The sequence below is a fragment of the Dromiciops gliroides genome, chromosome 3 (assembly GCF_019393635.1).
Source record: "Dromiciops gliroides isolate mDroGli1 chromosome 3, mDroGli1.pri, whole genome shotgun sequence".
Lineage (NCBI taxonomy): Eukaryota > Metazoa > Chordata > Mammalia > Microbiotheria > Microbiotheriidae > Dromiciops > Dromiciops gliroides.
Window position 1 is genome coordinate 178,577,158 of NC_057863.1, and position 288,358 is coordinate 178,865,515.

Genomic DNA, 288,358 nt, shown 5'->3' on the forward strand with positions numbered 1-288,358 from the left:
GTCACAGATGGACATATTAGCATGTTCGAGAACTAGATTGCAAATTTGGCTTCTCTTCATTTCTCCTCAATACCCGGAAAGAGCTTTATGCCCTAAATGTAAATGTTTGCAATGTCTCTTCATCCAGTGTAGTGGAAAGCACTACATTCTCATCTCTACCTCATGGAATCCCTGGATTCCTTCCAGGCAAAGTTAAAGCAGCATCCTTTATATCAAGCCTTTTTGTTTGTTTGTTTGTTTTTTGGCAGGGCAATGAGGGTTAAGTGACTTGCGCAGGGTCACACAGCTAGTAAGTGTTGAGGATCTGAGGTCAGAATTCAGGGCTGATGCTTTGTCTACTGTGCCACCCAGCTGCCTCCAATCAAACCCTTTTTTTAAATCCCCCCAGCCACTGGTATTGTCCATCTCAAAACTACCCTGTATTTATTTCATATTATGGATGTGCTTGTGTACATTAGAATGTAAGCTCTTTGAGGACAGAGAGTTTGCGTTTTTGTCTTTGTATCCTTAATACTTAACACAGTGAAGGCATAATGCAAGTGCTTAATAAATTCCTATTGATTGATATAGAGTCAGCAGATCCAGGTTCCAATCTAAGCTCTGATATTTAGTACCTTTGTGAATTTAGACAAGTCACTTCCCCTCCTTAGGTTTCTAAATATCAAATGAAGATTTCCAAGGTTCCTTCTAACTCTAAATCTATAATCCTCATCTTTCTAGCTATGAAGAAATCCCATGTAATTTTGTCATATGTTTTTTAAAATAACTGATTAGGTTAGCTAGGTGGCGCCATAGTGGATATAGCACTGGGCTTGGAATCAGGAAAACTTATCTTCCTGAGTTCAAATCTGAGTGACCCTAGGCAAATCACTTAACCCTGTTTGCCTCAGTTTCCTCATCTATAAAATGAACTGGAGAAGGAAATGGCAAACTGCTCTAGTATCCTTGCCAAGAAAATTTCAAATGGGGGCTATGAAAAGTCAGGCACAACTGAAATGGCTCAACATTTGTTTTCTGTTTTCATAGATCAGTCATTCTCAAATTTCTTCAGTACATAGAAGAGACCCCAGGACCCTAGTGGCGTTTGCTAATTTCACCAACTTTCCTCTCTCCAGATTGATTTTACTGATATAGGAATTCCCTCTGAGGAAATGCCCACTATCAATGCAAATGGATACCTGATCTACAACCCTACAAACCCTAGAAGGAAATTGCTTGGGGCATTATGGAACACAGCCTTTCCTGTGCTTTCCCTCTATTAATTATCTCCAGTGTGTTCCATATATGTGTTGTACATAGATGTGTATATATCTTGTTCATAATATATATCTTTGTAAATAGTTGTGTGCATGATCTGTTCCCCTACCTCCTTCATTATACTGTTAGTTTCTTGAGAGCAGGAACTGTCTTTTGCCTTTCTTTGCATCCTATAGCAAGGGTCAGAACATCCTATGGGTGAGAAGTGATGGCCAAATGGGTGCCTTCCTTGATCCCTTCAATTGAAAATTATCTCTTAATTCATATTTCTCATGGGACTTTGTCTAGACTTTCCCTTCACATTCTGCTATAAATTATACTGATTATTGGTATATATGTCTTATCTCCATTATTAGATTGTAAGTTCCTTGACAGGAAGGATTGTGCTTTATTTCATTTTTGTATTTTTGGGTCTTATCACAATGCCTAACACATAGTAGGAGCTTAATAAATGCTTATTAACTGATTATGAGGTTAAATGACTCACCCACAGTTGCATAGCCAATTTGTATCTGAGGTGGGACAGGAACCAAGGTCTTCCTCATTTCGAGGCCGGCTTTCTATCATCTTTATCGCGTTTCTCATTCATTAACTAGCTTGAATAAATGATTAATCCATGTCAGAAACAAAAATAAAGTTACTTTTATATCCTAAATGATTATACTGTATTGTTGTTCACATTCCTCAACCCTTTGAATTTCTTTTCCTTTCATTTTAAGGAAAAGACATCTGATTTATCCTCTGGAATATAATTTTTTCCCCCACAAAAGTCTACTTTGGTTACAGTGGTATTATCTGAAAATATGTCAAGAGCTCTTAAATAGGCTTGAGTGACGCTGCTCTAAGTAAAAGGAACTTGTTTAACCAATGTTCCCACATCTTTCATTGGCCTTACCAAGATCTCAAAAGTGTCATAAAGGGACAAACATTCTGTTCTTGGAGATTCCCAAGGGACTTTTTTCTTCAATGTCAGGGGATTATAGAGCTAGAAGGGGGCATTGGGAGCATTTTATCCAAATAATTTTCTGAATTATTCACCATACTTGAATTTGCTTGTAATCATTGGCTCCAAGGCCATTTGTTCACGGCACTCCTCACTAATAGAGGTTTATTACTCAGTATTTCTCACCTGAATGAGAGCAGGAATTGATGAGAACTTGGAAGAGAGATAATGATTTTCTGACTTCTAGTTTCCAGAGAAAATATACAAACTTTCAGAACTAACTTCCCAAGGAGAAAAGGATATTATTCGAGTAAGTAGAGTCCTATAAGAGCAGCACAGAATGGATTATTTAGAAGACTAATGAACCATCAACAGACTATAAGTCACGGTTTTAACACAATTATTTTAAATATTTTAATACCTCAAGATGGAAGCAGAGAAACATGGCTTAGTGCATAAGGAGCTGGCCTTGGAGTGAGCAAGATTTGGGTTTAAGTTTTGCCTCTGACATATACTACTAGTGTGACTTTAGGTAAGTCTCTAAATTTTGAGATAAGAGGTATCAAATTTGTTCCTGTGTGTCCCATGTACTGGCAAAAGTAAGAATACCCAACCAGATTAAAATGTAATTGGGTTTTTCATAAAACCAACTCTCAGTTTTATTTTTTAATTCAATGGTTTTCTTATACTCAAATTTTATTGATTTTACCTTTAATTTTTAGGATTTCCAATTTAGTGTTTAATTGGGAATTTGGGGTTTGTTCTTTTTTTAGTTCTTAAAATTGCATACCCAGTTCATTGATCTGCTCTTTCTCTCTTTTATTTATATACGCATTTAGAGATATAAATTTTCCTTGGATTACTACGTAAGCTGTATCCCATAGGTTTTGATGTGTTGTCTCATTATTGTCATTCTCTTTAAGGAAATTATTGATAAATGTTTAACAAAATAAAAATACAATAAAACAGATAATTTTAATTTGTGGTATTATAAGTCAATATGTGGTCCTTAGGCATCCCTTTGTATTTGAGTTTCATACTGCTGTACAAGCTACAGTGCTAACCTGTATTGGTAGAAGAGTTTCCCCATCTGAAAGTTCTTGGAATCAGTGAAATAACAGATCTTGGCCTCAGGGTGAAAAGATCAGTATTTCAAACAATTGAGCATAGAAATTATTTCCAAACTGTCAGTTAATGATTAATGATTAATGACTAATGATTAAAACAAGTATCAATTGAGAAGAAAAATGAAAATGAAAATGAAGCTCTAATATACAGTTGAGCCAGCTCCATCCTAACTTAAGGGGGATATTGAACGTGAAAACTGGAATTGGATAAAAGAACAGACATCAACATAGCTATAATTTCTTTTTCCCCCCAGGGTAATGAGAGTCAAGTGACTTGCCCAAGGTCACACAGCTAGTAAATGTTAAGTGTCTGAGGCTGAATTTGAACTCAGGTCCTCCTGAATCCAGGGCTGATGCTTTATCCACTGTGACACCTAGTTGCCCCCCTTCTGTAATTTCTTAATGAAATTTAGCCAATGCATATCAATTGCCACAGCAAAGACTCCACTCAACTAGCAACTATTTGCACTTCTTGCCAAGTGGAGAAATATGGTAGCCAAGGGAAATAATAGAATATGAACTGGTTTGTAAAATCTTAAAAGGGAAAATTATGAGAAATATTGCCTTATGTAATGATTGGAATGACGCCACCTGCTGGAGAGCTACTGTAGGAAAGCTCCGCCATAAGGAGAAGGCATCTGAGGGCAAGCCATGTGGTCAGTTCCTTGGAGTCAGGAAGTGACATTTGCTCGTGGGTACTGTCTGTCAGAACTACCAGCCGATCAACTTGAGGAGCCTCCCATTTCTGGGAGGAGGACACAAAGTAGGAAGCAGATGCTGGTGGAGGGGTTTTTGCTCTTTTGGTTCCTGACCTTGCCATGGCGGGTCGGATGATGGGGTCTCTTAGAAATAGTTAGATTTTTACCTGTCTCTCTGATCCTAATGTGCTTTAATAAATACTTAAACACTTAAATACTCTTGCTAAAGCTTATAATTTATTGGTGACCATTCATTAGATTTTAGATAGTATAGGGGAAAATAAGTTTAGAGAAAGCTTGGTGAAAGGTGCCATTAAGCCAAATCAACTTAAAGTCATATAAAGATTAACCTAGACAGAAGGTGCTTTTAAACCTATCTTGCCACTTAGGTACAAGTTCAGCTGTCATCTCCTCATCATTCACTAGTTCACCCACTAGACTTTCAGAATGAAGAAGTTCTTTGCAAAGATGCAGAAGCAAAGGTGTCTCACTCCTTAATGAATTAAAATGAAAACTGCCATTAAGAATAGGTACAACTTGGGGCAGCTAGGTGGCACAGTGGATAAAGTACTGGCCCTGGATTCAGGAAGACCTGAGTCCAAATTCAGCCTCAGAGACTTGACACTTACTAGCTGTGTGACCCTGGGCAAGTCACTTAACCCTCATTGCCCTGCAAAACAAACAAACAGACAGACAGACAAACAAACAAAGAATAGGTACAACTCAAGAGGAAAGATTAGGGAAGGACTTATCTGGGTTTATAGAGAAATTCTGGCACAATTATGCACATATTTGTTCTGTATTAGGTTCATCAACCTTGACAAGAAGTAAATGCCACTTCCCTACCATTTTGGAAGTTGTCTGCTAAGAGGTGCAGATGTTAAAAAAAAGATGACTTTTTAAGAGTTTGTTCCAACTGTATTGTTTAAAATCTAAATTGTGGGTCCTAATCTGCCCCCCCCCAGTCTTGGGGGGGAAGCTGGCTAAAATCACTGATAAATTCAGCAAGAGTTTAGGCTTTTAAAGATTTATTAAAATATATATTATGAGTTAGTGAAGAGAGAGAGAGAGAGAGAGAGAGAGAGAGAGAGAGAGATTGAGAGCAGATTCCTTATAGCATGGAAATCCTAACTTAGATCTAATTTGGTATAGCCAGAGTAAAAGAAATCCATTTCCTTTCCTAACAGCCCATGTGAAATCTCTCACCACAAAACTGATGTTCCCAATGGCAAGGGGGACTCCTGTTCTCCTTCTCTCGCCAGGTGCCTCTTCCTCACCAAAAAAAAAAAAAAAAAAAATTTATTCTCTGAGCGAGAGTTCACTTCCTCATTCCTCTCTCCCTCCCCCAAAGGGGAGGTTCTTCAAGCTGATTGGTTGAGAGTGGTCTCTTGCTGACGTCAGTAGTATACCAACACTTCACTCAGGGCCAGCCAGGTGTGACCTCCATCCAATCATCCTTAGGTAGGTAGGTAGTTAGTTTCTCATTCTCACCCAATTCAAACAATACTAAATCAATCAGGTGGGCCCCTGGGTGTCTGCCAAATTCCATTATTTTATCACATTCCACCCCCTGTGCTTCAGGTGAAGAAACATGGTTTCCTCACATGAAGCAATAACATTACAGATGCTTATGACTAACTAAGTAAAAGGAATGAAAAGAGAGAAAAAGAAATTGAGTGACACATTGACAAAGGCTAAAGGGGGCACTCCCCTATTAGCAGGTGGATGTCACAAATAGAAAAAACTAAAGGGGGTACTCCCCTTTAGTAAGTGGACATTATAAACAGTGTATACATTGTGGAAAAGGAAAACGGGGAAATGTCCATTTAAGTCTTTGGAAGTCTTTTCTCAGATGATTCTTGGGATGTCCTCTGGGTGTAGTTGTGGAATGAAAGTCTTTTCAGGTGTTTCAAATGTGTAGATGCTGGTAATCAGCCAGGAAAATTTCCTACAAAATTGAGCTTAACACAACTTTAAATAGCTTTGCCAATAATCAAATCAAATAATGAGTGTTCTTAAAAACATGTCTAAGGAAATTCAGAATCTTTTAGAGATTTTACAATTATTGTCCAGTTGCTACACATGAAACATATAATAAAAACAAAAATTGAAACATTCTCTAAAACTTAATATTACTACATTCCTCTAAAACTTAATGTTACTACAGTCCCCCCTGTGGAGGGTAAATTGAGAAGACAATTGTGACATTAATTTAAATTGTGTGTAAGGACTGCCTCTGCTCCAGAACTATCAAAATCTTCCACACTCAGTTTGAGAAGAGGTCATGGTTGAAGCAGGCTTGTGGTGGAGGACTTGAGGAAGAACCAGACCAGGCTGGAACTCTAGGCTAGATAGGCCTTTTCTTAACTCCACGTGTTTTTTTTCCCAATACCTAGTATGCTTTAATAAATGCTTAATGCCCAAAGACTGGTACTAAAGCTAATTTAAGGTGACCATACATTTATATTTTAAACATTATTATACTCCCCTATTGTTTTCATAGAATGAGTTGATGAGTTCAGTAATAAAAATGTACATAATATATCTTAAATTACTATCATTTGCATGTCTTTTTGTGTAGTAATAGTATATTTGAGTTTATAGTGTAAGATAGTGTCCATTATTGAGTCATGTTGCTGATCTTGGAATCTGGAAGACCGGGGTTCATCTTCTGCCTCAAATATTAGCTATGTTTCCTTAAAAAGCAAGGTTACTTAGGCTCTGAATTTATTTCCTCCTGTATAAAGGAGAGATTAAAAAAGAGTATCTGGGGCAGCTAGGTGGCGCAGTGGTTAAAGCACCGGCCCTGGATTCAGGAGTACCTGAGTTCAAATCCGGCCTCAGACACTTGACACACTTACTAGCTGTGTGACCCTGGACAAATCACTTAACCCCCACTGACTGAAAAAAAAAAAATGAGTGTCAACTCTCCAGTTTTGTTCTGGGGATCAAATTAAATAATGCACAATATGATTTGCAAACCTCCAATGCTTCATAATCATGAGCTGTTTCATGTCAGACTGTTTGTGACTTCATGTTCTGATCAAAGGCACAGTTAGAAGCAATCCACTGGTTATTTTACTAGAGATAAGCTGTTTTGTTCCATATTGTTGAGATGTTGTAATTCTTTTTTTTTTTTTTTTTGGTGAGGCAATTGGGGTTAAGTGACTTGCCCAGGGTCACACAGCTAGTAAGTGTTAAGTGTCTGAGGCCGGATTTGAACTCAGGTCCTCCTGAATCCAGGGCCGGTGCTATATCCACTGCACCACCTAGCTGCCCCTAGATGTTGTAATTCTTGATGCTGGCAACTTAAAGAATGGTATGTCTAGGTTTAGGGAGTCCAATCATTGTAGGAACAACACTGGGTCTGGGTGAATGGCTTCTCAAATCGTTTGCTGAAGATGCAATCCTGCTAATAAAAGGTGTATATTCAAAATAAAACAAAATAAACCTAGAAAGAAGGTCCCAGACAGATGGAAAAAAAAACTACTTGTAAAGATTTCTATAGAAAATTCTTTTATCTGTGACAATGGAACTACCACATCTGGACTCCAATATCATAGTCCCTAATATGCTTACTATATAAGAAAGTAGAAATGACCCTAAGGAAGACAAAGGTGGGAAGAAGAGTTAGACTAATCTAAGTATGGATAGAGAAGGACTATACTGGAGGTTACATAAGTTTGAGGGCAATTAGGAATTGATTTTCAATACATCCAAAAGAAAGGGAGTATAAGAAACACCTGGGAAAAAATCTTGGACCATATTTTATATTTATCTATTTGTCCATTGGTCCATCCATCCATCTGTCCATCTATCCCCACTCATACATATAAGCACACATATATGTGTGTGTATAAATGTAATACTAGATATGTATAGATAAATGCACATATATTGTACATATATGTGTGTATATACCTATGTGCATGCATGTGTGTGTGTGCACTGCTGTACTAAGGGGAGACTGAAGTTTTGGAGATAGATGATGATGATGTTCCTTAAAGCCTGGTCAAGAAAGGCTTGAGTGATGACTGAGACATGGGAGGGGAAGAATTTCTTTCATCGTGAGAACTTTCTGATTCTTTTTTGTATGACCAGGACAAAAAAGGACTTAAGTTAGTTTAGATTAGGGGTTCTTAACATTTTTTTTTTTGTATCATGGATCCCTTCGAAGGTTTTTTTTTGTTGTTTTTAGTGAGGCAATTGGGGTTAAGTGACTTGCCCAGGGTCACACAGCCAGTAAGTGTTAAGTGTCTGAGGGCGGATTTGAACTCAGGTACTCCTGAATCCAGGGCCGGTGCTCTATCCACTGAGCCATCTAGCTGCCCCTGAAGGTTTTTAAATGCATAAAATAAATGACAAGTATCATTAAGGAAACTAGATTGAAAAGTAGTTTCAAAATATTAAAAAAAAAAAAGTCCACAGTCTTCAAGAACTCTTGGTCTAGATAGTGAAGTAAGGATCCCTGATCCTTTAGGTATCATATAGGATGAAAAAGTTACAAGAATTGCTTGAATTTATCAGTCTACTTCTACTCTTTAACTAGACATATTTCTTCCTTGTTCAAAGGATGGCGGGCTCTCTAATAAGAGATATTTTCTTCTCACTAGATTGCTAAATACTCAGCTTTTCAATGGACATTTCAACTGCCTGATGTGCTTTTTGTTTTTGTTTTTTGCAGGGCAATGAGGGTTAAGTGACATGCCCAAGGTCACAAGCTAGTAAATGTCAAGTGTTTAAGGCCAGATTTGAACTCACGTCCTCCTGAATCCAGGGCTGGTTCTTTATCCACTGTGCCAACTAGCTGCCCTGCCTGATGTGCTTTTGCTGGAGGAAAATGAGATTCTGAAAATACTCTGTTTAACATATTACTCTAAATTAATATTTTATTAATAATTTACATTTCTAGCACTTTATTTATAAAATTGTAAGGTAGGTACTCAATCAACAAGCATTTAAGCATTTCCTATGTGCCAAGCACTGCAAATACAAAGGTCAGATGATTCCTGATCTCAAAGACTTTACATACTATTCTTATTTTTTAAAGTAGGAGATTAAGACAGTGAGGGTGAGTTGCTCAGTCACACATCTAAGTATACAAATTGCAACTGAAATTCAAGTTTTCTGACTCCAAGAGGAATACTCTTTCTAACACTTCCTAGAGAAAATAGGAGTCCTCACCTCTATGTTTAAAAAATGACTCATAAATTGCTTTCAAGTTTGCAAAATACATAATTTTATTTGTTCCTCACAAGCACCTTGTATGGGAGGTACTGATAATCAATTCTTTGTGACCCCTTTTGGGATTTTCTTGGCAAAGATATTGGAGTGATTTGTCATTTCCTTTTCCAGCTCATTTTACAGATGAGGAACCGAGGCAAAGAGGGCTAAGTGACTTGTCCAGGGTCACACAGCTACTGTCGGAAGCCAGATTTGAACTCAGGAAGATGTCTTCTCAGCACTCTATCCACTGTGCCATCTAGCTGCCTTAAGGTAGATGCTACTGACATTATTATTCACATTTTATAGCTGAAGAACCTGAGACTCTGAGGAATGTTATTTGCCCACAGTTACGGAGCTAGTGTATGTGACAGGCAAGATTTCTAGCTAGTGGGCCAGGCCACCTTTCATATTTTCTTACTGTAGCTGCCATACACCTTTATCTTATCCTAGTTCCTATTTCCTCCCGTCCTTCCCCCCACCCCTTACTTTCCTCTTCCTCCATCAAATCTCCCAGTGATTTTACTCTGGGAGATTCTGTCTTTTACACGGCCCTCCATAAATGACCACAATCTGGATCTCCTGGAGGGCTGGAGGGTCTCGATGTGGCTGGCTTTGGGTGCTGGCATACTGTGGGGAGCTATGTGAGCGCTGGTTGGGCTCCCTTCGCATAGTGGGTGTACGCCGGGAATGAAGTTCAGAGTTACCGCGGCCATCAAAGAAGACTTACTCTTCTCTTTCCTTGGGCTTTCCTGCATCCCAAACAGACTGAGAGGAGAGCAGAACAGGGCTCCCTTTGCGGGGTGGAGGGCAAAATGAATGGGAAGGGAAGTGGTGGGGAGGAGAAGTAGAGGATGGTTAAGAAGTGGTCAAATCCCCGCGCTGGGAGCACAGCACAGCCTCACGTTTCCTTCCTTCCTCTGCCTTCCCTCCTCCCTAGGGGCTTCTGCAGCAGCAGCAGCAGCAAGTAGAGGGGAGGGGACGGAAGAGAGAGGGAGGGGAGGGGAGCCCGGGGGCAGAGCAGAGGATAAATGCAGCCGCAGAAGGCGGCAGAGGCGAAGCGGAGGCGCCCTTCGGGCGAGCGCTGAAAGCCCTCCCTCCCAGCCTCGGAAGGGAGTTAGTCACCGGCGGCTACAGGTCCCGGCAGCCCAGTTCTGGAGAGCGGCTCCAGAGCGCGCCGACCTCCCGGCCCGGGGTAAGAGAAGCCAGCGCCGCGGGCTGGGGCTCCGGGCGCCTCTGGAGCCCAGGAGGCCAGGTGGAGGATGCAGTCCCCTCCTCCTCCCGTGCCTGGTCCTTTGGCTCTGCTGGACGCTGCAGGTAAACCAAGAGTCTGGGTCCGCCCGCTTCCCAGCGCCGCTCCCGGGTGCGCCGCTCCGGGGAGGTCCGGCGGCCGCTGTTCTCAGAGCATCTTTTGACGCCTCGCCTTTAACGGGGATTCAGTCGCCCTGTGGGCTCTTACGGGATGGGATGTAGGTACCGCGGCAGGGGGTGGGCGCAAGGGCAATGGCAATGGGGATGCCTTCTTAGCCAAATCCTTGATCTTTTGCTAAGAGAAACACCTTTACAGGGGGGAAGCTCCAGAGAAATGTTTCGAGTTAACTCTTGGGCTGCATTTCTTTTCTTCCCCCCTCTCCCGCTTTTGGGCGAGGCAATGAGGGTTAAGTGACTTGCCCAGGGTCACACAGCTCGTAAGTGTCAAGTGTCTGAGTTCGGATTTGAACTCGGGTCCTCCTGAGTCCAGGGCAGGTGCTTTATCCACTGCACCACCTAGCTGTCCCCTTGGGCTGCATTTCTTGCAGCCATATAGGTTTTTGCCAGTCCTTTCTTACCTCCTTTTCTTGTTTTATCACTGCTCCTGTCCTCATAGACGGCTTCAGCAGTTAACTTAAAACTTTTTGATCTGAGGACCCCTTTGTCCTCTTAAAAATTATTGAGGACCCCCTCCCCACTTTTGCTTATGTGGGTTATAATCTATCGATATTTACTGCATTAGAAATTTAAACTTTTGGTATTATTATGAAAATAGTTTTGACAGCGAAGACCCTCTGAAAGAGTTTCGGGGGACCCTGGGTCCTTGGAGAACACTTTGAGAACCACTGGCCTACTTCATACTCTCCCAAAGTGGAAACTCTTATTAGTAAGGGTGATGGTGGTGGTGCATTTTTACCAATATCTCAGGACCCTGTTAATACCTCTGGACTGTGAATCCAGGATTTACTGGGGAAAAGTAAGTTACCAGGTAACTGTTTCTGGTTGGTTGAAGAGACCAGGGAGCTTCCTTTTCCTTTTCCATATCCAATCTAGAATGAATCACCTCCTCTCCTAATCACTTTATCCAGACCACACACTTTCGCCTCATCAGCTGCATTTCTCTTTTCATTTGTGCAAATGATCATCAACTATGTTGGAGCCTAAACCCAGGAAGCTTTTTGTGTCTTAAGGAGCTTTAGGGGGGAGGGTTTTTAACCTGCCTGGGATATTTGGGAAATGTACAAATAATACTTGGGTGTGTTTTCCTTAAGGCAAGAGAGAATGAAACAGCACATTAAGGCGTAAAAACGCATTCCTTAGTAATCCTGGAACAAAGAAAATAATTTCTTGTCCTGCCCTGTTAAAATTTGCCATTTTGAACAGCATATTCAAATGTTTAACCATGGACAAACGAGGTGGGAAAATGCATTTAGTTTGGTGTAGAAAGTGTGGATTTTTTTCTATTTATGATTTAGAATTTTTAAAAAATCATGGAAACTTTTTTTTTTTTGGTTGGTTACTTGCCCAGGGTCACACAGCTAGTAGTGTTATGTGTCTGAGGCTGGATTTTAACTCAGGTCCTCCTGAATTTGGGGCTGGTGCTTCATCCACTGCACCCAAGAAAACTAATTTTTCAAGAAGTACCAATAACTAATTTCCAGCTTTTAAAGCAAGATGTTAAATGTATGGCCATCAGAAACTTATTGTCATAGTCGCATTAGTTAGTAGTAGTATTGTCATAGTAGCATTAGTTATATTAATACATTGGGGATAAAATGGTCTTGTTGGTTAATAAGAGAAAACTCCTTTTAATATAATTTTCCTAAAATGAAACCAATTACTAGCCCTCACTTAACTTCTCTAAACCTCACTTTTCTTGGCTTTAAAATGGGGACAGGGGCTGTGTGAGGACCAAAGCAGATACTGTGGGTAAAAAGGTTTTGTAAGCTGTGAAGTGCTATGCAGTAATTAGCTACTATTATTGGCCAGGATACCAAGGCTTTTAAAAAAGTGCTAGCCACCTAAAGTTTTTAAAATAGAAAAATTAATATGGGGGGGGGAAGATCCAGAGCATATTATCCAGACATGAACTATAATTTTGCTTGGGGGAGACCTCGGTTATCCAGGAAATAAAGGACTAAATGAACTTTCCTTTTATTTTGGAGAAATTTAGGCTCTGATAGTTCTGAAACTTTTAGCCCATGATAGCCCTGACTGCCCTCAGGAAATCCCCTTCCCATGTGCCAGATCATCCTTCTATTTTGTGTGTGTGTGTGTGGGGGGGCAATTGGGGTTAAGTGACTTGCCCAGGGTCACACAGCTAAGAAGTGTGTCTGAGGCCATATTTAAACTCAGGTCCTCCTGAATCCAGGGTTGGTGCTCTACCTACTGCATCACCTAGCTGCCCCCATCCTTCTATAATTTAAGAAGATGAGTCTGGAAAAAAAAAAGGAGAGTGATAGATACACCTTGTCTTTCTTTCAGTTATTTTAGAAATGATCAGCCTTGGGGCAGCTAGGTGGTGCAGTGGATAGAGCACTGGCCCTGGAGTCAGGAGGACCTGAGTTCAAATCCCACCTCAGACACTTAACACTTAATAGCTGTATGACCCTGGGCAAGTCACTTAACCCCAATTGCCTCACCAAAAAAAAAAAAGAAAAAGAAAAAGAAAAAGAAATGATCAGACTTTCAAGTGAGTCATGGCCTACCCAAAGTTGGGACTGGATAGGAGAGAAATCTGATGGCTAAAATAGGAAGGAGCAAAGTGATACTGGTTAGCAAGGTGGGACACATTCAGGTGCAGAGAGCTAGGAAGAGAGGTGATAGTCTTGTATTAATGGCCAGTGTCAGAACTCCCTCCCCACAATATTAAATTTGAAAAACTTTGGCTAAATGTGAGTCCTGCCCTTGTTTTATGGTAGTTCAGTTTAAGCCTTGATAATGAAACAAACATGAAAAGGGGAATTGATTAGAATTTTATTTTTACTCTGCTGGTGACATTTTTTAAAGAATATATTCAAGAATATGGTAATATATAATATGTTATATAATAATATATAAAAAATAATATTCTAGTTACACAGGTCTTTAAAATTAGCAGTATCAGACTTGAAGTAATTATCTAGTTCATTCCAGGTTACTTTCCCCAATTCTCAGCCACTTTCCTATTACCAAATAAAAATTCATGACTTATTATAATTATCAAGCTTTCCTGTTTTTTATTCCTGGGCTGATATAGGATTATAGGTTTTAAACTGAAAGAAACCATACAGATTATCTAGTCTAACTCTTATATTTGACTGAAGAGGATATCCATTTGACTGAAGAGTCCATCCAGAGAAATGACTTGATCAAGATCACATAGGTGACCTGAGCAGAACTAGAATTTAAACCCAGGTCCTGTGACTGAATTCATATCCGGCATTCTTTCTATTGCACTGTGCTGTCTCTCTTTCTGAAATCTTTTCATTTTTATAGACAATTTATGGCCTCTTTTTAAAAAATGAATATGTGTGTGATTATCTCTGTTGTTCCTGGTATTAACATGTTACAATTTGAGTCATTTAGAATCAGATTCTTAAAGCTGTTCTTCCTTCAACTGTTCCCTCACCTCAGACTAGCTGTCTGACCCTGGGCAAGCCACTTAACTCTAATTGCCTCAAGCATCCAGGGCCATCTCCAGTTGTCCTGATATATATCTTGCCACTGGACCCAGGAGGCCCTGAAAGAGAGAGTGAGATTGGTGACTTTTCACAGCCCTCCCTCACTTAAATCCAATTCACTTCAAATCATGACATCACCTCCTAATGTCATAATCCTCTTCGAGAATGAGGGACAAACAACAACAATAATTCAATAGCCCTTGAAATAACCTTAGAATCTTGATCAGAGCAACTGGCAAAAATGGTACGTCGCACCTCCTGTTTTTCATTACATAGCAATGTTGAAGAAAACAGTCGGATTAAAGAAGGAATGATAATAACAAAGCAATATTGGGGTTGATTTATAAGAACCTTGAGATTTTTCCAAAAACAATGGAGAGGAGTCCATATCATTTTAATCAGTGACTACCAAGTCAGTAAATTATCTATTTTGCAAGGGTTGCACAAACTCTGAAATTATAGTGGTATTACACAATATGACTTACTTTAGGTCAACCATTCATCAAAGAAATTTTCATTAAAGTGCAACCACATTATTAGATACCTGTTTTAAGAAACAGAATGCTCATGGGGTGCTACTAGCACAATTTCACTACATTAGGAGGAGACAAGACTTTTTTTTGGTTTGAAACAAGGCATTTGCAACTAGACAGTTGGGTTCAGTACAATGCCTATGACAGGCATTTCATCAGAATGAAAGTATCAGACTTGAATCTGTTAAGGTTCTATTAACCTCTGTTAGGTCACTCTACCAGGGTCAATATAGCTAAATGAATGTTTGATGCAGGATCGATCCAAGCTCAGGTCTTCCTGACTCCAACTCTAGCACTCAATCCACTATCCCAAGCTGCCTCAATCTTAATACCCATAGATTACTTATTAATCTATCCCCAATACATCCTCTCCTCACCCTGCCCAGTATGGAAAGAAATTGACAAAATAATGTCTGATATACATCTTTCAGAAATTTAGTCTCATTGAAGTTGGGAGCCTATCTTAATCTGATATTGTTAATATAGCACATTTTATAATCAAATGGCTGGAAAGGGAACTGATGAAAAAATAGACAAGGAAGAGTCACAATAAAAGGCATAGGAATGAGGTAAAAACCTTGATTGAAATCAATATGATATCCTTAAAAGGGGGAAAGAATAGAAGTGCTGGGGAAGACTATTCAGTGTGCCATTTACCGAGGTTTACTTGGTTGCTGGAAGTAGTACAGCAAGGTGACTTTAAAGTGTTATCAAATGGGAGAATGCATGTAGTGAGTTTTGCAAAACTTAAATTGCTAGATAAATGCTAGGTATTATTATTAGTAATGATGATAACAAACTGTTATAATAAGGGGAGAGGAAGTGAAGGTAGTGTACAACTAGGCATTTGTATATGCTCACGTCTTAAACCTATCACAACCAATTTGTGAACAGCACAAGAAAGTCAGTCATTATTTTATAGTGACATCTCTTGTTTGAACATTCCCTTCCCCTGCAAAGTTTTACTTGGTTCGATTAGCCAAATTATTTACCATGCTTGCTCAGAATAGAGTAAATGGAGTGGGTGGAGCTGATAAAATTTGTTAAGTGATTGAATATATGGAATAAGGGAGAACGAGTTTGTAAATGGTGGGACTAGAAGGAAGTTGGAGACTTTAAGAGAAATAGGCAGATTAGAAAGAGTTAGGTTTGGGAAGTAACAGGTAACATTCTAAACACTGAAATTAGAAAGTAGCAAGAGGAAACTGCTTCAGAGAAAATGACTAGGTTTGCAATAAATTGAGATAGATTAATCATTTGCAGTTTGTGGAATTTATTTTCAAGGGCCTTTCTAATTTTGATTCCAAAGTCCAAGCAGTAGTAATTCTGGACATATAAATAATGAATATTATTACACACACGCACATGCACACGCACACACACACACATCCCTCTACCATTAGTGTGGTGCAGACTCAGTCTGAGGTTTGAAGTTTGTATAATGTCCTCCTTGGCTGTCTTCTGAAAACGAAGGAGGGAAAGAAACAAGAATTTATCAAGGACCTACAGACACAGTGCTGAATGTGTTATAAATATTATTTCATTTTATCCTCCCAGCAACCCTGGGAGGTAGGTGCTGTTAGTACCCCCATTTTACAGTTGAGGAAACCAAGGCTGACAGAGTAAGTGATCTACATAGGGTCACCTAACTAGCCCGGTGCTCTATTCATTGCACTTATCTAGCTGCCTTCGGCTTTCTTTGAGGAGACCACTTTAAACTGTTCATGAGAATGTTTTACATACAGTGGGTACACATTGAAATGAAATGGGACTTAATGCTTTTGGTGACATGGGGCTTAGGATAAGTCAGAAGAAGTTTCTCCTGTGTCAAAGATGACCAGACATATTGAGGAATCAAGGGACTATGTAAAGTTCAGATTAACCAACTAGATATCAGGACAGACACACCTAAGAAGTAAGGGGAGATAAAATTCTATAACAGGAAAGGCAGTTAGGCATGGCTGCTACCTGACCAGAGCTAGGAGACAGAGATAACTCCAGAGGTCAAGACCATCATTCAAAAAAAAAAAAGCCCCCTGACTCTCTGGACTATGACAAATATCCAAGCTTTCCCCACCCCAGTCTAAAAAGGAACTCTATCCTCTATAAAAGCTTTTGCCTTTCTTCTGTTCTGGGAGGAGGATGTTTCCAAGCCACTCTTTCCCTAGGGTGAAGTTTTTGATTTACCCCTTGATCACTTTCTCTAGCGCCAAATTAAAGACCACTTTAATTCTAATTGGACTGTGTGAGAGACTGTAATTCTTTATAAAGGAATACCTAAGGACCACCCCCCATTCTCCTCCCTCCCCCATGACAATGGTTTAGTGGTTTCCAAATTATCTGCTAATAGCTATGGATTAGGTAGTTTATGGGCTCTAAGAGGTCCTCTAGCTTTAAATCTCTTTTCCTATAATCCTAGAATTCCTAAAGTCCCTTGAATTTCTACCATTGTTCTTCATGGAAAATCAAATTTGTATTTTTCCTTGAAATTGTGAGAAAATAATAATTATTAATGGATTTCTTGGGGGACCCAGAGATCACTTTCTCAGTCTTTTCTCCCCACCACCCTCATTCCAGAAAGCTCTCCTAGAGAAACTTTACCAGATTTCATCTGGGACAAACCCAAGGGAACAAAAGGAATTGAAATAGATTATTTTGTCCAGATCAGTGAAAGACTTGATGGGATTAAACCAAATTTAGATAATGGACTTTAGCTTAAGCAACTTTTTCATTCTTTTCCCAGATGTCATCTCTAGAATTCATTTTAATGTAAACCATCTTCAAATCATATCAACCAATGGAATTGAATGATGCTAACCAATTAGCTTTTAGCAATTAGCCCCTATCAAAAAAGGACAAAAACCCTTGAAAGACAGCCATGAAAGGGCCTTTAGGACAACATGGGTCTTTGTGGGGTCTTCTAGGTCTTCTAGGTTTTGGGGGGGCTTTTAACCTGCTCATGCTAACTGACATGCTGAAGCTCTCTCCCTGCTTTCTCTACCATGTGGCCTGAGACCATGAGAAGTTAGGGAGACATGTGGTCAATCCTCTATTGGTATAATATTGATAAATTAATAATATGCCTACCCAAAACATATATATATATATATTCTAAACTTTTTTTTGAAATATTTAATAGTCTCTTCCTATGCTTTTCTGAATTATTCATATTATACTTTTTTAGAGTATAGGAATATTCCATTATATTCATGGACCTCAGGCTGCTACTGCCATTATTATTATTACTACTACTACCACCTAGCATTTATATAGTTCTTTCAAATTAGCAAAATATTTTACGTACGCTAAGTCATTTGATCCTCACAACAGCCTGTGATACTTACTGGTTCTGTTATCATCATCATTTTATAGTAAGGCAAGTGAAGCCCACTTCTGTTACAGTTCTATTAACTTCTGTTAGGTCACTCCACCAGGGTCAATATAGATAAATGAGTGTTTGATGCAGGATCCAAGCTCAGGTCCAAGTCCAAGCACTCAAGTCCAGCACTCAACCCACTATCCCTAGTTGTCTCAGTCTTAATACCCATAGATTACTTATAAATCTATCCCCAGTATATCCTCTCCCCACCCTGCCCAGTATTATCCCCAGTAGCTTTAAGGTTTACTCTTTGTCAAGGTATAGTCACATTTATAGATTAGTCCAAGATCAAATTATTCAATTCACTTCAGTCCAGTCTCTCATCCATGTACACTACTTTTTTTTTGTGAGGCAATTGGGGTTAAGTGACTTGCCCAGGGTCACAACAGCTAGTGTGAAGTGTCTGAGGCCGGATTTGAACTCAGGTCCTCCTGAATCCAGGGCCAGTGCTCTATCCACTGCGCCACCTAGCTGCCCCTACACTATTCACCTATTAAACTGGGCTCTGTCTGTCACCTAACTTGGCTGTAATTTGGGAGAAGCAAAACCTAGGGTGGTTGGCATTGGGTAGTAGAAAACAGCCTGGTACAGAGGGGTTGGATAGATGATATAGTTAGTGGAAAGCATGATTGGAAATGTAGCCACAAGACTTGAATTTGAATCCTAGCTCTGTCTGTTACTTAGTACCTGTGTGACTTTGAAAAACTTACTTAATCTTCCTGGATCTCAGATTCCTCATCTACAAAATGAGGGAATCAGATTAAATAATCTCCAAGGGCCCCTCCAGCTCTAAATTGAAAATCTATCATTATTTATCCTAATGAACATAAAACAGGCATACCCAGGAAGCAGGTGGCACAACGGATAGAGTGCTAGAGCCAGGAAGATCTGAGTCCAAACCCTACCCCACACTTACTATGATGCTGAGGAATCCACTTAAAAACTCCGTCAGCCTCAGTTTCTTCATTTGTCAAATGAGGATAATAATAGACTCCACCTCACAGGGTTGTTGTGAGGGTTAAATGATTAAAATATATGTCGACCTCTTTGCAAATCTTTTTTTTTCTTTGCAAATCTTAAAGCACTTTATAAATGTCAGCTATTATTGTTATCAGTGTTATTATTGTTGTTACTACAATACCTTATTGATTCTGGAAATTGCAATTAGTCTCTATTCCCTAGTTTGGTACATGTTAATTTTTTTTTTTTAATCAAAGCAAGATGTATAGTCCACAACTCTGTTCCAAGAATAATCCAATGTTTTTACCTCTACTTCCCACCAAGGATGATCCCTAGATTGGTAGTTTTTATTACATTTGGGACTATGAGTATATATACCTTGATGCAACTGGGTAGTGGCAAGAAGGTGATGATGCAGTTTAAAACTCTCCATATAAAGGTCCAGTAATGTAACACACATATAGTTGTTTCCCCAGGTAACCTTTTTGGTTTTTTGTTTTTGCGGGGCAGTGAGGGTTAAGTGACTTGCCCAGGGTCACGCAGCTAGTAAGTGTCAAGTGCCTAAGGTCAAACTTGAACTCAGGTCCTGCTGAATCCAGGGCTGGTGCTTTATCCATTGCGCCACTTAAGGTGTGCCCCTCTGCCTGTCCCCCAAGGTAACCTTTTAAAAGGAAATGTGGGGGCAGCTAGGTGGCACAGTGGATAGAGCTCTTGACCCTTGGCAAGTCACTTAACCCCAATTGCCTCACCAAAAAAAAAAAAAAGAAAAGAAATGTGGGGGGCGGGGCAGCTAGGTGCCGCAGTGGATAGAGCACCGGCCCTGGATTCAGGAGGACCTGAGTTCAAATCCGGCCTCAGACACTTAACACTTACTAGCTGTGTGACCCTGGGCAAGTCACTTAACCCCAATTGCCTCACTAAAAAAATAAAATAAAATAAGAAATGTGGCCCAAGGAGAAACAGAGCACAAAGAGGAAGAATTGATTTACATGGTGCTAGCTGTTGTTGTTGTTGTCATTTTTCAGTCATGTGTGACTCTTTGTGACCCCATTTAGAGTTTTCCTGGCAAAGATGGAGTGGTTTGCCATTTCCTTCTCTAGTTTATTTTACAGATGAGGAAACTGAGGCAAATGACTTGTCCAGGGTCACACAGTTAGTAAGTATCTGAGGCCAGATTTGAACTCAGGAAGATGAGTCTTCTTGATTCCAAGCCCACTGCATCACCTAGCTTCCCTTATATGGTACCATGGGCCAAATGATAATCATTCTTTCATTGTTCAGGAATTTTGTGGTTTTGAGTATTGCTTGAAGGAAGTTTGGGCCATTGTCAGGGGATCTGAAATATTTTTGTCTTGAAGCTGTCATTGTAGTGGTTTGGAGTAAAATGTACAATGATCTATGTGAATTTGATCTGTAGGTATGGACTCTTAGAATTCTTATTAGGGGGCATAGTCCTGTAGGAAGGCTGTGCCCTTTCCCAGTCATGTGATGATACTGGAATTTGAACTGATGAAGCTGCTAGGCTTGTCTCCCCCCCCATCTGGGTATACGACTTGTAGGAAGAAAATCAAGATGAAAGCACTTCAATGTTGACAGTTATAAGGAGTGAATTGAAAATGTTTCAAGCATCACAGATGTCTTCTTCTTCTTTTTTTTTTTTTTGGTGAGGCAATGAGGGTTAAGTGACTTGCCCAGGGTCACACAGCTAGTAAGTGTTAAGAGTCTGAGGTTGGATTTGAACCCAGGTCCTCCTGACTCCAGGGCCAGTGCTCTATCCACTGCGCCACCTAGCTGCCCCACAGATGTCTTCTTAGGTTCTTTACTGAGCAAAATTAGTCCTAGACATTGTCCCAACTGGTAGATTTATATCTGTAGCAACCCCTTTATTAGACTGTAAACATTTTCAGTACAGTGCCTGAGATATACCCATCTTTGTATCCCCAATCGATCACAAAGCATTTATTAAGCATGCACTATTATTATTAAGCACCAGGCACTGTGCTAGCTTGTTAAGGGATCCAGGGGTGCCTAATATCTTGCCTATGGTTGATATTTAATAGATGTTGTTGAATAACAGAATGGTGTGAAAATTCTGGCAGGCCCTGAATCCTGGAGATCACTCGAAAAGAAGTTTCTTCCAACAGAGCTATTTATTTCATATTTAATGAAAGGAAAAAGGAGTTCATTCCTATATTTTATCTTAAGAGCCTAGAATTAAACATATACTACTGGTTCATATACTAAATTCAATATGGACAAAAGAACCCAGGACCTGCAGAAGAAGGACTATTGATTATCACAAAGGGAAAAGTTGGCAGGAATGTGTGTGGCCAATTCTTGTGCTAGTAGTTGGAATAATTAATGTCCATCAGCTAGTCAGTCAATAAATATTTATTGGGACCCTTTCCCTTGCCCACCTATCTCATATTCAAGGTCTGGGGAACACTGGACAAGAGCCTGGGAATGACTTGAGAAGGAAGTTCATAGGATATGTGAGCCAAAGGAAAGTTCCCATTTCCATGGTTAATCTAACAATTGTTTAATCTACATGTGACTAGATTCTTGGAACTTAAGAACAGAAAAGGACTTTGTTTTGTTTTTTTTTGCTTTTTTTTTTTTGCAGGGCAATGAGGGTTAAGTGACTTGCCCAGGGTCACACAGTTAGTAAGTATCAAGTGTCTGAGGCTAGATTTGAACTTGGGTCCTCCTGAATCCAGGGCTGGTGTTTTATCCAAGGAAAAGGACTTTGGAGATCACTTATTCAACCCCTTCATTTTTTATATCAAATTATCAAATATTTTGTTTTTACACCTTCCCCCCCCCCAAATATATCACATCCCTTCCCTACCCGGAGAACTATCCTCTGTAACAAAGAATAAAAAAAGCAAAAAAAAAAGTAGCTCAGCAAAACCAATCAATAAATCAACCGAATCTGATATGTATCATTCCATACTCATAGTAACCAACCTCTGCAAAGAAGTGAGATAGGTACATTCTCTCATCTCTTCTCCAGAGCAAAATTTGATCATTATGCATTCATTTTGGCTCTTTGTTCTTTCCATTTACATTTTGGGGATCACTGTATATGATGTTTTCTTGGTTCTGCTCATTTCATATAATTCTTCCCATGTTTCTTTGTGTCTATCACATTCTTAATTTCTTTCTTTCTTTCTTTCTTTCTTTCTTTCTTTCTTTCTTTCTTTCTTTCTTTCTTTCTTTCTTTCTTTCTTTCTTTCTTTTTTTTTTTTCTGGTGAGGCAATTGGGGTTAAGTGACTTGCCCAGGGTCACACAGCTAGTAAGCATCAAGTGTCTGAGGCTGGATTTGAACTCAGGTACTCCTGACTCCAGGGCCGGTGTTTTACCCACTGTGCCACCTAGCTGCCCCAATTCTTAATTTCTTATAATACATTATTTACCACAACTTGTTTAGCCATTCTCCAACCTTTAGGCATCTATTTTATTTCCAGTTCTTTACCATTGCAAAAAGTGCTGCTATAAGTATCTTGGTGTATTTATGTGTGTGTATTTTTTCCTGTCTTTGACCTCCTTCATTTTGCAGGCAAGGAAACTGAGGCCTAGAGAATGAATATGAATGACTTGCCAAAATGAAATGGGTGGTAAATAGCTAGAGCTGGGATTTGAACTGAAGTCCTCTTCCTCTGAATCCAGTGCCCTTTTGATTACATCACCTTGGCTAATTGGGCATTAATGATACATTATATTCTTGAATTGATTCTTCAGGCTTTTAGGTATGGGAAGTGTCTCATGATGAATTTTTCAAAAGAAGCATATGCTTGGGGCGGCTAGGTGGCGCAGTGGATAAGGCACCAGTCCTAGATTCAGGAGTACCTGAGTTCAAATCTGGCCTCAGACACTTGACACTTACCAGCTGTGTGACCCTGGGCAAGTCACTTAACCCCATTGCCCTGCCAAAAAAAAAAAAATCTCTGGCAATAAAAGAAGCATATGCTGAAGAGGGATTTGACAGAGGGAAAAGAGGTGGCACCACAGTGGCTGAGTAGGGGGAAATTGATCCAGGGTTAGGGATCCCTATGAAATAATGCACAAAAGTGTGCGAATAAGCAAAGAGCAATAGAAAAATAGAGTGGTTGCTCTCAGGAAAGTCTCAACTTGTGGAGATGTCACCACTAGCTTTTCATTTTGTCTCTGAAATAAATGGTCACTCTTGAAGGGTAGTACCTTTGTTAGGTCATCTGGATTAAAAAAGTAGAATGGTTTTTCTTATATTAGAAAAGTTATTTTGATTTTGCCTAGATTTATGCTTTCATTTAATTTATTTTTGCTTATTTGGCAATTCAATTTCTTTGCTGTTAAAACCTCTATGAAACACCTTAGATGTATAGGTGTCTACATTTCTGGCAGGCAAAAGTAGTTATAATTCCAATGACATTTTTTCCTCAAATTAAAAAGGAAACACATGGGTGCGAATCATGGATGCAGAGAACCAAGATTTCACACGGTCCACAGGGCACTGGAGAGGTGCATAGGGAACATAAATGACCTGCAGTATCTTTCCAACAAAAACTTACACATAAAGAGGGGTGTAAAAATGTGAGTGAGATTTTCCACAACCCTTAGATACAAATGATTTAACAGTAGTGCTAAGTAGTTTATAGACTATAAACTGATATTCTTTAGCAGCTTAATAAAATTATAATGAAGTCAGATAGACATTGAAAGGAGCTAATGCAAATACTAACTTGTCTACTCTACAAATATTCAACTATCTGACCTCCAATTGTGGTTAGGTATATCCCCCAATCAGCTTAAAGGTCAAATACTTAAAATAGTAACTTCTGAGCTATAAGGGGCCAATCAGAGCTGGTGAGAAGTTGAAAAGCCAAGTTTAACCAATATGGTGGAAATTCTTGATAGCCAAGAAACAACTGAGAGAAATATAGATCAGAGTGGCTGTGTCTAAGATGGCAAGAATGCAATGCAGTATATGACTTCTTATTTTATGAGCCTGGTACTTTGTAACAGGGCAATTTTAAGTAGTATATATAGAATGTCAAGTGACTGTGCTAGTATCTGATGGTTTCTTTCTTCCTATTCCTACTTATTGTATTTGTACCCCTTGGATTATGTTAAATTGTAGGAGGAGTCATTGTGTATAAATATCTGTGAATCCTGAGGCTCAGGGGTTTTTGGGTCCTAGACCTGAGACCGGCTTTATTGTGAGACAGGATCTCTCTCTCAGTAAACCTATTTTCTTTTGGCTTGGAGACTTTGGTTTTTTCTTTGTCTAACACTACAACTTAGAAATTTTCACCACAAAAGACATCATCCAGGAAATATATGAGTGGAAAAGTAGGTGGGCCAGTTCTGCAGCAAGGGTAAAGGATAACAGACAATCCAGGTGCTAGCCCAACTCGTGTAAACTCCATGAAAGAAGAAACCATGTCTTATCTAATCCTTGTATTTCCCCCAGCACCTAGCATAGTACACTGCACACACTAGTTACTTAATAGTTATTTGTTGCTTGGACCAAAAATCTTTCCTTTAAGAATAAGGAACACAGGGGCAGCTAGGTGGCGCAGTGGATAGAGCACCTGCCCTGGAGTCAGGAGGACCTGAGTTCAAATCTGACCTCAGACACTTAACACTTATTAGCTGTGTGACCCTGGGCAAGTCACTTAACCCCAATTGCCTCACTTAAAAAAAAAAAAGAAAGAATAAGGAACACAGCACCACAATACCATATTAAGGAAATAGTGCTGTTTGACCTCTTAAATGAACTTTTTGGTCTAGCTCTCCTGGATCACTTCCCCCCAAAACTGTTTATTTTGTATTAGCAGATATTTATGAGAAACTGCATTCACAGATAGCTCTTTTAACCTGTACTGGGTTTGCAAAAACACCTCCCTTTGCTCCCATGCTGTTTTTGTTTTTGTTTTTAACAGACTTTCCCCCTTTCCTCCTCTTCATCTCCTCCACAGGGCAGTTTGCAAAAAGAAAGCAGATTTCTCTTTGGTTTGCGGTCTCTCTGCTTGTGGCGTCCATCTTCATACTGACCATTGGCCTTGCAGCAACAACCAGAACTGAGAATGTGACTGTGGGAGGCTACTATCCAGGAATTATTGTGAGTGAAGTACAGGTGTGCTTGGGATGGTGTGCCAGCACGTGCCATTTGTGGTGTGGAGGAGGAAAATTCACATTACTTTGAGCCTTTTCTAATTGATTTGGGCTATGAAATTGGAAGTTAAAATCACGGAAAGCTTAGGTCCAGCCCATGTGTCTGGGTAATGCTCATGTTTCAGATGTTGATACAGATTCCCCCTCCCACCCCAGCCCACCCCCCAAGCCCAACCCCCCACCCCACCAGACAGCCAATTACAGAATCCCAGAATCCCAGAGTCAGAAGGAGGCTTGGGTAGCCATCTAGTCCAACACATAGCTGAACAGATGCTCTCTGTACGATGTCCCCAAAGAGTGGTTATCCCATCTTAGTTGAAAAACTTTCAGTGAAGGTAAACTCACTACCTCTCAAGGCAGCTCATTTCACCTTTGAGTAGCTCTTTTCTTTACTTGTTTTTTTTTTTTGTTTTGTTTTGTTTTGTTTTGTTTTGTTTTGTGGGGCAATGAGGGTTAAGTGACTTGCCCAGGGTCACACAGCTAGTAAGTGTCAAGTATCAGAGGCTGGATTTGAACTCAGGTCCTCCTGAATCCAGGGCCAGTGCTCTATCCACTGTACCACCTAGCTGCCCCCCCTCTTTTCTTTACTTGAAACCTTAATTTTCAGGTTTTTTTTTTAATAACTTCCATCTCTTCCTATTTCTACCTTCAAATCAGAACAAGTACATTCCCCTTTCTATAATGCAGCTTTTCAGATACTTGAAGGCAGCTATCTTGTCCTCCTTGAGTCTTTTATAACAACAACAATAACTAGCATTGCAAAGTACTTTACAAATATCATTTCATCTTATCCTTACAACAACCCTATAATTAGGAAATGTTTAACAGAATAAAGATACAGCGCAGATAATGCTAACTTGTGGTTTTCTTAGTAATATACAGCCCACCGGGACCTGTTCCCATTTGAATTTGATACTATTATTCTAGTCCCCCTGGATGCTTTTGGAATTCCAGGTATTTCAGTTTCCCAGGGCATTCTGTAGAATCTTAACTCTGCCCTAGGGCAATTCACTTATCTCAGGACAGTTTAGTGGAAGGCTTTTTGTGGAATTCTATCCAGGCCAGTATCTCGGGAATCTATGTAACCTAGATAGGCCAAAGTAAATTTATTGGCCCCATATCTCCCTTGGCTTCCTCCCTAACTCCCCAGGTTTTTGTTGTGGTTTTCTTTTAGCAGAGCAATGAGGGTTAAGTGACTTGCCCAAGATCACACAGCTAGTTAAGTGTCAATTGTCTGAGGCTGGATCTGAACTCAGGTCCTCCTGAATCCAAGGCCAGTGCTTTATCCACTGTGCCACCTAGCTGCCCCACTCTCCTGATTTCTTATCAGCTAAGCACTTCTAATCTCTGTTTCCACTTTATACACTTGCAACTGTTAAGGAATTCTGGTCAAGTCAAATCAACAGGTATGTGCCAGGTATGGGGCTAATTGTCAGGGAAACAAATACAAGAGAAAAAAGAGTCTCTACTCTCAAGGAATTTATATTCTAATAGCAGAAGATAGTCCATAAAAGGTATCCAAAAAGGGGATGGGTAGGTACCTGCCCAGGAACATGGTGGTAAAGCCCAGAGAGTCAGAAGTAGAGCACTGAGAAAATAATGAAGAATAGCTGGCCTGGGCTCTTCCATAAAAATGGTAATTCAGTGAGGAAGTCTCTAAAGGGAGTAGGGGACTGTTGGGACAGAGGGAACTTTAAGGGTGAGAAGACATCAGAGACAGAAGGACGGCCAAGAAAGGGGGAAAAAAACCCTAGTGTTGTAGTAGGTATGTAATGGGAACAAAGGCAAAAGCCAATCCATGGATACTCCTCAGGAGAACATGCTGCAACAGAAACAGGAAATTTCGTGTAAATTTCACTCTAGACTAAACTGTGATGAATATCTTATCTTGCTTACTTCTGCCTCTTAAATCCTTAATTCAAAGTTTTCCCTAAATGCCACTGGATACATCACACCTTTACCAATCCCTCCAGTTGATAGCCACCCCCAGCAATTACCTTGTATTTATTCTGTATATGTTTTGTCTATGTGTACATGTTGTCTTCTCTGATAGAATGTAAACTCCTTTAGGGAAGGGGCCATTTTATTTTTTCTTTGTATCCCCATGTCTGACACTTAAAAAAACACTTCACGATTGATTTATCATTGATTAATGTACCTTGAATCTCCTGTCTTTGGTGAAATGATCTGGGTTGAAAATATGGATCAGTATAAATCAAATTCCACCAGATCTCCTTGTATAATATCCATTTCCTGTCATCATGTTTTTCCAAAGGTAGAATTTTCTTAGAGGCTATGAGGATGTGAGTGTATATTTTTAATTTATTGAGCCCTGATCTTCTTTGTCAAAATCTCATGAGGCCTAAAAGTAAGATGGAAGCAAAGTGAACAGTATGTGAGTTTGACTCTTCCCATTTCTGCTTTCAGAATAGGATTTTTTCCTTCAGAAATGAAGACATATTAAAACGAAGAAGTAAATGTGCACAATTTGTTTAATTCAGATAACCAATCTGGATAATTTGGGTCATAGAAAGGCATAGGATTTTAGAACTAGGAAGAACCTTAGGGATCATCTAGTCTGACCCCCTAATTTCACATGTGATGATATGGAGACTCAGGGAAGGAAGTGACTGTTAAAGGTTATATAGAGAGGTAATGAGGCAATTGCAGAACTGGGGCTAGAATCCCAGACTTTGGAATCCTAGTTTAGTGTTAATTCCATTTCATAATTTATTCTTCTAATCCCTAAATCTTTTATACATTATTTCCTTGGAATATCCTCCCTTCTTTATCATCCTTTTTCCTTAGTTTTAATTCAGTTACCCATATTTTTTTTTAAGGCAATTGGGATTAAATGACTTGCCCAGGGTCACACAGACAGTCAGTAACAGGACCTCAGCTTGAACTCAGTTCTTCTGAGTTTAGGGGAAAAAACAAAGGAAGCAGCTCTCCCTTTCACATTGGTTGGTACCACATACCTCCTCCACCTCCTTTCTCAGTTCCTCAGTTGGAATCCCTTGGAGAATGCCTTGCCTCTTACTTTGCATTGTGTTCGTGACTGTGAAGAGCCTGTAAAAATGACTTCTTTGTGTAAAGATTTTTTTTTTTAGCTTAGCCAGCTGCCATCATTAGCCCGAAGTCAGAATTTAGGCCCTGGGGAATCCCACAAGAGGTTCTTCTCTTGGCAAGCTCTGACATAAGCATCTTTCAGGACTCCATCTAGGGCAATGTGTGGGTACAGCTGTGGAGAGAGAGAGCAAGGATCCCAGCCATAGAAAGTAAAGGCTGTCCCGCTATGGTTTTAGAGCTGCATGATCTTAATGCAAATGCATGAAAAAAATTTGAGGGAAATAAATAGCTAGAAGAATTTTTTTCTTTTAAAAATGTATTTAATTTTTATCCCAATAAGTAATAATAATGACATTAAAATATAAATAGAATGTCATTGCAGGCATGATTCTTCAAGAAATATAGATATTTTGGCAATGGAGCAAAATATTATAAATGGAACAAGACTGTTTAAAGTATGTTTTTGGAACTAAAACATGGAAAGAATGAATTCCCTGCATTCACTGGTTTGACAAATGTGTCATTTAAATCACTTATGTGGGACACTAATTAAAGTTCCTGTGTACAAGCCAGCAATTCATTGTAATGAACTGATCTTAGGAAGAAAATAACGTCTGTGTTGTAAATGGGAAAATCCTCAGCAGGCTTTCAGAAGGCATTGTTGAAAAATAAATAGTTAAAGAATGAGTCCTATTGAAGAATTACATTAAAAAAATTGTACTGAAGGGTCTGTGCTGATGTCCTCTTCTTGTTTCTCATCTTAGAACAAAGGTGAGCCTGCTTTTAATGGTAAGGCCAGTAGAGTGGCTCTGGTGTGCTCTAGCAAGCCAGAAATGGAGACAAGGTTGGTTGATAGGAGACTCATGGACCAATGATGATTGATTATAGACCATGTATTGTACTCAAGGAATATATTCAATTTCTAGGTTATATTGCGGTTTTACTAGAAGTTTTTCAGGAAACATTTTACTGGTGGCATTATAACATGAACTGAAATTTTCTTCTGAATTATGCATCAATTTCTTTGTAAATGTGTTTGGGGAAACTTATTCTTTTTATTTTTTATTTTTGTGGGGCAATGAGGGTTAAGTGACTTGCCCAGCGTCACACAGCTAGTAAGTGTCAAGTGTCTGAGGCTGGATTCGAACTCAGGTCTTGCTGAATCCAGGGTCAGTGCTTTATCCAGTGTGCTACCTCGCTGCCCCTCTTTCTTTCTTTTTAAATAATATTTTATTTCCCCTCCAATTACATGTAAAATTTTTTTTAAACATTCCTTGAGTTTCAAATTCTATCACTCCCCCCATCTTCCCCCCTCCCTGAGATGGTAAACAGTCTGATATAGGCTATACATGTACAAACATGTAAACATATTTCCATATTAGTTATTTTGTGGAAGAAAACTTAACCAAAAAAAGAGAAATAAAGTGAAAATTAGCATGCTTTGGTCTGTATTCACATGCCATCAATTCTTCCTCTGGGGCAGAAAGCATTTTTCTATCATAAGTCTTTTGGGATTGTCTTGTATCATTGTATTGCTGATAGTAGTTAAATCATTCACAATTGTTCATGGTACAATTTTTCTGTTACAATGTTCTCCTGGCTTTGCTCACTTCACTCTGCATCAGTTTATGTAAGGTTTTCCAGGTTTATCTGAAATAATCTTGCACATAATTTCTTATAGCACAATAACCTTCCATTACAATCATATGAGCAACTTAGTTTTTCAGATACATTTATGAAATAACAAGTAAGGGAGAGACATATACAATAAATAAAAACAGCATGGGATGGTGCTATTAATAGCCTTTGGAACATTAAGGCTCAGAATGAGTTGAAGGTAATGATGAATGTTGACAACCACAGAAAGAACTCTTTTACCAAAACTATGTTGAGGTTAGAGGCAGATCAAAGAAGAAATAGGGACATAGTTTTAAGTCTGGAGTAGGTGATCATGGACAAAGGAGCAAGAAATAAAGTCCTGTAGCTAGATCCGGATTAGTGTAAATAATGAATCCTGCTGAAGTGGTCATATTGCATATGAATTCATACTATTCAAAGTGATAATTATGTAAAATATGGTAATTATTTTCTGTCTAATAGCAATATGCAGCACAAATTCAAATAATGCAAACACTTCAAGGGATTCATTATTAACACTAATCAGGACCTAGCTGTACACAGTGATTATTTTGATTCTTTTTCTCACCAAAGAAAATGGTCTTTGGACTGGGAAAGGTGGCCTGGAATGCTCTCACTCTCAATCCTTGACTCTTAAATATAATACATCTGAATTTTAGCGAGATACTTTACAAATTTTTGCAGAATGCCCTTGTAGACAAGTAATAAGATGGGCTAGATGATAGTAAAATTAGGGGGATCCAGAACTGGTTGATTATCCTTGGAAAGAAGTCTTTTAGTGGAATTCCTAAGGGATATGCCTTTGGTCCTGAACTTTTCAACAGGCTATTTAAGTAAGGCAAGGATGTCATGCTGATCAAATTTTCACTTGACTTGAAGCTGAGAGGGATAGCTCATGTCTTGGATTATGGATTCGAGATCTCAAAAGACTTTGATTGGTGAGAATAAATGGCTAAATCTAGTAAACTAGGAAGAAAAACCCAATAGGAAAAAAAGCAAAATCTTACACTTTTGAGGTTGATTTTTAAAAGGTACAGTATTGGGGCAGTATCAGTTCATGTGAGAAAAATCCAAGGCTTTTAATAAAACTGCACACTCAATATAAATCCACATTATGGCAAAGAAGCCAACTACCCCCCTCCCTCATTAATGCAATCTTGGGTTGTATAAAGAAAGGCATAAAATGCTTGATTAGGTGATTGTTTTATAGTACTTTGCACTGGTATATTATGTTCAATTCTGAGTGCTCTATTTTAATAAGGAAATTGATAAGCTAGAGATTATCTAAGAAGAGCAACCAGGAAGATGAGAGGATAAAGACAATGTCATACAAGTTGAAGGTCCATGGGATATATAGCCTGGGGAAGAGAAGACTGGATATGGGGCATGATAGTTGCCTTCAGTTATTTAAAGGGCTGTCATGTGGAAGAGAAATTAGTAGGATGGAGGCTTCTTAAAGACAGCAACTGTTATATGTGTGTGTATATATATGTAGCATGTAATTTATTTACATGTACAATATAATTTATTTACAGGAATATATGTATATATACACACATACATACACATACATTTTATAAAGACAAAGTCAAGGAGTTGCCTTCCTTCAAGGAGTTCATATTCTATTGAAAATATATGTGTAGGGGGCAGCTAGGTGGTGCAGTGGATAAAGCCCTGGCCCTGGATTCAGGAGGACCTGAGTTCAAATCTGGCCTCAGACACTTGACACTTACCAGCTGTGTGACCCTGGGCAAGTCACTTAACCCTCATTGCCCCACAAAAAAAAAAAGAAAATATATGTGTACAAATAAGGAGATAAATATACATATAAAGTAATTTTAGTTGTGTTTTAGGGAGAGACTGGAGGAAAAGTAGTAAAAAACTGAGTGGGTCGGGAGGCAGATAAGTGGTATAATAGATTTGTATCACTAGGATTTAAATCCAGCCTCAGGTATGTTTACTAGCTATGTGACCCTAGGAAAGTTATTTAACCTTTGTCTCAGTTTCCTCATTTGTAAAATAGGGCTAATAATAGCACCTACCTCCCAGGGTTGTTGTGAGGATCAAATGAAACAATATTTGTGAAGCACTTTGCAAACCTTAAGACACTATATTTGTTGAGTTGTTCTAGTCATGTCCAACTCTTCATTAGCTCATTTGGGTGTTTTGGTTTTTTTTTTTGACAAAGGTACTTCCTTTCCTTTTCCTACTCATTTTATAGATGAGGAAACTGAGGCAATCAGGGTTAAGTGACTTTCCCAAGGTAACACAATTAGTAAGTGTTTGAGGCAAGATTTGAATTCATAAAGATGAGTCTTCCTGATTCCAAGTCCACCGCCCTATCCACTGTACCACTTAACTTCCAAGGTATTATATAAATGTTAGTTAATTATTATTATCAATATTATAAATTAGGAAAGGCTTCTATTAGAAGGTGGCTCTTGAACTAAATAGTGAAGGGAATTACTGATTTGAAGAAGTAAAATTGAGGTGGTAGAACATTCCAAGCTTAGAGTATAACCTGGAGATGAAAAATATCTCCAACACCTAGCACAGTTGCCTTGCACACATAGTAGTGCTTAATAAATATTTGTTGACTTCATTGAATAGAATTGTACTACTTGACCTCAAAGGGCAGAACCATGAAGAATGGAGAAAAATGGAAGAAAGAAAGTTTGGCTTGATGTAAAGGAAAACTTCCAATAATTTGAGCAATCTCAAAGTGGAATGGTTTGCTTGAGTTTCACATCATTGGGAGTCTTCAAGGGAAGGTAGATGACATTCTTTGGGGATTTGTTATAGGATCCCCATTCAAGTAAAGGTAGGATTAGAAGTCCTAATTCTGGGCAGTTTCATTAGTAGGTTAGTGGAGAAGGAAGGAACAAGCATTTCCTAAGCACCTACTATGTGCTAGGCACTATGCTAATTGTTTTACAAATATGATCTCATTTGAGCCTCACTCCACTCCTGGGAAGTAGATACTATTATTATCCCCACTTTACAGTTAAGGAAACTGAGGCAGAGAGAAGTTAAGTCACTTGATTAGGATTATATAGCTTGTAACTATCTGAAGCAGGATTTGAACTCAGGTCTTCCTGATTACAGGTCCAACACAGTGAGCACCACCTGGCTGTCTCCACCTAGTGGTAGGGCGATTACTTTTTTGTTTGGTAGCTCACACAGACCATCTACTAAGGTAGAGAGGGTTGCTATCTGCATCAGTGATGGTCCCCACAGCAACAAAAACCATTGCTCCCTGAAGACATTGGAGTGAAAAAAAATAGCATGCGATATTTTTATGTTCATAGGCTGTTGGAACTGAGAGAGACTTTAGAGGTCTTTCATGAAGTCCACCTTAAAAATGAGGAAAATGGTGCCCAAATAATTTAAGTGATTGGCCTAAAGTTATTCTGCAAGTTGGCGTCTGAGTTAGTATTAAAAAGAGATAATTTACATAGCATTTTAAAGTTTATAAAACACTTTATATACCCTACCTTATTTGAGTCTCACAATAACTCTGGAAATTTGGTATCAAGGGCATCATCATCATTATTATTGAGTCATCTGAGCTCAGAAAAGCCACACTGGCTTGCCCATTGCTCACAAGGGGAATAATTTAAGACCCAGCCACTCCTATTTCCCAGTTCAGCCATCGTTCCAGTACAAGGTTTTTCAACTCCTAGTTCAGTGTTTTGGTTTTTAATTTACAAAGAAAATTTTGGAAAATTCCTTTTTCATGAAAACGGTTAATTGTTGGAGGAAACATTGGCAATCATTGAAGGTGCTTTCATTTGAGTGCTGTAGAAATAGAACACCAATGCCTAACCAGCAAACTCATCCTGGGAGGTTGTTAGCAAGTGACTCCTTCTTCCTTGCACAGAGCATTTGTCTTCAAATAATTAGCACCTCTATTTCTGTTCTATGTCCCTTTCTTCACTAACACTTCATTCATAACCTGGGCTACTTAGAACATGTTCTGTAGACTTGAGCCACATTACAATGATAATATATGAATATTTCTCTAGCCCTTTGGAAGGTTTGCAAAGCACTTTTTCATTTAACTCTCATAATAATCTTGTGTGGTAGGTACTACAGAAATTATTTTCCCCATTTGACAGTTGGGGAAACTGAGGCCCAGAGAGAATGTTGCAATTTCTAAGAATAAGAGAAATGCAAATGAAAACAACCATGAGTTTTTACCTCTTACCCAGCAAATTGGCAAAGATGGGTAGAGTCAATGTTGGAAGGATTGTGGAAATAGTCACGTATTTCATGTCATAAGTAGCACTTGAATTCAAGACTTCTAGGCTTCAGTTCTGATACAGTATTAATTATGTTACACTGGGGCCTCTCAAGAGACAACAGTTTGTGTGTATACTCTTTGACCCAGAAATACCACTATTTGATCTATATCCCAAGGCGATTATAAAAAAGGAAAAAGGATCCACATATACAAAAATATTTATAGCAGCTCACTTTGTGGTGGCAAAAAATTAGAAATAGAAGGAAGGTCCACCAATTGGGGAATGGCTAAGCAAGTTGTGGTATATGAATGTAATGGAATACTATTGTGCTGTAAGAAATGATGAGCAGGCAGATTTTAGAAAAACCTGGAAAAACTTAAGTGGACTGATGCTGAGTGAAGTGAGCAGAAATAGGAGAACATTGTACCAGTAACAGCAACATTGTATGGTGATCAACTGTGATAGACTTGGCTCTTCTCAGCAATACAATGATCCAAGATAATTCCAGAGGACTCAATTTAGAAAATCTTCTCCACAACCAGAAAAAGGAACTGTGGAATCTGGATGCAGATTGAACCATGCTGTTTCTACTTTGTTTTTGTTTTTTGTTTTTTGAAGTTTTCCCCTTTTGTTCTGATTCTGATTAATGCAGAAATATGTTTAATATAATTGTACATGTATAACCTATAGCAGATTGCTTGCTGTCTTGGGGAGGGGGGAGGGAAGGGAGGGAGGAAGAAAAATTTGGAATTAGGAATCCTATAAAAACTAATGTTGAGGGGCAGCTAGATGGCACAGTGGATAGAGCACCGGCCCTGGAGTCAGGAGTACCTGAGTTCAAATCCGGCCTCAGACACTTAACACTTACTAGCTGTGTGACCCTAGGCAAGTCACTTAACCCCAATTGCCTCACTAAAAACAAAAACAAAAACAAAAACAAAAACTAATGTTGAAAACAATCTCTACATGTAACTAGAAAATAATAAAATACTTTTATGATTTAAAAAAGAGATAACAGTTTGGTTAAAAGGAGTATATTTCATATTTTGAAAAGGAGTATGGCATACAGGATGGAACACTAGAGTTAGGAGTAAGGAAGAACTGGTTCAAGTCCTAATTTAGATACTTATTAGACATGTGACTGGATGGATTCACCATTTCTAAACCTTGGTTATAAGGATCAAATGAAATAGTTCTATTCAGTACACTTTGAAAAACTTAAAGTGCTTTATAAATGTCAGCTATTACTATTTAGAGAGGCATTTTCAATGTGATATTAAGTAAACCAAATGTTTCTTTTTATAATTCAGGGGAAAGAGTTTAAAAAAGTCTCTCTCTCTCTCTTGATACAGGATAAAATATATATAGAAAAAACTTTTTTTGGGGGGAGGGCAGGGCAATGAGGGTTAAGTGACTTGCTCAGGGTCATACAGCTAGTAAGTGTCAAGTGTCTGAGGCTGGATTTGAACTCAGGTCCTCCTGAATCCAGGGCTGGTGCTTTATCCACTATGCCACCTAACTGCCCGCAAGAAAAGACTTTTTATAAGATATTTTAACCTGATTAGAAAATACTATTTGGAAAAACTTATTTGTCAGCTCTGTAGCCATGAAAAGTTTGCAAATTCTTAGCATGTTTTAATCTATTTTAATCATAAAAGCTCAGCACACAAAAAGGCTGGCATCAAAATAATGATAAGTGGGTATGTGTGTTTGCATCCACTGCTATGCAAGCACTATGTAAAGAAAAGTAGAATTCCTCCCCTCCCACTTTCTTTTTTTTCTTTTGCTTAATCATAAAAGTATGTTATTATTTTCCAGTTACATGTAAAGATAATTTTCAACATTTGTTTTCATAAGATTTTAGTTCCAAATTTTTCTTCCTCCCTCCCTTCCCTCCCCCTCCCAAAGACAGCAAGCAATTCGATACACGTTATATATGTACAATCACACTAAACATATTTCTGCATTAGTCATGTTCTGAAAGAAGAGTCAGAACAAAAGGGAAAAACCTCAAAAAAGAAAAAAACAAACAAAAAACATAGAAACAGTATGGTTCAATCTGCATTCAGAATCTACAGTACTTTTTTCTGGATGTGGAGAACATTTTCTATCATGAGTTCTTTGGAATTGTCTTGGATCATTGTATTGCTGAGAGGTCTGCTTCCACTGTCACCCACTTTACTGAAGCTTTATAAAGAATTTTTTTTGGGGGGGTGAGGCAATTGGGGTTAAGTGACTTGCCTAGGGTCACACAGCTAGTAAGTGTCAAGTGTCTGAGACCAGATTTGTACTCAGATCCTCCTGAATCCAAGGCTGTTGCTTTATCCACTGTGCCACCTAGCTGCCCCTTTATAAAGAATTTGTGAAAATTCTTCACAATTTTTATTTGACTCATAAAATCTGCATTTATCCTACCCATGGCAGGCCCTCTCAAAATTATGACATTCTTTGTCTTTGGGAACACCTACCTCAATCACTCAGCAAGCACTTATTAAATATTTATTGTGCACCAGACACTGTGCTAGGCAAAGGGGACACAAAGACAAAAGTAAAACAATACCTGCCCTCAAGGAGTTTACATTCCATCAGAGAAGACTTGAAAATATATAGTGCTCTCTCTCTCTCTCTCTCTCTCTCTCTCTCTCTCTCTCTCTCTCTCTCTCTCTCTCTCTCTCTCTCTTTTTCTCCCTTCCTCCCTCTATCCCTTCCTCCCTCTCCTATCTCTTTATAATAGATAAGAGATGATTTTAGGAAAAGATAGCCACCACTGCCCTCCTTGTCCATATTTACCAAGTACTCATCCTTTTTCTTTTATAGAAAATAAGTTTTTATTGCTATTTTTTGTTTCATATCATTTACATTTCCTGATCTGTTCTTTCCCCTCTTCCTACTAGAGAGTCATCATAACAAAAAATTTAAAAAAAGAAGGGAAAAATGAGTTCAGCAAAAAAAACCCCAAACCCCCCAAAACCCAACACATTGAAAAATTCTATACCCATGTTTTCCCACATCCTGGTTCTTCACCTCAGCAAAGAAGAGAGGAATGAACTTTCATATATCTCTTCTTTGGGGGAAAAGGTTGTCATTATAATTTTACAACATTCCATTTCAATTATTTTGTTTATGCTTTTCCATTTAAGTTGTTGTAATCATTTTGCATATTAAATTTTTGCTTTTGCTTAATTCACCTTGCATCAGTTCATATGTCTTCCCATTCTACTTTGTATTATTATTATTATATCTGTCATTTCTTTCTTTTTTTTTTTTTTTTTTTTGGTGAGGCAATTGGGGTTAAGTGACTTGCCTAGGGTCACACAGCTAGTAAGTGTTAAGTGTCTGAGGCTGCATTTGAACTCAGGTCCTCCTGACTCCAGGGCCAGTGCTCTATCCACTGAACCACCTAGCTGCCCTGTCATTTCTTTTTAGCACAGTAATATTCCATTATATTCTTATGCCACAATTTTTCCAACCATCTCCCAGTTGATAGGCCTTTACTTTGGTTCTAATTCTTGCTACTATAAACATGTGGCTATAAATATTTTAATGTATTTGGGACCTTTCTTCATATCATCGATTTCCTTGGTATTTAGCCCAATAATGGGATCTCTGGGACAAAAAGTATGAGCTTTTTAATTACTTTCTTTGAATAATTTGAATTTTTTCTAGAATGATTGGACAAATTCATAGCTTTACCACCAGAGCATTAGTGTTTCTGTCTTTCTATACTCCTTTCAGCATTGACTATTCCCAAACAAGGGTAAGTGACTTGCCCAAGATCACACAGCTGCTAAGTGTCAGAGGCCAGATTTGACCTCAGGAAGATGAGTCTTCCAGGTTCCCAGCCCAATACTTTATCTACTGTGCCATCTAGCTTCCCCTTCTTAGGGTAAGGCTTATTTTTGAAGAAATATCTTTTAAGGTGTTAGTACACATGTATCTTGCAGGCATCTTTTTATCTTAATAGTGACTTTTTTTTTTTTTTGCAGGGCAATGCGGGTTAAGTGACTTGCCCAGGGTCACACAGCTAGTAAGTGTTAAGTGTCTGAGGCCGCATTTGAACTCTGGTACTCCTGAATCCAGGGCCGGTGCTTTATCCACTGTGCCACCTAGCTGCCCCCAATAGTGACTTTTTAAGACTGAGATTCTGCCTTCAAGACTCAAATTGAACTTTAATGGTGAAATTTTAGGAGTGATTAAAGGCAAATAGAGAGATACTATTAGGCATGGGACCTTTTTGTTATTCCTGAAATTTCCCTGGTTCTACCCACATTTACCAAAACTGCCCTGCAAAACATCTTCACACCATTTTCCTTCCATTATTTTATATGTCACTGAGCCAAGAATGCACACTTCTGTGAATACATTCAGAATTTCTTCAGAGGTAAATGACTTAATGTTGGTATATTAAAGTAGGAAATGCATTAGGATATGGGTTGACTAAGCAGTCACAGAGAACACTTCAAACACTTAAAATCTGTGATCCCATAATTATGCGACTAAGTCCCTTAGGTTGGTGATGCTTCATCTATCTGGGGATATAGGAGAGAAATCCAGTTGTTTTGTGTTCTTTATGGACTTCCTAATTCAGTTCACGTGAAGAAGGGGATTCTCCATGAGAATTCAGTCAGAAGTTCATGATGCTTAAACTGGGCAGAGGGAAAGGTTACTGACAAAAATTTATATATTGTGCATACTTAGTTACCTGCATGTTGTTTCGCTCATTAGAATGTGAGCTCCTTGAGGGCAGCTAGGTGGTGTAGTGGATAAATCACCAGCCCTGGATTCAGGAGGACCTGAGTTCAAATCTGGCTTCAGACACTTGACAATTACTAGCTGTGTGACCCTGGGCAAGTCATTTAACCCTCATTGCCCTGCAAAAATAAAATAAAATAAAAAGCAAGTGAGCTCCTTGAAAGCAGGGACTGTGTTTTTGTCTTTCTGTGTGTACATGTCACCAGCACTCAGTGTAAAGCATGGAAGAGAGTAGGAGCTTATTGATTTTTCAAAAAAAAAATTTCTTCAGAAATATTTACCCCTGTGTCAAATCTCAGGCCTTTGTAGCCAGACATGTTTGCCAGGGACATGTAAGTGAGCCCACCTGGAAGAATTAGATTTGATGCTCTTTGGCTCAATTTTACTCTTCCTCAGTTTCTCCATCTGGTATACATTGTGTCTAGCCTTGGGCATTCATGTTTGAGGAAAATTAAAGCTGAGATCCTAGTTCTTGAACTCTCACAAGACTCTGTGGTTAGATTTTCTCAACACAACTTCATTTAGAGTTCACAGTTTGTGAATAGATTATCACTCTGCAGCATTAGATTTAGCTTCTGTCCTGGAAAAACTGGCAAGTAAGCAAATTTTATTTCCCATCTACCTTTTTTGCATCTTTCCTTTCCTTTTAGGTGCCCCTTTCCCTAATACTCGCAGCCTCCCATTGGCATTCTCCAGTCAAATCTGGCCTTTCTAAGAAGTACCCTAAATTCTGAACCTTTTATTCATTTCTGTAGTCATCAAAACTTCTGACCTTCCTTCAGAGTCCTATTTTTCTCATTCCTAGATAAGCAATAAACTAATTCCTATTAAGATATTAATGATTAATATGTTGCCCACCCCTATTTTAAATTTAGTTCCTGGGAATGCTTGGAAATATAATCCCTTATTAGGAGTTCTTTACCATAGGTTCATGAACTTGTTTTTGTGGTTTAAAAAAAATTCAATAATTTCAGTCCAAATGCTTTATCTTTGATTTTATGTACTCACAAACATCATTATTAAAAGGAGTACATGGGGGCAGCTAGGTGGCACAGGGGATAGAGCACTGGCCCTGGATTCAGTCACTTAACCCCAATTGCCTCGCCCCCCCAAAAAAAAGAGTTTCCCTAGGCTGACAAAGGAGTCCATGATGCAAAAAAGGGTCAACAACCCATGTCTTAACTTGAAGAAAAAGTGGCATAGTGGATAGAGAAATGGCTTCAGAGTCAGGAAGGTTGGGTTAACATCTTACCTAGGAGATACATTGGCTTTGAAATCCTGGGCATGTCACTTAATCTCTCAGTGACCAAGGCAACTTTCTAAGTCTCTAAGTTGAAGAGTAAGTGTCTTTCTGCATTTGGTAAAGAGTTAACGAAATCCCAGTCCCAGTCCTAAAAAACCTTCCCAAATTCAAAAGCATTATTCTCTGTTGTTAGAATTTAGGCAAGCCCATCGGTGATATATTTTAGAGGGATGCATATATCTTCATGTACCTGAAACGAGACCATAGAAAGGAAGTCCCTATTCTGCTATTATTACATATCATTACATATGTTCCATATGGTAACATGCCCTAATTAGCTGTTCAGTGGATAGAGGGCTAGACCTGAAGTGAGCAATGCCTGAGTTGAAAATCTGTCTGCAGATACTCACTAGCTGTGTGACCCTGGGCAGATCATTAACCACTGACTACCTCAGTTTTCTCATGCATAAAATGGGGTTAATAATAGCACCTACCTCCCAAGGTGGTTGTGAGATAAAATAGAGATATTTATAAAGTGTTTCGCAAACCTTAAAGTGCTATATAAATGCTAATTATTATTATGGCCATTATCCATTATTTATATCATTCATGTATGTATATACATAAACAATATATTCACATGTATGGATAAATATAAATGCATACAAACTAGTACACAGACATGCACAAACACATACGTGCATATATAAACACACATGTATATATGCATGTAAAATCTTGTCTGGAGTGGAACCTGAGACCATATTCTGAATGCAAATTTATTCAGGCTCCTTATGAGGGAACTATACCTAATCACTTCCTAGAAATGTCCCAAAGAGGGGCAGCTAGGTGACGCAGTGGATGGAGCACCAGCCCTGGATTCAGGAGGACCTGAGTTCAGATCCGGCCTCAGACACTTAACACTTACTAGCTATGTGACCCTGGGCAAGTCACTTAACCCCAATTGCCTCACCAAAAAAATAATGTCCCAAAGAGTCCCATCCTGCTTTGGTGCTAGTATAAGATGGAGATGACCTCTTTTTGCTATCATAAAATATTTTTCAAACTTGCATTATTAGCTTTATTACTTACTGTTAAACTTTCCTAACTAGGCTGCTAAGCATGCTGAAATATCAACCTGATTTCCCTTTTTTTTCCTTTTGGTTTCAGCTTGGCTTTGGATCTTTCTTGGGAATTATTGGCATCAATTTGGCGGAGAACAGGAGACAAATGGTAAGAAAATTCTTCTTTTAAACATAAAATGCATGTTTCCTAGCTGTGTGACCCTGGGCAAGTCACTTAACCTCAATTGCCTCACTTAAAAAAAAATTTTAAAAAATGCATATGTTTGAAATATTAGCCTTTAGAGGAAGGTCATTCCTATGTAGCTCTGTAGCAGTGGGGTGCTTTTCCACTGGGGGCACAGTGAAAAGGCTCAGGGAATGGGGAGATTTTTAAATTAAGTAAATAACATGCAAAGTGAAGACAAAATTACTGTATGAATTGAACATACTTTGATTTTGTGGTTCAGCACCTCAACCATATTTTCTTTCCTTTCTGCTATGGTACTTGACACATAGAAAGATCATGTAAGCTTGCTGAATTGAATTGATTTGGGCTAAGATCATGCTCAAGATATATCCTCACAAAAAGCGCAGCAAAATATCTGGAGCATAGTAGTCATTTTATGAATGTTTGTTGATTGATCACTTGAAAGAGATTGCATAGGTGGAAAATAGGACATGAAAATTCCTGTAGATTTTACAGAATGTTAGAGTTGGAAATTTAGAAATCATCCAGTCTGACCCCTCTAATTTTTTTTAATTTTAGTTTTTTTTGGTGAGGCAATTGGGGTTAAGTGACTTGTCCAGGGTCACACAGCTAGTAAGTGTTAAGTGTCTGAAGCTGGATTTGAACTCAGGTACTCCTGAATCCAGGGCCGGTGCTTTATGCACTGCGCCATCTAGCTGCCCCTCACTCCTCTAATTTTGAAAGTGAAGAAGCTGAGCATTTAGTAGTAAAGACTCCTGTGCAAGATTGCATAACTAGTCTGGAACAGAGCCAGCACTAGAACCCGGGTCTCTTGATTCCACGTTCATTGTTCTTTTTCCTCATAATCTCCTCCTTCCCAGTTTGATCTTGTTTTGAAAGACAATTACATTTATCGATTTTTGAAGAGTTTGTTTTTTAATTCATGATCTCAGGAGAATTTTTGTTGCTAAGTCCATGTTTGGCTGTATGTCAATAAAAATAAACAGTTGACTTCTGTCCTCTAATTATGGTGAAATATTGGCATTATGAAATTATTGGAACATTTATAGTCGGTGAGTCTGGGGAGCCTGGCCTCTCCTTTCCTTTGTCTCTGTATTCTCCTCAAAATATTACATTAAAAAGTTAAATTAAATAAACCACAAGAACTATATTGCCATCTTATTTCACTATCAGATTTATAAGTAACCTTGTCTTTCTTTCTTATTGATTGCATGGGTAAAAGTCAGTAAGAGATTCACAGAAGCAAACCCCAAACCGGCTTGATATTCCCTGTGGCATTCAATGCATTCACACCATAAGGCTGTTGAGAAGGGAAATCATAATTGGTTAGCCTGAGTTTGTAAAACCCGGCAAGGTAGAGAATGAGAGAGAGAGAGAGAGAGAGAGAGAGAGAGAGAGAAACACATACACACACACAGTGAGAGAGACAGAGACAGACAGAGACTGAGAGAGACAGCGAGACAGAGACAGAGAGACAGAGACAGACAGAGACATAGAAATGAACAGAGACAGAGAGACAGAGACAGAGAGAAAGAGAGAGACAGAGGGACAGAGAGACAGAGAGAGACAGAGAGACAAGACACAAAGAGATGAACGGAGACAGAGAGACACAGAGAGAGACAGAGAGAAATGGAGAGACAGAGAGACAAAGAGGAGATGGAGACAGAGGAGAGAAGACAGGGGCAGAGACAGAGAAACAATGAGAATGGATTACCTGTCTAAAAGAAGCAGGAGAAATAAGGACAATTTTGATTGGTGAAGAATGATTAAGCAGAAAAGCTGAAATCAAAGAGGGGCAGGGTGGTTGTAGATAAAGAATATGGTTCAAGTTAGATGTAAGAAAAACATTTTGGGCCATAAATATTATGAAAGAGGTATTTTACAAATGGGGTACTAATATACCACCCCCCACACACACACACAATAAGAATGCCTGCTTGCATTCCAGACCCTTGTCTAAAGTACTGTGGGTTCCGGGTCCAGGCAATCCAAATATGTTCTGGCCACTTGTGTGACCTTACTTTCTCCATTTTCATGGAGAAACAGTGAAAATGTTTAACAACTATCACCCTGAAAATGCAAGATACATTTTAAACTTTAATCTGCATTCTTCATATTTTCCCATCATTTTCTTATGTCTAGACAATCAACAAAACAGAATCGAGCCCTGATTTGTAGTGTTTGCCAATTTCTGAGCTATAAAGGCTCACAATGCAAAATTGAACAATCAGGTCTTTTGAGGTAGTTTGAGATACCTCTAGTACAACCCTGTATATTGTGGAAAACAGCACTGGATTTAGGGTTAAAGTGCCAACTCTGTAGTAACCTAGCCCTGAAACCTTGGGCAAAATGCTTGAGCTTCAATTTTCCTTGTCTGCAAAATGGACATTGTAATATTTTCATTACCTATCTCATAAGAGTGGAAGAACAGTGTTTTATAAGCAATAAAGCCCTGTATAAACCTAAGGTATTATTATAATATTACTCAAAGGTGGAATTGGCAGCTAATCTTAAGTGATAGTCTTCAGGGATCTGGGAGGGTCTGTGTGTCCTTGAATATCTCCCATACCCAATGTAATTCCTTTAACTGGGCATAGTCTTCTATTTCACATTTCAAGATAAAGTGTAAAATGAAAATACTCCTGAGAAAGGAGGCAAAGGGCTTAAATTCACACTAAGGCATGATTGAGGAGCAGAAGAAAGGTGTGATTATCATGGCAGGAGTTAGAGAGAGGAAAGACAAATTTCCACATTACAATTTTGCTTATGCCACCCCCAAACCACCCCCCAAAGTCAGTCCCTGTTGGATGTACCTAGAGGTATGTATCTGGTGTGGGGATCTGTGGATTGATTTGGGATTTCCTTTGAGCTAATGGAAATTCCTGAAAGGAGACAGGGGACTCTCTAGAAGGAATCAGAGGTGGGGCTGTCCCACGACTACTAGACATCTATTTCAGTTTCACGATTTGGCCATGGATCAGCAGCTAGGGTACAGTTTTAGTGCTCACTAGATCAGAGGTGTCAAACTCAGAGCATAGGCTGGCAAACACTTGAAAAAATATTAATAATTGGGAAATGTTTAACAAAATAAATTTAAAATAATATGTAAAATAGATAATGTCCAGTGATTTTTCCAAGACAATATGCAGGTCCAGGCATTGGTTTCTATTTGGGTTTGATACAACTGCACTGAGATCATAGAATCATTGATCTAGAGCTAAAAAAAAAATACTAAAAAACAAAAACAAAACACTAGGCCAGTTCCTTCACTTTATAATTGAGAACAATGAGACCCAGAGAGGGCAAAGGGGGTTAAGTGACTTGCCCAGGGTCACACAGCTAGTAAGTGTCAAGTGTCTGAGGCCAGATTTGAACTCAGGTACTCCTGAATCCAGGGCCGGGGCTTTATCCACTGCGCCACCTAGCTACCCCGAGATGATGAATTCTTGATGCAGATAGAGGCATATGTTCTTTGGAACTAGCTTGTTTGGGAATTTGTTTTGCTCGGACTATGCATCTTTGTTACAAGGGTTTTGTCTTCTTTTTTTATTGGTGGGGGGGGGAGGGTAAAAGGGAGAGAAAATAGATTTTTGTTAAGTGAAAAGATAATAAAATAAAAGACATGGTTACAAGATATTTGAAATTGCCTGTTACCCCCTGTGGGGTTTTCTCAGAGGAGCCCTGTGCTCTGGTTGCCTCTGGACATTAAGCTTTGTGCACCTCTGGTTCTTCTTCTTCCTTTTTTTGCAGGGCAATGAGGGTTAACTGACTTGCCCAGGGTCACACAGCTAGTAAATGTCAAGTGCTTGAGGCCAGATTTAAATTCAGGTCCTCCTCAATCCAGGGCTGATGCTTTATCCACTGTGTCACCTAGCTGCCCCTGCACCTCTGGATCTAATATAAGGTTGCCAGCTTGTTACTCTGCATTGGCATTAGCCTTACAGGAGGCCCTCTCTCCTCTTATTGCCTGTGGCTAACTTTTTCTGAAGTTCTGGGATAGAAGAAGGCACATCTAGTAGTTTCTTATTGGGTTTCTTGATCATATTTGGTTTGGTACAGATTTCAGCTATTTTGCTGGTGTAGATATCTGGAAAATGGGTGATCTGCCTCCAAGAAAGCAGCCATCTTGGCAGAAATGCCCTGTCTTGACTTGTCAAAGGCTGAAAGGCTGAGCAATGGGTGTGGTGGAAAGAGTAGTGGATTTTGAAGTAGAGGACCTGGGTTCAAATCCTGGCTCAGTAATTTACTATGAAATCATGGACAAGTCATGCAATCTCTATCTCGGTTCCCTCATCAATAAAATGAGGGGGTTTGGTCTTCAAGGTCCCTTGAAGCCCTAAATCTATGTTCCAGTAATAGAAAGCTAAACTAGGATGGTGGCCATTGGATTGGAGAGGTGCTTTCATGATGTTTTTAATATATGTTACTTCATGTCATTTTGATGAAAACCCTATGAAAGCAGGTAGATCAGGTATTATTATTAGCATCATTTTACTGATGAGGATTGTTACAGAAGGCCTCATAGATAGTAAGTAGGAGAGCCAAGACTCCAGGTCTTTTTGGTGCCAAATCCAATGCATGTTCCACTGGACTTAATTCTATTCCTGGGATATTTGAGAAGGGAGCTCAAAAAGGAACCATTATACAATGCTGACATTGAAGGAAGAAGAGGAAGAAGAGGAACCAGGAACTTATTCTTTTTTATCATAAAAGTATTTTATTATTTTCCAGTTACTTGTAAAGATAGTTTTCAACATTTGTTTTCAGAAGATTTCTAGTTCCAAATTTATCTCCCTCCCTCCCTTCCCTCCCCCCTCCCCAAGACAGAAACCAATCTGATATAGGTCATATATGTACAATCATGTTAAATATATTTCTGCATTAGTCATGTTGTGAAAGAAGAATCAGAACGGAAGGGAAAAACCTCAACAAAGAAGAAAAACAACCAAAAAGTAGGAACAGTATCATTCAAGCTGCATTCAGAATCCACAGAAGAACTTACTCTTTTTTTTTTTTTTTTTTTTTAGTGAGGCAATTGGGGTTAAGTGACTTGCCCAGGGTCACACAGCTAGTAAGTGTCAAGTGTCTGAGGCCGGATTTGAACTCAGGTAATTCTGACTCCAGGGCCGGTGCTCTATCCACTGCGCCACCTAGCTGCCCCAAGAACTTACTCTTCTTAACCTGGCAGAACAGAATTAAGAATATTCAGCAGAAGAAACAAATGGGTAATTCTACCATCTAACTAAACTGCATAACCCAGCATCTGTGTCGGAGAGAGGAGGAAGGACTTACCAGGAAGCAGTCCAAGAAGTTGACTATGTGGTATAGTTTCAGAGACACTAAAAAGACCTTCTTGTCCCAAAATTATCTTCCTCCAAATGCCTAAAATTCCACCATTAGAAACAAATTATTGTGGCTAAGTATAACCAGTGGAGTCAGGATACATGAGTTCAAATCTGGCCTCAGATAGTTACTATTTGTGCTACCCTGGACAAGTCAATTAACCTTGCTTTCCTCAATTTCCTCATCTATAAAATGAGCTAGAGAAGGAAATGGCAAATCACTCCAGTATCTTCACCAAGAAAACCCTAAATGAGGTCATGAAGAGTCAAACATTGATGAAATGACTCAACACATATAGATATATACCTAATATCTATCTATCTATCTATCTATCTATCTATCTATCTATCTATCTATCTATCTATCTATCTATCCATCATCTATCTATTCATCCGTATATCCATCTAGCTATCATCTGTCATCTTTCTTTCTATTTATCATCTATCTATCCATCTATCATCTACCTATCTAATCCATCTATCTGTTAACCTATCTAATCTACCTATCTTCTATCTATCTATCAATCAATCACCTATTAACCTATCTAATCTACCTATCTTCTATCTATCAATCAATCAATCACCTATTAACCTATCTAATCTACCTATCTTCTATCTATCTATCATCTATCTATCCATCTGTCCATCCATCCATCTATCCATCTCTCTATCTATCCATCTGTTTGTTCATCCATCCATCCATCTATCCATCTATCTATCTATCTATCCATCTATCGATCTATCTAATCTCTCCACACACATACACATACAGGTAGGTCTCCATTTAAACATATACATATTTAGGCACAGTGTTGCTTACTGCAATCTCTCCAGATTTCCATCATGGAGATGGAGCATCATTTGTGAGTCCAGCATGATGTCAGTTTTTGGCTTTTACTGCTTGCTTTCTTCCTCCAAACAGGGGCTACAGTTAGAGTGGCAGGGGTGGCTTTGCTTCATTTTAATCAATAAAGTAGCATCTGTGAATGGAAATTCTTGGCTGGGATCTATATAGCTCCACAGCTGTCATTCTGGAGCCTCAGATCCATTTTCTCCCCAAGTTTTAACAGCCTCCTCCTTAATGCGCTGGATTTATTTTTTGCTTTGTGTGTATGTTTTAAGTACCCCTACCCTATCATTATTCTTAAACAGGTGCTTTTGACTGATAGTCAAAGGAGTGGGGCAATAAGAGCTCCGAACTCTTCCTATCAAGCAAATGCTTCTGTATCGTAAGCTTTTCTTCCCAGAAAGACCCTGTTCAGTTTGTTTCTTCCTCCATCTGTTGCTATTTCTGTTGCCTTTACCAAACAGATGAATAGCGATCTTAATATCATTTCTGTTGCCTTTGAAAAAAAAAGAATAGTGATTTTAAATCACATTCAGTCCTTTCCGTGGAAGTTAAGGTAGGCAGAAAAGTAAATAAATGGAAGAAATTGATTAATAATAGTAAGGAAGTGGCTTTCAGCTTTGCCACAAGGGCCAACCTGGTTTGGGGATTATTTAGATTCTATGATCCTGCTCCTGTCCTTTAGGCATATCATTGTTATTAGCGTTTCCACCAAAGTGTGGGCAGAGGAAGGTTAAAGAGATGGTACCTTAGTAGAACCATAGAACTTTCATACACAGAGATTTTAAAGATCCTTAACTTTTTTTTTAATGTCATGGATCCCTTCTCAAAATAATGTTTTTTCCCCTTATTTTCTTTTTTAAAAAAATTAAACATTTTATTTTCCCAATTACACGTAAAAAACAATTTTAACATTCATTTAAAATTTATTTGAATTCCAAATTCTCTTCCTCCCTTCCTTTTTCCCTCACTCCCTCCTTGAGGAGCAAGCAGTTTGATATAGGCACTTATTGACTATGTGACTATGGACAATTGACTTGCCCTCTCTAAGCTTTCTTGTTCTCATCTGTAAAAATGAAGATAACATCAAGGTAGTATCTACCTCACAGGGTTATTGTGAACCTCAAATAAAAGAATGTGTCAAGTATTTTGCAAATCTTGAGGTTTTCTACAAATGCCAGCTATGTAATTAATCTCCTAATTATAATAATATACTATAATGATAATTGTAGTTAATCTCCTACTAGAAGAAAACTTGAAAATGGACTCTTCATTGTAAGTTTTACAGGATAATAAATTTCATGCTGAAAGAGACCTTAGAGGTCATATCTTGTCACATAGTATGATAGATTTAGAGCAGGAAGGGACCTCAGAGGTCATTTAGTCCAACCCCTTTATTTTATTTTTTGTTTTGTCTTGTTTTTTTGATGGGGCAATGAGGGTTAAGTGACTTGCCCAAGGTCACACAGCTAGTTAAGTGTCAAGTGTCTGAGGTCGTATTTGAACTCAGGTCCTCCTGAATCAAAGGCTGGTGCTTTATCCACTGTGCCACGTAGCTTCCCCAAACCCCTTTATTTTATTTTTTATTAGTGAGGCAATTGCGGTTAAGTGACTTGCCCAGGGTCACACAGCTGTTAAGTGTTAAGTGTCTGAGGTCGGATTTGAACTCAGGTACTCCTGACTCCAGGGCCAGTGCTCTATCCACTGCACCACCTAGCTGCCCCTAAACCCTTTTATTTTAGAGATAAGGAAACTAAGACCTAGGGAAGTTAACCAAAGTCACCCAGGTCAAACTCAAATAGAAATGAGGACTCCACTAAACAGTGATAAGGAACCTTGAGCATATTGACTTAGAAAACTGTATATTAATAATATCTCTGTTCTATTATAAATGTTATTTTGTTAAATATTTCCTAGTTACATTTTAATCTGGTTTGGGCTGCATTTAGGAGTGGTTGGGGCCCTCTGCAGCTTGGGGGTTTCTGTGTTTGACACCTCTCGCCCAGGTAGTAAATGCCATAGGTGGGATTTGTACCATGACTAGAAAGCCAATATTATAGATGTGAGATTTAAAATTGGATATAAAATCATTAAACTCCCCTTTTAACTTTTCCCTTATAAATCTCCCAGACCACTAAGAAAAAGAAGCCTCTGAGCTTTAATCAGTGAGAGATTAACCTTTTATTGTTTAGACAACAAACAGGTGATACCGATTAGGGGAATAGGAAAGTAGAAATACAAATGAATAATCTTAGATCTAAATTTAGTCTATTTCTTTTTATAAAACTCACCGAATCCCAAAACTGCCTGCCAGGCCGAGAACCAGAGCCAATCACCAAGCGTGCGCCGTCACCGCTAGTGTGAGCGAGACAGAGAGCGAACTTCCGTTCTTCTCTCACTTTTAAGTTGGCGTCCTGGAAGTATGGCATGCTTCGCCATGCTCGCTGGGCAGCAGCAGGCGCACCGCTGTTCATTCGTCGTGGTCTCCTCCCCAAAAGGGCGGTCCTTCAAAAGCCAATTCAGTAACATGTGCTCAACTCTCAAATGATTCAGCTAAAACTTCCGTTTTTTACCACATAGATATTGTATCACCCCCCCCCCCCCTGGTTTTTAGATAAAGGAATTCAGACATTTCATAGAGATTAAGTGCCTTGCCTAAATCACATTAGTAGTTTTAGTGGTCAGAATTCAAACCCAGCCCTCTGGCCATTTTGGTAAAGAACACTTTCTTGTCCATGTACTTTCTTTCACATGTATTCAAGTTATGATTATGTAAACTATGGAAATTTGTTTCAGTCCAATGAAAACATATTTGCAGTGCAAATTCATATAATTCAACCACTTTGGGGAAATTCATTATTTACACCACTCAAGACATTTTAGCATCACTGCTTCTCTCGTGTCCTCTGCTATGGAGTTCAGCACCAAGGATGATTATTTCATATTGGATAAGGAATAGAAGTCTGGCGATGTAGTTCTCTGAGTAATACAAGGGATTTGGCACTGTTCATCCAGGTAAAGACACTGCTGCTGCTCATTATGAATAGAGTAAACATCACATTCCCTTGTATGATCCTTTTGTGAATGGCGACTTCTGGGGTGGCGTAGGTCTTAAAATTGCCAGTCTGGGTCATGAGGGTTGAGCTTTGGAGGTAGTGCTGGATCAATTATTTCAAAGTTAGTTATCAGGCCAGGAGTGAATTCCTTCATCTCATTGCTGAGATTGTGTCTGGGAAGTCTATAATGGCAGGGGGCCAGGGCCAGGGCCCAAAGGGATAATAGAGTAGGCAGGAGATGTGAGGCAGTAATTGCTCTGACCCCTGCCAGTTGGCTTCTTTTACTCTTTCAGGTAGAGCATCTCAGCCCTTGACTTTTTAGCTCCTTTGGATTTCAATGGCCTTTACTTGCCTTTAATCTTTTCACTGATCACTGAGTCAACTAACATTTATAAAGTACCAGAGGGCAGCTATGTGGCGCCATAGTGCACAGTGTTGGATCTGGAGTCATCATCTTGAGTTCAAATTTGACTTCATACACTTACTAGCTCTATGACCCTGTGCAAGCTGCTCAACCTTTTTTTTTTTTTTAACCTCAATTTCCTCATCTGTAAAATGAACTGGAGAAGGCAATGGCAAACCACTCTAGTATCTTTACCAAGAAAACCCCAAAGGGGGTCCGGAAGAGTTGAACATGACTGAACAACAACTGCTATTTCTCTCAGAGTTGAGCAAAAGCCCTGAACACAGGAACTGGGTTTACTTGCTGACAGAGCAAGCACTATGGGAGAAAGATGGGATTCTTGATGAAGTTGAGAATGTGAGAATTAGAGGAAGTGGATATCAGCTCTGGGTTTCCTTACTGACCCTCCTAGTATATTGGGTCAGCCCAAGTCATCTTCTGTACTCTCTTTGGTTTCAGAAAGGGAAGAAGAAGAGCTAGTGAAGTTTGAGGAGGTAGTGAGTTATTTATTATCATGGAGTTATTCAGTCAGCCACTGAAAACCCACAAAAAATGACACCCAAATCCTCAGCACAGTCATATGATTTAACATCAGTAACAAATAATTGTTTTATCAGTGGAAATGAAATTAAAAGATGTATTACCATCTTCTTTGGCATTATATCCTAAAAACCTTTTTTTTTTTGGGTGGGGCAAGGAAGGTTAAGTGACTTGCCCAGGGTCACACAGCTAGTAAGTATCAAGTGTCTGAGGCCAAATTTGAACTCAGGTCCTCCTGAATCCAGGGCCAGTGCTTTATCCACTGCACCATCTAGCTGCCCCTGTCCTAAAGACCTTTCATCTGACTTGCTCCTGAAACCTCCTATATGTGTTGTCTCCTTTTGAGGGCAGAAGTTGTCTTGTTTTTCTATTTGTATCTCAGCTCTTTGATCATTGTAAGCCCTTGACAAATGTTAAAAAAGTCATATCATAAATTATTTTGTAGATATGCTCAAAGCGGTCTGTGGAAAATGTTCCTTTAGGTATCCTCTCTGATAGCCCTAATAATAGAAAGCTAATTTTACTGTAGCACAGCGCAGCTTGTAAATGACAAGATATATTTTGTGAATCCTGAGAAATTGCATCTCATGCAATGGCAAAACCCCACTTTTGGGAAGGCGTGGTTGTCAAGCTGTGTCTTGGCAAGCAGAAGTTTTTGGATAAACCTGTTAATTAGTGTGTAGAATAATGGCACTAATGATTTAAATTATTGAGGTATTTATTGAGCAGAACATTCTATGCAAAGGAAACAGTAAAATGAAAGTTCTTTCTGGGTTGAAATGGGACTATAGTCTGACAGGACCAACCAACCAGTCATGGTAGAAAGGAGGACAAGGGTTGGGTGATGGGATCAGAAGATAGCCTCAGAGAAGATGAAAGGAACCAAATAAACTATGTGGCCTGGGATGGAAATTAAGGACTCCTAGTCTCCTTTTTGGAAAGTTGTCTGATGTAAGTTTTAGATCAGAGACTTCTCTGAGGGTTATGCATATCCCCTCAGTACCTCAGGCTCACAACCTAGAAGCCATCCTGGATTCCTCACTATTTCTCATTCCCCACATATCCAAAATGTTGCCAAAGCCTGCCAATTCCAGCTTTGCAACATATGCCCTCTTTCCATCTCTAACCAGTGTATCTCCAGTGTAGGTCCTCATCACCTCATGCAATAGCTGCTGGTGGGTCTGTCTGTCTCAAGTCTCTCCCCTCTCCAAGTCATCCTCCATTCAACCATTAAAGTGATTTTCTAAAACACAGGTCCCTCTATTCAATTAACTCCAGTGGCTTCTTATTGCTTCCAGGAGGAAATACAAAATACTCTGGTGTTTAAAGCCCTTCACAATTTAGTCTTCTCCATCCTTTTCAGTCTTTATTCACCTTATTCCCCAACATACACTCTTCTTTTTTTTTAATTTTTTAAAATTTTCCAACATACACTCTTCAATCCAGTGACACTGTTCCTTGGCTGTTGCACAAACAAAACACTTCATCTCTTGGCTTATATTATTTTCTCCAGTTGTCTGTCCCCCATGCCTGGAAAGCTCTCCCCTCTCTGCTCTGACTACTGGCCTCCCTGGCTTTTTAAGTCCCAACTAAAATCCCATCTTGTACAGGAAGCCTTCCCCAACCCCTCTTTTTTTTTTTTTCTTTTTTTTTTTGTTTGTTTTTTTAGTGAGGCAATTGGGGTTAAGTGACTTGCCCAGGGTCACACAGCTAATAAGTGTTAAGTGTCTGAGGCCGGATTTGAACTCAGGTATTCCTGACTCCAGGGCCGGTGCTCTATCCACTGCGCCACCTAGCTGCCCCCAAAATCATTGGTAGCTTTGGAGAAAGTAGTTTGTTTTTTTTTTGTTTTTTTTTTTTTAGTAAGGCAATTGGGGTTAAGTGACTTGCCCAGGGTCACACAGCTAGTAAGTGTTAAATGTCTGAGACCGGATTTGAACCCAGGTACTCCTGATTCCAAGGCCGGTGCTTTATCCACTGCGCCACCTAGCTGCCCTCCCCAACCCCTCTTAATTCCAATGCCTTCCCTCTTTTATTTTATTTTATTATTTTTTTTTAGTGAGGCAATTGGGGTTAATTGACTTGCCCAGGGTCACATGGCTAGTAAATGTTAAGTGTCTGAGGCTGGATTTGAACTCAGGTCCTCCTGACTCCAGGGCCAGTGTTCTATCCACTGCACCACCTAGCTGCCCCCCTTCCCTCTTTTAATAATTTCCTATTTATCCTTTATATAGTTTGCTTTGCATAGATTTGTTTGTTGTGTGTTGTCTCACCTCACTGGATTGTAAACTCCTAGAACAGGGACTGTCTTCTGGCCTCTTTTTCTATCCTAGCACTTAGCACAGATCCTGGAGCATAACAGGCACTTAATAAAGATTTATTGAGGGTGGAAGGCTAAGCTGTATACCAGCATTATACATGTCTCTTTGTACTACCATATTCAGTTTCATTCAACTCAACTAACCTTTATCATCTGCCTACTATGCACCAAGCATTGTGCTAAGGGCTGGGGTTACAAAAAGAGGCAAAGGCAAAACAATCCCTGAATTCCAGGAGCTTATTTTCCATTTGAGGTTTACAGCACATTTATAAATAAATGCAAAACTTGTATAAAGGCTAAAATTCTAGCTATTCTGTCTAAAATATCTAATGAGTGGTCGCCAATAAATTATAAGCTTTAGCAAGAGTTAGACTTTTAAGCATTTATTAAAGAGTATAAGAATTTGGTAAAGAGAGAGAGAAAGGCCTACATTCATCTATCTATTAAAGGGAGCATGCATTTCTAGCTCCCTTCTCCACCGGAGTCCTCAGGAAAGAGAGAGTCAGAGCGCCAGGCTCCCCCTTCTTCCTCCCACAAGCAAACGTCACTTCCTGACCCCAAAGAGAAGACACATGGTCTTGCCCTCAGAGACCTTCACCTCATGGCGGAGCTTTTCTACAGTAAGTTTCCAGCAGGTGGCGTCATTCCAATCGTTACACTTGTACACAATTAAATGGATTTTAAGAGGAAGAGGGAACTGGGTGGCAGGTGGGGAGGTGGAGGAGAATCCCCCAAATGTCTCAGATTGGGAGGTGAAAGCTGAATTTTGCTTAGAAGGCAAGGAGAGACTCTAAGAGGCAAACATGAGGAAAGAGTGCATTTGAGACATGGGGGACCAGCTTTGCAGTGAGGGAGAGAGAAGGTGGAATGTCATATACAAGGAACAGGTAGGAAGCCAGTATGACTGTGTTGGAGTTTGCCTTCTCTGATAAGAATCCACGGCATGTAATCTCATCATGGTGATCTGGGACCGGGGGTGGGGAGGGAGATGGAACTCATCAAATTAACCAGGGACTCTGGTGGTCACCCAGCTCCACTTGCTTAGTTTAGGTCCGCTCTGATGTATTTCCATTCATTCCCTTATGTGTTGCAGTAATTCACTCCGTAGTTTGTCTATAGTTATACCCATCCTGCCTAGTACATTTGCTGAGTCACCTGCCGACCACAAATAGATGATCCCAATCCAGGACTACCCTGAGCAAACTATGTAATTGTTCTTTTGTTATAATCTAACGATCCAGACACTGCTCAGAATCATAGGTTGTCAGAATTAAAAAAAGACCTTAGTTCCAACACGTTCATTTAATTTGATTTTAGAATTAGTTTTATTTTTGTCTTTTGTTTTTATCTCACAGACATTTTTGGTTAAAACTCCTCTTTCCACAATGGAATTGAACTCTTTCTTGTAATGAAGAAAATGGGTATATCATTTCTGTCCTTCCTCAATAAATCATCAGGGTTCAATATAAAATCTTTGAACACTTAAAGTCCTTTAAATTTAAAATTTATTTAAAAACCTTTAAGTTTAAAATTAAAATGAAAAACCTTTAAATTTAAAAACCTGGTTGGCAATGCTGGTGTCTTCCCCCTTCTGTTTACTCCCTATATATCACATGTTGTCTTCCTATATTCCTCTAAATTCTTCATTCATCATTTCTTACTGCACCGTAATAATTTCATCTCTCTCTCTCTCTCTCTCTCTCTCTCTCTCTCTCTCTCTCTCTCTCTCTCTCTCTCTCTCTCTCTCACACACACACACACACACACACACACACACACACACACACACACACACGTTTGTTCCTGAATGGAAGGGTACCCCATTTTGTTTCCTGTTCTTTGTTACCACAAAGAGTTCTGCAATGAATATTTTGTTATGTATCAATCATACCTTTCTGTCTTTGACCCCCTTGGGGTTAAAGGTCCAATAGTTCAATCCCCCCATTTTATAAATGAAAAATTGAGATCCAGTAAAGTTGTACAATTAATATGTGGCTTTTACACAACTAATTCATGGCTTTTCGATCTTCTGGTTGTTCTTCCTTTCCAATCTTACTAACTAATATTCCCTTTCTCTGTCCATCCAAACTGGCATTCTTGTCTTTCCTCACACAGTAGTCATTCCAACCACCATGTCATTCCATCTCTTGTCTGTGCCTTTTTACATGCTGTTTCTCATGCCTGGAATTTCCTTCTTTCTCATCTCTACTTTTTAGAATTGATACCCCCAGTTTCTAGCACCCCCCCACAAATAACATTGGATCTATTTAACATATATCATATATACATACCTATTTTGTATATACTTATGTGTATATACATATCATCTCTCTCTATAGAATGTTTCCTTTACATCTTCACATCTCTGTGCCTAGCACAGCACCTGTTACCCAGTAATCGCTTAGTAAATATTTGATTGGTTAATTGATTGATTACTTTTGTTGATCCATATAATGACATCTCCATCTTCACATTATCCCTAAAAGCTCTAAAAAACCTTTCGTCCTGGTTTGGGGGGAAGCTTATAATGAACCAAATCATCAAAGTGCTGCAGCCTATGTAGCTTGGTTTCCGAAGTGAGATTTACAACCTAGAAGTCAGCTAGCTGGGGCACTTGGGGACAACCGCTAGCTTCAAGCAAAGCATTTTTCATGTGTCCCTCTAATACAAAGGCTATGCTTACACATAGCCTTTGGAATACTAGTAGTTCAATACAAGGAAACACAGATGTATGCAAGACAGTATGGCAGGCCAGATTTATTGAGGGGAAAAATTCACAAAACAAAGGGGTGGTATTCAAACTCCCCTTGGGCAAGAGAGCAGCTTTGCAACATTACTGCTGTTATTTCTCTGGGGGTGGGGGTGGGTTGGAGAGGGGTGGGTATGCCTCAGCCAGAGGAAATAGCTAAGAGCTTCAAATACAACTTAAAGATGCATTTGGGTGACGCATAAAAAGGGTGGTGTATTGAGCTTTGATGTGTAGGACCATTGTGAAAGTATTTTTGATTCAAATACATCCTTAGCAAATCTACTTGAGCCTTCCAGAATAATGGATTCCTCTTCTTTTATGCATTTCACACTTTCATCTTTCAATCTACCTCTGCCAGGTTTGGCTTTTGAATGAGACTAGCACATCTTTTACTTGAAATAAGTGGTTAAAAGACCCATTTACCAGCCTGGTGTTTCACTGTTAGCAGCTCTAAGTGGCAATTAGCCTTGTTTCCTGGTGCCTTTGGAAATCATCTCACTTTTAACATTATGTAGCTATCTCTAAAACTGGCCCTTCATTGCAAGAGGACAAAGGGCTGAATTTTATTATTATTATTGTTGTTGTTGTTGTTAATGTAGCTTTTGATTTTCTTTGTTTTGTTTTTTAAAAATAATAATAAACATTTTTATTTAAAGTTTCAAGTTCCAAATTCCATCCCTCCTCCCCCCTTCTTGAGGTGGTAAGCAATCAGATGTAGGTTATACATGTACAATTGTGCAAAACATTACCATATTATTTTGACACTCTCTGTCCGAAGAACCATTTCCCCTTCCAGTGTGTGTAATGTGCCTGACAGGTACTGGACCCATGTAAGTATTTCTGACCTGATGATTTGAATGTCCTCCCCTTTTCAGACTACATCAAAGTCTTCAGTTCTAGTTGTTGTTCAGTCATTTCAGTCATGTTTGACTCTTCTTGACACTGTTTAGCGTTTTCTTGGCAAAGGTACTGGAGTGATTTGCTATTTCCTTCTCCAGCTCATTTTACAGATGAGGAAACTGAGGCAAATGGGGTGAAGTGACTTGCCCAGGGTCACACAGCTAGTAAGTATTTGAGGCCAGATTTGAACTCATAAAGATGAGTCTTCCTGATTTCAGGCCTGTCGCTTTATCCACACTACACCAACTGTGGGTCTTGACCCCATAAGGGATTGCACAACCAAAAGTGGGGGTTGCAAAAAATTTGGCAATAGTAAAAGGTTATGTATACCTATTTTATATACTCATATACCCAAGATGGTGGGTTATAATTTCTTGGGCAAAAAGGGGTCGTGAGTGGAAAGAATTTAAGAAACCCTGCACTATACCACTGTGAGAAATGGGTAGTTGTCTCCTCTCAATGTGGATATAACAGTCAGTCATACTCCCCCTGACCTATTTGTAGGACAAAGGTCTCAGATCCCCTCCTCCCCCTCAGGTTAGCAAGGTCACATGGTTCAAGGAGCCCTGGTCTCAATAAGGTCCGCTCCAGAGTTGTGTCCATATAAGGAAGTATAAGGTCCACTCCTGAGTTATGCCCATACAAGGAAGAGGGGTGGGAATACTGCGTTCCAATTAGCTAGTTTTTGCGTGCAGATTGTAACCCCACCAGTGATGAAAAAGGGGAGGGTCCATTCACTTTAGGGACTAGGGTATAAAACAGGGCCTGCGAGCCCCCTTTCTGGGCACCCACAAGCTGCACACTAGGGTGCCTCCTTCTCATGAGAAGAAAATAAAGCCTTTGTCACTTCTCTGCTGAGTTCCTGAGAATTATTGAGAAGAGGATGGATTTTTCCCTCACAACCACCAAGCTACCCTCGGTTCTGGATTCACCTAGTATTAATTAACATTAGCTCCCATTTCTATAACATCTTAAATGTTTACAAAGCATCGTCAAAATTATTCAGTTATATAGATTGTAAGCATGTTATACCCATTTCGTGAATGATACTATGAAAACTGAGGAACTGAGGGGTTGACTGACTTGCCCAAGGTCATAAAGGTGTCAGAGATGCAATTTGAACCCGGGTCTCTTGACAAGGTTCAGGGCTCTTCTCTGTACACCATGCTATTCATTTTTTTTTTTTTTGACAAATAGCTATTGAGTTGAATAATGCAAAGAAGTAGTCTAGCTTCATCTCTGTATAGATGAGGAAACTGAGATTCAGACAAGTAAAGTAACTTGTTTATGGTTACACAAATAGAAGTTGTCAGGACTAGAATTCATGTTTCTTGATTTTCAAGAAGGAAGGAAGAAAGGGGAGAGGGATGGATATAGAGAGGGAGGGATAAAAAAAGGTGAGAAGGAGGGAGGGATGGAGGGAGTCAGGAAAGAAGGAAGGTAGGAAAGGAAGGGAGGGAAAGAAGGAGAGGGGAGAGAGGGAGAAAAGAATGAAGGAAGAAAGGAAGGGAGGAAGAAAGAAAAGTAGAGAGAGATGGAGAAAGGAAGAAAGGAAGAAGGGAAGGAGAGAGAAAAGGAAGGGAGAGGGAGAGAGGAAGAAAAGAAAAAAGGAGGAAGAGAGGGAAAGATGAAGGAAAAGAAATGAGGTAAGGAGGGAAGAAGGGAAGGAAAAGGAAACAGGCATTATGTGTCAGGTATTGTGCTACGCTCTCAGTCCAGTTCTCTTTCCATAGCACAAGGATTTGCTTCTCAGCTGGGTAATTATGCAGAAGCTCAAGTTTGTTAGGGAAAGACTTTGTGATATGAACGAATGAACTAAATAATTAATTAATTTAAAATGACATTTATTATGCACTTATTATGTGCCAAGCACCATGCTAAAAGCTAGGGATACAATTACAAAAGGGACGTCTGCCCTCAAGGAACAATATGGGTAGAAACACATATAGGAGGGTGATGACAAGGGAGGGGTATTTTGGTCTAGAAAGTTCTAGATCTGTGAGAACAGAATAAATCGATCTTTTGAGGATAAAAAAAAAATCTGTCCTCAAATTGGAATTGATTTATATGCCTCTTATATTGGTAAATGAACTCTTCCTACTTAGGTTAATGGAAAAATCATAAGAGAAGACCTAGAAGAGAATGTAGAGGTCACTGAGTCCAATCCCCTCATTTTACATATGAAGAAACTGAAGCTCTGAGAGCTAATGTAGCTTCCCAGAAGTCATGCAGCTTGTAAGCAACAAAACCAAGATTTGGACTCAGGTTCTCTGACTCCCAGTTCAGGATTCTTCCTACCACATAAGGGCAGTTGTACCAGGAGAAAAGGAACTGTTCGTTAAAGTGAAAAGTAAGGTGTTGGGAAGCAGGAAAATCAGAGTTTAAGTGACTTCCTCATAGTCATACAGCCTGGAAGTACTTGGCTTGGATTTGAACCCAGGCTTTCCTGACTCAGAGCTCAGCACTCCGTTTTACCAGATGGGAAAACAGTTTAAAAGACATTATGATTCATTGAAGATCTTGTCCTTGAGATCTCAGAGGGAGAAACAAATAAGTGACAGGTAAAAGTTGTAGAGAGACACATTGGGGTTTGGTATAAAGAAAAACTTAACTATTAGGACTAACCATAAGTTAGAAAGGGTCACCTTGGAGAGGCAATTGGTTCTTCCTGCTTGGGGATCTTCAAGGAAATGCTGGATGATCATTTGTCACACATACTGTAGTGGAATTTGGGTATGGCATTTAGCATGTGACTTGCCTTAGTTGTATTTCCGTGGTTAGAAACCAGGACTACAGACCTCCTCCCCCAGCCTCTTCTCATTAAAACAAATTGTATCTCATTCTGCATTACATAGTGGGGGAAGTGTCAAATGTGGAGTCAAAAGGATCTGAGTTCAAATCCTGACTCTGTCACTTAATATCCCTAGGCCTCAGTTTCCTCCTCTGTACAATGAATGGGTTGGATTAGATAAACTCTAAAGTCTCTTTTGGCTCTAGATGTATGCTCTCTTCTTTCTTTTTAAACATTTCTTAAAACTTTTTTTTACATTTTTATTCTGAATTTGTTGAACTCCAACATTTTCATATGCATAGTAGAATAGAAAAAGATTGTCTAAAGTACATCCAGCTTGCTTTTCTTTTTAGTTATCTAATAAAAATCAATTTATAGCAACAAACACTAAAACTGTCCGGCTCATCTGGCCTTCTTTCCAGCTTTCCTTCTGTTCTTTTTTCTCCATTAAAAAAAAAAAAAAGATGCCTATGGTTCCTTTCCACAGTGTGACAGGCAATATAAGAGTGGCTTGGTCCTGGGTCCTATAGATACATACTGTCCAGGCAAGGTGTACTTATATTGGAACTAGTAAAAGACTCTGGATGAGCATTATTTTTGCTTTCCTATGTCACAACACAGGTGCACCTTGGTCCCAAGCAGAATGCAATAAAATTTATTTTCTAGGTTTTATGGCTTCTAATCTATTTCCTGTGCCGTTGCTATAGCAGCTGGCAAAGTTTCTGATTCAGATGGTAGGAGATATTGGAAGTCCTTCTGTGTTGTATGGATAATGGTTTAGTGATCCCACTGTTTGTATTCTGACTATATTATTGGGCTCACCAGCTTATAAAAATGTAATGGGTTTTCTTATATCTTGGACAATAGGTCCAAGTAATTTAAGAGAGGTAGTAACAATATTGCAAAATTCAGTGTGTATACAAAATGACTTCTTTTCCTTTTCTTATAAGAAACTTGTTTTCTTTTTGTCTGCTTATATGCAAAATTTAGTTCTTGACTACAAATCTGGAAATCCATTGCTTGGGTGCTAATTGAATCCATGGTAGCTGATGAGACCACTAAGAAAGAGAGTATATATTGAGAGAAAAAAGAAGACCTAGGACAGAACCCTGGGGTACACCCACACATAGGAGAAAAGACATGGATGATAAGCTAGCAAATAAGAAAGATGAATGTTTTTACAAGTAGGAGAAGCAAGAAAGAGCACTGTCATGAAAATTAAGGAAGGAGAGAGTATCCAAGAGGTGAGGGTAGTCAACAGTGTCAACCGCTATAGAAAGGGCCTTGAATGCCAAGCTGAGGAGTTTGAACTTCATTTGGAAGGTACAAGTTACCCCCTATAGGGGTAGGGTAGGGATAGGGTATATGTGACTTTATAAAGCAGTGTTAGGGAGATTGATCTGATAAGAGTGTTGTAATCAGTGCATACCATCTAGGGAGACAGTCCCATCTCTGAGGAATACTGGGATACTGAAGAAATAGGGGCAGATCATGCCAGCATGGTTGTACATTGGTTTTATTGTGGGGGACTTACTCATGAGATTGGTCCTGGGCAGAAGCAGGACAGAATGGTGGGTCTCCAAACCAATCCCAAGTCAGACCAGATATTATATAGATATGGCCCAGGGTCACATGAATGGTTACATGTAAATTTTCCCATGGGAGCTATTTTATTGTTTACAATAACCCTGTTGCCATAGGTCACATTCTCAGGCTTTAGTTCCCACCATGCAAGTGTATACAGAATAGACTGGAAGAGGAAGAGAAATCAGTTAGGAATCTTTGATAATAGTTAAAGCATGAGATGACAAGAGCTTAAAACAGGGTTATGGCCATGGAGTTAGAAAGGAAAAAAGAGATGGAAGGGCTGGTTTGTTTGTTTGTTTTACGAGGCAGTGAGGGTCAAGTGACTTGCCCAAGGTCACACAGTTAGTAAGTATCAAATGGCTGAGGCTGGATTTGAACTCAGGTCCTCCTGAATCCAGGGCCGGTGCTCTATCCACTGTGCCACCTAGCTGACCCTGGAAGGGCTGTTTTTGAGGAAGAACTGACAAATTGGAAAGATGTTTTGATACCGAGGGCAAGGCACCTACTTACACCTTTTTTTTTGGTGGGGCAATGAGGGTTAAGTCACTTGCCCAGGGTCACACAGCTAGTAAGTGTCAAGTGTCTGAGGTCACATTTGAACTCAGGTCCTCCTGAATCCAGGGCCGGTGCTTTATCCAGTGCAGCACTAGCTGCCCCTACTTACACCTTTTTGTCACATGCAACTCAATTCTTGTCCAGGGCCTTTCTATTGATCTCTTAATGTTGTAGGGATAAAACTATATAGATTATTTAATCTAACTCCCTCATTTTAGAGATGAGGAAACTGAGTCCTTAGAGAAGCTTTTTTTTTTTTTTACCCCATTTACAGGTATAAGTGGCAAAGCCTGAATTTGAATCAGTGCCCACTGAATCTAAAATCCAGTACTCTCTCTAGTCCTCCTCATCTTTCTCTTTATCCATGTTGATATACTTGTCTAAAAGAAGATCTATCTTCATGTATAGGAAAGAATGAGAGGTGTTACAGTTAGGCAGGCTGTGGTCTGAGTGGGAAAATACCTTGTTTGTGATCTCTACTGTAGAACAGTGTCCATGATTAGCCTTTGGACTTCAATGACAATAGCCTTTTTTTATGACAAAAGTCTCTTTTTCCTAAAGTGTGATTTTACTTTGATTGCTTGGACATCTATGTGGTGCAGTGAATAGAGTGTTGGATGAGTCAGGAAGACCTGACTGAGGTTGAATGATGCCTCAGATCCTCATTCGCTGTGTGACTCTGTAGAAGCCATTTAACTGTTCTCTGTCTCAATTTCCTCATCTATAAAATAGAGATGAGAAAAGCACCTTCCATCCAGATAATGAACTGTATGTCTTTCCATTGAGGGCCAACCCAGCTAAGTACAGAGTGGCTCATCACCAAATGGTTGGCCATCAAATGCTTTATAATAAATATATTTTTTATTATTGACCATATCTGACATGATGTAAGATTTTGTCCAATAAACCAATGACAAAGAATTAACCTTTTTTAACCTAAGGTTAAACTAAAATCTCTCTTAAAATATACACGTAATATTTTTATTCAAGTTGTTCAGATAGTCATTCATTTGGTCTGAAAGTGTTAACCAGCAACCATTTATTAAGAACCAATGTAGGGGGCAGCTAGGTGGCACAGTGGATAAAGCACCGGCCCTGGATTCAGGAGGACCTGAGTTCAAATGCGGCCTCAGGCACTTGACACTTACTAGCTGTGTGACCCTGGGCAAGTTACTTAACCCCCATTGCCCTGCCAAAAAACAAAACAAAAAGAACTTACAATGTATCAAACATTATACTAAGTATTGGGAATACAAATTGAAGAATGCAATAGTCCCTATTCTTAGGTAACTTACATTCTAGTGGTTCCATATTGATAAAAATGGAGTAACTTTTATTTTTATATTTAAATTAAGTTTTTTTTTTTTAGTTGGTGAAAACAGGTTTTCTTTTTACTTATCACCATTGAGGGGAGGGGGAGCCCATATAATAAATATGCATAGTTAAGCAGAATAAATTCCTACATTGGCCATGTAAAAAAAAAGATACATTCTAAATTCTAAATTCTTTGATCCATCACCTCTCTGATAGAAGTTAGGTAGCATTCTTCATTATTGGTCCTTTAGAATTGAGGATGGTCATTGCATTGATTGAGTTTATAAGTCTTTAAAATATTTTGTATGCATATATTTCACAAATATATGCACACACACCCACCCCCCACACACACACACACACAGAGAGAGAGAGAGAGAGAGAGAGAGAGAGAGAGAGAGAGAGAGAGAGATTGACTCTGTGTATATACGTATGTGTTAGACTTAGAGAAAGGAAGATTTTCCTGCCTCAGATACTTACTAGCTGTGTGACTTTGGACAACTTGTTTAACCTCTCTAAGCCTCAGTTTCTTCATTTGTAAAATGGAGATAATAGCATCTATCTTTTTTTCTTTCCTTTTTTTGGCAGGGCAATGAGGGTTTTATATATATATAATAATTATAATATTTATATATATATATAAAAAACCTCTTTCTCTTGAGAAGAAAACAAACAGATTTTTCTATTGCAAATCATCAATAAGTTGACCATGTATGAAACAGGAGAAACAGATCAAGGTCAGATTTCAGCAAACACTTTCCAGATCCAGACATATAATTTTGTAGTCTTATTACAAGGGTACTGTTGGGAAACTTGAGAAAGACAAGGTCGATCTAATTCAGGTTTTTTGATGTGGGATGTCATTGCCTTTTAGGGAGGGGAATCAAATTCACGTATCTTTTCCAAATATTTCCATTACCACAGGGAATCGTATTTATAATTGGTACTTCTTTTACAGTATTGTCAAAATAGGGGGAAATTTTGGGGGGTAAACCTTTACTAGGTTATAAAATCTAAGAGCAAGAGGACATGTGGCCTCAGACACTTGACACTTACTAGCTGTGTGACCCTGGTCAAGTCACTTAATCCTCAGTGTCCTGCAAAAAGAAAGAAAGAAGGAAAGAAAATAAAGTAGGACATGAGTACTTTGTGTATTGGGCTTCCCAGCCAGGAGAATAAAATCTGCTGGTAGATCTCCAAGCTGAATGCCACTGATCCTCAGGCCTCCTTGGCGTGCCATAATTTGTCAGTAATTACTTTGGGGGAATGGGAAAAGCACCAATGGCAACCCTTTACCCCTCTCATGAGCTTCACTGCTAGCACCAAGGCTTCATATTCAATCATCCATCCATCCACCCAGTCATTCATCAAAAATAATCACATTCTTATAGTTTAGAAAGCAATTTGCTCACAGCAAATTATATTTACTAACAAATGTTTGCTAAATAACTACCAAGTATAAAACGTCTTTCTGAGTGCTAGTAAAGATGCAAAGTTTAGATAAGACAATCTCTGTCCTCAAAGAATTTACATTCTACTGGCTGGGGGTGGGGAGAGGAAACAATATGTGCACATATAAATAAATACAAAATACATAAAATAATATTAGTGAGAGAGAAGGTGCTACCAAATGGGAGGGGGAGTAAATCATGAAGAGCCTTTTGTAGGAGCTGGAACTTGAACTGAGCCTTGGAAGAAGCTAGGGATTCTAAAAGGGAGAGTTGAGTAAAGAATGTATTCCAGGTATAGGAAATAATCCAAGAAATCATGGAGAGATAGGATGGAAGAGGAATAGGTACAGGGAGCAGTTTAGACCTTTTTGGGGGGGGCGGGGCAATGAGGGTTAAGTGACTTGCCCAGGGTCACACAGCTAGTAAGTGTCAAGTGTCTGAAGTCAAATTTGAACTTAGGTCCTCCTGAATCCAGGGCTGGTGCTTTATCCACTGCGCCACCTAGCTGCCCCTCAGCTTACACCTAAAATTAATGAAAGAGAGTAATGTGCAATAAGGTAGACTGGAACCATATTGTGAAAGGCTTTAAACCTCTAACAGACGACTTGCATTTTATCCTAATGGCCATAAGGAGCCATTTGCTTTTCTTGAGCAGGGGATCATTTTAGCAGTTCTGTAGAAGATGTATTAGAAAGGAGAGAAGATGGAATTAAGACCACTTAGGAGGCTATTACAATAGTCTTCAATGGAAATTTTGTCATTGTTTTACCAGAAACAAAGAGGTGATAAGGGCCTGAACTACAGTGTACTATGACAGCAAAGAGAAGGGAATGAATGCAATAAAGATTATGGGCTTGGAACCAACAGAATTTCCTAAGTAATTGAATTGAGGAAGATAGACAAATGAAATGACACCAGTGTTCAAATGTGGGGAAACAGGCTGAATAATAGTGTCACCAACAGACTGAAGTCAGAAGGAGAGGCAGTATAAAGAAATGTTCCTATTTGGTACATTTGCTCTTATTATTAGTCATTTGGAATCATCTTTCAAATGGTTACTAGTTTGCAGTTCTTTAAACTTTTTTGTTGATAACTTTTGTTTTTATAGCACTTTCATTTCTAAATATGTGTGTGTGTGCATATATATATATATATATATATATATATATATATATATATATATATATATATATATATATATATATATATATATATATATAAAATTTCCCTCCTTTACCTAGAACATAAATTTTTTTTGGTGGGGCAGTGAGGGTTAAGTGACTTGCCCAGGGTCACACAGCTGGTGTCAAGTGTCTGAGGCCAAATTTGAACTCAGGTCCTTCTGAATCCAGGGCCGGTGCTTTGTCCACTGCGCTACCTAACTGCCCCTCAGAATGTCATTTTTTGTAACAAATGAGAGAGAGAGGGAAGGAGGGAAAGAAGGAGGGAGGGGGAGAGAGAGACAGAGACACACACACACGCGCACACACACACACACACACACACTGAGACAGAGAGAGTGAGAGAGGCTGAGTGTAAAGTTAAACAATGTATCATCATAGTCTAAGACCATATGCCTGTTCCCCCACCCCTTCAAAGAAGGGAGGGAGATGCAAATTCTCCTCTTCAGGGGTTAAATTGAGTCATTATAAATATACAGTGTTCATTTTGGGGCGGGGTTGGGTGGGTGAGGGGGGTGAGGCATTATTCTTTCCATTTCCATTGTTGTAAATTTCTTTTTATCAGTCCGTGTGTCTCCCTGTGCTTCTCTGCATTCTTCATATTCATTTTTACTCATAGCACAATAATTTTCCAATGGAATATTATTCATGTACAGTCATGTAGCACAAGTTGCTTAGTTCTTCCCCAATTGAATGGACATCCGCTTCATTTTCAATTCTTTTCTACTACAGAAACAAATGCTGTAAATGTTTTGGTATATATAGGAACTTTCTAGTTTTTTGCCACCTTGGGGAATGTGCTTAGTAGTAAAATCTCTGGGTCAAAGGGTATGGACATTTTAGTAGGATAGTTTGTAATTTTTGAAAAGAGCTGTTTGTTCTTATCCTTTGACCACTTATCTATGGGAGAATGGTTCTTGGTCTTACACATTTGTGTTAATTCTAATATCCAGGATATTGGATCTTTGTCATAGAGATTAATGCAGTTTTCCCAATTAATAATTGCTTTAACTCCTAGCCCTTTTGATTTTGCTCATGCAAAATTTGTGCTTTTCAATCATTGAGCCAAAGCTATCTTTTATCTTTTGTGATCTCCTTTATCCCTTATTTGGATAAGAATTCTCTGCTTATCCATAGTTGTGAAAAATACCATTATCTATTTTTCTCCAGTTTTTTTTTTATGGTATGACTTTTTACATTTAAGTCAGTTATCCATTTGGAATTTATTGTGGTGTATGGTGTGAGGTGCCAGTTGAAACCTATCTTTTGCCAAACTGCAAAAGCAGTTTTCATAGCAGTTCTTATTAGATTCCTTTCCCCAAATAGGTTGTATTTTCATAGCCTCTTTATTTGTAGCTGATGGCAAGAGTCCCAGAAATATTAGATGGCATACCAAATGTGCTATAAGTCATAAGTAGTACAACCAGGATTTGAATTGGGGTCCTCTGGCTTCTAATCCAGTGCACATCCCATTCCACAAGACTTTTTATCCCATGACTATGAATACATATGTTGTTGTTCAGTCATTTTCAGTCACGTCTGACTCTTTGTGGCTCCTTTTGGGGTTTTCTTGGCAGAGATACTAAAGTGGTTTGCCATTTCCTTCTCCAGCTCATTTTCCGGATGAGGAAACTGAGTAATACGAGGTTAAATGACTTGCCTGGGGTCACACATCTAGTAAGGGTCTGAGGCTAGATTTGACCTCAATAATAGGAGTCCTTCTAACTTCAGTCCCAGCACTTTATCCACTGTACCATCTATCTATGTGGGTACCCAAATTCCACTCTATAAAAATATTTTCAGAAATGCCTTAAATTCCATTTCTAACATTTTATATGTAACTCAGAAATAAGAGAGCCCTGCACTGAACCCTGCACAATGAATCACACTTAGAATCATAGAGTTGACATTGGAAGTAAATCTCTGAGGTATCTGAGAAAGTACTTTATGCCAGTGGTGTCAGACTCAAATAGAACAGAGTATAGTGTGCAGAAAGATCCCTTTGGGCTGAATATTGACTTAGATTTAAAATGTGATATTATATATGTTTTATTATATATTTTTCTAAATATTTCCTAATTACAATTGAATCTAGTTCAGGCAGAATTGGGAGTCTTGTAGGCTGTGTATGTTGGGCCTCTGCATTTTATACAATGTGAAATTCTGTCATGTTTCTCTACCAGAGACCAAGATAAGTAAAGAAAAGGTTATAATTGTGTGTGTTGCAGTGCACACATGTATGTATGTATTTATATTGGGGAAGAAAAGTAAAATAAAAATTGTCACTAGTTTGAGAAATTGACATTATCTTTTATTTTAGAAGGCTTTGTTGTTGTTGTTGTAAAAGAACACATACCCTTTGTAGGGCAGACAGGGAGGGGTGTCTTATGTCTGGGGCTGGATTTAAGCTTGGGGGGCCTCCTGGGTCCAGGGCTGGTGCTTTGTCCACTGTGCTGCCTAGCTAACCCATGATGACATCATTAAAATAGGGTTGAGGTGTAGGAGGAATAAACTGGGGGAGCGAGAGGGGGAGAGATGGTATTTCACATGAAGGAAACAAGAAGAAAGCTTATGGAGGAGAGTAGAAGAGGGGGAAGGAGTTGGGGAGTGAGTGAACCTTAATATCATCAGAACTGGCTCAAAGAAGGACTAACATACATACTCAAGTAGGTATAGTAATATACTTTTGCCCTGGGTGGGGGGGAAGGAGAGAAGGGGTGGGGGAGAAGGGAAGGAAGAAAGGATAGATTGGGGGAGAGAGAGCAATAAAAAGCAAAACACTTTCAAGGAAGATGAAGATGTTCTGCATTACTGCACCAGTATGACATATTGAATTGCTTGATCTCATAGGGAGTGTTGAAGAGGGAGGGAGGAAGAAAAATTTAGAACACAGAATTAGCTCAGGGACCCTGATCTCATTGGATTGGGCTCATGGAGGGAATAGCTTTCATACCCAATTGGGAGGAGCAATCTATTTAACCCTGCAGGAAAATAGGAGGGGAAGTGGACAAGGAAGGAAGGGTGAAAAAGGGGAGTGCAGAGCAAGGGAGAGGATAGTCAGAAGTAAGGCACATCTGAGGAGGAATAGGTAAAAAGAAGATAGAGTAAATGTCATGGGAAGGGAGTGGGATGGAGGGAAATAGTTATGATGATTGATTATAATGGCAAAATGTATGGTACCTACTTTGCTGGGCTTTTGTGAAGAAGATTCTCTGTCAAGCTTAAGGTACTATACAGAGGTTGTGATTAATAGGATGCTATTGGGAAAACCTGGAGAGACCTACATGAGCTGAAGCAGAGTGAAATGTACTTTATACAAAATAACAGCAATAGTGGGGGATGATCTGCTGGGAATCATATGGTTGTTTTCAGCAAGGCAATGATCCAATGTAACCCTGAGGGACGTATGAAGATTGCAGCTCATCTGCAGAGAAAGAACTGATAGTATCTGAAAACAGATGGAAACACATTAAAAATTTTTTTTTCATTTCCTCTTTGACAATTTCTTAATCTGAAGTTTTGGTTTTTTGGACTGTTTTCTCTCACAACTAGCTAATATGGGAATTTTTCCATGACTACTCATGTATAACTTATTTTGAATGGATTGAGTTCTTGTGGGTGGGGGGCGGGAATGGAGGGGGGAAGAGAAGTTGGAACGCAAAGTTTTTTAAAAATTGAATTTAAAATTTTATTTTTACATATATTTTGAAAAATAAAATTCTATTCAGAATAAAAAAAATTTTCAAAAAAGAACACATACCCATTCCACCTTTGTTTTTTCCTCTTGTAGTTGGTAGCTGCCATAGTCTTTATCAGCTTTGGCGTGGTGGCAGCATTCTGCTGTGCAATTGTTGATGGAGTTTTTGCAGCTCGACACATAGTGAGTACTATTTTAATGATATATTTTGCCACCTTCCTTCTGTTCCTAGGTATTTTTACAGGTATAAACAATGAGTTCCACAGTGTCATAGCTCAGAATCTTTCAGTATTTGACCCTTATCACCCTTTTTCCATGCTCAGGAGAGGGAGCTTAGGTGGCAGACTGGATAGAGGGCTGGACTTGGAGTTAGGAAGACCTGAGCTCATATACAACTTCAGATGTTTGCTGGCTTAGTGATCCTGGGCAAGTCACTTAACCTCTGTTTGCCTCAGTTTCTTCAACTATTAAATGGTGATAAAGATAGTATTTATTCTGAGGATCAAATGAAGTATTTATAAAGTGCTTAGCACCATGTTGGACACATATAGACACCTAAGGTTTGGTTCCTTTCCCTTCCCCCTTCTCAAACTTGCTAAATAAATTATTTGTTTGGCAACAATAGCTAGAGTCCAACTGGATGAAGGCCAAGAGGAAACCCTTCTTTGCTAAGATCTTGTAATTAGTGCCAGCAATAGCCTGGGCTTCTAAGGGAAAAAATGAGAGGAAGGTAGGGGAAGATTTTTCATGGCTAATGGCTTCTTAGGTTAGAGTGTTGACAATATTATTTCAGCACCTCTCATGTACATGGAATGAGGAGACATCGTGGAATGGAAAGATCACCGGGCATGGAGTCAGAGGACCTGGATTTGAATCATGACTGCTACTTATTGTCATGTGGGGCGGGTCACTTTCCACTTTACCCTCTCTAGGACTCTTCTCATCTGTAAAATGAGAGGATTGATTTCTGAGGTACATTCTACTTCTAAATCTTGTGCAATGGAGCCTAAAGAACCCAACCTTGAGACTTAACCTTGATCTAGAATACCAAAGTTAAGTAAAGAATTAATAGTCATCTGACACATTTTAGTCAGTGTGCATATCATTTGGACAGCATTTATTGATTTTCTAAAATTCTTAATTGTCTAGTTTGGCTTTGTAGATAGCCCATACTTTCTGTGTAGCCATCATTCTCTCTAATTTCATAGCAGGTGCTATTCATAGCAGGATCAGGACAGACTCAAGAGATCATCAGTTAAAACCAAGGATCTGTAACTGTCTAATCTCTTGTGTAGCCTTTCATCATCTATTCTATTCTACATTTTCCAGATACGGAAACTGAGGACCAGGAAGGTAAACTAACTTACCCAAGGCCACAAAAGTCATTAACATACTTGAATATTTCAAAATATAAAGAAGAACAATAAAGAGGATTATATATGCCACTGTGAACTTTGTACATGAAACTAGTTTTCTCTAGTTTTAAAAATAGTATCATGTCCCTCTTCTAGGATAGGAGATGAAACTACCTGTCTTTCAATGCATGCAGAGACCTTCTCTGTGACTTACAGCCTTAAAAATTGCCTGGAGCAGCGAAAGGTTAAGTGACTTATTTATTCAGGGTCCTATAGCCAGCATGAGTCAGAGTTGGGTTCCTCAACCCAACTTTTTTTATGACCTCATTGCCAGTTCTCTTCCTGCTCTTTCATGTTGCCTCTTTTCCTCTCCTGAACACATGAAAATTTTTATTTTCTGGCCAGATATGTAATATCTCAAACTTTTCTGTTTTCATTTTTCTTTAATGATAAGGAAACTAGAAGCAAGGGTTTCTATACATTCTTTTTTTTTTTTTTCAGGGCAATGAGGGTTAAGTGACTTGCCCAGGGTCACACAGATAGTAAGTGTCAAGTGTCTGAGGTCGGATTTGAACTCAGGTCCTCCTGAATCCAGGACTGGTGCTTTATCCACTTCACCACCTAGCTGCCCCCCATACATTCTTAATTATGAAAACTTGGGGACATTAGAATCAGTCTCCCCTTTCAGTGAGAATCTCACTTTTTGGCAAATGTATATATAATACACGGGCAAAGGATGGGATGCAGGTATTCGGTTCTTCATCATCCACTAAAGTCTTTCTCTTTGACCTCATGATAGTTTGGTGGTGATCTTGCATTCTCAAAGACAATGCCAATGAAGCATGAGCTCTGGCTGCTCTTCTGAAGCTGCAAAAGCTTTGTGCGTAGGCCTGGAGATGGATGGCCATCTATGGAGCAGCCTATCTAAGTGTAGAGAGGCTCATTGTCAAAAGGTTGAATTTTAGTGAAATATTCTAGCAATGGCTAGAGATCATGAAACCATCAGCTAAGATGATTCCATGCTGCCTGCACTGGCAGAGGGGACATCTACATTGATAAAGTCACATATCTTTTGAAGTATTAAGGTGTGTTCTTCATGTGAGAATTGTATTTGCTGATCCCTAGTATCTATGACCCTTTTCAGACTCTCATTGATAAGGGCATTTTTTTTTACTTGGAAGGGATATTATGGATATAGAACATTGAATTTGGAATCAGGAAGACCTGGGTTCAAATCCTACCTCGGACACATACTAACTATGTAAGGCACAACCTGCCGAGGCCTCAGTTCCTTCAACTGCAAAATAATAATGATAGATTTAGTGACCTCCAAGGATTTGTCCAACTCTGTGAAGTCTTAAAAATCTATGATCTAGCTGCATGGAAAATAGTAAACTGATCATTTTATCTTTCATGACTCACTAATAAAAGAGTCTTCTGCCCCTTACAACTATAGCCTACTGCCCTCTGTTCATAAATAAGAAATAATATATGCTTAAAACAATTTTTCTTACTTTAAGTGCAAAACATGTGTAATAGCAGTCAGCAAACATCTTGAAACAGAATTTCACTTTTTCCATTTTTTTATTTTACCTTTTCTCTTTTGAAGTACCTAGAATCAGAATTAGTATTACCTAATATTGTGACAAGATTCTACTACATGGACTAGCAAATACCAGAAGGCTTGGATTAACCTTTCTCAGTAAGAAAAGTCCTAGAGAATTAGAGAATTTTCAGGGATAGTAGCTCATCACTGCCTCTTCTCTCTCTCAATTGGAAAAAAAGTTGACAAAGGGTCATGTTTTTCTGAGGGCTCCAGGAAAGAGTTGATTGTTGGCTCAGCCAAAATCTGAATTATTTCTAACAATAGCTACTTGCTTAATCCTTGAATTAATTAATTGATTTATTGATTGATGACCAAATGGTATCAGTCCAAGTTGTCAACCTGGTTTCATGCCAATAAATGAACTGATGTGCTCTTTGTCCATAGACAGTACGTGTATACTGAATATAAGCTTTTAGAGGACAAACACTATGCTCTTCATCTTCAAATAAAGTCATTCTCTGGGGCTTCTTGGTAGTCTGTAGTTGATCTTGAGTTTTCAAAGCCAGTGCAAGTAGAGTGTGAAGCTTGGCTGGACTTCAGTAGTTGTCTTTGTATTCCCAGCACTTAGGAGGGCATATCTGCTTGTTGACTTGAATTACATCGAAAATGCTTGCTTATGGCATTGAGATGACTATCCAGTTGGATTTTTCCTCTGCATATACAGAGAAATCTTAAATAAGTTTTTAGAATTTGGATTTTTTTTTCTAATTCTTAAGTCAAGGTACAATGAAGGAGCACTAGAAGAGTATATTAAGCAGCTAGGTGGCGCCATAGTGCACAGAGTGATGGACCTGGAGTCAAGAAGTCTTATCTGCTTGAGTTCAAATAAGACTGTTAGCCTCTTAATTGATCTCTGCCTCAGTTCCTTTATATGTAAAATGGGGAAAATAATAGCACCCATCTCCCAGATCAAATGAGATAATTGTAAAGGACTTTGCAAAACTTAAAGTGCTATGGAAATGACATTATTATTATTATTATTATTCTATAACATCAATCAACATTAGTTGAGCTTTAGCTCTAATTCTAGCTATGACCTTGGGCAAATCCTAGTAGACTGGGCCTCAATCTACTTATCTGAATGAGATAATATTTGCAAAGCACTTAGTCCAATGCCTGGCACAGAGCAGGTGCATAATACATGCTTCCTTCTTTATAGCTCTCATGATCTATGATTCTGCGACATGAGAAAGCAGCATGGTGTTGTGGAAAGGACCTGGGTTCAAATGTACTCTCTGCCACTGACTGTCTGACCTTGGGCAAATGATTTAATTTCTCTGTCCTTAGCTTCCTTACTGGCAAAATGAAAGTACTGGACTGTATGACCCCTTAGGTCCTTTCTGGATCTAAATCTATGGTCCTATAAGTTGGTCTCATCTCAGTTCTGCCACTAATTAGCTATGTGCCACAGATAAGTTAACTAATGGTTCTGTGTCTCACTTTGCTCATCTGTCAAATTGCAATTATAATTACTTGCCCCATTGGCCTCATAGGATTATCGTGAGGATCAAATCAGCCTAATGCATGAGAAGTGCTTTGAAAAGTGTAAAGCTGCACAAATGTGAGGGATATACTTTTATATGGCTAGTGAGCTAGATTGGTCACCTTGATCATGGCTTGTCTTCATGGAAGAACTGCCTAACTGGGAGCTGCAAATAGTGATTTATATTGATCACTCATTTGTAATAGTCATTATTTGTTTTGGGGTTTTTTTGGTCTTTTTTCAGGGCAATGAGGGTTAAGTGACTTGTCCAGGGTCACACAGCTAGTAAGTGTCAAGTGTCTGAGGTCAGATTTGAACTCAGGTCCTCCTGAATCCAGGGCCAGTGCTCTATCCACTGCACCACCTAGCTGCCCCCTTGATCACTCATTTGTAAGACAAACACTGGCAAACTGTGCCAACTGTATTTACAGTTTCTCATATCACGTCCTTTGGTTGCTTCTAAAGTGCTTTTACAGATCATTTGCCAAAATGTAAATCTAATAGATGACTTTGCATTCTGCAAGCCTATATATTTTGGAACTATTCCAGCTAATAGTCTGTTTCTTCACTAGGTAGGCTAGATGCCATGGTCCAGGTACACATTAGAGACCTCAAATCACTAGTTCAGTTCAATTCAACAAACATTTATTAAATGGCTACTATGTACCAATCACTACTCTAAGCCCTGGGATTACAAAGATAAGAATGAAATAATTCTTGTCCTCAAGGAGCTTACTTAGATCCTATTGGTTACTGTGATAAAGACTGCAGATAATTAGTTGAAGCAAGAGTTTTGATCAGAATGTTTCTTTGACAGTTCTGTTTCTGTGCATTTCTCTGCATATGGATGCAAGTATACATATCTACACGGTTCAAAGAATATATAGATCAGCACAATGTTATAGCATCTTGTTACATCAGGAAATCAGGGATCCATAGTTGATTGTGTTGGTGGGCAATTCTCTTCACCAATACCTATTACAATTCATCAATAACTCATCAATATCTTCGTTGCCTAAGGTTTGAGTGAGTTAAGCAATTTATAGACAGTCACACAGTGTCAGAGTTGGGATATGAAGTCATGTTTACTGATCTTCAAATCCAGCCATGGGCAGGCCCTGCTGCCTCTTGAAAGGTGAAAAATTGAGGCAGCTAGTTGTTTTGTCTATAAGATGCCACACAACGGTGGTATAGAATTTATCACACAATGAACTTTTTTGCTTGAGTTGATCAAATTGAACAGGTTTTTTTGGGGGGGGGCGGGGAGGGAGGTAGGGGTATTGGGAAGAGACCATGGATGCCCTGCCTGATTAAAAGTCTAGATCTCATAGCACCATGAATGGCTTATTGGGAGGCAGAAAACGTGATGGGATGAACCATCAAAACTATTGAGCTCTTTAGACCAATGTAGAAAGAGTGAACACAAGATCAGTGGAACTAAATGGGAATCCTGGAGAGCAACAATATGAACATGAAGGTGTGAACGCATGTTTTGGCTTTATGTAGACCCAGCCAAAAGGAAATGAGGATCTGGCTTTTTAATAACTACAGATAACCCAACTGATTAGCCCTGGAGCTTTCATCTGAATTGCCCAATTGACTGTTAACCTTGATCAAATGAACTGGATAATTACTCGATCTTCTCCTTTACTTAATGAAATACTTCAAATAATTTGATCTAATTTTGTGAATTTGTGTAACGGCAGGGTGACGTGACCTGTAAAATGACTAGAGAAGCAAAAGAACATTTTGGACAAGACATCAACCTATGAAAATTTAATATACACTGCTCCCTGTCTTTTCTAGAAGGTAGTACATTAGCAAGCTATTGAACAGATTTACGTACCTCTCTTCTGTGGCATTATTGGAAATCTTTACTATTTATGACTGCTAAGGTTTTATTGTTAATTAAAGTAAAAGAGATGAAAATATGTTCTCATTGAAGATTTGAAAGGTCAGAACGAGCTCAAGGCTAGCTTTAGTTTTATGCCATTTAATTATTATTTGAGGAGCAAGAAAGAGCACTTTCTAAATTAAATGAAGATTCATCAACTATAAAACTATGAATGATAATAATCAGAAGAAATAATGTTTTGATGCTGCATCTATATATTATGAAAGATCTGGACATTTATAAATTGCTGGATGCCTGGTGGGTCATAGGAAGAGGTCAACTAGAGTGAAACAACAAGGGAGAACAATGAGGAAACCAAATCTTCACTAGAATGCTGTGGTCACAAACCACACTCTCTTCCTTAAGAAGCTTGGGCCTATTTGCATAGCAAGTTCTCTGCCTCCCCCGCCCCCAACAAATCAGATATCTTTGACACATTAACATGTCAAAATGATGTAGAATGATGTGAATATATATATATATATATATATATATATATATATATATATATATATATATATATATATATAGCCATATAGACATGTATATGTGTGGCTTCATGTGAAGACATTTCTTGCAACACAAATGTTATAGAAGCTTTTTTTTTTTTTTTGCGGGGCAATGAGGGTTAAGTGACTTGCCCAGGGTCATACAACTAGCAAGTGTCAAATGTCTGAGGCCAGATTTGAAGTCAGGTAGGTCCTCCTGAATCCAGGGCCTGTGCTTTATCCACTGTGCCACCTAGCTGCCCTGAAACATTCTTATTCTAACACAGTTTCATGCTTATTGCCTTTGTGACCTTGGCAAGTCACTTACCCTTGCTGGGTTTCAGTTTTCTCATATGTGAAATTAGGGGGTTGGACCAGAGGACTATGGTCTATGATTGTTCATTAAGATCTTTGGTGAAAGAAATTCTGCCTCCTTTAGAATATTACCCAGAGTCTTAAGATCAGAAGTTTTTCCTTTCATCCAAACTATAGCCTACTGTTGTAGTGTGAATCCACTTTTCTTGTTCTCTGTTTGGTGGAGAGAGAAAACAGCTAATCAACATTTCCCTTATAAAAATAGTTCCTGGATATTAAGGTTCTATACTTAGTTTCTCAATCCAAACGTGCAGGGCTTCCTTGAGGACAACTACATCTGCCTCTCAGGGTTCCAGAGGTACCCTCAAGCAGTACCTCTAAGGATTAGAGCTTTCTAATGCTCTAAGCTTGAACACCCATTATGGTATATTTACCCTTAATATCAATCACCAATGCCAATTAATGTAAAAATCATAAATAACTTTGATTAGTACTCCACTATCAATTTCACCTGTTAACATCAGTTAGCTTTTAGAAAGGGATATTTATTGAGAAGAGAATTATGAAACATCCCCTTTGAACCAAAGGCACACTCTTTCTTTTACCAACCTGGTCCCTGGGGAGAGTAGGTTTAACATTAAAACAGTTACTACAAAGCATTCACCCTATACGGTTCAATTTCTTTTTTTTTTTTTTCAGGGCAATTGGGGTTAAGTGACTTTCCCAGGGTCACACAGCTAATAAATGTTAAGTGTCTGAGGCCGGATTTGAATTCAAGTTCTCCTGAATCCAGGGCTGGTGCTCTATCCACTGTGTCACCTAGCTGGCCCAAGGTTCAATTTCGATTACAATATAGCTCCCTTACTCCAGGACATGGTGTCTTTGCTGCCCTGGGTTGGTATGCTAGGTTTAGCTTTGGTAAGCTCTAGAATGGTCTCATGTCACTAGACAAATACTTTTCTGATATTTCAGTCTCATTAGACCTTGTACCAAAACAAGAAACACCCAATTCAGACACAGGCTTGTCTCAGATGAGGCCATGTGCTCCCTTACTGGCAGAAGGGAATCCCTCCTCCCCCATGGCTCTCTCAAGCTCAGAGAGTCATCCTTCCACTTTGTGTCTACCAAGAAGGAAAGAAAACAAGTTTCTCCACTGGGACCATTTCTCTTAGCAGTCTTGGTTCTGGCTCAGCAGTCAACCAAAAGATCTTTTCTTGACCATATAGTAAGTGGAGAGGAACTAGGCAATACCTGTGCATTCCATATCATCACAGACTTCCAGAAGAAGTCTCAAAACACATCCATAGGGATTCCCTGTGCTCTGGGACCTTTTATTGGATAGTCCCCTATTACAATTGTTGGTTTTTTGTTTGTTTTTGTGGGACTATAAGGGTTAAGTGACTTGCCCAGGGTAACACAGCTAGTAAATGTCAAGTGTCTGAGCCTGGATTTGAACTGAGGTCCTCCTGAATTCAGGGCCGGTGCTTTATCCACTGCACCACCTGGCTGCCTCCTCCCCTATTACAATTGTACTAAAAACAATTATCATTATTAAAATTTTACTAATCTCAGAGTTGGAAGTGATTTTAGGAGTCACTTGATCTTTCTCCACCTGATAAAGTAATCACCTCCATGTCAATCAGTCAACAAATCAGTTAAGAAGCATTTAGCAAGCACCTAATATGTGCCAGGCACTATGCTTTGCACTTTACAAAAATTATTTAATACCCCACAACAACCCTGGGAGCTAAGTGCTATTATTATCACCCTTTTACAGTTGAGGAAACTGAGGCGGATAGACATCGAGTGACTTGCTTAGGGTCTTGCAGCTGGTAAGTGTCTGAATCAGGTCTTACTGACCATAGGCCCAGTACACTATCTACTGTGTCATGTAGCTTACTTTAGTCAAGGCAGCTGCAGATGGTTTCTACTCTCAGAGCTTGCCTTTCTTTCTTTCTTTCTTTCTTTCTTTCTTTCTTTCTTTCTTTCTTTCTTTCTTTCTTTCTTTCTTTCTTTCTTTCTTTCTTTCCTTCTTTCTTTCGCAAGGCAATGAGGGTTAAGTGACTTGCCCAGGGTCATACAGCTAGTTCCTTCTAATGGAGGAAAAAAACACACAAAAGAGGAGCTGAAAAGCAGTGATAGGTAGGTGGTGGGGGTGTGATGGCCAAGTCTGTAGAACGAAGACTAGCTGGTTTGGGCTCTTCCCCAAAAATGGAGGTTCTGGAAAGAACTCACTAATGGGAGAAGAGGGAGTGCATGAGCAGAGTCAGGAGGGACATGAGTCATGGTAGCTAAGTCTAGAGAATCAAGGAAGGTGGGTCTGAGGCCTTGCCCCATAATACCATCTCTAATATAAGGTGTCCCACAAGTCTTAGTGCCCCTTTAAGCTTTAAAATAGCTTAAAACTATACTAAGCCTTTTGGGATACCCTGTCCATGGTCAGCTAAGCTCTAGCAGAAAGCTTCCAGCAAAGGAGATTGCAATAATCACAAAGAAGCTTATTTTATTTTTTTTTTGGGGGGGGGACAGCTGTAATTATTAGAAAGCTCTTCTTCCTACTTACTGAAATCTATCTCTTTATAACTTCTACCCATTGACTCTAACTCTGCTTTCTGGAGTCACAAGATATAAATTGATTTCCCTTTCTCCATGACAGCCTTTATCCAGATCCCTCACTTTCATTATTGCCTGAGTCTGGTTAAGCTTGAGTTTGTTGATGTGCCTTTTGAAATGTGGCATAGAACTGTGTCACACTTCATATTGAGCCCAATTGGCACTGAGTAATGGGAGATCAGTCACAGTGGAGCTGAAGTCAGAGGACCTGGATTCAAATCCCACCTCTTTCCCTTAACAACCTATATATTCTTGGCTAAGTCATAACCTCTCTGAGACTCAGAGAATTGGACTAAATGTTCCTTTTAGTTCTAAATCAATGACCTCTGTGATTCTGGATATTGTGCTTCTATTAATATAGCTGGATTTGTTTCTTGGGCAGTCTTGTTGGCTCAAGCTTACATACAACTGAAACCTCCAGTTAATCCCATGAATACAATTCATTCTCTCTCTCTCTCTCTCTCTCTCTCTCTCTCTCTCTCTCTCTCTCTCTCTCTCTCTCGCTCTCGCTCTCGCGCTAGCTCTCGCTCTGTCTCTCTCTGTTTCTCTGTCTCTCTTTCTTCCTATCTCTAGGACTTCATTAAACTTCTCTTCAATGGACAGGAGTTTATTAAATTTCCATTCAATTTCTTCTGGCTACTTTAATTAAGCCAATTGTTCCAGACCATTGGCTATTGAGATACCATAGAATATAAATTTTGACATCCAATGTGTTAGCTATTTCTCCCTGCTTTGTGTCATCCACAAATTTGATAGACATGCCTTCATTTGATTAATTGATAAAAACATTCAGGAAGACAAAGCCAGGTACAGAGATGTGTGGTATATATGCCACTAGACATTTCTCTTCTAGTTCATAAAGATCCATTAATTGATACTCTTTGGGTACATTTATTCTATTAGCTATAAATTCACCCAACCATATTATTAACCAGTCAAAACTTTTCCATCTCATCTGCAAGACTATGATGAGAGGCAAAGTTTGAAAAGATATTCAACAGATGGTTTTTGAGCACATAGTGAAGGAAGCATTCATTAATTCATTCATTATCACTCTTCTATCCTGTCCAGATTAAATAACCTAAAATTCTTCATATGTTTTCTTTTTTAATCCTTTAATCATCTTAATTCCTTCCTCTTCAACCTGTCTGGGTTCTCTCTATATCACTTAGAGAAGCAGCATCTCAGACTGAACGTGGTAATTAAATGCAGGCCTCATTAGAGATGAGTTGAATGAGAGTGCTGCTTTCTGATTTTTGCAGATTATACAACTTTTACTTTGACCCAATAAGAAATTGAACTTTTAAAAGAACATGACATTTCATTAATGGAATAGTCTGTGTACCACAAAAATGTCCTGCTTCCTTTTCAACTGAATTTGAATCTTCTTAGAGCATCTTATCTTTTGTTATTGATTTTGAAATCTTTAATGGAACTATTACTTTACTTCATCAAACATATTTTAGTTCTGGTTATTATTTCTGATCACTTAATCTTAAATTATAGGCCCATTTTCCAAGTGAGGGTTGTCTAATTCCCTCCAATGCCCCAGGCTGCTCCTTGCATTTGGTAGCCAGAGGATAGAGATGATCAGGTTGTTCTGGGAGCCCCTCTGTGATATCACAGCCTACCTCTTCCCCAGATGTTATCAGTATCTCTCTGTCTCAACGGTCATGAGCCTGAACTTCTACCCACCCCTTGCTGTGGGATAGACATGGCTGCTAACATAGTTTCAATGAACAGGGAATAACCAACTATAGTCCTTTCAGTTATATGGGGCCTGGCCAAACATTACCATATTCTTTGGCAATAGGTCCCAAGCACAGTATGTGTTATCTACCCATCTACTGTGCCCTTCAGGTACCTGAGCATTGTCATCTTCCCTGTTGCTGTACCCCAAGGACCATCTTCCCAGAAGCTGCTCCGTCCTATAGGCGCCATCTCCTTAAGTAGAATGCCAGCTATTTAAGAGAAGGGACTGTCTCACCGTTCTATTTGTATCTTTAGTGCTTAACACAGTGCTTGGCACATCATAAATGCTTGACAAATGCTTTTTTCCATTCCACTCTTCACATGCCATTATTTAACCACCCGCCTGTGATATATTGATGCTCTACTGGGCGGGAATGGGCAGTGCTTGACTATACTTTTTGGTTATCTCTGTAGGGCATTGTTTAGTAGATGAGGCTCCCTTCTGCACCCTCTACCCTCATGTCATCTTTCTGAAACTTGTATTCCCAAAGCAGTCTGACCAGTAGTAGTGAATGTGATGTGCTATTTGTCTAAGAATTAGTAAGAACTAAAATATTTTTGGACCCTTACACTTTAAATAAAGTGTTGAGGACAGCTAGGTGGCACAGTGGATAAAGCACTGGCCCTCAATTCAGGAGGACCTGAGTTCAAATCTGACCTCAGACACTTGGCACTCACTAGCTGTGTGACCCTTGGCAAGTCACTTAAACCTCATTGCCCCGCAAAACAAACAAATAAACAAACAAATAAATGGATGGGTGGCTAAACAAACAAACAAATAAATAAATAGTGTTATTCATTCTTCCCTGTTTAGTGTCATTTTAAAAGTTGCATGAATAGTCATTGTGGCTATGTCTTTGAGGTGAAAAAAATCTAGGTAACTAGAATAACCACAATAAATATCAAGATCTTTGCTGAATGGTTGATGACTGACTACCTTTTGAGAATGTCCTCTATCTAGCTCCTAGGTAGTAGTAGGATGACTTAACCTTCATTCTCTTGGAGTTGTTTGGAGTAAGCTATATAGGAAGTTCCTGAATTTGGTTTGAATGAATGAAGGTCTGGTATGAACCCTTGGAAAAGGAAGCATTCTGTTCATGTAGAAAGATTAAAGGGTAAAAAAAGAGAGATTAAAGGGTAATCTTGGTGAATGGACTGTTTTCGTTGAACATGGTAAGCATGAAATAGATAGATAGATAGATAGATAGATAGATAGATAGATAGATAGATAGATAGATAGATAGATAGATTTAGAGGAATAGGGATAGAGATTCTGTGAAGGGTTTAGAGAAATACCAGAAGAGAGTTTGCCAATATACACTAGTGGATAGGACTAACTCACTTTGTTGTTGTGCAGTCATTTTCAGATATGTCTGACTCCTTGGGACCCCATTTGGGATTTTCTTGGCAAAGATACTGGAGTGGTTTTGCCATTTCCTTCTCCGGCTCATTTTACAGATGAGGAAACTGAAATAAACAGTCTTAAGTGATTTGGGTCACATAGCTAATGTGTCTGAGGCCAGATTTGAACTCATGTCTTCCTGACTCTAAGTCCAGTGCATCACCTAGGTGCCTCAACTTTATTATATATTAATCAGAATACAAAGAGGCAGCTTATAGGTAGGAAGATCTGGATTCAAGTACTGCTTCTGAAATGACCATGTGATCCTGGGCAAGTCACTTAACCTTGCAGTGCCCCAGGCAACTCATAAAGACTGTAAGATGCTTGACAGTTGCTCCTCTGCACTGGTAGAAGGGGTCTCCTCCCCAGGAGTTTTCTATGCCAGTGAAATCAGAGGTCTGGACAAAATACTAAACTTCAGTTAGATACTGATGGAAAACCCCGCCCCCCCCAAAGTTTGAAAATAGCAATGATCAACTTTTGAATTTCTTTTATTTTACATGACTCAATATATATCCCTTAGTGTCATGGGAATGTGGTTTCTTTGGCTTTCCACACACATGTGCCATCTTCATTTAGCCATGAGGATGATGGATTGGTTCTTAGAAGTCATTTTCACTCCTTGTGACCAAATGTAGTTATATAATCAAGACCTTGAGCAATCAACTTGAGCAGTGATTCGCCTTATAATCAAGCAATGCAAATAAAAATCAAATGTAATGAGCAATTAAATGTATAATTGCAGCAAGCAAATTTCAAATCACAGCTCAGGGTAATAATTTGAAATCAGTTGTTCAGTGCTAGAACGCCCCTCTCCACAGAGCCCATTCCATACACATCCTTGTGTAATGGGCCAACAAAAATTACACATGTAAATAAAAAATCCAAGAAATTTGAAATATGTGGATTCCTAAGGTCACACCAACTGGATTGTGTTACTGTGTAACTATCTTCTCCAACAATGTATTACTTCCTTTTTCTTCTGGTTACGCATTGTGTACACTTAAACATTCACTCACACACACACACACACACACACACACACACACACACACACCTATATGGGTTAGTTTGTCACTACATGTCTTCCTGTCCCCAAGGTACTTACAGACTACTAAAGGATACATCATGTTAATGGATAATTGCATAAAATAATTTGAGAAGACAGTAGTTACAGGGAAATTAGGAAAGGTTTCCCATAGGTGGTGGCACTTAAGGCTAAGGATTTTAAAAGATGCAAGTAAGGAGGGAGGGCATTCCAGGCACGCGGGATGGCTGGTGCAAAGGCAAAGGAGCAAGAAAATGGCAGAGCACAGAAGAGTTTAGGGAACAAGTGGTCCTGTTTAGATATAAGATAAAGTGTACCAAAAGAGAATAGCATGAAATATGTCTGCAGAGGTAGGCAGCCTAGGAAGGACTCTAAATGTCAAACTAAGGAGTTTGTATTTTATCCTAGAGACAGGGGAACACCATTTTAAACCTGAGCTTTAGGAAGGTTATTTTGACATTTGTGTGGATGATGAACTGGATAAGGGAGAGACTGGAACCAGAGAAAACAATGAATCAGATATTTATTCTTCTGCATTGTGGAGGATTCTCTGAATAAGTTAAAGAGGGATTCCCTGTAGAGCAGGGCCTCTTAAAAAGTTTTTTTATTTGTCATGGTCCCCCTTTGTTAATCTGGTGAATCCTATGAACCTCTTCTCAGCATAATGTTTTTAAATGCATGAAATACATAGGATTATAAAAGAAGCTAACTATGTTGTAATGCAATTATTATTTTTTTTTAAAGTTCAGACTCCAGGTTAAAATCCCCTGCTTTATAGGTTCTCCTGATAACTGATTGCAGATGATATTTTTAATCATAAAAGTATTTTATTATTTTCCAGTTACATGTAAAGATTTTCAACATTTGTTTTTATAAGATTCTTAGTTTCAAATTTTTCTCCCTCCCTTCTCTCTCCCCTCCCCAAGAAGAAAGCAATCTGATATAGGTTATATAAGTACAATCACATTAAACATATTTCTGCATTAGTCATATTGAAAAGAACAACCAGAGCACAAGGGAAAAACCTCAAAAAAGAAAAAAAAACAGCCAAAAAGTAGAAACAGTATGGTTCAATCTCCATTCAGAATCTACAGTTCTTTTTTCTGGATGTGGAGAACATTTTCTATCATGAGTTCTTTGGAATTGTCTTGGATCATTGCACTGCTGAGAAGAGCCAAGTCTATCACAGTTGATCATCACACAATGTTACTATTACCGTGTACAATGTTCTCCTGTTTCTGCTCACTTCACTCAGTATCAGTCCACTTAAGTCTTTCCAGGTTTCTCTGAAATCTGCCTGCTCATCATTTCTTACAGCACAATAGTATTCCATTACATTCATATACCACAACTTGTTTAGCTATTCCTCTATTGATGGGCACTCCCTCGATTTCCAATTCTTTGCCACCACAAAGAGAGCTGCTATAAATATTTTTGTACATGTGGGTCCTTATCCCTTTCTGTGATCTCTTTGGGATACAGACCTAGTAGTTGTATTATTGGGTCAAACGGTATGCACAGTCCCATAGCCCTTTGGACATAGTTCCAAATTGCTCTCTAGAATGGTCAGATCAGTTCACAACTCCACCAACAATGCATTAGTGTTCCAATTTTTCCACAACTTCTCCAACATTTGTTATTTTCCTTTTTCGTCATATTAGCCAATCTGATAGTTGTGAGGTGGTACCTCATAGTTGTTTTAATTTGCATTTCTCTAATCAATAGTGATTTAGAGCATTTTTTTCTTATGGCAATAGATAGCTTTGCTTTCTTCATCTAAAAACTGCCTGTTAATATCCTTTGACCATTTCTCAATTGGGGAATGACTTGCATTCTTATAAATTTGATTTAGTTCCCTATATATTTTAGAAATGAGGCCTTTATTAGAAACACTGGATATAAAAATTGTCTCCCAGCTTTCTGTTTCCCTTCTAATTTTGGTTGTATTAATTCTGTTTGTACAAAACCTTTTTAATTTAGTGTAATCAAAATCATCCATTTTGCATTTCATAATATTCTCTATGTCTTGTTTGGTCATAAATTGTTCTCTTCTCCATAAATCTGAGAGGCAACTGTTCCTTTCTCTCCTCATTTACCTATGGTATCACCCTTTATGTCTATATCATGTACCCATTTTGACCTGATTGCAGATGATATTGAGATAATTGTATCAAGCTCCAGAACATTTCAGGATATCTTCAATGAGATCTATGAATACTCAAGAGAGGTTGTTCTAACAACCCACACAGGAAAAACCAAATGGCTGAAGAATACATACTACAAGTTGAGTTAGATAGCTAGTTATTCAGTTAGTTCATTAGTACATATTGTACCTATTATATTCAGATGGACAGTGGGTCTGTAATGGAATAGGAGAAAGAGAACTACCTGGATTACATTTGGGACTTTGAATAATGCTTTCAACAATCTTCAGCTGCTCCCCAGCAACCATCTCTGTTTTTTTTAACCTCCAGTGTTCTTCTAGTTGTACTATGTAATTGTGAATTTTGGCTCTAAGAGCCAAAGTTTCAAGCATCTCAAAGGAGACTCATACTGAGGCTAGGCAGCTAGCCTCAACAATGCCAGAAATGTTATGAGGCAAAACTGTGGGGAAAGAAGGAAAGAGTGAATGAAATATTTAAAAATACATAGAAAATGGGCAGCTAGGTGGCACAGTGGATAGAGCACTGGCCCTGGATTCAGGAGGACATGAGTTCAAATCCAGCCTCAGACACTTGACACTTACCAGCTGTGTGACCCTGGGCTGTGTAACCCTTATTGCCCCACCCCAAAAAATACATAGAAGAGAGAAGGAGGAGGGCAGCTAGGTGGCTCAGTGGATAAAGCACCAGCCCTGGATTCAGGAAGATCTGAGTTCAAATCCGGCCTCAGACGCTTGATACTTACTACCTATGTGACCCCGGGCAAGTCACCTAACCCCCATTGCCCCACCGAATAATAAAAGAGATAGAGAGAAGGAGGTTCAGAAGAGACATGGTCAAGTAAGACAGTTTTGTTACTGTGATGCTAATTTAAAATTATAAACCAAGTGTGGTGGTATGGGCCTGTAATTCCTGTTTCCAAGGATGTTGAAGCTGCTGGATTGCTTGGGCTCTGGCATTGGGTTAAGCCATTTGAAGTAGGTCAGTCAGAGGTTTGATGAACCCCATGCATAGGAGGCCACCAGGCTGCCTAAGGAAGAGCAAACTGACTGAAGTCAGAAATAAAACAAGTCAAAGATCCCTTGCTTTTCAGTATTGGGACAAAGCCTGCAAGTGGTCTCTGCATTTCCTGTCTAGGCAAACCCAGCTTCCAAAAAATGACCCTCAAACCAAACAAAACCCAAACCACTAAAAACCCACTACATAACATGAGTTTACACATAATCCCAAAGAACAGAAATGTTCTTTGTGCATCGAAATATTCATATTTATGGATGTCGGTTATGCTTATAACAAAGATTAGGATAGAAACAAGTTAGATATCAGGGTGATATTCCTTAAAGAAGGGTGACATGCCTTATATTATTCAGGAAATGTATGAACAGCAAAGGAGCTGAATCAATGATATAGTGACAAAGATAACAAATCAATAGCAAATGAAAGATGCTCTCAGTTGAGAGCTAGACCTGGAGCAAGAAGATCTAAGTTCAAACCTGGGCTCAGATACTTACTAGCTGTGTGGCCCTAGGCATGTCACTCAACTTTTGTTTGCCTCGGTTTCCTCAGCTATAAAACTGGGATAATAATATGAGGGTTGTTGTGAGTATAAAATGACATAAAGTGCTTTACAAAACCTTAAAGTGAGTGTTATAGAAATACTAGTAGTTATTGTTATCGTTGGTCTGGATGATGCACTGGTACCCATGAAATTACCCTCATCTAATTATGCTCAACTTCAACTTATTTGTTGGGCTTGAGTATTGTGATGACCCAAATCTGGCAGGTGTTTTAATATTGCATGTTTCGTTGCTTGGTTGTGGTTCGAAGAGCAGTTCAAACATCTGGACAGGTGTACTCCAATTGGGTGAGTGACTCCAATTGTAGTGAGTAGGAATGATGAATGAGTGCAGAGATAATAGGTTGTGTTCATTTATTAGCTTTCTCTCTCTCTTTTTTTCTTTCTCATTTAAAAAGTCATCAACAAGAAGATGCCCCTTGGCGGAGAAGAGCATGGCTCTTACTCTTAGGTGCCCACCATGGCTTGTGTATGTCCCTTAATATCTGTGTACTTTGAAAAGGGGGAGATGCCCTGGCAAAAATGTTACCTTGCCTGCTGTCTTTAAGGCTCCAATTCATCCAGATAATGTGAATTTTGTTCATACCACCATGAGAAGAATTAACCGTCAACCTTATGCTGTTAGTGAATTAGCAGGTCATCAGACCAGTGCTGGGTCCTGGGGAACTGGCAGAGCTGTCTCTTGAATTCCTCATGTTAGGGGTGGTGGGGGCTTTTGGAAATATGTGCCTGTGCCCTGCCAGCACTGATCATGTCAAAAGGTCATCGAATTAAAAAAAAAGATAATCAAATTGAAGAAGTCCCAGAATTTCCCCTAGTGGTTGAAGATAAAGTTGAAGGGTATAAGAAGACCAAGGAAGCAGTTTTGCTGCTTAAGAAGCTGAAGGCATGGAATGGACATAAAAAAGGTCTATGCTTCTCATCATATGTGAGTTGGTAAGGGTAAAATGAAAAACCGTCATCGGATCTAGCATTGGGGACCTTCTATCATCTATAATGAAGACAATGGTATTATCAAGTCCTTCAGAGACATTCCTGGTATAACTTTACTTAATATGAGTAAATTGAACCTTCTGAGACTTGCTCCTGACAGGGCATGTGGGGCATTTCTGTATTTGGACTGAAAGTGCCTTCCAGAAGTTGGATGACCTGTATGGTACATGGCGTGGGCCTGCTCTCCTGAAGAGTCACTACAATCTTCCCATGCACAAGATGACCAACACAGACCTTACCAAGATTTTGAAAAGCCCAGAGATCCGGAGGGCCCTCCACATACCACACAAAAAGATTCATTGATGAGTACTCAAGAAGAACCCACTGAAGACCTTGAGAATCATGGTGAAACTGAACCCATATGCCAAGAAAATGCACCTGAATACAATTCTCTGACAGGCTAAGAATTGGATAATCAGAGAAAAGAAAAGAACTGCTTCACTAAAGAGGATTATGAAGGCCAAAAAAGAGGCAGAAGAGAAGAAGCTTGTAGGTAAGAAGCTTGCAGGGGGGCAGCTAGGTGGCACAGTGGATAGAGCACCAGCTCTGAATTCAGGAGGACCTGAGTTCAAATCTGGCCTCAGACACTTGACACGTTATAGCTGTGTGACCCTGGGCAAGTCACTTAACCCTCATTGCCCTGCCAAAAAAAAAAAAAAAAAGCTTGCAGGAGCAAAGAAGGCTCCAGGGCAGAAGAAATCATAAAAGAAGCTGGAGGGAAAGAAGCTTCCAGCAGCAAAGAAACCTGTGAAAAAGAAGCCCTCAGCTGGAAAGAAAACTGCTGGGGAAAAGAAATCTGCTGCACAAAAAACCCCTGCAACTGAGAAGAAGACTGCTGCACAAACTCAACATATCAGTTTATCCATTGGGCCACAATCCATTATGTCAATATTGTGAATTTCTTTTTTTTATTTAGAATTTTATTTTCCAAATTACATGTAAAAACAAATTTTGACATCAATTTTTTTAAAACCTTGTGTTCCAACTTCTCTTCCTCCCCTCTCCCCCAAGAACTCAAGCAATTCAATATAAGTTATACATGAGTAGTCATGCAAAACATCTCCACATTAGCCAGGTTGTGAAAGAAAACAGACAAAAACAAAACTTCAGATTGAGGAACTATCAACAAAAATTATGCTTCAATCTGTTTTCAGATACCATCAATTCTTTCTCTGCAGATGGATTGCAATTTTCATAAGACCTTTGGAGTTGTCTTGGCTCATTACATTGCCGAAAATAACTGAGTCATTCACAGCAGATCATCTTACTCTACTGCTGTTATTTTGTATACAGTACATTTCACTCTGCATCAGTTCATGTAGGTCTTTACAGGTTTTTCTGATAGCATCCTGCTCATCATTTTTTTTTTTGTTTCCAATAAAATAACTAACAAAAGAAATTATTTCAATCTGTATTCAAATACTATCAGATCTCTCTCTGTAGATGGATTGTATTTTTCATAAGACCTTTGGAGTTGTCTTGACTCATTGCATTGCTGAAAATAACTGATTCATTCACAGCAGATCATCTCACAATATTACTGTTATTTCGTACACAGTAGATTTCACTTTGCATCAGCTCATACAGGTCCCTTTAGGTCTTTCTGATAATATCCTGGTCGTCATTTTTTTCATAGTAAACTACATTTATATAGTACTTTAAAGAGAGATTTCCTTACAATAAATCCATGAGGTTGATTATTGCAAAAGCAGTAATAGATAACTTTTGCATAGTACCTTTAATTTAACAAAGAATTTTCTTCACAATATCCCAGGAAAGTACCATATGTTTTGCCAGTGAATTTCTAAAGAATAAATATTCAAAGTGACTTTGGGGGGGGGAAAAAAGAAGATGCTCACTTAAAAAATTAAAAAAATGTTCACCAAAGTGAATGCATAGGTGAGTAATATGGGGGTTTCTGATGTGATATCTAGATGAACAGTTTCTGGGTGGGGCTGTCCAATGATTAACCTTTATGTAAAGAATCTTACTGGGAAATGGTATATGAATTTCTTTCTTCTTTAAAAGGTTTTATTGATGCTGTTAATTTTTTTATACCATGGTCCTTTCTCAATAGATGCCTTCCCTCTCTTCCAATGTAATCCTCTCTTGTCACAAAAAAAAGCAATTAAATTAAACCAGCCCTATGGTAGCATATGCAACATTTGGCAGCTGTAGTTCCTCCCCTGCTGAAACATGAGATTTTCTCTGAAACCAATATTGTTTTCATTGATATAATTATTGTCCTTGTGTACATCATTCTCCTGGTTCTGCTTTGTTCTTTATCAGTTCATATGAGTCTCTCACTATTTGTCTGATTTCATGTTGTCATCTCCTATGGGAACATCTGCTTCTCTGCACCTTTTTATACCAATATAAACACACTTTCATCTCTATCATGCACATTATGGTAAAGCAGATTCTTTCCGTTAATATACATTTTTATTAAGAATTTTACAACAAAGCTTGTTGCTCAGGACAGCTAAAAGGGAAATACCAACTATGCAGTCTTACATCTCAGGTCAGGAAGATTTCAATTAGAATTTGTGGTTGCTGTGGTTTCTTTTCCTTCTGCCTTGGTTACTGGTCAAGTTAGTCAAGAGCTTCATGAATCTTTTCTTGAACATCCCTCTAATTAATTACAGCAACAACATATTACACATGCCTCTTTCACAGTCCACAATGATGGAAACAAATTTCAAGTGTGACTGTGCACTTCTTGCATTTTGGATTTAGAATGTTTCCCTAGGAAACCTAGGAAAAATTCCCTTTTTAATAGTTCTTCCAGCAATATAGCAGTCCCTCTGAAAGTTAAGGGTGTATAAACCAAAGGAAGGAAATGAGAATAATAGAGAGGAAATGTCACTGTTAATGGAGCTTGGTGATTTACCAAGCACTCTATTGAATCCCTCCCTTTTCACATCCTTGCCATTTTTTACTCCTTCCTCTTGCTCCCGTAATGGATGGTGTATAGGGAAAGTCTTAAGACAGAGATACCTAGGTTCAAATCTTACCTCTGATACGCATTGACTGTGAGACCCTGAGCAAATCACTTGACATCTCAGGGTCTCCAGGCAACTTTTTAAGGAAAAGCTACAGTTGGTTGGCTGACCTGAATCCAGATCTTTGAAGGAAAAAAAAATTACTCCATAAGGGAAAAGCTAAAGTTTGAAACTGATTTAAGTGATGATTTGATAATTATTTTTCCTCCCTTTATTCTTTCCCTACTCATGAAACCAATAAAATGCTCTTTTCACTTGAAATAAAATGAGATAGACATTTGTTTTAATATGTTTGATTAAATATTTTGTGTTTGTACTCAAGTCTAAGATAGCTAATCAGTTCCCGTCTTATCTCCTGATAAAAAGGATCTTGACTGAATATTTAATGAGCTAAAGTATCTTTGAAGGAGAATTGCACCCAGACTGTCAAGTCAATGGAAATAAGAAGTACAGCTAGAAAAATAAAGTGTTCTTAGGAGTGTCAAGAGGAATAAGTCCCACTAGGGAAAAGATAGCTTCAAATTATACTTGTTTTGCCACAAGGCTTAGAATTGATGTGGACTGCATGTATGGATTTGTACAACTGGTTTAGAAGTGAAATCGTGGAAAGTAACATCTAACATACTTTGAAACGATGTAATGAATATATTGAGGCAGCTAGGTAACTCAGTGAGTATCGTGCTGGACCTGGAGGCAGGAGGCTCTGAATTAAAGTTCAGTCACAGGCACTTGCTGACTATGTGACCCTGGGCAAGTCATTTAACTTCTGTCTGTCTCAGTATCTTCAACTGAGGAAATGAGGATAATAATAATAGTACCTACTTCCCAGGGTTGTTATGATAGTCAAATGAGTTAATATTTGTGAAACATTTAGCACAGTGCCTGCAACACAGTAGATGATAAATAAATGTACTTCTTTCCTCCCTTCCTTCCTATTGAATTTCAGCAGAATTTGTCTTGAAAAGCTCAGATTATCTTACAATGAACCAGTGTGGAAAAGAATTCCAGGTGTTAAGCTAGGCACTTCAGTTAGCAATGGTGCTCACCCCATCCTGTCAAATATCTATATACCTACCCTCTGTCAATGAACCTGATTTAATTGAATGAGTAATCACTGACTTCATTTTTCTTGAAGCATCATAAGTTAGCTTGGTTATCCTTCAAACAGGTGTAAGGGTTAAAATTCTAGCTAGTCTGTCTAAAATATCTGAGTGGTCGCCAATAAATTATAAGCTTTAGCAAGAGTTAGACTTTTAAGCATTTATTAAGGAGAATAAGAATTTGGTGAAGAGAGAGAGAAAGAGGCCTAGATTCAGCTATCTATCTCAGGAAGCCTGCATTTCTGCTCCACTATCCATGAGAGTCCTGACAAAAGAGAGAGAGAGAGCCAGCCTCACCCCTTTTTCCTCCCACAAGCCTCCTGTGAAACTGGGAACATCCTGTCCACACACACACACACACAGCTCCAAGCTAATTGACTGGTAGCTTTGATAGTGTTAAGGGCTAAAATTCTAGCTAAACTGTCTAAAATATCTAATGAGTGGTCGCCAATAAATTATAAGCTTTAGCAAGAGTTAGACTTTTAAGCATTTATTAAGGAGAATAAGAATTTGATAAAGAGAGAGAGAAAGGCCTAGATTTCTATCTATTAAAGGGAGAGCACATTTCTAGCTCCCTTCTCCACCAGAGTCCAGAGGAAAGAGCGCGAGAGCGAGCGCCAGTCTCTTCCTTCCTCCTCCCACTAGCCCGCGTCACTTCCTGACTCCTGGTCTTGCCCTCAAAGACCTTCGCTTCATGGGCAGAACTCTTCTACAGTTAAGTCTCCAGCAGGTGGCGTCATTCCAATCGTTACAGTCCCCCCTGTTGTTCCTCAAGAAACAAAATGTTTCCTTGACGGAACAGTAAAAACAATATAATAACTATTGCTAACTAATAATATGTGAACAACAATATAGAAAAGGAAGAGAGGAAAGTTTTGTCCAGAGGGGCGATTTTTTTTTGTCCTCATGAACCGACGCTTTGACATTAGTCTTGCAAAGGGAGGGCCTCTGCAGAGAATACATGTTACAGATGGTGTATATTATAACAGAAAGAGAAAAAAACAACAAAAACAACAAATCAAAACTGTTCATTTAAAGTCTCTGAAAGTCTTTTCTCAGATGTCCTCTAGGTGTAGTCGTGGAATGGAAGTCTTTTCAGGGGTTGATGTGTGGATGCTGGTAATCAGCCAGGAAAATTTCCTACAAAATTGAGCTTAACACAACTTTAAAATAGCTTTGTCAATAATCAAATCAAACAATGAAAGTTCTCAAAAACATGTCTAAGGGAATTCAGAATCTTAGTTGTTACACATGAAACATATAATAAAACAAAAATTGAAACATTCTTTAAAATTATAATATTACTATAGTCCCCCCCTTATGGAGGGTAATTGAGAAGACAATTGCTGCGATATTAATTATTAAAAATAATTTTTTATCTTTGTTTCATCACTTTTTGCATCATCTGCCTAATTATCCTCATGCCATTATGAGAAATTAAAAAATCTAATATAATTGGTAACAGGTGTCAAGGCCAAATTCAACACTGTATTTATCATGACACCTGAGATAATTATGGGGGTTACCATAAAAGAACAGAGAAATGATGGGATATGAGCATTCCCACACTTGAGCAGTATGTACTGCCCATACAGTATGCCAGGCTTAAAAGAGGTGGATGGAATATATGTCCATGCCACCGAACATATTGGAAGAAACTGAGTCAGACTTAATCAGATGCATGGGATTGAGATGTCCATGGCATCAGGCATATAGGAGGGAGCATAGAAGCCAGGTGTAGAAGTGAGATGGGTGGGATGAATACTTCCAGCCATCTGTACAATATTGTGGGGAAAAATAAAATAAAATATTAAACCAAGAGAATCCAACCTCAACATTTGTCAAAAGCCGTTCCCTCGGCCATACCTTGACTTCATGCATGTCTCCCCTCATGTGACAGTTCAGTGTCTGCTCTTGCATGTATTCCTCTTGTGATTGGATGGCATCTTGGCCAACTGGCATCTGATAACTCAGAATAAAGGCAATTAATGTCTTAAATGATAAGTTCCCATAATCCAAGTCTCATATGGATTTAAAAATTGAGAATAATAAATGATTGCAAAAAATGTGAATACCTCTTGACTCAGAACACAATATATAATTATGCAACAATTTCAAATAATACCCCCTTTTTTTTAACTTAGTATACAATTACTTTTTTGAAAAATCTGAACATATTTAAATACAAGTTAAAGCACAACACAATCTCAAAGAAAACTTTTACAAATGTTCCCCTCTTTTTTTTTTTTCCGGAATATGCTTATCAAAAATAATACTTCTAGAATCAATTTACACTTGCCATGGCAAACAATTTGCCAGGGAAATGCTTTAAAGAGTTTGATCAAATAATCAGTTGAGAAAAAATAACAAAAACAAACAACTCAGAATATGGGAGCACAATACTCCTAGAATTAACATTGTATAATAAAATCAAAACCATCTTGTAATGTTTCAAAATTAGAGAGATGAATAAATAGAAAAAAAAATACACATGGAACAATAAAAGACAATGAAATTCAAACTAGGGAAATCTAAATGAATGTGAACTTAATATTAATAAGAGTATTATAAAATATAAACTTGATCACATGACTATAAAAAGCTTTTACAAATATTCTCCTTGTTTTAGAAACTAGGTATAAGACACAATCTCAAAAGCATGAAAATCTCTATGAAAATAAACCCATACCATTAATTTCAAAATGTATATGTAATAGCATAGAAATCCTATGTAACCTCTAAACTGATACTATTAATAATCTGAGTGAATTTAGAACACTTTTGATTCCGATATCTAAAATCCCCAATACTCATATCAATACCTTGCTGCTTACTTCTACATTTCTGTAAAATATGTACCCTTCCATGGCAAAAGAAGCAGAGTCTTGAACTATGGTGATGATTGTCATTCTTATTCAGCTTAAGTTTTTCTTCTTTAACCCCTCTATATTGTCTGTCAGTCTTTTCACCATACAAATGCTTTATAAGATTACTAATTAAAGACAAAAGCAGGTTAGCAAAATTATGAACAAAACGAGCATATCTGGAATTTAAAGAGTTTTCTAAGATTGTCTCAAAAGCACAGCCAGGCCGGGGAAGGGCTGAGCCTGAAGCTGCAAATGCAGGTAGAAAAAGTTGAGCATGTGCATCAGATCTCTGGACTTCCCAGGCAGGGGAAGCTATGGGCTTGGCCATAGGAGGAGTAGAGGGTGGGGTCTGGAGAGGAGGGGAGGGACTAGAGCAATTTGAATGAGACTTGATTTTGAACTCAGGCCTGGATTCCTCTTCCCCCACTTTGCCTCCAGGTGCTAGGGGATTAAAAGCTTCTAGAGGGTGGGTCATTGCCTCCAGGCATGCAAAATTAGAGCAACAATTAGTGTTAGAATTGGGAAAAGCTGCAGGAATCTCTTCAGGTTTCTCTGAAAAAGCATGGTTGGGAGAGGGAGAGATATTTCCTTGTGTGAGTAAGTTGCTGGCTCTTTTAACAAAAATAAAAATAAAAATAGAAAATCCACAAAAACAAAGCATTAACATGATCTTATCTCCCATTTGTCTGGTTAAACAGACTAAAATCAAAAATAGGGTAATTAGGGAGTTTAAAAGGTCCATTCGAAAAAATTTAAAGGGAAAACACAGCCAGTACGCCAGTACTTAGCAGTTTAAAGGGTAGGGGAAATTTCTTACCCAACCAGAAGATCAGAAGAAGACTGAGGGTTAGCTTTCCTCTTCGTGGTCAGCCATCTGTTAAGGGCTAAAATTCTAGCTAAACTGTCTAAAATATCTAATGAGTGGTCGCCAATAAATTATAAGCTTTAGCAAGAGTTAGACTTTTAAGCATTTATTAAGGAGAATAAGAATTTGATAAAGAGAGAGAGAAAGGCCTAGATTTCTATCTATTAAAGGGAGAGCACATTTCTAGCTCCCTTCTCCACCAGAGTCCAGAGGAAAGAGCGCGAGAGCGAGCGCCAGTCTCTTCCTTCCTCCTCCCACTAGCCCGCGTCACTTCCTGACTCCTGGTCTTGCCCTCAAAGACCTTCCCTTCATTCCAATCGTTACAATAGACAGTACCCATGAGCAAACGTCACTTTCTGACACCAAGGAAAGCCACATGGCTTGCCCTCAGACGCCTTCTCCTCATGGTGAAGCTTTCCTATAGTAACTCTCCAGCAGGTGGCATCACTCCAATTGTTACACAGGTTTAGCTCTTTCATGATCTCCTGAGCTTGAAAACAGCCTAGGCTGATTATCAGCACCCACATGCTCAATGATGTGCAGTCCCAATTGTGAACTTATGGATGACCCAGGTTGGCCATCATCATGGCGTCTAAGTGCCTTCTCTTCTTGAAACCTCCACAACTAGAACATTAGTTTGGAAAGGCTCTGCCCCTCAGTTCATCCCTTCTCTATAGTCTGGACAATGATCCCCCTTAAGGCTCAGTTACACTCAACTGAGTTCCCTTGTCCTTAGAAAAGTCTCCAATCTCTTCTCCATTTTTGACACTCTGCAATGAGTGGACTCTTCTGTTAACTAGATCTGTCTTTGTCTCTCTGTCTCTCTGATTCTATGCCTGTCTCCATCTTTCTCACTCTTACTAGGGATATAATCACCAGCCTCAAGGGCAGAATTAACAGTATCATGGACCTTTTGTCCTGTCCCCATAAGACTATGAGCTTAAGCTGGTTTTTGCCTGTGACTTCCATGCTTGGTTCATTAAGAGCAATGGGACCCTGGGGCTCCATAGTGATACCTAGTGTTATGTAAGTAATGTTATGTACCTGAGAATCACCCCCTCACTTTTTTTTTTTTTAGTAAGGCAATTGGGGTTAAGTGACTTGCCCAGGATCACACAGCTAGTAATTGTTAAGTGTCTGAGGTTGGTTTTGAACTCAGGTACTCCTGACTCCAGGACTGGTGCTCTATCCACTGTGCCACCTAGCTGCCCCACCCCCTCACTTTTTGACTTGTATTGTCTGATAGTTTTTCACAATCTATCTGTGGAGATTATAGACTCCCAACGGTCCTTCAGTTTGATTGCAGCCCAGCTCTCTGGGCATCACAGATAGCCTTCCCTCTCTCTGTGATTTCACCATAGCTTTGGTATCACATGACCTGTGGGATGGAGCATCTGTGGCCATTCATTCATTCATTCATTCAACAAGCATTTGTTAAATGCTTATTATATATCAGGCATGGCGATACAATGTAATAGTAAATTTCAAGGAGTTTATATTCTCTTATATCCATGTTAGTCTTCCCAGACAGGCAGCTTCTAGCTCAACACTGGTTAAAATACAGGACTGTTGCATGTTCATACTTGAAATTTCACTCCATAGACACGGTGTTTGAACTTTTTACTCACAACCCACTCCAGTTTATGTATGGGGTGAAAGGTTTCCTTGTCATTAAGCCACCTGTACTAGAAAACACGGCAAGTTTTTGGTAACTATTACATTCTTACTACAGAACTATTCTGAACTAGCATCAATATGCAGCACTGAAGGCTTGTTCAGATCCTTGAAGCCCCTAAGCATCACTAGAGAGCTCAATATAGGTCATTTCTTTTTCCTCCTTTTCCTCCTCTTCCTCCTCCTTCCCTTTCCCCTCGTCTTCTTCTTCCTCCTTCCACTCGTCCTCCTCTTTCTTCCCCTCCTCTTCTGCTTTCTCTTCCTTTTACTTCCTGTTCTCCTCTCCTTCCTTCTCTTCCCCCCTCTACCCTTTACTCCTCTCCTTCATCTTCCCCTCCTTTCCTTTCTCCTCTTCTCCCTCCTCCTTCTTTCCCTTTCCTTTCTCTTCCTTGTCGTTTCCCTCCTCTTCTCTTCCCTCCCTCTCTCTCTTTTTCCTCCTCCTCCACCCTTTCTCCTCTCCTCTTCTTCCTCCTCCTCCTCCTCCACCCTTTCACAATTGGTCTCACAGATGCACATGTCCTTGTCCTATGTCTTTTGGGGAAGGTCATCAATGTTGATTTCATGAAAGCTGATAAATTCAGAGCCCTCAAACCAGAGAAGAGATTTTGTCTTTTCTAACCATTGAGAAGAGAGCAGCAGATTTGCCTGCTCTGCCCTATCTTACATTCTACTTAGATTTCAGTTAGCTTCATTTAGCATCAGCCCCTCCTTCCATTGTGCATGCACACACAAACAAGCTAATCCCAACATCTCAAGCTTGGACATATGGTTTTATGTGAGGAGAGAGAAATAAGATCAAAATGAAAGACCAAAAATTAAATAATTGTCATCAGACAGGACCCAGCTAAGAGAGGCAATAAGGAGGTTGAGGAGAACTGGTAAGTAGTTCTTAAGAGGTGTTAGTTCACCAGGTTTAGTCTTAATGCTCCAATTGTATCTAGCTGAGGCTGATAGCTTTCTACTCTCAGACACTTGTCTTAGGATGCATGCTGTGAGATATCCTTAAGGAGCCAAATACATAACCATCTCACTGCTCCTGTTTCCAGCTATCTCCTTTCCAACTCCAGAGTGATCTGCCTTTTCAAGTCTTAGCATCTGTGATGAATCTTCCTGTTGCATTTCATTGCTGTTGTTGAGTTGTTTCAGTCATGTCCCACTCTTCTTTTTTTTTCTATTTTTCCCTCTTTATTTTTTCTTTATCATAAAAAGTATTTTATTATTTTCTAATTACACATAGTGATAGTTTTCAACATTTGTTTTTATAAGATTTCTAGTTCCAAATTTTCCCCTCTCCCTCCCTTCCCTCCCCTTCCCCAAGACAGCAAGCAATCTGATATAGGTTATAGAGGTATTATCACATTAGACTATTTCTGCATCAGTTATGTTATGCAAGAAGAATCAGAGCAAAAGGGGAAAAGCCCCCAAAATAAAAAAAAAACAAAAACAAAAAAAGTAGAAACAGTATGGTTCAATTTACATCCAGATTCCACAGTTCTTTTTTTCTGGATATAGAGAACATTTTCCATTATGAGTTAAGTCTATCACAGTTGATAATCACACAATGTTGTTGTGTTAAGGGCTAAAATTCTAGCTAAACTGTCTAAAATATCTAATGAGTGGTCGCCAATAAATTATAAGCTTTAGCAAGAGTTAGACTTTTAAGCATTTATTAAGGAGAATAAGAATTTGGTAAAGAGAGAGAAAAAGGCCTAAATTCCTAGCTATTAAAGGGAGAGCACATTTCTAGCTCTGCTCTCCACCAGAGTCCAAAGGAAAGAGCCCGAGACTCAGCGCCAGTCTCTTCCTTCCTCCTCCCACTAGTCTGCATCACTTCCTCCCCGCCAAAGAAAAGACTCCTGGTCTTGCCCTCAAAGACCTTCGCTTCATGGGCAGAACTCTTCTACAGTAAGTATCCAGCAGGTGGCGTTATTCCAATCGTTACAGTCCCCCCTGTTGTTCCTCAAGAAAATGTTTCCTTGACGGAACAGTAAAAAGAATATAATAACTATTGCTAACTAATAATATGTGAACAACAATATAGAAAAGGAAGAGAGGAAAGTTTTGTCCAGAGGGGCGATTTTTTTTTGTCCTCATGAACCGACGCTTTGACATTAGTCTTGCAAAGGGAGGGCCTCTGCAGAGAATACATGTTACAGATGGTATATATTATAACAGAAAGAGAAAAAAAACAACAAAAACAACAAATCAAAACTGTTCATTTAAAGTCTCTGAAAGTCTTTTCTCAGATGTCCTCTAGGTGTAGTCGTGGAATGGAAGTCTTTTCAGGGGTTGAGGTGTGGATACTGGTAATCAGCCAGGAAATTTCCTACAAAATTGAGCTTAACACAACTTTAAAATAGCTTTGTCAATAATCAAATCAAACAATGAAAGTTCTCAAAAACATGTCTAAGGGAATTCATAATCTTAGTTGTTACACATGAAACATATAATAAAACAAAAATTGAAACATTCTTTAAAATTATAATATTACTATAGTCCCCCCTTATGGAGGGTATTTGAGAAGACAATTGCTGTGATATTAATTTTTAAAAATAATTTTTATCTTTGTTTCATCACTTTTTGCATCATCTGCCTAATTATCCTCATGCCATTATGAGAAATTAAAAAATCTAATATAATTGGTAACAGGTGTCAAGGCCAAATTCAACACTGTATTTATCATGACACCTGAGATAATTATGGGGGTTACCATAAAAGAACAGAGAAATGATGGGATATGAGCATTCCCACACTTGAGGAAAATGTACTGCCCATACAGTATGCCAGGCTTAAAATAGGTGGATGGAATATATGTCCATGCCACCGAACATATTGGAAGAAACTGAGTCAGACTTAATCAGATGCATGGGATTGAGATGTCCATGGCATCAGGCATATAGGAGGGAGCATAGAAGCCAGGTGTAGAAGTGAGATGGGTGGGATCAATACTTCCAGCCATCTGTACAATATTGTGGGGAAAAATAAAATAAAATATGAAACCAAGAGAATCCAACCTCAACATTTGTCAAAAGCCGTTCCCTCGGCCATACCTTGACTTCATGCATGTCTCCCCTCATGTGACAGTTCAGCATCTGCTCTTGCATGTATTCCTCTTGTGATTGGATGGCATCTTGGCCAACTGGCATCTGATAACTCAGAATAAAGGCAATTAATGTCTTAAATGATAAGTTCCCATAATCCAAGTCTCATATGGATTTAAAAATTGAGGATAATAAATGATTGCAAAAAATGTGAATACATCTTGACTCAGAACACAATATATAATTATGCAACAATTTCAAATAATACCCCTTTTTTTAAACTTAGTATACAATTACTTTTTTTGAAAATTCTGAACATATTTAAATACAAGTTAAAGCACAACACAATCTCAAAGAAAACTTTTACAAATGTTCCCCTCTTTTTTTTTTTTTTTTTGGAATATGCTTATCAAAAATAATACTTCTAGAATCAATTTACACTTGCCATGGCAAACAATTTGCCAGGGAAATGCTTTAAAGAGTTTGATCAAATAATCAGTTGAGAAAAAATAACAAAAACAAACAACTCAGAATATGGGAGCACAATACTCCTAGAATTAACATTGTATTATGAAATCAAAACCATGTTTCAAAATTAGATAGATGAATGAATAGAAGAAAATACACGTGGAACAATAAAAGACAGTGAAATTCAAACTAAGGAAATCTAAATGAGCATGAACTTAATATTAATAAGAGTACTATAAAATATAAACTTGATCACATGACTATAAAAAGCTTTTACAAATATTCTCCTTGTTTTAAAAACTAAGTATGACACAATCTCAAAAGCATGAAAATCTCTATGAAAATAAACCCATACCATTAATTTCAAAATGTATATGTAATAGCATAGAAATCCTATGTAACCTCTGAACTGATACTATTACTCTGAGTGAATTCAGAACACTTTTGATTCCGGTATCTAAAATCCCCAATACTCATATCAATACCTTGCTGCTTACTTCTACATTTCTGTAAAATATATACCCTTCCATGGCAAAAGAATCGGAGTCTTGAACTATGTTGATGATTGTCATTCTTATTCGGCTTAAGTTTTTCTTCTTTAACCCCTCTATATTGTCTGTCAGTCTTTTCACCATACAAATGCTTTATAAGATTACTAATTAAAGACAAAAGCAGGTTAGCAAAATTATGAACAAAACGAGCATATCTGGAATTTAAAGGGCTTTTTAAGGTTGTCTCAGAAGCACAGCCAGGCTGGGGAAGGGCTGAGCCTGAAGCTGCAAATGCAGGTAGAAAAAGTTGAGCATGCGCATTAGATCTTTGGACTTCCCGGGCAGGGGAAGCAAAGGGCTTGGCCATGGGAGGAGTAGAGGGTGGGGTCTGGAGAGGAGGGGAGGGACCAGCACAATTTGAATCAGACTTGATTTTGAACTCAGGCCTGGATTCCTCTTCCCCCACTTTGCCTCCAGGTGCTAGGGGATTAAAAGCTTCTAGAGGGTGGGTCATTGCCTCCAGGCATGCAAAATTAAAGCAACAATTAGTGTTAGAACTGGGAAAAGCTGCGGGAATCTCTTCAGGTTTCTCTGAAAAAGCATGGTTGGGAGAGGGAGAGATATTTCCTTGTGTGAGTAAGTTGCTGGCTCTTTTAACAAAAATAAAAAGAAAAATAGAAAATCCACAAAAACAAAGCATTAACATGATCTTATCTCCCATTTGTCTGGTTAAACAGACTAAAATCAAAAATAGGGTAATTAGGGAGTTTAAAAGGTCCATTCGAAAAAATTCAAAGGAGAACACAGCCAGTACTTAGCAGTTAAAGGGAGAGGGAGGGGAAATTTCTTACCCAACCAGAAGATCAGAAGAAGACTGAGGGTTAGCTTTCCTCTTCGTGGTCAGCCATCTGTTAAGGGCTAAAATTCTAGCTAAACTGTCTAAAATATCTAATGAGTGGTCGCCAATAAATTATAAGCTTTAGCAAGAGTTAGACTTTTAAGCATTTATTAAGGAGAATAAGAATTTGGTAAAGAGAGAGAAAAAGGCCTAAATTCCTAGCTATTAAAGGGAGAGCACATTTCTAGCTCCGCTCTCCACCAGAGTCCAAAGGAAAGAGCCCGAGACTCAGCGCCAGTCTCTTCCTTCCTCCTCCCACTAGTCTGCATCACTTCCTCCCCGCCAAAGAAAAGACTCCTGGTCTTGCCCTCAAAGACCTTCGCTTCATGGGCAGAACTCTTCTACAGTAAGTATCCAGCAGGTGGCGTTATTCCAATCGTTACAGTTGATACTGTGTACAATGTTCTCCTGGTTCTGCTCATTTCACTCAGCATCAGTTCATGTAAGTCTTTACAGGTTTTGCTAAAATCTGCCCGCTCATCATTTCTTTTTTTTTCTTTTTTTTTTTTAGTGAGGCAATTGGGGTTAAGTGACTTGCCTAGGGTCACACAGCTAGTAAGTGTTAAGTGTCTGAGGCCAGATTTGAACTCAGGTACTCCTGACTCCAGGGCCGGTGCTCTATCCACTGCGCCATCTAGCTGCCCCTCATCATTTCTTACAGCACAATAGTATTCCATTCCATTCACATACCACAAGTAAAATAACTTCCTCCTGGAGTCAGGAGTACCTGAGTTCAAATCCAGCCTCAGACACTTGACACTTGCTAGCTGTGTGACCTTGGGCAAGTCACTTAACCCTCATTGCCCCCCCCCCAAAAGAAAAAGAAATTAGTATAAAGGTATTTATCAGCTGCTCACTCCAATGATTTTGTTGTGTCTTCATATAAATTTTGTATTTATTTATCTATATATGTTGTTTTCCTCCATTAGAACAGAAGGTTTTTTAAGGCAGTGCTGGTTTTATTTTAACAAATTCATTAATATTGCAATACATTCATGAATAAATGGGGTGTGGTAGAATTGAGGAAGACACAAAATAGATAAAATTCTGAGATCAGAGTTTGAAGGGAAGGGAGGAAGTAAAAGGTATTGAGAATTATGAGTTAAGCCCAGGAGAGTCGCTACACTGGAAGGCCCTTTTTTTTTGGGGGGGGTGAGGCAATTGGGGTTAAGTGACTTGCCTAGGGTCACACAGCTAGTAAGTGTTAAGTGTCTGAGGTTGGATTTGAACTCAGGTCCTCCTGAATCCAGGGCTGGTGCTTTATCCACTGCACCACCTAGCTGCCCCTAGAGGGCCTTTGACACCCATGTTAACATCAGGTTTCTGAATAACCTTCAGATTCAGGGGTAGGTTGACACTGGCAGAAGTCATCATTTTGTCTAGACCTGGGCCTGAAAGTATATTATAATATGATAGTGAATCAGGTAAATGCTTGCCAGTTCTTACACCAAGAAAGGTTCCTTTTTACTCTTTAATAGCACCTAGAGCTTTTGGTTAATTTGGGAGAAGAAATAATATTCATGAATTTTCCTCTAGAGGGTGTATGTAGTCTGCTTAATTAAAAGTGCAATTTACAATTCTACAAACTTAGTAAAATTTTTTTGTATTTTTGTTTTTGATCCTGTCCTGTGAGTCTATAGGGGATGGAATTCTAATGTAGAAACTCCCTCTATGATCAACTACTTTATAAATCATAGTTTTATGTGTGTGGGCAGAGCTTGAATGACTTGCCAATTGTTACTCAGTCAATATGTATCAGAAGGAAGGTTTAAATCCAAGTCTTCTTGATTCCAAGATTTTCCAGTCATCCGGTAAACTACTGGTCTCCAAACTTTTATATTTTTTTTAATTAAAAAATTTTTTTTTCCTCCAAACTTTTAGAAATTCAGTTCCAGTAAAAAATTTTTGAACATGTACCCTGAATATGTATATTTACATATTACTTATATATCTAAATATTTAATCATATACATATATAATTTAAACACACTTATTTTTATTTATATGCTCATTTATTTATTTTTTAAATTATATATATTCCCATTTGACTATCAGTATAACCAAGTATGTTAGCAGCTACAGATATTATTATTCTAATTTGCAGTTGAGTAAACAGAGAAATTATGTGGCTCATCGATGGCTAGACAGCTAGTAAGAATTTGAAGTGGATTTTGAACCACGGTATCTCCTAACTCCAAGTGTAGCACTCTTTCTACTACTTCCTCTGCTTTTCAAGAAATAAATGGAAATCCTGGGACTAATATCTGAAGGTTTTTGGATACAAAGAGCCCTACTAGGTAAAACATACTGATGTGTGTGCTTCAGTTCCTTCACACACACACACACACACATATATAAACATATATATATATATATGTATGCATGTGCATATCTGTAAATTGTCGGGAAAATTTCTAAGTCCGACAAAGGGAAAGAAACATCAAAGTATTCAAGCCATAGAAAATAGGTTTATTGAGAGAGGGCCTATCTCACAATAAAGCCGGTCAGTCAGGGGTTGGACCTGAAAGACCTCGAGCTAAGAACTCAACAGGGTTTTTATACCCCAACAGACCTTAAATGCTCATATACTGTAGTAATTTTTAGAAGAATCTAATTTTACATCATCTTTTTAGGAAATATGGAAATTGCCTATGTGACGAATGTCAGCATTTTCCAATAATCTTATCAGTCTTCTTGTGGCAACAGGGTCATCATAACTCTGCTGCGTGACCCCCTTTAGTCAAACATATCACTTGTGATTTCTAAAATATATTATTGCTGACTAAAGTATCCTCTGATATTACTTAATGCTTAACATTAGAAAGTATCATCTAAGATTAAAGAAAAGAAAACTTAATCTACTAATACAATTAAAATATCTAAATAAAATCATAATTTTTCAGTTAATATGCTGGTTGTTATCATAATTAAATCACTTTAAATCTCTTGTAACTAAGGGGTGGGGAAAATCTCACTCACAGTATATATGTATATACACATATATACAAGCATACACACATACACTTATACACACATACATATACCAGGAAATTCATGTAGTAAAAAAGAGCCTGGGACTTGCATCTAGATTTTAGCTCATCTACTTAAGTAGCTTTTGTGACTTTGGGTAATTTAACTTTTCTGAGCCTCAGTTTTATCATCCATAAAATGGGTATAATAATAACTGTACTATCTACTTTGCCTAGTTGTCAAGGAGTAAATGAAAATGTAAACAATTATATAGATTTAAGTACTGGGTCAAATCAAATGAGTCTTTGATGAAATTTGGAGCACAGAACATTAAGTTAAAAGGTTTTACGGGACAGAAGGGAAGACATTTTGAGTTGGAGGTTACTACATAAGCAGTCTATTCCTAACTTAGAAATCTGCCTTCTGGAACACATCTCTTTCGAGCTATTACTGCTCTTCTTAATGTTTCCCCTTCCTTTGATTCTAAATTCACAGTTTGTCTGAAAGTTCCAAGTTGTCTTCACCATTCCTGTGGCAGCCATTATGGGAAAAAAGAAAAAGCTTGGAGAGGTCGGATCAGTCTTATTTGTAATATATGGGTTATTTATAGGTCAGGGACTTTTTGTTGCCCTACAAGAGTTGGTACTAGGGGGCAGCTAGGTGGATTCAGCCCTGGATTCAGGAGGACCTGAGTTCAAATATGGCCTCAGACACTTGACACTTACTAGCTGTGTGACCTTGGGCAAGTCACTTAACCCTCATTGCCCTGGGGAAAAAAAGTTGGATCTAGAGATGAAAAGTCAAGTAGCTGCCTATAACATAACATTCAGGGTAGGGGTGGGAATGTAACCCAGGGCACACATGAATATGCATATGTACATATGTTATCTATACAGATGTACTTCCTCCCTTGGGAGGCTTAGATTCCTGGAATGCGCAGTAATGAATCTTTTAGGAAAAACTCTGTAGGCTGTGTGTGTGTGGTGTGTGCTTGTGTATGTGTGCATGTGTGCGTGCGTGTGTGTGTGTGTGTGTGTGTGTGTGTGCGTGTTTGTATATGGAACTGTTTGATTTGCAGAGATTTCTAGAAAGAATAAGGAAGGAGAAAAGGGAGGCATGGAGTTCAAGTGGTGGGCAGATAGTAACTAAAAAAGTAACAAGTGGGTCACACAAATACTCAACACATTTCCCCAATGTCTATTTCCAAAGAGACTGTGAGAACTGATGTGAATGTGGTATCTTGAGGTGTGGACATGGTATCTTGAACTATCTCCAGTTAGGTGAGACAGTCCCTTACAGACATCTCTTTCCTCACTCTGGCTGGCTCTCAGAGGGAAAGGTATCAATCATCTGACCTCCAGTATTGAGCAAGAATCTCCTTCTGCTCCTTGCAGTTTGACAGTTTCTGACTCATGTGTACCAATGTCTGTGCTTATGAGTTTACTCTTTCCCCCAGTGATTTTTTTCTCTCTGTATGTACACATATAAAATTGGTTTACCATGCTAACCATCACATTCTGTGCCTATTGCAAAAGGCTCTTCTGGGAACAATAAACTCACTCATCATGCTCAGGGCTGGAAACAGGTCTTGGGGCTACAGTGGTGGGAAGAACAGAGATTCCTCTCTTGAAACTGGTCCCATTTTCAGGACCAGCCCAAGGCAGAAGTAGGAGAAATGTAAAGACCTGTAATAATAGCAGAGAGTTCTTAATTTCTGTGTTTCATGACTCCTTTTGGCAATCTGATGAAGCCTACAGGCCCCCTCTTAGAATATTTTTAAATGCATAAAAAAAATAGATAGAATTCTAAAACAAAACAATTTTGTTGAAGTAGTTTTTATATTTTAAATTGTTTTTAATATTGTAAAAAGAAATCAAATTCATGGACCTTGGGTTAAGAACCCCTTGCCCTAGACCCAATGTGAGCCAAATATTATAGATAATCAATCATCTAATGTAATTATAATATATTTAATATAATTATAAGTATGGGGGAGGGAAGGAGGATTATGTCGATGCCACAATGCTTGACTTTCTTCCTTCTCCTCTTCAGCATGCATAGCCACTCAAAACTGTGGTCTCTGATCTAAAGTGTTTCAAGGGAGCTTCCCTGCTGAGCTTTCTATGTCTCTATTTACTATACTAGTCAAAGCTCCATGAAGGGATGGGAAGACTGGCCTCCTCTTTCTTCATAGAAGAAGGCACCAAATCCATTGTAATCTAAAGGAATCAAACTTCATTCTCCTTATCCCACATTATGAGTGGAGCAGTTAAGCTTCATCACATATGCACAGACACATATGAGAGACTGTATGGATTTGGAGTCTGGAAGATCTGAGTTTGACGCATGCTTCAGATAATAGTTGTATGATCCTGGGCAAATCACTTCATTTCTCTTAGCCTCAATTACCTCATCTATAAAATGGGAAGAATAATAGCACCTCCTTGTCAGGGTTGCTCTAAAAGACTAAACGAAACACTATGTATAAAGCACTTTGTGAACCTTAAAACATTTAATAAATGTTTTCAGTTGTTGTTCTTGTTTTTCAGTTGTGTCTGATTCTTTATGACCCCATTTGGGATTTTCTTGGCAGAAATACTGGAGTGGTTTGCCATTTCCTTCTCCAGCTCACTTTATAAATGAGGAAACTGGGCAAGTGAATTGCCCAGGGGCACACAGCTATTAAGAGTCTGAGGTCAGATTTGAATTCATGAAGAGGAGTCTTCCTGACTCCAGGGCCAGCACTCTATCCACTGTGCCACCCAAGCAGCCCTTTTTATAGATGCTACATTATTTATTATTATTATTAGTAGTTAGTTACTAACTACTCTAGTTACAATCACATAGTTCACAAGGATTGAGTTATATCACATGGCATGAAATTCAAGATATAATATACCCTTTTAAGTTTTAAAACGTTTCCCCAGGTCCAGAAGGAAATCTTTCTTCTTTGATTTTTGGGGTTTTCTATGGATTTGCACAACTTATGTGCTTCTTACTGCCCTATTTGAGTTAAGGGAAGTACTATGAAAGTTTATGCTCACAGAGTGGGAAAAATGTCCTGTCCAGTGCTACATGTATAGAAATGGTGCATGAGTTTTATCACTTTGGCTTTTTTCATCCCTTCAAATAATAAGATTTATTGAAGTAATTCTTCCCTAGCACGTGGGATATAAATATTATTTTTACTACAAGGCTTCTTCTCCTCCAATTAGGACAGCTATATTGTGAGCTGATATCAGGTCTCCTTGGGTAATCAGAAGGTCATTGTTGGCAGGGAGATAAATGTGCTGAATTAACCTACCTTCTGTATTCCCGTGTAGCTCACCATTGAGTTTGCCTTGAAGGATTTTCCAGATTTATATGGCTTATAATCTACTGTACATTATAATTTAAATAGTAGTGGAAAGAACACTGATTTCAAAATAACTGGGGTCTTATCTCAGAATCCTGACACTGATAAGCTGGGTAACCAACTGAGTCTCTCTGAACCTTCATTTCCTTATCTGTAAAGTGGATGGACATAACAATACCTACTGTGAATCACGTGATAAAATAATAACAATAATAATAGTAAAATAAGTTCATAGCTGTAGAGTATGGGTCTATAAACTACAACTTAATGCATGCTTTTATGAAGTTTTATTATATTTAAATATGTAAAAACCACTGTGGGCCAGACAAAAACAAGCAGTGGGCATAGTTTGCCAACCCTTACTCTAGAGCAAGGAGAGACCCTAAAGTCAACCTTTTACATTTAATAGAGGGTCACAAATCTAGAACTGGAAAGAACCTTAGAAGTAATCTAGACTAACACCCTTATTTTACAGATGAGGAAACTGAGGTCCCCAAAAGTCAAATGAATTGCCTAATGTGCCAGGTAAACATCAGAACTAGAATTCAAACCCTGGTCCTTAGCTCAGAGCACGTTCAATATCTTTCCACCTTTGCCACTTTGATGGCCCAGTGGTCCAAAAGGTGTGCCAGCTTCTTTCAGCGGCACAGATAGCAACCCAAATAATCCTTATTCCATGATGGTGTTGGGGGGAGGCTCCTTCCAAGATGCTTAGAGCCTTCCTCTAGATCAGCCCACATCTCTCAGGCTGGAAAAGAGATAATGTGTTTGCTGACTGAGGTGTTTCTACACTCTCTTAACGTCTCCCTTATGGGGACTGGTTTATACTATTTACACATCAGTAGGAAACAGTGATGGTTTAATGTCAGTACCTGATCTATTACCCATTTTTCGATATTAAAAAAAATGCTTTGCTGAAATAAGTCATTTTGGAGTTATTTTAATTCCATGATATATCTTCCCATTTTTATTATTCTAATTTAGTATTGATTTTGATTTTTGTTCTAAGAAGTCAATAGTTCAACAAATGACTGATTTGGAAATGACTCCTATCAGTCATCAGTCATGGAAAGAGTGCTTTAGATTTAGTTCTAACACTAGCTATGTGACTAAGGGCAAATCATTTAACTTCTGTGAGCCTCAATTTCCTCATCTGTAAAATGGGGTAACTACCTGTAGTAAACCTAATATGGATATTGTAAGAATTAAATGAGATAATGTATGTAAGGAGCTTCACAAACTTTAAAGCATTATGCCACCTCTTGTCATTTATATTTTCTTGTCCTTGGAGATGCTATCAATTTCATTTTATTTGGGACGTTATTTCTGGTGCTTTCCCTGTCCAGCATCTTTCAACTCTTCTTCTCCATCCTTTTCCCTCCTCTTCCTTCTTCTTCCTTCTTTCCTTTTCTTTCTTCTTCCTTCTTCTGTTTCTGACCTGGACCACTTTGTCCTCCCTAGGCAGCCTGCTGGTTCCTCAGTCCCAATGGCTTACCACACTATTACTAGAATTAGTGCAGATACCCAATTGACTTAGCCTTGCTGTAGCTCAGCACTTTTGCACTCAAGAAACCCACCAGCCATGCCTGGCATTCTCAATGATTTTTTCTTAAGTTATCTTGCTGTGTGTTACAAACACTTATAGATTATTCCTTCTTCATGAGAGATCATGACCTTGTTTGAAAGTATATGCAACATATCACATCTATACCACCTCTCCACCTTTCTACTAAAAAAAAAAACCAGAAATGTTTTCTTTCCCTACCACTCCCATCTCCTTAAAAAAAGAAAAAAACAAATTTCTTATAACAAATATGCATAGTCAAGCAAAACAAATTTGGTCAATTGCCATACACAAAAAAATGTGTCTCATTCCTTACTCTAAACCAATCATTTCACTGTACTGTATTGCATTTTTCATGATCAGTTCTCTGAAATCATAAATGATCACTGCATTGACCACAGTTCTTAGAGCCTTCAAAGTTGTTTTTGCAGTTATTGTTATATAAATTGTTCTTCTGGTTCTATTCATATCATTCTTCATCAGTTATAGTTTTCAAAATTGTTCATTGTTATAATATTGATGTTCTAGCATAAATTATTCTTCTGGTTCTGCTTACTCCACTCTGCATTTTTCTAAATATTTTTGGCATCATCAATTTCCTCATTTCTTATGGTACACAGTATTCCATCACATTCGTATATAACCACTTATCAACCATTTCTCAATTGAGGGATATCCGCTTGGTTTTTAATTTTTTTGATATCACAGGAAGAACTACTATGCATATTTTGTAAATTAAAGAATTTTTCCTTTTTGATCTCTTTTGGGTAAAGACTTAGCAGTGGTATAGCTGGGCTAAAGGGTACACACTATTCAGTAACATTTTGTGTATAATTCCAAATTTCATTCCATATTGGTTGTACCTATTCACAGTTCCATCAAGAGTGCACCAACTCTTCTTACAGAAAAAAATTCATGATATATATAGATTTGAAACTTCTGCATAGTTTTCGAACTTTTACTTCTTACTCCTGAGCCATATTATCAACATATTTTTCAACATTCTTCCCTATGTATTGAAGTCTTTGAAAGTCTTATTAAATACTTTGTAGAATTTTTCTACTTCTTCATTTTTTTGGCTGCAGACTTAGGTAAGATGCAATTATCTATGTGGGTGTAATCATATGACCTTTGCAGAATGAGGTGGCCAAGTATCACATCTAATACTATTTCTTTTCCTTTGAAATTCAGCAAAATTACCTCTGACAAATCCTTGATTCTCTAAGGAGAATCTGTGAGCCAAACTTCCATTTAGTTCCAACTTTATTTTGTTTTCTGTTTTTTCTTTAGAATGAGAATAAATATTGAAGTGATTCCAATCATTGGACAAAGACCTCACATTTAGAGCAACAACAGTTGATATTTCTAGAGAGTCTGAAAATTTTGTGCTACTTAGCCCCTTCTGTCCTCTTTTCCTTTGTTCTGTCAGGCTACTAGGTACTGCAGTAGAAAGAGAACTGGGCTATAGTCAGAAAGACCTCAGTTCAAATTTGAGCTCAGAAACTTACTAGCTGTGTGACCCTGGGTAATTCACTTATCTCTATTTGCCTCAGTTTCCTCAAATGCAAAATGGGTTTAATAATAGCACCTACTTCTGAGGGTTGTTGTGAGGGTCAAATGAGATAACAATTGTAAAGTGCTTGGCACAGTGCTTGGCACATTGTAGGCTTTTAAATAAATGCTTCTTCCCTTCATTCACATGAATCACCTACGACCACAGCCACTACCACTGCAGAATCTGAAGGAGGTGGCAAAGGACTATGGGCCATTTTGTGTTTTTCTTTACTTCATGGGTGCCATATTTAAAGAATTTATCACTTGGTGCCAAGCCTTCTCTACTCACTAGCAGAAAGAAGATGTAAATTGTCATGGTAGAGGCTATCTTTTCCAGCATGATAGAGGCTGTCAGGTCTTGCACTCTGCCAGTATAACCTATAATAACCCAGGGTCACCTCTATGCCATGTTGAGACTTTTACTATTATTACCATGCAAGTAGGTGATGCAGTGGATAGAGTACTGTGCTTGGAGTCTGGAAAACTTCAGTTCAGATCTTGCCTTAGACAGTAGTTGTGGGACTCTGGGCATATCACTTAAGCTTTCTTAGCCTCACCTGTCTGTCAGCTGAAGGTAATTGGGGTAGCTAGGTGGCACAGTGGATAAAGCACCAGCCCTGGATTCAGGAGGACCTGAGTTCAAATCCGGCCTCAGAAATTTGATACTTTCTAGCTGTGTGACCTTGGGCAAGTCACTTAACCCTCATTGCCCCACAAAAAACAAACAAAACAAAACAAAACAAAAAAATGAAGGTTTAATAATCATCATGAAAATAGAATGAGATAATATATGAAAAATGCTTTGTAAAGCTAGCTATTATTGTCACTATTGCTGGTACTACTACATCTGAGAAATAGTAAAGGCAAGTTCCCCTTCCTAGGACTTAGCTTCTTCTTGAGTTTGGACACCCATCTGGTAAAGGAATTCTATCAGTAACTAAAACCCAAATTCTCATGACCCTATAGTCATCAGAACACTTAAATGGATGGTAAGGTTGAGGGATTCATAATTAAACGGTCTTATTGCTTGCTGATAATTCCTTTCCGCCATGGGTACTATCCCATCGCTATTTCCCTTTGTTCTGTTGTCCATTTTGGGACAGTTTTAGATCAAGAGGATCTGTATTAGAGAAGCAATTAGTTTGGCTCTTAAAGATTCCAAATCTCTTTATGTGAAGTCCTAGAGAAAACAGTAAATTTATCTCAACAAAAGCCAAAGGATCCCTCATTCTACATTTTTGTGACCTGTGGCAAGTCACTTAACATCAGTTATATCATCTATAAAATGAAGGGTTGGATCTCTATGGCTTCTTTCAACTATATTTCCCATAAAACTCTTTGCAGATAAAGAGAGGAAGCCAGAAAGAATGCAGCAGCACTAGTCAGGGCCAGTACTCAGAGAGCATGGCACAATGCCACGTGCAATTAGGAATCTTATAAACAATCTGAGATGATTACTAGGACCATTTTAGTATTATGTTCTTCCGACTCATCCTGAATTAAAGGCTGCACCAGTGTTACTAAATGTCCCTTAGCACCAAGCCAGTCTCTTGACTCCTTCCTAGCATCCACTAATAGAAATGGAGCTGTGCTCATGGTACCAACTTGGCTTCTTTCCATAGTACTTCAAGGACCTATGCTTCCACTGGTACTCTCCCCAGTGATGAAGACAACAGCCCTCTGTGTCTTAGCAGATCCTCCCTGATCCCCATTTATTTATTTATTTATTTATTTATTTATTCATTTATTCATTCATTCATTCATTTAATTATTTATTTATTCATTCATTTATTCATTTATTTATTTATTTATTTATTCATTCATTCATTCATTCATTTATTTATTTATTTATTTATTTTTCTGGTAAAGAACCTCTCCAAATTTTGCTGGTCCAACATATACAGATGGTCACTGGACCCATAGTAAAGTTGTCATTCTCTGAGAACCTAGGGGTTGCTTCAGTGCTACAATGAGTCCTTGGAGAAGGATTTTAGTGGAAGATGTAGAGTACAGAGTCAATGAAATACCTTCTCTGGTCAAGAATCATGCTGATTCTGGGTTTGATCAAGCCCTAGATAAATAGATATTCTTTTCTTCATAGAACATTTTTCTAAAATAGGAGAGACAGAAGTTTTGTTTTGTTGTTGTTGTGTTTTTTTGTTTGTTTTTTAGTGAGGCAATTGGGGTTAAGTGACTTGCCCAGGGTCACACAGCTAGTAAGTGTTAAGTGTCTAAGGTCGGATTTGAACTCAGGTACTCCTGACTCCAGGGCCGGTGCTCTATCCACTGCACCACCTAGCTGTCCCGAGACAGAAGTTTTACTCTCAGATAAGTAACTTGAAGAATCCCAGTTCTGAAATATACTCAATATTCCAGATGTTTCTTTGCTATCTGACTGGGTGAAGCCAGTGCTTATCCCTTCCAGCACAGATAAATGCAGAGTAGTGACTGCAGCACTTACACCTTTTTCTGGATTCCTTCTTCTTCTAGGAAAACAACAATAAGCCATGTACACACATCTCTTATGCCAAAGCCTAAGGCTTGGATACAGAGGGAGATAGACAAATTTAGATAAAAGGCTAGTTGGTGCTTCTTTTTTTTTGCTTTGTTTTTGTTTTTTGGTGGGGCAGTGAGGGTTAAGTGACTTGCCCAAGGTCACAGAGCTAGTAAGTGTCAAGTGTCTGAGGCTAGATTTGAACTCAGGTCCTCCTAACTCCAGGGCCCGTGGCTGTGCCACCTAGCTGCCCCCAGATAAAAGGCTAATTAAAGAAAGAATCCTAAATGTAACATAGGGCAAATCTCTTCGGATAGAATGGATCTATGGCCAACTATGGAGTTGGGAAGACCCAGATTAAAATTTTGGCTTTAATGCATACTATTTAACCATGAATAAGTCACTTAAATGTTCAACGTCCCCAGACTGTGTTACAGATGAATTACCAATATACGTCAGTCAGTCAATAAGTGTTTAAGTCCTCCTTTGCACCAAGGACAGTCTTTTCCCTCCAGACAATGGTGGGAGTTTCCATACAGTGTAGCTCCCTACACTAATAAGATCACAGGTCTGATTTTTTTTTTAATGAGGGTCCATAGGAATCAAGCAAAATCTCTATTGTTTAATAGCCTCCCATAGAAATCTGGATATGAGTGTACATAGACATATCAGTGATTAGATCAACAGTCTAGAGAAGTCTTCAACACTAGTTGATGAAGTCTCAATACAATTACTTCTGGTAGTTGATGAGATATGTAGTTCTAACTGAAGCACTTGTGCGATTGCCTTCAGGTTATCCCATCCCTGTCCACCTAGGAACAACTAGGTAGTGCAATGGATAGAGTGTTGGGCCTGGAGTTAGAAAGACTTGAGTTCAAATCCAGCCTGAAACACTTACTAGCCATGTGACCCTGGGCTAGTTACTTAATGTCTGCCTGTCTTGGTTTCCTCAACTGTAAAAGAAGGATAATAATAGCACCCTCCTTGAAAGGTTGTGAAGATCAAATGAGTGCCTGGCACAAGGTAGGCACTCTAAAGGCTCATTCCCTTCCCTGCCCCTTGATTCCTAGGGAAATTAAAACTGTGGTGTTTCAACATGAGGGAAGATAGATGATTGATTACAGTAGGTAATCATTATTTACTGCCTGGGATACTGAAAACTAACAATCATAAACTTTGGAAGGCACAACAGTGCTGTTGATCCTAGAACATAGGGAAGTCAGAACCAGTGAAATACAAACTCCAGATTCACATTAATTTATGAAACTAAATTAATGCGATTCAGCTAAGGAAACACAGCAAATAAGATATTGGCTTAATTCAAGCTAATAAGACATATTTATCAGGACAATCATCATGATTGATCAGTAAAAAGCAAACATAAATCATGAAACTGCATCATCAATACTTATGCATTAGGAAGAGGATTCATAAAGGAATAGAAGCTTCATATCATCCCTAGATCATTAGTCACAATTAATGACAATCAACAAGGAGCAGACACCACTCGCTTGAAGTTAATTGCACCCTAGAATTAATGAGTAAGATTTTTAAAAAAAATAGAGTTCAACTAATCTTGTTGGGTTGAATACTTGATTTTGTGTCTCTCTGATACAATCGTATGTTTTTATGAGTTGCAATGACCTGTCATCTAACCTTGACTTGGAGATAAATCTGAACCTTTATTTATGAGCTGTTTCTGTAGTCCTCATAATGGGCACTGTTTGCCACTGCTGCTAATACAGAGGGTCTGGGGTTTTTTTCCCCTCAAAAGCTTTCAGCCCATTAGTAGGACTGACCAGCAAATATTTCCAATCAACATTGGTTGAATATGCATGGATAATAGTGTTTTCTTTGCTTAACAAGCAAACAAATATCAGTCCTCATTTTGACAGCATGTATATTAAAATTAGAATGCGGGGCAGCTAGGTGGTGGAGTGGATAAAGCACTGGCCCTGGATTCAGAAGGAGCTGGATTCAAATCTGGCCTCAGACACTTGACACTTACTAGCTGTGTGACCCTGGACAAGTCATGTAACCCTCATTGCCCTGCCCTCCCTAAATTAGAATGCGATAGTGTAAATTCTGAGCAACAATGACAAGCATATTGATGAAGCACTTCATGTTTTTTGCAAAAAAAGAAAAAAAAAGATAAAAACCCCAGTGTCAAACAAGGAACGTTAGGGACCCAGAAGCAAAGTTAATTGAAGAAGCTCCTATGTGGCTGCATAGTGGTTCTCCAGGCAGGAGGCAGTGCATCTTTTCAAATGCCCCTGTCCCCTCCCTATCACCTTAGTTGAGAGGAGTGGGGAAGGAATGGGAGAGAAGAAAAAGAATGGAAACTGATAGGGAAGATTGAAGAATTTTCTATTTGTTCCCCTTAATCCTCATGTTTATTTTCTCCTTTTCTACTTTAGAGCCTAGTCAGTAGTAATATGGAGTAATCTTCTCTAAGAGTCCTCCTCTATAGCTTCCTCATGGATTAGAGAGGCTGGGTTCTCAAAGGTCATGCATGCCAGTAGACCACAGTCTCTGGGAGATCTCTGCTAGAAACCACGTATGTTATCCAAGCACCAGCCCAGCTCGGTGCAGAGAAGATCTTTGACAGTACACCCAGCAAGGAAGGGAAGAGCTATTTACTAAATGCTTAATACATGTCTAGCAGTGTGCAATTATTTGACCATGACAATATAGAAAACAAAATAAAATACAAAATGGCCCTTGGTCCTGTGCAGCTTCCTTCCACTTCAGTGATGATGGTGGCAAATTAAGAATCTCATAGTTATTTAACTGTTGTATGAATATCAGCTTAGCTATTGGTACTTAAATTTCAGTATTCTAGCTGTGTGACCCCGAGCAAGTCACTTACCCCTGCTTGCCTCAGTTTCCTCATCTGTAAAATGAGCTGGAGAAGGAAATCGCAAAGCACTCCAATATCTTTGCCAAGAAAATCCCAAATGGGGTCACAAAGAGTTGGATATGACTGAAATGACTGAACAAAAATTTTGCCATTGCGGCAAGACCTGTTGTAGGGCCCTTTGTCTAATGGTCAATGAATTGATCTACTGCTGGAGGAAGAGAATTGTACCAATATTGACATTCTTGTGCTATAGAAAACCAGAAGTCATAAGGATGTTGTGCCTAAATGGAAAGATGGTATACAGGTTCTCCTTGGAAAGTGAAAAAAGCATTGGCAAAATTATATTTATTGTATATAACAAAAAAAAAACATTTCATAGATTACACCTGAACATCTTGCATTCAACCGCTTTTATTGTGTCTAAGTAAACAGCTCACTGTGCACATTGTTGCAGCTTATGTTTTGTTTTTTGTTTTTTTGTTTTTTTGCGGGGCAATGGGGGTTAAGTGACTTGCCCAGGGTCACACAGCTAGTAAGTGTCAAGTGTCTGAGGCCAGATTTGAACCCAGGTACTCCTGAATCCAGGGCCGGTGCTTTATCCACTGCGCCACCTAGCTGCCCCGCAGCTTATGTTTTAATATCTGTTACAGAGGATAAGGAGAGAATTCTACAAAGAACTTGATAATACCCTCCAAAATATAGCTATTAAAATATATGTATATATACACACAAATATAACATAGGTATATGGCTATATATTATATGTGTATGATATTTATTTTATCTATAAATATATAATCAACCTACAACTTTAATACTCAATGACTTGAATGCAGAGGATGACATGAGACAGACAAGGAAAATATTATTGAAAACATGGCTCAAGATTGAGAAACAGAAGAGGACAGAAGTTTATATAATTCATAGAAACCAGAAGAACTAAAAAAACAATATGCAAAATTACTAAAGATTATAAATGAAAAAAATTCTGTATACTGTAACCAATATTGACTCTAGGAAAGGGCTGAGAAAATGTACCTTCGTCCTCTCTTTGCAGAAGTGAAAGGGGGTGGGGAGACTTCTATGCAATTGTAAAATATTGTGTATATTGTCAGATATCATTGATACATTGGTTGTTTTTGCTGAACTATTTTTCCCCCTTTTTGTTTTTCAATCTTTGTTACAAGGGATGGCTTGATGTATATGACAGGGAATGGGAAATTTTGGGAAATGAATGTGATATATAAACAAAAGATATTGATAAAAATAAGACTAAGGGTGGGGTAAAAAAAAACCCAAACCCTCACACCCGGATATAATGAAGAATCTCTTCAAAAAGAGTAAGAAAGGGGGCAGCTAGGTGGCGCAGTGGATAAAGCACCGACCCTGGATTCAGGAGTACCTGCGTTCAAATCCGGCCTCAGACACTAGACACTTACTAGCTGTGTGACCTTGGGCAAGTCACTTAACCCCCATTACCCCACACAAAACAAAAAAACAAAACAAAAAAAGAAAAGAGTAAGAAGGTAAGCACTGAATAATATCACACACATGGAATTAAATTAACTTTCTCCTAGTGGATGAGAAACAACTGGTTACTAATGTGAGTCATTTCCAAGTCAGTGTGTAGTTACCTTTGACATATCAGATTTCACATAGAACTCTATTTTGTACCCCTTTTATATAATATACATATATTATGGGGCAGCTAGATGGCGCAGTGGATAAAGCACCGGCCCTGGATTCAGGAGTACCTGAGTTCAAATCCGACCTCAGACACTTAACACTTACTAGCTGTGTGACCCTGGGCAAGTCACTTAACCCCAATTGCCTTACTAAAAAAAAAAAAACAAACAAACAAAAAAATATACATATATTATGTGGTTTTGTGTGTTAGTCATAGGTTAATGTTTTGTCCACCCTTCCCTCCACCCCCATACGTAAACTCCATGAGGGCAAGGACAGTGTGTTACCTAAACTTTATGTCTCTTCCAGCCTCTACATGTGATAGGATCTAATAAATATTCATTGAATAGGATTGAAGTAAAATGCTCCTATGCCTTTGTCTTAGATAGCACAGCCCACTGTGTGCTACTCTTAGAGATAATGAAGAAGGTCCTCTTAGTATTCATTTAACACTATTATTTAAGTAGCAAATCCCCAATTTTCTCAGTGTTGCCCTTATATCTTAAAAGGATTCATGGAGTTCTCCAAAGTTTGTAACCTGTGCTCTGGGAAAATTCTGCTGCAATCTATTGTTTACCATCACTGATATCTTTTTTCTTTTTTTATGCGTAGAAATATTATATATTGAATGGCAACCACCATATTTCCAATAACAGTCTTCTGGAGAAAGAACAGCAGGGTGTGGGGTAATAGGATCATAGGAAGAAATCTCAAGAGGGCACCTAAGACATGTTGGACTGATGAAAAAGACAAATGTTGTTGTTGGGGTATTTTTTTTTTGCTATCACAACCTGCTGGGACACTGTGATCTCTCCCTCTAATGCGCTCTGTTAAGCTAGATTCTGGACAGAGTAAAGTGGGCACAGGGACAGCAGCACTCTTCCTTGGTCTCGCCCCTGCCTGTTTTGGCATCTTTTTCTTTAAATGCAAGAAATGGTGCCTCATTAACTGGTAGACTGACTAAGCTAATGTTATGTCCAGCTATTCTTGGACTATATACAAAAGCAGTTTTATTCTAATTGTTTATTCATTTTTTTGCCCCTAGGAGCCGAGGCCTCTCAATACTGGAAGGTGCCAGTTTTATTCAAGTGGGGTAGGATTTTTGTATGATGTCTACCAGACTGAGGTAAACAAAAGCACCCTGGGTTTCCTTTGCTTCATGTGATGATAACTTCAAAGATCTAACACATTTCCATGTGTTCCTCCCTAAAAAAAATTGGAATATTCCAATTCTAGCAGGTCTTCCTACCATCTCTCTAACTCCTGTAATGATTTCTGTGGTTTATTTATTTATTTTTTTAGCTAGCTTTAAAAAAATCAATTGTATTTATTTTGGCAATACAATTATTCACATTCCATCTTTGGTACATCATGATCTCCTGGAAATTCATTTGTTCAGTTCTGTATGACTTTCTCCATGGGAATTATTATTAGGGTTTTTTTTAAACTGACTTTATCGCAATAAATAGCTAAGACAATAAATTTACATTGGCTCAAGAAGCCCCAAATCCAACATATTGACCTTCTACCAGCCAAGAATGTCAATATTCTACATACTGATATTTTTCCATTTCCAGTTACCTCAAAATGCCAAAAATAATAAAGTACATGACAAAACATAAATGCATTTCCTCTTGAAACATCAGATTTTCATGCTTGGCGATTTGTTTCTTTTCCTTTGCTACTTTGCTATCTATTGCTTGGTTTGTCAGTTTGAGTTAACATGGGGTAGTCAACCTGCTACACATGAAGAAGGAGGAGGGATTCATGGAAAGGAAAATGGAAAACAAATAGCTCCATGGTTTATGGGAAGCCAGATGTCCTTCTTCACAATTTGTTCCTTGGCTCTGCAGAAACTCATTGGAACTGCATCAAACTCCTTGGTAGAATATTTCAGAGAATAGATGTTTTGAAATTCATTTGTATTGGGGCTTAGTTGTGAGGAGGGAAAGGGAGAATGTTAAATAAGAATCATGTGCTTTGATGCAATATGGTCCCTGAAGTGGTTCCCCAAAGAAGGTTCATTAGCTGGGTTCCATCATTTCAAGGTCCCACGAGTGTTCTCTTGAAATGTGGCTCTAAGATTCATTCCCTTCCCCTTTTAATTGCCCTTAGATGTCCATGCCCTTCTGTGTTTACTGGGGTAGAGCACCTTTAAAAAAGCACACAGATTAAAGTACACAGACTTTTTAATATAATATGAAGAAATCTTTGGGGACAAATTATATGCAAATTATTACTCTTGGGAAGACCTGGCCTCAAGTCTTATTTCTATATGCAACTGACTGTGAATCTGGGAAAGTAACTTAACTTTTCATTGTCCCCAGGCAAACTTCTAAGACTATAAGTTGAAGAATAGTTATTTATCTGCATTGGTAGAGGAAATTTCCTCACCAGATATTCCTGATGCTAATTAAATCACAAATTCAGAAAATAAATGAAAAAGTAAATAACACATTTCTAAATCACTTTGGGGGCAGCTGGGTGGTTCAGTGGATTGAGTGCTAGCTCTGGAGTCAGGAAGACTCATCTTCCTGAATCCAAATTCAGCTTCAGACATGTACTAGCTATGTGACTCTGGGCAAGTCACTTACCCATGTTTGCCTCAGTTCCTTATCTGTACAATGAACTAGAGAAGGAAATGGCAAGCCACTCCATTATCTTTGCCAAGAAAATCTCAAATGGGATCATGAAGAGTCAGACATGACTGAAATTATTGAACAACAACAAAAATAATTTTGAGCTTCATCAACTATTTCCCTCATAAAAAATCTGTCAAGTAGGTAACACAAGTGTTATTGGTCCCATTTTATAGATGAGAAAATGAGGCTTAGAGAGGTAATTGGCTTGTCCATATTCACAACACAGGTCCACAGTTTCAGAACACCTTTCAAACTCTGGTTAGCCTTTCTCATACAAATAAGAGTTCCTCCTAAAACCCATCCCATTGGGTTATTCGGTCTTTTCTTGCTAGTTGGCCTTTTTTTCCCTCAGGGCAATGAGGGTTAAGTGACTTGCCCAGGGTCACACAGCTAGTAAGTGTCAAGTGTCTGAGGGTGGATTTGAACTCAGGTCCTCCTGAATCCAGGGCCGGTGCTTTATCCATTGTGCCACCTAGCTGCCCCCCCCCCCCGTTGGCCTTTTTTTAAAAAAATCATCAGGCTATTTCTTTAAGTTCCCTATGCCTCTGGGGAAACCAGAAGTCTACCTCTTGGCTTCTGTTTGAATAAGTAATGAAAAAAATGAAAAAATAATAAAGGAAATGCCCTTTTAAAAGCTGAATTATAATTTATAATTACTTTTATTACTACTGCCAACTACTACTACTTAAACTCAGTAGGTCTAGAAACTTGAGCTTCTTGCCAAGGAGAAAGACATGGCTGCTATGGGCAACATCAGTTTAGGATATAAACTCATTTTCTAAATCTCATGGAAGAGGAAGGTTTTTCACCAGACAGGAAATGTCTGGTTATTGTTGTGGAAGTCATTTCTGGATCAGTTGTTTGGGTACAATAGATCATCAGCTTGTCAGGACAAACCAATCTCTTCATTAATTACTCAATACTCAATGCCTGTGTGAGGGATGGGGTTGGCAAGAGCTTGAGAAAGAAGAAACATCCTAGTCTTCTGGTTTCCAGCTTTGAGAAAGAAGACATGTTTCCAGATTGTCTTCAGGTCTTTGAAGGGAAAGAAACTCTAGGAAGAAGACAACATGTAGAGGAAATGGCACCTCAAGCATCTCCCTATTTCCTGCTTGCTTTGCTATGAACTAAAGGACTTTCTCCTTGGATGAAGTCTGTGGCTCTCTCTCTTGGCGGGGCTGAGATATCTTGCTCCCAGTGAGAGATCATTCACTATCATTTAGCATCTATTCTCATCTGTATACCTTCTCTGATGTCTGTTTACTATTGATAATTTAGAACTGTCCTAATCTTACCTGTTATCATGTATCCTGATAAATGGGGACTAGATAAACAACCAGATATGAACAGAGACTGTCACTATTTCCTATAAAAGTTTAAATGATCAAAGTCACCACAATGAAGAATCCTGATGAGTCTAGGAACCACCTCAGCCTACAGACATGAACTCCTTACAAAGTGGTAAAAAGGAAACATCAGTTTTGGATAATAAATAAATTTATTTAAAAAATTTTGTGGAGAAGAATTGTGGGGATTATTTGTATTACTTCATAAAAGAATGAGAAATGTTGGAGAAAAAACCAAAACTTTCTGTAAAGTCAAGACAGAGTATTTAGTATGAAACTGAAAATACAATAAACAGATGAAAAATGGCAGGGAATCTAACCTTCTTAAAAGAAATTATCTCTCTAATGATGACCTTTGAGGCCATTAGAAATTTTGACTTTAGCAACATAGACCTTATTTTGTTACATGAGAAACTAGAAATAGCATCAAAGAAAGCAAAGATGGGAAGAGCTGAACCAGATAGTATTTGAAAGTGATGTTCAAGTTGGAGGTGGCACAGTTTTGAAGATATTGAGGGATTGATTCTCAAAATTTCTGGGAAAAGGAAAGAATTCAGGTAATTGGGAAAAATTACAAACAATATTACTACTGGTTGAACCCCTCTACCTCCACACATAACTGAAGGGACTCCAACAACTATGAACTCACATGGCTATTTTCTCATTTATTTTTCTTTGGACCAGATTTGTTTTATCATTGTAACTCCAGTGAAAAACATTTTCTACCAATGCTGATAGGAACCTTTTTTCAATTTATAGTCTTAGAGAGTTACTTGGGGTGGGGGTGGGGGACAACACTGAGAGCTCAAATGACTTGTCCAGAGTTACATAGCCAGGACATGTCAGAGATGGAACTCGAATGTGGGTCTTCCTGAGTCTAAGGCATATTCTCTCTCCACTATGGCATAGTTGTCTCTCCTATAAACTTCCTATGAGAATAATGCATCCTATTAAGGGCATCCTTGATAAAAATATTTCCTTCTCATAGGATCATCAAGAATGCCAATGATCATAAAAGAGATTGACCCAGTAGAACAAAACACAGCCTTCAATGTTTTCCTTGACTAAGGTGTCACCCACACTTATGTTATGATCATCTAAGATGCCTTGATATATGTAACAACAGTGATAACTATTAATGACTCCTCTGATGATTAACATGAAGTAGAGGAAAAACAGGAGACCTAATATTTGCCAGAGGTATTTGTCACTTTCATGGAGGATATCCCATGTAGAGTCTAAATGGAATTGGAATTCCCTATAGATGGGGAGGTTTTCCAGATGTTCCTGTTTGTGGATGACATTGTACTGATTGCTTAAATCCTTGATACATTACAGAACCTCTTTAATGAGATTTGGAATCACTCAAAAGAATATGGCTGAACAGTCCAAACAAGAAAAACTGAGTAGATGAAAAACACCTATAGTCTAAGCTATGAGATGCAGTTGGGGAGATGGTCCATAGATTTGATACATCAGAATATATATCTAGCATAAACACTGTGCATGAACAACAAACTGTACCCAAAGCTGAATTGGAACAAGAGATGATGCAGGATTTCATATAGCAAATTTCATAATACTCCTAACAACCACCCAACATCTCTCCAAAACAAAGCTCTTCTTTTAAATGTCAGTATTCTCCTGGTGATGCTTTTATATCTGTGAATCATGGAATTCTATAGTCTCCAAAATATAAAAATCAGGGGTCATCCAAAGGGAGTTATTTCTCTTTGCCTTGTCATACTTCCCTTTCCATTGCTTCTTGCCAGATAACTTTCCCCCCAAACAGCAGCACAATTATGGCTTAGTGTTCCCAGGATGAAATAACAATTTGGGTTAGTTAGAAGATTCAAAATCCTAGAATCTTAGAGTCAGAAGGGACACTAAAGGTCATTGAGTTCAGCATCCTCTACCTAAGACCTGAACTCACTTTACGTTTTTTATCTTAATAGTATTTCTTTCTCAGTAACATGTAAAGATAGTTTTCAACATTCATTTTTATAAGATTTGAGTTCCAAATTTTTCTCCCTTCCTCCCTTCCCTCCTCCCTCCCCAAGACAGCAAGCAATCTGATATAGGTTATATATGTACAATCACATTAAACATATTTCACATTAGTCATCTTGTGAAAGAAGAATCAGAACAAAAGGGAAAAACCTCAAAAAGAAAAAAACCACAAAAAGTGAAAATAGTGTGGTTCAATCTTCATTCAGATACTACAGTTCATTTTTTTGTATGTAGAGAACATTTTCCATCAAGATGGAATTGTCTTGGATCATTGTATTGCTGAGAAGAACTAAGTTTATCAAAGCTGATCATCACAGAATATTGTTATTACTGTATACAATACTGACCTCACTTTTTTGGGGGGGGGCGGGGCAATGAGGTTTAAGTGACTTGCCCAGGGTCACACAGCTAGTAAGTGTCAAGTGTCTGAGGCCAGATTTGAACTCAGGTCCTCCAGAATCCAAGGCCAGTGCTTTATCCATTATGCCACCTAGCTGCCTTCTCACCCCCAACCTTACTTTAAAACAAAGATTCTTAGTCTGGGGTCCACATTCAGATTTTGAGGAGCCTGTGAAGTTGGATGGGCAAAAATGACATCTCTGTTTACACTACCCTTTGATTTCCTTTGCCATCCTGTGAATTTTATTTGGTGTATTTAAAAATACGATTCTGAGAAGTCAGCCTTAGGCTTCACCAGACTGGCAAAGGATCCATGAACACAATAAAATTAAGAACCCCTTGATTTAGAATGTTGAGAGACCTTGGAGTCATGTCCAAATAATTTCACTCTTCCTTTTCACCCATAGTCAATCAATTGTCATCTTATGTAGATTCTGCTTCCACAAAATCTCTCACATCTGTAGCCTCACTCTGGGTTATTTTAATAGCCTCCAGACCAGCCATGTTGCCTCTAGTAATTTTTTTCTATATATATTTTAATTTTTCTCTAATTACATGTTAAAACATTTTTTTAAGCATTTGGGTTTTTTTTTTTAGTTTTGAGTTCCAAATTTTTTCCCTCCTCCCTCTTTGCAATCAAATATAGGTTATACATCTGCAGTCATATATAGGTTATACATGTGCAATCATGTAGAACATTTCCATATTCGTCATTTTGTACCAAAAACTCAAATAAAAGAAAAAGAATGAAAGAAAGTGAAAATAGCATGTCTCAGGAGGCAGGTAGTATGCTTCATCATTAGTCATTTGGGATTGTCTTGAATCATTATATTGCTGAGAATAGTTAAGTTGTTAACAATTATTCAGAAAACAATATTGTTATTACTGTGTATAATATTCTTCTGATTCCATTCACTTCACTTTGCATCAGTTCATGTAAATCTTTCCAGGTTCTTCTGAAATCATCCTGCTTGTCATTTTTTATAGTACATTAATATTCCATCACAATCATATACCACAACTTGTTTAGTCATTACCCAATTGATGGGCATTCCTTTGATTTCCAATTCTTAGCTACCACAAAAAGAGCTGCTATAAGTATTTTGTATGACAGATCCTTTCCCCCTTTTTTGGGTTGTCTTTGCGATATAAACCTAGCAGTAGTTATTGCTGGGTCAAAAGTTTTATAGCCCTTTGGGCATAGTTCCAATTTGCACTCCAGAATGATGAGATCATTTCACAACTCTACCAACAATGCATTAGTGTCCCAGTTTTCCTATATCCCCTCCAACATACATCATTTTCTTTTTTTGTCAAATTAGCCAATCTGATAGCTGTGAAGTGGTACCTCAGAGTTTTAATTTACATTTCTCTAATCAATAGTGATTTAGAGCATTTTTTTTCATATGACTATAGATAGCTTTGATTTCTTCATCTGAAAAATGCCTGTTCATATCTGTTGGTTATTTATCAGTTGGGGAATGACTTGGTATTGTTTCAGTTCTCTCTATGTTTGAGAAATGAAACCTTTATCAGAGATACTTTTTGCAAAATTCTCTCTCCACCCAGTTGTTTGGTTTCCTTATAATTCCTGTTGCATTGGTTTTGCTTGTACAAAAACTTTAATTTTATGTGATCAAAATTATCTATTTTACAATTTGTAAATGCTTGCTTTATTTTCTTTGGTCCTAAATTCTTCCCTTATCCATAGATCTGACAGATAAACTATTCCATGTTCTCCTAATTTGTTTATGGTGTCACCCTTTATGTGTAAATCATGCACCAATTTTGATTTTTTCTTAGTTTAAAGTGTAAGATGTTGTTCTATCCCTAGTTTCTGTTATACTGTTTTCCAGTTTTCCCAACAGTTTTTGTCAAATAATGAACGTTTTTTGTTCCAAAAACTTGGATCTTTGGGTTTATCATATACTAGATCACTATGATCATTTACTATAATGTAATTTGTGTCTAATCTATTCCACTGTTCCACCACTCTAGTTTTTATCCAGTAGCAGATTGTTTTGATAATTATCACTTTATAATATGGTTTGAGATCTGGTCTGACATTGAGTCTAATAATAATGAGGATAACTAGAATTTATGTAGCACTTTAAGGTTTGTAAAGCACTTTGTAAATGTTCTTTCTTTTTATCCTCACAATAGCCCAGGAGGTGGGTGCTATTATCTTCCTTATATAATAGATGAATAGATGGAAAAACTGAGGCTTGCCCAGTGTTACACAGTTAGTGTCTGAGGTCCAATTTGATGTTATATCTCCCTGACTCTAGGTCTAGCACCCTCTCTGTTGTGTCACCCAACCATCTCCCATTCTAATGTTATCTTTTATCTAGATGCTAAAATAAGTTTCCCAAGGCATAAATCTTACCAGATAAGATTTCACTCTAAGATTCATCTATTTACATTTTGATTGATAAAAATATAAATGTTAATGAAATGAGAATAACAGTACATTTACTCTGTGCCTTGCTCTGAAACATCTTTTTAAAAAGTTTTATTGTTTACTTTTACTTTTATATACTACAGGCATTTCCCCTTAACCTCCCCTCCCCAATGTTCCTATTGAAGCATTCCTTGCAACAAAGAAAAACAGTTAATCCAAGATGACCCAATTTAGCGACTGAGATTTATAGCACTTTTTACATTTGTAGTTCTCACCTGCCTGCTGAGAGGAAGAAAGTGTTAGTTTTCTAGGACTGAGATCATTCCACAAATCATTTGATTTGACTGCTGTTTTAGTGTCGTTAGTTGCTTAGTCATTTTTCAGTTGTGTCTAACTCTTTGTGAATACTTTTGGGGTTTTCTAGGCAAAGATACTGGAGAGGTTTGCCATTTCCTTCTCCAGCTCATTTTATAGAAGAAGAAAATGAGGCACACAAGGTAAAGCAATTGCCCAGATTCACACAGCTAGCAAGTATCTGAGGCCAGATTTGAACTCATGAAAATGTGTCTTCCTGGCTCTAGGCTCCACACTCTATCCTACCCCATTAGTGTTGTTAATATCTGCATTATTGTCATCATTATGTATCTCTTTTCTGGATTCTTCTTTTTTCACTTTGTATCACTTCATATCAGTCTTCCAATACAGGACAACTGGTGAAGATAGATGAAAGGGGTAGAAAATCTGTTAGCAAGTAGAATGCTTATAATTTTAGGATTCTAGGATCATAGATTATGGGCTGGAAAGGATCTAAGAAGCCATGAAAACCTCTCACTTCACAGATAAAGAATGCAAGTGCAGAGAAAAACTCAATGATTTCCTCGGGGTTACTCAGCTAGTTTCTGAGATGGGATAGGAACTCAGGGACTATAATTCTAGTGCAATATATGCTCTATGGGCAGCTAGGTGGCACCATAGTGCATGGTGCATAGTGCATAGTGCATAGTGCATAGTGCTGCATCTGGAGTTAAGACTCATTTTCCTAAGTTCAAATCTGGCCTCAGACACTTATTAACTGTGTGACTCTGGGCAAGTCATTTAACCCTGTTTGCCTCAGTTTACTCATCTGTAAAATGAGATGGAAAAGGAAACAGCAAACTACTCTAGAATCTTTACCAAGAAAACCCCAAATGAGGTGAGGAAGAGTCAGACATGTCTGAAAACGACAGAACAACAACCTATGCTCTGCCTCTCTTGAACTTGTTTATAAGGTATTATTTTTTTCTTCTGATCTTAGAAACATAGAAAAGTTGAACTTTTTGGCCTCCTATTAGTCATATCAGTGTCGAAGGCATTCTCATTCTTTCTGGAGCTCCAATAAGCAGAAACTATCTAGAAGTACCATATAACAATCAGTCAGCTTTATGAAACAAAAATGATGAAAGTGCTCCACACTTTAAGGGCCATTAAAATGATTTCTTGTCTGGATGAAGTGTGTGACTCTAATGCACTCAGATCTTTCCAGTGTCTGCTTTCTGAAATCTCTATTTAAGTGAGCCTTCTCATTGTTTGTGTCCTTGGTTATTATTTTTTTCTGCCTGTTTTCTCCTAGAACATTAGACTTATTGTTTTCTGGATAAAGGGGAAAGGAGAAATAGAAAGATTTTCAAGGAGGTAGAAATGCCTGATGCCTCCAAGTAGGTAGAACTTCCTGACATAGGAGAAGCTGAAGGTGCTGCCTTTTATTTTTTCTATAGTAGAGGGGGGAACTGTGACAGAGATGGAAATAGCTGAGACAACTGAAATGTTTTCTCTGCTTACAGGTCACCTGCCATTCCCTGACAAGCAAGTGCCAGCTGAAAGTGAAAAGTAATACTTGCTATTGCTGTGACCTATACAACTGTGAGAAGTAAGTGCTCTCTCCCCATACCCACACATACACCCTCCTAGCACTCTGAGGAAGATCTAGGGCGTCTAGCTAAGGGCCTTCCACTGAAAGCTACTTGGTTTCAAAACAGTGAGTTTGCATCAAGCCTGGCCTTCTCCCTGCCTGATTCAACCCTGCTAGATCTTTTTGTATATATAATTGGTCATTGTCCAAGGGGCAGACTGGACAGTCTTCCATGGTGCAAGATTTATACGGATGACAGACTATTGTTATTCATTGTTGTACAGCAGGCAAGCACAGCAGGTTGGGGCCTTGAAGAAGACCAGTTAAAAGCAATGCCATCCTTTTTGTGGACACATACATGCTGAGTGTAGACTTTAAGTGATCGGTCCTATAGTTGTAGGCTCTGGAATTGCAAGGGACCTTTACTGGTCATTGAGATAAGACCTCAACAGTAAAGCTGCCATTTTGTAGATTGGGAGTTCTATTTCTTCTGTGAATATCCCATACAATTTCAAGATGAGTTTATGAAAAAAATTGTGTAAATAGAAGACCTCTGGAAACCCTTTCCGATTTGCATGCTTTTAGTGCTGGTGTGAACTTACCAGACAGCTTAAAAAAAACACCCCATTCTGCTCCACAATGCTGTCCTTACACACAGATAGCATGTGTGACTTCATTAGGGCAGGGAACTCTCCATGTAAGGACTCCCTGCATAGACTCAGATCAAAGCTTGTAGCTGTCTAAGGCTTTGTAGATGTCCTAGTGAGTTTCCTGAAGTATGTAAAGGTTGAGAGACTTGCTCAAGGTCAGTCAGCTAATAACTGTCAGTGGTAGGATAGGAATCCAGGGTTTCTAGACTCCAAGCTCAACGCCCTATCCATTATGCCTCTCTTCCTCCTAGGAACATCAAGGTAGAGATTGATAGACAAGCCCATCTGTCCAAAATTGGAGTGTTCCATGAGACATCACCTCTAGGGGAGTTGTTCTGGGGACTGATTAGTTTTTGAGCTCAAAGGGACCTTTAGAAGCCATCTAGTCTAGCCTCCTCATTTTTATAAGTTAGGAAACAGTGGCACAATGAAGTTAAGTGACTGTTCAAGGTTACATGGGAGTTTACAGAGAAGACCTTGAAGGGATAAAGTTATTTGTCTATGAAGTATTGTGGTTGAGAAGATGGGGTAGAGGTTGAGAGGGTTAGAGGAATATGTGTGCATATATTCACACACATGTATATATACATATATGTGTATGCATACTTCCATGAAACTTATATGTGTATATGTGTGTATGTGTATATATGTATTGTGTATTCTGCCATGAAACTTATATGTGTATATGTGTGTGTGTGTATGTATGTTTGTGTGTATATTCTGCTATGAAGTTTACAATGTGGTATTTAGATTTTTTTTTTAGCATCAAAAAAGTTTTATTGTCTGGATTATCAATGTGCAGAACCCTGTGGGTTGTTGAATTAGGTATCCTATCTGTAGTTTCAGGAGGTCTTCAAGGCTCCAACCATCTAAAAATATCTCCCACCCCCCCCACTACCTGCCATTGATTCTGAAATTGTCATTATTTTAATCATCTCCTTTGAGCTAATAGATTGTCTCAAAATCCATCAGCGAAACAAGAATCAGAGATTTAGAACCAGAAGAGACTTTATAACCACCTTATTTTACAGATGAAGAAACATAGACTCAGAAAAATTAGATAACTTACCTAAGGTCATCCAGGTAGCAAGTATAGAGAAGCTAGGAAGTAGAGTGGCTAGAGTGCTAAATTTGGAGTCAGGAAGACTGGAGTTTCAATCCTGCCTCAGATGTTTACTGTGTGTCTGGGCAAATCACTTCATTGATCTGTGTCTCAGTTTCTTTATTTCTAAAACATGGGGATAATAAGAACACCTACTTCATAGGGTTGTTGTGAGGATCAAATGAGTTAATATACACAAAGTGCTTTGCAGACCTTAAAACAATATATAAGCACTAGCGAGTACCATTATTATTGTCATTATTAAGTAATGTAGCTGGGATTCTGACTCCAAATACCCTGTTCTTTTCACTTATGCTGTTTAAAAGGTCAACTTACCTTCTGAGCACACACCCTTTTACCCATTCTGTTTCCTCTCTCCTCCCAACACATTCTCCTCTCTTCCTTCTGTCCCAAGATTCCAACATGCTGAGGATCTAGAGTCTGTTTTTCCTATGTACCCAGTCTATTCTGTGTTACCACCCTTGTCAAGGGTCCCACTTGCCTGCTTCCTTTTCTTGGGCTAGTGCTCCAGTTTCTCTTGTTTCAGACCATTCTTCCAGTTTGGGGGCACAAGTTAGAAGCAGTTGGATATGCTGTTCAAGGATTTCTTGATCCAAGGAGATAAGTGATGGTGGCCTGGGGAACCTCAGACATGGCACATGAACATTGGAGGGAAATCTGGTTGCTAGTAATCTGAATACCCAGAAAAGACAGCAAAGTCACCATGAGCAAAAAGAATAGGGGATTTGAAGTCAGAATCCCAACTACGTTACTTAATAATGATAATAATAATGGTAATAGCTAGTGCTTATATATGCCTTTGCTTTGTTTTGTTTTTAGTGAGGTTATGTGTGTATGATGAAAATTAAGTAGTATATAGAATCGGGATAGGCACTGGACCTGTGAATTGCATTGGTGTGGGGAGCTCTCAGGTACAGGTCAGCCAATCACATAAACCACTCTATGTCTCAAGCTGGAATTGAATCTGAGTCTTCTTCTCTTTGAGGTTGGCTCATTGCATTGTGTTTTCTTCAAGGGTCAGGACTATCTTTTACTTTTCTTTGTATCCCCTACATTTAGCACAGTGTGTGACACATAGTAGGTGCTTAATAAATGTTTATTGGCTGACTGATTCATTGTGGTCCCATTATACCATGCTGGTTTTCTAAACATGATATCAAAGAGGTTGTCAGCTTTTGTAATACTTACCTATGCTAAAAAAAAAAAACCAACAAAACAAAACAACTAACTGGGGAAAAAAGAACAGTTTTAAACTTGGTTTGGGAGAATTTTTTTTTCAGACCTGGAAATGGTACTGTATGAAATAGACAATGTTCATTGGTGTAAAAAACACGTTGGTGAGTGACTTGCCCAGGGTCACAATAGCCAGGAGGTGTCAGAGGTGGACCTTAAGCTCATCTTTGTCTTCCTGACTCTGTGCCCTAAACTGGGCTGCTTCTCATGATTACATCAAAGTAGTACTGATTGTGGCTACTTATTAGAACTGCTGACCATTTTGGGCTGATTGCTACATGTTTATTGGATGAATTTTGTTGTAAGTTGTATTTAATTACAATACTAAAACCAATGTGTGTCTAGTCGACTATTGCTTGTGTAACAAAGTTACCCATTCTCACCTGAAGCAATTAGAAGATACCAATGCCATTTTTCCTTTACCTTATGCAGCACAGAACATTCTACCAGTTACTATGAGTTTGTTGGAGTCAGTGGCTGTCAGGATGTGGTTCACCTTTACCATTTGCTGTGGACATCAACAGTGCTGAACATCATTGGTTTGTTTCTGGGAATTATCACTGCAGCTGTCCTGGGGGCCTTTAAAGACATGGTGAGTTGGGTGATTCTCCCTCTTGACCCTTCTCCCTTGCTTTCCCCATTCCTTTATTCACATTAGGTCCAGAATGTAAATCAATGAATGACTACACACAATCATACATACATACACACATACACACATATTTCACATAATTTTTTCCATGAGATGGTTGATAAATGAGTCCTTGTGAAACTGAGCCTCAAGAAAGACAATTTTAAGAGCACTGCATATGGAGTCCAAATACATGAATTCAATTCAACAAAGGACTTATTAAATGGGTACTTTGTATAGAGAACTGTGCTTAATACTGAGAGATACCAAACTTTGATAAAACATGTCACTGATCCCAGAGAACTTCCAGACACATATACCAATAATTATACTATCTGAAAAGTACATTTGAGGGAGATAAATAAAATTTACTCACCCCCTCCCCAATTGTCTTGTGTATATTGTATCTATCTATCTATCTATCTATCTATCTATCTATCTATCTATCTATCTATCTATCTATCTATCTATCTATCATCCTGGGCTAAACTGTAAGTTCCTTGAGGGCAGGGGAGAGGTTTTATTTTTGTAAAAAGCAGTTTGGTGATATGGAAGGTGAAAGATGAAATTACTGAGGAAACAAAGGTTCAACCTTCCAAGCATATCAATTTATTAATCAATGTACACCAGTTGAATAATGAATCTGCTCTAGGCCTTCCTCAGCTTTGCCACTGGATCCTAAACACAGGGGTAGACAGACTTTTATGCATTAAAAACAATTAGTCAGGGGGCAGCTAGGTGGCGCAGTGGATAAAGCACTGGCCCTGGATTCAGGAGGACTGGAGTTCAAATCCAGCCTCAGACACTTGACACTAGCTGTGTGACCCTGGGCAAGTCACTTAACCCTCATTGCCTGGTAAAATAAATAAACAAATGTTTAAAAAACAACAACAATTAGTGAAATAGACCAACTAATTAAAAGAAAACAATTGACCAGGATAAAAATTAGGTAGTCTGATTTTTAATTGGAAGAAATATTAGGGACTTTCCAAGTTGGGAAAAGGAGAGTGAACAGGTAAAATTCCCTGAAATCAGAAAAAGAGGTGTCCCATTCCCCCCAAGTGTCTGTATTCGATCAAATATGGAAATAATAACTGATTAACCAATGTGGGGCCAATTCAGGATTGATCAATCTAATCTCAGTTGCTTCAGAAGTATAACTTTGAGAAAACTCCTTGCATCAATCCTTGGATCTGACTTTTTTCCTTGTCTGAATAATCTAAGTCTTTAGTTAAAGGTCCCTAAGCAACACATAGAGGTGGTCCAGCTTCCCAGTCACATGGGGCTAGGTTCAAACAATGTAATAAGGCTTTCTCACAATTCCCACAATTGAATGAAGTTTTTTCACAAGACAGAAATTGAACTAAACCTATAATTGAATAGAAAGGGAACTGGGCTAGCTCCAGAATTGAGTCACAAGATAAAATCATTGTGGTTCACTCAACTCCTACAATTAACCACTTACTGTTCTAATCCCCTCAATTCCCTCAGTTTCATAATCAGAATTATTTTGTCTTTCATCCACCACAGTGGTGCAGTAGATAGGGCAATGGGCCTGGAGTTTGGAAGACCTGAGTCCAAATCCAGCCTCAAACATTTCTACTGTGTGGCCCATGGCAAGTCACTTAACCTTGGTTTGCCTCAGTTTCCTCAAATGTAAAATGGGGATAATAATAGCACCAGAATTATTGTGAATATCAAATGAGATAATTATAAATCGCTTAGCATAGTGCCAGGCACATAGTAAGTGCTATATGTAAGTATTAGCTATTATTTTTTGTAGCTCAACCATTGCTTAGTAAATAAAAAGTACCAATCGATTGAGTCTTCCCAACCACTCTTTGGGGAAAGAGTTGAAGGGAACAAATCGCTCAGTAACATTGCATTTTGTTAACACATTCTCCATTCTCTGAACTAGGTACCCCTTTCCCAAATGGCCTATGGTTCTGCACCTCCTCCTCAAATTCTCTACAATCCAGCCCAGCAGATCTTGACTTATGCAGGATTCTGCCCTTCTACGGCACCACTCCCGGCTTACTCATCCTATCCCTTACCCCTTCAGGTACAGTACCTTCACATTTTGCTTTTAATATTCACATAGCAGAAAATCAAACATACGTTCATGCCAGAGAAAAGAAAGGAAAGGAGCATTTTTATTAGATTTTATTTAGATGAACTTGGTAGGTCTTTGCTTTGATGCTTGGACCACCCACCTCCTTTCAGATTTACTTAAAATCACGGATGATAAAGCCAGTATAATTGAGGGAAAGGGGGTCTGGGGTTAGATTTCTAACTTTTGAGGATTAAATTATGGTGGATATTAAACCTCCTTCGGTGCCATTGTCAAAGACCAAATAGTGATCCATTGTGTGAGCCAGTTTGGCATTTCCAATATTTGCTAATCCAGAAGCAAGAGAGAAGAGATTGCTTCCATAGTCGATGAGCAACTTTTCCTAGAGACTTGCCAAAGTTGAGAACCAGAAATATTGGAATCCTATAATGGGATGCCCCAGGAATTTGCAATCTCTCTTACTATGGCAACAAGGTATACTGCCATGGTACAGTTTATTTTGCAATACCAGTGAAGCAGGACTTTCAGTGTTAGTATGAAAAATTGGGAGAAAGCTTTTAGTAGGACCCAATGTCTTGGGTATTTAGTGATAACTTTTTTCCTACCTACAATTCCATGAGCACTTTTGTTTCTCTGTGCTCTCTGATTTCAGGATCTGTAGCACTGGTAAAATCAAATGTCAATCTACTTCCCTATTGCTCTATCTGTAATCCCTATTACTTTCCAAAGTAAGTCTCCCTTTCTGACCAAACACATATATGTTGTCTCCCTCTATTGGAATGTAGACTGCTTAAGGTCAGGATTATCCCACATTTGTATCCCTAATACTTTGTACAGTGCTCAGTGCATAGTAACTGCTTAAATGTTGGGTTTTTTTTCATTCGTTCATCAATTTTATTAGTGGTTCTCAAACTTTTTGCCATAGTAGAAACCTTCACTTTATGAAGAACTTTGGTAAAGCCTTTGTACTAAAATCCTCTAAAATTATTAATCATTTCCTAATGAGTTATTTATTTGCTATTTTAATACCTAATAGAAAATAACATAAGGCTCTTTAAAACAACTTAAGGCCTTCAAAACAGACAAACAGCCTTAGGGTGCTTCATGGTCTTTTGGAGCACAGTTTGAAAAATGTTGCATGAGACACTATTTATCAAAACCAGTCCAGGCAGCCATTTCTCCCAAACTAGGAAAATGGTCCTATGTGCTTTTGTTGTCCTCTATGGACAGATTACTTTGTTGTCACATTCTCATTAACAAGCAAAGGAGGACTACCCCCATGCCATTTTGTTAGAGGTTCTCCCTTCTTCCCTGCTATCCCATGTATCTGCTCAGAGCCAGAGGACTTTGGAAGGAGGTAGCCACTGGGGCAAAGGGTCATAAGCAGAATCATAGGTTTGGTGCTGGAAGGGACCTCAGAGGCTGTCTAATTCAACCCCCTCATTTTTCAGATAAGGAAAATACAGCCCCAGGAGGTTTAGTTAACTTGCCCAAAGCCACAGAGATAGAAAATAGAAGAAATGAGATTCAAACCCAGGTCCTCTGATTCCAAGTCCAGCAAGCACTCTTTCCACTTTATGGTACTACTTAACTATTGTTGTCGAGGAAAGAGCTGAAAGGGAAATGTATATTTTTTAAGGGTGGTGATTATCTTTCATAAATAAGAAGCAGATCATCCAAGATAGTTGGTGAACTAATCCCATTTTATCAACATGATGTACTGTCTCCTCATCTCTCTTTTGGGATGTTGGCTTTTCCTTTTTTTTTTCGAAAACAGCAACCATCCTGGTTTGAAAAATCTAACTTCCTTGATCTCATCGTCTCATGGGAGATTTTGGTTCACATCCTGATGACTTAATTAGCTGTTATGGTCAACATATGTAGGACTGTAATTACATATACATTAAAAATCAAGTTTCATAAGAGGGAATAAATCAAATAAGACTCCATGTGCTTCCTAAGAAAAGAAAACCAGAATCAATATTTCCGCTTCAGTTAAATCCATCAGAGATGGAAAGGAAATATGTTAAGTGTTCTGTTGACATAATTAGAAGCTAAAAATACATCCACATAATAGAGAGCAGAGAAGGAGCCAGCTATTTTTTAGTTTTATTTTGAGTGGTCAGTAAAAAAATGGACTGAAAAGTTAAAAGCTGCAGATCTATGCCAATCACAGCTCTTTACTTTTTCCAAGATCTGTTCTAGGCAAGAAACCTAAAAAATTGGCAACAAGACCTCCTAGTAAATAACAAAATGAACAAAATTTTTAATGGTATATATTGTTAATCAGTTCATATATCTTATATCTTCATATATCCATGTCTGTTTATTCTTCTGAATCCAAAGCCATTTTTCTTGGTGAGAATCAGGACCTGTAATGGTAGCTAATGTGACTTAATACTAATGAAGGACAAAAGACACACATGAAGAGGATAAGAAATTTGAATGTATCAAAAGCTGAGTCATAATTATGACTTTGTGTGTTCTGGGGAATTATCACCGAGGACAAATGGTACGAAACGTATTCAGTTCTGTCTGTGTGTATGAATGTGTGTATTGGGGAGGTTGGCAAAGGGTGTGTAAAGGATCAGAACAAGTAAGGAACTGCTCAACCCAGACCACATCTGGTAGCTTCCCATTTTAACTAATTATTCTTGCTAGGTAAGTACTAATTTCTGTTGTTTCTACTTTGCTAAAGGACTGCAGGTATTTATTGTCAGTGTTCTCCTAATTTCAAACAGTGAGACTAAGTCCTAATTGTCTCTTCCTAGATAAAAGGAGACTTTAATGCATATGTTATAAGAGGGCTTTTTTTGTTCTCTTGTTAGAAAGTCATATGGCGTGTGTGTGTGTGTGTGTGTGTGTGTGTGTGTGTGTGTGTGAAAGAGAGAGAGACAGAGAGAGACATCTTGAATCCTGAGACACAAAGTTCCTGATACTTAGGTTATGATTACTTCTTCCAAGGAACTGGTGATGGAGATAGAGATAGATATAGATGAAGATGTAAATGTAGATGTAGATATAGACATGCTTCCTGGCTTCCATTAGAATTTTAGAAAAAATTGTCCCTTTAAGGCCATGAAGCTATAGTTGACCCCATATAGTTCTATCACGCATGTAGATCTTCAGATAGATATGGTCTTCTAGAAAAGCTAAAATATTTGTGGGGTATATACTTGGGGAATAGAACATGTAATAATATAGATAAAATAGCTTTCATGTCTTAGAGAGGGTGTTTTACCTCATACTCAACACCTTTAAAAATATGTTAGCAGATGAATAATGAAGAAAGGAAACAAATCTTTGATGGCTTAAATTCTTCTCCTTTGCCCCCCCTTGCTTCTTCCCTTCCTTGTGTCAAAACAATTTTTGCTCTTCTTCCATCTTTTCTTTTTTTGGCAGAGAGAGGGACAGAGGTCCATATATATGATTTCACTGGTATAGGGAACTTCCAATGTAGAAACCCCCTTTACCAATGTAGCACAACAGTTGTTTTGCAACTCTCAGAGAGTTTGAGAGAGTTTTGGGGGCCATTGAAAAGGTAGGTGACTTTCCCAGGGTCATACCAGTAGGGCCCATGCCAGTAGGTAGATTCCAGAGAGAGGATCCAACCCAGGTCTTCCTGACTTTGAGGTGAGCTCACTGCCAGTTAATCATGCTTTCTCTCTATTTTTTCTTCTTAAAAGTGAAACTTTGCAAACCTCCCATTTCCAAAATGTGAATGAAAGGACCAGTGTGATCATTTTCTTTAAAACACAGTGAAAATATCCCTTTGCTACAGAGGAATCTCATGAACATGGAAGAATAAGGCAAAGCTTCTCTCCAGTGCTCCAGGGTGCTAGGTGCTAGAAAAAGCACCTAGCTGTCATACCTATGGGTGACAGAAAGTTTGGAGTGGGAACTGAAACTGGATGACAGATGCAAATTTCAGTAAGACTGGAACTGTGGACAGAAATATAATAGGGATACCTGTAAAGTTCTTTTTTTTAGTAGTTTATCTTTATTTATAGCGATAGAGATCTACAAAAATCTTGCCAGAAAAGAATTAGATCACTAGATATGATGATGGTGGTGGTGATGATGAAGATGATTGTAGCGGTGGTGATCATGTGGTTGTTGTTGATGACAGTAATCAAATATCTATATGACACTTTAGGTTTGCAAAATGCTTTACCTGTAAAGTTCTTTATTTGAAAATGATCCCTCATTGGGGCGGCTAGGTGGCGCAGTGGATAGAGCACCGGCCCTGGAGTCAGGAGGACCTGAGTTCAAATCCGACCTCAGACACTTAACACTTATTAGCTGTGTGACCCTGGGCAAGTCACTTAACCCCAATTGCCTCACCAAAAAAAAATAGATGATCCCTCACGTAAAAAAGACCCAGGGGTCAATATGAACAACTGACAAGAACCTTCAATCAGCCCACCCTAAAATGATGTCATTTTTTTCTTGGAGGTGGGGGGAGTGTCTAGACCTGTGAGATGGTTCATCACTGCTCTACAGTGGAAGCTTTTATATAATCTATAATCTTGGAGAGTTGCTTAGGGAGGAGAGAGAGGGAAGGTATAAAAGCACTTACTACCTACTGTGTGCTAATAAAACACTTTACAAATATCTCATTTGATCCTCACAACAACCCTATGAGGTAGCTGCTATTATTCCTATTTTATAGTTGTAGAAATTTAAGCAGACATCAGTTAGGTGTTTGCTCAGGGTCACACAGTGATTTGTGTCTTCGTGCTGAAGGTTCATGACTTATCTATGGTCACACGGCCATTATGTGGCTGAGGCAGGAATTGAAAGCAGCTTTTCCTCATTCTGACACTGACCCTCTATCCACTATGCCATGCTGTATATAATATCTGGGTAACCAGTTTGCATTAAGTGAAGGACAATATCCAAAATCACACTGGACCCTGAATTGTTCTTATGTTCTGTAGGGTACTGTGTTCAATTATGGAGGTATTAACAAATTGAAGGGCATCTGGAAAAGGAGGACCAGGAAAAGGAAGTGTCCAAAAACCATTTCACCTAAGGAGTGCTGAAATGAAAGGGAGATTTTTATCCTGGGGAAGAGAAGCTGAGTGAGGAGACATGATAGCTGTCCTTAAATATTTCAAAGGTTATCCTGAAGAAGAATCATTAGTAGATTTTATCCATGGAACTCTTGAGGGCAGAGCTAGAACCACTGGGGGAAAGATACTGGAAGATAGATTTCATCTCACTAGAAAGAAGAATGTTCTGTTTGCACTCTCCAAAAATAGAACAGGCTGCATTGTAAAAGTAGTGGTCTCTCCAGCACTGGAAGCATCCATGCATAGGTTGGATGACTATCGACTAGGAATGTTGTAAAAGGGAATTTCTACACTGGGTGGAGAATTGGGTAAATGGCTTGTCAAGTCCCTTCTAGCCCTAAGATTCAATGATATTACTCTAGTTATCTATATTTGGGAGAATACATTTTACATGGTGGATTCAAATTCTTATAATTATGAGATATAGAACCAGGGTCTGTAAAAACAGTCCAGGGCTACTCTGGTCCATAATGTGTAACTTTTTGAACCTTTGTATCATATATTAAGTTCTGAAGATTGGAAATAGGAAAGACTAATAAAAGGCAGCCAATTGGAAAAATAAATTATGAATGTGTATTTTTCCCCTTAACATGTATATATATATATGTGTGTGTATATATGTATATATATATATACACATACATACATATACATATGTCTATGTATGGCAGATCCATTTTTAATAGGAACTCTTTCTGAAGCATCTAGTATTGTCGGTTTCTTTTGAGCAGGGATCCAAATTTTAAGAAATTGAAGCACTGAAGAGGACTGGATTAAATGATCTCTAGGGTCCTTTCCAGTTCCAAGAATTTATGAGTCTATGGGTTTCTAATAAAGAAACTCAGATGACCCCAGGGCTAACCTAGCCAAATAGATAGAAATTCCTTTCTACTCCCTAACCCTTAATACTGTCAGACAGTAACAGTAGTTTTTGGGTTCATCTTGCCCTGGCTACTAAAGTGAACTGAGCCTGTGATTATCCCTCCTACAAGGCAGTTTAAAGAAATGGTTTTATCACTTAGCATTTTCCTCATGTTTTTTTTTCATACACTGCATGCATGCTGTAGCCTGAGTTTTAATCTTGCTTACTGAAGAAAGCCGTTTCTGTTTAATTACAGCCTGCCGGCAATTTTCCAGCTTCGTCATCCACTGATATCTCTTTATCTGATGACACCCAGCCTCCGTCTCAGTCCAGCTCCACCTATGGGCTTCCTCCCAATGCCCCACCACTCTATACACCAACTTATTTCCTCCCTGGGGAGAAACCTCCACCATATGCACCATGAAACAGCATAGGTTTTCTGTAGTCACTGGCAGATTTAAAAAGACACCTCCAGAAAACCAGCTGCTTTTGACTGCCTGCAGATGGACCAAGAAACTCTTTCCAGTTGCACTTACTTTCTTCTCCCTTCACATTCACTCAAAATGGAGCAGTAGTCTGGGATACCAGGTCAAATATCTGACTAAGAAGAGTATGCTACTAACTTGTGTAACCTCTCGTCCTTTTTTTCCCCACCATAACTACCGGGGAAGGGGAACTTTGACCAAGAACACTGTTGGTTCTCTACAGAAGCAGCAGATACCCCTGGCTCCTTTTCTATAAACCAGCAGAGCACTTTGGTCCTAGGATTCTTCTTGTCTGGACAGGGCTGTCTCTTCTGGTGTTTTTCCCCCCTTACATATAGAAAGAAAACAGATGTCTTCAATTTCACTTAATAATAGCATTTTTAAAGAATCATTCTTTTTTTCCTTGGGGGAAAAAGGTCCAGAGAAAACCAGTGTCACAATTAATTTACAATAAAAAATGCTATATGTTTATTTATATATTATATATATATATATCATATGTTTGTTTACATGTTACAAAGAAGAGATGTGGTCCCCCATTGTTGCAGTGATCTCTGGGTAGCCTTTGTTCTACAAAGAAAAAGGGTGATGTTTCAAGTATACAATGCTATATTTAAAGGACTGTCAGTTGTCTGAACTGTGTGTGTGTGTGTGTGTGTGTGTGTGTGTGTGTGTGTGTTAACTGTTTTTTCATGAGTATAAAATCTGTCATCCCTATTGTGAAAATATTTTCTATGGCTATGGGAGTTCAGTATTTGATCTTTATAATGTTTGGTCTTGAATGAGTATACTCATAATGTTTTCTAGAAGACTCCTGGTTCACTAATAAGCTGAGTCAACAAGTGTCTAAGTGCCTACCTTGCCAGGAAGTTACTGTGTATAGGAACAATTCTGGCTTGCTTTGGTTGGATGGGAAGAGGTGATTTTCTTTGTTCTCCATTCTACCCTAATCTATGACTCAATTTCCTCATCTACAAAATAGAAGTTTTCTTTAAGGGCCCTTCCAGCACTAGAATCTCAGATACAATTTCGACGTCTATACCCAAAGTGTTAGTTCAGTTCCTAATTTTAAAAAAAATTAATAAATTTAATGCAATCCATTGGAAATCATGACCTTTGGCTCCCTCTGCTGGCTGCAATGCTACAGTTTTATTTTATATGACTAGTCTTAGAACTGGATTTGACTTTGAGAAACTGTTACAGAGGACACATATTCCTTCTGGGTATTTACAGAAAGGATTTTTGTAGGGGAAAAAAGGCTATCTAAAAGGAAAACCACTTACATTCCATTTGGGTCCTCACAAGCTCTGATCTTGCTGGATAATAATCAGACAAGAATTTAATGTTTCCCAGGGAAAGTGGAGTGAAGAAAAACACATGACAAGTCAAATCATAGTAAAATGTGTTAGACCAGAGAGTGCCATATATATGAAAGATACATGGGTGGTTGGGGAAGGGTAGAGTGAGAAAGGTAACTCTGTGCCAATCAAGATTTTATCAGGATCCAAGAACTCATATTATCTTTCCGGTAAGAAGTTGGTTTCATTGAGAACAGTTATGTCTCTGTTTACAGTCTTACATATTCTAGCTGTAAAATGGTGACCAACCTGATCATACTTGTTTCTTCCTTTCCATTAACTCATATTTCTGTGTAATATCCCTCAGGAAATTGGGTGTTATAGGTCTTCTAGAGCAGTGTTGTTAAACTCAAAATAGAAATGGATCCCCATCGACTTAGAAAACCACAAATTAACATTGTCTGTGTTTTATTGTATTTTTATTTATTGTGTTAAATACTTCCCAATTTTATTTTAATCTGGATATGGCTGTACCTTGGAGAGAGTTTTGCAGGCAGTGAGTTTGACACTCTGTTATTTGGTGCTGTTATTGTTGATGTATGTACAATTTAATGAAAATCTGAATGAACAAAAACAGCTGAAGGCTGAAGGAAATTTTGGCAGAAGGAAATGGCTGAAAGAAATTTTCAGGGTGGCTTAAAGTCTGCTTGATTATGGGCTAATTTGTTCCCTGCTTTATGGGGTATTTGGATTTGAACGACTCTCTCCTGGAGACAAAGTGCCTTCAGCCAAAGAAATGGTTCTCTAATGATGGGAATATCAGTCACTGTGTCAAAAATTTAGGGGAGATATTTTTAGGCAGGTGCCCTGTATGTCTGCAGTCATCCCAATTACAGCCTAGAACCTGGCTGCCTATTTCCTTTGCCTAAAGATGCCCTAGTTTAAACAGCTGGATTGATGCTGCTCTTCTTCCATTGTTATAATTCTATAGACTTGGCCTAGTTCTCACCAAAGACACTTAGTTTTTTCAAAATGTTCCTCATCTATCAGTTAGGGCACAGAGGGCCAAAAATGTGTACATGATGTTAAACAATGAAAAATAAAATAAAAAAAGTCAAACAATGGATAAAATGTTCCTATTTCTCTTGAATTCATACATCAAAACAATTTGTTCTCTGCTTTGCTAGAAGGTGATAATTGTTTCTAATGGGTTAGGAACAACCATACTGGCTTTTGTTTGTATTTAGTTTGGAACAGGAAAACTTTAAACTATTAACTCTTTGTGAATCTTTCATGTTTCTTAAGTTTCCTCATAAGAAGAGTAGCTTTGGTATAGCCACCTTCTCTCGGTGATGGACAAAGAAAACAAGAAAACTTAAATTCTCAGTTTCTGCCAGATGAGTACATAACATATAGAAACATATTTATACAAGTAAGCTCTCCCTTATACACAGGGGAGAAGTTTGCAAAAAAACCCCAAACGCATGTGGGCATATATATGTACACATGCATGTATGTATATACATTCATACTTACATAGACATATGAATGAATGAATTGAATCTGTGATTTCACTGGTATAGAGGACTGCATAGAGAAACTTACTCTACAAATAGAGATTGGCACCCTCTCTGATACTTATAGTCTTAGAGAGTTACCTAGGATACTGAGGGGCTAACCACGCCCATGGTCACATGGCCAATGTGTCAGAGGCAGGTCTTGAACACAGGTGTTCTTGGCATTGTGGCTGGCTCTCTCTCCAATAAGCCATGTTGCCTATACACAAATATATCTGCATATCATATCACACACACACATATATGTATGTATATGTATACACATATATTTATATGATGCCTTAACAAAATGTATACATGATTTGGTCTGATTGCTTATTCATAATTTAAATTGTCAGAACATTAAGGAAGCAAACATTCAAAATGTCTATTTTTAAATCCATAACAAAATTTGCATGAAAATCAGAGGATTAGACTAGATAAACCCCAAGGCTCCTTCTAGCTCTGACATCGTGTGAATCTCTAAATCTACATGACAAATCATTGCTCATGCCACTTAGTAGTTTTATCACATAATTGAATTAATGAGAACTCTCGGTCTACAGTTGTAAGTGTACTTTTAATTTATAATTTATTATATAATTCAGACTATGTATACATTTTAGCAGAGGATGTTCTGCATAGGCATAGAATGCCAGAAAGAATGGTTCATGCCATACCTAGTCCTTTGTCCCACCATTTTCTTCTTTGTTATTGAAAGATTTACTGTAGAATGAGCAGTTAGTTAAGCATCATTTGCCACAAAATGAATAAAATGATCAGGGCCCAGGCCACTCCTTTATTAACAGGCCTTACATCAAATACCACTAAGCTCCAGCTCAGTGATAGAACAGTTTCTGTGAGAACCACCGTAGGAGGTAGCAAAGGAGTCAGAAAGGAAATAATTTTGCTCTTTGAAAATCAGTGTTCACACTAGGCTTGGTTCCTTCATGACTTGAAAAATCTCAGCTTTGCCCTTTCCTGCTGATCCAAACAGGATACCCCAGTATACACTTTGGCAGGAGTTGAAATGACCAGAAGTGAACACAGCAGAATAATATTACATCAGAACTCACAGTGAGACCCCTCAGGAGTTACTGTTAGGATAAGGGTAGCAGAGGGAATCCCTGTTTGCTAGAGTCAATCAACTGACAAGCTTCCCCCCATCCCATGTATTTTATTTATTTCATTAAATATTTCTCAATTCCATGTAAAAAATTCAGCTTTTGTTTTTTAAAAATTTTTGAGTTCCAAATTCTCTCCCTTCTCTTCCCCTACCCTCCTTTAAGAAGGCAAGCAATTTGAAAGAGATTATATGTGTATAGTCATGTAAAACATATTTCCATATTAGCCATATTGCAAAAGAAAACACAAACCAAAAAAAAAACCCAAGAAAAAATAAAGAAAGTAAAAAAATATGCTTCAGTCTGCATTCAGTTCTTTCTCTAGAGGTGGATAGCATTTTTCATTGTTAAGTCTTTCAGAATTGTCTTGAATCATTGAATCACTCGCAGTTTTATAAATTTGACTCAGTTCTCTATATATTTGAGAAATGAGACCTTTATTAGAGAAACTTACTATAAATTATTTTTTTGCGCAGTTTCCTGCTTTCCTTCTAATCTCTGACAAGCAGTTATTAAGTGCCTAACTAAGCATCAGGCACTGTTAATTGGTGCTGGAGATAGAAGAACAAAAATGAATAACCCCTATCTTCAAGGAGTATATATATATATATATATATATATATATATATATATATACACACACACACATACATACATACATATGCACACATGCATGTATATGCATATATATGTATGTATAGTTGGGGCAATGAACAGGTACACATATAATGCAAATATATAAGAAGTCAATGCAAGAAAATTTCTGGGTGTCTTGGGGGCAGCTCGGGGAGACAGAAAAGACGTTATGTAGGAGATGGTACCTGACTTGGGCCTTGAAATAAACTAGGGATTCTAAGAGGCAGAGGTTAGGAGAAAGTGCATGCCAGGCATGGGAGACAGCCTGTGCCAAGGCATGGAGATGAAGGGGGGTAGAGAGGGAACAAGCATTTATTAAGTGCCAATTATGTGCCAGGCACTGTCCTGAGCACTTTACATATAACTTGTTTAATTCTCATTTGATGGGGAATAGGATGTTATATTTGGGGTTAGCTAGTCAGGTTGGCTGGACCATATATATATATATATATATATATATATATATATCTGGAGCCAGATTGTGAAGGATTCTTTTTTTTTTTTTTTTTAGTGAGGCAATTGGGGTTAAGTGACTTGCCCAGGGTCACAAAGCTAGTAAGTGTCAAGTGTCTGAGGCCGGATTTGAACTCAGGTACTCCTGACTCCAGGGCTGGTGCTCTATCCACTGCACCACCTAGCTGCCCCGTGAAGGATTCTAAAGGACCTTAGCAGGAGAGTGATGTAGTCAGGCCTATGACTTCTGCAACATCACTTTGGCAGCTGTGTGGAGAATTAATTGGAGAATGGAGACTAGAAGCAGGAAGATCCATGAGGAAGTTTTTGCTATAGTCCAGGTGAAATAAGGAACTAGGGTGATGGGCATGATGATTAAGCTTAAAATCATTAGATACTTGGATAAATGTCTAGACCCTAAAGACACAGTGAATTTTTTTTTTAGATGTTTGGGGAATTAGAGATGCTCTATTAGGGGTGTTGAGTTAGATAGAGAACAGCATATTTAAAGAGTTTATTTGCATCAGTTCATATAAGTCTTCCCAGGTTTTTCTGAAAACATCCTGTTCATCATTTCTTATAGCATCACAATCATATATCACAATGTTCTGCTATTCCTCAATTGATGGGCGTCCCCTCAACTTCCAATTCTTTGCCATCACAAAACAAGAACTGGTATAAATATTTGTGTACATATAGGTCATTTTCCCTTTTTTTTTTAATCTTTAGGATATAGACCTATTAGAGGTATTGCTGGATCACAGGGTGTGCACGGTTTTATAGCCCTTTGGGCATAGTTCCAAATTATTTTGAAGCCCTTCATTCTGGGAATGTATTTCTAGAAATCCTGTCTCTATTTTGACTATTTGTCCTTCCCCATGAAAATCCAACCTTCTTCTTGTGAGTAAAACAATTTTAGTGGGTAATTGGTTTCCCTTCTCTAATGGCCAGCTTTCAAAAGGACCAAGAACTTTGGGATTAATGATTGACTTTGATATTTGGGGGACTGTTTTTTCACATCTGTGTAGGTTTCTGTTCAAGCTTTGGTTCAGCAATTCTATTCAAGTCAGTTCAATTTTACAAGTATTTATTACTGAATTGTCCTGTCATTTCAGACCCAGGGTAGCTCCTTTTATAGGCTGTAGAATTTAGAGCTAGGAAGGGTTTTAGAAATTCTCTAATTCAATCCCTTTATGATGGGGGTGGGGCTGAAGTTTAGAGAGACAAATTAACTTGTCTAAAATCACATATCAAATAGCCTTTTTCTTCTGAGTTATAGGCTCAGAGATTTAGAGCTGAAAGGGACCTTATAGATCATTGTGGCCAGATGAAGTGATTTACTTGCCCAAAGTCACACAGATAATAAGCAACAAACCTGAGGCTTGAATTCAGGTCCTCTGAATCCAAATTCAGTTGTCCTTATAATACTTCTTCCCAGTTTTTTTCTCTGCTTTTTAGTTGAGACTCCTCCCTGAGGCTTGGGTTTCTGCTAAGTTCCCTGAAATTCTTAAAATTTCACTTTAAAATAATATGTGTTTTTAGAATTTCCACTGGATGAGGAAGTAAGCAAAGATATTCCCTTGTCCAAATTCTAAGATGGAACCTAAGGCAGCAACTGAATGTTCATGGGTATCACTGGAGAGTCAAAAATTTGAGGTTTCCAACTAAATTCAATCTTTATGACTCAACAATTGGATTGACAGATTTTTTTCCTCTCCTGACCAGTTATGACACTTGGAGGTTGTCTTCCAGCAGAGTCCTTGAGACATTCAGTTTAGTTATAATCAACCAGGAAATACTTAATTAGCAAGTAGAAGAAGTAAACTATTAATAGCCGACATATCACTTTAAGATTTGCGAAGCACCGGGCAGCTAGGTGGCGCAGTGGATAAAGCACCGGCCCTGGATTCAGGAGTACCTGAGTTCAAATCCAGCCTCAGACACTTGACATTTACTAGCTGTGTGACCCTGAGCAAGTCACTTAACCTCCATTGCCCCGCAAAAAAAAAAAAAAAGAAAAAAAAAAGAAAAGAAAAAAAAGATTTGTGAAGCACTTGAGAAATATTATTTTGTTTTATACTCTCAAAACTCTGTGTGGGAGGTGCTATTATCAACCTCACTTTACAGATGAGGAAACTGAAGCAAACAGAGGTTAAGTGACTAGCCCAGAGTCACAAAGCTTTAAGGCCAAATTTATACTTGGGTCTTTGCTGCTCAAAGTTCAGTCCTCTATACACTGTATCACAGAGCCACCTCTAAGTGAAAGGAAGTTTACGAACAACAAATTCAGCAGAAGCCAGTGAATTCAGCATGGAGTCCAGATTCTATAATTCACTCACAGTTTTATCTTAGTTCCTTTGAGGTTAGTCATGTGAGCAAGGTCAACAGGAAGAAGATAAAAGAAGGAATTCAAATCCCATTCTTTCCTCTGGTAAATGTTCTCAGTTTCTCCTTATGGAAAATTATAATCCCAAATACTGTATTGTAATGGCCATAAATAACTTTAAGGTTTAAAAGATACCATTATTGAGGGCAGCTAGGTGGCACAGTGCATAAAACACTGGCCCTGGATTCAGGAGGACCTGAGTTCAAATCTGGCCTCAGACACTTGACACTTACTAGCTGTAGGACCCTGGGCAAGTCACTTAACCCTCACTGTCCCGACCAAAAAAAAAAAAAAAAGATACCATTATTAACCTGACCTTCAGAGAAGTGAATGTTTTCCAAACCAGAAGGCAACGATAATTACTCTTTTGGCCCTGGGGTGGAAGTGGACGGAACATTCTTTACGGAATTGAGTAAGGAGAGTGAGTGAATAGGAAGCTAAGTGGTGCAGTAGATAAAGCACCAAACCTGAAGTCAGGAAGACTCATCTTCCTGAGTTCAAATCTGACCTTAGACACTTAGCTGTGTGACTAGACAAGTCATTTAACACTCTTTTCCTCAGTTTCCTCATCTGTAAAATGAGAAGGAAATGGCAAAACACTGATATTTTTGCGAAGAAAACCCCAAATGGGGTCACAGAGTCAGACACAACTGAAAAATGACTAAACAATAGTGAATGAGAATTTGATTGGAAAGAAAGCCAAACTGTAAAGAACCTGCCTCTATAATTTTGTTTAGCAGGCAATAGAAATGAAAGTAACAACAGTTTACATTTACATTTTGAGATGGGCAAATTATAGACTGGTGAAATAGCAAACATTCTTATTACTGTCTCCTTGTTTTTACAAATAGGGAAATGGAAGCCCAGACTGGTTGAATGTCTTGCTAATTGTACTGTTATAGAGATTATCAGAGGCCAGATTAGAAATTGGGTCTCCTGTCAGACTGCCTCTCAGAATACTATCCCTCCCTCAAGGAGGTGGAAGCTTGTGTCTTCACGGCAATCTGACTCCCTGGAATGTTCCATTGTGTTGGTGCTTGGAGGGAGGCCTGGCAAGAGAGTCTCCATTTTATTAAGAGGTTGTATGGTTATTCTTCAAAGGAATGATTCTGTTTCTGGCTTGTTGTATTATGTACATGTTATTTCACCTGTTAGAACATAAATTCTTTGAGGGTAGGTATTCTTTCACTTTTGTGTTTATGTCCCCAGCCCTTAGTGCAGTGCCTGACCCAGATGAAATGTTTCATAAGCACTTATTGACTTCAGTCTCATGTCTTCCTTTGCATTCTCATTCATTTAATCAATCAATCAATTCATCAATAAGTATTTATGAACATTTACAATGTGCCAGATGTCCTGCCCTGGGAACAAAAAGAAAAAAAGCAAAAATTGACCTTGCCCACAGAGACAATTCTAATGGGTGAGATAACATATACATATTTAAAATAACCAAGCCATTCACAGCAGATCATCTTACAATGTTGCTGTTATTTTTTATAGAGTACATTTCACTTTGCATAGGCTCATGTAGGTCTTTCCAGGTTTTTCTGATAGCCACATATACAAATTTAACCCTATATAGAATATATACAGAATGAATGCAAAGGAGTTTGGAAAGGGAGGGTGGGCACCAAGAGATGGAGGCTGGATTACATAGAAGGCTGAATTGAATTTTGAAGAAAACCAAACATTTCAAGAAATGGAGAGGAGAAAAGGCATTCTTCATATGGGGGCTAGCAAGCACAAGGGCATAGCAACCAGATATGGGGCATTTTGAGTGGGAAATGGCAAGTAGGACATTCATTATTATCCTTGCATCTTTTTTGTGTGTGTGTGGGGGCAATGAGGGTTAAATAACTTGCCCAGGGTCACACAGCTAGTAAGTGTCAAGGCTGGATTTGAACTCAGTTCCTCCTGAATCCAGGGCTTGTGCTCTATCCACTGCACCACCTAGCTGCCCCCTATCCTTGAATCCTTGAAACACTTTAGAATTTCTCTCTAGGGGAAAAAGGTTTTTGTTTGTTTGTTTGTTTGTTTGTTTGTTTTACTTCTTGCTTCTCTCATTTCTACATAAGCAGAACTCCCTTGCTTTGGAAAGTCTATGTGAAGATCTGAAAGGCTAAATTGAGCATTGAGTATGGAGAGATACAAAGGAGAAAGGGAGGAGTTGAGTTAATTGAAAATGATTTAATTGGGGCAGCTAGGTGTTGAAGTGGATAAAGCACTGGCCCTGGATTCAGGAGGACCTGAGTTCAAATCCAGCCTCAGACACTTGACATTAGCTGTGTGACCCTGGGCAAGTTACTTAACCCTCATGCCCCCCCCCAACAAAAATTAAAAAAAAAAGAAAATTATTTAATTTAATTAAAAAAATAAATTAATACATTCGCAAACACAATTCCTCTTTGTAGGGCAGAGACAAGTATGGGAATGAAGAATGTGATAGACCAAGATGATGGTGATAAACACCAAGTGGAAGATTAAGTTTTCATGTTCAAGTTGTAGCTTTCCTTATGTGAAGGACAGAGACTCCAAGGGGCTGCACGTCTAGGGTAAGAGGATCAAAAGAACTCTTGTAGCTGAAACACAAGTGGGAAAGAGGAGGATTAATGATCATCTGTAAATCAATGGGGCTGTAATAATGGAGCTGACTTCTTCGAATGGGGGGGGGGGGGAGCGCATAACTATACCTCAGCAAAGCATTGAGGGCTTGGAGCAAAAGTAGATGTGGTTACACCCAAAATAACATCAATTCCACCTGCTATTTCAGACTTGTTAGAGACCAGTAATATCTCCGGTTCCCCCTTTTTAATAGCCTCAAGACACAAGCACAGCAAATTCCCAGGTATTAAAATAGGACTACCTTAAAGGAACTCTTTGGAAGCCCAGTACTCTTTAAGCAAAAGATACTAGCATGCAAGATTGATTCTTGGTTGGTGTTTATCACCATCATCTTGGTCTACCAGATTTCCTATTGTGAAACAAAATAATTTTATGGAAGGAGATTCACATTCCTCATTCCCATACTTGTCTCTGTCCTAGAAAAAGGAATTGTGTTTGTGGGTGTATTGATTTATTTTTTTTAATTAAATTAAATTGTTTTCAATTAACTCAAATCCTCCTTTTCTTCTTACTATGTCTCCATGTACCACCTGCCCCCTATCCCACTGAAAAAGAAAGAAAAACAGGTTCATAGGAAATGAGACCTCCCTTTCCATATTGCTAAATCTGGTAAACAAAAAGGTTTGAGAAGCAAAATGTGCTCCCTTCAATGGCTGAAGTCCAGAGGTCTGACTTCCTTTGTCAAGCAAAACAAATCCCCATATTAGCCATGTCCAAAAAAATTATGTCTCAATCTGTACTCTGAGTCCATCATCTGTGTCAGGAAGTGGGTAGCATGTTTCATTGTGAATTTTCTAGATTTCTGCTTGATCAGAGTTCTTAAGGCTTTCAAAGTTGATTGTTTTTACATTATTGTTGTTATTATACACATTTCCCCCTCCTGATTCTGCTCCCTTCATTTTGTATCTGTTCACACAAATCTTCTTAGGTTTCTTCAAAACCTTCTCCATCATTTTTTACAGCACATTGTTGTTATTATACACATTTCCCCCTCCTGATTCTGCTCCCTTCATTTTGTATCTGTTCACACAAATCTTCTTAGGTTTCTTCAAAACCTTCTCCATCATTTTTTACAGCACAGTAGTATTCTATCATATTCATATGCTATGAGCTGTTCAACCATTCCCCAATTGATGGGCACCATCTTAAAAAGAGGGATTGCAAGAATTCTCTTTCCACATTTCTAAATTTAGTGAGCAAATAGCTTTGAAAAGCAAAAATGTACTAGCCTCAATAGAGCAGCAGTTGCATTATCTCTTTGAGCTCAGGTTAACTTTAGTAGTCTGATTTGTCATAGGTCAGGGAACTTTAGGATTTTAGAGCAGGGTGGGACCATTATTTTTTGTCCAACTCCAAGTGACTTGACAAAAGTAGTAGGTAATTCAAATTCTAGCCCCCTGACTCCAAATTCAGGAATCTTTCCATTATACCCTAGTTTAACTGACATAATTTATTTCATACCTACAAATACTACAAATGTTTTCTGTTTGAATTACTTTAAATTCAGTGAAACCTAGCTAAGGTTTTTTAGATTTTAAAGGAATCTTTAAAGATTCCTTGTTGAAAAGACCACTTTCCCATGAAATCTTGGGCTGAGTTCCTTAGACTAAGACCTCAAGTAAGACCAAGACTCTTTGTCATTTTGACCCTGGGGGAATTTTCTTTCTCATGGCTTAGTTTTCAAAGTACCTGCCTGGCAAGGAGCATTAAGAGAGTCAAAATTAACAGGGGTCACAGACATCCTGAGCTCAGCTACGTCTGTTACTGTCAGAACTGTAACTCAACAAAATGGCTTATCATATAAATCTTACCTAACATGTTTTTGTAAAATGTAATGAAATTAAATGAAAAATTAGAAAAAGAGATAAACGAAAGATTTTTTTCCCTGAAGGTTCAGGGGTATCACAAAACACAAAGGTGGTGAAATGACATTTGAAGCCAGGAAGACACACAATTCTAGAATACTTTTTTCCTGAGTGCACAACAATCAGAATGGAGTTTATATGGAGTTTCATTGTTTACAAATTACTTCTCTCCCAACACTCCTGTGAAGCGGAAAATACAAATAGTATCACCCCCCTTTTAAAGGGGAGGAAACTGAGACTGAGAAATGTTAAGGGACTTCATGACTAATATGTAGTAGACTTGCGACTTGAGGTAAGCATCTTTCCACACTGAGTCCTCTGCTCTCTCTATGACCTTGGTGAAGGTCACAGATAGAGCCCTATTTTCTTATTCGTGTTCTCTTAGTATAGAAACCTTCAATAGATTTTCTTTGTATTTTAAAAGAAGCAATTGTTAAACCAAATGGAATCGTTTCGTTGGTGAAATCTGTAGGGGAAGACAATCCTATTATCTCAGTGTTGGAAAAGATTTTGATGGTCATCTAGTAGAATCACATTTGAAATCTTATTTACAAGTGATCATTCAGCCTTTGCTTGAACACCCCCAGAAATCCAGTGATGACTTCCTTTAATCTTCTCATCCTACTTGAGCCTTCTTTTCTAGACAACCTATTCCAGATTTGTTTAGCTCTAATTATTAGGAAAGTTTTCTTTCAGTTAAGCCAAAATCTGCTTCCCTGTAACATGTAGGATTATGGAAGAGCTGGAAGGATCTTAGAGATAATCTAAGGGGGACAGTGAGGTATAGGGTTCTGGGCTTGACATCTGAGAATGTTAGTTAGAAGCCTGGTTCTATTTATTTATTATAACCCTGAGCAAGCCACTTAACCTCTGTTTGCTTTAATCCACTGGAGAAGGAAATGGCAAACCACTCCAGTATATTTGCCAAGAAAACACCATGGACAGTATTGGCATGCTATGGTCCACGAGGTCACGATGAGTCAGTTACAACTGAACAACTGAACAACAACCTTGGGCTAGTTATTTAACCTTTCCAGACCTTAGTCTTCTCTGTAAGATGAGGGATGTGGATTAGAAGGAGGGAAGAAAAGAGGAAAAGAAGGAAGCATTTATTAAGCACTTACTATGTGCCAGGGAACTTGGCTAAGAGCTCTTCAAATGTTATCTCATTTGATCCTCACAAAAACCCTGAGAGGTAGTTGCTATTATTATCCTCATTGTACAGTTGAGGAAACTGAAGCAGAGGTTAAGTGACTTGTCCAGGATCACCCAGTAAATGATGAGGCCAGATTTGAACCCAAGTCTTTCTGACTCCAAGCCCAGTGATTCTTTCCACTGAGCTACCAAAATGATTTCTACAGTTCTTTTCATCTCTAAATCTGTGATCCTATTATCTAACTCAGTCCTGTAATTTTATCAGTGAGGAAAATGTTGTACTTTCCTGTTGGTTTGGTTGTGGCCTCTGGGGCCAATTAGAACCAATCTAATTCCTCTTCCCAGTGAGAATTCTTTATTTCAAATGTTTGAAGATTGTTCTAATATCCCTCCAAGTTTACTCTTCTTCATGCTAAACATCCCCAATTCTTTCAAACAAACCTAACTTGGTTTCAAGCCCACTAACCATCTACCAGTCATTTATTTAATCCATACAAAACCTAGAAATATTTCCTGTTTGAAACACTTTAAGTTCCATGAAACCTATCCAGGAGATTCCCTCTCTTTAAAGATTCCCTGTAGAATATATGACTTTCCCATGAACAGTGGGCCAAGACTCCAACTAAGTCTCATATTTTTTCATTTGTTCTTAAGCTTGTTAATATCTCTTCTAAAAAGGTAGCACCAGGGGCAGCTAGATGGCGCTGTGGATAGAGCACCGGCCCTGGAGTCAGGAGTACCTGAGTTCAAATCCGGCCTCAGACACTTAACACTTACTAGCTGTGTGACCCTGGGCAAGTCACTTAACCCCAATTGCCTCACTAAAAAAAACAACAAAAAAACCAAAACAAATAAAAAGGTAGCCCCCAGAATTGGACACAGCAGAAGTGCCAACCCATACTCTTGCCCCCCAAAACCCATACATACACACATGCCTACATCACACATATACATACACACTTCCCTTCCATTAATTGAAATCCTGGGAATCAGCATCTTCCTAGGACCTTCCTCCTCTATCTTCCTTCTTCTTTGCTATTGACTCTATCACCATGTGGGGCTCAGGAAAGAGTCTTGTTTGGATGCAGATCAATCAATATAGTCTACACCACAAACATTAAACATTTTGATCACTAACTGATGAGTGTCTTTGGATAATAATATCATGATTGGAGTTTTATTTAAGAAGAACTGAGCTCGCATCCCACCTCAAAAACTTATTACCCTCCCTAGGCCTTGGTTTTCTCATCTTATAAAATAAGAGTTTCACACTGATAGCCTCTATGGTCCTTTCTAACCTGAAATCTATGACTCTGTGATATCATGTAGCATTTTAAAGTTTTCAGTGCACTTTCCATCTATTATCACATGTTATCCTCACAAGAACCTTGTAAGATGATTACACATGTACAACCTATATCAGATTGCTTCCTGTCTTGTGAAGGGGGAAGGAGAGAAAATAATTTGCAACTCAAAATCTTACAAAAATGAATGTTGAAAATTGTCTTTACACATAATTGAAAAAATACTATTTATATTTTTAAAAACACCAAGAACCTTGTAAGATAGGCACTATTTCTATTCTCATTTTACAGATGAGGAAACTGAGGCACAGAGAGATTAAGTGACTTGCTCTAGCAAGTCTATGTCATTCTAGTGACATAACTAGTGTGAGGGCCTAAATTTAATATATGGAGCGTTAATTGGGCGACTCACCAAACTATTGGGGTCCTGGAAATAATGGGAGACCTTTAGATTCAAAGCTCCCTCCCCTCTCAACTGCCCTTTTAGATATTTCTCCCAGGCCAATAAGAAAGGAGCCTTACAGCTTCTTTTCCACAAAAGGATCAGATTTTATTACTTGGGAATTAATTAAACAACAAAGGTGAAATTAATAAAAATCAAAGATAAGGAAGTAGGAAAAAGAAAATATAGATACAATCTCTTAACTCTAAACTTAACCTATGTAATCCCCAGATCGTTTCCAATTAAGCTAATTCAAAGGAATTTGCTTTTACTCACCACACTTGGGATGTCTACAGTTGCTCGCGGGCCACCGGGAAGGCAGAAGCCAGAGAGAGAGAGAGAGAGAGAGAGAGAGAGAGAGAGAACTAGCATTCTGGAAGTGCCTCATCCTCCCCTCAGGGAGCGTTTGGTCTTACTCCCCCAAAAGGGATGGTCCTTCAAAACCTGCCTATGGAGAGTTCTCCTTCTGACCTCAGTAGCATATATAACTTCAGCGTGGGTCAGGTGTGGCCCCTCCCAAATGAGTAAGCTAAAACTCCAACAATTTTTTACCACAAATAATTTTTACCACACTAGTAAGCATCTGAGGTGGGATTTGAACTTGTCTTCCTGAATACACTTTCTTAACTCTATCTACTATTTCACACTCCCTCTTACTTGGTATGTTATACAAATCATCAAGTAGCCTGTAAATAGTAGGGGGTTCTGAATAAAAACAGAATGTGCTTCATTATTAAATAAAAATCCAAATCCAGAAAGAAATACAATTGTAGCCAAAATAAAAGCAAAAAACCTAATAGAATTTGAGATGGAGAATATTAAAATTCAACCATTAGATGAAACTTCCAAAGATGCTAAGATAAGTTGAAGGCCAAGGGCCAGAAACTAGAACCAAGGCTCTTAAAAACTAAATCTGAGAATTCTGCTAAGTCATTCTTCACGGAAGTGCCAAATCAAGGACTAATGATCAACACTGTTAAAATGAAGGATAGAATCAAAAGTAAGTACCAGAGTCTTGTTAAAGTTCGCTTGGAATGAAACAAAGCTGGTCTACCTAAGGCTTCTGCTGGTCCATTCCGATGACCCCAAGTACTTCATTTAGGGAAGAAAGAGCCTGTATGGAGCTATTCAGTGATGTGTATAAAGCACAGTAGTGGAGTTGGTGCTATCTTGCTGAGGCAATCCTGAAGGTCAGAGATGGTCTCATTTTGACTCTGTGTCCCTAGCACTTGGAATAATGCCTTTCATACAGTAGACACTTAATAAATGTTTTGGAACTTTTTAGATTTCATTAATTGACTTCCTTTTGTCATTAAAAAAAGGGAGAGCCGGGGGCAGCTAGATGGCACAGGGGATAAAGCACCAGCCTTAGATTCAGGAGGACCAGAATTCAAATCTGGCCTCAAACACTTTACACTTAATAGCTGTTTGACCAGTCACTTAACCCTCCCCAAAACACACACACACACACACACACACACACACACACACACACACACACACACACACACACACACACACGGGAGAGCCTTATATTAGACAGTGGTGAATTTCTTCCTTCTGATTTACATACTACTCATAAGCTTCTGCTTCCTATAATCTCTTATGGAATCAAAGACCTGAAAGAGACCTTCTCAGATTGTCATCTACACCAACTCCTTCCTCCTCCCTGTGTGAGGGATTCCTGTTATATCTCAAAATGCCTTAAAGTATGATCATTTCCCCAGTAAAATTTGCCTCTCTTTCCTTTTTGGGGCCCTAGTCCTCTCAAAACCACAGAGACTTGGGGGTAGCTAGATGGCACAGTGGATAAAGCACCGGCCCTGGATTCAGGAGGACCTGAGGGTCTGTGCTAGGATGGTAGCAATGGCAATATAGAGAAGAGGACCTGAATTCAGAGGTTTGGACCATAGAGTTGATTACACCTTGTAAGTGTTTCTCCTCAAAATCCAGTAGGATCTAAATCCATTGAGATTGGTCAAAGAAACCCTGGGGGAGAGTCAGAGTAAGTGTTTGTTTTGACAGTTTGGGAAGGAGAGAAGTATCCTTTAGCAGCTAAGATAATGTCTGAGGTAGATCTAAAAGAGGTAAATTTGACCTCCTATCTCTTCCCTCTCCTACACGACTCAAATGAACAGCTCAAACTCATGATTCTTTAAGCTCTCAGCGGTGAACTACCAGCCAAAACACAAATTTGCAGAGGTCAGTTCATCAAATGACCACTTGATTGACTGGCATGACTGAAGTTAACTTTTTCAGAGGTTAATTTAGACTTCTCACTCTCCCCTCATGGTGCCTGATTAACAACCTTCACCATTTTAAGAATGCAGTTTTAGTTGACCCTGGATTGAAAGTGTATAATCCTGGCCAGGTCGGTCAAACAATTTGCTTTCAAAAAATATTCAGAGAGAACGTTCTCGCCAACGTCCTCCCTCATTTAAACACTTGCATCCTCTGCTGAAATCTTTTAACCTTAACTAGAGCCAAGAGCTGCTTGAAATATTAAACACCATAGCCAGGCATTTTTTTCCTTACCCACAAAAATGTTTGTATCCCTCACCCTGACCATAAAATATGTGATTTTATATTTAATTCTCAACTTGTTCATAACTTTTTTAGACCTCCAGTTTTTGGTTGAAACTCTAATTGTCCTCTGGTAAAACAGCCTCAATCTGCCTGCCATCTTGGGTGGCTTATACTCTTCCTGTAGCCTTCCTGTTACCTTGGTGGGTCACTGAGTAAATGAATCAAGAGAAACTAGGGTCTTCAGGCATCACTAGGCATTGGTAGTATAATAGTAATTTGTGAGGTCCCATCCTTGGTAATACACTCATTTTTCACTGTCCTGATCTTTGCCCCTTAGAATTCCTTGCTTTTTTTATTTTTAAAGGCATGGCTCTTATGAAAAGTAGCATGGGACAATAGAAAGGGTATTAGATTTGTTGTCAGAGGACCTGAGTTCAAATCCTGCCTTTGCCATGTAACTTTAAGCAAGTCATTTTGACCACTCTGGACCTCAGTTTCCTCATTTGTAAAAGGAAATGTATTAGTTGGCCTTAAAGATGGCTTACACTCTATTTTTTTCTTTTTCTTTCTTTCTTTCTTTCTTTCTTTCTTTCTTTCTTTCTTTTTTTTTTGGCAGGGCAATGAGCATTAAGTGACTTGCCCAGGGTCACACAGCTAGTAAGTGTCAAGTGTCTGAGGCCAGATTTGAACTCAGGTACTCCTGAATCCAGGGCTGTTGCTTTATCCACTGTGCCACCCAGCTGCCCCCAAGATGGCTTATACTCTAAAGCTATGATCCTCACAGGAAGATTTTCTTTATTCTTCTAGTTCAGGGCTTTTTAACATTGGGTCCATGAATTTGTTTTGGGAAAAAATTGATAATTATTTTAATATGTTTGGTTTCCTTTGTAATTCTACACATTTTATTTTATGCATTTCAATTTGTGCATATCGTTCTGAGTAAGGGTCTATGGGCTTTGCTAGTCCATAAGAGGGGCCCATGATATGCTCGAGGGTTAAGAACTCCTGTAGTTGTTAGTCTTCTCTCTTTCCTCTTCAAATTACATTAATCTATATTTATATTTTGGGGCAGTTAGATGGCACAGTGGATGGAGCACTGGGCTTGGAATCAGGAAGATTAATCTTCATGAGTTCAAATCCAGCCTCAGACACGTACTAGCTGTGTGATCCTGGGCAAGTCACTTAACCCCATTTACCTTAGTTTTTTCATCTGTCAAATGAGCTGGAGAAGGAAATGGCAAACCACTCTAGTTTCTCTGCCAAGAAAACCCCAAATGAGTTCACAAAGCATTGGACCCAATTGAAACCACAACAGTTACTTATATTTTACATTTCTCAGAAGAATGTAAGCTCATTGAGGACAGGACAGGACAGGACTGTTTTCCATTTTGTTAGTGCTTAGCCCAGTGCATCATATGGAAAAAGCACTTATTAAGTGCTCGTTGTATTGTCTTGATATTAGTGAAATGCTGGGTTAGGATGCTCATATTGACCCCTATCACAGGGGGCTGTAGAAGATGCTAATGAGAAGTTATAGAACCCTTTCTCCATCTCTCTGGTTTATTCTCATTACCTCATTTCTCCTAGACACATATATTGAGAGTTGGAAGGAACCTATAGGGCATCTAGTCCTACCCTTTGATTTTGCCTCCAGATGGCTCTGGAGGAGAGAGTGAGGTTGGTGACTTTGCACAGCCCTCCCTCACTTATATCCAATTCAGTGCAAGTCATGACATCACCCTGGTGTCATGGTCCTCCTTGAGAACGAAGGTCAAAAAACAACAAAACAACAACAACAGATGAAAGAGGACCCCAGAGAGTTTAAGTGACTTGTCTGGGGTCACACAGATATAGCAAGTGGCAGAGCTGAGACTGGATCCCAGGTTCTCCTACTCCAAATCCAGAAGTAATAACCTCTCATTTCTGGTAGATTTATTTAAAGGTTTACCAAGTGCTTTCCTCACCATCCTCTTGTGAAATGGTCAATGCATGTGTTATGTCCCCATTTTGCTAATGAGAAAACGGAAGCTCAGTTAATAATGTGCCAAATCGGGGCATCTAGGTGGCACAGTGGATAAAGCACTGACCCTAGATTCAGCAGGACCTGAGTTCAAATTTGGCTCCAGGCACTTGACACTTACTGGCTGTGTCACCCTGGGCAAGTCACTTAACCCTCACTGCCCTGCAAAATAATAATAATAATAATAATATGCCAAATCTAGTTCTTTTCCACCCAAGTATATTCCTTTTTCACTCAGAAACAACAGGTAAGGCAGTCACTATCAGTCTAAGATCTGATTGATGCCCCACCCAAAAAAAAACCCCAAACCCCAAAACACCAAAACCAAAAACCCAAGCCAGTGTTAGGGTTAGTTTGTCATAAGGACATGGAGGGCATAGAATACTTTCTTGCCCCCCCCTTTAGATCAGAGAGGGAATATCAGGCTGTTCTATCCTAAGAGGATGGATGCTTATCTAACATGTTCCAAGGCTGTCACTGCGATGGAAAAGGAAGAATGAGTTTGCAGAGAGGTTCCTACCATCCCCTCCAGCAGACAGGTTGGAGATTCCTCCAGGCAGAGGAAGTAAATTCCCTGCTTCTGGAAGCAAGTCTAAATGAAGGGAAGACCAGAGGACCAAAGGCAGAAGGATTTTTGTTGTTCAGTTGTTTAGTTGTATTCGACTCTATGTGACCCCATGGAGTTTGTCCATGGGGTTTTCTTGGCAAAGATGCTGGAGTGATTTGCCATTTCTTTGTCCAGTGTGTCCCCATTTTACAGATGAGGAACTGAGGCAAATATGGGGTTAAGTGACATGGCCAGGGTCACACACCTAGTGTGTGGACTGATTTATGAGGCTAAATTTGAACTTGGGTCTTCTTGACTCCAGACCTGGTGCTCTATGCACTGCACCACCTAGCCCCAGAAGATGCATATTCTCATGTCTTTTAAATTTTCATTCTCTCTCCCTTCTCTCTCCCTCTCTCTCTCTCTTATTCTGAACTCGACAGACATGAATGAATAGGAACATTTCTATATACAAAGAACAAAAAAGAGGTTTTCTATATAAAACATCTATTGTCTACAGCTTGTTTTTCTTAAGTATGTAACAAAGTCAACATTTAAGTTTTAAAGCTGTCTCTCATCTGTCTCATTCTGAACTTCCTTCTGTTGTCTTCCATGCATTGAAATAAATACTGTCCTTTTTTCTTCCTTTTTTTGTTTTCTTGGCTTTACTATCACTAATTTTCTTCTCTCTGCCAACCTTCCTCCTTATAAAAAACAAAGAGAAACTCACAAACCTTCCTTTATAACAAATACTCATAGTCAAGCAAACTTATCGTTCAGTTGTTCTGTCATGTCTGACTCTGTGACTGACCCCATTTGAGCTTTTCTTGGCAAAGATACTGGAGTGGTTTGTCATTTCTTTTTTGGTGAGGCAATTGGGATTAAGTGACTTGCCCAGGGTCACACAGCTAGTAAGTGTTAAGTGTTTGAGGCCGCATTTGAACTCAGGTCCTCCTGAATCCAGGACTGGTGCTCTATCCACTGCACCACCTAGCTGCTCCAGGTTTGTCATTTCTTTCTCCAGCTCATTTGACAGATGAGGAAACTGAGGTAAACAAGGTTAAGTGACTTGCTCAGGGTCACACTGCTAGTAAGTCTCTGAGGCTGGATCTGAACTCGGGTCTTCCTGAAACTTAGCTGGGGGCTCTATCCCCAGCTCCACCTAGCTTCCTTGAGTCAAGCAAACAGATCCTCACATTGGGCCATGACTGAAAACTTCTGTTTGATTCTGTCTTTCTAGTCTACTCTATCAGAAGATGGGTAATGTGCTTCATGAGAGACTCCAGAGTGATGCTTCATCATTGCATTCCTAAATCTTTCACAGCTGTTTTATCTTTTTATGTTGTAAACTTGTAATCACTGTGCCTCCTGCATTCTCAAAGGGAACTGGGAAACTGTGTAACAGTGGCACATGGTACCCATTTATGCAGCCAGAGCCTAGAAAATCATTCCCATTAGAGATGGAAGAAATCTGCCAGGAGACTTCTGTGGGATGAAGACTTGGCTCTCATATTCAACCATCACTTTAGCACTGGATCTGCTGAGTGCAGAGAGATCTTGCTGTTAAGGGGCAACTGTGGTGCAGAGGAATGGAGAATGGACTTAGAGATGTGAACTTTGGATTTTTTTTAGCAATAATCCCTTCTTGAGATAAGAGACTTATTCCATGATCAGAGAATAGGAAAACTCTTTTCCCTAATTCCACTCAGAACAAGAAAAAAAAGGAGCTAGCTTCTTTAGTGACTTTGATTCACATTCTGGGATGGATACTTACTAGCTGTGTGACTCTACCTGAATTACTTAACCTTTCTGATCCTGAGCTTTCTTTCTTTTTGTGGGTCAATGAGGATTAAGTGACTTGCCCAGGGTCACACAGCTAACAGTCAAGTGTTTGAGGCCAGATTTGAATTCAGGTCCTCCTGAATCCAGGGCCGGCACTTTAGTCACTGCACCACCTAGCTGCCCTCATCCTCAGTTTTCTTATCAACACAACGGGGATAATAACACTCGTGCTTGGTCTAGACACAAGGATGTTTCAAGGAAATTGCTTTGTGAACCTTGAAGCCCTATAGAAATGTGAATAGTTATTGTTACTATTATTTAGTGAGGTGAGAAATTAGGCAACAAGCCAGAGAGACAAGGTTTTATGGCTTCTGCATTTTGCTTTCCTGAGCCTCCTACAATAGAGTTCTACAGAATGCTAAGCTAAATGCTGGAAGGAATACAACATTTGCAAAAGGTATAATCTAAGATGAGGGTAAGGTTCCATCTGGAAGTCTATGTCACATGATATTACCTGAAAAATGCATGAGAATTACAGAGCAAAGTCCTATGTGAGGTCCCAAGAGGGAAGCTCACCATCAACCAAGGGGATTATGAAAGGCTTCCTAGAGGAAATGGAGTTTGAATTGGGCTTTGAGGATGGCAGAGAAAGGGAGAGGGGGCATTCCATGCATAGAGAACTGTATAAGCAAAGACACAGAGACAGAAGAGTTCAGGATATGTTCAGGGAGCAGCAATTAGTCCTCTTTAAATAGAGGACACGAAGAGGAATAATCAGACTAGAAAGATATGAAGAGCTCCAAAGATTCTTATTGGGAAGCCCCACCACCTTGGTCCCAAGAGGACCACCCCAAGAAATTAAAGTAGGAAACTTCTTTTTTCTAACTTCCAGACCCTCAAAAAGGAGCTGGCTCCTCTGGTGACAGCTGTCATGTTTTCTTAATTTCATTTCAGAACAGTGAATGAAATCGTAGAAAGGGCAGACACAGAAGTAACCACATTTTTTAAAAGCTAACTTGACAATGTTCTCTAAATAGAACTGTTGATTATAAGCACCTCCCTTTGAAGAAAAGCCTCTGAAGTCAACTCCATCCATAAAAATGTCAACGGCATAATTCATTACCCCCATCCTTATTCATAACACACAGATATGAAAACATTAGACACTTCATCTGTCACGGCCTGCTCCCTCCAGCAAAAGCCCTGATTGGAACAGCAAGGGGTGTGACAAGAAGGCCAAACTGGCAGGCCCATGTTTGCACATTTCACTCAAGAGATGCTATTATTTTTTATTTATAGTCTAGGCTTACCCACCCCCAAATGGAGTAATAATAGCTAGCATCAATATAGTGCCTTAAGGTTTGCAAAACATTATACACATATACATACACACATACATATACATACATATATTTTAATGTATGAAGATATAGATATATAATTATATGGACATACACACATATATAGACACACAGACACACATATGCAAGTGAGATCATATATACATACATATATATACATATACAATATCTATATCTATCTATCCATCTGATTGTACTTGATCTTCAGACAGTCCTGGACATAGACGCAATTGTTATCCCCAGTTTATAGCCGAGGATACTGAGATATCCAGGGTCAGACAGCTAGTAGGGCAGATCTGAAGCAGGGTTTATACTCAAATATTTTTGATTTCTAGTCCGGCTCTCTATCTAGTATGTCAACTATCTGGGTCCTATTGGAGTTTGAAGGCATTGATCAGGTAGGGCCATGGTAATCAAATCACTTCCAAGGACTCTTGGACGTTTATCTATGCCTATGGGGACAACTTTTTCTTGGGACCAAGAAACCGGAATTGTGTGGAGACAGAGCTCTGTGCCGCACGTGCACATGTGTGTGTGTGCACGTGTGCATGTGTGTTATCTGCCTTCACCCTTGGCATTATAGGCATTTCCCTGGCCAGCTCATTCACTCCTAATCAGGGCTAGGATTTCCTCTGCTCTAATATGAAATGATCCTGATACATGATATCTTTGGGGTGTGACTAGAGATAGCTGTGTTCTCTCCATTCAAAACTTGGCTGGTGAAAATTTTACATGTAATGGTTCTTGAAGTAAGTAGAACAATCAATTGAGGCCTGAAAATTTTTGTTAAATTCTATAGATCAACCTATATAAACTTTTCCTAGAACAGAAAAAAAGAGACCGAATATGAAATTATGATTCTCTTATGCATGGATTTTCTTGAAAATATATAATACAATTTCAGCCTTAATATTGCCATATTCTAAAACCTGATGTGTTTAAATACCAAGTATTTTATGGTCAAATACAATGGAGCTGGGGGCAGCTAGGTGGCGCAGTGGATAGAGCGCCGGCCCCGGAGTCAGGAGTACCTGAGTTCAAATCCAGCCTCGGACACTTAACACTACTAGCTGTGTGACCCTGGCAAGTCACTTAACCCCAATTGCCTCACTAAAAAAAAATACAAATGGGAGTTATTATTTCCTGATTTTATTAAACAAATACAGATCATTAAAAAATATGCACTCAAAATTTAACTTTCAAAGCTGTGATGCTTGTTGTCTGGGCTTCTTATTGTTGTTCTTATTGTTCTTATTCTTATTTTTGGCTTTCATAGGTTTTATACAATAAAAATTCTTCGATTAATCAATTTCTTTCTTCTTTCTCTATATTTTTTTGGGCTTACCCTATTCTCTAATCTCTGTCGCCCTCATATCTGGAATCAAAATGTAAAAGAATAATCCTCATAACAAATACACATAATAGAGCAAAGCAAGTTTCCATGTTAACTGTGTCAAAAAATGCATGCTTCATTTCTTCATCTGAGTTTAGCCCTCCCTCTATCAGGCAGTATCATGGCTTCAATCTATTGTTTTCTGCAATCATGTTTGGTCTTTACATTGATGGGAGCCTTAAGTTTTGCAAAGTTGCTTGTCTTATGATGTAGCTGTTATTATGCAAATGTTCTCTTGTTTTCTACTCACTTCATTTCTTAAAATGAGGGGATTAGATTGGATGATCTCTGGATCCTTTCAATTCTCATTCCAGGAGCCTCCTCTTTGACACGCTATTGAAGATAGGGAAATTATTCATTAAAATATGGACCGTAAGTAACCATAGCATCAAAGGATGCTTGAAGCATGGCTCCTAATACAACTTGTTATAGAATGAACATTGATATCAACATGGAAATTACCTGAATCTCTTAACTGAGTTTTTCTGAGATCCTGAGTCAGCAGGAACTTAGGAAAGGGGAAAAAAATGCAACAACAAAAGCAAAATATGATGGCAAAGCATGAGCAAGCCCCATCATGCTAAGGATGAGCTCTATGGGTGGAGGCAAAACACTCAAATTTTATGGACATGTGATTTAAGACATGCCCTGAGGAGTAAAACTATGAATTAAGGTCAACTGGGAGCCAGCAGAATAATGCTGAATATCAAGAGCCCAAGAAGGAATATTGGCAGACCTTTATTATAATCAAACCCAATCCACTCCAAACTTTTTCATGCTGGAAGACAGTGTTAGGATACATGGAAGAATTCTGTCCTACTTTGAAGTCAAAACAGGAAGCTTTGTAATGAAGGCTTTGTGTTTTAAGAGACAGTGTGGCTTAATAATAGTGCCCAAGATCAACTCCTTAGACACTTAACTAGTCAGTCATGTGACCATGAGTAAATTACTTAATCTCTCTGAGCCTCAGCTTCCTTATCTGTAAAATCAAGATTATAACAGTAGTTGGCTCATGGAGTTCCTGATGAGGATCAAATGAAATATTGTATACCAAGTGTTTTTTAAACCTTAGAGATTAGATAGGTGTGAAATACTGTTAGGTCCCCATCATTTGGTGCTAGCTCCCAAGGCATGGGAGCTGCCTTTGATCTTGTTCCTTTTTTCCTGCTCCCCAGAGGGATCATCTAGTATCTGGAAACACTAATTAACAGAGACATTTTTTGCCCTTTGTTTTTGTTTTTTTTTGCAGGACAATGAGGGTTAAGTGACTTGCCAAAGGTCACATAGCTTGTCAAGTGTTTGAGGCCAGATTTGAACTCAGGTCCTCCTGAATACAGGGCCAGTGCTTAATGCACTGTGCGAACTAGCTGCCCGCCATGCCTTTTTTTTTTTTTTAACAAATTCTTTTTTTTTTTAAAAACTAGTCAACTTTGTCATATAGGAGGCTTGAATCTGAAAGATTATAGGAAAACAGGATTTAGAAATGAGAGGGACTTTTAGCAGAAGGATGGAAAAATGAAGGATGGAAAAAGGAAGGAAACAAGGATTTATTAGCCACCAACTATGTACCAGGAACTGTAACAAGTCCTTACAAATATTATGTCATTAAGACACCCAACCCTGGGAGACCCAGGGAGAGTGGTGCTATTTATAATCACCCCCACTTTACAGTTGAAGGAACTGAGGCAAACAGGTAGAGTGATTTGTTTAGGATCATATAGCTAGTAAGTGTATGAGACCAGATTTGAATTTAAGTCAGTTTACTCCAACTCCAGCAATATTTATCCATTACACCACTTAGCTGTCTCTAGGTACTTCTTCTTTCTCTTAAAGTCATTTAGTGTTAAATCTTCATTTTACATGAGGAAACTGAGGTCCAGAGGAGATAAGTGTCTTGCAAGAGGTCTGACTGAGTTTTAGGGGGTCTCTGTTTCTCTTCTTGCTGTCCACCTTAAGTTCATTTTATTATTTATTAATACCTTCTCAGAGGTAGTGTGCTAACTTAATCAGAAAGGACATGTTACTGCATCCATCTTATCCCATTGCCAGTCATCTTGAATTTTGTCTTGCCACTGTACTTCAATGACTGGAGGAGAGAGTGAGGCTATGACTTTGTTCATCTCCCCATTCACTTAAATCCAATTCACGTGCAAGTCAGACATCATCCCATGATGTCATTGGTCCTCTTTGAGAAAGAAGGCCAACCACAATAACAATATAGAGAGGATTTGTGATTTTCAGTGGATAGGAAACTCCTAGTGTGGTTACTCCCTCCACCAATTTAGATCACAATCAATTTCTGATTTAATAGATAAGTCATAGGGATTTGCTAAAGTACATAAAGTTAAGTGACTTACTCTGCATAAATTTTGGAGATGGAATTGGAACCCATCTGACTCCAAGCCCAGCAAGTCTATCCATTATGTCATTCTAGACATGGTTTGTTGTGAGAAGTGGTTGAGGGATGAATTGCAATTAATGATACAAAAGCTCATTCTCTTTACAAGCTGAGAATTTTGAAGAAGGAATCATAGAGCTAGAAGGGGTCCTTAGATATTGTTGTGAGGATAAAATGGGGATGACATTTGTAAAGTGCTTAACCCAGTGCCTGGCAGATGTGGTTTAGTTTTTTAGTGGTTTCTGACTCTTCATGACCTTATTTGGTGTATTCTTGGCAAAGATGTTGGAGTGGTTTGCCATTTCCTTCTCCAGCTCATTTTATAGATGAGGAAACTGAGGTAAACAGGGGTTTAAGTGACTTGCCCCAGGGTCACAAAGCTAGTAAGTATCTGAGGCCAGATTTGAACTCAGGTCTTCCTGACTCTGGGCCAGCCCGATTCACTGCTCCACCTAGCTGCCCTACCTAACACATAGTAAGGGCTTACTAAGTATTTGTTAAATTTTTTTAAAAAGTTTTTAATATAGCTCTTCGATGGGAGAAGCAGACTAGAAACCCAGATTTATAACTCCCATTCCACTTCTACTACAGCAGCATAAATACTTCAGGGGTATTTATACTTACATTAATCTCATTTGATCTTCTCAATATCCTTCTAAGGCAGATGGAGATATAAATTATTCATCTTCTTACAGAAAAAGCAGAAGGCCAGCACTGACCTGAAGTAACCCTCATAGAATCTCAGGGTTGAGAAGCTCCTGGGGCAAGGCGGGGGGAGTGTTGCGGGGGGCCAGTGACAGTCTAAAGCTGGGAGGGACCTTAGAGCCATCTAGTCTAACCATCTCATTTTTCAGAGAAGGAAATTGAGGTCTAGAGAGGCTCAGTGACTTACCCAAGGTCACCAAGTAGTCAAGGGTTGTAACTGGAACCCAGGTCCTCTGACTTCAGTCTGGTGCTCATTTCCCTTTGTCTCTCTCTGACATCTGGTCTTTTTAAAAATTTATTTTTTAAAATAGTGAACATTTTTATTTATAATTTTGAGTTCCAAATTTTATCCCTCCTTCCCTCCCCTCCCACCTCCCTGAAGTGGGTAAGCAATCAGATGTGGGCCATCCATGACATCCAGTCTTTATGTGAGGATCTCCAGTGATGGGAAACTTCCTACCTGCTGAGGTATGACCCCATGCCCCCAAGGCCACAAAGCTCAAAGTTTATGGAAGAAAGGACACCAACTTTGAATCCCCTGAAATAGATCACAGTTCTTCTACTGGACTGCATTCAAACATGTTTATCAAAGGGCATCTTGTAATTAGCTGGTGAAACAAATGCTAGCAGACAGGGATGAATTTAGCATCCTGGAAGTTACTGGGAAGAAATGAAGCAAAAAGACAGAATTCCCTTGTATTTACACATACATGTATGAACATGCATTGCACACACATCATCTGGCCTCTGTTACTGACAGTTTCCTTCTTAACCCCTGATCATTCCACACAGCTCAGTCATGCAGAAGAAAAGTTGACTTCAGACATGGAGTTAAAAAAGGTTTTCTGTAAATATTTTATTCTTTCATATTTCATAAATCAGAAAGAAGTATTTGGTAATAAAAATAATAGAGAACTATTATTTTCTTCAAGTCTACGTTGATAGTTTCTAGGCCTCCTCTGTTCCCTCAGATTCAACATTCATCTCATGAAAAGCTTTTGGAGTTTTGTGTGTGTGTGGTTTCAGATCATTAATATTAGTCTTCTCAGCTATTTACAAATATATTACAAAGGTCTGGCCACAGGGCAAAGGAAGATTTCAATGATCGATTGTAAGGATCAGTAGCTCCTACTGAACTTCAGAGTTTTTTTAAGAGAAACTATACAGCATAGGGAGATTGAATAAGTTATACTTTTTTTTTTGTAAAACAAAAGCATGAAAAATTTTTGGTTATAAAGTGTGTAGACTGTTTCCGAGGAGCCTACTGACCAGCTTGCTCAGTCGGAGGACAAGAGTGCGATGTGATGTCACCGTGTTTATACGTGGCCTCGTCTAAATCCAATGTTTTCTGGGTTGACCGTCAGGCTCATGCAGCCATGGTAGAAGGCAGTGACTGGAACTGACATCACAGGAACATCTGGGTCAAAGAGGAAGGAAATACAAAACATCTTTAGCATGACAAGCCATCTGTGATGAATGTGTCCCTCAGCTTCAGAAAATCATCCCTTTGATAACAGGCCCCATACAGTGGTCAGGTTTTCTCTCCCTCTGAGCATTCCGTAGAATGCTCACTGTCCGGTCGTCTTGCCATTCTTTATTCCTTACTTTTTCTGATCCTGTGGACTGCCCTTATGAGATATAAAATATACATATTAATATTAATTTATATTATATATTGTGTATTCTATTTTATTATATATACACATATGTATGTATATATGCATATAAACATATATGTATTTATATACATATGTTATCTCATTTGATCCTTGTCTCCCTTCCTATGGACTGATAAGGGGAATAAAACACTGACACACTTGGTAGAGTATACATATGGATAATCACATCAGAAACTACTAAACCAAGTGCTCTATGACGTCTGACAGGGAAGTTCATTACCATGCTCCTCTGAAAGACTTTTCCTCTTAAAATCTGCTTAGTTTGTGTTTTAAAGGATAAGCAAGTGAAAGAAGGAGATGAAAGGAATTCCTGATATGGGAAAGAATCTAATAGAAGATACAGAAGAGGAGAGAACACAGCATATATATGCGGTTCAGGGCTGTGTGGTGTAGGCTGAAATACAGAGTACAGGGAAAGGTGATAATCTGAAATTAGTTTGGCAAAGGAGTGTGCCCAGAGTTGATGCTTTTTTTTTTTTGAGGCAATTGGGGTTAATTGACTTGCCCAGGGTCACACAGCTAGTAAGTGTCAAGTGTCTGAGGTCGATTTGAACTCAGGTCCTCCTGAATCCAGGGCTGGTGCTTTATCCACTGTGACACCTAGCTGCCCCACGAGCCTACAGGTTGAGGAAAGTCAAATCTACTTTTATTTAGTAGGCCTCTTGATTCATGAATATTCACTGAAGATTCTTGAGGAGAGGAGTGACATGATTCAAGCTAAGAAATCGTTTTAGCTCCTTATTGTAGTGAAGAAAATTAAGGTTGACTCTGGGAGATAACTGGGAACTTATCAACACCTGACTCTGCCTTTGCATCTACCATCATGTTATTCTGATCACATGGTTCACGCCTGGAGGCAACGATATTCAAAAATAATTAAACTGGAAATTCTGACTCTCAGCCTGGCACAGTGCTTCTTCAGACTCAATATTCCCTGACGTGTGATGGTGGCCCTTAGGATAGGGTAAGCTAGTGGGTTATACTTGGGTAATATCATTGCACAAGGAGCAACAGAACATGCAAGGCTCAATAAGAGGATATTTTTGTCCTTTGGATCTTCTATAAACTATCACACTGATCTCCTTTGATTTTATATATATATATGATGTCCAACATGTACAGGTTGCTATGTGCAGATTTCTCTTGAAGAAGGGGGGAAGGCCAAAAACTCGACTCAAGCCAATTGCTCAGTCAGCATCTATAATTCAATAAAGACGCCTCAAATTTATAGACAATAAGAAAGCCTGAGAGGAGCCTCACAGCATACTGGGAAGAAATCTGGCTTTGGAGTTAGGAAAGGCCAAGTTCAGGACATATAGTAGTGGGCTCAGGTAACTCCCTCTAAGACTCCCAGCCATGGATGAGCTGTCATTTTTGCACTGCTCAGGGGCAGGGGTGCTTTACTAAATGTTTAGCAATCATCTCTCTAACAAAAGGCATAACAAAATGTTAAGTTTAATCTGCATTATTAATTCAATCTTAAGTCTAGATAATCAACAAAACAACAAGTCAGGTCCAGATCTGTTGCATTTGCCAATATCCTAGGTGTAAATGCCCACACTGAACATCTGACTTTCAGCTGTGGAGCCTAGAGCACATCCAGAGGTTGGCTCCAGCACATCCCTGGGTGGGGGTGGGGGTGTTTCCACAGTAGGAATTCCCTCAGGCTGGTTGCAATAGCCTCTGAAAAAAGCAATGCTGACCACAATCTTTGGTTGCAAAAGTGATTTCCCCACTTGACTAGAGAAAGAAAGACTATAATCTAGCTTCCCCTTTCCCTACTTAAAAAAAAAGTCCAAAGCCTCATTTTAATAGCTGCTGTGAGAAAGCCAAACCTTCCTCCTCCAAGCATCATTTTGCTGTAAATAATTTTATGAAGGTCAAGGCAGATGAGGGCAGCTACATTGCTCTCTTCCTCCCACTACTTCTGGTGTTTGAGCGGGAAGGGGTGGAGCTCCGGGATAGTAGAATCACAGCATTACCTGGCAATCCACCCGCATATGTCTTTAGGGGACTCTGTAGGTATTTTTTCAAGGCAGACAGTCTTTCCTCCAGCTGGGAAGGGCTCACTTCCATCTGTCCCTTTGTTCCATCGACGTTCAGGGCTATCTCACCCTCCTTTATGCGGACTTCCACCAAGTGAACCTGCCCATCACAGACTTTGATTTCCATGAAGGTCATGGGCACATCTTCTATCGCCAGTACAACCAACTAAAGGAGAGAACAGATAAACCTGAATGAGCAAGGGGACAGGGAGAACAGTCATTAATAAGTACCTACTGTGATACAAAGACAAATGTGAGTCAGTCCCTGTCTTTAAAGACAAGTAAATATGGGCTATGGACAGTTAGGTGGTGCAGTGGATAAAGTGCAGGGCCTGGAGTTGGAAAGACCTAAATTCACATCTAGCCTTAGACACTCACTAGCTGTGTGACCCTGGACAAGTTGTTTAACCCCGTTTGCCTCAGTTTCCTCATCTGTAAAATGATCTGGAGAAGGAAATGGCAAACCATTCCAGTGTCTTTGCCAAGAAAACTGCAAAAAGGGGTCACCAAGAGTTAGACACAACTGAAACAAAAATATAGGTTACATAGAAAATAAATCCAGTGATGTGTGTATGCCAAGGAAGGGAGGGAACAACTGGGGGCATTGGGAAAGGCTTCTTGTAGAAGATGGTGCTTTGAGTGAGGTGAAGGAGCCTTGAAGATCATCAGGGGTTTCAAGAGTCAGAGGCAAGAAGGCTGGGGGAATAGCCTGGACAAAGGTGTAAAGGTAGAGAAAATGGAACATTGAGTTAAGGGATTAACAAGTTGGTCATTTTGGAGAGTGGGGGGCGGGGTCTGACTTTTCATGACCCCATTGTGATTTTCTTGCCATTTCCTTCTCCAGCCTACTTTACAGATGAAGAAACTGAGGCAAACAGGGTTATATGACTTGCCCAAGGTCACAAGGCCAGTAAGTGTCTGAGGGCTAGATCTAAACTCAGGTCTTCCTGATTTCAGGCTCCACTTCATCACTTAGCTGCTGATGGGAGAGGGTCTGATGTATAATTAGCTGAGAAGATAGGCTGAAGCCATATTATGAAGGACTTTACATAACAATTTAAAAGGAGTTTATATCTTATACTATAGCTAATGAGGAAACACTAAAGCTTTTTGAGGAAGGGAATAATTTGTTCAGATATACTCAGACCTGTGCTTTAGAACTATAATTTTGGCAGATGTGTAGAAGATAGAATGGAGAAGAAAGAGATGTAGTGAAGCCAATGAAGGAGGCTATCACAATAGGCTGGGAGAGAGGTGATGAGAGCTTCAACTTGTGTCATGATAGATAGATAAATCCAAGAGTTGTTGAAGAGGTAGAATAGATAATACTTGGCAGCTGATGATCGTGGTATGCATCAGGCCATAGGGAACTATCCTCTATTATAGGAGACAAGCACTGCAAAACATGCCCAGTGCAATTAGCATGAATGACATTCCCAAATCAATTTTCTGAGATAAATTCATTTGACCCGTGATGGGTGGAGGTGAAGAGATTTTGGGACATGGATTTGCTGTGGAGGCAAAACATCCTTAGGTCTATCAGGGTGAAAGGGATATACCCCATTTGATAGCTCTGGCCTTAGCTAATTATTCTTGTTAACTAGGTGCTGAGTTCAGTGATTCTTACTTACTGGAGGAGTACTGCCAATGCCCTCTAAATTTCAGTGCCCTGGAACAAAGCCTGGGTTGCCCAACCCTAGTAATGGCTCTGGGGTTTACAGAACAAAGCTTGGCCTTTCTTTCCTAAGAAAATCACCAATCATGAAGCAGTCCATCTACCAGTCTCATCTAATCCCCATTAGTCTTCTCTGGCTTCCAGGTTCATCCTGAGTCTGTAGAGCATATAGTTAAATTATGGGCTTAGATGTCCACATAGTTCCAGAGATAGAACTATCCATTCTAGAAGTCCACAAAGCCCAATATGCATATCTTTGTACTGAAAGTAGAGGCTAAATTTAAGTATTTCCTGTGAGAGGAAATGTTGACTAATGCTTATTCTTTTGGTGCGTTGCTCAATTCATATTAACAATGCAATCAAAAGTCAATCTCTAAGGACAATCTAGTTAATAGCATAATAGCATAATCTTATTTCAATAGTATCCACAAAGGATACTGGCTATAATGTGGATTCTTTGGAGGGTAAAAATAAACCCTCTTTTCCACCAAGTGCTGGTGTACCTTTTCCTTCCTGATACCTCCACACAAGGGGGAAATTCATGAACAGAAAGCTGTTTAATGAAACCCATCTATGTATGTTCCCTTTCAAACAAAAATACTTAGAAAGGGTATATGGGCCATGGGCATCCCTGTAGGGTTATATAGTACACCTGGGAGACCATCATCTAGCAGGTTTACAAGGCAGAGCCTCTATTATGTTCCATTCAGGCTGCCTCTGGTAGCACTGGCTTTCATAGAATCATAAATTTTAAGCTGAAAGGAAGCTTAGCGACTTAATCCAACCTTTTCATTTAATAAATGAGAAAATTAAGACCCAGGGAGCATCAATAATTTCCCCAAGATCAGACAGGTAATAATAATGATGACAATAGCTAATATTTATATAGCGCTTACTATACGCCGGGCACTACACTAAGAGCTTTACAATTGTTATGTCATTTCATTCTCACAACAACCCTGGGAGGTGGGTGTAATTACTATTTCCATTTTACAGATGAGGAAACTGAGGCCAACAGTGGTTAAATGAATTGCCCAGGGCCACATACCTAATAAGTGTCTGATATCAGATTTGAACTTAGGTCTTCCTGACTCCAGCCCAGCACTCTAGACACTACACCACTTAGCTGCCTTCAGGGAGGTAGTAAGAGACAGCCAGGATGCGGAACCAGGTTCTCTGATTTCAAATCCAATGTTCTCTCACTGTGACTGTAAGAAATCCTTCAACACCAAGGAATGATCCCATGCTAGCTACATACTTGTTCAGTCATATCTGACTCTTCACAACCCTGTGGGGTCTTCTTGGCAAGGAAACTAAAGTGGTTTGCCATTTCCTTCTCCAGTGGATCAAGATAAATAAAGTTTAAGTGACTTGCCCAGGGTCATACAGAGAGTGTCTGAGGCCATATTTGAACTCGGGTCTTCCTGACTTCAGGACCGGCAATCCATCCACTGTGTTACTTACCTGCCTCAACTAAATACTTAGGTGCCCCCAAATCCAAATGAGACTTTTCTAAGCTTTTTTTTTTAACCAAAGTTTTTCTAGGATTAAAAATTGAGCTGTTTTTAAACCTAGTAAAACTGTTTCTAAATATGCAAAGCATAGGAAACAAATAACTTTGCACATGCAGAGAAAGACTGGCTAATAAAAAAATAATAATAACAATAGTAAACTAGCATTTATATAACACTTTAAGTCATGCTTACAAATATCTCATTTTATTCTCATAACAACCCTGGCAGGTATTATCCTTTAGTATTCTCATTTTTTCGGGGGATGGGGCAATGGGGGTTAAGTGACTTGCCCAGGATCACACAGCTAGTGTCATATGTCCGAGGCTGGATTTGAACTCAGGTACTCCTGAATCCAGGGCCAGCGCTTTAACCCACTGCGCCATCTAGCTGCCCCCAGTATTCTCATTTTACAGATGAGGAAACTGGGACAAACAGAGATTAAATGACTCATCCAGGGTCACACAGCTAGTAAGTGTCTGGGGCTAGACTTGAACTCGGGTATCCCTGAAGGAGGTTTCTTGTTTGGACAAGTTAGTGAAAATGTTTGGATGGGCCTTCCATTATTTGTCACACTTACCTGTTTTTTGAGTTTTTTTTTGTGGAATGGTAGTCCACTAAGGCCAAGGACAAGAGGGACGGTTTTTTCTACTTCACTAACCAGGGCCAGAAGAACCGCCTGTATCGGTGGCGGGGCGAATCTCAGCAGTTACTTCTAGTCCCCATGGTCTCTGTGTTTCATCTCCAGCAGATGGTTGAGCTAGGAAGAAAGGCACATAGTAGAAAAAAAAGAATAAAGAGATAGCAGGAAAGCTGGATGGGGAGGGAGGAGAGCAAGACCAAACCCAATTCTAATAGCTTTGGTGATGCTCCCTAGCTTGTTGTGTTTCTGTCAAGGATGCATTGGCAGTCTGCGACCTCCTCTCAAAAATTATGTATTTAAATGCATAAAATAAGGGATAAATTACATTGGATTACAAAGGAAATCAGTTAGATTGAAATATAATTATCAAGTTATTGTTTTTTTTTTTTAAAGTTCATGGGGCGCAGTGGATAAAGCATCGGCCCTGGAGTCAGGAGTACCTGAGTTCAAATCCAGCCTCAGACACTTGACACTTACTAGCTGTGTGACCCTGGGCAAGTCACTTAACCCCCATTGCCCTACAAAAAAGAATCTCTCCTCTAAAGGGTCCTAAGCATTATTGTGTAAATGGGAAAATGTACACAGTGATAAATCTGTCCAATTATATTCACTTAAGACTGAGATTTTTAATTAGCAAACAAGATTCATTAACTTGGAAGGAAGCCAACCTAGCATTTGAGTCAGCAAACAGTATCTAAATATATACGTGAAGGGCAATGGGATGTCCTTCAGCTGTAGTGAATGAGGTGATTTCTAAGGTCCTTTGAAGCCCTAAAATTGCGTATGAATAACCCCCTCAGGCCTTCTCTTGTCTTTGAATCTGTCCCATTATCTACATTTTTTTTTTCTGAATTGCTCTGCCTATCTAGAGGAATTCAGTGGTGGTTTTCTCTACCTACAAAAAGTCATAGAAACTCTTCCCTTATCCCTGTTTAGAAGGTAAGACATCCTGACAGCTATTGCATCTTCCATGTAAATTTTTCAGGCAGGTTGAAAGATAGACAAGTACATGGAAAAGTTAACAGTGTGCTAGAGCTGCAAGGCACTAAGTATTTCAAGGAGAGACTAATCTTTTCTATCTTGTGATTAAATGTTCTTGACGACAGCTTCCCCGTTCAGTGGAGCAGGGTGTTGGATTGTAAAGAACAGCTTGCTTTGAAGACTAGAAGCCTGGGGTCAAGTGCTAGTCTTCTCCTACATAGCTGGGAGAGCTGAGGCAAGTTACTTTATCTCTCTGAGCCCCAGGCTCCTCATCTATGCACTAGGGATAATAATATTAGTATTAATACTTGGGAGGATCAAATGAGACAAATTATGTCAAGAGCTTTGTAAATTGGAAGGCATTCTACAAATGTATAGCTTTATCAAAAAGCAATAATTCAAATACTTGACTCCAAATGATTTTTGAAAAAAATTGTTATTTGCATTTCATGGAAGCAATCACATGGAATATTTTCCAAGAGAAAATATTCCTGGGTGTTACACCACCTGGTAGCTACTGGCTAGAGGCAGGCTAGATGCTATAGCAGATATAACACTGGACCTAGAGTGAGGGGAGATTTGAATTCAAAACCAGCCTCAGACACTCTCTGGGTGACCCTGGGAAAGTTACTTAACCTCTATCTGCCTAGTTTCTTAATTTGTAAAATGAGGATAATGACAGCACCTGCCTGCCATCATTCTTTCAAGGACTGAATGGCCATAATATTTGCATAGTGCTTAGCATATAGTGAACACCATATAAAATGTCAGCTATTAAATATGCTATATAAATGTTAGCTATAATTATTCAGGCAGCTCTGCGAGACTGTAAGTTGTAGAAACAGCTTCTGATCTGTCTCTCTGGATATTACCCGTACTGATTTACATCATAGGTCTAAACAAGGCCCCCCCCCCCCCCAAAAAAGTTAATCTTTGTTATATTTTTTTTGTTTGTATGTATTTTTGATTGTTTATATGGTGTGTTTTTTTAACTGGACTTTTAACTGGACTTACAGTTCCATCCCTGTGAGTATTACCTGCTCTATAGTTTGTAATCTTAGAGCCTGGAAATTTTAAAGATGCTTTAAAAAAAAGATGCCGTGATCTATAATTAGCATTAAGCTCTTCCTTAATCAAGAGAATCAATTTGTCTTAGGCAGTTTTCCCAAGGAAAAAATGTAGAAACTGTCCTCCCCCCTTCCCTGCCCCTCTCCCCCAAATCCCTTCTGAAGACTTTCCAAGAAGCATAAGCACTTTCATTTGCATTGGACTCCTACTAGAACGCTTTCTTCTCCCTTCTCCTATCCCAAGACAGATACGGACGTTGTTTAAGATGTAGGAAGAGTCCAGAAGACTTTAAACACAATGTGGGATTCATTGTCCCAGGACTTTATTTATCATAAAGACAAGGCTGAAAAAAATTGCTTTCAATATATAGGAGTGGCAGGAGTTTTCTGAAGCTTTACAAGCAAACGTTAGATCTCTTTGTGTGCCTCTCTGCACTGGGCCCTCACTAAGGCTGGAGACAGAGACTCTTGGGAAGTGGTATGGTGTATAACAGTCTCGGATGATGGTGTGTCATTGTTTCTCTGGCTGGATAAATAGGCTGAGAAAGTGTGCACGAGAATTGAGAGAATCACAGATTCTCAGAGTTGGAAAGGACCTCAGTGGTTATTTAGCCCAAATCAAGATGGCTTCTATAACATACCAAACAAAAGGCAGCCCGTTCTACTTTGAGACGGCTTTAATTCTTAGGAAGTTTTTTTTTTTCTTACATCAAGCTGAAATTGGCCTCTTTGCAACCCTACTGGCACCTCCTACCCCCATGTTGTTGTTGTTGAGTTGCTTCAGTCATGTTCAACTCTTTTTGACCCCACAATGCTGGAGTGGTTTGCTATTTTCTTCTTCAGATCATTTTGCAGATGAGGAACTGAGGCAAACACGGTTAAACAACTTGCCCAGGGTCAAGTGAATGAGCTAGTAAGTGAATGAGGCAGATTTGAACTCAGGAAGATCAGTCTTCCTGACTTCAGGCCCTGTACTCTATCCACTGCACCACCCAGCTGCCTCTATACATATAAATCACACTTTTATATAGACACAGACATTTACATTTCACCTAATTATTCCCACTGAGGAGATACAGAGCAAATAAACCCCCTTCTCCGTGTGACAACCTTCAAATACTGAAAATCGGCAGTCATGTCTCATGGGGGTCTTATGGTTAAACATTGCTAGTTCCTTAGACAGATTCTCATGGACCATGAATTCAAGGCCATTTACCTTCTTCTCTCTTGCCCTCATGTGAACCTTCTTAAGCTTAAAATGCTCTTTGAGAAAAGCTGTGCTTAAAATTGATGGTCATACTCCATATGTGGTCTAACTGAGGCAAAAAGTTCCAGTTATTCAGATACAAAGTGGCCTGAAAAATGCATTTAAGAACAGAAATGCCATGGAGAGACAGTTCTAAGCCTGACCTAGAGTTTGAATGTGGGAGAGGGAAAGAAAAAAAAATATCTCCAAAGAAAAGGAAGGTTACAATTCCATCAATGACCAAGAGGTTGGGCAGGAAAGAGGGTTGCTGTGGGGAGGAAAGTGAAAAGTAGGGTCAAAATTAAATTTATCTTGAAATGGCATTAATCCACGTTGGCCAAGGTATCACCAGGGGGAAAAAGGCAAGACAAAAATCAGGGACGAGAAGATGGATTGACCCTTGATACCTTTAGATTGACTGAGGCATATTTCAGAGAAGTTAAGGACTCTTACTAAAGAGCAGCCAGGAATGATTTGTCAAGCATTGCACATTGAACAGAAGCTGGAATAGAGGATTCTAAAGGTCCCTTACCAGTTTAAGATCTTGTTATATTTTTAAAATGAAGATGGAAGGATATATGAAATTGCTAATTTCATTGACTTGATGTCTTAACTGTTCTTTGACACATGTATATTAAACTTATGCATGTGTGTGTAAGCTTTTCAGGTAGCCGTGCAAGAATTATGGATGTACATACTTGCTAATGAGCTTTTTGGGTACCCCAGACATTGTGACTAAAGTGAGAAGAAAGTATTTAGGGGCTGCCATAGAGAGACAGCTGTGAGATTGATCTAGAGTCTGAATGTGAGTGTAAAGAGATAGGAAGACATAGTAAGAGCTTAATTCAATTACCGATGATGAATTAGAATGAAAATGCAGATGTATTCTTAGGAAATTTAGAGCTATAATATATTAGTTAATATAAAGAACTGCTATTCCACTTAAATTTTAACAGAATGGAATATAATTGAACAATTTTGCCATCTCTTCCCTGAGGTTTCATATTTTCATAGATTTAGAAATGGCAGGGACCAATCCAACATCTTCCCCTTCCCCCTTTGCCCAATAATATTTAAAAGTCATACTAGGGGAAGCTAGGTGTCACAGTGGATACAGCACTGGCCCTGGAGTCAGGAGGACTTGAGTTCAAATCTGGCCTCAGATATTTGACACTTAACTAGCTGTGTGACCCTGGGCAAGTCACTAAACCTCGACTACTTGGCCAAAAAAACCAAACCAAAACAAAGTCATACTAATAGGAATTATGCATCTAAGTGAAATGCATGGATATACACTGATCTTTATGCTATTATTGCATGGAAGCATTTGTAAATAACAAATGAATCAAAATGTGATATAGGTTTCAATGGAAAACTCCTTTTAGGCCACAGATATAAATTCCAAAAAAGTTTCTTTTTTGGCTAGAGAACATTGTTGTTATTCGGTTGTTTCAGTCTTGTCCAACTTTTCATCACCCTATTTGGGGTTTCTTGGCAAAGATACTAGAAAGGTTTGCCATTTCCTTCTCCAGCTCATTTTATAGATGGGGAAACTGAGGCAAACAGGATTAAGTGACTTGCCCAGGATCACATAGCTAGTAAGTGTCTGAGCAATCATAAACATTGTATTATAATCACTTACTGTAATTTAGACTAAAATATGCAAATCCACTGCCAGGGTAGAAGGATCCTCTTGACATCACTGAGAAACACTGCATTCTGCTATTTGTTTTGACTATATCTTGGATTGTGGTATCATCCCCATCCAAACCAGTTCCAGCTCCTCATGCAACCATCCAGACGAGGGTTTATCTGGAAAGACAGGAGAATCCCAATAGCTTCCTTGGGTTGGGGGCGACAAAGAAGGGGGTGTGCTCCCAGAGACCAATCAAGGGACAATGGGATCATTGGTGCCACCAATCTGCAGAGTAACCCATGAGGACACAGGCAAGGGGTGATTTACCCAAAACAGACATATTCAACTCCTCACTTACATTTGGGCATACGTATATAAAATAACTTATTATAGGCTTTCAATTAGACTGTCTTTTGATCTGCAAAAATCCAATTGATACTGAGCATTCACAGAGTCTTAGAGTTGCAAGGGTACCTCAGAAACCACCTATTCCAACCCACAGCTGAAGTAAGAAGCCCTTCTATGATATCCTTGACAAGTGGTTATTTCATTTTAAAAACTTTTAACAAAATGGAAGCCTGGCATAATTGGAGGCTTAGTTACAAAGACATGAGTTTGAATCCTACATTAGACACTTACTAGTTGTATGACTCTGAGCCAGTCATTTAACCACCCAGCCTCAGTTTCCTCATCAGTAATATGGGGGTTAATTAATAGCATCTCTGTAATAGGATTGTTGTGAGGGGTTAAATGAGATAATGTATATAAAATACTTTTACTTTTAATTTATGTACTAATTTAATATGAAAACTTAATCAGTCAACTTATCCAATGTCTAGATTTTTCCAATTATTAGGAAGTCTTCCTTATACAGCATCTACAACCTGTTGCTCCTAGTTCTGATCTCTGGGGCCAAGAAGAATAACCTATTATTTCTACATGATAACACTTCAGATATTTTTAAAAGTGCAATTATGTGTCCTCCTTTCCCTTCAGGTGAGATATCCCTAGTCCCTGAACTGATCCCCTTATAACATGTTTGAATACCCCACCATACAAGTTTTCTTCTTTTGGACCTACTCTTCTTCTTTAATGCCATTTTTCAAGTGGTATCCTTAACTAGACACACAGTACTCTAGAAGTAGTATGACCAAAATGGAAGTTATTAATGATGATGATGCTTCACATTTATATGGGTGCATTGTTAGACAAAGCTATCCCTACAGTAACCTTCTAAAGAAAATATTCTATTGCCTCCTTCATTCCGAAGATTATGCTTCTGTTATTGCATGTCCTAAATCTACATTACTTTTTTTAGCTGCTATATCACAGTTTACTGATATCGGGCTTTAGTCTTCTAGACTTTCTAGTCATATTCCATATTCCCATTCAGTACTTGTGCAATTGATTTCTTGAATCCAAGTACAGTGCTTTAACATTTATTCCAACTATATGTAATCTTGTTAGCTATAGTACATTATTATATCTTGCTTGGTTTTTCTTTGGATGCTAATTCTGTCACTTGCATTTAGCTAAGACATTTCTCGCTTTGTGTCATCCACAAATTTGATAAGCATACCATATAGCTTAATATATCTTAATCCCAGTATTATATCAAGGAGTTATACACAAATCATTAGTGCTGGAAAGGATCTTGGTGCATGGGATCATAGTATTTGAAGCTGGAAGGGAATTTAGAGAACATATAATTTAACCCATTCTTTTAAACATGAGGAAAATAAGGCCCACTTTATCTTCTGTGATCCTCTCTATTGTTGTTTGGTTCTGAACTGTCCCCCCTGTCCATAGGTCTAAAAGGTAATTTTTCTTCTTGCTCCTCTAATTTGTTCATGATGTCACCTTTTAAGTCTAAGTCATGTATCCATTTGTAGCCTATCTTCTTTTTCTTTTTTTTTTAATGATGGGGGGGAGTGGGAAGGAGAAAAAAATGGATTTTTCTTAACTAAAATTTTTTAATTAAAAAAAAAAAGAAAATGAATCCTACAAAGCTTGTGATTTTTCCAAGTTCTAAGTAATCATATTTCAGAAAAGTGATACACATCCAAAGTTCTCTAATTTGCTTTTCCTACTTGTAAAATTAATAGCAAAATATTTGTTGCCTAGCTCAAAGAAATATGATTAGAGATGATGGTATAAAAAACCCCAAACTTTGTATTCTATTTCTTGATATCTGTTCCCTAATACTCTTTTTTTCCTTTTTTCTTTTTTTTTGGTGGGGCAATGAGGGTTAAGTGACTTGCCCAAGTCCACACAGCTAGTAAATGTTGTCAAGTGTCTGAGACTGGATTTGAACTCAGGTCCTCCTGAATCCAGGGCCTGTGCTTTATCCACTGCACCACCCAGCTGCCCCTGTTCCCCGATATGCTTTTTTTTTTTAAGTGAGGCAGTTGGGGTTAAGTGACTTGCCCAGGGTCACACAGCTAGTAAGTGTTAAGTGTCTGAGGCCGGATTTGAACTCAGGTACTCCTGACTCCAGGGCCGGTGCTCTATCCACTGCGCCACCTAGCTGCCCCCTCCCAGATATTCTTAAAGCAAATTTGTTTAAAACCACACCTGACAAATTCTGATGAAGTCAGGGACCTGTTAATGCTCATGCAAGTCATATCAGAAAGCCTAGTTTTAGGCAAATCGATCCAACTCATTTTACTGCCTTTTATTTACTTTATCTCTAAAATTAATGGGCCAAGGAGGTCTGGTCTCAACTGCTGTTGAACTTGAGACCTTGACAGAATGAATCTGGCCTTGGAGGGGAATGTAAGAGCTGACACTCCCTTATTTCTCAGATGCCTCCCCTCTGACCACCTGTGAAGAGCAAAAGCTCAGGGAAAGTAGCCAAGAACTTTCACAATCTGGCATCCCTAGATGTTCATGCTGCTTCTTTTTTGGTGTGGAAATTCAACCCACACTCATGGGGATTTCAGCCATTTATCTAAGGACCATTAGAGATAAGGAAAAAACCAAGGTTGCCACAAAGGCGGGAGGGGTGGGGGAAGAGGGAAGGCAGCTCTTTGAAAAATGATTTCATTTCATTTCAAATTGCCTGATCAAAATTATTTCTATGGAGATTCTGACATGAGTAACTTCCCAACGTAGTCTCAAATTTCAGTCCAATAGTTTATTTCTCTTAAAAAAGAGAGAAAATTACTTTTCTTTAATTTTAAGTGACTTTCCCCCTAAGTTTGAAAAAAAAAAAAAAGGGAAGGAGTGAGGACCAGCTCATATGATTAAGAATGTAGGTCTTGGGGGCAGCTAGGTGGCGCAGTGGATAGAGCACCGGCCCTGGAGTCAGGAGTACCTGGGTTCAAATCTGGCCTCAGACACTTAACGCTTACTAGCTGTGTGACCCTGGGCAAGTCACTTAACCCCCATTGCCTCACAAAAAAAAAAAAAAAAGAATGTAGGTCTTCTTTTTGAAATAACAAAATAGTTTTTTGCCTTTTCTAGGCCCTTTGCCAAGCCTAGTTAATATTACCCACTGGCAGATGGAGGGAAAGTATCTACCTAACACAAGTCAGTCTCTAGGACATGCTGTATAATTCATTAATAGTCAGTGATTAATGATGGTACTTACCGGGTGAACAAGGTATTTATCTTTAAAAGGAATGCCTCCCACTGTTAGATTCAGCTGATACAATCCTCGATGCAACTGAAAAAGTTCCCCAGAGACTGCTATTTTCATAACAGCATCACTGTTTAACCTTGATCACAAGATTTCTCTCCACCTCCTCAACGGAAATCTGAGGGAGAACAAAGGGTGAGAATTTTCCTTCAGAGAGAGAGAGAACTCTAAGGGAGAAGATATAAGCTCAGTTTTACCACCGCTCAAAACTTCAGCTGTTTCGACCCCTCTACTGGTCAGGGCAAATGAGTTCATAAGGAACAATATGCATTGTTGCAATGAGCCAGGGCAATGTTTTGAGAAATTCAGAAAAGCTGGTGCTGTCAAGTAAAACAAACCAGCAGGTCTGTCCAATAATATGATGCATGCTTAATATATGAGACACAATTTACAGCATAATCTTTCAGGTCACCGAAAAGTCCATTTTCTAGATGCTGGACACATTTAAAGAACAAACAAACTGATGTTTAGGTGTCAAAGGCATCAGGCATAGGAGACACAGACATAGTTGCAGTGTGGTTTTTCTCTCTTTTAAGATCTCAGGCAGAACTGAACTTTCATAGATAACAAACACCCTTAGGAGCAACTAAGAGTAAAATTTGCTTTCCCTTCTTCCCTCTGGGTGGACAGAATGTTCTTTATCTTTTCTGGCCCTCTGAAGGTATAATATATGACCCCAGGAATAAGAAAAACAGACACAAATCCACCTGGAGCTAGCCTTCAGTGTTAAGTAAAAAGATTAGCTCTCCTATGTCATAGGAAACTGTGTCCAGAGGTGGACTGCGTGAATTTTATCTAAGGATCAGCTTAAATTAAGTCCTAAGGTCATCATCATCAAAATAATTATTTTAAAATATGTACTTTCACATATATTGAGCTTAGATGGATGAGTACAATGGGAAGAGTTTAGAAATTTAGAATTAGAGGAGCTGGTTTATATCTTTGCCACTTATTCTCTTTTCAACTTCAATTAAGTAATTTAATTTAACCTTTTACCAAGTGAAGGGTTGGACCAGATAACCTCCAAAGGTTGCTTCTAGATCCAAATGTTGGAAAAAGGCAGCCTAGTCTTTTTGCTGAGCAGCATGGGAGAGTGTTCTGGGCAAATTCACAACCTATATTCATAGGGCAGCTAGGTGTTGCAGTGGATAGAATGGCTATCCTGGAGTCAGAAAGACCCTGAGTGTCTGGCTTCAGACACTTCTAGCTTGTGATCCTGGGGAAAGTAACTTAACCTTGTTTTAAAACTCAGTTCCTCAACTGTAAAACAAGCTGGAGAAGGAAATGACAAAACTACTTCCACTATCTTTGCCAAGAAAAACCCACAAGGGGGACACAAAGAATAGAACAGGGCTGAAAACGACTGACAACGACACATTAAGTTTTTCCAGATATCAAGACTAAATTTCTCCTCTGCCAACTTCCTCACATCACTTCTAATTCTGCCCTCTAGGGCTAAACAGAACAAGCTGAATCTCTCTTACACCATGACAGCCCTTCAAATCCGTGAATAGAGCTATTATGTCTTTCCTTCCCACTTTCTCCTCCCATTCTTCTACACAGGTTAAGTGCCAAGACTTGGACCCAGGTCCTTTGATTACAAGCCTAGGCTCCATCCCATTCTACCATGTCAGGCACTAGAATCTTGGATGCCTTTGCGATTTACCCTGTGTCAAGGACTTTTGATTTTTGCAAGGCTTTGTTTTATTAAAAATTTATAACAATAAATAATGACAAGAATAATAGCAGCATATCCATAGCATCCTAGAATTGGAAGCAACCTTAAAGAGCATCTAATTTAACACCTTGTCTAATGGATAAGCACAATGTTACACAGCTGTAAATGGCACAACTGGAATGAGATGGGATGGTTTCTGAACAAATGTATCAAATTGGGGTTATAGGTGAGATAACTAGATTTAAAATCACAGCCCACTTTGAATGGTGACTCTGCTTTTCCCTTATCTATCCCTCAAAGGGATATTTTCATCTACTTTTGTAGCAATAATCTGCAATTTTGGAAAGTGCGTTGGCAAAGAGAATACCTTGAGGATCATAGGCTCAATAGATTATAGATTAGATGTTGTTTGGTAACATTGTCTCCCTCTGTCTGTCCCCAAAAGTCATTTCTAGACCTAACAGAAAACAGGAGTGGATTCCCAAATATTTGACCTTTTCTTGGGCATTCATTGTCCCGAGACTCTCCAAAGAGGTCAAGTCAATTCCAAGGCCAATACAGTGATTCAGATTCATCCTAGGGAAGGTGCTGAAATATATTTAGTCTTATACCCCAAGGACTACAGCTAAGGGTTCTCCAAGCATAGATCCTACATCCTGTGCCCAGAATACAAGATTGTAACCACTTGGTCTCTAGAGCTGAGGATCATAGCATTTAGACTACCCTATCCTATCTCCATCCGAGCCTATTCTATCTAATCTTATCCTATCTATCCTAACCTGTCTATTCTATCCTATCTAACCCTTTCTATCCTATCCTATTTATCTTATCCCTTCTATCCTAGTCCTAGCTTGACATCCTAATTATACTATCCTATCTTATCCCATCCTCATATTGTATATTTGGAGGAGACTGAAACTTAGCCTAAATTCATTAATGAATCAACAAACATTTATTAAGCACTTACTGTATGCCAGGTACTCTGCCAAGTACTAGGGATACAAAGACAAAATTTCAAATTTCTCTGTCTTCCAGGGGGTAAAATTCTAATGGCAGAAATAGGGTGCACATTTTTAAGTAGATACAAAATATAAAGTGGTTTTGGGAGGAGGTGCACTATTAACTGGGAGGGAGGCACTGGGAAAAGCCTTATGAAGAAGGTGACACTTAGCTACATCTTGAAGAAAATCAAGGATTCCAAGAGGTGGAGATGAGGAGGCAGTACATTCTAGGCAAAGGAGAAAACCTGTACAAAGGCATGGAGATGGGAGGTGGAGGCAGCCTGAGTAACAGGAAATCTGATTCAATATTATGATATGACAGTAAGATTGGATTGCAGAGTGAGCAAGGGAGTAAAAAGTATAAGCCCCAAAAGGTAGAAAGAGGCTTTAAATTCAAATTTAAATTTAAAGCTTTGAAAAGCTTTAAAATGTTGAACAGAGGTATTTATATTTCAATCCTGAAACCATGGGGAATACTACTGGAGTTTGTAGAAAAAGGGGGGCAAGGAAGAGGCGGCATGACTCAGACTTGCACTCTGGGAAAGCTGTATGTAAACGGTGTAGTAGAGTGGGGAGAAGATTGAAGAGAGGAAATGGAATAGGAAGTTTCAGGTGAGCAATAGTTCACATAGAAGTGATGAGGACAGGGGTAGCTAGGTGGCAAAGGGGATAGAGCACTGGCCCTGGAGTCACAAGGACCTGAGTTCAAATCTGACCTCAGACACAACACTTACTAACTGTGTGACTCTGGGCAAGTCACTTAACCCCAATTACCTCACCAAAAAAAAAAAAGGATGAGGACTTGAACTAGGGTAGTACTGTGTGAATGGGGAGGAGAGAGCTTATGTGAAGTTTGTTATGGAGACAGCATGACGAGATTGGGCAATTGATCCGTTATCTGAGGTGAGTATACCAGTGAAATTAGGTTTGCAAACCCAGGTGTCTCAAGGATGATAGTATCCTCAAAAGTAGTAGGGAAATTTTGAAGATATGGGTGGGTTTGTGAGGGTAGGAGGTGGAGTTATGGTAAGTGAATTCTGTTTTTGGACATTCACTTTGAAATATCTAATTGACCCTAAACTGGCGGTTAATAATATGGGATTAAGAAGTCAGGAGAGAGAGCAGGAAGAGAGAAATAGATCTGAAGGTCATCTATATTGAGGCTGAAATTATGTGAGCTGAGAGATCATGGAGAGAGTATAGAAAGAAAAGGAGAAAAACAGGATAGTCCTTGGAATTCATCCACAGTTAGTGGGTAAGACATAGATGACGATGAATATGCAAAGGAGATTGAGACATAACAATTGTACAGGCAGGAAAACCAGGAGAGAGGAGTACCCTGAAGATCCGGAGAAGAGAGAGTATCTAGGGAAGGAGGTTGGTTGACTGTGTCAAATACAGCAGATAGGTCAAAGAAGATGAGGCCTGAGAAGAAGCCATTCACTTTGGCGATTAGGAGATTGTTGGTAACTCTGGAGGGTGTAGTTTCAGTTGAACAATGAAATCAAAAGCCAGATGAGAAGAGAAAAAGTGGATGCATGAAAGTCATGCAGGGTTTGAATGAAGCACTTTAGTACTTTGGTCTCTCTAAATATGGAGGAGCTGGGCTTGAAATTCAATCCTTAACTAAATCCAGTGTTCTTTCCATTACACTAAGCAGGAAAAAGCACCCTTTATTGAGCAGGTTCCCCCGGTCAGTCATAGTTTATACTTCATCATGGCTGTGAACAACAAACCAATGAGTGTTTACATATTGTCTACATAAGGTTAGACAAATAAGAATTAATTCAGGCCAAGATACTGCTGGTGTTCCAGTCCATAAACACCCACAGTCTATTCCTTTTATTTTTTAAATCAGTCTTGGAGTTAGCTACTCCCCTACTACTTGCCAGAGTGAGTAAGCATTTGAGCCAGGTGAATGGAAAAAAGGAATTCATTCACTCTATTATTAACAGTGATCCTCCCATGGGAAGCAGGCTACTAACAAATGAATGTGAGCTTGCAACTGTATCTTATACTTAGAGAACATTGAAGACTACTTTATATATAGTGAGTGTCTTAAATCTCTGAAGTGTTGAGGTTAATGGATGGGTTGGGATACTCAGTGATTGGCAGGCAGTTTCTGACTTGGGAACACAACTTATGAAGGCCCTTCCAGTGGTGAACACCCATTACCTGCCCTGCCCCACTTCTGCTTGAGCCATTCCTTCTTATTTCCCAACCCATGTGAATGTCTTCTGTGGGCAGAGACCCTTCTTCTGCAATGGCTGGGTAGCCATGTCTCCAGCAGCAACCCTTCACCTCAATTCTGCTGTCTTTCTCCCTATTGTCATACAGCCAAACTTCCACTCAGGCCACCACCCTCCTCCTGACTCCCTTCTCTCCTTTAGCTAAGGTTCAGAGGGACACCGGGCTTAAGGATCTGAAGGGAACCTGGGACTCTGGGCTATTATTAGTACTGCTTAATAGCATTACGGTCCTCCTGTGGGGTGGCTTCAGAACCTTCATAACATGGATTCTGAGAGAAAATGTATTCCAAATTCCAACAGTGAACTTATAAACCAATGTTTGAAACTCAAGCCAGTTGTAACTGAGTATGCCTGTACTTAACAGAAAGTCTTTAGAAACTATATAAGACCAATGATCTAGACCTGGGTGGTACCTCAGGAGGAGCTGTCCAGCCCTTTCATTTTTTAGATAAGGACACCAAGCCACAGAAAAGTGAAGAGATTTGCTAAAGGTCCACATGGCTAGTTAAGTAGCCAACACCTTATGTAGCCAAAAATATAATCTTTGGAAAATAAACTCTTCCCAGAATTGACTAAGAGTTTGGGCTAGATTGCATTTGAGAAATAGCACCTTACTTTCAATGATCCCAAACCATTTATATCAAAAACCTACCTATTCTCTAAGTAATGCCAAAAGGCTGACAATTATGGTACATCAGGATTTCCAATAGATTCAATTCAGTAAATAACCTAACTGCAAGATGCATTGTAGGTGTGGAGGCTGCTAGATGGTGCAGTGGATAGAGTGCCAGGTATGGAGTCAAGAAGACTTGAGTTCAAATACAGCCTCAGATATTTATTAGCTGTGTGACCCTGGGCAATTTACTTAGCCTCTATTTTTCTCAGTTTCCTCATATGTAAAGTGGGGGTGATAATAGCACCCACCTATTTCCCAGGATTTTTGTGAGGATCAAATAAGATGATAATTGTAACTTGCTTAGTACAGCATGTGACACAGAGTGCTATATAAACGCTAGCTATTATTATGTAGAACAGTAAAGCATGTTGCCAACTCAGATGAATGAATAAGAAATGACATAAGATAATAGCTAGGACATGGGTGATCTCAAAAAATAAAAGAAACATATCACAGCTCGAGTGATGCACTAGTTATCCCAAGGTACTAAAGAATTAGAGGAAGACCTCCAGCACATAGGGTCTGTTCTCTACAGAAGATATATATGTAAACATGGGCAAGAATCACAGTCATAGATTTAGAACTGAAAGGATCTTAGAAGTCATTAGGTTCCAACCCTCTTGTTCTACAAATGAGGAAACTGAGGCAAACAGGGGTTAAGTGACTTGCCTAGGGTCACATAAAGCTAGTACATGTCTGAGACTGAATTTGGAACTCAGGTCTTCTTGACTTCAGGTCCTAGCTAACACTTTATCTGCTGAGCTGGGAGGACTTTGAAAAGTGGGTCAAGCAGTTTTACCCATCTTCTTCAGGCTTAAGTGAAAGGACTGAATGCCACACCTTCACTTTTTTTTTTTTTTGCGGGGCAATGGGGGTTAAGTGACTTGCCCAGGGTCACACAGCTAGTAAGTGTCAAGTGTCTGAGGCCGGATTTGAACTCATGGGTACTCCTGAATCCAGGGCCAGTGCTTTATCCACTGCGCCACCTAGCCGCCCCCTCACACCTTCACTTTTTATGTATAGTCCCTTGGTCTTTCTGAACATGAATTATCTAAACAGATGGTGGAAGAGAAAGCAGTAAGAGGAGGAGAGCAGAGAGTTGCTCCCCATCAAGGACTGACTGACCTTTATCCTGAGAATCTTATTTGTCCTCCTGAATGAGATCCAGCTCCTCTCAATTTGCCACACTCCCAAACAAAACAGTGAAACTAGTTTACTTCTGCTGAGCTGGTGGGCAGCTGTGACTCAACAGTGGGTGAGGACTATCAGCTCCATTCTGTAACACTTTCCCATGAGCTATCTGATCCCTGGCAATCCCAGGCTCCCCACACTTGGTTTTAGTGATGCCCTTGTCCAAAGCACTATGGAGCAAATGGTGTTTCAAATGACTAAAGACCAGTAAAGTCCTCACTTTTTGGAAGCCCTGGTTCCTCGAGAGCATACAGTTCTTTGATGTTCTGCATTTTTATCTGCAACTTTGCTGAAACACACCCTTCCTGTTGCTTTGGTGGTACTTGTTACTTTAAGAGGTCAGGAAGGGAATGAGACATTACTTGATGGGATGGGAAATATTACCAAATGTCTACAATGTCTTTATGAATACAGTTCACAGTGAAATTTTCCATATTATCTTATTTTTAAGGGTTGGGGGTAGTGGGTTTTCCTTGTTTTCTTAAAAAGAAAAATAAACTACTGTCAAAAAGGACTTTGCAATGACCAAATTGGCCCCCATTATATTACAATGACAAGAATTCAGATCTCTTGCCAGGGAAGTTGTATCTAAGGAAACTTCATTCCAGCTACCTAGACTAAAAGTCTCATGATACAAATAAGATAATACCAGTCCTCACTCCAGTGGGATCAAAAGGCTTAACTTGTATTTGTATAACGTAAAAATAGCCAGAAATATTTATTTATATCTATGCATGACTAAGTATTGAACCTTGAATAGGGTAAATTTATGCTTTAAGAAAGAAAATGATGAATATAAATAATGCATAAATGGGAGATGATACTGAAAAGTCAGACCATAAATGTCAAACAATTCAATGTCACTCTTTAGGTGTTTAGGCATGGCAGCTTGTTAGGTGTTTGAGATACAAACAGAAAACAAAATTCAGCCCTCTAGGCGCTTACTGTGAAGTGATACAATATGTAAAGAGATAAATGGATACAAAATAATTTGAGAGGGCAGGTAGGTGGCACAGTGGGATAAAGCACGGACCCTGGATTTAGGAGGAACTGAGTTCAAAATCCGGCCTCAGACATTTGACACTTACTAGCTGTGTGACCTTGGGCAAGTCACTTAACCCTCATTGCCCCACCAAAAAACCCCTCAAAAAACAAAACAAAAGAAAAAAAGAACAAACAAAAACCAAAACAAAAACCAAAAGCAAAAGCAAAATAATTTGAGGATGTATCCAGTAAGCATTAGCTAACAAAGGGAGTTGGGAAAGTTAGTGCCCTGGGGTTGAGACCTGAATGAAGCTAAGTATTCCAAGAGGCTAAGGTGAGGGAAAATATACAGTCCAGACATGTCTTAGAAGAATCTGGCCAAGTTTAAAGAGCTGTTTCCCACTTGATAGCAGGCACTTTGGAAATCTCAATACATTTCCCAATGGCAGCAATGCCAAACCACTAGTTCCAAGAAAACTAGCAATAATAACGACTGGGGTGGTGACAGTTCCATCCACCATGAAGGGCTACACTTGAGGAGAACCCAAGCCATGGCAAACCAAAACAAAGAACATGTACTTACTGTTTGCCACATGCCGTGGTTAATGACTGCCCACTGCTGGTGACTCTCCAATGGCCGTTGTATTTCAGTTGCAGTTCCAACCTCCCAGCCCGTAGAGCCAACATAATCCATGTGTTGTCTTGACGGCCTCCAGCAAAGAAAATGACACCTTCAGGATCAAAGGTTCTAAAGTCGAATTCAGCCACAACTCTGACAGACCGTGAGGGTGTCAAGAGAACAAATTAGAATTACGCAGAGGTCATAACTACCAAATGTTTGTTTCTCTACTGACAACTCAAAGTCTCACATTTAGAATGCATTTTCAGTGGCATATACTCCAATCTATGCCTAAATATAAACCTGGTTACTGTCTAAATAGCCCCTGAAGGGTTCTAAGGAACCCAAGAAAGGAGGAATCCCTCAGCATGGCAAAGATTTTCTGGGATTTTTTTTTTCCACTTTGCAGGTGATAATCATTTACTTGGGGTCAGATGGTGTCACTATTTGGGGGGGGCATTGCAAGCAATGGCACAGATAAGTAAGTATATAGACAGTATCTCCATTTTTCGTCTTAGCATATCCTCACCTTGTGGGCTGCAACCTTTTGAAACGGAGCCTGATCACAGGGGCCCCCGTTGGCCATTCGGCCGAGATATAATGATTTCACGCTTTTGGCCACATCGAAAGAAATGCATGGCAATATATCCTGTCCAAAAAAAAAAAAAAAGGTTGTCATTGTTGGTCACAGACAAAGGAAGCCTACTACCTTAAAAATTAGAGAATTCAGAGCTAAAAGGGATCCTAGACTTAGCCCCAACACCTCCTTTTATGAATAAGGAAATTAAAACCAGGAGAGACGAAGTGACTTATACATAGCTAATGGGTGGCACAATTGGGATTCTAGTTCCCCTGAGTACTAGGAAAAAGGACTTTTCACTACACTATGCCAAGAGAAGAATGGGGGTGGTGGGGACATTTAGTAAGGGCCATAAATTAGTCTTTGCTATATCACTAAAAGGCCACAATTGGGAAAAACGCTAATTTACAGCTTTGTGAGAAAACCAGGGAGAAAGTATTAAAAATAATACTAACATTTACATAGCACTTATTGTGCTAAGTGCTTTATAATTATTATCTCATCTGATCCTCACAACAACCCTGGGAAGTAGGTGGGTAACATTGTTATCTCCATTTTCCAGATGAGGAAACCGCGGCAAGATAGAGGTTAAGTGACTTGCCCAGGGTCACACAGCTAAAGTGCCTGAAGCCAGATTTGAGCTCAGGTCTTCCTGACTCCAAGCCCCAGCACTCTATCCACTGTGCCTCTGAGGCTATCGCTGTGAGTCAGGCTACCCAAATTGGGTGATAGACTGCAGAAACCATGTTATACTTTCCTATTATCTTATAGCTGTAGAAATCCACAAAACTTGTTTGTTTCATCTGGAAGTATTTTGCTTTTCATTTCTTCTTCTTTCTCTTTTAAGGCAAAATGTAATTGCTTGACCAGGCAGATCCCTTTATACTTTACTCAGAGCATCAGGTAAACAGCAAAAGCTGTGGATAAAGTCAGTCCTGTCAGCTCACAGAGGTGTGTGATTGTCCAGACACTTAATTATATACATGTGTAACTAAAGCCCTGTGTAACAGACTCAGCTTCCTGAGTAAGTGTGACAGATTTAGGAGAAAATGCATATTCGCATGTGTCACCCTTTTTGGTCCATAACTAACTGTACTGGTCCAGTTGTTCAAGCTCATGGTTACCATAGTGATCCTGCAAATACAACCAAACATCATTATTCGTGCAGAAGTAGGTCTTATACCAAGCCTCCATATATTTCCAATGAATACAGAGCTACAGCCTTCAGCAGAGGCAGAGGGATCGCAGACCATCTACCTTGACATTACAAGTAGAATCAAACCTAGGTAGAGGTTGGCCACTTGCTTGTTTGTTGGTTGGTTTGTTTTAAAGAAGGAAGTCCTCTTTGGGCTGATGAGACCTCCTCATAGGGCCATTTGTGTATCTGGTGTTCAGGAGGTTTGATTCTGGGGTGAGCTTTTCATTGCACAAGTATTGAAGTGAAAGGTACCTCGCAAGTGTTCATGTCATGGGGACAGTTTTACTCCCCCTCTGCCATCACAGTGACAAGCGTAACTCCCAGGAGAATTGACACAGGTCTGTTCACAGAGTTTTTCTTCACACTCATTCACATCTGCATGCCACAAAAGGGGAGGCAGGGAAGATAAAAAGGTATTGGCACTTGTTGAAATAAAAGAGTTCATGCAATTCAATGCAATCTAAGCAACAAGGAGCTGGTGATGGGTAGTGGGGCAGTTAATCTGTTCTTACTCCTCCTCCCTTTTAGCGTTTTCTTTAAAAAGTGGCAAAAGAAAGCAACAACTTATCCAAGGGGCAGATTTTAAAAGACAAAATTTGAGTGATTCATACATTGTGATTCACCTTCCCTTGAAGATTTACCCTTGATTTGGGTTATCCTATTTGTTTATCATGGGCATAAATCTTGGAAGCCACACAATCAGAGCTTAGACAAATGCTGGATAATAGGGTTACTATTGGAGGTGAGCCTCTTCAATGGGAGGAAGTGGGAAGGATCCCCAGCTTTCACTGTTGCGAAAGAGAAATAAATTGCCCAACTTTTCAGGACATACATGACCCAGGGACCTCCTCCTAGTTCCCCCTACACTCTGTGTGTATGTGTATGTGTGTATATGTGTACACATGTGTGTGTCTGTGTATAAGGGAGGAGCAATTAGAAATAGTCATTGTTTCTCCTCAGCTCCTGGATCATATAGCTGAGGCCTCAGCAATTAGATACAATGCCCATTCCATACTCAGCCAGGCATTTACCCCAAATAGAGTTTGAATTTTTAGAGATTCACATAGGCTTATATCTGTCTAACCAAGCATATTGATACCACATGTACTACAGTGTGCATCCTACATGTATGCACACTGAACAGATGTGCCATAATATGGTTTCATTAATATGTGTGTGTTTTCTGTGTGTGGTGTGTATATATATATATGCGCATGTATGTCTATGTGTGTGTATATTTTCATATATGTTTGAAGGATTATCAAAAGAGATATGGAGGGTATGGGTTTGGTGGGGGTGGGGCAGAGTTCTGGAGTCTGGAGGGTCTTTTCTCCCCCTATAGGCCAATCTTTTGGATGCAACCCCCACTCTATGTTCCCTTTTCGTAAGTCATTTGCGGCAGTTTCACAGTTTCGTCAAAGTCTTTGAACCACAAGTAAGCAGTGGCCTAAGGGGCCAGGAGGAAGGGGAGGAATCATTCTCCTAGGATGTAGTGGAGGATGGTGAAGGGCCAAGAGGAAAGAAGAGACATACTGCCTCTGGAGTACCTTGGCAAACTTTTTTCTCACTATCATATGTGTAGCCTTCTTCACAAATGCATGAGTAGGAGCCCAGCAAGTTCTTTACATCGAGCTTCTCCGCAGGTACTTGCATCCACACATTCATCTATGTCTGCAACCAAAACCCCCCAAAGAAACCCAATCAAATTTTAGCTCTAATCACAGGAAACTCCTAAGATTACGGGATCATAGATGGAACTCTAGGGTATCTGATCCAACCCCGCTTTATTTTACAGATGAAGAAACAGAACCTCAAGAGAGGCTAAATTACTTGTCCAAGGTTTCATAAGTAGGCATTCAGTCAGTCAGCCAACATTTATTAAGCACTTACTATGTGCCAGGTTTATTGCACTAGGTTCATTCACTGACTTGAATATGGGTCCTCTAGCAATGTGTCTGATGCTCTTTCTACTTGTCCTAAGCAAACTGTCAATTACTCTGTGTTATTGACAGTCTTTCTAATAGTCTTGGCTATGGGAATGCTTTCAAAAAGGGTTGGGTAGCTTTTAGTTTTCACCAGATTCTTACTCTCCTGACTCTATCGTCTGAAGCCCTACTTCCCTAGGCTCCTCTTAGTTTTGTTTGGGTTTTTTTTCCTTCACCCCTTCCCCCTCCCAAGGCATCACCTTTCTCTTTGGCTTCTGTATAAATAGGGTGGGGCATAACCTTTGGCTAGGAACACTATAAATTCTTGGGTTCATACTTTTAGAATCTGAAGGGATTTTGGAGGCTATCTTAGCCAATTCCCTTTTTTGTAATAGATGAGGAAACTGAGTACCAGAGAGATTAAGAGCTTTGCTTGAGGCCACACTGTTGTGGTTCAGTCCTGTCCTACTCTTTGTGACCATGTAGTCCATACTGTCCATGGGGTTTTCTTGGCAAATATCCTGGAGTGGCTTGCCATTTCCTGCTTCAGTGAGTTCAGACAAACAGAGACTTGCCCAGGATCACACAGCTAGTGAGTGTCTGAGACTAGAATTGAACTCAGGTCTTTCTGAATCCAGGCCCAGCGAGAGTGCTGATCCACCTAGCTGCCCTCCAAAGCTGAAATTTGATCCAGATCCTCTGAATCCAAAACCTGTGTTCTTCCCACTGTACCAGGATGCCTCCTTCAGTCGCATAGCCGAGATCCAACCCAACAGATAGTGTGCCAGAGGACTTGAGCCAATTGCCCATGGGCTTTGCACACAAGTGTTTCATCAAAATACTACCCTTGAATATTTAATTTAGGAAAAATGGACCAAAGTTTTCACCCAAATGAGTTCATATAATCAATAAACTCTCAGGTCTTCATTGCTCAGAACCTGATTCCTCACCCTTCCAAAATCAGAAGCTAAAGCATTCATTATAAAATTGCCAGCATTTCTATATTGAAGTTTTCTACCTCATTTTATCACTTTTAGATGACCAGAAATTAGATAGAGGAAGCAATTCCTTGGGGGACAGAGGGAATCCTTAGAGAGAGCAGTTGAGGTTGGAAATTTCCTGTCATTCTTCTGAGGTAGCAACAATCCTAGCTGGAGGCTTTGAGATTATTTATGACCATCACTGCAGGGCCAACTGATGAAGAACAGACTTCCAAAGTAAAACAACTTTGAGGCAATCACTTGTTAACCCCAGAAACAAGACAGCACCAGTGACTTATTTCAAAAGGCTTTTGTGCATTTTCTTGTGAGTTTTGTCCGATGGATTCCATCCCCAAGGATGCCTTTGGAATAAAGAAACCTAGCACCGTCTGCTACAGAAAGACTCTCTTGACCTAGGTGAAAGGGGTATTCAAGTGTCTAGCAGCAGGCAAACTCTAAGTACACGGAAGCTTGCTATAAATAATACTGTGGGCCAGTATTGGTCTAACAAGGGTTGTATATCTAGCTTTGATCTCATTATAACATAACCTCACGTACAGCACAGTCCCAAGGCACGGACACCAAGGTCAAATCATGTGATAGTGCTGGTTATCACATCACAGCATGCTCAGAATACCCAGCTCACTCAAGATATCGACCACACCTTCCCTGTGTCTTGTGTCCTCTATGTTCAGCAGTGAATTAGGTATTCTGTAGTCTGTAGTGAATCGCCATTGAATCCCATCAGTATGGTTTCATTTCACTCAGTGCCTGGCCCGTCTGTTAGCCTTGCCAACAGCAATGCCAGCTTCTCAGGTAGACTAGAGATTAGGAGGATATGTTTCCAGAACCCCAAGCTTATCCTGTAAACCACAACTTCACGGAGGATAAGTTTGGGCAAGAAAGCTCTAGGTAAAAACAGTTCTAGAGCCTACTAGCAAAGCCCCAAATTTGCTCCCAGGTGCCCAAATTTTGCCTGTCACTTCCAGGAATATTTCATGTACCTGGTTATCAAAAGAGCCATCATGTCACAAAGAGACTACTCTTTTGCTGCCAACTATGGCTCAAACAGTGGCTAAGGTCCTTCTCAGCTGGATAACATCCCAGAATGTTGTACACACCCAGAGGCCTGGCCCAGTTTCTAAGCACAGCACAGCGCAGCTGATAAGATCCTGGTCACATAACAATTACAGGAAAAATCCAAGTAACAACACAGAGACCTTTACATAGTTTGTACTGAGAGGATGAAAGCTTCTGATGCTAACAGGCACCCTGGCAGTATCAGGGGCTCAGTGTCAGAGGCAAATAGGGATGAGACCCACAGAGTTTAATACCTCTGAGACAGCAAGAAAAGACATGGTTTGACAATCACTGGCCCTCTTTAAATCCCTACACTGATATGATATAAGCTAGTAAAGTTGTGCTGGCTCTTGGGCCTTAGAGGAAGGTATACAGGAGTGAAGACTGAAGAATAATTGAGTAAATTTTTACCACCAAGACCCAAGCATTTCTCTACTCAGGGCAGCCACAGGGTGGACCCCATTGGTGCTTTATGAGGATTTAGCTGATGAAATGGGGCATGTTTAGCCCGGGAAAGAGAAGACTTGAGGGGGAAGGGAGACATTTATAGCTTCCAGGTCTAAGTCTATGATCCTATGTTCTCATCTGTGATACTTGCTGCTTGTGTGACCCTTAACCTCTAAGTGACTCCAGGTACCTCTCTAAGACACACTTCAGCGCCTTCTTAGCACTGGTAGAGGAAAGCCCCTTACCAGGAGCTCCTTTCAGTGAAATTACATTCTCTTCTGTGTGTGTGTGTGTGTGTGTGTGTGTGTCTCCCTGTTTCTCTGTCTGTCTTCTCTCTCTCTCACACACATGCATGCACACACACACACACACACACACAGATACCTTTCTTATAACTAAAGAACTCTAGGTTTTAAGTGAGAAGTTTTTTTTTTTTTTTGTTATTCAGTTTGTGTTCCCATTTGGGGTTTTCTTGGCAAAGATACTGGAGTAGTTTGCCATTTCCTTCTCTAGCTCATTTTACAGATGAGGAAACAGAAGCAGACAAGGTTAAGGGACTTGCCCAGGGTCACACAGCTAGTCTGAGGCCAGATTTGGCCTCAGATGAATCTTTCTGACTCCAGGTCCAGCACTCTATCCACTATGTCACCTAGCTGCCCCAGATGAGAAGAGCCGGCTTCAAATCCCAGCTTTTCCATTTGCTCCCTGTGTAACCCTGTGCAAGCCACTTAATATCTTTGAATATCAATTTTCTTATCTATAAAATGAGGGGGGTTGATTGGGATGGTGTCTGAGGTCCCTTTCAGAAATAAATATATGATACTATGATACTCTGAACCCTTTGGAAAATTTTTTCAAAATAATATAGATTTGCAGTTAGCTCTCTGCAAAGCCCCTCACATACATCATCTTAATTGAACTTCACAATAATCCTGCATGATAGGTGCTATTATATGCTCATTTTACAGATGTGGAAATAGGTTCAGAGAGGTGTCTTGTACAGACAGTATGTGTCAGATCCAGCCCATATATCTAATCCTCCCCGATTCTGGGTCCATTGCTTTTTCCAAATTTCTCTCATGAACCAGGGAGGCACCTAAATTGCTCCTGTCTAACTTTATGGAATAGGGGGCAGCTAGGAGGTATTAGTGGATTAAGCACTGGCCCTGGATTCAGGAGGACCTGAGTTCAAATTCAACCTCGGACACTTGACACTTACTAGCTGTGTGACCCTGAGCAAGTCACTTAACCCTCATTGCCCTGCAAAAACAAAACAAAGCAAAACAAACAAACAAAAAAACCCAATGACCCAACTTTATGGAATAATAATGATGGATGAAGGATCAGTGAGGTTCATTCACATTGGAATCTCCCTTCACCTATGTAGTCTGACCTAATGTATCACATGACTTGAGTACCTAAGTCCTAGGAAGTTTCTTGAGGCACTCAAAGATATAGTAATGTGCCCAAGGTCATATAGCTAGCAAATACCAGAGACCAGATTTGAACTCAGGTTGGCCCCACTCCAAGCCTCGAGCATTCAATCCACCACGCCATGGAGCCTTCTTACTAACAGCTGCCATTTAAACGTAGCTTTAAATTCTTATCTTTTTGTCATCCCTAGAATGCTCCCATGAGGTAGCTACAACTGGTATTATCAATCTTATTTCACAGATAAAGAAACTGAGCCCAGAGAAGGTAATGATCATGCCCATGATCACACAGCTGGCAAGTGTTAGAGGCTAGATTTTAAACCATTTCTGACTCCAAACCCCAGCATTCTCCACTCAGTCATTTGGCTTTTGTTACCTAAAGGCCAGTTGAGCAGGTGGAGATGGGGAACAGTAGAAGTACCATAAGCTTATTGAATCTAAGTGTAAATGGATGCATACTTGGAGATGGAGACGTGTGAGGGTCCAGAATTAGTTTCCTATAGAATCCGACCCCTTCTTATCCAGTTTTCTGATTTCCACACTTGAACAAGTTCCCTACCCCGAAATTCTCCTTCTTACACTTACCACCTCCATTTCTTAGTAGTGTTTAAAACAAATGTTCAATAATAACCACAAACAACCTCAGTGCTCTCAATGGCTGAGGGAAACAGCCTGATTAGAGTTAGGTCAAGTAAATACTTTTAAAGCTCCACTCAGAAGGAAGTTACAGCTGTGTAGTATTGGCAGCAAGCATGGAAAACTCAGGCTGCCAGCAGAGCTCACCACCATCAGAAGGGAAGAAGGCCCCTTGAAAAGAGCATTCATGCTGACAACCAAAACAAGAGGACAACTACATCCACTGAGGCAGCCTGCAGCCGGCCTGCCCTGATAGCCATGACCCTACACGAGTCTCCCCCACCTTCCCCAGTCCTGCTCCAACCCCTTCCCTTCACCTCCAAAAAAAAGAGACTGGGCAGGTCAGAACCCTTTGCCAACACAGACCAAAGAGCACTGCTCAGAACAAAATGGGCATGCAACCCAAGGTCTTCAAAAAGGGCGGCCTCTGCGGTCACCTGTGCAGAAAGCAAAGCGAGCCAGACAACTCAAAAGTCTTGCGTTTCTGTCTCCTGTAGCTGAGGTTGAAGGAGCCCTTGATTCTGCTTAGTGTTCCTTGCCTTATTTTTCTGGGAACCACCAAAATAATAATAATAATAGCATTTCTATAGAGCTTTAATGTTGGTAAGACTCTTTATATATGTTGTCTTATTTGATCTCTCACAGCAAACCGGTAAGGTCAGTGCTATTGTTATCAATTTTTTAAAGAGGGAAAAGTTGAATCTGAAAAGGGTTAAGTGATGTCAAAAAATTGTACAGTTAATGCCTTAAAGCAAGATTTGAACCTGAGTCTTCCTGATTCCAAGTCTGATACTTTTTTGGGGGGTGGGGGAAGGCAATTGGGCTTAAACGGCTTCTCTAGGTTCACACAGCTAGTAAGTGTCTGAGGTCATATTTGAACTCAGGTCCTCTGGAGTCCAGGGCTGGTGCTCTATCCGCTGCCCCATCTAGTTGCCCCCCATACTCTTATTCATGCCTGACCTTGCCATCTCTTTGGAGGTTCTGTGAAATCTAATTGATTGGTCTAGTTCCACCTCTCCTGACCCCAACCCTCCCCTCTTCCTCACTTCTATCCCATCCTCCCACTCACCTAGACTCCTCCTCTTTCATTCCCCATATGCAATGTTTCCAAGGCTTGTGGATTTTATCTTTATAACATCTTTCCCATATGCCCCCTTCTCTCCTCTGTCATTGTCACCCCACCCCCACAGGTCCTAATCATCTCATGCCTGGCTATAGCAATAGCCTGCTGGTGGGTGTGCTTGCCAAAAGCTTCTCTTCAGTCTAGTCCATCATCCACGTGGCTGGCAAAGTGATCTTCCTAAAGTTTAGATCTGACTGCGTCACTTCCCTACTCAATAAGATCCGTGACTCTCTGTCAGCTCCAGTATCAAACAGAAAATCCTGTGTTTGGTGTTCAAAGCCCTTCATAAGGTGCCTCCTTCATCTTTTGAGTCTAATTTTTTTTTGGTGGGGCAATGAGGGTTAAGTGACTTGCCCAGTCACACAGCTAGTATGTGTCAAGCATCTGAGGCCAGATTGAACTCAGGTCCTCCTGAATCCAGGGCTGGTGCTTTATCCACTGCAACCACCTAGCTGCCCCCTTTTGAGTCTAATTATACCTTGTACACCCCCCTACACACATACTCTATGGTCCAGTGACACTGGTCTTTTTGCTGTTCCTTGAATAAGACCCTCCTGGGCATTTTCTCTAAGCTGTCCCTGGAACTCTCTCCTCCTGGCTTCCTTCAAATCCCAACTAAAATCCCTAACTTCTACCAGAAGCCTTTTCTGATCCCCCTTTCTTTTAATGTTATCTCTCTTTGATTATTTCCTGTTTATCTTATACACAGCCTGTTTTAACAAAGTTATTTAATTTGCCATTTATCTTATACACAGCCTGCTTTTACAAAGTTCTTTGCTTAGGCTGTGAGCTCCTTGAGAGAAGAGACCATCTTTTGCTTTTCTTTGTTATCCCCAGAACCTAGCACTAGGCACATGGTAAATGCTTAATAAATGCTTGATTGACTGACTTTGCGCAGCACTGCCCTAGCATTTCTGAATCACACGGGCAGCGATTGCTTTGATCTGAAAGATCTGGATTTTTCCTCCTTTGCCAAAAAAAGGACAAGGACAGTTGAGCCCCAAGTTTCCAAGATTCATTTGTCCATAAATATGGAGTTCCAGAGTTAAAATACGTATCATAAAAGTAAAGAGAAAGTTGTGAGTGTATGAGAGTGCACCCACAGCATCCAAGAATGCTCCTCTAGACTGGGTATTATACTAATTCGGTGTCCTGAAGCACTATTTCCATGGGCAGTGGCCTGCTCATGCAGGCCTGCACCTGAATGCACCTGAATGAGTCAGCAATGTCAAGCTGTCTTGGGAAAAAAGACATGCCATGATTCCAGGCTAAATTAAAAACTTTGAGATAAAATTCAAGGACAGGAAGTGAACCTTCTATTGTATTCTGATTACCAAAGGCCCTTATTAGGGAAAGGTTTTGTTGATCACCAAAAGGGAGGTAGAGAGACTGGAGAGGGTTGAGAAAAGGGGGACACTGAATCACAGAGGCAGAAAAGAAGGTCTTGTATAAAGGTAAAAAGAAATGGGGGTCTTAGCTTTTAGGAAGCTAACTTTGGTTGGATTATAGCCTTCAGGAAGAGCTGTCCCATTCTGGGTGCTAATCTATTATCCTCCAAAGTCTTTCCTGATGCCTGACAGTTGTGAGTTAGTGGTCTCTCCCTCCTCAAATTGCCTTTTATTTACTTATCTCTGAATCCATTATAACCCCTACTTGAATGTAAACTCCTTGAGGGCAGGAAAAATATTTCATTTTTTGTCAGTGCTGTCTCAGTGTCTAAGCACAGGGCCTTCCACTTTGCAGGTGCCTGATAAATGGTTGTTTGAATTAAAGTAGGGACTGAGTTTTAAAAATTAGCCTTAAATGATAAATAGAAATAGGGGATTTTTTTCAATTGCACTGTTTAGAGTCCTAAATGCTTCATTCAACAATTAAATGCCTACGCTGTGCAGAGGTACAAAGACAAACAAAACAGTCTGGGGGTGCAAAGAGTCTTTGCAGGGGAGAAAACATGTTACTTATGTATGTACAAAATATGGACAAAGAATTGAGGGGAGCAAACTAGTTGCTGGGGACAGGGAATCAGAAAAAGGGTAGGAATGTTTAAGCTAACTTTTGAAGGAAACAAGGGACTCTAATATTCTAAAAGGAAGGGAGGAATGTTAGAGCTGAAAGATGCCTTGTCATCATCTAGTCCAACGTGCTCATTTTATGTGTGAGGACCCAGAAGCTAAGGGAAGAAGTCACACATAAGGGAAGTCACAAGCTGGGTAACAGGAGAGCCAGGATCATGAGAACTCCAGACACCTAACTCACTTTCAGTTATGTTCAATCCACTCTAGACTAGCAGAGCAACAGGTAGTCAGACTAGATCTTGATGGTAGATGTGAAAATTTCCATCTTTGGAGATCTTAAAAGAGAGATTAAATAAATCCTGCTAGTAATCTTTCCAAAACAATTCACCTTTTAGGTTTAAAGTTCATTGTGCCTGACTTGGATATGATGCAAGGCAAACAGTTATGATGACAAGGCAATGCAAAGTCTGACATTTACATGCAGCTCTAGGGTTTGTAAAACACTTTTCTTTGGATCCTCATAATAAATGTAGGATGTAGGGAGGGAAGGGATAAACATTTATACAGTACCTACTATGTGCTGGGTACTGTTCTAAGTTTTTTTTAAAATATATATATATATCTCATTTGATCCTCACAACAATCCTGTGATGTAGATGCTGTCAATAACTCCATCTTATATTTGAGGAAACTGAGTAACTATAGGTTAAATGGCTTGCCCAGGGTCACATAGACAGTAAATGTCCGAGTCCAGATTTGAACTCATGTTCTCCTGGAGGGGGAGAAAATTAACCTCATTGGCAGACTTGGGTGCAATATTAAAAGCCTATGTGGTACTTTGTGTAAGCAGGGTACAGCCAGATCTCATGTGGAGTGGCTCCCATGCATCCCTCTCTCTAAACACAGACTTAAAGGACATTTTTTTTAAAGAAAATATATCGGGGCAGCTAGGTGGTGCAGTGGATAAAGCACCGGCCCTGGATTCAGGAGAACCTGAGTTCAAATCCAGACTCAGACAATAACACTTACTAGCTGTGTGACCCTGGACAAATCACTTAACCCTCATTGCCCTGCAAAACAAAAACAAAAAAACGAAAGAAAGAAAATATATCAGTATCTTTTTTGTCTTGTTATTGTTATTATTTATTTGTTTGTTTGTTTATTTTTGCGGGACAATGAGGGTTAAGTGACTTGCCCAGGGTCACACAACTAATAAGTGTCAAGTGTCTGAGGCAGGATTTGAACTCAGCCCTCCTGAATCCAGGGCTGGTGCTTTATCCACTGCCACCTAGCTGCCCAAGGGCATTTTCTAAAGAAGAAGCAAGGATAGAGAGGCCAGATGAGCTAATCATCCTTTCTGGATTAGAATATTTGAGAGGAGACCATGAAATGTACAATGTTCTAGTAGGAATAGTTAGTTGGGACAATCAATCAGTAGGGGCTCAGTGGGTAAATGAGAGGCACATGGGGTTTTTGTTTTTTATCAGCAGGCTACATTAAGCCCAGTGACCCACCCTGATATTGGCATAGTTCCTCTTGAAATGTCCCCAGCTGTGAGTTCCATCCCCAGCATAAAAAGCAATGCCAAAACAGCAAACTTGTGTATAATAAGCCCATCGAGACTGGAAAGAGTCATAACAATTGGCCCTGCCAAGGCCTCTCCCCTCTTCCCAAGTCAGGATGTGAGGGCTGATCAGCTGGACCAATCTAGGCCAGTTCCAACCCACAATTCTCCGGTGAGTCATTTTAATGTTATGGTGTTGGAGAGTAGAGCCTCGGGACCACTGGCATGCCTAGGCATGTACTGACTTTCCCCCGGCTCCTCTCCCCTCTCTGCCCACAATTAGAAAAGGTCCCATAGTTCTCCAGCAGCTGCAATCAGAAAGGCACAATTGCAGAGGAAAAAAGGCGGTTAAGGGGCACAAAAGGTAGAGGAATACCTAGAGGGAGAGTTATAGTGTACTAATGCACAACTGCCAAGTGGCCCCCACTGACTCACAGCTTTGAACGTCTTAATGAGTCCAAGTAGAAGTTTCCTTACCTTCACAGGTCTTATTGTTGGGAAGGAGATAGTAGCCACTGTAACATGTGCAAGAGAAGCCACCAACCTGGTTGGAACAGATTTGATTGCAGCCCCCATTCTGGTGGTTACATTCATTGACATCTAAAAGTAAAGACAATGGTAACTTGGGATGGCTGGAAAGCAGAAACTTGGGTATGATGGCATAAAGAGATTTTATAATAGTGTATGTCCTATGTCATATCTGTTCCCAGGCCCTCAAACTGATGGGTAGCCCTCAGGTGTTGACCCAAATTTCAGAATTATTATCTTGGGTGAAAAAGACACTTCACGGGACCCTTTTTGGTCAGGTCTTTCTTTCTTTCTTTCTTCATTTCTTCATTCATTTCTTCATTTGTTTTTATTTTTTATTTTTGTGGGACAATGAGGGTTAAGTGACTTCCCAGGGTCACACAGCTAGTTAGTATCAAGTGTCTGAGGCTGGATTTGAACTCCTGAATCCAGGGCTGGTGCTTTATCTACTGTGCCACTTAGCTGCCCTTTGGTCAGGTCTTAAACATAGGGCTTTAAAAGTCATAAAGTTGTTATTAAGCAGGAAAGGGAAGGAGGGGAGGCAAGGCAGCTAGGTGGCTCAGTTAATAAAGCACCGGCTTTGGATTCAGGAGGATCTGTGTTCAAATCCGCCTCAGACACTTGACACTAGCTGTGTGATCCTGCGCAAGTCACTTAACCCTCACTGCCCCATGTTTAAAAAAAAAAGGCAGGAAACCAGTAGAAACTAGACTCAGTAGACTCAGAAAATCATAGATCTTAGGCTGGAAAGGACCTTTAGAGATCAAGCTAATCCAAACCACTCATTTTTATAGATGTAGCAAATAGGGTACAGAAGTTAGGCCATTTATCCAAGGTCAGAGCCAGTTCCTGAAAGAGCTAGCACTAGAATCTAGATCTTTGAACTCTTGGTCCAATTCCCCTTCCCCTGAAACCATGCTGCTCATATAAAACACTCTTGTAGGCACAGGTTCAGAAGATCATAGATTCAGGGATGAAAAGGCCTTTAGAGACTATTGATTACCACCTCTCCGTTTTGCAGATGAGGTATTGAGGCAACAGAGAGGGTTAAGTGATTATCCCTGGGTCATACAGTTAGGCTGACCCCCTCATTTGATAGATGTGGAAGTGAAAGCCCAGAGCAGGGCCAAGGTGACTCATCTAGCTAATTAATGGCAGAGTTGTAAGCAGATTCTAGATCCCTCAGGCTAGATGTTTTTGTGCTCTACCAGACTGGCTTTTTTCCTTTTTTATCTTTTTGGAGAAAGCTCCCCCATAGCTTTCTCCCTATTTATCTCTTTTTGGTGAAGGCAATTGGGGTTAAGTGACTTGCCCAGGGTCACACAGCTAGTAAGTGTTAAGTGTCTGTGGCTGGATTTGATATAAAGTCCTCCTGACTCCAGGGCTGGTGTTTCTATCCACTGTGCCAACCTAGTGCTCCCCCTATTTCTTTTTTTATTATTTGTTTGTTTGTTTGTTTATTTATTTATTGGTGAGGCAATTGGGGTTTAAGTGAGCTTGCCCAGGGGTTACACAGCCAGTAAGTGTTAAGTGTCTGAGGCCAGATTTGAACTCAGGTACTCCTATTTCTCAATATGGGCAGCTAGAATCTCTGGAGTGGCAGGGACCTCGGAAGCCATCTTACTAACCACAACCACAAAACAGTCCCCTCCATGACACACAAGGCTTGGGGGAGGGAACCCACTTCCAGAGGCAGCTCACTCCATTTGGGGCTCTCTGATAGGAAGTACCATGCCTAAATTTGCCTATTTCCAATTATTTCTCCTAGTTCTGCCTCTGGGGCTAAGAAGAATAGTAACCAAACTACTCTTCCATGGGTGGCCCTTTGATTCCTGAAGATAGCTACTATGTTCCCCTATACTATATTCTTCTCTCCAGACTAAACATCACTTGTTCTTTCTAGCAGTCTTTGTATGGCCTGAACTTGTGACCTTTACCATCCTTGTGGCCCGCCTTTTGGAAATTCTTCAGTTGAACAATATCTTTCTAAAGACATAGTGTCCAGTAATGATGACAATAAACCAGATGGGTTTGACTAGAACAGAATACAACAGTATTTTCTCTTTCTTATTTCTCAAAAGCCCTATATCAAATTATAGCTTTTTTTTGGGGGGGCAGGGAGGAGCTGTCATATCACACTGTTGAATCATAGTGAACTTAAAATTCCTCTAATCCCCTAGATCTCTTTCAGAGAAACTGCTATCTAGTCATTTCCTTCATCCTGTAATGGTGGAGTCTATTACAACCTGATTTCATTCAATTGAGAATACTGGTTCTGGCCTGTCAGTTATTTTTTGGAACCTGATTCTATTCCCTCACCTTGGGTCACCTGAACATTAGCCATCTATGCCTTTATCTAAGTTATGGATAAAAATGTTAAATAGCACAGGGTCAAACACAAATCCTTGGGACACCCAATGGGAGACCCTTTGGAAGTAGCCACTAAACAGCGATCAATCTCTGTTCTGAATAAATCTCATTATCCTGTTATTAGCCCACATCTCTCCATCTTTTCCATAAGAATAGCATGAGAGACTTTATCAAATATATTGTTAAAATATGGGCAAACTATACCTGTAGCATTTCCACCCGAGGATAATTTGGCTTTGCAATAGCCCCCGGGGAAATGTCCTGTCACCCCTCACTTTGGTTTCTGGGCCATGTCAGCCCAATGTTGGGGATGTCATAGATGTTTGAATTGGAAGAACATGTGATTGACATGGATAGCAAGATCTGAACACATATAGAACACATGTCAGGCTCTCTTCTTGGAACCCAATAGGGTTCCAACTTTAAAGATAATTTCTTCTCCCTTCTCATATTCCCTGTTCCTATCCCCCAGCTGATGATACAAAGAAGGAATTCTATTCCTCCCCTGTTTTGCCACAGGTTAGAGCTAGGAATCCTGTGCTTGGGCAAGGACAAGGGGTTCAGCACTCATTGCAATTAGCAGAAGGGAAATGAGAGAGAGGAGAGAAGGACATAAGAGACTGACAGAAGAAAAGATTGTGTGTCCCTATCCTCTGAATTCAAACAGATTTGTATATAATTTCTCCATTTTAAATAGTGATTTATAAAAGGCTTTCTTCACAACAACATTTTGTAAGGGTAGGTCCTAAGGTATTATCTCCACCATTTTGCCGGTGAGGAAACTCACTAGCAGAGGTTAAGTGACTTGCCCAAGGTCACACAGCAAAGAAACCAGGTGGGCCAAGACTGGGTACCAAAATAAGCTCAACTCCAAATATAGTGTTCCGTCTTCTCTATCATGCAAAGAGCTATGTCCTAGCTCGTTTTTATTGGGTAATTGATTATTTTAATAATCATTTTAGTAGATAATCAATAAAAATGCATCAATGCACTCTTAAATGCAACGACCCTTTGTGGAACCCACTCCATGCTTATATGGAATGTAGAAATGTGTTCCTGAGGGTGGCTATCAACTCTGAATTGGTTAACTAGTAATGAGAGAGGGGCAGCTAGGTGGCTCAGTGGATAGAGCACCGGCCCTGGATTCAGGAGACCTGAGTTCAAATCCGGCCTCAGACACTTGACACTTACTAGCTGTGTGACCCTGGGCAAGTCACTTAACCTCAATTGCCTCACCAACAAACAAAAACAAAACAAAACAAAACAAAAAACCAAGTAATGAGAAAATAGATATTATAATGGGGGGGAGGGCTTATTCCTTAGGAGGGTCCCTGGGGCACCTGACTCTGATCACTCATCTAGGTCAAAGAACTATATGTCCTAGCTCTTAAGCTATCAGGTGAGGTGAGTAGTGAGCAAGAGAAGATATCAATAGGTCAGAAGGCATTTTTTACCTTGTTCACAAGTTCTTCACTCCAGCCTAGCTTTACATTGGCAGTAGAAAGTCACCCATCAGATCCTGACAGTTTACTGTTCCCTTTCTCTCACAGGGATATGGTGTACACTGGTCTGGCAAATCTGATTTTTAAAACAATAAAACACAAAGGACAAAGGATGCATCTCAGGAAAATTACTGCCAATTACTTTTGCCACTTCCCTACGTATTTGTCTCCAGTAAGTGAGAGAACATGAAGGAACAAATCTGGATGGTCTCCTCAAAGCCCCCCTTCTCTTCTGCTGCAAGGCAACCAGTCGTGAGAGAATTTCCAAGGAAAATGGTAAGCAAGACATCATCTATCACTGAGATATGTGAACTTGCAACTATCCTTGGCTATCAGAGCAGCAGTAACAATATTCTCACCTTTTGGACAATGGTTGGTAGAAGAAGACATAGCTTCTTGTGCTACATAGACTTCAGTGGTCAATTTCAGGAAAAATAAATTCTGGAGTAAGGAGCAGGCCCACCCACTTCAGCCAGATGGAGACATTGCTGCAACCCAGAAACGTTCGAGTCTGGGTGAAGGAAGCAAGAGAGGGACCTTGGCTCTCTCCCAAGGATCCCAGAGGACCTCCCAAGGAGAAAAACAAATGGCATCATTCCACTTGATCCAAAAGGCTTCCAGGACTAATTCAAAACATCTTTTATCTCTCTAATTATAACCTACATCAGTAGGCCAAGCCAGGCCTAGGGATGTACCTGCCACTGATACTTAGTTAAAATTCCCATCATCTTCAGTGAATGTTTCCCTTTCACAGGGTATATTAGCAGAGGATAACTGTGAGGTTACCTCACCCTCCCTTTCTGCTAAGCCAGAAGCATGCCGGCAATAGAGACGAATTCTCTCTGAAATTAGGCATTGCTTCAAAAGGAGCTCAAATATCTCCCATCCATAACTCAGTTCTCTAGCTTTAAAAAAATCTCAATGGATTCCTTATCTTTCCAATTAATTTTAAACTCTGAGAGAGAATTTGTCTCATTCTCCCACTCCTTTCTCCATCTCCCCCCTCTCCCCCACCTCAATACTCCCAGAAGTTTGAAATCTAGACTTGTATTTCCAAAGTGACTGGAATTTTCTGGTCAGGTTTGCTCACTTTGATTCAATCAATGCAACAAGGAAACCTCAATTCTAAATGAATTTTCAACGTTCTGGTACAAGTGATGACAAGTTGAGCTGGGCATAATAAGTTACATAGTTAAACATTTGCATAATTCCAGCCTGTTGTTTAAGTGCCCCCATGGTTAAAGGAACAGATCTCATGCAGCTGCTATTCATGCAGAGTAAATTCTCACCAGCATAGCAGAAGTTTCCATGATGCAGTCCAATACAGCACCCATCAGAAACAATATCACAGAGACAGGAAAACTCACCAAAGTGACAATTAGGTAATCCAAAAGTTTAAGGAGTTTCTACCATACAGGGATTAGAGTTATTATTATACACAGACGCCAAAGAATATTTGCACAATGCCCGTTGCTATATCAAAAGTCTCAATGGCTGGAATTTCCGGAGGATGGAATGGAGGAGGGAGGCCTACAGAGGGAAGGAAAAGGGCTATGGATAGGAGGTTACTATGTAATAGACTTTAAATTGCCAAGATTTCATCTCTTTAAAAAAAAAAAGATTTCATCTCTATAGCCACTGTCTTTCCATTCTAACTTGAGAACCCTGAACATTTTGATTACACACTAGCTGACTTTTTCCACAACTTGCTCTGCAATTGTATTTGACATGGTGAAGACAAGGTCAGTTGTTCAGAGACAACTATGTTACCCTTGTTGCATTCCTTGAAGGCCCCATAATCTCATTCTCTTTGTCTCAGGTATTAACCCACTTGGATTTAAGTACTACCCTGCCAGTCCCTGACTTACAGGAGCCCCAGAAAAGCAGGGGATGGAGCTCCCCTACATTTACGATTTAGAAAACATAAATGAGTCCTTTTCCCCTCAAACTTTGACCTTTGAGGCTCAGAAGCAGATCATTGGCTCTCTAAAAAAATATCTAGTTAGAGAGCTGAATAAAGTCCCCTAGATATGCTGTGGCTAGTGTGGAATGCCTCCTCAATGCTGGACATCCCACCTCCCTTGATGCAGCCGGGCTTGAAACTGGCTTTTTAGCTGTTAGCTCATATTGAGTTTGCAACCTTCAAGTCTATTTCACTTGTTGTTTAGCCACATCTGCCCCATTCTGTATTTGTGAGATTGATGTTTTGAATCCATGTAAGACTTTGCATTTATACCTATTAAATGTCATCTTATTGGAAAAAATTTGTGTTCAGTTGTTATGGTAGAGATGTTTCATTTTGCCACATAAACCAGAATCTGTCCTTTTCTCTGCTCTATATAATTTGGGTTTAACAGATAGGTTGTACAAAATCCCTGACTGTACCAAACACTGCATACCATCAGCTTTGAAGTGGTCCAGACTAAGGGGTGGAGGATGAACTCCTCCACCACATACTGGGCCCCATGGGGCCTGTGGTCTTAGGATACTCTGGGTAGTCCTGGAGCTGCTTCTGAGCTAAACAGGGTCAACATTATGAAACTGGGCCCTGGCTACCAGAGTAATACTCCTACCATTCCTATTTCAATTTGGAATTTTATTTAACACTTTTACTTAAAAATATATGTTATCTCACTTGATCCCCAATAGCACTGAGAAGGCCTAGAGAAATGACTTATCCAACGAATAAAAATGGGTTGCCATTTTAGGGTTTTTGCATCCATAGGGGAAGGGAGAAAGAAAGAATACTTTATCTGCTTGAAATATACTTTTTTCACGTGCGATATAATGCAAATATACTGGTGTAGTAGGCTATTTTAAAGATATCAGTTCCCCAAGATAGCTAAAAATATTCTGTCTCTCTTCTCTGTGCCATACTCTATTTTCATACTCAGTCACTCAACATGACAATTATAAGATTTTAAGAGTTGAAGGGACCTTCTGAAGAGGTAAGTGACTTATCCAAGTTCACATGACTAGTTCTCAGGGTCTCTGTCTCCAAATCAAGCATTCCATTCTAATCCATCTTACTCCAGGTGAATCCTATAGATTACTGTACAATTTAAGATCACCATAGGTCGTAGAGAAAAGAGCCTTTTTCTTCTTAAGAGAGTATGCATTTATGATAAAACCAAATATAGAATACTTGTACTGGAGGTGTTATATTACAGACCATTTAATGCATGGCATCATCCATAAGACTAGGTGCCACTCTTAGACTCATGAAGCACAGGGCATTCATAGATTTACAGCTAGAAAGGACCCTTAAGCTAGCTAATCCATCCCCTTGTTTTACAGATAAAGAACCTGAGGCTTAGCAAAGTTGTATGTTGCCTCAGGATCACACAACTAGTAGGTATCAAAATCAGATTTGAACCAAGTCTTCTGGAATCCAAATGTGAGACCCTCTGAGATCACTTTGATTTCACCTTGTGTTTGGAGTGGATGAATGAGAGAATGACTTAAAGGCAATGCTTATGTTTTAGGGAAACATGCAGCGCAGAACACCTATGGGGAATTGTCCCTCTTGATTATCAACAAATGTTCTATTTGCAAAGCTTCTTTCCCTTCCTGTTAGCTGATGGAATCACAGAAGATTAGAGTTTATGCCTGGTTTCTCTGGCTTACTTTCCTAGCAGTTGGTCATCTGATTACACAGTTCTACTTCGTGTTGCTGTTTTGGTCGATATGGTTTCAATCCTGAGCATCACCTTTAGCTCCCTGAAGGAGAGGTCAGGTCACCCAGCGAATTGACAGAAGGAATAAAAGCTGGGAATTTTGGAGCTTCTCTGTGTAGCTAAGTAATCTTGCGCAATTGTTCTTTAGTGTCTTATTGAGTTCCTCCTTGACTGTGAAGACACACCTTAAAGTTTGTTTGTTTAGCAAAAATTTTCAGCCAACAAAATGCTTGCAAAATTGTAGACCCCAAGATAGCCTCTTGATATATTTTTAGGACACTTAGTAGTTGATTTTGGTCAATCACCAATAAATACCTTTTTCCTACATATGATAGCAGTTGGGTCCAACAATGAAAAGTAGTAATCAGAAAATAAAATTAGATTAAAGAATTAAAGCATAATGCAAAGCCGTGAAATTCGGCCTACAGGTAAAAGCTTAAATGTTCTAAATCCCTCTTTCCTCATAGTTGCTCTTATGGTAACTATACCTTTATACTTTATGCATTAGTTTCATGGCTGGGTTTACGTTCTTTGGTTCATTTGCAATATGATGTGGCAGGTGCTTTGTTCTTGATATAGAGAAAAAAAATTGGTGACGCTACTCCTGCTGGTGTCCCCAAAACATTCTTTTCCTAATCTTTTCTGCATGCCTGGGTTCTGCTGGCAAACACTTAGGGATGGGGGCATGAAGAGGATAGTTTTTCTTCTTTTGATTTTTTTTTTATTAAAAATTTTAATCTGCAAAAATCTGCCTTCTCTCCCTTCTACTTTATGGCCTCTTGAATTGATAAAGAAAGAGAGAGATAGGGCAGCAAGGTGGCGCAGCGGATAGAGCACCGGCCCTGGATTCAGAAGTACCTGAGTTCAAATTTGACCTCAGACACTTGACACTTATAAGCTGTGTGAACCCTGGGCAAGTCACTTAACCCCCATTTCCCTGCAAACACCCCCCCGCAAAAAAACAAAAAGGGGAGAGAGAGAGAAGGAAGAGGAGGACTAAAGGACAGAGATGGAAGAAGAAAAAAGGAAGGAAGGAACAGAAAGAAGAAAAAGAGGAGAAAGAGAAAAGGAAAGAAGAAAGAAAGGAACCCTATTAGAAACATGTATAGTCAAGCAAAACAAATTCCCTTGTTGGCCAAATCCAAAAGAAATATAGTCTTCATCTGCATTGAATTCTTTGCCTTTCTTATCAGGAAATGAAAAGCATGTTTCATCATGAGTTCTCTGGAATTGTGGTTGGGCTATTATGCTGAAACAGAGTTTGTATGTCTTCAGAGTTTTTTGTCTTTATAATACTGTTATCATTTATATAAATTGTTCTGGTTCTGTTCATTTACTCTGCATTGGATCATACCAAGTTTTCCAGGTTTCTTTAAAACCATCTCCTTTGTCATTTTCTTACAGCACAATAGTCTTCCATCACATTTATGTCACAAATTGTTCAGGCCATTCCCAAATTGATGGGACATCCCTTCATTTTCCAAGTCTTTTCCACTACAAAAAAAAAAATGCTATATATTTTTTTTCTAAATTCTTAGTTTGTTTTGTTTAGGACTAATATCTCCCTTAATCTACCTTCCCTCTTATATTCCTGTCGCAGTTCTTCTTCTTTCCCTCCTGTTTAGTGAAATGTATTTCCTGAACCCAATTGTGTGTGTGTGTGTATGTGTGTACTCTTCCCTCCTTTGACCAGTTGAGATGAGAGGTGAGGTTCAAGAGTCATCCACTCTTTTAACCTTGTTTTGACAGACTTCTTTTTTTGTTTCTTTTGTTTTTTGCAGGCAATGAGGATTAAGTGACTTGCCCGGGAACACACAGCTAGTGTCAAGTGTTCAAGGCCGGATTTGAACTCAGGTCCTCCTGAATCCAGGGCTGGTACTTTATCCACTGTGCCACCTAGCTGCCCCCTTTGATAGACTTCTGCTTGCATACCCTGATTATGATAAATAACTTTCACAATCTTTCCTTTCCCTTTCCCCCCTAACATATTCCTGTTCATTTCCTTTCACATCCTTTTTTTAAAAAATATCAAGTCAACAGACTCATATCTTCTAACTAGACTTCTTCTGTGACCCCTGATGTTAGAGTTCTGAGGGGACACATGTCCCTGTATTAGAATATTAATAGATAGGGCAGCTAGGTGGGCGCAGTGGATAGAGCACCGGCCCTAGAGTCAGGAAGACCCGAGTTCAAATCCAACTCAGGACACTTAACACTTACTAGGTGTGTGGACCCTGGGCAAGTCACTTAACCCCAATTGCCTCACCCCCCCCCCCCCAATTTTTTTAAAAATTAGAATATAAATAGACGATCCTTGTTTAAGTCCCTCATGATTACTCTCATGTTACCTTTTTATTGTTTCCCTTGACTCCTGCGTTTGTACTTCAAAGTTTCTATACAGTTTTGGTCTTTTAATTAGGAATGCATGGAAGTTCTCCATTTCATTCAAGATCCACTTTCCCCCTCTGTAGGATTATACTTAGTTTTGCTAGGTAAGTTACTCTTGGTTGAAAGCCTATATCCTTTGCCTGCTCAGAGATCATATTCCAATCTCTTCACTTTTTTATAGCTGCCAAATGTGTGTGGATCCTGATAATGGCTCATTCTTGAATTCTTTCTGACTTCTTGAAATATTTTTTCTTTGAAACTGTATTTTGGCTATAATATTCTTGGGAGTTTTCATTTTGAGGCTGCTTTTAGGAGGTGACTGGTAGAATTCTATTTCCACTTTGCTTACTATTTCTAAGACATTTGGACGGTTTCTCGAAATATTTGTTTATGACTAATGCCGAAATATGTTTTAATGTGATTGTACATATATAACCTATATCAGATTCTTTGGGGAGGGGGGAGGAAAGGGAGAGAGGAAGAAAAATTTGGAACTAGAAATCTTATATAAAAACAAATGTTGAAAACTATCTCTACATGTAACTGGAAAATTAAATACTTTTATGAATTAAAAAAATTTTTAAAATATTATGTTAGGCTCTTTTTGTTGTTCATGGCTGGTATGTAATCCAGTGATTCTTAAATTATTTCTCCTTGCTTTTGTTTTTGAAGGTCAGTTGTTTTTGCTGAGATGCCTTACATTTTCTTCTACTTTTTCAGCCTTTGACTTTGTTTAATTATTTCTTTTTGTTTCATGGAATCATTAGCTTCTTTTTGTTCATTCAAATTTTTAGGGATGTTTGTTGCTTGGGTAAGATTTTGTATCTCTTGTGCCAAGTTGTTATTCCCTTTCCAATTTTTTATTTCATAGCACTCATTTCATTCATAAAAACATCTTTAACTCTTGCTTCATCTCTTCCAGGAATTCCAGTTTAACTTGAGACCAACCTGTTTTCCTTTGAGGCTTTGTTTGTAGGTGTTTTGGAATCATTCTCTTCTGTATTTGTGTCTTGAACTCCCTCTCACCAAAATTGCTCTTTATGGAGATAATCTTTTCTTTGTTTGCTTATTCTTCCAGCCTGACTTTCGACTTTATGTTAGGACTGGGCTCTGTGAACTTCCAGAGAGAATGTGTGGACTGGTTTTGCAGCTGCTTTCTTGGGGCATTGATTATTGTGTTTTGCCAGTATTTCAGGGACAGCTCAGGCTGGGGACGTACACACTTTCAGTGCTCCCAAAGTGGTCTGAACCAATGCAAAGTCTTATAACTACTTTCTTGGCCTGAGCTCTCCAAGGGCTGATTTGGATTTGGGTCTGAGAAACATACCTGTGAGTTTGCCACAGCTGGTGTTCCAGTAGACTGCTGCTAGACTCAGCTTGGGCTTAAAGGTAGAAATGAGAACCTGCTCTGTTCCTAGTGTCTGAGATCCATAGCTGCTGCTTGCTTCTAAACTTGCTCTTTGTTCATTAAACAGACTAGAGTCTACAGTGACCACATCTCATCCTTAGGTCTTAGTCCCCTCTTCAGTCAACCCTGGATCTGTGACCCAGAGCTGAGTAGTGAGCAACAGAACTGCCAGTTGACACATATACTCTTTCTCAAGTTCAGGCTTATCTGTGCTAGATCTGGGACCTCTTCTTGTCTGGAATGCTCTGCAGGGTCATAACTGGCTATACCCTGCCCTTGGTGTCCCACAACTTCTTTGTCTATCTCCCTGTGCTGCCCTGGATTGGAAAAAATACGACTCACTGTGATTTTTTTTCCATGGATTCTCTGATCATGATTCAGTCTGGGTACATTTCTGGATCAGTTTGAAAAAGTTGGGTGGGAGGGAGATTGCTGTACTTCTTCCTGATATTGCCCTATCTTGTCTTTGTCCTTTTTGTGAGGAATAGTTTTCTAAAGAATCCTGGAATATTTTGAGTTGGAAAATACATTAGAAGTCAGATTTTCCAACTCAGTAAGAGATTAGGAAATGGAGGGGCCAGGAGAGGGTGAGTGCTTTGCCCAAGGTCAAATAGTTAATTAAAAAAATAAGTAGCAAGGACTAGAATTTAAGTTCCCTGAATCCCAGCATAGTTTAGGTCCACTAAACACAATTTCTAAACAACCACAGTGCTCCGCCTCAACACATATACCCTACAAAGATTGTAAAAAAATTTCTTGCTTCTCTTTTTAGTGGGAAACTGAATGGGGGTGAATGAGAAATAGAGTTATTTAATAGGACCCCTGAAAAATCCACCCTCTGCTTCCTTGCCTATGTATTTGGCAGTAAAGCTGGACCAAAACCCTCCCAGGCAGGTCTCTTTCTGAGCCGAATGGTTGGGCTGGACTCTTTACAAGTGCCACCAAGGACTGAGTTGTTGAGGAGATAAAGAATTTATCTTGGCCCTCAGCAGAAATCTGGGTTTCAGGAAAGGGAGGAAGGAACTAGTTTGTTGCTGTGGAATGGAATGTGAAACATTTGCTGACTGATGAAAGAATACTTTTCTGTGTTATATTTTGGGTCCCCCCACAAGTATTTCAGGGTGACAATAAGTAGTAAGTCAGGACTCATACTACATACAGCAACCCTTTGTTCTGACCTTACAGAAGGAGACACGGGAGATTTTTTCCCCATAGAAATATATATAGGCACAAGGGAAGGGGGAGGGGGAGAATTTATTAACCCTTGTCTTATTCAAGGCTATTTGAGCTTCCACCTCATTTTGACACAGAGACACCGAGAGAGAATATTAATTCAAAATGCTTCAAAAAGGGCAAAGCAGCTGAAAAAAAAATCATGTGCAATAAATATTGATGCCAAGAACCTCATTTCCCCTAAACCAAAATGTTTTAATACTTGCAGAAGCTTTTGGCTTTGAGAGGAGGAAACTGGAAATATCTATACTTTTTGGAAAACAAGACTAAAAAACTGAGCGTCTTAAGTGTTAGGAGACCCTAAGGAACTGGAACGATGTACAGGCTTTGGGCCTGGGATTCTTGCCCTGGTGTCTGTGGGTTCAAGAACATGGATAATAGGAAAAAGTATATCTTTATTTTAATATAATTGATTTCCTTTATAATTCTGTGCATTTTATTTTATGCATTTAAGAATACTATTCAGAGCAGTCCATACACAGACTTCCATGGCACAATAAAGAAGATTTAAAAAACTCCTGCTTTAGGCAAATGCTTGGCCACTCCAGTGTCCACAGTGAATATCTTTTGAGCCATGTCACCACCCAATCTCATTAAAGAATGTATCGATCGAATATTATGAGTAGGGCACTGTGATAAAGACACAAAGGAAAAAAATAATCCTACCCATACATACAAGATTCAATCTTCCTCCCCCTTATCTCTGTCTAATTCTTCTAAGATCCAGAAATGTAAATCTTTGGGAAGCTAATTGTTTTCCCAGGCTAAAGAGCTCATATTATCTCCAAAAATCTGTAATTAGTCCATAGTGCATATTGGAACATGAAAGGAAACACTCTTAGTCTGGTCTAATGAATGTAAGCTCTTTGAGGACAGAGACTTTCATTTTGGTCTTTGTAACCCTGGGACCTCGTATAGTGCCTAGCACATAGTAGGTATTTTATAAATGCTTGTTGATTGATCATTTGGCAAACAAAGGAACAACAACCAAAAAAAAGGCTTTTATTAGGTCAGCGCATATGGCTAACTGACTCTGTCTTAGCACCTGCTTGTTAAGGGAGATAGTTGTTCTTGTCCTACCTGACTCTTTTGGTATGATGTCTTTGCAACCTGTCACCAACACCCACCCAATGCATTGTGTGCAAGGGAGGCCTTCATATTATCTAGTTTTATTGGATGGAAATCATATATGAAATGTCTACTGGAAGAAGAAACAAAAGAATAAATCACCAGTCACTAGCCCTGGGAGGCAGACTTTGTTACTCATTAACTACTTAATCTCCCAGGGATGCTCAGTCCCAATAGGAGAGCTGTATCATTTGACTTGATTTTTATAATAATCAATACCACCACTAGCGCCATCATCACCATTATCATCGGATAATAATAATAATAATAAAACTCATCTTTTTAGAGTGCTTTCTGGTTTCCAAAGTGCTTTCTTCACAACAACCAATAATTAGATAGTAAAAGAATTGTTGTCCTTTTTTTTTACAAAAGGATAAATAGGTTCAAAGAAACTAAGTGGTTTGCTAGTCATATATAAAAAGACAAAGCAAGAACTCAAAGCTAACTCAGATGCCAAATCCAGCACTCTTGTGACCTTGGGAAAGGCTATGCTTTCATCTGATTTCTTAAGACACTTAAAAATACTTTGAACAATCCTGGTTGCTCCAGTCACAGCCAATGAATCTAGTTAAGCTCATAAACCCATGAAAATGAATTATTTATTATTTCCCCCACTCTTTTTCTTTGCTATCAGAAATTCCAATTCAGTTCAGTTAAACAGAATTCAAGGCAATTCAATTTAATGAGCGATTATGAAGCACCTACTATGCAGAGACTTAACAGAGGCACCTAGGTGACTCAGAGGATGGAGCACTGAGCTGATGGTCTTCTTTAAATCCATCCTCAGACACTTAGTAGGTGCATGACCTTTAGCAAGGCATTTAACACCCCCTTGCCTTAATTTTTTCACCTATAAAATGGGGATGATGATAGCAGCTGCTTCTCAGGGTTGTTGTGAGGATCAAATGAGGCAATCATTACAAAGTGCTCAGCACAGTGCCTGGCACATAGTAGGTGCTATATAAATGCTATTATTATTATTTCTTCTTCTTCTTCTTTTTTTTTTGGTGAGGCAATTGGGGTTAAGTGACTTGCCCAGGGTCACACAGCTAGTAAGTGTCAAGTGTCTGAGTCCGGATTTGAACTCAGGTCCTCCTGAATCCAGGGCCGGTGCTCTATCTGCTGCACCACCTAGCTGCCCCTGCTAGGTGCTTATTTTAAGCCAAGATCCTGTTCTCAGAACTGTTGATTCAAAGAGAAAAAACGACAAAAACAAACACAATCCCAGTCCTCAAAGAGTTTGCCTTCTACTAGAGGGGGGTGGTGGTAGTAGAGGGGAATGCGACTTAGCACAGATAACTAAGCATAAGTACGTGTACACAGGTACACAGTTACAGGTAAGTACAAAGTACGTGCAATGTCAATACAGTGTAACTTCAGGGGTTGGGGAAAGACCTTGTATAAAAGGTGGCACCTGATCTGAGCTGTGGTGGAAGTGCTTAATTGTGAGTAGAGGAGGTGAGGAGGGGGAACATTTCAAGGACTGTCAGTGTGAAACAAAACAAAACAAACACCCCACATACACACACACTCCCAAACAACAAAAACAGTCCTAGGAACAACTTCATAGCCTCTTCAGGAGAAAGTATTTGGAATCCTTCCCTTAAATGGACGAATAAAATTCCCATCTAGTTAAACTATAGTATTTAGAAAAAGAACTACAGGAAAGAGACTTACCTCGAACACATGAAATGAAATTTGCATTTCTGGTGTAGGGGGAACCATATTTTGCAATGCAGTCTATAGGAAGAAAAAGACATATGTTCACATAATAAACAGATTTGAGAATGGATCCTATGATATCTTTAAGCAATACTTGGGAGAAGAAATTAGTACATGTAGTATGGATTATATTATATAAATATAAAATGCATAGTCTATTTTATATATTATTATATATTATACAAATATTATGTATTATATTTATATAAACATAAAATTTCCCTAGTTAATACAAACTCTTCAACTCTAACAAAAAAAAGAGAATTACTCCAATTAGAAGAGTCTACCTGAGATTCTACTAGGTATCAAAAAATAAATATTAACAGCTACTCAACTGAAGTTGCTATTATATGGCAACACATCTGATAATGTATACTGAGTTCTCTGACATGCCAAACAAGATGGCCAGCATGTAACAAATCATTGATTAGAGCTTGGATAGACTTTTGAAAAAATAATAATAAACATTTTTATTTAAAGTTTTGAGTTCTGAATTCTATCCCTCCTTCCTTCCCTCCTCTCCCTCTCTGAGGGGGTAAGCAATCAGATATAGGTTATACATCCACAACTATGTAAAAGAATACCATATTAGTCATTTTGTTTAAGAAAACTTGAATAAAAGAGAAAAAATGACATTAAGTGAAAAATAGCATGCCTCAGTTCATTCAATGTTCAATCAACATCCATTCTTTCTTTGGAGGTGGATAGCATGCTTCATCATTAGTCCTTTGGGATTGTCTTGGATCATTGTAGTGCTGAGAATAGTTGTCATTTAAAGTACTCCATTAAACAATATTGCTGTCGCTGTGCACAATGTTTTCCTGCTTCTGCTTACTTCACTATACATCAATTCATATAAGTCTTTCCTGGCCTTTCTGAAATCATCCTGTTTGTCATTTCTTATAGCACAATACTATTCCATCGCAATCATATACCACAGTTTGTTTAGCCATTCCCCCAAATGATGGGCATTCCTTTGATTTCTAATTCTTAGCCACCCCAAAAAGAGCAATTACAAATATTTTTGTGCATGTGGGTCCTTTTCCCTTTTGTATGATCTCTTTGGGATACAGACCTAGTAGTAGTATTGCTGGATCAAAGATTATACACAGTTTTATAGTTCTTTGGGCATAGTTCCAAATTGTTCTCCAGAATGGTTGGATGAGTTAACAATACCACCAACAGTGGACTAGCATCTCAGTTTTGGAAGAGACTTTTTGAGATCATTAAGCCCAATGCTTCTCATTTTACAGATGAGGAAACAGAGTTGTAGAGAAGTTAAGTGACTTGCAAGGGGTCAAACAGCTAGTAAGTATTTGAGGACATATTTAAACTTCGGTCTACTTAGACTAAATAACACTATTTATCAAAGGTGCATAAATGGTCTGAGAATTATGGGGTTTTTTTGGTGTTTTTTTTTTGCGGGTCAGTGAGGGGTAAGTGACTTGCCCAGGGTCACACGGCTAGTAAGTGTCAAGTGCCTAAGGCCAGATTTGAACTCAGGTCCTTCTGAATCCAAGGCCAGTGCTTTATCCATTGCGCCACCTAGCTGCCCCCTGAGAATTATGTTTTTAATTTGAAAGTCATTCTGAATTGACAAAATGCCCTCTAAGAAACACGACATCCTGTAATTAAGAATAAGACTTCTTGAAGGGACACAAGACTGTATACAGTCAGGTAAGCAATATGAAGACCTACAATTATGAGTCATTAGAAAGACCAAATCCATGATTGATTTCATACGGATAAAGTTCCCTACTTAACAAGACCTTGAAGTACTGTATATTGTAGTCAGAGGTTCAGAACTGGTAAATGCCTGTATCCAGTATCCTGTATCCTTAATATCTGACATTTCCTTAGTGTTTTAAGGTTGGCAAAACCCCTTTATATCCACTATCTCATGAGCCTCACAACATTGTCAGGAAGGTGCAAGAGATATTTCTGTGGTATTATTCTTGTTTTGCAGCTGAAGAAACTAGACTTCGGGGAAGTTAGATGACTCACCTAAGTTCACAAAATTATAAGTGTCAGAACTGGATTAGAACACTGGTCTCTCTTACCTCCAAGGCAAACACTTTTTCTATTACATTTGTAGAGGCAGCCAAATGGTACACGCTGAGGGAGACCTGAGTTCAAATCTAGCCTTGGGGCAGCTAGGTGGTGCAGTGGATAAAGCACTGGCCCTGAATTCAGGAGTACCTGAGTTCAAATCCAGCCTCAAACACTTTATACTTACTAGCTTTTGTGTGACCCTGGGCAAGTCACTTAACCCTCACTGCCCTGCAAAACAAAACAAAACAAAACAAAAAACAAAAACAAAAAATCTAGCCTTATATACTTAGTTGTTGGGTGACCCTGGGAAAGTCATTTAGCCTCCACCTGCCTCAGTTTCCTCAACTGTAAAATGGGGATGATTATAGCACCTCCTTAACAGGCCTGCTGTGAGGATTGAAAGGGATAATATTTGTAAAGTGCCTAGAACATGTTGTCCAATCATTTTTCAGTCATATCCGACTCTTCATGACTTCATTTGGGGTTTTCTTGACAAAGGTACTAGAATGGTTTGCCATTTCCTTCTCTAGTTCATTTTATAGATGAGGTAACTGAGGCAAACAGGGCAAAGTGACTTGTCCAAAGTTATGTAGTTAGTACATGTCTGAGGCCAGATTTGAACTCATGAAGAAGAGTATTACTGACTCCAGGACACTCTATCTGTGTTCCCTGTTCACCAAGACACCTAGCTGCCACACCTAACACATAGTATGTACTTAATAAATGCTTGTTTTCTTCCTTCTTATACCATGCTGCCTCTCTCAAGTTTAATGAGCTCCTGCTGTTGCCCATCAGATATAGGAAAATATCTATAGTGCCTAGAGGAAGCCCCCCAATCACAGGGGCTTGACTGTTACCTACATGCAGAATTCTTATTCCCTCCCTCATCCTTATGGGTAAATTCATTTAGCTATAACTGCTCTAACAGGTATTTCTGCCAGAAGGGTCCATATCCAGTGTATGGAGAGAATAAGATCTGAGATGGGGATAGGAATCCCAAACCCCATTCCTTTGAATGTAAAAGCACCCCTGCTCTGATTCCTGTACCTGAAAGATGTCAAGATTTTTCATTGCAAGTCAATTACAATGTATTATAGCAGTACTGAACAGGAATTTTAGGCAGAAATATTTTTTATTTGTAGTCAAAATTTAAGCCCCAGAAACAAACTTTTGAAAGTATAAAATTAGTGGGAAACTGACAAAAATGTCCTTTATAAACAGTGCCTTTGGGAGCATGTTCTCTTACCCATGCTCCTCTATGACCATATCATAGCATCATAGAGCTCAAGTTGGGAGGAACTTTAGAGGGTATCTGGTCCAACGCCCTCATTTTACATGTGAAGTCATACATATGAAGAAAATAAAACATAAGAAGTAATGACATGTGAAGAACAGCAAAATCAGAATTCAAATAGACTCCCTGAGATCAAACCAAGCACTCTTTGTACCATGGCTCATGCAGACTACTTCTAAAGGATAAACTCTGTATACAGATAGAATCTCAGCCAAACAGTGTTTCAGAAAATGCCTTTAGGATCAGCCAATATGGGTCACTTAGAAACCATTAAAAAAACATTGGCCAGAATGATCTTAAGAGTACCTATATCAGTCTATAATTAAGCAATCCTCCCCTCCACTTAAATTGTATGTAGGTGAAGCCTCATAATGGTACATTGCATTTATCCAATATAAAGTGTATCGTCCCACAGTGCCCATGAAAGAAAAGTCATAATTAAGACTCACCTAAATATCTTGGGTAAAAATATTCCTATGGGAGAAAAAAAGAAAAAGGGTTGATTAGTACAATGATTGACTTCTCAATCCAACCAGCAGTTAGCTAATGGCCAGTGACCCATACCAGCAAATGCACGGTCCAAATTTGGGGCCAACCTGGATGTTCTTTTTCTTAAATGGACTGAGATAGTCACTATCATGGAAGTAATGCATTTGATAAGTGGTGAAAAATAACAAAAAATGCTGACCCGGTTTTGGAGAAGTTCTTGACAGGTGAGTCACAGAATAAACATTGGCAGTGACTGTCCAGAAAGCCACTTAACCCATTGTGCAAGAGGTAAAGCCATTGGCTTTACAGAGTCTAGCTGTGGGCTATACAGAGTAAGAGGAATCAGTGGCTAAAAATCAAAGGGAAAAATAAAACATCATCTAGCCACCTGCTTCCCCTTTCCTTCCCTCTCGTGCAATGGTATCTGTGGCAATACCCTCTGTACAAAGTGACACTTCTTACTCTGAATAAAGAGGCAAATAAGAGAAAAAACTAAAGATGCTAATATGCGGAATTATTTCCCCCAAACAACTGGTGGACTTTCTTGATCGCGGTGTCCTCAGAACACTGGTCTAATGGCACTGCAAAAGGGACATCAGTTGAGAAAGTCATGACTTTGGAGGAGGAGTCATTCAAGACACAACTTTCTAAGTATTGGATTAACTCGAGTCCTATCCAAGGAACTTAAGATAATATGACTTAGGACTGGTCATCTAGTCCAACTCTCTCATTTTACAGATAAGGAAATTCAGGCCCAGGGCAGTTAGGATTTGAACCCAATGCCCCTGACTGCAAAAACAATGATCTTTCCAACTGAACTGTGACTTGGAGAACTTTGTAATTCTGTATAATTAAACCCATGAACCTTCAATTGCTTGCAGAAATTATTCTTGGGAAACAAATTGTTTAGAGGAGTTATATCAGGGTACCATTTATGAAATTCCCTCCCCATAAATCACTATAGGAATGATGAACAAAGGTTGGAAGGGTGAGGAATGAAGGATAGAAATGACTCAAGGGCTAAAGAACCAATGTCAGGGGCGGCTAGGTTGCTCAGTGGATAGAGCACCGGCCCTGGAGTCAGGAGTACCTGAGTTCAAATCCGGCCTCAGACACTTGACACTTACTAGCTGTGTGACCCTGGGCAAGTCACTTAACCCCCATTGCCCCGCAAAAAAAAAAAAAAAAAAGAACCAATGTAGAAAAAAAAAAAAAGAAAAAGATCCAGAAGCAGGACCTGGCATTTAAGCTGCTGAAGGGCACTGATTGTCAGGTAGATAGGTAGGAGGGTGTTGGTAATGGTTCTGCCTATCTGTTGAGTCTGTATCCTTTGGAATTCTTTAGGATTTTTCTGTTACAGAACTGGAAGTGTCACTCATCTGACACTTTCCTAGAATCTCTGCTGTATTCCATAGGGACAGCATCCATAGTCTGACTAACCTGGTAAAATAATTTCTGCTATATGAACTATAATCCAAATAGGAAATATGATTTTGCCCTCTTAGTCTCCTAAATTGATGAACAGTTCTGGAAACCTAGGAATATTGAGATTTACCAAGTTTCAAACTTCATTTAACCACAAAGACCCATTAATGTTAAATAAATTTACCTTACAAGTCCATCTATATGCTTTCAATAACTTTCAGATAATTTTCTAAATATTCAAAAATGCCAACCTTCTAAATTTGCACTTGTCTCATCCCATATTGTCAATGCCAATTAACTACATTCATCCTGTACCTACCTGCCTCCTTTCTGCTCTACTTTTTACTATATTGAGAGAACCCAGAATTGTCCCATGGGGTAAAACTACTTGATAGCTTTCTTTAAAGGCCTTGGTAATAAAGAATTTTCTGTGTCTCTAAAAGTTATTTTCTAGTGAAATTGTAATATTTGTCACTTCCAAGTTCTGTAAAAGAAAACAGCTGTATCAGAAGCAAAAGTTTGTATATAACCCTGTGTGGGATGGTTGCTAAGGGACCATTCATTGCAAATGTTGAGTAAGACCAATTCTGGTTTGAAAATGCTAAGAACTGTGGTTAAAAATAAGAAAATTACTCCCCTCAGATTGAAAAAATAATAATCCCAAGCTTTTGCATGGATCTCTTGTGTTCTCTTTCTACTTCTAGCCATGAATGAAATAAGACTAGACTAATTGCTAGCAGTGGAGTGAAAAACTAATGTCTGCTCTACCTTTTACTGACAGAAAGTAGGGAATTATAGCTTCCTCTAGTTAGAGTGATAACCAAATAACTGCAGAAGCTTCCTCCTCTGCTTAGACTTAATGCTGAAACATAGTGGCATAAGGAAAAAGTTGTTTACAAGAATCCTACTTAACCCTTTAGAAGTCTTTACAACCTGTCTCCAACATTCATGGATATTCTGTGTGCAAGGGAAGCCCACAAGGACACTGTGTGAAGGGCTATTGATGCTAAAGTTAAATCTTTAAGGTGGACAAAAGAAATGTTCCTTTCAAGCTTCAGGAATGCAAGTGTTAGACTAAGGATTAGTGATTTCTTTAAATCTAGTGCAACTGGGTAGCATCTTTTTGAAAATAGTGTTCAGTAATCCTAGTTAATAGTTAAAACTGGTCCTTTAAATGATGAGTTATGTTTTTATTTAAAAAAACATAACAGAGGGAAAATTATATTGATCACTCTTCAGTAAACCACACTTTTAAAGAACCTGGCTTTTGGAATGCTGTGGTCACAACCTGGGCACTGCCATTTGTGTTTCCCAGTCATGGTGTGTCCTACTTGCTGCCAAAATATTTTGGAACAAATTAACAATCTGTTGAGTGCCAGACTTGAAGCTTCAAACCTACAAAGTGAAAACAAGCATCATTCCTGACAAATACAGATTTCTTTAGAAAGTCAAGAAAAATGGGAATTCATTTATTCCTCAAAAGGCTTTTTACTAAGTATCTATTCCATGTTAGACATGGTGCTAGGCAATGGAGATACAAAAACAAAAGGGAAACACATTCTGCCATTTTCAGAGTTTATATTCCGTTGGCCAGAGAAGACAATTTTTACACAGAATATTAGATACAAAATATATACAAAGTAAGGTTAGCTAGATAACTCAGTGGATAGAGGGGTGGGTGTGAAGCCAGAAAAATCTGAATTTAAATTTTACTTCAGACACTTATTACTGTGTGACCCTGGACAAGTCATTTTACCGTTTGCCTCAGCTTCCTCCTCTGTAAAATGAGCTGGAGAAGGAAATGGCAAACCACTCCAGCATCTTTGCCAAGAAAAATCCCAAATGGGTTTAGAAAGAATCAAACACGACTGAATAACAAAAATACAAAGTAATTTCTGGAGGGTGGAGCACTAGCAGTTAGGAAGATCGAAATAGGTTTTTCTGTGAGAGGTGATATGAGCTGAGCTTTGAGAAAATCTAGGGATGCTATGAAGAGTAAGTGAAAAAGCTGTGTATTTGAGGAATAAGGGAAAGATGGGTGATGGGAGATGGAATGTCACAGGAGGTGAATTACCAGTAAGGGACCCAAGTTAGTATAAGGGAGAATATGTGAGGGAAATTAATGTGCAGTGACAGTGGTAAGGTATGTTGGAAACACTTAGTAACTGTATTAACTACAACAACAATGAAATTTATACAGTGCTTTAAGGTTTACAAAGCACTTTACGAACATTAAATTCATTTTATCCTCACAACATCCCTGGGAGGTAAGGGCTATTATTTCCCCTCTTTTATAGATGAGGAAACTGAGGCTGTAAAAGGTTAAGTGACTTCCTTAGGCTCACAAACTAAGTGTAAGAGGCTAGAACTCAGGACGTCCTTTCTCCAGGTATAGAGCTCTAACAATTGCCCCACCTAGTTCCCTGAGAAGCTTTAAAAGTCAAATACAAGAGTTTCTTAAGCAGTGTTAGACCTATGATTTATGAACATTAATTTAGCTGCTGTGTGGAAGATGGGTTGGTGAGGGGAGCCTGGGAGATACATTAAGAAAGGAAGGAGGGGCAGCTAGGTAGTGCAGTGGATAAAGCACTGGCCCTGGATTCAGGAGGACCTGAGTTCAAATTCAGCCTCAGATTCTTGACACTTACTAGCTGTGTGACCTTGGGCAAGTCACTGTAACCCTCATTGCCCTGCCAAAAAAAAAAAGAGAGAAGAAAGGAAGGAAGGAAGGAAGGAGGGAAAGAAAGAAGGAAATAAGCATTTATTTAAACACCTATTATGTGCCAGGCATTGTGCCAAATGCTTTATAAATGTCATCTTATTGGATCCTCTCAACAACTCTGGGAAATAGATGCTATTGTTAAGCCTGCTTTATAACTGAGGCAAACAGAGATTAAGAGACATTCTCAAGGTTACACAGCTATCTGTGTATCTGAGGTCCTCTTTGAACTCAGTTCTTCCAAATCCCAGGCCCAGTGCACCATTTCCTGCACTCACCACCTAGGAGCTAATAATAATACCTAGTCCCTTCCTCCCAGGGGTGTTGTGAAGATAAAATGTATTTAATGTTTGAGAGAAGGTACCAGCTTACATTGGTAGAAGGAATTTCCTCACCAGAAGCTCCATCTACCAATGAAGTCACAGAGGCAATCCCTATCCCTGTCCCTTGGTATTCTATCAATAACAGCTGACATTTATAGAGGATTTTAAGAGCCACAGAGCACATTATGTAATTATTTTATTTGATCCACACAATGACCCTGTAAGGCAAATACTAGAGGTATCACAAATAATGTATCATTTGCCTCTTCACAAGGGGAATCTAAAATGTGTATCGGGGAAATAATTTGCTTAAGGCCACAAAGGTCAGTGAGTGTTGGGGGCAGAATCCAGACTTAGGTCTCTCCATGTTTCTACTATACCAAACCATCTCTCTTCTTACAAACATAAAACAAGGTGAAAATTGCCTGGCTAATGAAAACCAATTCATAAGAGACATGGGAAAAAAAAAACAACCTAAGTCAAAAGAAAGACCATTCACACCCCCTCACCCCTTCCAAGAGAAAGAGGAGGTACAATATGGGACTGGCCACTAAACTTGCTGGAACCCATTTTTAAGAATTTAGATGGCTTACCCCATTGACATACTCCTAATCACTCTTCCACGGTGATATTACAGAATCAAACACAAACTAATTTCTTCTCAGGGTGAGCCCAACTCTTAGCTGTCTGATGCTTTTATCTGGGTCACTGAAATTTGGCTGGGGCCCCTATGGCTAGTATTCATCCTTATAAAGGACAGTTTACAGGAATTTAATGATAAACAGAAGGATTTTTGCTTCCAAGATAGGTACTGCCCTCCCCACCCCCCAGGGCTATGCAGTTATGAATCTGGTCAATGACTTTGTAATTTTTTATTAGCCTTGCCAGGAGAATGAGCCACTGAAGCTAGTATGCTAGGAGAACTCAAGCAATTAACAAGAATTTATTAAGTTCCTACTATGTACTAGGCAATGGAGATAGAATAACAGAATAGTAATGAGTGAGACAATCCCTACTAATAAGGAATTTATGTTCTAATGGAAATTTAACCAACTCAAGGCAAGTAGAGACTCCTAACTCAGAGATCTATTATAGAGAAGGAGAACATGGATTGGGACATGTTGTATCCCCCTCCCCCAAGTAGAATGTGAGCTCCTTGAGGGCAGGGAGTCTATCACTTTTGTCTTTATATCTTCAAATCTAGCACAGTACCTGGCACAGAGAAAGCATTTAGTAATTAAAATGCTTATTAATTGACTGCCAGAGTCAATAGCTCTGCTATTATAAGCTTCAATAATCAACATTTATTAAATTCCTACTATGGTATCAGACACTGTGCTAAGCACCAGGGATACAAAAAAAGGCAAAACACAGTCCTTGCTTTCAGGAAGCTCACAGTCTAATTAGAGAGAAAACATGCAAACAACTATGTACAAACAAAATATAGATATGGCAAATTGGAAATGAACAATAGGGGAAAGGTACTAGAATTAAGAGAGATTAGGGGGCGGCTAGGTGACTCAGTGGATAAAGCACCGGCCTTGGATTCATGAGGACCTGAGTTCAAATCTGACCTCAGACACTTGACACTTACCAGCTGCGTGACCCTGGGCAAGTCACTTAACCCTCATTGCCCCACCAAAGAGAGAGAGAGAGAGAGATATTAGGAAATGCTTCCTCTATTAAAAGTTGGATTTAGGGTCCCCTCCAAGCCATAATGAAGCAATAAAGGTAGGACTTTAGTGAAAACATTAACTGCTATTTCTTTTCCTTTTTTCTTTAAAACTGTATTGATGGGGGTAGCTAGGTGGCACAGTGGATAGAGCACTGGCCCTGGAGTCAGGAGTACCTGAGTTCAAATCTGGCCTCAGAACATTGACACTTACTAGCTATGTGACCCTGGGCAAGTCACTTGACCCCAATTGCCTCACCAAAAACAAAAACAAAAACAAAAAAACTGCATTTGTGCCTTCTGTTTTTCTATCACAGACATTTCTGAAAATAACTCCCATACTGAATTCCCTCTTGTAATAAAGAAAAAAACAAACCAAAGGACACAATGACCACTTCTAGCTGTGTATGCGACATCCTCCATCCCTAGTGCCCAACTTCTCTATCTAAGAGAGAGAGAGAGAAAGAGAGAGAGAGAGAGAGAGAGAGAGAGGTGTTTCAGCATCTGTTCTCCAAGACCAAGACAGATCATTAAGATTATTCAGAGTTTGGTTCCTTTCAATGTTTCAGAGTTCTTCTTATTTATATTATTGTATAAGATTCTATTTCCAAAAATCAAATGTAAGGTATATATGTCGGCTTTTATAAGCCTTTTCCCCTCCACATGTCCCAAATAGCCCTTTAAGTGTCTACTAGGGGGCAGCTAGGTGGTGCAGTGGATAGAGCACCAGCCCTGGATTCAGGAGGACCTGAGTTCAAATCCGACCTCAGACACTTGACACTTACTAGCTGTGTGACCCTGGGCAAGTCATTTAACCCTCACTGCCCTGAAAAGAAAAAAAAGGTCTACCTAGTTTTTAGATCATGTGTGATAATAGATCTAGCTGGCACAGTGGATAGAGTACCGCGCCTAGAATCAGGAAGAGTTATCTTTGTGAGAATCAAATCTGGCCTCAGACACTTATTAGCTATGTGACCCTGGGCTTAACCCGGTTTCCCTCAGTTTCCTTATCTGTAAAATGAGCCAGAGAAGGAAATGGCAAACCACTCCAGTATCTTTGCCAAGAAAACCCTTAAATAGGGCTGTGAAGAGTCCAACATGACTCAAAAAGGACATAACCAAAAAAAATTGTGTAGAATTTATAAAGTACATGCTAGAGTTGCTTAGGCACTTAGTATACTACCTGGCAGTAATTAGCACCCAGGAGGTGTCTATAATAATGGAGAGTTAATCAACGGAATCATTTCAGCATTAAAAAATTACACATACCTCCTAGGCGTAAATAGAATGAATTATTGGTAAGTCACTCTGGCCACAATAGTAAGTACCCAATAAAAAGTGGTTAATTGATTTCTTGAATCTCTTCTAATTTTTCATTGTCTACAGAGAGGCTGAGGTTTGGTTTTGGAGCAAAGAATAACTGGTTTGAGTCATTCCAATGCAATTGCTCCTCAGCAGGTATAAAAGAAAACTTTGACTGAGAAAGAGAAACCTTTTGTCCTTTATATATTGTTTTTGCACAGACAAAACAAAATCAAGAATAAAAAAATTACATACAGTATATTTTATCTTGTATATACTTGAAAAATATAAAGTATGTTCTTGGAGAAAGGCCATTCTTTGGAGCTAATTCATACTTTTAGATATTTTGTTCTCTGCTTCCACAACAGAGAAGTTAAGGCAAAGTTCGGAACTGGGTTTTAAACCATTTTGGGGGGTGCTGGAGGGCTTTCCTAGGTGAACAGAATGTTTAGCTGTGTGGAATAAAGTAATCTTAGTTTCCTAAGCATTCATTTTATTTGCATTCTTTCTCGGTTTGTTTCGTAAACAGAATAAACTGAACCTTGGGTCTGAAGGCACCTTGAAGGGAGTTAGTCATCCTGAACCTTGGGGCCTGCATGAAGAGGCCAAACCACAGGAATCCCTCCTGGAATATAGCAGGAGGGCCCAGCTATTGCCCCTCAGGAACAGACACTCTTAGTGTTGTTACTATTTTAGTGTGACTAGTCATCGAGTTACTACTAATAAATCAAATGCATTGCCTTACTTCCAAGGAACCTCATTAGGTCTAATAATAAACATGACCATTAATTGCAATTCTTACATCCTTGGCTACCTTGTGCAACTTAACAAAAAAGACCTGAGGCCTCTTGATACAATGGGAAAAGTCCTGGACTTGCAGTGAGAAGCACCAAGACTCAAGCTGAACCTGTCAGATTGCAGGCAAGTCTCTTCCTTGACTCTCAGTCTCTTCTTCTGTAAAATGGGGCTATCCAACAATGCTATTGGAGGGAAAACAATTTTGTGAACCTCCGCAACAGAAACGTAGGTTATTTTAGAAATGTGGGCTAGAACCAGGATATAAGGCACCTAACTCACACCATTAAAAGAAAAAGACTGTTTTCAAAAATCAGAATGGAAAAAAAAAAGGACAAAGAAAAGACTGCTCCTCTGTAGATGAGGTGAGAGAATATTATCTAATAGAGCAGACCATGTGACTCATGGGCTAGGTCACTAAGTTTCTGTTGGGTGTCACCAAGTTTGGTGATTGATACTTACCTCACTGATAAATATTGAGATGTTTTCTATGAGAAATAACCCAAGGAATCTCCACCCAACTCTTGTTTTTCTGTGATCATTAGATTTTTATTTTATTTTATTTTTCCTGCTAGCAGACCTGGATGGTTGCAGAAAAACTGGCCTAAGGAAAAGCTGAATTATTTTGAATTTCTAGAGTCTCTCAAGTACAAATAGCTGAAAGTGCTTCCGCAGACACTCTTGCTATATTCTTTCAGAGAAAAGGACAGTATTTTGGCTCAGCTCCTTACTTTTTTCAGTCTTACTTCTATGGCCTTGTACCTGTCACTTGTCCAGTCTCTCTAGGCCTCAGAGTTCTGCTCTCTAAAATGAGAAGGTTAAAATCCTATGTTTTGCAAGTAAAATACTAAGTGAGGCTGACATTCAAGGTCCTTCAGTATCTGGTCCTAGGCTATCTTTACAGCCATATTCCTTACCTGCAAACCCTGTATGCCAGCCAAACTGTTGGCCCTCCCACTTCCTTAATCTTTTCTCTTATGCTATTCTTTCATGCTCAGAATGACCTCTCTTTTCATCTGTCAATTACAATTACCTTTCATTGAAGACCCTTTCATGTATCCATGCTATTTCCTCTAATAGTACTTCCTGGTTCCACCAGCTGGAAACAATTCTGCGTTCTTGCATCACTAGAGAGTGGAACATGGTGGGGGGGGGGGGCGCGGCATACAGACATTGCTTTATATGGTGGTGACTGGTGTATAGGTCATGTCTCCTCTCCTTTGGGACTTGAGAGCAGGGACTATTTTTTATTCATGTTGATATCTGCTATATTGCCTCTCATGGTTCCTCATAATTCAGCAAACATTTATTAAAATGTCTTATTTCATTTGTTTTTAGTTGTTTTCAGTCATATCTGACTTTTTGTGACCCCATTTGGGGTTTTCTTGGCAAAGACACTGGAGTGGTTTGCCATTTCCTTCTCCAGCTCATTTTACAGATGAGGAAACTGAGGCAAACAGTGTTAAGTGACTTGCCTAGGGTCACACAGCTAGTAAATGCCTGAGGCCAGATTTGAACACAGGCCTGGCACTGTGTCACCCAGCTACCTCTATTAAGCATCTACTGTGTGCAAAGATACACTGTTGATGCTAGGGATACTAAAACAAAATGAAACAGTCCCCACACATAAGATGATTATTGTCTAATGGAAGGGAGAGGAAACAACCTAATAGAGAGGATATGACATATACACAAGAAAATGTATATCATAAGACACATATACTGTATACAATATTGTATATATGCATCTTATAGACATATTGTATACGTGCCTCTTGTATACAATATGCACATATTATATATGTCTTTTCTACACATATACATATACCATATACATGTATCTTGTATAAATAGGATGCATCTTGTACATATAGAATATACATACATCCCATACATGTACCTTACACGCATGTTATAAGCATTAAGCTACACATACACGCCACTCACATGTGTCTTACATGAATGTCACATACATCTTCTACAGTATGTACATGCGTCATATGCATGTGTGTTATCTATATATATACAAGAAAGAATGGAGAGAGGGCAAAGGAGATTCAAGACAAACTGCCCCAGGAAAATTTTCAGCAGCTTTCTGCTGAGAAGACTTTTTGGAGACAATTGCCTATGGATTTAGCTTAAAGGAAATTGGGATTTTGACTGACAAATGAGAAGGGAGCAGACTTTAAGCAGAGGAAATAGTAAAAGTAAAGGCAATGAAGTGGAAAGGTTAAGGTACATTTCTATAACAGGGTCCAGATAGGGCAGTGGGACTATAAAGCTTAGAAAGGTACACTTAAGTCAGACTGGGGAAGGATTGATTGAATGGAAAGCCAGCATAGATACTAGATCTGAGGAGGTGACACACCACCTGAGGGAGTTCAACAGGAAGTGATGAGGAAGGCATATGTGGAAGAGAGGAGAGATGAGGATGGAATTGGGGAATAGCTAGTGGTCCAGTTTGGCTGGAATAGAGAATTGGAGAAGGGAAGCATTAAGAAAGAAGTCTGGAGTGGTTAGGTGGCACCAGATAGTGAAAAATCTTAAATGCCTGCCTTGGGAACTTATAGTTTATTCTATGCACAATAGGGAATAAAGATATAAGATGGGCAGAACTGTGCATTAGGAGGAATAGTTTGGCACTGATGTAAAGAATTAATTGGGAAGAGAATGAATAGTTCTATTTCTATACCCCTCATTTCAAAGGCAGCTAGGTGGCACCATAGTGCACAGAGTGCAGGGCCTAGATTCAGGAAGATATCTTCCCAAGTTCAAATCTGGCCTCTGACACTAGCTGTGGGACCCTGTCTGCTTCAGTTCCTCATCTGTAAAATGAGTTGGAGAAAGAAATGGCAAACCATTCCAGTATCTTTGCCAAGAAAACCCCAAATGGGGTTACAAAGAGCTGGACACAACTGAAAAGGACTGAACAACACCCCTCATTTCACATGAAGAAACTGAGGCTCAGGGAGATTAATTGACTTGCCCATGGTCCCGGAAATGCTAAAGTCTTGGAACCAAGATTTGAACCCACATCTTCTGATTCCAGAGTCGGTACTGGTCCCAATATCCCATGAGTCTATAACAAAAGCCCAATGAGGCCTTTCCTAGTCCTCCTTAATCTTAGTATTGTACCTTCCTTCTGAGACTGTCGGCAAGTATACCTTGTTTGTATATAGTTTTTTGCATGTTCTGTCCCTCAATAGACTGAGTTTCTTGAGAGCAAGGACCTTTTTATTTTATTTTTTTGCTCTGTATTTGCCTTTCTTTGCATCCTTATGGGAAGCAAGGTGACACAATGACTAGAGTGCTAGATATAGAGTCAGGAAGACCTGAGTTCAAATCTATGCTCAAACACTTACTAGTTGTATGACCCTGGGTAAGTGATTTACCTCTGCCTTATTTTCCTTAGCAGTAAAGTGCCAATAATGATAGTACATTATCTCCCAGGGTTACAATAAGGATCCAGTGATAATAACTGTAAAATGCTTAGAATACTGTCTGGCACACAGTAAACGATTACATGTTAACTGGTAGTAGCAGCAGCAGCACAGTACTTGACACATGGGTGCTTAGGAAATGCTGGCCACTGGCTGACTGATAAAGTCCTGAACTATTGCAGTTACCATGTGAGTGTGGAGGAGGGGATGCATGTAATAGATACTATTGAGAAAGTAAATGATAAATATTTGAGGCATGAATGAAACGAGCAAATGAGGTAAAAAGAAAAACTGGCTAGCCAAAGACCCCATAATGAGGTGCTAGCACAATTGAGACTAGAGAGAAGGCAATTTGTATTGGAAAGAATATTGGTTTTGGAGAGAGAAGTCTGCCTGAGTCCTTCCCATGCTTATGAGCTACAAGACCCTCAGCAAGTAAGCTAACCTCTCTAAAGTTCAGTTTCTTCATCTGTACAATGAGAACAAAGATACTTCTACTACCTACTTCAAAGGGGTTGTCAAGAAAACATTTTGTAATCTTTAAAGAGCTAGATAAATGTAATTTATTATTTTTAGAAGCCAGATTTCCTAACTTCTTAGTCTAGTGCTTTCTTTAATAGATTATTTTTTAAAACCCCAGTAAAACCCTGCCCTCCCCAACACACAAAAAATGTTATCACTCTTTCTATGCCCACTGTTTAAAAATAGTATTTAAAAGGTTTTTATTATGTGGCCTTTGAATTTTCCTGGGATTCACATTGCTTTCTTGTGGTCCTCCTTTCTGAATAAAACATTGGATACCCCAGGTAAAAGTCTACTTCTTCGTTGTTGTTGTTGTTGAGTTGTTTCAGTCATGTCCAACTCTCTGTGATCCCATATGGGGTCTTCTTGGCAAAAATACCGGTGTGGTTTGCCATTTCCTTCTTCTGCTCACTTTACAGATGAGGAAACTGAGACAAACAGGGTTAAATGACTTGTCAAGGGTCACATATTTATTAAGTGTGTGAGGCAAGATTTGAACTCAGGTCCTTCTGACTCCAGGCCCAGCACTATATCCACGTGCTACCTACCTGCCCGTAAGCCTACCTACTCCAGACATTTTAATGTTATAGTGAGCTCTTCTTTCACAGATTTCCACAAATCCTTTGTGTCAGCTCATTTCCTTTTAGGAAGATACTTTGAATCACCATGGTTGTAGAATGAAAAGTCAATGTTTTAAGGCAAGGCAATCTACCAGTATTAATATCCCTGAACAAGCTTATCATCTCCCTCCTTATTACTTTTTATTATTAGTTATTATTGTCAATAATAATAACAATCAGCACTTCTGTATAGAAAGTCCTTTTAACCCCTGGATTTAAGAGTTCTTTTTAAGGGACAGCTAGGTGGCCCTGGATTTAGGAGGACCTGAATTCAAATCCGGCCTCAGACACTTGACACTTACTAGCTGTGTAACTCTGAGCAAGTCACTTAACTCTCATTGCCCCAACAAAAGAAAAAAAAAAGAGTTCTTTTCAGAAGGGAGCTGTCACCATAGTTAAGGGATAGAAACTTAGACAAAAGATTTCATTCTTATGAGGAATTCTTAGGTAAAGGAATTCCTTGTATCCTACAGGTTGGCACCTTCTCTGGAAGTTATAATCTTAAGAGAGTTGTCTAGAGCATCACATGTTAAGTGCCTCACCCAGGATCATAGAGCCAATAACTCTCAGAACTGGGACTTGAACCTGGGCCTTCAGGCTTTGAAGCCACCTCACTATTCACTACACCTCTCCATTAATGGTTTATAACTGTATAAAGCAGTGACTGATGCCAAGTCTTATTTTGGCAACACCCCAGAGTGTCCCCAATGATCCCAAGGAAAGGCATGACATTCTTGGAATAAAGAATGAGGTGGGTTTTTTTTTTCATTTTTAAAACAATACATAGACTACACTATGCTTTTAGGAAGGGAGGTCAAAATAGCACATAAACAAGGACAGGTTACTAAAATTCCACAAAGACTGATGAAAGTGAAGCCAAGGCATTTCTGGAAAACTAGTTTAGGATTACATGGCCAATGAAAGTCACTGAAGTAGGCTTTTAGTTCACGTTAGTCTGATAGAACACATCCCTCCCTTCTTTGTCCTGAATGTTTCACAAATATCACATAAGATTCTATAGCACAGAAAGATGGTCTGAAAATATTAACACCTATTAGGATGACTTGAGAGGCGACAGGAATTCTTGGTTTTCTCCGACCTCTGTGTCCATTTAATTATAGTCAGGGTTAGACGACCTCCCCCAAACTGGACAGACAAGTTCCCAAGACGCCAAGTCAGCAGACCGTATTTCCAAGTGCGCCAGACTCCAGTTGTTTTCCCCTTGACCCTCTAGAAAAGTTCAAAGAGTATGTCACACCCTCACCTATTCTCTTCTCCCCAGATAGGAGAAAAATATCTGAATGTTCTCTTGGGGAATTAGAGTTTAGGTACAATAAAGAACTCAAGATGGCATGTTAGTCATGAGTGGTTGGTTTTAATTTTTTCCCCCCAAAGAAAGCTTCTTGATTGTTTCTCTTCCTTCCTTAAGACACTATGAGAGACTACACTATAATTCTTAAATGAACAATATAGTGCATTTCAGGGGGTTCCTGTTCTAACAAAATGCTGGGCGTTGTCATCAAATCACAGAGATGACAGACGAGAAAAATCTCTTACATCATTCATCCTGGATACCCAGGGGACTGCTTCAGGGTTGGCCACAGCATACTTAAATACTAGATCCTTTTGTCAAATGATTCAAGAAAAAGGGCTTTCCTCACTTCCCAGACAAGAACCTCTTCTAACCTTAAACAATCCATTTCAAAAAGCTCCAATAGACTCAGCAAAATGGGACAAACACTACCAAAAATAAAAACAAAAACAAATTCCCCTCAAATTTACCTTAACTCTGAGATTTAGAAGCAGTGTGGGTGGCACAGAGGATACAGAGCTGAACCAGTAAGAGCTGAAATCAAGTTCTGATCCAGACTGGCTGTGTGACTGGAAAGTTACTTAACCCTTTGATTTCCAAGCAGCAATCGAAGACTAAATATAAACTGCAGAAAAGGTGCTGACTTGCATTGGTAGAAAGAATTTCCTCACCTGGGAGTTTCTTATACTAATGAAATCACAGGTTTGGTCTTTATCTTGTATCCCTCTACAAAGAAAACACTCATGGGAGGAATTGTATTGAATAATCAAAGTTTCAAGATAGGGGAGGGGAGGAACTTATTCTTTAAAAAACAAAGATTTTTTTTAAATGTTATTATTTCTTATGGAAAGCTTTTAAAACTATATCACACAGGGGAAGCTAGGTGGCGCAGTGGATAGAGCACCGGTCCTGGAGTCAGGAGGACCTGAGTTCAAATGTGACCTCAGACACTTAACACTTATTAGCTGTGTGACCCTAGGCAAGTCACTTAACCCCAATTGCCTCACCAAAACAAAACAAAACTATATTACACAGTTCCTTGCTTTCTTAAATGGGAAAGTAATGTATCCTTTCCTTATTCAAGGTCATCATAAGAAACATCAGTTATTATTCTATAATTGTATTAATGATGTCCTTGGGGCTTCTTGAGGTATCTAAGGTTATTTACTCATAAGTGAAAGTCTCCAGACTTCCAGAACTGGGAAACTCTTATATCTGCTTTGTCCATATTTTTTCCTGTCTCCTTCCCTATGGTTTGTCAGATGGAACTGCTGTTGGTGTACCTGCTTCTAGTCTGTTATGAACTGAGACGGCTGAGAAGCAAACCTTTTCAAATTCTGTAGAAAGTAATAATAAAGAAACTCAGAATGAGCGTTTGAGAGGCTCTGCTCCTGTGATTCAAGTGCATGAGTCTCCTAACCCCTATTCTGGTTCCTCAGCAGCCCTTCCCCTGCCCCTTTTTTTCCTGGTTCTTTGCTGTGTTCTGCATAGCAAAGCTGTTATATATCTGGGTTCTAGATACACGAATGATACTGTGTATTAAGATCTTATTTGCAAAAAGCTTAGTGCAGTGCCTGGCACATAAACGGACTCTATGGAAATGTTTATTCCCTTCTCCTTCCGTTAATTTTCATTTGAAAAAATATATATTTTCACCATCTTTCTGGTTTAAAAAGACATAGCACGGGTAGCTAGATGGAGCAGTGGATAGAGCACTGACCCTGGATTCAGGAGGACCTGAGTTCAAATCCGGACTCAGACACTTGACACTTACTAGCTGTGTGACCTTGGGCAAGTCACTTAACCCCAACTGCCTCACCAAAAAATAAAAAGACATAGCACTAGTAATGAAAACTGCTACCTGTGGCTGAAAAATCTTGAAGTCTTTTCTACACTGTGCCTATAAAAAGATTGTCCTTCACTTTGCTGACTGCTTCATATTACTAGAGCCAGGTGTTGATTTCATGTTACAGTCCGTCTAATACCCCGACAGCTCTGATGACTGTTTGCCAGGCAGTAAAAAAAAAATACGATTGAAATATAAAGAATAATGAATGAAATAAGAATGGTTGTAAAGTGCCTTACAAACTTTAAAACACTACATAAATTCTCACAATTATTATTACAAAGGAAGCATGGTACAATGGCTAGAGTACAAGGTTGAGAGTCAGGAGATTACAGGATTCTTCTCAGAGGTAATGGCACCTCCAGTAGCATCCTCAATGGTTCTGAATGCAAAAAAAAAAAAAAAAAGGACAGTGAAGTAATATGTGCCACTGGATGCCACCGACAGGTACCAGTAGGGGAAAAGACATGGTCAACCCTGTATGAGATCCTTTCCTCTAAGAGGTTGGGGAGTTTAAACATATACATGGACCAACCAGAGAACACATAGTCCTTGAAGACAAAAAATTAACTGTATTATATGGACTACTCATCCTATAACAAGTTCAGAGGAGAAAAGTCATTTCTTTTTTATCATAAAAGTATTTTATTATTTTCTAGTTACATGTAGAGATATTTTTCAACATTTGTTTTTATAAGATTTCTAGTTTCAAATTTTTCTCCCTCCCTCCCCCCTCCCCAAGACAACAAGCAATCTGATATGGGTTATATATGTACACTCACATTAAACATATTTCTGCATTAGTCATGTTGTGAAAGAAGAATCAGAGCAAAAGGGGAAAACCTCAAAAAAGAAAAACAAAGAAAGTAGAAATAGTATGGTTCAATCTGCATCTAGATTCCACAGTTCTTTTTTTTCTGGATTTGGAGAGCATTCTCCATCATGAGTCCTTTGGAACTATCTTGAACCACTGTATTGCTAAGAAGAGTAAAGTCTATCACAGTTGATCAACACACAATGTTGTTGATACTGTGTACAATGGTTCTCCTGGTTCTGCTCATCTCACTCAGCATCAGTTCATGTAAGTCCTCTCAGGTTTCTCTGAAATCCTCCTGCTCCTCATTTCTTACAGCACAATAGTATTTCATTACATTCATATACCACAACTTGTTCAGCCATTCCCCAATTGATGGGCAGCCCCTCAATTTCGAATTCTTTGCCACCACCAAAAGAGCAGCTATAAATGAAAGGTCATTTCTTATAAGCAGGATTAATAGGAGATGGTTTCATAGAGAAGGTAAAGTTTGAACTGGGCCTTGAAGGATGGGTAGGATTTGGATTGAAAAAAAAGAAAGAACATTCTAAGTACAGGGAACTGAATAAAAATAGAAGTAGGAAAAATAATCAAGGATGTGTGAGCTATCAAGTCTATAGGCTCTAATGGAAAGAGGGTCTCTTAAGAAATGATGGGTGCTACTTGTGATGGAAAATGTTCTCCACAACCAGAAAAAGACCTATGGAGTCTGAATGTAGATTGAAGTATACTATTTTCATTTTATTTGTTACTGCTATTTTTTTCTCTTTTGTTCTGATTCTTCTTTTACAATATGACTAATATGGAAATATGTATATCATGATTGTACATATATAACCTATATCTGATTGCTTGCCATGCTGGGGAGGTGGGAGATAGGGAGAAAAATTTGGAACTCAAAATCTTACAAAAATGAATGTTACAAACAATCTTTACATGTATTTGGAGAAAATACTTAAAGAGAGAGAGAGAGAGAAGGGGGGGTGGTACTAAGGTTGAAAATGTAAGGTGGAGGAGGCAGCTAGGTGGCACAGTGGTTAAAGCACCAGCCCTGGATTCAGGAGGACCTGAGTTCAAATCCGGCTTCAGACACTTGACACTTACTAACTGTGTGACCCTGGGGAAGTCACTTAACCCTTATTGCCCTCCCCCCCCCAAAAAAAAATGTAAGGTGGAGTCCAATTGATGACTTGAATGTCAGGCTAGAGAGTCTGGTATCTTCAAAAATGCAAGAGTGTCATTGTAGGCTCTTGAATAAGGGAATGGACAATGTGTTACATCTAGCAATGGTATGTCAGATGGATTGAAGGATCTGGAAATGGTACACAAGGAAACAAATTTAGAAGCCATAAAATACTTCAGGCATGAATTGAAAACAGAGCCTGGACTAGTGTGGTGGCAATGGAAATGGAAAGGAAGAAAAATTCCTAGATATGAGACACCAAAGGAAGGAAGAGGCTGGAGTGACCCAAAGATTCTGAGGCTGGTTGCCCAAGAATGATAGCAACCTTCACTGAAATGGGAAAAATGGTGGTGGTGGGGGGGGCGGAGGGTGGGGAGTTGGTTTGAGGGGAGAAGAAATAAGAAGCTTGAAAAAGAAAGAGAGTAAGGGACTCAGATTAAAGAGGTGTCTCTGGTAGGGAGATGTGGTGATGTTAATGGTTCTCTCGGGCACTATCCCATGGCACCAGCTCCATGGGCTGCCTTCTATTCTTTGGACCTCTAAGGTGACTTTTAGCCACAAAGATTTTGATTCCATAATCGGAGAAGATGACATAATAAAACCACCCACTCTGTGTTCACAGACTCATAGAAATTTAGAACTAGAAGATAAGGAAGCTTATCTGGTTTAGGAAACTCATTTCCTTTACCACCCACATTAAGAGCATAAGAGCTAATAATATAAAAATATAAACTAATAACGCTGGCTTACATTTTCCTTGGATTAGCTAGTAGGTTGCAGAATTTACAGTTGGAAGGAACCTTAAAGCTGAGGAAACTAAGGTTCAGAGAGGGGCATGGAACATGGAACAGAGACTGCCTTCTCTTGGTCATTCATTTAATGTTTAATTCAAGCCCTACTTCAAATTCAATATGACACCATTCATTTATGCAAACATTTGTTAAGGTGTTAAACACTTCCCTAGGCATAAATGGAAGTCTAAAATAAAGGTCTTATTCCTGACCTTAAGGAATTTGCAACTTAGAAAAACCTCATAATTTTTCTTTCTTTTCAGAGGCAATCAGGATTAAGTGACTTGCCCAGGGTCACACAGCTAGTAAGCATCTGAGACAAGATTTGAATTCAGGTCTTTCTGACTTCAGGGCCAGCACTCTATCCACTGTACCACCTAGCTGGCCTTGAAAAGTCTCATCATTTGAGCATCATCTTGTGCAGGGCCCTTGCTAATTTACTATGTCTCACTGTAATTTTTGTATATGTGTTGCTAGACAGAGACAGAAGTAGGGGTAGATAAAATAGACATCTGCTTATGTAGAAATGAATGAAAACTGTGATTCAACAAGGAATGTTTTTAAATGCTACTTTTTATAAGTGCCAGATTGGCTAAAATGATAGAGGGGAAAATTCACAAATGTTGGAGAAGATATAGAAAAACTGGGACACTAGTTCATTGTTGGTGGACTTGTGAACTGATTCCACTATCTTTGGAGAGCAATATGGAGTTATACCCAAAAAATTATTAAACTGCCTATACCACTACAGATATACTATGCCACTATAATATACTAAATATACACATGTGTGTATGTGTGTGTGTGCATGTGCACACGCACACACATTATACCTATACCCAGCAATACCACTACTTGGTTTATTTCCGAAGATAATTAGGGGAAAAGGAAAAGAACCTATATGTTCTAAAATGTCTATAGGAGCTCTCTTTGTAGTGTCAAAGAACTGGAAATTGCAGGGACACCCATCAATTGGAGAATGGCTGAACAAGTTGTGATGAAATACTATTGTGCTTTAAGAAATGATGAGCTCAATGATTTTAGAAAAAAACATGGAAAGACTTGCGTTGAAATAATGAAGAATGAAATGAGCAGAACTAAGAGAAAATTGTACATGGTAACAACAATATTGTGTTTTTGGGTTTTTTTGCGGGGCAACAGGGGTTAAGTGACTTGCCCAGGGTCCCACAGCTAGTAAGTGTCAAGTGTCTGAGGCCGAATTTGAACACAGGTCTTCCTGAATCCAGGGCCAGTGCTTTATCCACTGTGCCACCTAGCTGCCCCAGCAATATTGTTTTAAGAACTTTGAGCAAATAAGTTATTTTGACTATTATAAATACCCAAATTAACTGTAAAGTACATATGAAGAAAGATGCTATCTGCACCCAGAGAAAGAACTGATAAATACAAGTATGTACAGAAGGATTTCACACACACACACACACACACACACACACACACACACACACACACACGCCTAATGGTAGCCATCTCTAGGGTGGGGTGGGGGGAGGGAAGAAAAAAAGAAATTTACACGATGATTTTTTTGTATATTTGAAAGGAATAGCAAGTTGTACATAGTAGATTTACAGTTTAATATGCAATAATCTTTTTTATTATACTAAGTTATAGATATACTTGTTTTATTCCATAAATTAAAAATGAAATAAAAAATAAGAATACATAATTTTTTATTAACAAATTCTAGTTTCCATAGCAGTAGGTATTTTTCAACAAATCATGTCACCTGTTTAAGTGCGCCTTTGATAGACAGTAGCACACAGGGAGGGGACTCACTTTTCAAATCCTACAGCCTATAAGTACCTTGACAAGGCACTGCTGTCAAAGAAAGCACTGCACAAGAAAGACATGTTATTCTTTACCCTAGCAGCCTTTGTGCTGAGGTGTACTGGTGGACCTTAGTGGCAAATGCCTGAGAAGGATGACTCTATGGGTGGTTGATTTCTGTGATCCTGGCTCCCACACCAAAGTCTGTAAGATGACTCACTATTGCTTAAGATGGACAAGTCATGGTAAGTTCAAATGACTTTGAAAAAACTCCAATGAAAACAAACTACTGCAGTGCTGAGTTTTTTTTTTTTTCTTGTAGAAGTCCATTAATGTAGGAATTATAGAAGGGCATATCACACAATCTGAAATCATTCAATTGTAATTCTACTGTGAGTTTCATATACTCAAAGATACTAGTAGTTTCTGATGCCAGGCAACTCTCTTGGACATTTAGGGAAAAGGTATATGTGTGTATATGTGTGAGACATTTCTGTATACTTCTGTGTATGTGTATGCATGTATATATGTGGATACAAATATACATATATATGTGTTTCAGTCATTTTTCAATTGTGTCTGACTCTTCATGACAACATATGGGGTATCCTTGGCAAAGATACTGGAGCGGTTTGCCATATCTTTCTCCATCTCATTTTACAGATGAGGAAACTGAGGCAAACAGGGTGAAGTGACTTGCCCAGGGTCACACAGCTAATAAGTGTCTGAGGCCAGAGTTGAACTCAGGTCCTCCTGACTCTAGGCTTGGCACTCTAGACACTATGCCACCTAGCTGATATACATTATGTGTGTAGACATATATCTATATCTCTATATATACACACATAAAGCCTTATATACATACACATATGGTGTACCTGTGTGTATACATATATGTCCTATGCTAATCTTCTCCTTCGTTATAGTTTTCATATATGTGCTGCCAGAGAAAGAATATACATTTTTACATATACACATGTATTCATATATTTATTATATATAATACATAGACACATCATATTCATTTGCATGTTATAAATCTAAATATAATGGCTTAATACATACAGTGTCTGGCATATAGTAGTCCTGGATAAATTTTGTTGATTGACTAATATATATTAATATTTGTATAAAATATATAATGTAAGTGTTTATCTATTCTTGTCTATGGAGTGAACTGGGAAATCATGGATTTTAGGGGAGGAAGTGACCTCAGAGATTATCTAGTCCAACCTTCATTTGACAGAGGAGGAATCTGAGCCTTATTGGGTGATTTGCCCAGAATTATAAGCCACTTCCACTGACTAAAAATCCCACTTCAGGCAGTAGAGAGAATTTCAAAGTTCCAAACCTGACTTAATTGGGGGATTCCTGATTTACAAATTTATCAGTTTAGGTATCTTCCAGTGTAGAAAGTCTCTCCAATGCAGATATGTAACTTATTTTTGGATTTGTGGTCTTTGAGAGTTACCTGGGGGGCAGCTAGGTGGTGCAGTAGATAAAGCACCAACCCTAGATTCAAGAGGACATGAGTTCAAATTTAGCCTCAGACACTTGACACTTACTAGCTATGTGACCCTGGGCAAGTCACTTAACCCTCATTGCCCCGAAAGAAACAAAACAAATAAACAAAAAGAGGTAGCTGAGAGTTGCCTGGGGCATGTAATAATTTGTCCAGGGTCATGTAGCCAATAATATCATACCTACAGGTCTTCCTAACTCCAAGATCTGTCCTCTTATGTACTATGTCCCATTATCCCTTTTCTGCAAATTACCTGCATAATATTCAGTCCATTTCACCCATGAATTACTTAGATAATTACAGCTCCATAGATATTTCCTTTGATTTAAGTTACCATTGTCATTATGAATTACTCCTGTTCTATGATTTTATGTGACAAGTCAAGACAAATTTTGCTTTAAAACTACTCTTTACAAAATTATCTAGTCAAAAGTTTCTCTGGCTTTTAAAAAAGAAACAGGAAAGGGGAAGAAGGTAAGGGTTTTGGTTGTGCCAATGGTGTAGAACAGGAGTGGAAAATTCAACCAGTTTTTGTATTACATCACTGGTCCTTAATGTGTAAACCAAGGCTCGTTCTTCTTATATGATGTTAAAGGAACTCAGATTGTATTTCTTGAGATTGCTTACATCAATATCTATGCATGTTTGATAGAGTTGGTGGTATTTTATCACATAAGCTTCTTCCTGATTAGTTCTCTCATAGCTAGATTTCATTTATTTATTTATTTATTATGGGGTTTTGATTTGGGAAGTTCTAGTCCTGATTCAGACTAATGGTGAAACTGCGAGTTTCCTGGTTTGCTGTTCATTGTGTATTTCTCTGTTCTTGACTAATTGTGAATTCTACACTCTGTTCAGCATGTGTTATTAAATCAAACCAGAGGTTAAAGAGAGGGGCATAGGTCTGATGCAACAACATTAAATTCTAGACATGAGAACCAAGCAGAACTCTCTCTGAGACCATTAGTTGACCAATAAACAGACTTGATTCATTTTCTCTTGGGCTCTGCCTCCTAGCCATTGGCATGAAGGCAGCAAGAGCTGAGACTTCTGGACCCTGATACTTGGGACCATCCATTTCAGCCACTGAGTGGTAACCATGGCACCCATCCACGGTCTCTTGTGAGTTTAACATGCTCAGTTTCTATTGCTTTGGAAAGATGTTTCTTTAGCAACCATGCATCTGATTGAAGCAGAGGAGGAGAGGGCTGTTGTTCTCACTTGTCAGGAGGCTTTTTAAGGGGTGGCCTTCCTTTCCTTTTTCCTCTCAAGTTAGCAAAACAATTATAGTGGGAAGGCTGGTGCTCAAAAAAATCAGCCAACCATCTTGAGATAGCATAAAGTAAAACATCAGACACTTAATCTGGCAGGACCAGGGTGCACACTAGGCATATTCTCTTGACCTGGCATCATGGTGTGTTCCTAAGAATGTTGTTTCCCAACTGCTGGTCCACAACAAATTCTCACTGTTTTCATAAAAATTTTATTGCCCAAAGACTTTACTTTTAAAAACCTATAAACTTAAAAAATCTAACTCCTTCCTTCTTTTTCTCCCTATGTTGTATTCCTTCCATTCCTAGCTTCTTCCTTCTCTTCATTCAGTGTATCCACTCTAGACCAAAAAGTAGAGGATTTTTATTGGTCTCTTTTTAGGAAAATATTACTCTCTTCCAAGAATCCTCATTCTTAACTCTGGTCCTTAAATTGAGGGAAAGATTTAGACCATGTCTCCACTAGGTCAAAAATTCACCTCTGGGTTTCTAGAACAACTTTTTAAAAAAAAATTGCTATTTAAAATAATCAATTAATAATGAATATAGTAGGGGGCAGCTAGGTGGCGCAGTGGATAGAGCACCGGCCCTGGAGTCAGGAGGACCTGGGTTCAAATCCAGCCTCAGACACTTGACACTTACCAGCTGTGTGACCCTGGGCAAGTCACTTAACCCCAATTGCCTCACCAAAAAAAAAAAAAATTAATAATGAATATAGTAAATCAGTGGTCATTTAATTAACAATTACTACCACCAACAGAGAGCAGAATCAACTCTATGCTTGTTAGCATAATCCCTGGCACATAGCACCTAGCCTTCTCACCCTAGCCAGGCTACTTTATCAACTTCTCAGTGTTTGGATGATATTGGAACTCCATTCCTTCTAATGAGATGGAGGACCACCAGATCTTCTCATTTATCCTGAGGCTGATTTTTAAAAAAATTTTATAAGACCTTTATTTGTTTATTTTAAAATTTTTTAACATTTCAATTTATTTATTTATATATTTTTTGCAGGACAGCGAGGGTTAAGTGACTTGCCCAGGGTCACACAGCTAGTAAGTGTCAAGTGTCTGAGGTCATATTTGAATTTAGGTCCTCCTGAATCCAGGGCCTGTGCCTTATCCACTGTGCTACCTAGATGCCCCCAAGAACTATTTTTTTTTCAAATTACATGTAAAGATAGTTTTCAACATTCATTTTTGTAAGAGTTTGGGTTCCAAATTTTTCTCTCACCATCCCTTCCCTCCCCCCCTCAAGGCTAGTTAGCAATATGATATAGGCTATACAATACAATAATGTTTTGGGGGTTTTGTTTTGTTTTATTTTGTTTTTTGCAGGGCAATGAGGGCTAAGTGACTTGCCCAGGGTCACACAGCTAGTAAGTGTCAAGTGTCTGAGGCCAGATTTGAACTCAGGTACTCCTGAATCCAGGGCCAGTGCTTTACCACTGCGCCATCTAGCTGCCCCACAATACAATAATGTTAAACATATTTCCACATTAGTCATGTTGTAAGAGAAGAATAAGAACAAAAGGGGAAAAATAAAACCACAAGAAAGAAGAAATAATAACAACGACAAAAGTGAAAATAGTATGCTTCAATCTGCATTCAGACTCCATAGTTCTTTTTTCTGTATGGAAAGAGCATTTTCTTTCATGAGTCTTTTGGCACTGTCTTGGATCATTGTATTGCTGAGAAGAGCTAAGTCTATCACAGTTGATCATCGCACAATGTTGTTGATACTATGTACAATGTTCTCTTGGTTTTGCTCATTTCATTCAGCATCAGTTCATATAAGTCTTTCCAGGTTTTTCTGAAATCCACCTGCTTATTGTTTCTTACAGCATAATAATATTCCATTACATTCATATACCACAACTTATTTAGCCATTCCTCAATTGATAGGCATCCCCTTAGGCTGCTTTTTAAGATCTTCTTTGAGGCAGCTAGGTAGCATAGTGGATAGAGCACTGGACTTATAGTTAGGAAGAACTGAGTTCAAATCCTGCCTAAGATACTTTGCTGGGTAAACCAGGGAAAATCACTTAACCTTTTTGAGACTCAGTTTCCTCATCTGTAAAGTAGGAATAATCACAGCAGCTACTTCACTGGGTTGCTGTAAGGATTAAATGAGATAATAGATTTAAAGTTCTACGCAAATGCCATTATTAACATTTGCCAGGGCAGCTAGATGAAGCAAACAAAGGACCTGGTACTCCCTGTGTGACCTTGGGCCTCAGTATCCTTATTCATAAAATGAAAGAGTTGTACTAGGGGCAGCTAGGTGGTGCAGTGGATAAAGCATTGGCCCTGGATTCAGGAGTACCTGAGTTCAAATCCAGCCTCAAACACTTAACATTTACTAGCTGTGTGACCCTGGGCAAGTCACTTAACCCCAATTGCCTCACTAAAAAAAACCAAACAAACAAACAAACAAACAAAAAAAAAACATTTGCCCTCCCTCTATGCCCCACAGTCCCCTGGTACTATCATCCCAACTACTTTTAAGAACCTCTAAATCTTGCCTTCTAGCCTACTGGGGCATCCTTAGAATTTGGGGTCCTTTCCATCTGCCCTGAAATTTAACTTTCTTTTATGTAATATTTCCACCACTTGGAATGTAAATACCTGGAGAACAAGCACTATCTGGATTTTTCTATTTGTATCCCCAGTAGTTAGCATAGTTCCTGGCAAGATGGTTGGTGCTTAATAAAAGCTTTTTCATTCATTCATTTATTCATTCATCCAGTTGGTTAAATCTCATGATCAGGGCATTCCCCTTATGAAGATTGTTATCTGCCTATCTCTTTTCCTCCTGTGGGATTCTCGTCCATATTATAGGATAGATATTCCTCTAGGTCATTTTATGTTGGGGAGAATCCTTGTACAGCATTCAGAATGTCCACAGTCATTTCCCTATTGTCACTGGTTCACCTCATTTTATGATCATGCATCCATTGGATAATAGTCCCTATGCTACTTCTGACATTGGCCATCATTAAAAATATGCTACTGCTAAATTACAGGGAGACTTCGAGGGTATCCCAAAAGGTGTAGTCCAGTTTTTTAAACTTCTAAGACACCTTGTAGTCTTTCAAAAGTTGCTTGCACTCACCATGTCCTATGCAGGGGTCCGTGTGGCAAGGTTCTGTAGTTATTCTTGTTTTCAGAGAGTCCTGTGCTGATTGTTGTCATCTACTCATTTCAGTCATGTCTGATTCTTTGTGACCTCATTCGGAGTTTTCCTGGCAGAGATACTGGAGTGATTTGCCATTTAGAAGGCCAAGTTCAAATTCTCTGTAACCTTAGGCCAATCATTTCCTACCTCTGAATCAAAGTTGCATCAACTATAAAATAAAGGTGGTTGTACTGGATTTTAAAGATTCCCTCCAGCTCTAAAACAGCATGGTGCAGTGGATCGAGTGATAAGCCAGGAGACAAGAAGACTTGAATTCAATCCATCCTTAGATACTTACCAGCTCTGTGACCCTGGGCAAGTCACTTTACCTCTGTCTGCCACTTTCCTCAACTATAAAATAGGCAGCTAGCTAGTGCAGTGGATAGAGCACCAGACCTGGAGTCAGGAAGAACCAGGTTCAAATCTGGCTTCAGATACTTATTAGCTGTGTAACCTTGGGTAAATCACTTAAGCCTATTTGCCTCAGTTTCCTCATCTGTAAAATGAGCTGGAGAAGGAAATGGGAAACTAGTCTAGTACCAAGTAGCCAAGAAAACCCTAAACAGGATCACAGAGTTGGACATGACTGATACAAATGAACAACAAAATGAAAATAATAATAACACCAACTCATAGGTGAAAATCAAATGAGACAATATTTGTAAAGCACTTAGCATAATACTAGCACACAGTAGGGGTTAATAAATGCTTATTCCTGCCTCATCTCCATTGATGACATGAACTGGGGAAACAAGACACTTTAGGACAGCAAATGCTTTTCCCACTCAGCTTTTTCAATCTGGTCCACCTCTAAGGAAATGGAAAGGAGAAATAGACAGTATTTCAAGTGCTTAGCATAATAATACTGCTGACAAGGAATACAGTTAGGACTTGCAAACAACAACCCCAGTGAGCCTATCAAGATGAAGCAGTCATTTGTACAATTTTCAGTTATTTATGAAAATCTGACAGGAGGCAATCCTGGCTATAACATTTAACTACCATTGGGACTTCAGAAAAGTCATTTGCCCACTAGGGGTTCAGTTTCCTCATCCATAAAGTGACAGGGTTGGACTGAATGACTTGTGAGGTCCCTTCTTGCTCTAAACCTACATTCCAAAGACACAAAGATGTAACAATCGGTCTTAGGTAGGTGGCATCTAACTTAGTTGAGTTATGGGCATTTTACTGATGTGAAAAGCACCATACTGAATTTAGTAAATTGATTTCAGGTGACATTTCTTTGGACCTAAAGCAACTCAGATGTGAACAAAATGTTTTTTTTATGAAGACTAGCAATGACAAGGTTTTCAGGAAGCCAATTCTCAACATTTTCTTTTTTCTTTTTTTGTTTTTGTTTTTGCAGGGCAATGAGGGTTAAGTGACCTGCCCAGGGTCACACAGTTAGTAAGTGTCAAGTGTCTGAGGCTGGATTTGAACTCAGGTCCTCCAGAATCCAGGGAGTGCTTTAATCCACTGAGCCACCTAGCTGCCCCCCACTTACCCCTTCTTAGTCTCAGTATTCTTATCTGTAAAATGAGGATAAGAACTCTTGCAGTATCTCTCTCATAGAGCCACGAAGAAAGTGGTTTGGAAACCATTTTTCCCCTTTGTCCAGATCTGTCATTTTATTAATACAGGAAGCTCCTTGTGAGGAAATGCCCTTTAGCAATGCAAATTAGTGGGTTAACAGGAAGTGCTGGTCCTGGAGTCAGGAAGGACTGAGTTCAAAGCTGGCTTCAGATACTTCCTAGCTGTGTGACCCCAGGCAAGTAATTTAACGATTTGCCTCAGTTTCCTCATCTGTAAAATGAACTAGAGAAGGAAGTGGCAAATTCTTTACCACGAAAACCCCAAATGGGGTTATGAAGAGTCAGACATGACTGAAAAATGACTGAACAACAACGGTGAAGATCAGCACTTGCTCTGCAACTTATAGTCTTAGAGAGCTACTTAGGCAACTGAGAGGTTAAGCGATTTCCTTAGAGTCATACAGTGCATACACGTCAGATGCAGGACTTGACCCTAGATTTTCTTGGCTTTGAGTCTGTCTCTCAATCCACTCTGCCTCCTTTTGCAAACCTCAAAGGACAAAGATGTTCAGTTGCTATTCTTCTTCTCTGACTATGGTGTTTCTAATAAAATAATAACTGTAACACACAGACCACTTCTCCATCAATCAAAACAAATTTTTAGAAATTCTGGGTTAAATAAGGGCTAGTTTATTGTCAAAGTGTGAAAGGGAAATATAAAATACAGAGAGAAGCACAAAAATGTGCTCAGTTACAATGTAAAACAAGAAGTGACATAGCATGATGTAGATTTGTACTTGCCTGATTAAGCTCCAATCTCACTTCAGCCCCAAGTTTCAGGTAACAAATAGCAGCTATCATGCCCTTAAAAAGATTTCCTTGGGGCAGCTAGATGGCGCAGTGGATAGAGCACTGGCCCTGGAGTCAGGAGTACCTGAGTTCAAATCTGACCTCAGACACTTAACACTTACTAGCTGTGTGACCCTGGGCAAGTCACTTAACCCCCATTGCCTCACTAAAAAAAAAAAAAAAAAAAAAAAAAAGATTTTCCTCACTTCCACTCCCTTCTCTTCATAGCAAATAAAAATGGAAAGATTTCTGCTTGTGCAAGTCTTAATTCAGGTGCTAAACCCTCTGAAAGAAACTGGTAAAGTGTAACCTTATTTTATACAGTATCCAACACTTCCCAAAGGTAGTCCACTTCAATCTAGTATGTATTCACCCATACATGCATGTATATATTTATGTTGTCACAAGAGACAGCTTTTCCTTGTGAGAGAGACCTGGCTTGTATGTCTTCAATACTTGGGTTCAAGACCCATCTTTGACATATGGCTGTGTGTCCTTAGGCAAGTAATTTAACCTCTCAGTGCCCCAGGCAATTCTCCTAGATTATAAATTGCAGAGAAGGTTCCAACTTATATTGGTAGAGGGAGTTTCCTCACCTGGAGTTTTCTAGAACAGTGAAAGCAGGGTCAGGACCAACACATATGTATGAATATATAAATACACATACATGCACATATACGTCAACATATAACCCTTCGTTGTTCAGTCATGACCCCATTTGGAGTTTTCTTGGCAAAGATTCTGGAGTGGTTTGCCATTTCCTTCTCCAGCTCATTTGACAGATGAGGAAACTGAGACAAGCAGGATTAGGTCACTTTCCAAGGGTCACACTGCTAATAAGTGTCTGAGACCAAATTTGAACTCGTGTCCTCCTGAATCCAGGGCCAGTGCTCTATCCATTGCAACACCTAGCTGCACCTAAAAATAGCCACCTATATCTACTTCTATATACAAATCCATGTGTATAGTATAACATGTGATATTATATATAATGCATATTATATGTGTGATGTTTAAAATCTAAATTGTGGTTGCCTTAAATCAGAAGCTTCAGCACCAGTCTTTAGAATAATATATAAATATATGCTAAAGAGGGAACAGAGAGACTTGTATATATGTATAAACAGTGCTCAGTATTTAGACAGTACTGTGAGAATGATAAGGCACAGACAAAAAGGCAGGACCTTGGACTGATAGAAAGATACCAGCATCAAATGTGTATACAAGACAAGAAAGGAAGCCCACCCACCATCAATCCCAAACAGAACAAAATGGAAAAACAAAAAGACCATTCACTAGTCCCAAATGAAATGTATTTTCCAGGTTCTTCTCCATCACACTCATATTTAAAACAACTACAATAATAAATATGGAAGTTCTGAGTTTGGGGGTGATAAAATTTTATTTTAATCTGACTCTAAGCCCTGGGAATTGACTTAGAGTGGTATCTGCTCATACTGAAACATGTAAACATATTTGTATTACATGTATCACTTAATCACATGTATAACATAATCACTTAAGCTTCAGGCTGATGTAAACATGCCTACCATTCAAGGAGAAAAGAGAGAACCTTTCAGTTTATGAGTAAGAACCCTGTATGGAGAATTCAGGAGACCTGGGCTTGGGGCCCCTCTTCTCATTTTGCCCAGGGCAAGGCAGCAGACTTCCCTGGGTTTCAGAAGTCCCATCAGTAAAATGTTAAATTCATGTAGGAAGTAGTTTCTCAAGAAAAGGAGGCTCAAGCTGAGTAGGATGCATAACCGGTTGGACTATTTTGCAAACAACCAGTCAATTTAGACCAAAAAAAATCAGCCAAAGGGTTGTCCGACTGGTTAATCGACTAAATTGACCAGTTTTCTGACTAGGAAAGAAACAAAGGAGCAGCCTTAAGAGAGGAGAGCTGAAGCAGTTAGAAAGATCAGCAGAGAAGGAGCTGATTGGAAAACTCATTGGTGAGTAAGGGGCAAGGGGGAGCAGGACAGCTGGGAAAAAGAACCAAGGAGTGTATGCTCTGGGAGAGGAGGGATTAATGGCTGAGAAACCAAAGGATCTGAATGTGTGGCCATAGGGAGAGAAAAAAAGGAATTTTCAAAAGATAATGCAATCTTAGCTCTTAGTATGGTGGTATGGTGTCTATGTTTATTCCCAAGATCACATAAAGAAATAAGGCACGGAGCAGCTAGGTGGTGCAGTGGATAAAGCACTGGCCCTGGATTCAGGAGGACCCGAGTTCAAATTGGGCCTCAGACACTTGACTCTGGGCAAGTCACTTAACCCTCACTGCCCTGCAAAAAAAAAAAAAAAAGAAAGAAAGAAAAAAAAGAAAAGAAAAAAGAACTAAAGTAGGCAGGCCTTTTCTTCTGAAGGAAAAGATGATGGGGGAAGGGAAAAGGGATGAAGAAAGATCTGAGATACAAAATTAGTACCTTGTTTCCTAACTAAAGGTCAAAAGAGGGCCCACATACAAATATGGATAATCCTCCTCATTTCTCTTTCTCCTTGGTTCCTCTGCCCTTAAGACAGCTTTTTCTTGCTCAGGATGTTCCCAAACCTTAAGTGGCATCTCGGTTGCCCAAAGATTCCCATGTTACCTTTTTTTTTGAACAAACATGAGAATTGAAAAGGAACTTGGAGATCATCTATTCTGAAATTCATTTTACACAAGAGGAAACTGAGGGCCACAGAAGGGAGGTGACTTGCCCAAGACCACACAAGCGAGGTTTTAGACTAAGAGACCAACTAGTTCTGAGAAGGCATAGGATTTAGAGCTGAAAGAAAGGACCTTAAAGTGTTTCTATCCTCCCCGTGATGCCTACCTGTGTGACATTGGTCAAATCACTTAACCACTGAGGCGCCTCAGTTTCCTCATTTGTAAAATGAGGGGGCTGAACTAGATGACTTCTGAGGTCCTTTCCAGCTTTAGATATCTAACATCAATATTTTACAGACCACAAAACTGAGGCACAGAGAGGGAAAGTGACTTGGCCAGAGTCATAGAGCCCCTAGGAGTCCTTATTCACTTTTGTTTCAGACTTTCCTCCCCTTGCCCTCCACAGTCCAGTGAAGCCAATAGACCCTTTTTTAAAATAATCTTTTTAAATGTATAAAATAAAATATATAAGATTACAAAAGAAACTGATTATATAGAAATATAGTTATCAAAATATCTTTTAAAAAGTTCCCGACCCCAGGTTAGCAGAGCTGAATTTCAAACCCAGCTCTTTTAACTCCAAATCCAGGGCTCTTTCCAAATATCTAACCCAACTGCACCATGGAGTTCTCCTTTAACAACAAACTTCCCATATTCACTCCCCAGGAATAAAAAGCAACTGAACAAAAGGCTACCCAAAAGCAGGTGATGAAGGTTAAGTAGGTGACTATTGTGCCTCGCAAAGGGACTAGACTGAATGGAGTTGGCTAACCTGTTCTTGGATTACCCTGAAATGGGATTGTACCTTTACATTAGAGTGGATAAACGAGGATGGATAAGCTCTGGGCAATGATGTAGGGTGTATTTTTTTTAACAGGAATTTACATGCCAGAGATTTATGAACATGCTGTGAGCACTGAGTGATAAATAATATAGTTAAGAAGAAACAATTATAGGGAGTGGGGATGAGAGGAAAGATGATGGCTCGATTTTCCATCAAGTAGAATCCTATTAGTCCAGAGCCTAAAGAGAGACATTATAGACCAGGTAATCTGACCCATTCATTTTACAGATAAGGAAACTGAGGCCCAGCTAGATGAAGTAACTTGCCTAAGATTATAGAGGGAGGAAGCCAGTAGGACTAGGCTATGGATCAAACTGTTTGTTGTATACCTCACAAGTAGAATCACAGGAACTCAGCACTGAATATGACCTAAAAGACCAGAATCTCATCCTCTCATTTTACAGATGAGGAAACTGGGATCCAGAGAGGTAAATAATTATACTAACAACAACCACAACAATAATAACAACCACCTGTGTATAGTGCTTACTATGTGCCAGGCACTATGCTAAGTGCTTTACAATGATCAGTTCTTTTTTTTTTTTTTTTTTTTTAGGCAATGGGGGTTAAATGACTTGCCCAGGGTCACACAGCTAGTAAGTGTCAAGTGTCTGAGGCCGGATTTGAACTCAGGTACTCCTGAATCCAGGGCCTGTGCTTTAACCACTGCGCCATCTAGCTGCCCATGATCAGTTCTTTTAATCTTCACAACAACCCTGGGAGACAGGTGCTATCTTCATTTTACAGATGAAAAAATTGAGGCAAACAGTGATGAAGTGACTTGCCCAGGATCACACAACTAATAAGCATCTGAGGCTGGATTTAAACTCAGGTCTTCTTGATTCCAGACCCAGTGCTCTATCCAATGTACCACCAAGATGCTTCTGTACCTGTTAGGCACTGAGAACAAGGGCATTCCAGTGACAGAGTAGAGCCAACATTAGTGAAAGCTATCTTTAGTGCAACTATCTCATTAGCACAGGAAAACAAAACAAAACAGGTGAAGAGGAAGGAGAGCATAAAGGAAAGAATCAAACCAAAGTTCAAAATTAATAAATACAAAAAAATTAGAATTATATAAAATATATCATGTACTTAAAATAATATATAAAAATTAGAATATAAAAAATTAGAATTAAAAAAAGAAAAACAAAACAAAACCATGACTACTGACTTACAGAGGTATCATAGGATCTTTCTTTTCTTTTTTGGGTGGGGCAATAAGGGTTAAGTGACTTGCCCAAGGTCACACAGCTAGTAAGTGTCAAGTGTCTGAGGCTGGATTTGAATTCGGGTCCTCCTGACTTCAGGGCAGGTGCTCTATCCACTGCGCCACCTAGCTGCCCCAGGTACCATAGGATCTTAAGAAGAGATCTGAGAGCTTGAAGGAACCTTAAATAGCATCTAGAGCAGTCCCCTGATTTTACAGATGGGGAACCTGAGGCCAAGTCTGGGCCAAAGTTCACCAGGTAGTAAATATGCAGCACAGGCAGTTTTTGAACCCAGGTCCTCTGACTCTGATGTCCTTTCTATGCTATAATGGGGTAAAGCACAGTTCTAGCTATCGTACAAACTCTTCATTTTAGAGAACAAACTGAGGTCCACTCAACTGAAGTGGCTTGCAGAAGGTCATTAGGTAACACATAACAGAGCCAGGATTCTGAGTGGTGGAGCCTGAAGTCAAGAAGACCCAAGTTCAAATCCAGCCAGCAGTATGACCATGGGTAAGTCACTGTGGAAATTTATTTTGATTTGGGGACCCTAGGCTGAGATCAGAAAGCCTTAGGCCCTCAGGGTCTCTTCTGTGTGGGAGGTGCTGGCGCCCCTCCCCCTCTGCTTCAGCTGAGCCAAAAAGCCCCGTGTGCTGTACAAGACGCCAGGTCAGACAGCTGGGGGAAAAAAAGTCCCCAGCTCCCTCCGAACTGAGCGGAGCTATCCAAAAGATCCCGGATAGCCTGTGCTGAGGCCCGTCAGGCTGGAGTACACCCCTCCCCCTGCCCCACCAGCCACAACCCTGGCTGGAGGATTAGCTTGGTCTGTGGGGGCGCAGGAAGCACCGATATTTGAGTGGAGAGAAGAAAAAGCATATACAGACCCGGAAGTTAGACAGCAAGGGGTTCGGAGGGATGAGAGGAGGCAGAGAAGAGGTCAAGCGGCCGCTGACAAGATTAGAAACGTTGGAGTGTGGCAGACTAGAGACGGGGCTACAAGGACACAGGAGAAGATGAGAAGGACGAGGAGCAGGGAAAAGAGGGCGCCGAAGGGCAGATTGACAGAGCAGACAGACAGAAGGTCGGTGAGAGAGAAAGACAGGGGTTCAGCAGTGGCAGTAAGGAGAGGAAAGTTAGAAGCAGGGAAATTTACAAAGTGAAAGGGGCTCAGAGTTAGAATAAGGACCTGAGTGCCCTGAGGCAAGCAGCAGCTAAGGCCCTTATTGTATTAAAGAAGTTCCAAAGAGACAGTGGAAAGAGAAGTGCCGCAATGCAGTCAGGTTGCACATTTTATTTCCCTGTATTCTTAATTTTAAATAGTATTTCATAAATAAACTCTGCTTTGATTATTTGGTTAAGAGGCTTCTTAATATTTTGCTTATCAATTTGGGAGTGGAGCAGTGTGGTGGAACTTTATAAACGGCCCATGTTAAATTAATAGCAGTTGGATAGCCAAATAGTCAAAAGTCCTCAGATTAGTCACCCCAGTCAGATTAGCCCCCCCAAATTAGGCCTAGTAAATCAAAATATTTCTACACTTTAATGGTGACCACGGCAGGACTTACAGCCCAATTATAATTTCTCTAAACTTATAATTTTTCATATAATTATAATTTTTCATAAATCCAATTATATAATTTTAGACTAGATTAGATATATTAATAATTAATTTTTTACATCACTTAACCCTGCGTGCCTCAGTTTCCTCATCTGTAAAATGAGCTGGAGAAGGAAATGGTAAAACTACTCCAGTAATTTTGCCAAGAAAACCCCAAATGGGATCATGAAGAGTAGGACACGACTAAAGAAATTTTTATTTCAAATCTAGAACCCTTTCTACCTTACATCATTCCATCAGTTTATCACTACCCACCATGCTTACCAAACCAAATTAAAAGCACCTGGTATTAAGACAAAAAAGAAAGTACTCTACGAAATGAAAGAAGAAAAATGAAGGACAAGAAATTGTAAAACATAAGAGGGTAAAGGAAAGGAAATGGTAAAAAGAGGGAAAGAAGGTGGCACAATGGATAAAGCACCAGCCCTGGATTCAGGAGGACCTGAGTTCAAATATGGCCTCAGACACTTGACACTTACTAGCTGTGTGACCCTGAGTAAGTCACTTAACCCCCATTGCCCTGGGGGAAAAAAAAAAAGGGAAAGAAGCAACATTCAGTTTTTACATTCAAAAAGAATATTAAGGGGCAGCTAGGTGGCGCAGTGGATAGAGCACTGGCCCTGGAGTCAGGAGGACCTGAGTTCAAATCCAGCTTCAGACACTTAACACTTACTAGCTGTGTGACCCTGGGCAAGTCACTTAACCCCAACTGCCTCACACACACACAAAAAAAGCAACAACAACAACAAAAAAACCCCAAAAGAATATTAAAAGCTAAAGGTGGTGCATGATAGTTTAATTAGATGGGATGATTGATTGTCCAGAAGAAGATCTCAGCAAAAGTTTGTCAAAAGCCATGGAAAGGAGGAATTAATTAACTTCTCTTTTAGATCTACCTATAAGCTCAGGGAAAGGGAATGTATAGATATGAGTAAATGCAAGGTACAGTAACCGTGAGTATTGTGAATAATTTGTGGATTGGGAAGTGAGGGGAAAGACAGATTAGAGATATGGCGTGGGTATCCCCCAGTGAGGAAATTTCCTCTACCAATGAAGATCTGCACCTGTTAGTCCTAGAGTTATCAATGAGCACTGGGATGCTAAGTGCCCAAGAGTCATACAGCCAAAGTGTGTCTGAGGTGGGGCTGGAATGCAGGTCTCAAGACTTTCAGGCCTGCCCTCCACCCACTAAGCCATGGCTGCTTCTCATAATGAACAATAATGCAAATGGAAAGATGCAAGAGTGAGAGAAAGGAATTCAGAGTGTTCTGATCCAGCAAGCCAAGCACATACCCTCTGGGATTGTTAAAGAAAAAAAGGAGAGAAGTTATAGGTCTGTAGAAAAGTAGAGCAGATACTCAGAAAGCAGCTTAGAGGCTGGAAGGTACTTTAAAGGCTACTGAGACCAACTTTCATTTTACAGATGAGAAAAGTGAGGATCAGAGAAGTAAAGTGACTTATTCAGGATCACACAGCTAATAAATGCCTGAGGGAGAACTTGAACCCATATCTTCCAGACACCATTTCCAAGACCTTGTCCACAACGCCATACAAAAGCATGAAGGTTTCACATCTCCTGCCTTGGGATAAGTGGCTATCTCCCAGAGAGTCACAAAATTCACACTGAGAGGTCAGTAAGCTAGAAGAAGGGGAAGAGAGATTCAATATAGATGATGTCCTTCTGGAATATCTATTTTTGCTGTTGATATTAGTATTTTTATAACCTCTTCAGTTGGGGATCTGAACATGCTAAAAGTGGCCATTTTTTTCTCTACCTAATACAGGTAGGTGATGGCTTTGAAAGTTTAGTTTGAAAGTTTGTCATGGGTGATGAACAGAAAAGAGGAAAGATAAGCTCAATTAATATTTTCCTGCTTGTGATGTAAATAAAACATATTTGAAAAGGTATTTCATTCTCTTTTCCTTTATCAGCAGTGGAAATAAGTATATCTCAGAACCACAAATTTGTGAAGAAGGAGCTTTGAGGTCATCCGATTTTATAGTTAAAGAAACTTTGAGATCCACAGAAGTAAAAGATCATACAACCAACTAGTGGCAGAATGACCTCAATTCTCCCAAATTCTAAGTCTGCTATAATTTTTATTACATTAGGGTTGCTTCCACTTCATAACAGGAAAAGAGAGATGTGGGTTCTCTATCACCTTGGTAGGCCAGAAGAATATTTGTAAACATTCCATAAGGATTCCCACAACAAAGTTGGTGCCAGAACCAAGGAGTTCGTTTAATGAGAAGAGAAAATGGGCAAGACAAATTCAAAACATGGTAGTGAACTTTTAGCATCTTGAATTAATGGGGAAAAAAGTGATCAACTCAGAAGTCACCAAGGTGGAAAGGGCATGTTAATTAAAATGTGTGTGTGTCTGTGTGTATGTGTGTGTGTTTAAATTAACTAGGCCTATGATTTGATCTGTATAGAGAGCCCCAGGGAAGGAACTACCTCAACAGGTCAAATACCTTCTCAATTTACAATCTTAGAGTTGACTTCGGCTGGCTAGTTGGTTGTTGTCCTTAATGGCTGAAAAGGACCAAAGTGACATCACTATGTCAGGGTCAGGGTACATTGTGTCCGACTGTGGCTGATCGGACCAATATGAGCTTGGAAGGCTCTACCACAGGTTAGGCACAAATAGTTTATATGAGCATTAGAGTGGAGATATCTCTAAATTTACACATCTTGAGCTACTGCAATTTTGCTTTGCTCATACAGCACAGCACCTTCTTTGACATGGGCATACCACTATGGGTGGACCTGAGCCAGTGTCTCAATTGATTCCAAAGTTCTTCAGAGAAACCTTGAGAGTATCCTTGTGTCAATTCTGACTTGCATGTGAGTGTTTGCCTTGTGTGAGTTCTCTATAAAATAGTCTTTTAGGCAAACATACATATGCAGTTGAATGAAGTAGTCAGCCCATAAGAGTTGGCAGGGACACTGAAAAGTTAAGTGACTGACCTAGGGTCACAAAGCCACTCTGTGTTAGAGGGGGAAATCTGAGCCCAAGTCTTCCCAACTCCAAAATAAGCGTTTGCTCTAGTTATTATAGTTAAATGTCAGTTATGAATTTTTTAAGGGAAAAGAGATGAATCAAGATAAAAAAGAGACTGCAAAATTGACTGCCCATCTTTTTTAGAATAAAGATGCTATTGTTGTTAATTTCACAACAATACATAGCATTGCTTTTTCAAACTATTATGAATTAAAAATTAATCTTTCCATGAAAGTTTCACAACTCCTGCCCTGGGATAAGTGGCTATCTCCCAGAGTGTTACAAAAGTCACACCGAGAATTCACTAAGCTGGAAGAAAGGGAAGGGGAATTCAACACAGATGATGTCCTCTTGGAATATCTATTTTTGCTGCTGATATGATGAGGTATTTTATAATGGAATAATAGGATTGATAAAATCTGGCCCCACCCTACTTTTTTTTTTTTTTTTTTTTTTAGTGAGGCAATTGGGGTTAAGTGACTTGCCCAGGGTCACACAGCTAATACGTGTTAAGTGTCTGAAGCCAGATTTGAACTCAGGTAGTCCTGAATCCAGGGCTGGTGCTCTATCCACTGCGCCACCTAGCTGCCCCTCCCCACCCTACTTTTAGTGGGCATCACAGTTGTGCTGGTAAATGTTTAACAACCAGTTCCACATACTTTCGAGTTTAATCTGCATTATTAAAATGTTCTCCATCACTTTGTTACAAAATAAGAAATCAAGTCCTGATTTGTGGCATTTGCCAATTCTAAAGAAGGAAATGCTCAGATTGAAATTTTAACAATCAGCTCTGAGTTGTTCTGAGTAGGCTCCAGTACACCCCTGGAATAAAGATCAATGATAATACTTTACATTAGTATAAAATCTTTCTACTTTACAAAATATTTCATTATGGCATGCCACAACTGAGCTTCTTCCAAAACTGAGATTCTATTTGTGCTTAAAAAATGAAAGGAAAGGGGGGCAGCTGGGTGGCACAGTGGATAAAGACCAGCCCTGGATTCAAGAGGACCTGAGTTCAAATCCAGCCTCAGACACTTGATGTTTACTAGCTGTGTGACCCTGGGAAAGTCACCTAACCTTCATTGCCCTGCCCAAAAAACCCAAACAAAACAAAACAAAACAAAAAACAAAAGGAGGTAAGGGTATTGAAAAAGGAAGGAAAACATGTTTCCTTCTTTTTGGAACTGTGGAGGAAGGCATCAAAGAATGAAATTTAGATAGTGAACTTTAAAGAGTCTACAAATGATTGTAGGAGAGTTTGGCATAGAGGCCAGAGAGCTGGCCTTGAAAACAGGAGGGTGTCAGGGAGGGGGGTTTAAATCACCATCAACAGACAATTCTAAGACTGGGTAAGAGAGGTGTCGTTTTGTGTCAGTGAGAACACTTTCTCACCAAAAGCTCCACCTGCTAATGAAATCATTGGTCTGGTTTTTTGAAAAATGCAAACAGTAGGGTTTGGGGGCTGAAATGGTCCTTACAGCCTGTTGTGTCAATTCCATTCAGTTTTACAGACATTTCTAAGTGCCTGTGAGTGCAGGTCACCGTGCTGGCCCTGAGGATACAAAACCACAACAATCCCTACCCTCAAGAAGTCTAAATTCTCTACTAGGATGGGGGTCGGGGATGGAGAGTGGTATATGACATATACACAGAAAAGAAATGCAAAATATGTCCTGAACGATACAAACTAATCTCAAGAGGTAGAAAGCACTGGTGATCAAAAGAGCTATTAAATATAGTGATTTAACATAGTGATTCCAGAGTTTCAAAGTGCTTTGTAAATATCTCATTTTATCTTTACAACCAGAGTGAGAGGTTGGTGCCATTAGTATTACCTCTTTACAGATGAGAAAACAAGGCAGAGTTAAGTGATTTGCCCAGGGTCACATAGCTGGTAGGTATTTGAGGCTGGATTTGAACCCAGGTTTCCCTGACTCTGAACCCACTCTATCCAGTGTACCAGTGCCTTAGCAACTGGGGGGTGGGGGGGTGGATATCAGGAAAGGCATTCTCATAAGAGGGGAGGGGAGGGGAGGGAAGCATTTAGGAAGGGAAGAAACATTTATATACAATGGCCTGCTATCTGCCAGGCACTGGACTAAGCACTTTACAAACATCTCTTTTGAGACTCACATTATAATACTATCCCCATTTTCCAGTTGAGGAAACTGAGTGACTTCCTAAGTGACTTGCCCAGAGGCACACAAGCTAGTAAGTTTCTGAGGCTGGATTTAAACTCAAGGCTTCCTGCCCTCCAGGCTCAGCACTCTAGGAACTATTGTTGTTCAGGTGTGTCCAACTCTTTATGACCCCATTTGGGGTTTTCTTGGCAAAGATACAGGAGTGGGTTGCTATTTCCTTCTCCATTGCCATATGGTAGGTGATTCATGTTCATAGGACTGGAATGAATTAGAGTAAGAAATACTCTTAAGAAATACAGTTTAAAGAACTCAAGGGTATAATGTAATACATGATTTTTTTTTCTACCTGGGAAATTAAGGAAAATACACAGTATTGGGGGGGGGGAGTGGCGCTTGTTTTTTTGTTTGTTTTGTTTTTAGCAGGGGTAAAAATCAAAGTGTTTATAAGTTGGATGTAGAGCTCTGAAATATGGCAAGGGTCCAGCACATCAGACTGTTAAATAATCAATGAAAAGGGATTTCTTGGGGGAAGTAACTTAAGACACAAGAATGTAAGAGATCATGGACTTTCTCGGGAGACAGGGTTAGGGAATGGACCTGTGATTTCATTGAGGAGCTCCTAGTACCAATACACGTGGTCACCTTCCAGGCAACTCACTGAATCATAGAGGTGTTTGTTATGTGATTTCCCAGGGTCACACAGTCGTCTGAGTAAGAGATGGAATTTGAACCTAGGACTTCCTGGCTCTGAGACTAGCTCTCTTTCCACTGCACTGTGACTGCCTCTGCACATATAGAACTTATAGGAAAAGAAAATATCCTTTTTGTATAAAAGATTCCTCATCTTCTATGGAATTAAAAGAATTACATTTTAGGAAATCGAGAGGAACTGCAGCACTATGGGACACATGGGATGGTGAAAAGTTCCATTGGTCCTATCTTGTTTTAAATAAGGCTCTACCTAAACTGGTACAACCAGTGCTGCTCTAATGGGGCACAGACTAAATGGGAGTGTGCATTTCTCCTTCGGCTCCACCCTCTTCGTGCTAACCAGAGTCCCATATTAGACTTCTGGTTTCAGCCTGCAGGGACCAGTGCACCTGCTGCCCACAGTCCCAGAAATAGCCATAAACTTGAAGCAACATACTGGAGGAGCTAAGAACTATTTCTTTGCATTCATAAGTCATATAGGAAGAACAAGATTCAGCAAGTGTATCACTGATAATAACGAGTTGGGAAATGAGGAGGAAACAGGCTACAGTGAAAATGGCAGAATGGGTTATAGGATGGGGAAATACAGCAGAATTGTGCCTTCTAGGCACACAATACATGTTTGTGGAGTGAGAATGAATGATGCTGTTAGCAGGGTCCAGGAACAGGATATTTAGATTTAGATGACTTCGAGCTGGAAAATTCATAGAGATGGCCTTTTCCAACCTTTTTGTTTAGAGTCCCAGGGCTTTAAAAGACCTGACCAAGGTCACACAACTAGTTAAGTAGCAGAGTTAGGATTTTAACCCAGGTTCTGACTCCAGGACCATTCATTCCTCCTTCCACTACACCTGGTTAATTCCAACACTGCTAGTGTTATATCAGGCCTTTATTCTATTTAGTAGTGTTTGGAATTATTAGACCTGTATCATCTCCATCTGTGAAACAATTAGTTTTGTTATTACAGGATCCTACTTTGGTTCACCAGTAATTTGTTTTTGGAAAAAAGAAGCCCAAAGGGACTGAAAAGGTCAATAGAATGATAGTGATGGATCCATACTATTCTAGTTGGGGTAGGCAAATGTGATTAACAGTCAATACGTGAGCAATCAAAATGAAACAATGTTAAGACTGGCTTCATAGCAATTGTGCTCTTGTTTTGAGGAAAACTTTCTACTGTCCATATTTATATGACATCCCTGGACATTTATTCATAATCTGAGAAAGTTGCCAGCAATACTGAGATGCTAGGTAGGGATCATATAGTCAACATATGTGAAAGGTAGGACTTAATCCTAGGTCTCTCTGGCTCTGAAGCCAACTCTCTTCCCACTCTTATCATGTCTGCCTCTGCAAATATAAACATTATTACAAAAAGGAAAATGTCTTTTTTGTATAAAAGGTGAGAAAATGAATTTTAATTGAAACTATCTATTGCATATATATTGATAGATATACGCTGGCAGAGGGTAGATAAGAATTCACTCAAGAATTCTATGGGGAAAGGGCATAATAACTATATTTATCCATCTGTTTAGCTATTATTCATCCTCTACTATCATCTATCTACCTATCTAGGTATTTATTTAATCCCTCTTGCTTCCAAAAAAGGTTTGAGGCAGCATTATTATTCATTTTCTAGTACTAATTACAATATATTTGTTCTTTAAATGATCTACTTTCAGGGAAAAGGCAGTACTCTCCCTGTACACACACACACACAAGCTTTCCAAAGACAGTTAGTTGTCATTCACACATGTCCTCCCCTGTCCCCACCTACCAGGCTCACAAGCACACCACTCTCCAGGGGCATTATTAATAGAAGGATGTTCTATGCCAGAAGCTCTCAGGCTGTGGTCTGCAGACCACCAGCTGCCTCTGCAACAGCACCATGTAGTACTGGAAGTGATGAGGCACCCACCTTTGCAGGTGGCCTTTGCTTTCTCGCCTTCTCACCCAGCTTTCTTTGTTGCCTTTACAAGCAAGCAAGCAAACAAACAAAACAGTAATTTCAGGGATATTTAGTAATCTTTTGAGAGCTGCTCCCTGAAGCAATGCCCTCTATCATTTCTACTTTAAGGGAAAAAAATAAGATTATTCTCCTCTAGGCTACTCCTCCTCCCCAAAACGTAAAGGAGCACAGCAGAGACATACTCCGCCCAGAACATCTAACTAACCAGGGAAGAAAACAAGAAGGGGGAACCAGATGGGTTCAAAAACAAAAGACCCACCACATTTCTATTTCTAAACATATACACACACATACATGTGTATGTATATACACATACATACACATATATATAGTTCCTTCAAATGATTTCAAAATAGATCTTCCTTAAAGTTGCTGCTTTGAGAAATCTTTGTTGCAAGTTCCAGCATTAGGGTAACAAGTCTGCTCTGTTGTAGATTTTATTTCACTACAAGACACGCCTCTTTCTATTCTTGTTGAACTGCAGGATCTTAAAGATGATTAGCAAGTGAAAAAAAAAAAGGGAAGAAGAGAGATATGAGAGTGTCCTCAGACTTCTGTCCTCCCGGACAACCTTGTGCTCATTCCCTCACTCTATCCTTTTCGTACATGACTTTACAAAATCCCCTAGGATGTGTAAATGGAAAGCTATACCCCCAAACCAAAGAAGGAGCCCCTGAAATGCATCAGTGGCAGACAGAGGTGATAAAAGAATCTCAAGGGCACCCAATGAGCTAAGCAGAGCGTCTGCGCATGCATATCGTGTGAGTGTGTGTGTGTGTGTGTGTGTGTGTGTGTGTTTAAACGTGTGTATCCAGAAAAGAGAAAGAGGATTGGACTTCCCCGGCGCTTCCCCCAAACCCTGTTCAGCCAAGCCCTGGTTATGCTGTGTGGTTTAAATTATTTATCTAATGGTTTCCCCTGCAAACATCTTCCCCAGCTGTGCGGACAGCTGGCGCTCTGATTCCAGCTGCTTCTGACAGGTCCGGGAAGGGCAGTGGAGAAGGGCAGGAAGGGAAGAGGATGCATGGACGCAGGCATGCACCGGCAGCTCGCGTAGACACCGCTTAAGCGCTCTGCTCCCGGCCGCCCCGCCCCAGAGGCTCTCCCTAAGCTCGCCCCGGCTCGTCCCAGGCGCGCACCAAGCCATTCGCCTCCCCTCTCCCCACAAGGCCAGAGTCCTCACCGTCTCCGGGTCGTTCTCGAACACTTCTCGGGCTTCCTCCTTGTTGCACTGCTCCTCTATGCATTCCCTCTCCAGATGGCCTTGCTTGGTCTCTTCGAAGATCTGGTAGGCTCGGCGCTGTCTCGGCCGCAGGAACTGGGCTGCCTCCCGGGCCCGCAGCAGCACCGCTGCCCCGCACGACACCCGGCGCGGGAAAGGGGAGGGGGGGAGAGGGAGAAGGAGGGTCGGGTGGGAAATGGAGTGGGGGCATGGGGAGAGGGGGAAAGCAGAAGAGGTACCATAAATTCAGGCACCGGCAGGCACCCCACCCTGCTGGCAACAAGCGGCCAGAGCTGCTCTCCCCCCTCTCCGACCTCCCCGCACACGCACGCTCTGCGGCCGCAGCAGGCTGGGAACTGAGCACTTTCCCGTGTCCTTGAAGGAAGGGAGATGCTGTGGCCGCGGCGGTGGCGGCCGCAGCTACCGCTGTCGCGTGGTGGAGGGTGGGGATGGGGGGGGGCACAGCCACGGGCGGGGAGGGCAGAGGATCCCCTTCCCCAGGCTCTGAGCCGGAGAGGGCAGGCGCGAGACTGGGTGGGGGTGGTGGGGAGGGCAGGCAGTTCGGTGCTCTCCGGGTCGGTGCCCCGATCCCCCTTGCCCAGGGGACAAAGCAGAGCTAGGGAGGCGCCCGCTGGGGCCGGGGGTACTCACTCTGCGAGGAGTCGGTGGCCAGCAAGAGAAGCAGCAGGACAGTGCTGAGAGCTGCGGCGGGAGCCGGCTGCTGCGGCGGCGGCGGCATGATGCGGGGCTGGGATCAACTGCCTAGGAACGACCTGGAGCCGAGCGCGGCCGGGGCCGGGGGCCGGGGGCCGGGGGCCGGGGCCGGGGCCGGAGCCGGAGCCGGAGCCGGAGCCGGGGCCGGGCAGGCGGCGCTGGCTCCGGGCGGGTGCAGAGTGCGGGCGCACAGGCGGGCGGAGCGAGCGCGCAGCTACTGTCAGCCGGAGCCAGGGAAACTATGCCGAGCGCTGTGGGGGAGTCGCTCTCTTCATCTTATCCAATCATTTATAAAGTTTACATCCCGGCTCAGCCACGGAGGCACACCTATCGCCCTTCTCACCATTTCGTTGCGTCTATCATTGGAGACGGGAGAGCGGGGGCGGGGGCGGGGGCGGTGGCTAGGAGGTCCGAGGGGGGGGCGGGGGGAGTCACTTTTAGACTCTCGCTGTCGAGTCCACTGACTCAGAGGACACCAGGACCACGAGAGGTTGCACAGCTTGCGCACTCTGGTATAGTCAGGTCTGCCCAAGTTAACTTGCCACCAAATAAAGTTGTCTTTCTCAAAAGGTAATAATAACAACAATAGCAAAGGGAACTAAAAGGTGCCGGTATCTACAAGCACGAAGAAGACTGATAAAATGAATGAAATCGTATACATAAAGGAAGGACTCTCTTCCAAATCCATAATTACAAGACACTTAATTGCCATTTTGGGGAGTGAAAGAAAAAAAAAAAATCCCACAATTTACACGTGCTCTCCCCCCCCCCCCCCCCCCCCGCCTCCACACTCCGTGAAGCAAAATCTCCAGGTTCTTTCCTCCCCCTCTCCCCAGCCTCTTTTCAGCTCCCGACTAGCCAGACAAGGAATAAAAAATAAACTGAGGTCAAACCAAATCCATCTCTGCTTCAGGGGTGAGATTAAATTATTTCCTTTTGTAATCTACTCTTTTCATAATTATGATATTCAGAACCTTGAGGTTTCTCAGCAGCTATTTAAGCTGAGAACAACATTGTGTCTGTCTTGAGAGACCATATCTTTCTGTCCTCTGTGTTCTCAGAACATTTCTTGAAGAAACCGGCCAAGCCAGGGAGCATTTCCGTCACTAAGAGGGGGGAGGAGGGGAAGGGAGTATGAGAGCATCGAGCTTAGATGATGCACGTCTAGGTCCATCCTGCTAAGGAAGAAAATCAGAGGTTTAGAAGCCAGTCCAACCCCATTATTTTCAAGGTGAGAAACTGGGGCCCTGGGAGGTTAAAGTGACTTACACAAAATATCAAATATTTAAACCCTAGATAGGTGGAACATTCAGGGAATCTATTTTTTGTTTCTGGCTGTAGACACATCAAAAATCCAATGAATTTAAGAAGTCGTTTTATCTAAGCAATCAACAAACATTAAGAACTTAAAGGCACTGTGCTAGGAATAAATTCAAAGAATGAAACAATCATTTCTCTCAAGAAGCTTATATTCTACATGATAGAAAATAGTTTTAAGGGATGGCTTTTTTTTTTCAGCGAATCGTTATGTTCTCTGCATCATTGCAAAGCAAGGGTTATTCCCTTAGATTCTAGTTTCATTCCACTTTATGTAAATAGAGGGAAGTAATGCAGTTGTCTGTAATCTAAGGCAAGATCCTTAATTTAAAAAGTGTTAAATGTATACACTGTTAAACAAAATAACTTGGGGGGGGCACATTTTAGTGCTTTAGGATGACTATAACTTGTCAGACAAATGACATTTTGTTGTTGTGGGGCAATGAGGGTTAAGTGACTTGCCCAGGGTCACACAACTAGTAAGTCTCAAGTGTCTGAGGTGGGATTTGAACTCAGGTCCTTCTGAATCCAGTCAGTGTTTTATCCATTGTGCCACCTAGCTGCCCCCACAAATGACATTATTTAAGCATTTTGTGACCTTATAGTGAAATGTCACTCTAATTAGTTGCGGTATAGTGGAAAAAACACTAACTCTTAAGTTATGGGTTCTAGTCTTGTCTGTCAGAAAATGACTGTGTGACCTTAGGTAAATCTTGTAGTCTTCCCATTTATAAAGTGAGGGAGTGAGATAAATTAAAGTTTCATAATTTAAAAACTCTAAGGTTTCTTTCATATTTAAATTGTATAGTAGCCAACACTCATCTAATGCTTTAAGTTTTGCATCTGATCCTAACAGTAACCCTGGGAGCTAGATTTTACATTTTACGGATTCCCACTTTACAGATGTGAAAGCTGAGATTCAGGTAGGTTAAGATAGCTAGTCTGACACTCTTGTCACTTCACCACACTGATCTATTCCAAGTCACCTGAAGGGTAATAATGCCTGATGCTACTTGCATGTAACTGCAGTTAACACACAAAAGTTATGTACAGTATTGGATTTCACCAAGGTAAGTAGATAAAAAATGAAATTCATTCATTTTTCTGTCTGTATTGCTCTTTTTGAGGGCTAGTTTTAAAATGTGGGAAAGGTTCATTATTTTAGTAGCCAGTTACTCTATGTAATAGATACATGTATGTCTTCTATTGTGCAAGGTGCGTATTGTGCATCTACTGATGTGGATAATAGGGGGTTGGCTGGTTGGCTGGCAAGGTTTCAGTATCACTCTCTCACCTGGAGGAAAGTGTTCCAGAAAATGTATGGCCATCTCCTTTTAAGAAGGACCAGCCCAGGGGCAGCTAGATGGTGCAGTGGATAGAGCACTGGCCCTGGATTCAGGAGTACCTGAGTTCAAATCTGGCCTCAGACATTTGACACTTTCTAGCTGTGTGACCCTTGGCAAGTCACTTAACCCCAACTGCCTCACAAAAACACACAAAAAGAAGGACCAGCCCAGGTTTTCTACACATCTCTATCTCCTATTTACATAATCTCCTCCCCTCAAAGTGAAAATTTTGACATAGTAATTAAGGAAGAAATGAGTTCTAACTCTCCATTTTAAAGCCTCCAAAGTCACAAAAGACTCTACTAGAATGGAAAATTTGACTTTTAGTCATTAATTCACTCAGCCAGAAAACACTAATTTAGCACCTGCTGTTTTCAGGCTACTTTGTGCTGCCCTAGGAATTCACAAAATAGAAATGATACAGACTTTCCCTTCTTATAGCTTACAATCTAATAAACAGAGAAGACATTTACACAAATAATTATGATAAAAGGGAGTTACATAAGCAGAAACCAGTGGTCCAGGCCAAGTGCTAGGAGATATTTAAAGAACAATCAATCATTTTAGCTGATGAGTCAAAGGGATGCTTTGTGAAGAAGACAGCACCTGATATGAGTCCTGAATTCAGGGAAAGACTTCAGCAGCCATAAACCCTGAGAATATGTCACACGCATATATACATGCAAATATATTTATGCATACATGCATATATACATTAACATAAATATACATGTATGCAAATATAAAACCTGTATAATGACATGTATGTTTATGTGTGTATAAATGTATATTATGCAAGGAGCAGCTGGGTGGTGCAGTGGATAGGGTACCACCAGGTCTGGAATCAGGAAGACCTGTTCTCAAATATGGATATAAACGTTAGCTGTGTGGCCCTGGGCAAGTCACTTAACCCTGTTTGCCTCAGTTTCCTCCTCTGTAAAATGAACTGGAGAAGGAAATGACAAATCATTGCAGTATCTTTGCCAAGAAAATCTCAAATGGGGTCATGAAGAGTTGAGAATGACTGAAATGACAACAACAAAACCTAGGCAGGTCACTTAAATTAGCTGTGCCTCAGTTTCCTCATCTGTAAAATCAGATTAAATTCAATGACCTCTAAGGTTTCTTCTGACTCTAAATCCACAATCCGAAGATCATCTAGTCCAATCATAACCTAACAGGAATTCCCTCTGGAACATATTCAAGTGATCTTCCTGCCTTTGCTTGAAGACTTGAATATGGGCAGTTCTGTTGTCTGGGGCCGAGCAGTATAAATCTAATGCTGCTTCATAGACAGGCCTTCAAATACGTAAAGACGCTAACATGTCATTTCCCCCTACACACACACACCTCCATTTTTCTTTCACCAGTATAGGATGAAGAGTGATGCAGTGGAATGAACACTGCATTTGAAGAGAGAAAACCTGGGTCTTAATCCTGGTTTTGTCAGCTGTTAAAAGAAGAGTTCAGATTACATAATCTTTAAGACTCCTTCCAACTCCAGATCTGTGATTTGTTATTGTTGTGTTTAGTTTTTTCAGTCATGTCCGACTCTTCCTGACCCTGTTGGGGTTTTCTTGGCAAAGATACTGGAGTGCTTTGCCATTTTCTAAACATCCCCAGTTCTCTTTAACTGTATGGCATGATTTTTTTTTAGTGAGGCAATTAGGGTTAAGTGACTTGCCCAGGGTCACACAGCTAGTAAGTGTTAAGTGTCTGAGGTCGGATTTGAACTCAGGTACTCCTGACTCCAGGGCCAGTGCTCTATCCACTGCACCACCTAGCTGCCCCTGTATGGCATGATTTTAAAGCTCTGCCATTTTGGTAGCCCTCCTTTGAATGCTTTCCAGTTTATCAATGCCCTCCTGAAAATGTACTGCCTGGAACTGAATATGATATTTCAATGCAATATAAGCAGGGAAGAGTATAGTGGGACAACATCTTCCTTCAATATTAAGTCTTCCCTCCCTTAAGCTAAACATCCCTAATTCTTTCAAAACTGATTCTCTTGTATGGTTTGTTATTCAGTCTTCCTACCACCCTAATCTTTCCTTTCTGTATGTACTCCAGCTTATCTATAGCCTTCCTAAAATGTGGCACCTATAACTAGATATAGTACTCCAAATTTGCTTTTGGCATTCTTTTATCTATCATGTCAGCTGTCATTTTCAGACTGGTTTCACCTGCAAATTTGACAAGCATTCACCCATCCAAACATACCTTCATCCAAATCATTGATAAAACATTGACCTTGTTTATGTCTTGTCTCCTCCATTACCTTGTGAGTTCCTTGACAGCAGGGATTGTTTTTACCTTTTTTGTTGTATACCTAGAGCTTAGCTCAGGGTGTGGTATATAATAGGTGCCTAACAAATCCTTGTTGATTTGACTTGGCCTTCAGAGGACCCAGGAGGGATGCTTGAGGCACTTCAGAGGAGACTTTTCTCCAAGTAAAAATAGACCATTACCTCTACTCTTGGAATCTGGTATATTCAATCATTTGTGAATCCATCTGGTTCTGCCATTATCAACCCAACTATCTCCAGCTAGCTGACAAAAATCTTTGTTAAATGCTTTGCTGAAATAAAAGAATATTGTATCTTTAGTACTTCTCTGAACCAGTCTAATTACCCTGTCAAAAAAGGACGTGAGTTTAGTCTATCATTACCTGTTCTTAATAAGGTCACACCCTTTCTAAATGCTCAAAAACCATACTTTTAATAATGTGTTCTAGAATTTTTCCAGGAAAAGAAGTCAATGGTCTATAGCTTAAAGATGCTGCCCTTTTCACTGTTTGTGTTTTGAAACTAAGATGACTCTTGCCCTTCTCCAGTTCCATGGAACTTATCCCCGTTCTCTAAGATCTTTCAAAGTCACTTATAGTAGTTCTGTAATCAAACCTGCCAATTCTTTCAGACTCTAGACTGTACCTCCTCCAGGCCTGGTGACTTGAACTCATTAAAGACAACTTGATGCTGTCTTTCTATCTCCAGTTCTTTTGGATTTCAGCTCTCTACTAACAATTTCCCTCATATAATGCTACCCAGACTATAGCGCCTTCTTTCCAAACCCTAATTCTTCTTCCTACCACCCAAACTCCCTCAATTTCTCTAAATGGTGCCACTATCATCCTAGTTAAAACAATAAGAAGCATTTAGCAGGTGACTATTAAGTGCCAGACCCCTGATTTCTCCTTACTTATTAGATAGAAAAGCCTTTAAGAACAAAAAAGTCTGTACCATAACTATCTTTGTATTCCTAGTACCTAGTGTCTAATAGACTCTTTTTTTTTTTAAGTGAGGCAGTTGGGGTTAAGTGACTTGCCCAGGGTTACACAGCTAGTAAGTATTAAGTGTCTGAGGCCGGATTTGAACTCAGGTACCCCTGACTCCAGGGCTGGTGCTCTATCCACTGCACCACCTAGCTGCCCCTAATAGACTCTTTTTATTTATTTATTTATTTATTTATTTTTTAGTGAGGCAATTGGGGTTAAGTGACTTGCTTAGGGTTACACAGCTAGTAAGTGTTAAGTGTCTGAGGCTGGATTTGAACTCAGGTACTCCTGACTCCAGGGCCAGTGCTCTATCCACTGCGCCATCTAGCTGCCCCCCCCATAGAGTCTTAACAACTTTGTTTAATTGAGTTCATTAGAATTAAATTATTTCCCAACAGAGAAAATAACAGAGGAGAAAGTTGTAGACATAGCATTAGAGTAAGGAGATATTGTAGTGGATGGAATTTAAAGGCTGGAGTTGAAACTGGATTTGAATACTGGCTATGGTACTATTTGGGAATACTTGGGCAAGTCATGTCATTTCTCTCAGCCCAAACACTGAACTGATCTGGAGCATCCATCCCTTCTATTTCTTCTTCTCTTTTTTGTAATTAAAAAACCCCACCTTAATAGTATTTTATTTTCCCGCAATTAAATGAAAAGATAGTTTTCAACATTCTTCCCCTCCACCCCCCACCCCTAGGGGGCAGTGAGTACTAATGAGTTATGTGACTTGCCCAGGGTCACACAGCTAGTAAGTGTCAAGTGTCTGAGGCCATATTTGAACTCAGGTCCTCCTGACTACAGGGCCAGTGCTTTATGCACAGCACCACCTAGCTGCCTGCCCCTCAGCATTCATTTTTGTAAGATTTTTAGTTACAGATTTTTCTCCCTCCCTTCCCAAAACAGCAAGCAATCTGATATATGTTATGCAGTATAATCATGTTAGACATATTTCCACATAGGTCACATTGTGAAAGAAAAATCAGAACAAAATACAAATTTATATTTCACTTATGTTTTTTCTTTTTTTGGGGGGGGGACTATTGGGGTTAAGTAACTTGCCCAGGGTCACCTAGCTAGTAAGTGTCAAGTTTCTGAGGCTGGATTTGAACTCAGATCCTCCTGACTCCAGGGCCAATGCCCTATCCGCTTCACCACCTAGCTGCCCCATCATCCCCTTTACTTCTTTTTTCTTTCTTTCCTTTTTTTTTTTTTTTGGTGAGGCAATTGGGGTTAAGTTACTTGCCCAGGGTCACACAGCTAGTATGTGCTAAGTGTCTGAGGTCAAATTTGAACTCAGGTCCTCCTGACTCCAGGGCCAATGCCCTATCCACTTCACCACCTAGCTGCCCTATCATCCCCTTTACTTCTTTCTTTCTTTCCTTTTGATTGTGTGAGGTTGTTACTTGCCCAGGGTCACACAGCTAGTAAGTGCTAAGTGTCTGAGGCTGGATTTAAACTCAGGTCCTCCTGACTCCAGGGCCAATGTCCTATCCACTTCACCACCTAGCTGCCCCATCATCCCCTTTACTTCTAAGACTTACCATCCTACAATGAATCAAAAGCTCTTTTTAAGCATTTACTGTGTGAGAAACACCATTCTGACTTCTGTAAATATAAATATAAAGTCCCTTCTAGGAGCTTACATCAAAAGGGGAAATGACAGTGAGTTGAATAACAGGACATTCAATTAACATTTCTTTTCCAGAGACAATTGTCGTGTTGATTTGATTCCATTTCTCTGAACAAGAGCTAAAAAGGAGCTAGAGCGGGTGGATATTCCTGGCAGTTGGATGGAAAACAGCCAATGTGAAGAGGAGGTTGCATGATCCCCAAGAATGTTGGCTTAATTCCTCCCATGCATGGTCCAGAGGAGAGGGATCAGGGAGTTGAAATCCAGATGGTAGCAGGGTGGGAAAAAAGTGATATTAGCTTCAAGTGGTTTTCCTTTGGTGGAGATATACCCCCAGTGAAGAATATCGCATCTTATCCATGCTTTCCTATTGGCCAGTTACAGGGGTTTTATTAGTTCACCAGCTCTCAGCTCTGAGCAAATTGATATATGGTGCTAGGGGAGTAACTGTCAAGTCTTGACTTCTCCCCAAAGACCCAAAGCAGGGGTAGAGTCAGGCCTTCCACTATATTTCCCATCACTCCATCTCCCCTGCTGTTTATCCCTATCCTTGTATGATCTTCTCACTTGTTCTTAATCCTCAAAATAAGATATATTAGGTAACAAAAATACCATTAAGGTATAAATCTCTCTAACTAAAAGCTCTCCAAAAACCAGCGTGTCCTCATTTCTCCTTACAATACGGTAGCTAAGTAGCATAGTTCTTAGAGTACCAGTCATGGAATTAGGAAATCCTGATTTATTATCCTATCCCAGGCAGTTATTATCTGTGTGACACTAGGCAGATCATGTAAATTGCCTCAGTTTCCCCATCTGTAAAATGCAATAACAATGGCCCCTAATACAGAATTCTCGTGCTGGTCAAATGAATTAATGTATGCAAAGCATTTTACAAATCTCAAAGCATTACATAACCTTTATCAAATTGCTTACTTACTGACTGAGGAAGGGAGAGAATTTGGAAATCAAAATTTTTTAAAAACCTAATGTTAAAAATTGTTTTTATATGCAATTGGGAAAAAATAAAATATTAAAAACACATGATATAAATGTTAGCTATTACTCTTACTTATTGGAATAATATTTAACATAATGGGGGCAGCTAGGTGGCACAGTGGATAGAGCACCAGCCCTGGATTCAGGAGGACCTGACTTCAAATCTGGCCTCAGACACTTGACACTTACTAGCTGTGTGACCCTGGGCAAGTCACTTAACCCCAATTGCCTCACCAAAAAAAACCCCACAAAAAATATTTAACATAATGAATTCAAGCACAGGAAATCAATTTGGACAGTTCCTTGTCATGAAATTTGGCCTATACACTTACTTATGCTATCAGCCATGCTGTTTTCCTTGCTAAAGTGTTGCTTCTTTGATGACTACTGTTCTCTCAATTTTCTAGTCGTCCATCCCTCCGCCCCACCCCTGTTATATCTTATGAAATATCTAGCATTTACATATTGGAAATCTGCAAATGCTATACAGCAAGGTTTGATTTGTTGTTTTGTTGATTGTCCAATCTTAAGAAAGTGATGAAGAGGGGGCAGCTAGGTGGTGCAGTGGATAAAGCACCGGCCCTGTAGTCAGGAGGACCTGAGTTCAAATCTGGCCTCAGACACTTGACTAGCTAGCCTTGGATAAATTCCTTCACATCTCTGGGCCTGTTTCCTCACAAGTAAATTGGTGCCCCTTCCAGCTCCATGATTGATTTGTCCAGGGTGTCCCACCCTTGTTAGAGGGAAGTGAATGTACCGATTTCCAAGTATTATGAAGTAGCATTGAATTAAGCTGTAATTGGATTTGTTTTTTGGTTTTTGTTTGGTTGGGTTTTTTTTGCGGGGCAATGAGGATTAAGTGACTTGCCCAAGGTCACACAGCTAGTAAGTGTCAAATGTCAGAGACCAGATTTGAACTCAGATCCTCCTGAATCCAGGGCAGGTGCTTTATCCACTGTGCCACCTAGCTGCCCCTTGTAATTGGATTTTATAAAAAGTCTGAGTAATTTCATAATATTTGCACTGGTAACAATAAACCTCAGAATAGTGATAACAGTAATCAGATTTCATGCTTCATAGGATAAACTATTTTACTGCGGGGCTCCCAAAGGAATTATTTTTGCAATATTAAAAAAAAAACCCAGCTAGTGATGCGCAGAGTCTTGTTTTGTTTACTTTCTCAGCTCTTGGGAGGCATTGGGTATTAGTTATTAACAGGAATGTTGGATGGGGAGGCCGTCATCTGATCCAGTAAATTCTGGGAATGCTCATACCTCCACAAATGTTACAATAGCTTTTAAAGTACTGTGGGTTTCAAAACCATAACTTAAGCAAATAAAGGTCCCATTGGCAAAGCAACATGGAAAACTGAGGCAATTAATTACCTGGATTTTTTTCTAACAGAAAGTCTCCATTCATTCCTTCATGTATATGTATGTAGAAAACTATGTATTTATTTTGTCCCCTGATGAATGTGGTCTAAATGAGGAATTAAATTGTATTTACCAAGCTGTTAAGATACCCTGATAAAGGTCAATATCAGAGGTCATCATCCAGAGCCATCACAATTCTACACTCTACCCTATGTAAATTTTTTTTCTTGCTTTTGCAAGAATTTCTATTTTTAAAAGATAATTTTTTATTTGTTCAATTATTGAGCATGTTTTCTCCCTCTCACCTCTCTCTAAACCACAGGGAAAAAACTAGAAAGAAAAAGAAAAAATACCCTTGTATTATGCAACAATAGTCAAGTAAAACAAATTCCCATGTTGCCTATATCCAAAAATATCTTTCTCATACAGCATATTAGTCCATCGTCTCTCTTTAATGAAGTGGGAAGGATCATGGTTGATCAATGTGTCAATCAGAATTCTTAATTCAGAATTGTGCATTTTTACAGTATTGATGTTATAGAATACATTTTTTCCTTATTCTGCCAACTTCACTCTGTATCAGTTCATACTGATAAAGAGTCTTTTCAGTTCTCTTTGGAAACCATCTCTTTCCTCATTTCTTATAGCACAATAATATTCCTTTAAATTCATATAACATAATCTGTTGCCAGTCCCCAATTGATGGACACCCCTGAGTGCCCAGTTCTTTGTCCCTACAAAAAAAAGAGCTAGGACCTGAATTCAAATCCATCCTTACATACTAGCCCTGTGACCCCAGAAAAGCCACTTAACCTCCACCTGCCTCAGTTTCCTCATTTGTAAAATGAGGATAACAATAGCATCTACCTTCTAGGGTTGTTATGAAAATCAAATGAGATAATACTTGTGAAGTGCTTTGCAAACTTTAAAATGTTAAATAAATGCTAATGACTGATGATAAGAATTTTTAAATATTTTGTAACTGAAACTCATGATTCCACAAAGGACATTCCTTTTTCAAAGTCTTGTAAAAGGCACATTTTATTTTAGTTTCTTACTCCTCAAATATCTCATACCACCTTTCCTGGTCATCTTTGTACTTAAAATAATTCCCTTGTTTTATATAGAGTTATAAAGAGGCATCATAGAAGAAAGCTAGGGAGTTGGATATTTAGATACCTGAGTTTCAGTGCTGACTCTGACACCCTAGAGGATTGTTGACCCTTAGGTAAGTCATTTTATCTTTCTAAGTCTAAGTTTTCTCATCTGTAAAATGAGGGTCATATAATTTATAGCTGGAAGGGAGCTTAGAAATCACCTAATCTAAGATTGGATATATGTGTTAATAGATGATTTTATGTTATTTTATATGCATATTATATATGCATATACATATGCATGATATAAAATTCAACAAGTAATAGAAATGTTATTGTTCAAAAACTGTTGTCTATTATATGCATACTATATATGCATATATGTACATTTACATGGTATACAATTGAATATCTATAAATGTTAGCTATTATTTATTATTAACCTTTCCCTCTTTCTTTGATCTCTTTTGGGTATAGGCCTAGTAGTGGTATCACTGGGTCAAAGGGCATGCACAGTTTAGTAACATTTGGAGCCTAGTTTCAAATTGCTTTCCAGAATGGCTGGCCCAATCCTTTTTTTAAAAGTTTATCATTATTATTATTTTTTATTATGCTGTCATTTCCCAGCACCACTTCCCAGTGGAGTTCCTTCTTGTAACAGAGAAATTGTTAAAACAAAACAGCCTGACTCGAACATGCCTGGCGGCATACATATGTGTATATCTCATTCCATTCCTGTTGTTTTCCCTTCTCTCTACCAAGAATTTTTATTGTTGTCCTGTCATGTCAGTCATCTCTGATTCTTTGTGACTCTGTTTCAGATTTTCTTGACAAAGATACTGGAGTAGTTTGCCATTTCCTTCTCTAACTCATTTTACAGATAAGGAAACCGAGGCAAACAGGGTTAAGTGACTTGTCCAGGGTCACACAGCTAGTAAGTGGATGAGGCTGGATTTGAACTCACAAAGATCAGTTTTCTTGACTCCAGACCCAGTGCTCTAATCCGCTGAGCCACCTAACTGCCCTTACCAAGAGCAGAAGATATTTATGTGAATTTTTCCCAAAGAGTTTTATTTATTTATATATTTATACACACACGTGTGTGTATATACATGTGTATATGTGCATGTATTTATGCATGGATATACATATACATACATATGTATGTACATACTACATACATACATGCATATAATCTCAGTGTGTTATGGAGTCCAAGAACCTGGATTACATCCCCGATTTAGCCATTAACTACTTGTGTGTCCTTGGGCAAGTCACTTAACTAATATCTGTAAGCTTCACTTTACTCATCTGTAAAATGAGGAGATTGGATCCTTATCATCCCTCTTAGCTCTAGAGCTGTAATCCTCAGAATAATCCTAAAATAATTTAAATCCTATTGTCACCGTTTTATAACCAGACAAACCGAGGCTCAGACTTGCAGAGGATAACATAGCTATCAAGTGTCAGAGTCAGGATTTGAATCCAGTTCTTCCTGACTCTTCCTTGACTCCAACCTTCTAGCCACTTGACAAAGTGCTACTTCTTTATTAAGAGGAGCTAGGGGGCTTAGTGGATATAGCCCAGGACCTGGAATTAGGAAGACCAGGGTTCAAATCCTGCTTCAGAAACTTACTGACTGTGTGACCCAGGGCAAGTCACAACCTCCGCTTGCTTCAGTTTCCCCATCTGTAAAATGGAGAAAATAATAGCATCTACTTCTCAGAGTTATTGTGAAGATTAAATTGATATAATAATTGTAAAGATCTTAGTCCTGTGCCTGACACAAAGTAAGCTCACTTAATCTGTCATCTTATCTATCTACCATCTATCTATCTATCAATCATCTATCTTTCTATCTTATCCATCCATCCCTCTGTCCGACCGTCTGTCCCTCTATCTACCTATCTATCTTGTCATCTATCATCTATCTTATCCATTCATCCATCCATCTATCTACCTATCTATCTTTCTATCTATCATCTATCCATCTACCCATCCATCCATCTACCTAAAATGTTAACAAAAAATAATAATATTACTTAATTTATTTATAATGATTAATAATAACTAATAATAGCATCTACCTCCCAAGGTCATCTGAGGATAAAATGGGGAAATATTGGGCAGTGGATAAAGCACCAGCCCTGGATTCAGGAGTCCCTAAGTTCAAATCTGGACTCAGACACTTGACATTTACTAGCTGTGTGACCCTGGGCAACTCACTTAACACTCATAGCCCCATGGGGGAGGGGAATAAATAAAATGAGGAAATATGTGTAAAGTATGTTGCAAACCTTAAACTTCTATAAAAATACTAGTTAGTATGAGATAATGAGCTAATTGTAAAGTTTTTAGCAGAGCCCCTGGCACATGGAAGGTTCCATGCAAATGTTAGTTGCTATTATTATTATGATTATTAATTATGATTATGATTTCAGACCAAACAGTGCACAGATTACATTTCTGATGTAAATTAGTGTTGTTTTCCTTCATTGTTTATTATTTTTATTGTTTATAGTATATTATTTTGATTATTGCTCACATGCATACTTCCAGGATGATCTTCGAGCAATTTAATTGCCCAGGACATCTGGGGGGCATGCTAGAGTAAATGAGGAGGTTCTGGATTGTTATTCACAAGAAGGGAATTAAAAGAAGTATCTGCTTGACCAAGGACCATTCTAAGATCATACTGCAGGTTGGGCAGGTAGGTGGAAAAGTGAAGTGTTGGAGTTATAGTCAAGAAGATCTGAATTCACACCCCGTGCCAGACACTCACTATCTGTCTGATCCTGGGCAAGTCATTTACCCTTAACCTCAGTTTTCTCATCTGTAAAATGAGGATAATTATAGTACCTATTTCATAGGGTTGTTGTGAGATTCAAATGAGATTTAATAGATAGGTATGTGTGTGTGAATATATAGATACATAATATATCCACACATATACATATATGCGTGTGAATATATAGATACATGTATATATACATATGCAGACACATGTGTGTATGTGTGTATATCTATCTATACATACATATACACACATATATCTCTCTATATAGGCAAACCTTAAAGGACTATAAATGCTAGCTATTCTTCTTGTTATTTACAAGTTGGGGCACTGATCCTGAATCAAAAGCCAGATTGGGAAACAAGGCAGCAGCGGGCATTTTCCCTCAAGTTGGGGGAAAGTGCCAGGGAGTGGTAAATCTGCTAAGAAACCAAACTTTAAAACGGTTTCTAATCAAAGCAGTGTCTTTTGAAAAGGTGGCAGTTGTGGTCAGAACCAGGTAAGAGGTCTTCAGTACTTACAAATGTATTTGTTATCACTTGAATCCTCTCCTTCACCCCCAAAGAAATGAAGCAAATGCCATGGCCTGCATTAGTTGCCAATATTTAATTAGAGGAAAGGGGGGAAATTGTAGCAAACATCCTTTTCAGCAGCAAACAAATAATTCTGGGCTAAGGACAACAGCAGGCTGACCCTGTGTCTCCCTGGGCAAGAAGTCTCAGAATGAAAAACAGGTACATTCCAGAAGCTTTGATGCGGATACACTGCTGTTTGAGAATGTGCCTATTTGGCTCTCAACACATACAAATTTGGAACCAGCTGCTGACTTATGAACTGCGGCTCCTCGTCCGATGCCAAGGAACAAGCCCTTGCTTTCAAGGACAGGAAGCTCCAAGCTGTTGTCCCTGATGGGTCCATCTCAGGTCTCATTGAAGGAGATTTCCGTTCCTGCAAAGGTCAGGACTGTAGGTGACATGAGCAAGAAACTCCAGGCAGTGGGGAAAAATCCAGTGGCTGACCTTAGAATGTCCCTACCCTCCCAGGGCATATGAAAAGGAGACCCCTTTCATTTGACTTTAGGGTAGGGGAGCCCCTTTGATAGGGGCTTTTTGGGGAGCCACCAAAGTTTCTTTGATGATGACAAAATTATTAGACAACACTCCTGTGGCAGAGCACTGCAGAAGATACGTTAATTCAGAGTGAACCCAGATAAGTTTTCAAGGACATTAAAAAAAAAAAGTCTCCATATTCTTTGAAGGGATCTGGTCATGCTTGGAAAGTATAGATTGCTTTCCCCTTACCAGAACAGTCTCCTGTTATATATTTTAATGACTCATGACAAGATGAAGCCTACCAAAAAATGGAGAGAGTACAAATAAAGGTGGTTTCATAGCCAGGAACCAGAAAACACAGCCAAATCTCAAGCTGTTGATGTTCAGTTATTTTAGTCGTGTCCTACTCTTCACAATCCCATTTCAGGGTTTTCTTGGCAAATGTAGTAAAGTGGCTTGCTATTTCCTTCTCCAGCTCATTTTACAGAGGAGGAAACTGAGGCAAATAGAGTTAAGTGACTTGTCCAGGGTCACACAGCTAGCAAGTGCCTGAGGCTGGATTTGAACTCAGATCTTCCTAGCTCCAGGCCTGGTGCTCTATCCAATCATTGTGCCACCTAGCTGCCCATATAGATGGCTATAACTATCATAAATAGATGCATTCTCCCACAGTATTTGACAGAAAATGTTGTGTTTTTTTTTAAATGCTTCTGAACCTGCACAGAAGAGTGTGCAGCCATTTCTGTGGTAAGAGCTATAGAAGGAAACAGAGCTAATGAAGGGACATCTGTAAGAGCAGTGATCAAATAACACCATGACAGAGGAAACTTGAAAAGGGTATTTGAAGACGTTTAAAGCTATTTCAAGATCACTTCAACAGAGGCTGGTATACCCGGTAGAAAACTTGAATGCCACATCACCCAATTAAAGGCAACCAAAAACAAAGAAGCCGGAAAACAAAAGCATACCAGAAATTCTGGATTTCCTCAATCAGCAGTTGGAAATAATAAGTGAAGGTGATTTGAGGATTCTAAACAATACAAAGAGCAAAATAAACTGGTATCCACCTGCATC

At 39.3% G+C, this 288,358-nt stretch overlaps 2 protein-coding genes and 1 pseudogene across 2 annotated transcripts; 2 read left to right on the forward strand and 1 right to left on the reverse strand.

The window, feature by feature from the left end:
- The first annotated feature begins 10,437 nt into the window (after window positions 1–10,437).
- Window positions 10,438–143,083, forward strand: TMEM255B (transmembrane protein 255B). The gene is made up of 9 exons (XM_043996095.1): window positions 10,438–10,565; window positions 24,995–25,137; window positions 41,307–41,369; window positions 70,235–70,324; window positions 120,763–120,843; window positions 130,336–130,421; window positions 133,842–134,001; window positions 135,959–136,102; window positions 142,305–143,083. The coding sequence occupies exons 1-9, from the start codon at window positions 10,511–10,513 to the stop codon at window positions 142,470–142,472; spliced, it is 990 nt and encodes a 329-aa protein (XP_043852030.1). The 5' UTR covers window positions 10,438–10,510; the 3' UTR covers window positions 142,473–143,083.
- On the forward strand, window positions 88,296–88,806 carry LOC122749638 (annotated as a pseudogene).
- A 27,437-nt stretch (window positions 143,084–170,520) lies between the features above and the next one.
- On the reverse strand, window positions 170,521–272,494 carry GAS6 (growth arrest specific 6). Its single transcript, XM_043990631.1, is given in 24 exon segments — window positions 170,521–171,457; window positions 171,459–171,523; window positions 173,768–173,996; window positions 177,597–177,692; window positions 177,694–177,776; window positions 182,596–182,722; window positions 182,724–182,765; window positions 186,182–186,304; window positions 186,306–186,347; window positions 194,592–194,620; window positions 194,623–194,780; window positions 195,157–195,203; window positions 195,205–195,276; window positions 196,658–196,678; window positions 196,680–196,780; window positions 197,953–198,028; window positions 198,030–198,076; window positions 208,086–208,208; window positions 211,961–212,012; window positions 212,014–212,084; window positions 223,520–223,582; window positions 227,360–227,384; window positions 271,647–271,813; window positions 272,337–272,494. Coding segments are annotated over 24 exon segments (2,037 nt in total). The 5' UTR covers window positions 272,425–272,494; the 3' UTR covers window positions 170,521–171,367.
- Window positions 272,495–288,358: the final 15,864 nt, after the last annotated feature.

What these genes read in the sequence shown, in the direction of transcription:
- TMEM255B (XM_043996095.1), top strand. Translation starts at nt 10,511, where the DNA reads ATGCAGTCCCCTCCTCCTCCCGTGCCTGGTCCTTTGGCTCTGCTGGAC. An exon ending in GCTACTATCCAGGAATTATT is followed by an intron (nt 25,138 to 41,306) that starts GTGAGTGAAGTA and finishes TTTTGGTTTCAG; the next exon opens with CTTGGCTTTGGATCTTTCTT. An exon ending in TGGGGGCCTTTAAAGACATG is followed by an intron (nt 134,002 to 135,958) that starts GTGAGTTGGGTG and finishes TCTCTGAACTAG; the next exon opens with GTACCCCTTTCCCAAATGGC.